Source organism: Amblyraja radiata, chromosome 7 (assembly GCF_010909765.2).
Source record: "Amblyraja radiata isolate CabotCenter1 chromosome 7, sAmbRad1.1.pri, whole genome shotgun sequence".
Lineage (NCBI taxonomy): Eukaryota > Metazoa > Chordata > Chondrichthyes > Rajiformes > Rajidae > Amblyraja > Amblyraja radiata.
The window spans coordinates 36,753,716-36,976,372 of NC_045962.1; the positions used below are offsets into that span (position 1 = coordinate 36,753,716).

Sequence of the window (222,657 nt, forward strand, 5' to 3'; positions counted from 1 at the left end):
CCTGCAGACTTCGGTGACCTACTCCGAGATGACTGCCAGCAATGAGCCAGGGGGTAGAGCGGCCACAGGTGCTGACTACATAGTCGATCCTGACTACAGGTGCTCTCTATGGAATTGGTTCGTTCCCCCCGTGACCTTTGTCGGTTTTATCTGAGATCTTTGGTTGACTCCCACACTCAAGGCGTACAGGTTTGTAGGTTAATTGGGTATGGTAAAAATTATAAATTGCTCCTACTCTGCTTGATAGTGTTAATGTTAATGTGCAGGGATCACTGTACGGTATAGACTCTGTTTTTGCACTGTATCTCTAAACTAAACTAATTCACTGATTCTCTTGTGCCCTTGCCTCTGTCTGTCTCCCATTTCACCAACGGATACGGAGGACCTCCACTCCCAGTAACCTTCCTCCTCAACCCTCCTTCTATGCTGTCTTGGGCAAGCAGAAGTCACCAGTCGTCTATGTAAGTGTTAACATTTACATTGAAAAAGAGATTTTCAATTTAAAAAATGTTTAATTTAGATGCCTTTACTGTTGATTTTGTTTTTAAACTTTTTTCTTTATTAAAGATTGATGGACCCATGCTCTCAGATCTAGGCTATCATGGACCTTCTGAGGACCAATGAGCTTAACCTGGCCAATCTGCACACTGACAGTTGCCGTCTTGCCCGAGGAGATCCAGAGCATCTGCAATGTTCCCTCACTCATTCCAACAAAGCCTCTGGTAAGAGCAACCAAAAAGTGTAATTTATTCCTCACTGGTCTTTTAAAAATCACCAGAAAAAATGTATTCCCCAAGCCTGCCATTTGCATTTATTTTGACTGGATGTCCTATTTATTTATTTGTAGTGCTTCGTCACAAAAGATGCAAAGTTCGGCTGGGTGTTGTAATTCAGGCTGGGTGTAGGTATCATACAACATAACACAACATGGTTTGTGTGAAACAATTGTACACAAGCTGACATTCTCTTGAAGATCTCAATTACATAAATGCAAGTTGCAGGCATCAAAGGTCTTTATTTTACAGCTGGCCCCAATCATTAAATGTCAAGTAACTGTACACGGTAATTTAGAGCCACGGGAATCTGCAGATACTGGAATCTTGATCAAAAAACAAAATGTGTTGCTCAATGGGTCATGTAAACCTCCAAGGTCAGCTAACATTGTGGGTTGTGACCCATCTTCAGTCTGTTAGTCTAGTACTTGCAGGGGATATTAGAGGTAAATTTGAACAAAAAATGGCAAATGTTGGAAATAAGAAAACAAAATGCTGGAAAATTCAGTCCATCAGGAAACATCACTGAAGAGAGAAACATCATAATGAATGTTGATTAAAGAACAATCCGTAATTTTTGAGATTTCTTTCATGAAACCTGTTGCTTCAGTAGATTTGTGCGCAATGAACGCATGACTTTAGGAACCAAACTGAGTTTTTTAACTGGCTGCATCTGATATTTCACTTGAGCAAGACCAGACCAGAAACTTCTTGATTTTTTACATCTAAATTGTGCCAGAGTGTCTTTCCATAGCAATAATCTATTACGTTTATAATTGTGCACTAGCTAACAATACTTTCTAAAGAATCAAGCAGCACAGTAATAGGCCCTTTGGCCCAACTTAACCCTGTCAACCAAGATCTAAACTGGTCTCATTACTTGCGTTTGGTTCATATCCCTCTAAATATTTTCTATCCATGTGCCTGTCCAAGTATCTTTGAAATATTGTTATTGTCCCTCAAATACTTTCCCTGGCAGCTCGTTCTTTATACCATCCACTCTCTTAAGTTACCTATTACTACCCTCAGTTCCCTATTACTTTATCCCCTCTCACCTACAACCTATGGTTTAAAAGATATGTGGACAGGTACATGCATTAGAAAGGTTTAGAGGGATATGGGCTAACTGCAAGCAAATTGGACTAGTTTAGATGGGGCATCTTGGTCATATTTTTTTTCGAAGCTTATCTAGAGAATTTTTATGTTATGCTATGTTTGTTTAGGGTCAGAGGTCAAATCATGACTGGTCACGTGTGTGGCCTTACACGGAAACATTTTTTTCATAACTTTTATCTTACAAACCCTGTGAATTTTAAAAAGCTAGATTGTTCATATGTTTAGCAGACATGCATTATATTTCTGTAGGTAGGAAAATAGCAATGAATAAGATTAATCTTACAATAATTTTTGAATGTATTACTTTATGTGATGCCATCTGATCACCTGTGACATTTGGTTCACTTTCCAAGGAATGGCCCATAAACTATTCTATCTTTTACAGCTGGGTTCGATCCAGAGTATGAGGCACTGCCCTAACCATTAGAGATGGATGCCATGTTGAAAATAACCTCAAGTTTCCAGAAAGAAATGGATGGATCCTGCATCTTATTGCTCCCTCCAGCAAGATGGCGGTGGCACGCTTCATCCTCCAGATCACCACAACAGCAGTCTGCAGTACCATCGGGCAGCTCATTATGATTATGGTAGCCGGAATCACCAGGAAATTGATCCAGACTTCCAATTTGTACATTGACACAATTGAAACCGCCTTATTGGGTTAAAGCACAGAATGGATTTAGATGAAGGAAATAATATGAGCCACTGAATTCCATCATCACCAAAAACATACCATCGTTTCTACTTCCTCAGAAGACAAGGATATTTTACATTAATTTAAAGACTCTTACCAAATTCTACAGTTGAACTGTAGAAAACGTACTGCCGGGTTGTATCACAGCTTGGTTTGGGAACAGCTTTGCCCAAGACCACAAGAAATTGCAGAGTTGTGGATCACTCCAGCACACAGACCAGACATCCCACCATTGACTACATCTACACTTCACTCCTTTGGGAAAACAGCCAACATAATCAAAGACCTTTTCCACCCTTGTCATTTCCACTTTTCCCTGTTTCCACCACAAAGAGGATATAAAAGCTTGAAAGCGCGTACCTTCAGACGGGAACAGCTTCTTCCCGTTATTTGAATTCTGAACAGTCCTTCCAGAAGCTAGGATACATTTCCTAATTTCCAACCAACATCATTGTGAACATTGGACTTTTTCTTAGAAACGATTATGCTACAATGTTGAGAAATTATATGCTGCACTATGCATGTTTCTCCTCTCTCGACCTATTGAGCTTGTGTATACTTGTGTATGTACAGTATTACCTGATTTAATTGCATAGCATGCAAACAAAAGCTTTTCACTGTATCTCAGTGCACACAACAATAAAGCAATTTAAACTTGTTTTGTGTGCCACAGTAGGTGACTTCACATTGACATTTATATTCCTTCTGTTATGTTCTGGCCCACACACTCACCTTGTTTCTATCCCTTTAAAACCTCTTTACATCCTTCTCACTGCTCAAACATTTTCCAAGTTTTGTATCATCAGTAAAATTAGAATTGGGATATTTGGCTTCCTCATCCAACTAGTTGAAGAAGACTGAATAATCAGGGTTCGTGTGTTACCCACCTATTTATTCCCAATCCTTGGTTTCTGCCTGTCAGCCAATTCTCAATAACCAGCACTATACTACACTAATCACATACCTTCTGAAGTTCTAAATATACCACTGCCATTGTCCATTTAACCAACCATATGCACAAAAAATATCTTCAAAAAAAATGAACACTTTTCTGGATTAAACTCCATTAACTATTCAGACCATTTGCCCAACTGATTTAGATCCTGATGTTATTTTTGATGACAATCTTCACTGTCTATGATACGACACACATTAGTGTCATCTGCACTCTCAGTCCCAAAAGGCCACTCCATTACAACTTGCCTTCATTTATTGCCTTCATTTATTAATCAATTTTGATCACTTTAGCTAGTCTACTGCTGCCTTAAAATCCCATGGGAAAGCAGCCAACATTTGTACTGTTTCATTCCATAACTTGGAATCCAATTCAATTTGCGATTCACTTTCTAGTTCATCAGGCACCATCTCCACCTCCCAAAATATATGAGGAGAATGGGCCATTGTTTTGTGATAAATGGGAATATTTAGAAATGCTATCAACATCTTTGAAACTGCACATTATTAGTCAGGTTATGACTGTCATAAGGAATAGGAATAGAAAGGCTGTTCGGCCCATCAAGTCCACTCCGCCATTCAATCATGGCTGATCTATCTCGCTCCTAACCCCATTTTGCCTTCTCCCCATAACCTCTGACACCTGTACTAATCAAGAATCTATCTATCTCTGACTTAAATATATCCACTCACAGCCTCCATAGCCACCTGGGGCAAAGAATTCCACAGATTCACCACCCTCTGACTAAAGAAATTTCCCCTCATCATCCTAAAAAAAAAGTACATTCGTGTTTAGTTTAGAGATACAACGTGGAAACAGGCCCTTCGGCCCACCGGGTCTGTGCCAACCAGCGATCCCTGCACATTAACACTAGGGACAATTTTTATATTTACCAAGCCAATTAACTTACAAACCTGTACGTCTTTGGAGTGTGCGAGGAAACTGAAGATCTCAGAGAAAAACCAGATGGTAAAATGGCTATACCTTATTCAGGGCTGCATTCTATTCTCCAGTGTTGGTCCTGCTGTTCTCTCTCTCACACTCTGCTCCTCTTCAGAGAGGTGCCCTGCGTATGAGCAACTTTAGAGCAGAGATGTAAGTGGATGTGGGTTGCCTGGGCATGGTTTTACTGACAGCTTATCCTCCCACGCATTTTACTTATTTCAGAAGAAACCGTTTGCATCAGATTCAACCTTTACAACCATCATGTGTGGGAAGGAACCGCAGATGCCGGTTTAAACTGAAGATTAGACACAAAAAGCTGGAGTAACTCAGCGGGTCAGACATCATCACTGGAGAAAAGGAATTACTGACGTTTCTAATGTTTCAGATCGAGACCCTACTTCAGACAGCCATCAGTTAGAGCAATGAGCACAGACTTTATTGTGTAGGAAAGAACTGTAGATGTTGGTTAAAATATCTAGGGAAAATTATGTGGAATTGTTCTGCCAGAGCCAGTAATAACACAATAGGCCGAATGGCCTCTTCCTCCAGCTACATTTCTTTGATTCTCTATGTGTCCTTCATTTCCCATTAACCACCTCTTTCCCCTCTCCCTCCCACAAGATGGCATGGTGGTACAGTGGTAGAGTTGTTGCCTTGCAGCGCCGAAGTCCTGGGTTAGATCCCGACTCCGGGTGTTGTCTGTACGGAGTTTGTGACCGCGTGGGTTTTCTCTGAGTTCTACGTTCTTGGGATATGGAAGGAAACTGGAGGAGGCCTACACAGTCACAAGGAGAACGTGCAAATTCCACACAGACAGCACACAAGGTCAGGATCGAACCTGGATCAGCTGAGCCACTGTGCCTCCCAATGATCTTAGCAACCCAGTAACCTGACCCAACTCTACCCAGCCTCAACTCCACGTAAACCCCGTATATTATTTTATTGGATTAGTCGAACACTCTCTTAATTACCCTCCCATCTGCTCGGTATGGAAGACCCACATCAATGATCCGTCTTCAATTGCCTTTGAAGTTTCTGCCTTTGTGATAAACTGCTGATTATGAAAAATGCCCCCATTGTTCCCGCTGCTTCTATCCTACATTGTGGTATCATGATCAAGGGATTAGTTGCTTCTAATGGGAGAGGATATATATGCAATAGTGCTATTATCTCTGCTTCCATGGCTACTCATATGTATTTCTGATGTAAACACTTCACCTTGTTCAGTTAGCACAATTATAATTGCATTGATTTTCTTGATTGAGTAAATGGAATGAGAATGGATGTGGGTGGAGAGGTAACCATATAACCATATAACAATTACAGCACGGAAACAGGCCATCTCGGCCCTACAAGTCCGTGCCGAACAACTTTTTTCCCTTAGTCCCACCTGCCTGCACTCATACCATAACCCTCCATTCCCTTCTCATCCATATGCCTATCCAATTTATTTTTAAATTATACCAACGAACCTGCCGCCACCACTTCCACTGGAAGCTCATTCCACACCGCTACCACTCTCTGAGTAAAGAAGTTCCCCCTCATGTTACCCCTAAACTTCTGTCCCTTAATTCTGAAGTCATGTCCTCTTGTTTGAATCTTCCCTATTCTCAAAGGGAAAAGCTTGATCACATCAACTCTGTCTATCCCTCTCATCATTTTAAAGACCTCTATCAAGTCCCCCCTTAACCTTCTGCGCTCCAGAGAATAAAGACCTAACTTATTCAACCTATCTCTGTAACTTAGTTGTTGAAACCCAGGCAACATTCTAGTAAATCTCCTCTGTACTCTCTCTATTTTGTTGACATCCTTCCTATAATTGGGCGACCAAAATTGTACACCATAACTCCAGATTTGGTCTCACCAATGCCTTGTACAATTTTAACATTACATCCCAGCTTCTATACTCAATGCTCTGATTTATAAAGGCTAGTATACCAAAAGCTTTCTTTACCACCCTATCTATATGAGATTCCACCTTCAAGGAACTATGCACGGTTATTCCCAGATCCCTCTGTTCAACTGTATTCTTCAATTCCCTACCATTTATCATGTACGTCCTATTTTGATTTGTCCTGCCAAGGTGTAGCACCTCACATTTATCAGCATTAAACTCCATCTGCCATCTTTCAGCCCATTTTTCCAAATGGCCTAAATCACTCTGTAGACTTTGGAAATCCTCTTCATTATCCACAACACCCCCTATCTTGGTATCATCTACATACTTACTAATCCAATATACCACCCCTTTTTACCACCAATTTACCACCCCTTCATCCAGATCATTGATGTACATGACAAACAACAAAGGACCCAACACAGATCCCTGAGGCACCCCACTAGTCACCTGCCTCCAACCCGACAAACAGCCATCCACCATTACCACAGGTAAGTCTAAATATAAGAATATAAACAGAAGTAACATTTAACTTCTCAAACTTTGTTCAAGACCATGTCTATGTCTTGGATTCACCTTTCATCCAACGCCCGCCAAATGTCCCCCCCCCCCAATAATAAACTATGCAGAAGAAAAAATATATACACAATACCAAAGACTGCAATAACTCATTATCAGTGCCTATACATTGGATGGTGTCATAGAAACATAGAAAATAGGTGCAGGAGTAGGCCATTCGGCCCTTTGAGTCAGCACCACCATTCAATACGATCATCAGTTCCCCATTGCTGCTTTCTCCCCATATCCCTTGATTCCGTAATTTGATTCTCTCCATTTATACTTTGTAGTGTTCACACCTATACCATTGTGGCCTCCGTAAGGGGATATCCCTGCCCTTGTTTGAGGGGGGTTTGGGGGTTTCCACTAGACTTCGCCCCTCAATGTTCAGCAGCGGAAGGACCTTAGACGGTGCTTCTGGAGTGTCTACCATCATTCTTTTCCCCAAAATAAGCATTATTCAGAATAATAAAAAAAATATACACAAAACAAGAACAGTGCGAAAACTCTTCTGATATTCTCAGTGTTTATACATTTATTAGTGTTCTATGGTAGTGTTCACAAATTATCCTTGTTCCACGCACCCTTGCCACTCATGTGGCTCCCTTCCCTTGTTTGAGGGGTGTCTCCAGGTGTTGCCTGCCATCTTATTTAAAGAAAATAAACACAAAATGCTGGAGTAACTCAGTGGACAGGCAGCATCTCGAGAGAAGGAATGGGTGACGTTTTCGATCGAGACCCTTCTTCAGAGCTGCCATTTTATTTAACTTGTCCCACTTCTTCCTTAAAGTTTGACTGTTGCTGCTGCAGCCCCTTCCCCTTGGTTGTGTTCATGTGATAAGAGCAGAATTTGACTATTCGGCCCATCATGCCTCGCGGGTCGACAGTCAATGAGAGCATGGAGGGCCGCCATGAGGGGAGGGAAGCACAATGGAGGACCCGGCGTGGAGGGACCGCCGTGAGGGGGGAGAAGAACAATTGACATTGGGAGGGAGGGAGAACAAAGAACAATGGGGACCCGGTGTAGGAATTGCTGTAGTGGGGAGGAACAAAAGGAGGAGCCAGTGTACTTTGTAACTTTGCCAGCGTCATAGGTGGCTGCTATTTGTATAAATTGGGTATTCAAGCAAAGAATTTCACTGCCTTGTCACATGTGACAATCAAGTGTTACATTCCGTTCCAAGTCTACTCTGCCATTCAATTATGGCTGACCTATCTTTCCCATTTAACCCCATTCTCCTACCTTCTTCTCATTACCCCTGACACCCTGACTCGAATACCAGTTATGCCACAGGGGGTGGAAACCAAGACCCCTCGATGACACTTTATGCCCACCATGGCCTTTTACACTGTTTCCAAATGTTTATGATGAACACAGCCATGAATAAACAGCTGCAAACAAGTTATAAATAAATGGATGGCACAATGGCCCAATTGGTAGGGTTGCTGCCAGTGCAAGGAACTCAGGTTCGATCCAGACTAAGGGTGCTGTCCATACGGAGTTTGTACATTCTCACTGTGATCACATGAGTTTTCTCCGGGTGCTCCAGTTTCCTCCCACATCCCAAACACGTGTAGGTTAATTCGCTTCTGTAAACTTTCCCTAGTGTGTAGGATAGAACTAGTGTATGGGTAGTACGAACTAGTGTGTGGTACACATATTGGGATAGACATTGCACTTTTATATTATCTGACCAAATGGGTGATCCAATAGGTAAGTTATCTCGCTCCACTTTCTGAAGCAGGAAGGTTGTGAAAAGGACTAGTGACTTGTTGCTGTGTCTGTCATGTATGACTCAGCATGGAGTGCCCTTGTTTGTGGGTTAAAAGACAACAAGTTTACATCCCACTCCAGAGACTTGAGGTCGTACCGCACTGTCCGAGGAGCAGTTTCCTAATAAACAAGTTATAGAAAATTATAGTATATGGACAACCGCTTCAATGGGGCAAAAGGGGGTTAGGGGCTAGGGAGCTTGGATATTAACACAAGGTCATGTCTGACCTGGTGTGTAGGCATAACAGCATGGCATGAATTTCAGCAGACATTATCCCCCATTACTGGGGCCAATATTTATCTTTCAATCCATACCACCAAATCTGATAGCTATTATCATATTGCTGTGAGCTTTCAGTGCACAAGGTAGGTGTTTCCGAACAAACAGGGAGATGCAGAGGAATTTAGCACTTCTCATAGGGTGAAACAGAATTACAAGCCCCTTTTCTATGTTCATGATGGTGCACTTATAAAGTCCATGTATATGTGTTAGGAGTTATGGGGAGAAGTCAGGAGAATGGGGTTAAGTGGGAAAGATAGATCAGCCATGATTGAATGGCGGAGTAGACTTGATGGGCCGAATAGCCTAATTCTGCTCCTATCATATGGTGTGGCTGACAGACAGACCTAAGGTAATGTATCCAAGTGTGCTGACAACATGAAACTAAGTGAAAGAGGAGGTACAGAGGCTTCAAAGGGATACAGACAAGTTGAGTGAGTGGGTAGTAGTATAGCAGATGAGCTGTTGTGTGAAATAAGAACACCAGTAGGAAAAAAATAGAAGTGCTGTGATTTGTTTAAAGGAAACAGACACTGTTGTTCCAAGGGATCATAAGACATAGGAGCAGAATTAGGCCATTCGGGCCATTGGGTCTGCTCTATCAATGATTTGGCTGACCTAGGTGACTGCTCACTGAAAACTAACATGCAAGTGAGGCAGGCAGCTAGGAAGCCTAGTTAAATGTTGGCCTTTATTGCGAGAGTTGTGTTCTAAGAGTAATGTTATTTTACTCCAACTATCTAAGGCTGTGGTGAGATCCCATCCTAGTTATTTCTTCTTCACCCCGTTCCCGAAGGGCAGAAGATACAGAAACTTGAAGGCTTGTACCACCAGACTCAGAAACAGCTTCTTCCCCTTTGTTATCAGACTTCTCAATGGTCCTAGCATAAGCTAGGGTTCATTCCAAATTTTTCAATGCAGTTCATCAAAAACGTTTTTGGTCTATCTTCGGTGTAAACCCGCATCTGCAGTCCCTTCTTACACTGTAAGGGTGTTAGCTTTGAGCGGAGGGCGAATCGGGGGATGCAAGTTCTTAATTGTGGAGTTGCGAGCGTTCTGCAGTGCTTAAACAATGGGAAGTTTTAATGCCGTGTAAATTCTGAACTGTGGGAAATCATAGCGGTGTGCTGTTTGAATTATGATGCTGGTACTGCACATATCTACAGGTTTCATTTCATCAGCCATCTCAGGAGCAAGCCATGCTCGATAATTTGAGTGCTGAACTGTAAGGTCGCAGTCGAAGAAAGACACAAAATGCGGGAGTAACTCAGCGGGACAGGCAGCATCTCTGGAGAGAAGGACTGGGTGACGTTTCGGGTCGAGACCCTTCTTCAGACTGTTCTGTAAGACTAAGGTCACAGTTCTCCACAATGCCAGAGTTGATACCATAATTCTGACCTACAACTTGGGTACTGTCTATGTGGATTTTGCACGTTCTCCCTGTGACCTTTCACATCCCAAAGAAATGCGTTTAATTGGCCGTAAGGGATGTAAGAATACAGGGAGCTCTGACTCTGCAGCCTAATCCGCCGCTGGCTGTTTCAAATTAAACATTCCACTTTGGCTCAATTGTATCTGGGAGATCTCCGCGCTTTTTGCTGATATCCCGCAAGTTACTTTAGCTGAATTGAGTGGTGGCAACGATGTAAGTCACATGGCCAACATTTCCGTACTCTCGCAGCCCATTCGCGGGGTAGTGAAGGGCCCCCAGCAGTTCTGGACAAAGGGTTCTGGAGGCTCAGTTCAGGCTTTCACACTGGGAGAGTTGATCAGACAGACGAGCAAGTGAAAATGAAGTCGGCTGACAGCTTGTGCAAGTGGACGCGAAGGTTGTTGATATTATCCGCTGTCGTCTTCGTCGGATTTCTAATAGGTGAGCACGGCTCAAATAATATGCACGGGAGCTTGAATTCGGACTAATTAAGATCATAATTTATATAAAATATAATTTGCCAGTTGATATAATTTGCCATCTGCATGTTCCTAACCGACCCGACCCCGTTAGTAATTCAATTGCTACACTCTATAAGTGCACTCGCATTAAACCCAAATTATTTTGGTAATTGAATGTTAAACTTCCTGTTCAAGGATGGTTTGGTTGATCCTGCATGAACCTCTCTCCAATGAAACGTATAAATATACAGAATAAACTGCTGAATGAGATGCAAGTTAAAAATATCAGATCATACCTCCGGTAGGCTCAATTTTTCATACCACGTCCAATTTCTACCACTTTTTAAGCTAGTTGGACATTTGTGGGTTTATTTTTTCATTCTTCGTGGCATGACTTCAAAAGTTTTTGTTGTGCACGTATGGAGCAGGTGTGTAGTGTAGGAAGGAACTGAAGAAGGGTCTCGACCCGAAACGCTACCCATTCCTTCTCTCCAGAGATGCTGCCTGTCCCGCTGAGTTAATCCAGCATTTTGTGTCTATATTTGGTGCAGGGTTAGGTTTGGCGGTTAAGGGTTGGTTCATAGCAAAAGGTTCTTCATTTCTTTGTCACTGCATTCCCAGGGGCGCCGCGCTACTCCTGGCGATCAGAGAACGCAACACACGAGACAGCAATTGCTGGAATCAGCCAACCCTGTGCAAACCCCATTTTAAAGGATAAATATTGTGGAAAGGCATCGAGAGAACCCTCGCTGCGCACCGCCCAGTTTGTCTCTTGGTGAGACGAGGCTGGGCCTCCGTGCTTTTTTTTTTCTCTCTCTCTCACAAATGAGGGCAGCTTTGACTTTCAGCGTTTTCTCTCCCCTGAATTCACTGCCCAGGTTGTTTATCTCTGCAATGGAACTTGAACTCCGTGGCTTATATTTTTGCGCATATTGAAGATTTAAGAAACGTCAGAAGCACTATTAATTATATTGATTGCCCAGATTCCACAGCGTTTTAAATCAAGGTAATTTAACTTTGCAACAGTTTATTTTAACGTGTTAAACACACAGAAACTGGAGTAACTCAGCGGGTCAGGCAGCACCTCTGGAGAAAAGGACGAGGTGACGTTTCGGGTCGAGACCTTTCTTCTGTCTGAGAGTCAGGTGTAAGGGAAGCGAGAGAGAAAGAATGTACATGGAACAAATGAACAAAAGATATGCAAAAAGCAACGATGATCAAGGAACGGTGGAGCTCACAATGGTCCATTGTTGGCTGTGGGGAAGGTGATAACGAGTTATAGAGTGAAACTCAACAGGACGACTAGTGTGGGGGAGGGACAGAGAGAGAGGATCTATCTTTGGTGTAAACCAGCCCCTGTAGTTCCTTCCTGCACAATTTGAACATGTTCCTAGTCTGCAACCCGAATACTTCTCTAGAGTTTGTGCCAGTTTTCCCGCTGCAATGGAGATGGGTATCATGGTCGGCATGGATGAGAAGTACCGAGAGGGTCTATTTCTGTGCTGTATAATTCTAAGGTTCTAAATGTAGTGAATTAATTACTTTCCAGTGCTTGCATTTTCTCTGCTGCCACACACATTTTGACGGATGCCCTCTGGTTCCAATCATCTTGCAAAGCCACACCCTCGCCCTGATCCAGTAGACTGAGTGGGCCATGGACAGCAATGTTGCATTGTGTGACAGATATTGAATGTCCATCTCTAGACTCCTCTTTGTTTCAATGTGCAGGAATGAACTGCAGATGCTGGTTTAAACCGGATAGACACGAAAAGCTGGAGTAACTCAGCAGGACAGGCAGCTCCCTGGGGCGCAGGAATGGTCTCGACCCGAAACGTCACCCATTCCTTCTCTACAGAGATGCTGCCTGTCCTGCTGAGTTACTCCAGCATTTTGTGCCTATCTTCAACTGTGATATTACCCATTGTTTATGGTAGTTCCCTTGTCCTCCAGGGATCCTACAAAATGTCACAACCTATGAATTGCATATATAAGCTTGGTCGTAAAGAATAGTCAATAATGAATAAGAATAATGAATGTTTATTGGCCAAGTATGTACACATACAAGGAATTTGCCTTGATGCTCTGCTTGCAAGTAATAACACAACATATAGTAAACCATTAAGAATAAAACATAAAACAATTCAAGCATAACACAGTCCCACAAGTGATCATTTGATGTTTTGACATGTGGTTGTGGTATAAATAATAACATTAAATTAGTTGATATTGTTACTGGAGAATAATATGCAGCCTTTTTATTTAAGACAACTGCTCCAAAATGCAGCACCTACACAGTGGTGCACCATGTCTTCCTCTGGTCCCTTTCCTGAACAGAATAGCAGTTTAGTTACTCCACCTTGATGTTGTCAAGTTGGAAAGGGTATAGAGAAGATTTACAAGGATGTCACTGGGACTCAAGGGCCTGAGCTATAGGGAGAGGTTGAGCAGGCTGGGACTCTATTCCTTGGAGCGCAGGAGGTTGAGGGGTGTATAAAATCATGAGAGGTATAGATCGAGTAGATGCACAGTCTCTTGCCCAGAGGACATAGATTTAAGGGGAAAAGATTTAATAGTAATCTGAAGGGTATCTTTTTCACAAAATGGGTGGTGGGTGTATGAAACGAGTTGCCAGAAGAGATAGTTGAGGCAGGTTCTATTGCAACCTTTAAGAAACAATTAGACAGGTACGTGTATAGTACAGGTTTAGAGGGATATGGGCTAAACACGACAGGCGGGACAAGTGTAAATGGGATATGTTGGTCGGTGTGGGCATGTTGGGCCAAAGGGCCTTTTTCCATGCTGTATGGCTGATTCGATGACCAATGGCATCTTAAAATGGCTCGTTTAAGGGTTCCAGCTCCTATCTTAATTTAAATATTTTCCTGTACAGTGTAGCCATTCCTGCAAGCAGAGCTAACACCACCAAATTAAGAACGAACCTTTGGTTGCTCAATTAAACAATGGCATCATTAGAGGACTGTAACATAATATCTTTGCACCATTGATAGATATTGCGAGTTCCCATCTTTTTATTGGATGTTACGCTGAAAAATACTATTCACAATGCGGGCAGGTCGGGCTACTGTAGATGGGGCATGCTGATTGGTATGGACAAGTTGCCCCGATGGGCTTGTTTCCATGCTGTAAGACACTATGCTGTGCAAATTACTCTTTGTAAAATAGATCAATAAACTTTTTGCTCTGTAGTTCATCTAAAATATTAGACTTTAAACATTTCATGTTGTATAACATTTCTAACATAATAACTTTCCCAACAACGTGTGTAAAAATCAAGACCCGAGACTGCAGATTCTGGAATGTGCAGCAACTAACAATCTAATGGAGGAACCCAGTGGTTCAAGCAGCATTTTTTTTTTCTCTTCTGTCTGCATCCATCCATCATTCACCTGCCTCTGCTTCACATCTCCACCCCTCTCCCTCCCCTACTTAGCTCCATGTGTCATCGCTCCCCAGTCCACCAATCACCTCTTACTTCTGTCTCGCCCTCATTATACTGGTCATCTCCATTCTCAGTCCGAATGCAAGGTGTCAGCCCAAAACATTGACCATTCCTTTCCAACCACAACTGCTGGTTGACCTACTGAGTTCTTCCAGCAGATTGTTGGTTGTTGTTTATAAGATAACTTGCGATTTAAAAAAAAAATCAAATTTGACAAAAAGGCTCGTACCTCAATGTATTTATTAATATCAATAATTGTGGAGATTGAAAAAAAAGTTGACTGGTTGGCTGTTTGGAGGGAATCATAGATAGATGGGTACATTGGCAAGTCTATAGAACAAGAGAATGTTTTTTGAATAGAACCGACAAATGTATTTACAAAATATAATCAATTGGAAAAGAAAACTGGTCGTGTTTGGTTGAAATACTGTAAGTAATGAGGTAAATTGGTCTTAAAAAGGGGTACTATAGGACATATTGCCTTTATACAGTACCTTTCACACAGTACTGCAACCTTCCCCCCCATTGACGAACTGTGCACTGCAAGGGCCAGGAAGCCTCTCACCCTGGTCACAGATTTTTTGAAGTACTTCCCTCTGGGAGGTGAGACCGGGCTACTATCTAAATGGCGTCATAATAATAATAATAATAATAATAATATATTTTATTGTCATTGCACATAAGCGCAACAAGATTTGGTATGCAGCTTCCATCCGATATCATAACATAAATAACTAATAAAATTTAGAATTAGATACGCCGAGAACATGGATTGTAAAAAGAACAGTAAAATAGTCAAAACAGTTCAAACAGACTAAAGTGCAGATGTGTCTGTGCGACATGACCATCCGAGGGAGACAGTCCAGGGGGGGGTGGGAGGTACTCAGCAGGGCCGGTTCATAGCCGCTATAGCTCTGGGAATGTTGGGAAAAGGAGAAGTACAACGAGATCTGGGGGTCCTTGTTCATCAGTCTATGAAAGTAAGCGTGCAGGTACAGCAGGCAGTGAAGAAAGCGAATGGCATGATGGCCTTTATAACAAGAGGAATCGAGTATAGGAGCAAAGAGGTCCTTCTGCAGTTGTACAGAGCCCTAGTGAGACCACATCTGGCTTATTGTGTGCAGTTTTGGTCCCCTAATTTGAGGAAGGACATTCTTGCTATTGAGGGAGTGCAGCGTAGGTTTATAAGGTTAATTTCCGGGATGGCGGGACTGTCATATGCTGACAGAATGGAGCGGCTGGGCTTGTACACTCTGGAGTTTCGAAGGATGAGAGGATCTTATTGAAAAATATAAGATTGTTAAGGGTTTGGACACGCTAGAGCAGTAAACATGTTCCCGATGTTGGGGGAGTCCAGAACCAGGGGCCACAGTTTAAGAATAAGGGGTAAGCCATTTAGAACGGAGACGAGGAAACACTTTTTCTCAGATAGTTGTTAGTCTGTGGAATTCTCTGCCTCAGCGGGCGGTGGAGGCCGGTTCTCTGGATACTTTCAAGAGAGAGCTAGATGGGGCTCTTAAAGGTAGCAGAGTCAGGGGATATGAGGAGAAGGCAGAAATGGGGTACTGATTGGGGATGATCAGCCATGATCACGTTGAATGATGGTGCTGGCTCAAAGGGCCGATTGGCGTACTCCTGCACCTATTGTCTATTGTCTATTGTCTATCAAAGCCACCACAGCCAGACATAAAAACAGCTTTTTTTCCCCACGAGCAGTAGCTCTACTCAACAGCCAAAAGTCTGTAGCCTCTTTTTACTCTGGTACTTTATTTTCACATGTTTAAATTACAATGTGTTATTTTTAATTGTCTGTTATATAATGTGTTTTTACCATGTGCGAGCAAAGCACCGTCAAATTCATTGTATTTATTGATACTTGGCCAATAGATTTATTCTGACTTCTGACTTCTAAAATGTCTCGGGTGATGTTAAAGGATCATGCAAAGTTTAGTATCAAATCACAGGAGATATTAATAATCATAACCTTAAGTCGATCAAGAATCTACTCTTATCTTCAATGATAAAATTAGTCACAGCAATCGAGAAAGACTGATTTGAAGGAATGGCCTAAACAGTGGACAAGCTACATATGACAAATGACCCATTCTACTGAAGTGGCATAAATAACAACATTAGAAGACATTCCGCAGCCTATTTTCTGCTGGGAGCTCTTTCAGTCAATTGCATCAGAAGAAAGTTGGAATGTAATATATTTGTGGCATCGAGAGTAGGCTATGTTGTGCAAAAAGAAAATCTTAATGTACAACCTTTATTTTAAATAGTGTAACTCCTGAGGTGGTTAACCCATTTCACAGCTTTTCAGTTTCTACCATAGAAATGCCTTGTACACCTTGTGCTGCAGTTGAAAAATAAATGTGAAATGGGTTTCTTTGAACTAATTGAAAATCGAATGTCTTTTTATTCTTGTGATGTATGTCATTGATAAGTTGGTATGCTGTCCCTTTTGTTTTAGAATGCAGTCTGGCTTTTTATCAGAGTGGATTTGATTTTTGTTTTTTGGAAGCTGTACTAGACCTTATGCTGTAGTGATTTTATTCTCTGTATAAGTCTTTATTCTTTTCTTGTATTTTTAAATTGTCACATTGGCAACTTTCTAATAGTGCTATGTACATTTATGTTCAGCTGGGAAATTTCACAGCAGGATATAGAGATAACTATTTTGCACCTTGGTGACTGTGTTTGTGAAGCAATTATCAAATTTTCAACCAGTTACCAAACCTGGAAGCAGACCAAATGAAAATGCAAAGAATAAGACTGCACATGATTTGAATAGGATAAGTTATCAAGAAGATTCAGAATAGGAAGTAACAAAACTGCTGGGTGAAGAATTAGAATGTAGGAAATTAAGTTGTCGATAGAGTCCACAAAATCTGGGAACTTACATACAGTAGGAACTGGAAGAAAGATGGCAATCGTCCAAAGCAGTGTGGTGTTCTAAGCTGAAATATTTTAAGATAATGTTCTCCATTTTGAGTTCCCAATGCAATAAGTTTCCACATAGCCAATAGATTGTAATGAGCTCAACATCAACATTTAGAAAGCTAGACTGATACTGTATTATTAGATTCTGCAGTTCCACTTCAAGCATCAAATTACACGTAAATGCTTAAATATATCTCTAGTCTGGAATGAGAAATAGATGATAATATTTCACATAATTTGATACCTTGACCCTGCTTTGAACTCTGGGAAAGCTTGTACTGAAAATAATTCCCTGTTTAATTTATGACTGTACTCCTGCTGCATTTTCATTGGCCGCAAATCTGATTGTCTGATTTGACGTATTGTGAATTAATCTTGAATGATTTGACCCTTGGATTTTATTTGATCATTTCAAATTATTCCCAAATTAACTGAAATACACTGGTCTGAAGAAAAAGGTAATGTTAATATGGACATTACTTGGTGTTGTTGTAACTCATTGCGTAGAGGCTATTATCACCCAGAATAAGTTAATTTGCCCCCTTATTTCCCTTGGCTTTAAATTGTGAATGACGGTAGATAAAGCAGGACCAGCTGAGCAATTTTAAGTTGAGCTCAGCGCTATGGGATTGAAATGAAATCATGGAACAGGTTAATTTGCTAAATACCAAATCATTTTGTATTCAGTCATTGTTTTTACTTTACGGATGGATCAGCTCTTGATTACTTAACAAGTGTTAATTTTATTTCAATCAGGAATTGGACGCGATTTCCACATTTAGCTGGGACTGTAAAGAATCTCCAGTTAGCCCAAGAGATTCAGACCCAGTGGAAGAACTGGGGCCTAGATTCAGTTGAATTGGCTCAATATGATGTCTTGTTGTCCTACCCAAATAAAAGTAATCCTAATTACATCTCTATCACCAATGAGAATGGATATTCAGTAAATGCAAGATGTTTCACTTTAGAGATTTTGCTTCATCTATTTTTGGTTAATCTGAAGTTTTGCACAAATCGTAGCTTATTTTCCATATCATCGCTACATTTTTATAAATGCTTTTATAAATAACTTGCAATTCCACTGATTTTAGTTTAGTTTCCAAATTTAAACCATGCATTCAACTGGATGACCATTTTTACCAAATCAGCTGATTGGGTTTGTGAGAGTAAAAGGTATTTGTTTCCACTCGTGGTATAGGAGCAGGATCATAATTGCCATCCAGTTACTTCTATGCAATTGCATCATGAAACCGCCATTAGATTTGTTCGTGAAATTAGGGAGTGATAATAAATGTTTGATGATCAATAAATGAAAATCAAAACAAAAACTGCAGACGCTAGAATTAAATAAAAACGCAAAATGCTGAAAAGACTGAGAAGGTCAGGCAGCATCCATGGAATGAGAAATAATCAAAACTCTTTTAATTTTAGTATATATTACCAAATAGCAAGTAAGAAACTCAATTGAGGAATGTCCTATTCCTGGATATTCATGGAGCAGAAAGCAATTATGTGCATGTGATACATAAAAGTTGAAGGTGCTTTCGGACATCAACAAATATAATGAAGTCACAAGCCTGTATCATCTGCACATTTAGGTAAGAGAGGGCGATGTGTAGAGAGAGCCTTTTAAATTGTGTCATTGACTTGCACAGTAGTGGATGGCAGAAGTATTGTAAATATCTCCAGTGCAGTGTGGAAATAGCCGATAGTTTGTATGTCATGGCTGCAGCCACAGGGACTAACATTTTTGCTTCTTGAATGCTCTGGGTGATGTGATGCAAAGTTCATAGTTCTTAAGGTGACAGTGATCGCCAACCTTTGAATATTTCAGAGATGTGGTCAGTCTACAGACCACAGTGGCCTCAGAGCACTGGAGGTGTATCACCAGTGCTATCTTTACTAAACTTTCCAAACCACTAACACGATAACGCAAACACAGATTTGTGATTAGTACGGGTGTCAGGGGTTATGGGGAGAAAGCAGGTGAATGGAGTTGAGAGGGAAAGATAGATCAGCCAACATTGAATGGGCCAAATGGCCTAATTCTGCTATTCTCAACTATTGAAACAGTAATTAATCACATGGTATTACAGGGCTCCAAATTAGCGGTTGCTTGGGTGCCAATGGCAATCTACAGTCCCGCCGGGCAACCTAAAAGCCATGCCATTTTGCCCGGCTTGGCAAGCACCCGGGACACCTATCATTTAATTCTGAGCGGGCCCCCTCTCTGTCTCTCTGTCTCTGTCACTCTCCATCTCCGCCCGCCGACCGTGTCCGGGTCTCGGCTCTCGGGTCTCGAGTCTCCGCTCCGCATGGCAGCACATCATCGGCCGTGGTTGTAAGCATGTGCCGCCCTGCACATGCACACTGCCACGGCAACTGATTGGCGTCAGCCACTTTCTCCCTCCCTTTGCATTGTGGGAGATCTGGCCACCATTGCTCTCCGGTTGCCACCTCACCGCGACCGCTGAAAACCAACGCAGAATCACTGCCTGGATCTGGAGTAACTCCCTGGAGTAACTCTTGCTTCTTGGTTACCTGACCCTCCAAAAATATTCCAAATGGGATTTAAACTGGTGGACGCACCACCACCAAACTCCAAACTCTGAAAAGTAACAGCCTATTATTATTGTGTATATATATGGTCTAGGGTATATAGACACACTGAACTTTTATCTCCTGTTCTGTATTATGTTTACATATTCTGCTGTGCTGCAGCAAGCAAGAATGTCATTCCCTATCTGGGACACATGACAATAAAACTCTCTTGACTCTTGACTGGGACTTAAGCAAAAAATCTTCAGACTGATGTGAGGGGGAGGGGGGGGGGAGAAAAAAAGGAAGAGGCAGAGACTGGGCTGAGGGAGACCTGGGAAGCGGAGGCGAAAGCAGGGACTACCTGAAATTGGAGGTCAATGTTCATACAGCTGGGGTGTAAACTATCCAAGCAAAATATGAGGTGCTGCTCCTCCAATTTACAGTGGGCCTCACTCTGGCCATGGAGGAGGCCCAGGACAGAAAGGTTGGATTCGGAATGGGAGGGGGAGTTGAAGTGCTGAGCCACCGGGAGATCAGGTTGGTTATTGCGAACCGAGCGGAGATGTTGGGCGAAGCGATCGCCAAGCCTACGCTTGGTCTCACCGATGTAGGGCAGCTGACACCTAGAGCAGCGGAGGCAATAGATGAGGTTGGAGGAGGTGCAGGTGAAGACTGCTTGGGTCCTTGAATTGAGTCAGGGGGGGTAAAGTGACAAGTTAAGCATTTCCTGCAGTTGCAAGGGAAAGTGCCGGGAGAGGGGGTGGTTTGGGTGGGAAGGGACGAATTGACCAGGGAGTTACGGAGGGAGCGGTCTCTGCAGAAAGCAGACAGGGGAGGAGATGGAAAGATGTGACCAGAGGTGGGATCCCGTTGGTAGACAAAGCTGGAGAAAATCAGCGGTTGAGGCAGCATCTATGGAGCGAAGGAATAGGCGACGTTTCGGGTCGAGACCCTTCTTCAGACTGATGTCGGGAGGGGTGGGGGGTGGGAAAAAGAAAGGAAGAGGCGGATACAGTAGGCTGTGGGAGAGCTGGGAAGGAGGGAGAAAGGAAGGACTACCTGAAATTGGAGAAGCCAATGTTCATACTACTGGGGTGTGAACTACCCAAGCAAAATATGAGGTGCTAATTTGTGGTGGGCCTCACTCTGGCCATGGAGGAAGCCCAGGACAGAAAGGGCGGATTCGGAACGGGAGGGGGAGTTGAAGTGCTGAGCCACCGGGAGATCAGGTTGGTTATTGCGAACTGAGTGTAGGTGTTGTGCGAAGCGATTGCCAAGCCTGCACTTGAGCTCACCGAGGTTGATCATACGCTGAATAATCCAACCAGATTTTTGTTTGGAAGTGGAAAGAGATAATAGAAATTGCATTAATTGCAACGTGTAAAAAGAGTTGAGATACTGTATTATAATTTTGCTGCATGTCATTGTGGTATATATCATGTCTTGATTGGTGAATATGTTTAGTTTGCGACATTATTTGAAGCAGAAATAATATGTGAATGCTTCATTGACCATAATTCCGACTGGTAACTACACACTTCGTCCGAGCACATTATCGCACGCGTCATGTAAGCCGTCTTAAATGACCACCAAAACTGTCATTTGGCAACCTAAAAAGCTGCTGAGGTTGCCCGGCTGGCAACAGGGAAAAAAAGTTGTGAGAGCCCTGTATTATCTAAGAGATTAAAGAGTTTAAAATCTTAATGTGCTTTGAATTCAAGGAGATTCTTCCAAAATGACTGTTGGTGCTAATGGGTCAGTTCCTCCCTAGCCTACTGCTACTGTGCAAGTCAGTGAAGAATCCTCCAGGGTGTTTTCTTAATTTCCTGTTTCTCTTCACATCCTTGGTGACGGCCCTATCCTGCCTCTGCTCTCACCTCACCCATTGATTAAATTCTTGCTGCTTTTCCATAGTCCTCTCTGGCCTCTTGGATCACTTCAGCTCCCTCAACAATCTGCACGTGTCGGAGACCGAAGCTGCAATGGTGATTATTCAGCTCAACCAACAGACATTCTCCTTGAGACAGAATCTCCTTGAATTCAAAGCACATTGAGATTTTAAACTCTTTAAGCACTTAGATAATATCATGTGATTAATTAGTTTCAATAGTTTCAATTACATTGTTTATTTCAACATTTTGGGTGTTGGTATGTGGCTTCATAGAATTACATTTTTGTAATGGAAGCACATATCAAGTGACAAGAATGCCTCTGCATATTCATACACCTTTATTGAGAATCCAGACACCCGAAACAACTGCCTTTTACTATTGCATTGAGAGATAGTTTGCTTTGCGGTCAATGGTGTTTATTCATGCAGTTATCCTTGTCCTGGTTTGAACACCAGTTTTTGTTCGTATTAACTGGTTGTTACCATATAACTCCTGAATTGAAATTGACATTCAGTCGGGTGGCACAGCAGTAAAGTTACTGCCTTACATCGCCAGAGATCCGGGGTCATTCCCAACTACGGGTGCTGTCTATACGGAGTTTGTACATTCTTCCCGTGATCGTGTGGTTTTTCTCCGAGATCTTCAGTTTCTTCCCACACTCTAAAGACCTACAGGTTTGTAGGTTAATTGGCTTGGGGAATAAATGTAAAATTGTTCGTAGTGTGTGTAGGATAGTGTGGGGATCGTTGGTCGGCAGACTCGGTGGGCCGAAGGGCTTGTTTCAGCCCTGTAACTATGAACTAAACCTAAAAATCTGTGTGCCTCCACCCCATTGATTATCTCCGTTGAGCTTGAAAATGGGCGGTATGGACATTTTTAGATGCATTATAACAATGTAAATTTCTAGCACTGACGTTCAATCTGAACAATTGCTACTCATACTCATAGCTGATGGTAAAGAAGATAAGGATGTAATAAATAGAAGCAGGAAAAAGTCACATGATACCAGCTAAATCTTCTGTTTGCTAAGAAATTGGCTGATCTTTGCATCAAGCCATGCTCAATCATTTGAATATCCTAGTTTCCAAAGATCTATTGATTTCAGCCCCTTGTATTTCCTGAACTGAGCATTCACAACACTGCGGAGGAGAGTTTCAAACAAACACGGTCCTCTGAGTAAATTATTTCTCAGAATTATTACATACGTAATAAACTGTATGTTCTGTGTAAGAACAAACCAGCTCCTGGTCCCAGCAATGAATTGATGTCACAGTTAACTGAGTATTGTATAAACATCTTATCAAGGTGATCACTTGCAATGTATCTTACCAAGTCTTTCCAGTTTTTTCATCTCTCATTCTAATGAAATGTAATTCTGCAAACTCATTTGCAAATTAAATAAAATATTGGCAATATGGTATTTGCTTCATAATTTGACTGGATAGACTCGGCTTGTACACGCTAGAATTTAGAAGATTGAGGGGGGATCTTATAGAAGCTTACAAAATTCTTAAGGGGTTGGACAGGCTAGATGCAGGAAGATTGTTCCCAATGTTGGGGAAGTCCAGAACAAGGGGTCACAGTTTAAGGATTAAGGGGAAAGTATTTTTGGACCGAGATGAGAAAAACATTTTTCACACAGAGAGTGGTGAATCTGTGGAATTCTCTGCCACAGAAGGTAGTTGAGGCCAGTTCATTGGCTATATTTATGAGGGCGTTAGATGTGGCCCTTGTGGTTAAAGGGATCAGGGGGTATGGAGAGAAGGCAGGTATGGGATACTGAATTGGATGATCAGCCATGATCATATTGAATGGCGGTGCAGGCTCGAAATTCTCTCCATAATACAAAGAAATGCATTTTTTCATCATGCTATCAAGTAATCTGCCGTTTTATTTATGCACAGGGGGACGGTCTATGTTAATTATGGATGTTATGAGGACTTCACCTGGCTGGAGAGGGAAATGGGTCTTAACTGCACTGGAAAAATTGTAATTGCCAGATATGGGAAAATCTTCAGAGGAAACAAGATACAAATTGTTCCTAATATGGCCCCAGCTTTGGTTTTGCACAATACCAATTATCAAATGAAAATAAGGTTATTTTTTGAGGAGGAAAAGTGGGTGAAGTAGAAGCTTAAGGAATAGCATGTTTATAGTAATGTTTGTGCTCTTTAATAACCAGATCTTCACATATTAGAAGTTGTGATCGTAAGACGTAGAGATGTTTTAATGCATTCAGAGGTGTATTTATCCCATTTCAGTTGAGTCACTAATTAATTTCAACAATACCATTATATATATTTATGCTACAGGTATGCAGCTGTTGTATTTCATACCACATTGAAGTTAACTGCTTTCTTTGGGAGGGGGCAGGGACTTGCTCAAGTATCTGATCTGCAGATCTGGAGTACAGCTGAAACTGAAGGCTTAAAAGAATAAGAACATTGTTCTTCCTCCAGAGATTCTGTCTGACCAGCTGAGTTGCTCCAGTTCTTTTTTTAAAAATATTTTATTTTATTAGAAGTAAGTACAGTCATATGGCACCAAAGTGCCTAATATATATTTTCATAATACATTTTATGTACAACTTCTTTTTTTTTTTTGTTACATTGAAAAAAGATTAGAATAAGAAAAAGAAGTTAGATAGTAAAGGATAGAAAGATGTGAAATATATAGTGTGTGAAAAAAGAAAACGAGTAAATGAAGAAAGTTGAGAGAGAAAATAGAGAAAATAAAATAAAATAAAAAAGAAAAGGAGATCATTATTTATAATCTTGACCAACCCTCGTCCAGTCCTGAAACAGTTATTTTTTACAATTGTGTTGCACCATATGATTCCAAAAAAACGACGAATGGAGACCAACTCGTTATGAATTGGTCTGATTTATCCATTAGGAGGAATCGCATTTCCTCAAGATGAGCGGTGTCCAACATACTTGCAATCCACATTTTAAGCGTTGGTATTGATGTACCCTTCCAAAATTTAAGAATTAATTTTTTTGCTATTATTAAACCATAGTTAAGGAATAGATTTTGAGATGTGTTCAATTTATTCCCATCTTCCATTACACCAAATATAATCGTTTCAGTATTAGGTTCCATTCTTGTCTTGAATAATTTTGTAAATATTTCAAAAATATCATTCCAAAATCTATAAAGTTTTATGCAGGAAACTAAGGAGTGTGTTATAGTTGCCTTTTGGGCTAGACATTTATCACAAGTGGCGGATATATTTGGATAAAATTTGTTCAATCTTGTTTTTGAATAATATAATCTATGTACAATTTTAAATTGAATTAAATTATGTCTTACATTTATTGAACATTGGTGAATATATATCAGGTATTTTTCCCATTTAACCTTCGTAATTTTTATCATTAGTTCCCGTTCCCACTCTTCTCTAAGTACCTCTGTCGATGGTAGGTCTATATTTAGAATACTATTATATAAATATGATATTAATTTTTGTGAGTCAACTTCAATATTCATTGCTTCTTCCAATAAGTCAGGAGTTACTTTTTGATATCCTTGTATATATTTTTTCACGAAATCGCAAATCTGAAGCTATTTAAAATATTGGTTGTTTTTCAATTTAAATTTTAATTGTAGTTGTTGGAATGATAGTAGGTTTCCCATTTCGTACATATCCCCGATCCTTCTAATTCCGAGACGTTCCCATTGGTTATATGTCTTATCAATAAGAGATGGTTTAAATAAAGGGTTATTCGCTATTGGCATTAACAGTGATAGATTTCTTAATTTTAAAGATAATTTTATTTGTTTCCAAATTCTTATTGTACCATATATAATTGGGTTCTTCTTATATATTGTGTTATTCAGTTTTTTTGGGGAGAAGAGGATCGTTCCTATATTACAAGGATGGCAATCCTCCTTCTCCATTTTTATCCATTCTGTCTGTTGGGTAGAACTATCCAACCAATAAATCATATTCTTAATATGCACTGCCCAGTAATAATACATAAAATTCGGAAGTGAAAGTCCCCCGACCTCTTTTGGTTTACATAAGTGTTTTTTTGTGATTCTATGTGATCTATAGTCCAAAAAATATAATTAGTAATATTAGATTCTAATTTAAAAAATATATATTTTGGTATATATACCGGTATAGATTGAAATAGGTATAGTAATTGTGGTAGGAAGATCATTTTTATTGCATTTATTCTACCTAATAATGATAAGGGAAGTGTTTTCCAAAATTTAATCAACGTATTAAGTTTATTTAATAAAGGTATGAAATTAGCGTTGAATAATGCTTTATATTTTCTAGTAATCTGAATACCCAAATATTTAAAATTTTCTGTTGCGATTTTAAAGGGGAACTTCAGTAAGTGTGTAGGTTCTTGAGGTTTTAATGTCATGATTTCACTTTTATTCCAGTTTATTCTATATCCAGAAAAAGACCCAAATTCCTCTATTAAGTTTAATAAATTTGGTATGCTCGTTTGTGACTTTGTAATATATAAAAGTATATCGTCTGCATATAATGAGATTTTATTCTTTGAGTCCCTGGTATTATAGCCCTGAATATTCGGATGAATTCTTATACTTTCAGCCAGGGGTTCTATCATAACGGCAAATAGCAGGGGTGATAGTGCACATCCCTGCCTATTACCCCTTGATAGTTGAAATTTTTGAGATAACATGTTATTAGTTAAAATTCTTGCCATTGGTTTATCATATAATAATTTTACCCATGTTATAAAATTCTCTCCCATATTAAATTTTTGTAGTACTTTATATAAGTATTGCCACTCTACCTGATCAAATGCTTTCTCTGCATCCAAAGAAATAATTGATATATCTTCTTCCTCTACTTTATGCGAGTACATTATATTAAACAGGCGTCTCAGATTATTAAATGAGTATCTTTTAGGTATAAACCCCGTTTGATCAGGATTTATCAATTTACTAATATATTTGCTTAATCTTCTTGCTAAAATCTTTGCTAAAATTTTCTGATCTGTATTTAAAAGTGATATAGCTCTGTACGAGCCCGGATCTTCTAAATCTTTATCTTTTTTTGGAATAAGCGTAATAGTTGATTCTGTTAGTGTTTCAGGTAGTTTGTTTTCTTTAAAAGCATGGGAGTATAAATTAAATAAATAAGGGGTTATTATCTCCTGAAATTTTTTATAAAATTCATTATTAAAACCATCTGGTCTTACCATTTTTCAGCGATTTTATTGTTTCACCTATTTCTTTGATTGTAATTTGAGCTCCTAGTTCCTCTTGTTCCAAAAGGTCCAGTATTGGAAGATTACAGTTATCTAGAAAAAAAATTATTTTACTATCTTCTATTTTAATTTTAGATGTATATAAATTTTGGTAAAATTGGGCAAATCTATTATTAATATCTTTAGGTAGTATTAGTAATTCACCTTTCTCTGATTTAATTTTGGTTATAGTATTTTCCTTTTCTTGTTTTTTCAATTGGCGAGCTAAAAGCTTATGTGGTTTGTCACCAAACTCAAAATGTTCCTGTTTTGTAATTGAGTTGCTCCAGTTCTTTGTGTCATTTTTTTGTAAACTTGCATCTCCAGTTCCTTATGCCTAAAATATTTGTTTCTATCAGTTTGAGTAACCAAAACATCCCATCTATCTTCTCTCTAATACTATTTTAGTTCCAATTATCAGTACAGATTCATAATTTGGGAAGATTTTACCATTTGTATTTGATTCTCTGTATATGGTGAGCACTGGCAAGGCCAGCATCCAGTGTCCTTTCACCCTTCACACCTTTAAGAAGCTGATCTGGGCCACATGAACCACTGTAGGGTGAAAAAACCCCATTGGAAATAAAAGGCTTTATTTGGTGACCCAATGATGATGATCATCTCAACTAATTAAAAATCAAAATATTAACTAAATAACTATTAGCCTCACATACCATTTAAAAATAGATTTGTATATAGTTGAATTCCAGAAAGTAATTATAATAAAACTGTTTCCATCAACATGAAGGTTAAGGATTCAGCACAAATGGAAATGTGATTTTTTTTCCAATCCAGACAATTAACGTTAATTTAAGAATGATTCATTTGCCTCCAAAGACATGCTGAGTTTCTCCTGCAATTTGTTTGTTTTTGCAATTTCTTTATCCTGTTTGAGATAACTTGAGATTTTACTTTATAGATACAGCGCGGAAACAGGCCTTTCGCCCACCGAGTCCATGTCGACCAGCGATCACCTCATACAGTAACACTATCTTACACACTAGGGACAATTTTACAGTTCTACCGAAACCAATTAAACTACAAACCTGTACATCCTCAGAGTGTGGGAGGAAACCAGAGCACCTGGCAAAAATCCAAGTGGTCACAGAGAGAATATACAAACTCTGTATAGACATCAACCATAGTCAGGATGGAATCCGGGCCGCTGGTGCTGCAAGGCAGCAACTCTACCGCTGCTCCATTGTACCGCCCAGCATTGGGTTATTTCTTATTTTCTCCACCCACCAGCTGGCCTTTCGTTATCACGAGCTCCTGTGAAGTTCAGGGAGAATCACCTACACTGAGAATGTCTTTAGGAAAGAGAGACCAAGAGAAGCAAGATTTGGAAGAATAGCTTTAGTTTTGCTGGGAAATGCTAGGTTGTCATATTTTTCCCCCAAGACTGGAAAGGACTGAGAAGAACGGAGGATGAGAGAAAGAATTTTGAATGTTTTGAGTGTGTCTGCAGCATGCGACTCAGATGTTGCAAGAATATTAGCCCACACAGGCTGCAGTATGGTTGTCTGTTGATTGATGGTTAGGTACAGCATTCTTACTGCTGGTTATTTCTGTTTTCAAGTCTCCACTGATCCCGTAGACCTTATAGTAGATACCCAATTCTTCTTCCATTGTTGAGTGCTCGGGAATTGAATATTCCATAAAGCAAGTCCAAACATAATTTTCGAACATTAAATTGGTGTTCTCGTCAGAACAGAGAAGTTGTTAATAATTTAAATCAAATTTATAAGGAAGCTTGGTTGAATAGATAAGAATAAATAATTTCCAGTTGCAGGTAGATCTGTAACTGTGGCCATTGATGTAAGATGATAAAATGTAAGCATATATATACATGGTGGTAGAAGAAGAAAACATAGCAATTGAATTGTAATAGGTTCATAAATCTCTGTAAGGGAGCATTGAATTTGTATCATGATCAATGCACAACAAAATATTCTAAGATGTGATTCAGAATATATACATGCTGTAATGAGGTGATAACATATGTATGCAAATACATAGAAGTGGGACTAAGCCATTCAGCCCTCCATGCTTTTCTCTGCCCTTGAGTATGATGATGGCTGAAGTTTTTTTAATTCAATGCCACGTTCCTGTACAAACACTATATTGATTAATTCACATTATCCAAAGATCAATTGATTGTCTAATCTTATTTTTGCCTTAAAGGGCTTTCTCACGGTGCGACCTGAGGCAGGACTTAACAAGAGTTTAACATCGTGGGAACCTTCTGCGATAGCAGTACGGCATTCGTGGACCACCGAGGACCTCCGTGGCGCTAACGGAAGGTAGTCGTGTAACTTTGTAAGGTCGGGAGAAAATTCAAACATTTTTGAATTTCTCCAAGAGTGACTTGAGCAGCGTTGCAACATTGTATGAACGCAGATGCCAGTGCGATATCCGTGCGATATCCGTAATGACTCTTGCGGGTACCGTGGGAACTAAACCTGGAAGCTTGACAGAAGGGACATAAGGTGAGTAAAAAAGGTGGTCTCAATATCGCCAATGGACCATGTGTCCATCGAGGACGTCCTACCTAATTGTCATTGTTTGAGAATCTTTATCACAGTAAAAAGACTTGCAGAGATGCCTCTCAGAAAAGCGCAAAGAAAGGGGTCAAAGAAAGTCAGAAAGTTTTTAGCCATGCAGGTAAATGAGGAGGAAACTCAGCAAGAGAGACAGGTGGAGAGGCAAGAGGAGATGCCAGAGATACCACTGCCTGTGGGCTCCTTGGAGCAGGGAGAGGGTGATCAAGGTGGATTTGAGATTGCCTCCCCAGTAGTGAGTATCTATAAGAATATATTAGTTTATGTACAGGAGAACAATTTAATGTTATCCATGATTTAAAAACATACAAAGCTACAGATGTAAAAGTGCTGTTTTTGCAGTTTCCTATAATTTATCTTATAAAAGTCTGTCTGTTCCCTGCAAAAACAGCACTTTTACATCTGTAGCTTTGTATGTTTTTAAATCATGGATAACATTAAATTGTTCTCCTGTACATAAACTAATATATTCTTATAGATACTCAATTGGGGAGACAATCTCAAATCCACCTTGATCACCCTCTCCCTGCTCCAAGGAGCCCACAGGCAGTGGTATCTCTGGCATCTCCTCTTGCCTCTCCACCTGTCTCTCTTGCTGAGTCTCCTCCTCATTTACCTGCATGGCTAAAAACTTTCTGACTTTCTTTGACCCCTTTCTTTGCGCTTTTCTGAGAGGCATCTCTGCAAGTCTTTTTACTGTGAAAAAGATTCTCAAACAATGACAATTAGGTAGGACGTCCTCGATGGACACATGGTCCATTGGCGATATTGAGACCACCTTTTTTACTCACCTTATGTCCCTTCTGTCAAGCTTCCGGGTTTAGTTCCCACGGTACCCGCAAGAGTCATTACGGATATCGCACGGATATCGCACTGGCATCTGCGTTCATACAATGTTGCAACGCTGCTCAAGTCACTCTTGGAGAAATTCAAAGATGTTTGAATTTTCTCCCGACCTTACAAAGTTACACGACTACCTGCCGTTAGCGCCACAGAGGTCCTCGGTGGTCCACGAATGCCGTACAGCTATCGCAGAAGGTTCCCACGATGTTAAACTCTTGTTAGTCTTGCTTCAGGTCGCACCGTGAGAAAGCACCATTACTCTTGAATGTAAATCAGTGCATGAATGTAAAGAAATTAATAGAAAATCCTGTCAGCTTGGTGTTTTTTTGTTTAAATTAAAGCCCTTTCAAAAATAAACACAATCTTCTTTTGAATAATCATTGACTTGTATACTAACGAAACTTGGTGCCGATGTTACTTGTATGATGGATCTGAAATGTGTTATTTTTGAGGACTTTAATTGAAAGCGGACATTTAGTAATCATGTAAGATTATTACCAAGGTCAATAACAAATTGCCAAAAAGTAGCTTAAAATAGATCAGATGTTTTTGAAAGGAATATATATTTTTAACAGTGTATATTTTTTCTTATCTTCAGAATATGCATTCAGATTGAATGTAGCTATTGGCCTTCCCGAAATTCCTGTTCACCCAATCGGCTATCAAGATGCGGAACAGTTGCTGCGGTAAGTTGTTTGAAAGTTGTCCAAAGTTATTACAAAACTGGGTCAGATGTTCTACACTACAAATGTAGGATTTCAATTCGCCATCACGGATTAGTAGTATTTCCAGGTTAATCTTCTTCTTTCGTGTCCATCTTCTATCTTTCAAATGTTGACATCACTGTCATCGTCCATCCTGAAAAGGACACAAGCTTCCAGCGACAATCAGTGGGAGCCATCACTTGTTGCAATAAATGATGGTGGTAGCAGAATTAGCTCAGGAAATTTCCAGTTTCTAGCCCCACGACGTGGACACTTCTGCTATGGGGCCTCCAGATTAATAGGTTAATTAGTGATATAACAATGCCAGCAGACATTTTTGTTGTACCGAATTTGATTACATCAAAAGCAAGTAATGCATGTATTATTTGAAAAACTACATGTAAGGTGTGTTTCTGAATTCTACAAGCAATTTCTCATTGCACTTATGACTATTGTGTCAATAAAAAACAAATTGTCTTAAAGCATGTTCCAAAAGCACAGTCTATTCACGTTTTAATAATTGTGGTACTTGGTACTTGGTACTAGAAATGTAGATGTTTGTTTTCCAGACACAAGAGGAATTCCTGCAAATTTGAAAGATTTAACCAGGTCATACTTGCTAAATGAGAGTTTTTCCTATATTTTATCAAATTAAGAAATTGCCTTGAGAATGTAATTGTGGCCTCTGTAAAACATTGATGAAAAATGATTGGTGAAAACGGCCTTGACTACCCGTAGATGCTTTAAGATTCATTTATGGGATGTAACACTGGCAAAACCAGCATTTAGTGACTGACCTCAGTTACTCTTGAGAAAGTTGTTGCCTTGGACAGTAATAACCTGCTTGATGAAAGTGCTGCTGACATTGTTCTGCTAGATGGTACAGTTGGCAGGATTTGTGTGGATGGCATACTAATTAGATGTGCAGTCTTGTTCTGGATGATTTCAAGCTGCTTGAGTGTTATTGGAGCTGCACACGTTGAACCAACAACAGTGTATTCCATCTCTCCTGTCTTGTGTCAGGAAGATGGTGGACAAACTTTGAGAAGAGGATCACTGCAGAATATTTAACATCTGTGGTGGTTTTTCAGCCACAGTATTAAAGTGGTTGGTCTTTCAGAGGCTCAAGTGTCTCTTCTCAGTTGTGACTGCCCAGGATATTGATGGTTTGGATTTCGTTCACGATAATGCCCTTGAATGTCAACAATGGATAGTTAGATTGTCCCTGGATGCCTTGAGCTTGAGAGAATCAAACGTCATTTGCTATTTTTCAGCTGATTTTAAAAAAAAATGCACTCTTAGCTTTGCTGAATATAATTAGCTTCATTGCTCATCTGAGCCATTGCAAACTGTATAGAATTGAAGACGGTGCAATCGTCAGTAAACATCGCTATTTCTGATCTTTTGAATGAAATGTTGCTGATGAAACAGCTGAAGATGGTTGTACCCAGGGTTTTGCCCCCAAAAAGACTCCTGCAAAAATCTCCTGGAGCTGAATAGAACGAGTGTTCCTTGTTCTGCACCCGATCAAATGCTACCTTGATGCTTAGAGTATTTGCTTTTATCTTGCTTTTAAAATACTGCTCTATCCATAGTTTGACCCAGACTACAATATTGTTCAAAAACATAGAACTGTGCAGCACAGGATCAAGAAGGGTCCCAACCTGAAACGTCACCTATCCATGTTCTCCAGAGATGCTGCCTGACTCACTGAGTTACTCCAGTATTCTGTGTCCTATTGTGTATACCAGCAACTGCAATTCCTTGTTTAAACAGGATTAGGTCCTTTGGCCCAAAATGTCAGTGCTGAACATAATGCCTCTGCATGCATGTTGTCCATATCCCACCATTCCCTGTGTATCCACGGGCCAGCTAAAATCTGAAACACCACTATCATATTTTCTTCCTCCACCACCCATGGCATTGTGTTCCAGGTACTCACCATTCTCAGTGTTTAAAAACCTTTATTTTTTTCTCCCTCTTAAAGCTATACCTGCTAGTATTTGCCATTTAACCCCGAGAAAAAGGTTCTGATGGTTACCTTGCCCATGCCTCTCATAATTTTGTATATTTTTTCAGGTTGTCCCCTCAACCTCCAATGCACCAGAGAAAATATTTCAAGTTTGTCCTACCTCCCCTTGTAGCTAGTACCCTCTAATCCAGGTAACATTCTGGTAAACAACTAATGCACCTTCTCCAAAACAGCCATATCCTTCTTATAATGTGACGATCACCTCCGCGCATAATATTCCAATTGCAGCCTTGCCAAAGTATTGTAAAACTGCAACATAACTTCCTGACTGTTACACTCAATGCCTTGACTTACTAACATACCATATGCCTTCTTTACCACCAAAGCAATTTGTGTTGCCTCGTTCATGGGGCCACAGACATGGACCCCAAGATTGCCCTGTATATCAATACCAGAGATGGCTCCCTCTGCCATTCCGCTGTCCATATCTGTAAATGATCTATTCTTTGACATCCTTCCTCAATATCTGCAGCTCCATCAATTTTGGTGCGATCTGCAAACTTAATAACCAACCCATCTACGCTTACACCAAATCGAATGGTCCTGTTGAAACCAAATCTGAGCATTGGTACGTGTCACATTGGATAGTAATTGGACAGATTTAATTTGCCGTGTTAATGGAGAATATATTTTGACATCGCTCACACTAGCATTGTCAAAATTGCCAGAGAGAATATGGACTAATTGGCAGGTTTTTTAAAGATGAGATAATTTAGCTATAGATCAGATACATTGATCCCTTTAAGAGGAAATGGAACTCAAAACCCAGAATTCCTAAGCTCCCATATACAGTGGAGGAAGCAGCAGAATTAGAGAGTATGTGTTAAATTACAGTGGGGAAGGAAAGGCAACATCAGGAGCAAAAGGATAAAATGAGAATGTTGATGGCTGACATAAGGGATTCTAAAGTTCTTCCAAAGACATATTGACAGTAAAAAAATGAAGAGAGAGGTGTAAACTATTCAGGATCACGGATGGAGATCCTAAATGAGATCCTGTTTATCTAGGGAAAGGACTTTGTCAAAGACACAGTATGTGGAGGATATTGAAAGAGGTAACCGTCAATAAAGAGGAAATACTAGAAAGGGTGGAATCGGTTTCCATGTCGTCTCTTAGCAGGCAGCAGAATATTTGCAAAAACTGCTAGTAGTGATTCATGGCAATGGATTTGTTTTAAGTTATAAAACAGTTGTGTAACCGCTATTTTTATTTAATTTCATTGCTCACTCTCTTCAATAGACATCTGGGAGGAACTCCAGCTCCCAGTGAATGGAAAGGACACATGAATGTTTCTTACAACATTGGACCTGGCTTCAAGGACAATTACTCCTCACAGTGAGTCATTGTGCATGGTAAATAAAGGGGTGGACTGCAAAGTCCCAGATGTTTCATACGATTGACTGACATCCTAATTGCCCTCTCCTAATTGTATTGTATTGTAACTACATTTGTCACTGTTGCATTGAGGAACTCAAATCTCAGGGTGTTGTATTTCATAATGTTAGTAACAATCTCAAAAGAAGTGCAATGAAAACGCATTCTGAGGGCAATTTAAACATCAGGAATGTAAAGTGACATGTGCAAGAGACTATCTAAAAGTGGTGTTTGGTCCCTAAGTTCCCATGGCATTGTTCCAAGAGATGGGATTATGAATGTAATGTTGAGATAAAATGAAAATAATTAAGCAGCACCTAGATCAAACTACACCAATGCGACTATACCAAACAGTAACTATGCCATATGAGTATTGGTGTGGGATGAAATTCATTGCGGTTGCCATTACTTAAAGCACTATCTATTTTCACCGTTGTTTTTATTTCATCTGACAGTTGAGTTTGGACTATTGTGATAAATGGATTTGTTTCCCTAATACTTCTGAGTTAAGTTACATAATACTTCACAGTAAATTGATTTATTGTGCTGGCATTAAGAATTGATGCCTAATATAGGCGGAGGAGTTAGTAACTTAAAATTCCTAGGTGTTAACATTTCACAGTACATAAATATAATCATGTAGAAGAGGCACCAGCATCGATCCTTTCCAAGAAGTTTAAAGAGATTCAACGTTTCACCAATTACACCAACAAACTTCCTCAGAGATACTGTAGAAAGTAAGTAGGAAAGAACTGCAGATGCTGGTTTCAATCAAAGATAGACACAAAATGCTGGAGTAACTCAGTGGGACAGGCAACATTTCTCGAGAGAAAGAATGGGTGGAGTTTCGGGTCGAGACCCTTCTTCAAAATAAGAATCCACACCATCGATAGCATCAACATGATTGATTGTCTCAAGAAGGTGGTATCTATCATCAAGGATCCTCACCATATGGCCTCTCCACCTTCTCACTGAAACCATCAGGCTTGAAGTCACATAACTAAGTTCAGGAAAGGTACTTTCCTGCAACTGTCAGGTCTTGAACCTATCCGCACAACCCTAATTCCTCATCGACAACTGAACACTATGGATCACTCTTGCTTTAATATTTAAGTTAATATCTAGTTAATATTTAAATTGTGTTTTACACTAATGTTTTTTCTGCAGTCTTTTTTTCTACTGTCTTGCAGAACATATGTGTAATCTATGTGTAATTTGTGTGAGATTTATATTTTTGCACATTTATACTGCTGTGATGGTTGTGTTGCTACTGCAAGCAAGGTTTTGTACTGCACCCGTGCAGGTGACAATAAACTTGACTCGAGATGTGCATGAGAACAACAATACTGCAAAGGCTGGCAGATGAGTGAGAATCTGGAACTATTTTTAAATCACCATTACAGTGCATGGTGTCAAACTGAGATTGACCATGAACACAGCTGCATATCACACAGTGATAGTGTGGGATATATATATTGGCAGGAATTCAGCAAAACACCATTAGTATCATCATGCAGTAAAAATTCTCAGAAATATTGGGAAAATCAAGTGCTTGGTTCAGCATGATGGAAAACAGATAAAGTCATCAATGATTGAACTGAATTATATATAGAAGTCTGCAATGCAGGATTGATATTGCTTATGAATATTCCGACTTGACGATGTGGATGTGTAATGTCAATTTGATAATGGTCATATACAGCATCATTGAGGACAGAGCCCATATCTCTATCCTGAAGACGCCAAGGCCAGCAACTGCCTTATTCCCATAGTGGAGAAAAAGCTGTGGAAGCTGAAAGTGAGTCATTGGTTGACGTCTGACTCCGGGAAGAAGTAACTAGACTTGTGGTAGTGTTGAAGTTGGACAAACAATGTGTGGTTATGCAATAATTATAATGTCACTCTAAATAAAATTATTAATTATGAGCTATTTTCACTGTCAATATCACAGGATCACTATATGGAACTGGCTGTGACCAAACTGGCCTTGTCTCACACTGTGCCCAAGTTAACAGTAGTCCAACAAGAGAGTATCATCTCATAATGAACACACACACAAGGAGCTATATGCCTACAGAAAGTTGTAAAATGAGAAGAAATCAGCCCCAACGGTTTTTCAAATGATGGAGCAAATATTAAAGGAGAATCTTGACTCCTATGTAATGTGATTGCAACAAGGGCAGACTACGCTCTTGAAGATATTAGAACAAATATACTAGACATAGCATTTTTTAATAGTTCAAGTGAGGTAAATGTGGCATCACGCAACATCAGGTCATATACCTGGGCTTCAAGGTTGGTAAGGATGGGAGTAGGGCTACTACAGGGGAAGATGGATGCAGTCTTAGTGCAGAGAATCAATTAATGTTAATAGAGATTAATTGTGCTTTGGGGAACTTCAATCCTACGCTCACTGTTTCACCAGATCCAGCCACCATTCCTTTGCCTTGGAACCAAGGTGATCAACACCAGATGCCATGTGAGATGTGCTAGGCCAATCTCAACTGTGATTCTTACTTTGTTGATTACAACCTTGAAAATGTATTGATGCTCTCATATCACGCAGCCAGCAAAATGCTGGTGCATTCATTTCACTTCCTCTAGACTCTGGTTAAGAGTCATGCCTGTTTGCCCCCACTGAACAAAGGTGTGCATTAATTGAGAAGGTCTCTCAGGGAGTAGTCATTTGGTTCAGTAAATTATTTCTAAAATGACTTTGCACCACTGTTCCTAACTGTAACCCACGACATACCACTTTTAGCCAAAGAGCCATCATCACATGATGGTGGTTTCCTGGTTACAATAAATGGCTATGTTACTCTGAATTTAATGAATACAGATTATTGCATCTCCAAACAGAATGCTCTGCTTGTGTCCTATTGCAGCTGCTATCTGAGAAGAGACCACAAGCTTTGCAAAAAGGGACTCCACTCTGTAGCCTGTAAATAAAGATTTCTTGATTTACACTTGGTGAGCACTAGGGCAACTCTGTGCGATGTTCTACTTGGACTGCATCCAATTCATCTGGAATGACGCTGGAAATCTAAAATAAAAACGTATTTGCAGCACTTTTCTGTTTTTATTTCATAAGCCAAAGCTTTTTAAAAGGGGCTCTTCCAGGTATTCTTGCAAAAGTATGACAATGCTTTATTCCCACTAATGTCGTGCTCAGCGTGTGGGAATGGTCCACCTGGAGGTTTGGGTTCTCTATTCTGGCTGGATGTTGGCCAAGGCATAGGGAATCTGGTCAAAGCAGGATAGTGTGTTAGAACTTTAGCATTGCCACTCCCATTGTAGACCTGGTTGATGAGGGTGAACATTGCCACTCCCATTGTAGACCTGGTTGATGAGGGTGAAATTCAATTGGGTATTGCTGCAATTCCAGCATTCTGCATTTAAAAAAAATAAAAAAGTTCTAGACATACAATAATAGTAAATTCTAGGTCACTTCACGTCGCCTGGAATATTCGACCTGTCTTAAATCAGTGTTGTGACCCCAACATAACACTGGCACCAGAGCTAGGTCAGATGATGTCATCTACTGCCCAGCTTTCCTTTTGAAGCATGCTGACGAACATTTAGACCGTAGACTTTAGAAATTCAAGTCCTTCAGCCCACTGAGTCTGCACTGACCAGCGATCACCCCGTACACCATGACTATCCTACACACTAGGGATGATTTACAATTACACAGAAGCCAATTAACCTACAAACCTGTACGTATTTGGAGTGTGGGAGGAAACTGGAGCACCCAGAGAAAACCCATGTGGTCACATGGAGAATGTATGAACTCCACAGACAGCACCTGTAGTCAGGATCGAACCCAGGTCTCTGGCACTGTAAGGCAGCAACTATACCGCTGTGCAGCTGTACCACCATGGACCATGTTGTTCTGGGGCGCCCAGAGCAATACTGCTTTCTCCCATTAGCAAGCCTACTAATTCCTTTCCCTACATCCTTTGGAAAAGTTTCTCACCTCAGTGTCCCGTGCCCAGCGATCACCTGCCAAATGATTTCCTGACTGTATTTTTGACCCTTTCCCACAACCCTCCCCTCCACATGTTCACCTGCAACATGTTCACCTACAATCTGTTTCCAACTGCACTCCTCAAGACATGGTCACATATGCAGCCCAGCACTGAACCCCAGGCCCAGGTTCCATCCTTGCCTGTACTGCCTTGGGACAATTTCACCCAGGAAGATCTGCAGTATGGCTGTCATGGCTAATGGCCTTGTTGGTAACTGAATTTTGATGGTGTGGACCAACAGCTGCATCAGTTATTCCCCCATTCCTTCTGCCTGGTTCTTACTTTTGCTAATTGTTAAACTAGAATTGCTGGGTAACTGCAGCTAATGTCTAATCATGCACGTTTACCTCCTGTTAAATAGTGTATGGACTGAAGATACCAACTGAGGTATTGCCAAAACTGCACAAGGTCTACAGCCATTCCATCCCACTGCCCATCCACCATCTTGCTAGGAGTCGCTCATCACCGTCTGAGCTCTTCTTTAGACCCCAAAGCTGCGTTTGCTATGCCACCTCACCATGTTAACAAAAATACACAGATTACCCAAGTTATATGGCCTATCTCTAATCCTACCTCTTTCCGTTGGTCACTTAAACCCTCATCTAACACCAAGCTTAGCAATTTCAGCCTTCCATTTTCCAGTCTCCATAAACTTACGAGTTTATCTGAAACTCTACTGCCCAAACCTTTTCTAAGATTAAGCTTCCCTCATCTATCATTCTATCCTTGCAAGCCAAATATTCAGCTATTGACAGAACCTTTATCTGTGGTGATGGGTATGATATACATTAATGACGGTAGTTAATGTGAACATGTTTTTTTTTACTTGAATGCTGAGAGATTTATTTTAAATTTTAGCAAAGTCCAAATGCATGTCCACACAAGGAATGAGGTGAGAAGAATTTACAACGTCATTGGCAAAATTCGGGGAGCCATGGAACCAGGTAGATTGCCAATGAATTCAACATTATTTGAATTGATTGGATTTAAAAAAAAATTGAGTTTACATGTTTTTGTACTGCTGGATATCTTTTATAGTGTAAGATATTGAACGCCTGTGGGAAATGAATTGTAAATTAGCCATAACTAAGTGCGCAGTGTTGAAATTCTAAGATGAGCAGAACGAAGAGATCTCTGATTTGGGCATTGACCCAAGTTTCATTTTCCTATATATAAATATACAAAAATTGCAGCCTGCCGTGTATAAATAGTATTTGAAGAAAGTTTCTTGAAATAGGAAATAACTTGTGTCTTAATTTGCTCTGGCAGATCGGTACGTCATTCTGGGTGGGCACCGTGATGCATGGGTCTTTGGCGGCATTGATCCCACTAGTGGAGCAGCTGCTCTGCATGAAATTGTGAGGAGTTTTACAAAGCTTATGAGAGAGGGTAAATATGTCTGAATGAGGTACGGGTTACGGTGTGAATTATTTTGTTGCTACTAGCTTTGTTTTTCTTTCCTTCCTCTGAAAGCACTGATCTTTCTGGAAATGCATAGGGTTTTGTTTGTCCCGTACTATCGTCCACATGACCATCCATGTGGGAGCCAAAGCAATGAGGTCGAACCAGTGATTCATACTGAGGACAGTGGTAATGAAGTTGCACTGCAATAAAGCTAATAGTTCACTAATCAGGAGAGTCGGACCTGATTGCATTCTCCAGGATCCATTGTAGGATCCACCATCTGCTTAATAACCATAGTTAAGCAATGTTACTGATTATGGACTCCATATCACTTCCTGTCCATTAAGAAAGATGATGCACAAATTTAATTGAGAATGAGCCACAGTGTTTTTTAAACATAATCCAGCAGTGATTTAGAGTCTTAGAGTGATACAGTGTGGAAACAGGCCCTTTGGCTTAACTTGCACAAACCGGCCAACATGTCCCAGCTACACTAGTCCCACTTGCCTGCATTCGGTCCATATTCCTACAAACCTGACCTATCCATGTACCTGTCTAACTGTTTCTTAAATGTTGGGATAGTCCCTGCCTCAGCTACCTCCTCTGGCAGCTTGTTCTATACATCCACCATCTTTTGTGTGAAAAGGTTACCTCTCAGATTCCTATTAAATCTTTTCCCCTTCACCTTATACCTATGTCCTCTGGTCCTCGATTTACCTACTTTGGGCAAGAGACTCTGTGCATCTACAATTAATGAATTCTTTATGATGTGGAGCCTTGAGTTCGGCTCAGTGATGGTTACAGCCGTCTACATTCCACCGCATGTGGACACCGACATGGCACTATCGGCCCTACACGATGTGCTATGTCGACATCAAAACAAGTACCCGGATGCGGCTATGGTGGTGGCTGGAGATTTTAATAAATCAAATCTCAAGGAGGTCATGCCGAACTTCTACCAACACATCACGTCTGCCACCAGGGGGGAGAGAACTTTGGACCACTGCTACACGCCGTTCAGGAAAGGCTACAAGGCCGTTTCACTCCCTCCCCTAGGAAAATCTGACCACGCTGCCATTTTCCTGCTGCCGGAGTATAAACAGAGGATAGTTCGGGAAGCGGTAGAGACGAGGGACGTAAAGCGGTGGTCCGACCAGTCAGAGGCCATGCTGCAAGATGCACTGAGCGATGTCGACTGGAATATGTTCGAAGCAAGTTCCAGTGACGTCAGTGAGTTTGCGGAAGCAGTCACAGACTTCATCGCAACAGTAACCAACAACATCGTCCCCACGGTAAGGGTAATCACCTTTCCGAACCAAAAACCCTGGGTAGACAGGTCTGTTCGTGTGGCCCTGAATGCTCGCACCGCTGCCTACAACTCGGGCCTGGCATCAGGAAACATGGACGTCTACAAGACAGAGTCCTACCGACTGCGAAGGGCGGTGAAGGACGCAAAAAGGAGGTACAGGGACAAGATGGAGTCACAGATGGAGCAGCAGGACACCAGACGCTTGTGGCAGGGGCTACGGATTGTAACCAACTACCGGAGCACCCCACCCTCATCCGTAAGTGCCGGCACCTCCCTAGCTGATGACCTGAACTCCTTTTACGCTCGTTTCGAGATGGGCAACACCACCCCAGGTCTGCCGACTATCGACAATACCGCCAGCGGGCTGGCTACCGAAGCTGAAGGGAGGAATGTGCACACATTCTCGCTGTCCGAGCACGACGTGAGGAGGGCTCTGACACGGGTGAACACAAGGAAAGCTGCAGGCCCCGATGGCATCTCGGGGCGAGTACTCAAGTCCTGTGCTACGCAGCTAGCTCCAGTGCTCACTACAATATTCAACCTCTCCCTGGACAAGTCCATGGTCCCTGCCTGCTTCAAAAAATCCACCATTGTACCGGTACCAAAAAATGCCTCCCCAGCCTATCTGAATGACTACCGTCCGGTGGCCCTTGCCTCGGTAGTCATGAAATGCTTTGAGAGGCTGGTGAAGAAACACATCTGCGCCTTCCTCCCTCGGAACATGGACCCGTTGCAGTTCGCATACCGTCCGAACAGATCCATGGACGATGCGGTCTCCCAGGTTTTGCACACCGCTCTCTCTCATCTTGACAGCCAGAAGGGGGGCTACGTGAGGATGCTGTTCATAGACTTCAGTTCAGCCTTCAACACGATAGTCCCCACCAGACTGGCCGGGAAGCTACTGGAATTGGGGCTCAACACCTCCCTGTGTGCCTGGGTCCTGGACTTTCTCACCGCCAGGCCCCAGGTAGTCAAGATGGGAGGGAATACATTGAAGTCCCTCACCCTGAGCACAGGATCGCCCCAGGGTTGCGTCCTCAGCCCCCTATTGTACTCCCTGTACACACATGACTGTGTGGCTAGGTTCAGCTCCAACTCAATAATTAAGTTTGCTGATGACACTGTGGTGGTGGGCCTGATCTCAGACAACGATGAGAAGGCCTACCGGGAGGAGGTGGCTGATCTAGCACTCTGGTGCCAGGACAACAGCCTCCTCTTGAACATCAAAAAACGAAGGAGCTGATCGTGGACTTTAGGAGGGCACATCATCCGAGGACGTACACACCATTGAGGATAAATGGGGATCCTGTGGATAGGGTGAGCTGTTCTAAATATCTGGGAGTCCACATCTCTGAGGATATGACATGGACATCACACGCCTCAGCACTCATGCGTCTTTACCACCTCAGGCAATTGAGGAAATTCAGAGTGTCTCCGAAGATCCTCCAGTGCTTCTACGCAGTGGCTGTGGAAAGCATCTTGTCCGGAAACATTACCATCTGGTTTGGGAATTGCTCTGCCCAGGACAAGAAGGCTCTGCAGAGAGTAGTGCGTTCGGCCGAACGCACTATGGGAACTTCACTCGCCCCCCTGCAGGAACTATACATCAGGAGGTGCAACTCCAGAGCCAATTAAATCATGGGAGACCCCTTCCACCCATGCAACGGACTGTTCCAGCTGTTACGGTCAGGCAAACGCCTCCGTTGCCATGCTGTGAGAATGGAGAGGTTGAGAAGGAGTTTCTTCCCAGAGACCATTCGGACTGTAAACTCCTATCTCACCAGGGACTAACTTTACTGAACGTTTTTCCTTCCAATATTTAATATGTAAAAGAATATGTGTGTGTTTATGATTGTGTTTATAATTTGTTTGGTTGTTTGTTTGTTTGTCTTTTTGCACAAAGTCCGCGAGCATTGCCACTTTCATTTCACTGCACATCTCGTATGTGTATGTGACGAATACACTTGACTTGACTGTTCAACTGAATTGCACAATGGATAATAGAATCATTGAAATTCATATCACAGAGTCCATTTCACCATTTGGTTCATAGCAATCTAAAAAAAGTTAGCATCTAATCTAACACATTTAAACAAATATTGACCTAATCATGGTTTAATTAACAAATTTTCCAGTCATTGGTTTCCATGAGAAGGATGGCAACTTAATGGTATCTGACAGCTATATTTGTAGTGAAGAGGGTAGGGTCATTTATAGATCCAGGCCTTGTTTAAAAAAAATTGCCCAATTTTGGGTATGCTCCTGTGACTGGAATATCAATGTGCATTACCATATCAGGTTTACAAGTTTACAAAGTGAGCTGCCGAGATCCCAAAAATTGAATTACGTTTTTCTTGATTATTGGAAGAATTAGAAAAAAACAGCGTATTATCATGTTCTAGAACAAATCGAAAGAAGTCTGTTACACACAATATAAAGAAATACTCCATGTTGTCAGTGCTCAAAACTAGAAATTGTAGGAAACACAACTGGTTGCAAGATAAACTAGAATCTGCCGATTTCACTTCACCTCATGTTGTTTGTGCCAGTTTGATCTGACAGATTTTCTTTGCAATACTATGTTTCATTTCATAATAATTGATTCCTATTTTATGTTGTATGATAATAAATGTAATATGCTGTCAAAATGAATTAAGCCAGCATTACATAAATATTCTTTTAACATGAAAATGAAAGCAATTTTCTCCTGTACTTAGGCTCTCTTGACCCTTAGTTGAGATGTGAAGAGTCTAGAGTATTTTATTGTTATATGTCCCAGACAGAACAATGACATTCTTACTTGCATCAGCACAACAGCATATGTAAACATAGTACTCTATAAACATTATAATAAACAAGAGAAAAAAAGTACAACACGCGCACACATGCACACGCACACACACCAAACAATAATAGTGAAAAAAGACAAAACCAATGTGCCCCCATTTATGTAGTTCAGAGCTTATTTGAAGGTTGTGGTGTTTAATAACGTGATGGCTGTAGGGACGAAGCTGTTCCTGAACCTGGATGTTACAGTTTTCAGGCTCCTGTACCTTCTTCGCGATGGCAGTGGTGAAATGAGTATGTGGCCAGGTTTGATGTGTGTCACTGATGATGCTAGTGGTCTGGAACGTTTAAGCACTCTAACCTGTCGTGAATCACAATTTGTGCTTGCAGATCGGAGTTTGGGGCAAAATCGTTTCTTTCAAACTAACTGTGTGGCAATTATCTATGTCTTTAAAGGTTGGAGACCTAGAAGAACCATAATATTTGCCAGCTGGGATGCAGAAGAATATGGTTTATTGGGATCCACAGAGTGGGTAGAGGTAAGTTGTTTGGAATTCAGAAACAAATGCACGCCCGGTACATTTCAACTACAATTATTACTGTAGTGGCATCTTCGTTTGATATTAATTCACTCTACTGGCACTACAATCCAGCACTGCAAAATCGATGGCAAATGTGAAGCTATTTTGGTAATATTTCAGACGTAGAAGAGTACTTTGATATTTATCTGTTTGCCTTGCAAACAATTTAACCCGGACATAAAGTTCATACGGTCATAAAGTCATGTGATAGGAGCAGAATTAGACCATCAAGTCTACTCCGCCATTCAATCATGGCTGATCTATCTCTCCCTCCTAACTCCATTCTCGTGCCTTCTCCCCATAACCCTTGACACCTGTACTAATCAACAATCTATCTCTGCCTTAAAATATCCATTGACTTGGCCTCCACAACCTTCTGTGGCAAAGAATTCCACAGATTCACCACCATCTGACTAAAGAAATTCCTCCTCGTCTCCTTTCGAAAGGAACGTCCTTTAATTCTGAAGTGATAGCCTCTAGTCCTAGACTCTCCTACTGGTGGAAACATTCTCTCCATATCCACTCTATCCAAGCCCTTCACTGTTTGGTATTTCTGCTATTTAATTCTGTACTTTTAATATGTAAAAAATGACACGTCTGAATGGATGCCAACATCGGTCTATATTTTATAAGATTTGAGAAAGACAAAATAAATGTCTGCATGTCTTGATGAATAGGCCCTAACCTAAAACATTAACTGTTTCTCTCTATAAATGCTGCTTGACTAGACTAGCTAAATAATTTTAGTAATTACTGTTTTTATTGCTGATTTCTAACATCTAGATTTTTATTTGCTTTTCAAAATATCTGCATTAAAATGGTAATGCAGGAGAACCTAAAAATTAATCCGTTTTACAAAAGCACAAAATAATTGCTCTGTGTTGTGCTCCTCGTGAAATTCAATTTCTAGAATTACAGTGCTGTGAAGAGCTGCCATTATTTTGTGCATTTCCTGCTAATGAGCACGGGGTCATTTCTAGAAGATTAATGTTTTAACAGAGCTTGGCAAACAGTATCGTAGAATGTCAAGGTTGAAAGATGGGAACATATAAAAACATTTTTTTTTCTGTATTCTAGAATTGCCTCTTGTCTTTCTTTTCTTTCTCTTTTTGTTTTCTTCTGTTTGTTTATGTCTTGAGTATAAACTAATTTAAAAAAAAAGAATTGCCTCTTGTCAAACACATTCTTGTCAGAGAAAGGATGTATTAACATGACAACCTAGCCTGACAACGTTAGTTCTGAAAAAGTAAACACTTTGTGCTCAAGTGGGATGTACACAGAACAAAAAAACCTGACCATATCCATGAGATTAGTATCAACACCAACAGTTTCTGCTTGATTTATAGCGAATGTATTAAAATTCAAATATAGAGGGAGCAGGTATAACTTTAGCAACTTCCGTGACCACTAAGCTCAGGAACAGCTTCTTCCCAACAACCCGTCAGATTATTGAACAATACAGACACCAACTAAACTTTGAACTACGATCTGCCTTGATTGTACTAGGGACTTTGGGCTTTTGTGTTGCACTAATATACTTTTTGTTTATTTAATTTTTTTCTCTTGTATCATTGTTTTCTTTTAGTACTGTATTTACAGACCTGTTATGCTGCTGCAAATAAGAATTTCATTGATCTGTTTCAGTACGTATGATTATTAAACTCTCTTTTAACACCTTGACCTCCTGCCACCTCAAAGTGCTTCATCTTTACTTTTAAAACTGGTACTTTTAATCTATGGTTGACCATTATGTAAACTAACTTTGAACTGCGGGAGATGTACCTCTGTTTAAGTGCTGGAATCAATACGTTTTGATATTTTTACATTAAGGACAATGCCAAACTGCTTCAGGAACGGGCCGTGGCATATATCAATGCAGATTCAGCTATTGAAGGTAATTAACTCAAAGTAGATAATTTACTATAATCAGAGATCTTTTTGTTTCAACAAGCAAACTTCTGTGAGAACTCAGCAGCTAAAACATCGTCTGTGGAGGGAAAAGATGCAAGTTGCCATTGCAGTTCAATACCTTGTATCACGACTGAGACAGAATAGGAAAGATTTGGGAAGGTGGTGGAAATTCAAGAACTCCGGAGCAGAAGGCCTCCTCTTGAGAACAGATGTAGCAAAGATACATTAGAGATATGGAGAAAAATGGATGGCATCCTTTGAGACGGCAGGGTGGGAGGAGGTGTGGTAGAGCTTGCTGTGACAATAGGTGGGGTTGTAGAAGGTGTCAGTGGTGTCTGATTGCTGAGATAGAGAGAGAGAGAGAGATCCAGAAAAGAACGAAGTGTCAGAGATGGTCCAGCTTAATTTGAGTGCAGGGTGGAAGTGGAAGTGCCTCGATTAGACTACCTCCCTTCCCTTAATTGCTGCTTGGAACAGAAAGAAAACATGTGCAGAAGTTAGCTCAACAATGTCTTATGAAACTGTGCTGAGAAAACTTATGTGGATCATCTGCCTTTAATCCAAGTTCTACTAGCAAGTGGTCACTTGCAGCCGTTTTAACGCATTTGATCTGCACTGCGCTGCACTGAAATGGCAAAGACTATCAGCAAAGTGGAAACTGTGGGAAAGATCAATTTTACACACAACCAAAATCGAGCTCCTCATGAGATTTTGGAGCAAAACTGTCCAAACAGGCAAAATGGATAAGAGTGATGGTTTCCATACAACAGATATCTTCTATATCATCACAGAGATTTAATTTGGGTAACGGTTATATGCAAGCCGAATGAAAATTATAACATAAACTGTTTTCTGCACAGGAAACCAAATTCAGAGCAACATTTTTCTATCTAAACTAATATCTTAGCAGAGTACAGTCTCAAATATTACTGTGGTTCACAGATAGTACCATCACCTGGAATACTGGGTTTGTTAACAAAGTTATTCAAGCACAGAGCCATTGAACAAAATTTATGGGCAATGTACTAGATTACAGAGAACATAGTGCTCCCTTTTGGTCAGCAAATCATTAAGAAGTACAAAATTGATCTTTGTTCTCGGCAACAAATTCGAATCACAGTTCACTCTGTCTGAGCCAGAGACAAATAAATAAGTCAGTACTTGTTGTTAATCTTTCAGGAACTGTGGTTGGGAGGTTAATTAGAGAGCTAATTTCACATAGCTAATTAAAGGGTCGATAATGAGGGCAAAGGGCATAACATCCAGATATGTACTCACTTGACCTGATCTCTATGTCATCACTTTGGTGGAATTCTGCACTATCTGTCCTTCTCACCGGCAGCTTTAAAAAAAAAAATTTTAAATTAGCAATCATAGACAGATGAGATACCAAGGGACATGGGCAATTGGACATGAATTTACCATTTTATGGCTAGAAAATGTAGCGAAGTTTAGTGTTACTGTTTTATAATTCCTTTATAAAAAAAGTCCAAGGATCAACTCAGAGTTTCTTCAATATCAGAAGTAGTTATTCTATAGGGTAAGTGGTGCAATTTAATGTTTAAAACAATTAAATCAGTCTACATTGTCTGCAATTCACCCCCCCCCCTGCATCTTACAGAATGACTCAAAGAAGCACTTGCACAGTGACAGTTTAATTTAGTTTATTGTCATGTGTGGTGAGGTACAGTGAGATATATTTGCTGTCATTTTGACTTAAACCATAATTGGACCTTCAAAGCACATGCAAAGCCTATATAGCCGTTAGTATGGGTAGTTGCCTGTTGGGTCCCTCAATGGGAACTTACTTTGGTTGGATCTCTAGGACAAGCCCCAGTGGTTGTTGTCCCTGAAACCATCATGGTTGCAATCTAACCTACAACCGAAGCTCATGACTGTGCTCCACACCCATGATCACTAGTCTGACCCTTGCTTCACCAACCAAATTGCAAGCATGACTGGCGTTTCGTACTCACCAATAATCTCTGAAACCAACGTTGCCTTGAGCAAACAATTGTGACCCTTTTCAACTGCCTCTGCCCAGGATGCATGGAAATCCATTTTCCCCAGGCTTGACTGTTGTCTAATCTTCTCCTGTGACCACTCCATCCCCTATACTCAGAGTTCAGACATGCGATCTATGGTTTTTCCTTTTGCCTGAGCACACAAAGGAAATATCTTGCCGTTCCCAACTTGTAACAAAGTTTTAGTGCTTTAATTTCCAGTTAATCACAACTGTTTAGTCATTTAATATTGCAACCTACTTTAGATCTGTGCTAAAGGTTGTTGAATTGATCTGAAAAGGTAACCAGTGTTATATAAACTTAACAATCTCTTCCCTTCATCTTCCCCTGTATCTCCACACAGGTAACTACACACTGAGAGTTGAATGTAGCCCACTGCTCAACCAGTTGGTTTATAATCTGACCAAAAAGGTAAGGAACCAGTCATTTTAAAACATTTTCCTGTATAGTTTAATATATTAATTAAAATTAGAAGATGGATATTACAAGAATCTGTGTATGAAGGAAATGCAGATGCTGGTTATACACTGAGGATAGATGCAAAATGCTGGAGTAACTCAGCAGGACAGCAGCATCTCTGGAGAGAAGGAATGGTCTGTCTGAAGGAGAGTCTCGACCCAAAACATCATTCATTCCTTCTCTCCAGAGATGCTGACTGTCCCAGCGTTGGGGGGTTGGGGTGGCATTGGGGGGGGGGGGGGGCCTTGGAGGGGCAAACCGGAAGTGGTTAAGATGAGAGTTTTAGTAATAGTATAGATAGATGAATGATGATCACAGAATCCTTGTTCGAGACGTACCAGGGCCCCATCCCCGACCTGCACCTCCGCTACATCGATGACTGCTTTGGTGCTACCTCCTGCACCCACACACAACTGACTGACTTCATCCGCTTCACCACTAACTTCCATCCGGCACTCAAATACACCTGGACCATTTCTGACATTTGCCTACCATTCCTTGGCCTCACTATCTCCATCGCAGGTGATAGACTTCTGACCGACATCCACTATAAACCCACTGACTCCCATGGCTATCTGGACTACATTTACTCCCACCCTGCTTCCTGTAAGGACTCCATCCCCTACTCCCAATTCCTCCGTCTATGCCGCATCTGTTCCCAGGATGAGGCGTTCCACACTAGGGCATTTGAAATGTCCTCATTCTTCAGGGAACGGGGGTTCCCCTCCCCCACCATAGATGAGGCTCGCACCAGGGTCTCTTCCATACCCCGTAACACTGCTCTCTCTCCTCATCCCCCCCCCACTCGCAACAGGGCAGAGTCCCCCCAGTCCTCACCTTTCACCCCACTAGCCGTCACATACAACAAGTAATCCTCCGTCAGTTTCACAACCTCCAACGTGACCCCACCACTCACCACATCTTCCCATCTCCCCCCATGTCTGCTTTCCGCAAAGACCGCTCCCTCCGCAACTCCCTGGTCGATTCTTCCCATCCCTCCCGTACCACCCCCTCCCCGGGCACTTTCCCTTGCAACTGCAAGAGATGCTACACTTGTCGCTTTACCTCCCCCTCGACTCCATTCAAGGACCGAAGCAGTCGTTCCAGGTGCGACAGAGGTTCACCTGCATCTCCTCCAACCTCATCTATTGCATCCGCTGCTCTAGATGTCAGCTGATCTACATCGGTGAGACCAAGCGGAGGCTTGGCGATCGTTTCGCCGAACACCTCCGCTCGGTCCGCATAAACCAACCTGACCTCCCAGTGGCTCAGCACTTCAACTCCCCCTCCCATTCCGTAACTGACCTCTCTGTTCTGGGTCTCCTCCATGGCCAGAGCGAGCAACACCGGAAATTGGAGGAACAGCACCTCATATTCCACTTGGGGAGTCTGCATCTTGGTGGCATGAACATTGAATTCTCCCAATTTTATTAGCCCTTGCTGTCTCCTCCCCTTCCTATCTCTCCCTCAGCCCTCGGGCTCCTCCTCCTCCTTTTTCATTTCTTCTCCCCCCCCACCCCCCATCAGTCTGAAGAAGGATTTTGGCCCGAAACGTTGCCTATTTCCTTCATTCCATAGATGCTGCTGCACCCGCTGAGTTTCTCCAGCATTTTTGATACCCATCTTTTTTATCATTGTTGTGTTATGAATACCACAGAAAATATTATCTACTCTCAAGCACACATTAAATAGAATATTATTGCTTAAATATATATTGTTATTGGACTTTGCATTTCGGAAAAGTCCCAGCTGAGAGAAAGACAGCAAAATACTGAAAATATTGGGGGTGAAAATGACTTCAGGACAGTTTGTTTGGAAAATTAAGTAAATGGTAACAGAATACTTAAACAGCTGAGTGAGTATAATTTTATGGATGCAACCAATTGATGACTTCATTGACAAAGTAACCAGCATGTTAGATAACAAGGAAGCCAATGGATGTAGCAAATTTTGTTATCAAAATTTGGTCTGTGAAGTGCCCCATAAAGGATTATCGCATTATATACGCACCTGTGGACTTGAACCTAATAGGTTAAGTCTAGGGAGTCATATATGGGGCTTTTATGTGTGGGCCAGATATATTGTCAGTGCAGAGGGGCTAGGAGCAAGGCCAAGTGTGCATCCAGAGTCAAGGTCTGGAATAGTACGAGGTGTGCAGTCAAAGCTAGGACAATATTTAGCACTGGGAACCTAAGCAAGCAAGCAGCTATGATCAGGGTAGAATAGGGGGGCAGGTGTAAGGCTGGACTCAGGGTCAGGAATGAGAGAAGGTATGCAACTGGAGTCAGGGTCAGGAGTAGTACCAGGTGTGCCATGAGACCCAGGTTGGTCAACATGGGCCAAGTGCTTGATTATAATCTGATTTCCATACATGAATACATTAAGATCATTCATGTGCTGCACCTGTTGATCAGAGCCTGGCTCTACTGTGGAATGTAATTAGAAATGTAATTTAGCCTAACCTTATTCATAGCTAATCCAATTTAAAGCATAAATATTGCATTCAAGTGTAAGTTAAAAGACTCGCTACAGTATGCACCAGATTGCACAATTTCAAGCTGTAAAAATGCAAAAGCTCCATACCCCCCTCCCACACCGTCCACCCCCCTTGGTCGCTATGCTCTCTCGGACTTGGTCTCTCGCAATTTCTCACTCCCAACTCTCCCCTAATGTTAGCAGCCCTGCCTTTGTGGAATAGCTTATGTAGACTCTATGCATCCACTTTCACTACGGATATGGCTTGGGCTTGTCTGAAGTGCTCTAGATGAGGGTTGGTTAAGGGTGCATCAGACAGGGGCTAAGGGTTACAAATATCTACCACTCCCACTTCTGAAATAAAATCCCCGAATCTCTCGCCTGAGGCAGCATTTAATTGTGACCTTTGATCTCACCCTTCTGTTCCCCAACCACACCCCTCCCCCTCCTTCCATCTTCCTTGCAGCAGCTGGGACCTGACCCTCTCTTCCTGTTCCCATTTCCATCTGGAAAATTTTTAGGGGTCTTTGTCAAACAGGAAATTAGAGCACCATCCCCTTCACCTTGTTGGTGGGCTTTGCGGGCGAGGTCATGACAAGCCAATGTATAAAAAGATGCAAGGAGCATCAGAGACTGAATGGGACTAAAACCCTCTCTTGTGCGTTGAATACTGTATGACTAAAGGGCCTGTCCCACGAGCATGCGACCTGCATGCGGCAAGCGCGACCAAACCGGAAGCGGGGGCCGCGCGGAGGTCGAGTGATCCCCGTACAGGGCCGGTCCCACCAGCATGCGCCTGTATGCGGCGAGCGCGACCAAACCGGAAGCCGCGTGGAGGTCGACTGAGTGACGTGAAGTTCGAGCGAAGTCCGCGGGAAGTTCGCGCGTGACGTACGGCGTCATGACGTTGCGTTTGCCCGTCGAGGCGGTGCATATGGCTTCAATGCGGCTGCGGGCTGGCAGGCCGTTGCTGCACGGAATTTTTGAACAAGGTCAGTTTTTCGGAGCCCAGCGCTATGTCGGGACCAGCTCCGCACAACTCCATAAGGCTCCGGCGATCGAAGTGGGACCGGCCCCATGAGGCCGTACGGCTCAAACGACCACGTTAGGTCGCGCTTGCCGCATGGAGTCGCATGCTCGTGGGACAGGCCCTTTATGCTAAATAAATGAAAGAAGAAAAATAAAATATACAGGGTCTGCCAGTGGTCCTGAAATCACACTGTTTTCCAAAGGCACTGTAATCCACAAAGTATGTGCTGTAATATTAAGAGTGAAATTCCAAAGGCTATGCATGAAACCTTTTAGAAAGTTTTTAAAGATTACTTTGATGCACAATGACAGACCTGTACTATACCCCAGTGTTGCTCAGTAACATATTTACCGATCAATACTGTAGCTATACTATACTAGCAGACCTGTGCTCACTAGTACAATATTGCTGGGTCTAAAGAGAGATGTGCACCTTCAGTTTAGTTTATTGTCACATGTACCGACGCACAGTGAAAAGCCCTCAATGTGGATGTGTCCACAAGGCTTAACCTTGTTGACATAATCCCAGGGGAGTATCTGGTTTCCGATCCCTCTCCTGTGCCTAGTCTGACTCTGGATATGTTCTTGGTCTTCTTCAAACCTTCAGCATAGAGCGTAAAGTTAAATGCGCTAAAGATTTGATTAGTACTTCAAGTTGTCTGCAGTCCTCCAGGCAGCTTGTCACTGCCATGAAATCGAAATGCTGTGGCCTCATTCATGTATGACACAGCCAACTTGTTGCAATTAGTTCCTGACAATCCCCCAGGCATCTATTTCTCGTGCAGCTATCAGCTCCTCGGTAAAGATGACCTTGTAGCGGCACCATACGTGGTGAATAAAGGTGAGACGTCAGGCCGGTTCAAAGAGTCATTTATTCAGTGGTGACACGTTAGGTGGTGCGCTAACTATAATACAATGTTGCTGTAGCTGAGCGAGGTTGTTATCTCGGGCTCAGCTACCTGTCGACTTCTCAAGATCTCGCGGTGAGAGACCTTTTGTACCAGGACACTCCCTCTAGCCCATGACGTCATGTGCCCGCCCTCGTATCTCCTGACGAGGATTCGAGCATGAGTGGCCTGTGTTTAGGCTGATGCCACAACCTCTTGCTCTAAACAGTTTCAGCTCAACATCCTATCTTGGAAGCTCTTTAGTGCCTGAATCAACACCATGAAACTTAACCAGTGCCTTTGAACCAAGAAGAGCTTCTGTTCCCAAAAAATAAACGAAGGACCTGCTGGTCTGGTTGTATGAGACAAATGTACCCAGGGTTTTAATTTAATGAGCACCTATTCTCAGGCACTGGCTGCTGTTGCTGAAAAAGACTAATGATTGAATGTGAAAAATCTGAAATAAATGATTTGCTTCTGCCTTCCTCCAGATGCTGAGCCCTGACGATGGATTTGAGGGAAAAACCCTTTACCAGAGTTGGTACGAGAAAGATCCTTGGATAGGTTACAAGGAAACTATCAGGTCAGCCAGAAATAAGTGTTTTTCCTCCACCTACTTCATAACTCATTTCATAAATTATAAAAGGGAAAGTTGTTGTCACTGGGAATATTTAGTCCAGAATGGACACATCTCAGTTCAGATTTAGCCAACAGTGTTGGGCGTTAATTACAGACAGAGCTGAGAAGTCAGGCACGTGCCGTGAGTAATTAGTCAGGGTCAAGTTTAAAAGTCTTGAAAGCCGCGCTTGCGCAGATTATTCTTTCCCCGGCGAGCTGTCAGTCGGCTTTCAAAAACAAATCGTGGAAACCGCGCAGATTGTTCTCTCGACTTTTATCAAGTAATTTGTCTTCAATAGGTCCTATTTCTTAATAAAGTATTTAAAAACATATATCTCAAAGAAATGTACTTACCATATTATTTGTACATGAAATCTATTCTTCTCTCGTTGTTTCCTGTTGTACCAAGCTGTTTTAAATGTTCTAATTATTTTTGTTCCTTTGCGCTGTTGAAGTTCTCTAAGTTCCGGCGTTGGCCTGCCATTTTCAATTATTTTGGTCTTTTCCTCGTAAGCTTCCTTCGAGAAACTCTTCAGGTAATCACTATCCATCTTTGAAGAACCCGCCAAGAAACATGCACATGCGCAGTAGGCTGGTGCGCATGCGCAGTGCGCAGTGCATGCACGCAGTAGGCTGGTGCGCAGTGCGCAGCGCAGCACATGCACGCAGTCCAAGGTGTAAAGGCAGAATTTCAGCTGCCTTTACGGACCGTTCCCACTGATGGCTTGAAGCATCGTCGACGGCACGTGAGGAGCACATACTTCCGCGTTTTAAATGTACTGCGGATGAAAGGCACGGGAGAATTATGCCTCCCTAAGAGATCGATCTCTTAGGGAAGCATAAGTCTCCCGTGCATTTACTATTTATGACCATTTTATATGTTTTATATATATTTTATATATATAAAATAATAACCATTTTATAATTTTAGTCCGGGTAGGCACTGCCTACCTTGCCTACCCTGACGGCACGTGCCTGGTTCAAGTATACTGTCATGGAAGTGATGTCTTCAAGTTCTTCTCAATATTTACAAAGTCTCTGTACACATTTAAAAATCACCTGCATGACTGACTCATTAATTCTAGGCCTTTAATATAAATATCAATTCCATACCCAAGGTCAGCAAATCAATTTTGTATCTTATTCTGTATTTCTGCTCTTCTGCGCCTCCCGGGAGGCCGTGAAGCCAGGCGGCAGAGCCTGCCTGGGCCAATGGAGTCTCGGCGGCAGCGGTGAGCCTCGGCTGTGGCGGTGGAGCCTCGGCGACGGCAGTGGGGCCTCTTGGCTGACGGAGCCTCGTGGCGATGGAAACTCGCTGGTCTCCTTTACATCTCTAGCTTTTGTCGATGAGGCCGAGGGAGAACCACCGTGAGGGGGGGGGGGGGGGGGAAGGAACACCTGGCATGGGGGGGACTGCCGTGAGGGAAGGGGAAGAACAATGGGGCCCAGCATGGGGGGACCGCTGTGAGGGAGGGGAACGAATAATGAATAATGTAGGATCTTGTCAAGTTATTCTTATAATAAGGCTCGTACAACGACGTAATCGGAGTCTGTCTTTATTTAGCAACTCTGTACAGCAGCCGCAGGCTCGTGTGCATGCCCGGGCATTTCCTCACACCCCCTCGGTAACCACGTCACATCCGGTTACGCCCACAGCGCCAACCTCAGGCCGGATGCCGTCACTGCAGCCTGACCACTGGCAGCAGCGCCCCCTTCCGGTTACTACAAAATAAAGGCATTCCTTACACTATTATTCCATAATACCACATCTCCCTTTCTTTGAGAACAAAGGGTGGACTACCTTTGTCTCTGCAGGTCTTAAGGGGTTTATTCTGCCCTTTTGCTGGAAGACCTGTCCCTGATCTGTCCCTGTTTCAAGCATGCAAAATAGAAATAAAATAACTTACGCGTTACCATACTGTGAACTATTACTTTAGCAGGCTGTGTTCTTCAAAACTTAAACTCTCAGGTTTCAGGTAAATGTAACAGGTTTAGCAGAACAATTTCACAATCACATTTCACTCTCTTTTTGTCTTTACTGTAGAAAACAAATTAATAAATCACCAATCAAGTCTCTTCGGCTTTCTAACCTCTCTCCCACACCTAGTCCGCACAGTCTCTGTGGTGGGGCCCTCTCTGCTGGGTGATGTTGTCACTGGTGGAGCTGGCTCTGGTGTAGGTGAATCTTCTCCCACCAGTGGCTCATCAGCGTCGACTAACCCACTGTTGGTCTGCAGCGGCACCAAGTGATGCCGGTTCCTCCTCAGTGTGCCCTGAGGCACCTGGATGATATAAGAGCGAGGGGTATTGTGTGTAGATAGCACTGTGCCCTGGACTCATGCATCGGTGCTCCACACATCCTCCCTAGGTACGAGTGGCTCCAGATTTCTCGCTCCGTGCCTCTTGTCGAAGGATCTTGCGTCGTTCCTCCTCTTCTCCCTTTCTTTGGCCCCCAGCGCGTTGTAGTCAGGCAAAACTGGATTCAGCAGGGTTGGAAGGGCAGGAACTGTAGTGCGGAGGCGGCGCCCCATCAACAGCTTGGCCGGGCTATAGCCGTTCTGTAGAGGGGTTGCTCTGTAGGCCAGCAATGCAAGATATGGGTCTGATGCCTTTGTTAGCAGGTTTTTCACGGTTTGTACAGCGCGTTCCGCCTCCCCATTGCTCTGAGGAAACTTGGGGCTGCTCGTGATGTGCACAAAGCCATACTCTGCTGCAAAGGCTTTAAAGTGGCTACCTGAGAACTGGGGCCCATTGTCACTTTTAAGAAATTCACAAATTCCATGAGAAAACATGGATTTCAGGTGCACCACCACATCTGTGGACCTTGTGGGTGACAGCAGCGCAACTTCCACATACCTTGAGAAATAATCTACTACTAGTAGATAAGTCTTGTCTTTCAGCGTGAACAGGTCAGCTCCCAACGTTTGCCAAGGCCTGTCTGGCATCTCCGTTGGCATCAGTGGCTCTTTGACGTTCCTTCTCTCTTGGATGCAGGTTCTACATTTCAGCACCATGTCATTCAGCTGGCTGCTGAGTCCTGGCCACCATACCGTCTGTTTGGCCCGGCCCCTGCACTTTGTCACCCCCAGGTGTCCCTCATGTAGTCTCTGCAGCACATCACCTTGTAAGGCTGATGGGATGACGAGCCTCGTGCCCCGCAGCAGCAGCCCATCGTGCACAGTCAGCACTGCTCTATCAGCCCAGTAATGTCTCAGCACTCCCTGCAGTTGGCTTTTGTCGGGCCAGCCGTCTGCGCAGTATTCCATCAGTGCAGAGCATGTGCTGTCTGCCTTCAGGTGCTCACGTAGGCTGCTCAGATAATCTCCACTGACAGGAAAGTTGCTGATGACAGAGTCTACATAGATGTTGGTGTCCTCTAATAGGCTTGTGTCTGTGTGTGTTCTTGCGGCTCTCAGAGGAGCACAAGATAAGGTGTCGGCTGTCCACAGGCTTTTGCCAGGGACAGGATCGACTGTATAGTTGTACCTCATGAGTCTCATCCTAAATCTTTGGACTCTTGGTGGGAGGTCATCCAAAGCTTTCCCTCCCAGCAGACTCACCAACGGCTTATGGTCAGTTTCCAGCTCGAATGGTCTTCCCAGGATGAAACAGCTGAACCTTTCACATGCCCACGTTGCAGCCAATGCCTCCTTCTCTACTTGAGCATAGCGCTGCTCTGTTGGTGTCATTGACCTGGACGCATATGCCACAGGTGACCACATGGCATCGCTCTTCTGCAGCAGGACTGCCCCCAGGCCAAAGGAAGAGGCATCAGCAGAGATCTTTAGAGCACTGTTTGGGTTGTATAATGTGAGCACTGGTGTGGATGACAGCTCTGTTTTTAACTGATCAAAGGCGGCTTGCTGCTCTGTCCCCCAGTACCAGTGGTTCTTCTTGGACAGCAGGTCTCGTAGCACTTTGTCTTTTTCAGCCAGGTTAGGCAAGGAGCGGCCCAGCTGATTGACCATGCCCAGAAAACTCCTGAGTTCGCTGACATTTTTGGGTGCATCCATCTCTTTTACTGCTCTCGTCTTCTCTGGATCTGGCTTCACTCCATCTGCTGAAATCACATGACCCAGGAATCTGACTGTGTGGCGTGTGAGCTCACATTTGTCCATGTTGAGCGTAATGCCGGCCTTATGTGCCTTCTCTAGCACCGCATGTAGCCGCACATCATGCTCCTCCTGCGTCTGTCCCCAGACCAGGATGTAATCCATGTGACACAGTACCCCCTCCAGGCCACCGGTCACTTCTGTCATCATCATCCTTTGAAAGTGCTCGGGGGCTGATGCTATGCCAAAGGGTAGACGGTTAAAATAGTAGCGCCCAAAAGGCGTGATGAAGGTGGTGCATTTGGCAGACTCTTTTGTCAATGGTACTTGCAAGGCTCGTACAACGACGTAATCGGAGTCTGTCTTTATTTAGCAACTCTGTACAGCAGCAGCAGGCTCATGTGCATGCCCGGGCAATTCCTCACACCCCCCCAGTAACCACGTCACATCCGGTTACGCCCACAGCGCCAACTTCAGGCCGGATGCCGTCACTGCAGCCTGACCACTGGCAGCAGCGCCCCCTTCCGGTTACTACAAAATAAATTCCTTACACTATTGTTCCATAATACCACAGACCTGGTGTGTGGATACCACGGGGAGGGGGCTGGGGGGGGGGGGGGGGGGGCAAGAACAATGAAGGAACCGGCGGGGTACTTTACAATAAAATACAATACGGTTTTATTTGTGACTTTGTGACTTTGTCAGCACTGTGTGTGGCAACTAGTATGTGGCAAGCAAAGAATTTCACTGTGCCTTATCACAATTTACTCACAATAAAGTATTTCATTCCATTATACCAATTACCATTCCCTGAGGCCTAATGAACACAGACATGAAGACTATTTGTAAACAACTGGTTCAACTGTTCACTACCAGATTTGGCTGGATCAGAACAGACCTTTTTTTTGAAATTCTATAATACGTGTGTCATAAGTACAATGGTTGTTGCCAGTTGTTTTCACCACTATATTTTGATCTTCGAAGAACCAAGAGTGAAATATGGATGTGGCTATAAAGATAGAAACAGGAATTGTAATATTTACAAACCCTTATCTAGTGGTTGTTCATTTCATTGATTCTGGGGAAGAATGAGTGCTAACTGCATACTGACTATCAGCATTGCTAGATTATCAGTGTTGAGTGGTTGGTCAGTTAAAGATTATCACAACATCTGAAACACAGATACATGGTTTCTAGTAAAGATGCTGACTGTTGTCAGAAAGTGATTTTGATCTCCCAGATCTATAACCTCAAGAGTCATGGAGTCATTTTGTGTCTTTCTTCGGTGTATACCGGCATCAGCAGTTCTTTCGAGCACGTACCCATATACCTTTAACCCTCTGTGGAAAAAGATGCCCCACAGGTTCTTATTAAATCTTTCCCATGTCACCTTTAACCTAATGGATGAATTAAAACAGGTGAGGAGAGAAGAGGAACAAAAGTTTGATCTGTGAGATACTGAATGAAGGTAGTTTCTTGAAATATGGAACAAAAGTGAATGCAAAGCTGAATGCAAAACAAATCGGGCAGCATTCTGAGAAAGCGCTTTGTGACTGAGTTAAACTTTTCTGTCATGAGGATTAAATAGCTACAACTGCTTGGAGGGAGTAGGTAGAGAAATCTTAATAACATCCAAACATTTCATTGGATTTTGAGAGCTTTTTTTAAGCTGAAAATAAAGTCCACCTGACATTTTTTTTTAATGGGGCAGTTGGATTTTGTCTTGCAGGTTGCAATTCCATGTACATAACCTTGAAGTAAAATCCATGGACATTCTGCAATTTCAACAAGATTGTAGGAATGCATTCTGTGGTGAGAGCATGGGCGGAAATCGCTTTTAAAACATTGTGGTAAAAAACATGAAGAGGGGAGAGAGGCAGAAAGGAACGATCGCACGTTATAACGCGCCGCCGACCCATTCTGAATGCTGCCCCCGCCGCCAACTCATTTTGGCAGCCACCGAACAACCCCCCCCCACACACACACACAACCCCCCACATTGCACCCTTCTTCACGGTGGCCCTGTGATGTCTCGGCTCTGACAATTTGAGGGACCTACCCAGTAACAACAATAAGAGCAGCTCCAGGCCGCCGTGCTCCCCGACTCGAATCGACTCGACGCCTAACTGACACTCGCTCCGTTCTGCGCTGAGCTTGCTGCGGACCGGATAAAATTTCGCGGCGGACCGGATGTGGCCCACGGGCCTGTTTGGAGACCCCGATGGACGCATGCGTATGTACGCATGATACGGTAATTACAGTTAGCACTGGCTTAATTGGGAAGAGTGTAGCACTAACTTCCTTCCGTGGTGGGTAGGAGCACTTAAGGGAGTAAAGGGGCCGGAGAATAGGCCTAAGTTACATTTCGGCCAAAGATCATACGTAGATCATACGCTCTATGATCTTTGGTTTCGACATATAAGAAAACATGGGGGGGAATGTACCCCACCTCTCAAAATGGGGGGGGGGGCACACGTCCCCCCCCCCATCCCCCCGGCACTTCCGCCTATGAAAGCAATACAAAACTGTTGTGTATTTGGATGCTTGGAACAGGCCTTAATAAGGCTCGGACACGGGAGTACACTAATAAGCTTCTTTATTCCAGGACGCAACCTTGGGCTCCCCGTGCACATGCGTACTTGCACAAGACATCACATATACTAATCACATATGCTAATTATCACATACCTAACACTCCCCCTTTAACTTGGAGGCAGGTAAAACCACTGCTATTACATACCTAATAAAAACCAAGTGATGCCATCAGGAGAATACTATTTAACGAGCTAATGGGGAGATGGAATTTGAAAGTTTGAATTTTGAGCACTGTCTACAACTAAACTTAGTGATGTTTTCCTAATTACTGGATGCAGTTTGTACAAGAGTGGAGTGCTATTCTATCTGGCATTTTTGAGAGAGCCTGTTGCTTTCACTATGCTGGGAGATGGTTGTGATTATGACAATCAGTGCTGTTGGTTATGGATGCAATGCGCAAATACGTGATGACCAGGTCAGATAACATGGAGACTGTTCCTTCATGTGGATGATGAACTATGTAAAAGGAAATCGAGAAACAAAAATAATGGAACTTCTTCAGATTACCTGCAGTGCCCTCCATAATGGGACAAAGACCCATCATTTATTTGCCTCTGCACTCCACAATTTGAGATTTGTAATAGAAAAAAAATCACATGTGGTTAAAGTGCACATTGTCAGATTTTATTAAAAGGTATTTTTATACATTTTAGAAACATAGAAATTAGGTGCAGGAGTAGGCCATTCGACCCTTCGAGCCTGCACCGCCATTCAATATGATCGTGGCTGATCATCCAACTCAGTATCCCGTACCTGCCTTCTCTCCATACCCTCTGATCCCCTTAGCCACAAGGGCCACATCTAACTCCCTCTTAAATATAGCCAATGAACTGGCCTCGACTACCCTCTGTGGCAGGGAGTTCCAGAGATTCACAACTCTCTGTGATAAAAGTTCTTCTCATCTCGGTTTTAAAGGATTTCCCCCTTATCCTTAAGCTGTGATCCCTTGTCCTGGACTTCCCCAACATCGGGAGCAATCTTCCTGCATCTAGCCTGTCCAACCCCTTAAGAATTTTGTAAGTTTCTATAAGATCCCCTCTCAATCTCCTAAATTCTAGAGAGTATAAACCAAGTCTATCCAGTCTTTCTTCATAAGACAGTCCTGACATCCCAGGAATCAGTCTGGTGAACCTTCTCTGCACTCCCTCTATGGCAATAATGTCCTTCCTCAGATTTGGAGAACAAAACTGTACGCAATACTCCAGGTGTGGTCTCACCAAGACCCTGTACAACTGCAGTAGAACCTCCCTGCTCCTATACTCAAATCCTTTTGCTATGAAAGCTAACATACCATTCGCTTTCTTCCATACCATTTGGTTTCACCATGTAGAAATTACAGCAGTGTTTATACATAATCCCCCCCTTTCAGGGCACCAAAATGTTTGGGACACAGCAATGTCATGTAAATGAAAGTAGTCATGTTTAGTATATTGTTACATATCCTTTGCATGCAATGAAGTCTACAATTCGTAGACATCACCAGTTGCTGGGTGTCTTCTCTGATGATGCTCTGCCAGGCCTGTATTGCAGCCATCTTTAGTTTACGCTTGTTTTGGGGGCTAGTCCCTTTCAGTTTTCTCTTCAGCATATAAAAGGCATGCTCAATTGGGTTCAGATCGGGTGATTGATTTGGCCACTCAAGAATTGACCATTTTTATGCTTTGAAGACGCCTTTATTGCATTAGCAGTATGTCTGGGATCATTGTCTTGCTGTAGAATGAACCGCCGGCCAATGAGTTTTGAGACCTTTGTTTGATCTTGGGCAGATAGGATGTGCCTTTACACTTCAGAATTCATTATGCTACTACCATCAGCAGTTGTACCATCAATGACGATGTGAGCCAGTACCTTCAGCAGCCATACATGCCCTGGCCATAACTCCCCCAACACCGTGTTTCACAGATGAGGTGGTATGCTTTGGATCTTAGGCAGTTACTTCTCTCCTCCATACTTTGCTCTTGCCATCACTCTGAAATAAGTTAATCTTCGTCTCATCTGTCCACAAGACCTTTTTCCAGAACTGTGGTTGCTCTTTAAGTATTTCCTGGCAAACTGTAACCTGGCCATCCTATTTTTGTGGCTAACCGGTGGTTTGCATTTTGCAGTGTAGCCTTTGTATTTCTGTTGAAGTCTTCTGCTGACAGTGGTCATCGACAAATCCACACCTGACTCCTGAAGAGTGTTTCTGATTTGTCGGACAGGTGTTTGGGATTTTTCTTTATTATAGAGAGAATTCTTCTGTCATCAGCTGTGGAGGTCTTCCTTGGCCTGCCAGTCCCATTGCGATTAGTAAGCTCATCAGTACTCTCTTCCTTCAGCCCAACCTGCCCACACCGACCAACATGTTCCATCTACATTAGGCCCACCTGCCTATGTTTGGCCCACATCCCTCTAAACCTTTCCCATTCATGTACCTGTCTAATTATTTCTCAAACATTGCAATAGTCTCTCCAGCACTCTTCCCAGCTTAATGACATCCTTCCTGTTTGGTTTCTGTAGCATTTCAGGATACAGTACCACAAGAGAGAAAGAAGTCAAATGAATTATGTATATTAACGGACCACAGATAATCTGTGCACAATAGCTTCCATAGAGACCAGACGTAACACTCAGCAACACCAGATGTACTTAACACAACCGATTTGGTTTATAGTAATGAGACTTCTGGATCAGCTAGGTCTCTTTACTGGAGACACAAAGAACTGCAGATGCTGATTTATTTTTAAAAAAGGTCACAAAGTACAGGAGTAACTAAATGGGTCAGGTAGCATCTTTGAAGAGCATGGATTGCTGGTGTTTTGGGTCGTGTATCTTCTGGACTGCTTCAGATTCTGCCTATCTGTCTGCTTGTCTGTCTGTCTGTCTGTCTGTCTGTCTGTCTGTCTGTCTGTCTGTCTGTCTGTCTGTCTGTCTGCCTGTCTGTCTGTCTGTCTGTCTGACTGTCTGTCTGTCGCATGCTGGTGGGACAGGCCCTTTACGGCACCAGAGACACGGGTTCAATCCTATCTATGGGTGCTATCTTTACAGAGTTTGTACAATGTACCTGTGACAGTGTGGGATTCCTCCGGGTGACCCAGTTTCCACCCGCACTCCAAAGACGTACAGTTTTATAAGTTAATCGGCTTCGGTAAGTTGTAAAATTGCCCCTTGTGTGCAGGTTAGTGTACAGGGTAATTACTGGTCAGCACGGACTCTAAAGGGTCTGTTTCTGCGCTGTGTGTAGAAAGTCTAAAGGCAACTGAACCATCCTCTCACCATCTACCTCATTGGAGTCCTACGAACTATCTTTAATTGGACTTCACTGGACTTATCTTGTACTAAACGTTATTCCCTTTATCCTGTATCTGTACACTGTGGACAGCTCTATTGTAATCAAGTATAGTGTTTCCGTTGACTGGTTAGCACACAGTAAAAAAGCTTTTCACTGAACCTCCGCAAACGTGACAATAATAAATGAATAAACTGAATAAATGATATGTGGTGATGTCTGTGTCAGCCATTTTATCACCAGTCCTCTCTGCAGACATTACTGCCTTGTTTGCTTTCTTTCACATGTTCTAACCTGTCATCTGCTACTTTAAACTTACAAGAGTTCAACAAAGTCTCTGCTGCACATATCGTGATGTGCAACCATCTATTTATCCATTAAGACATAATTATTGGTGTAAAACAGACTCTGCAGTTCCTTCCTGTACATCATTTGCCTATTTATCCATTAGACCTACATTGGTTCCTGTAGCACAAACATCCCGGTTTTCAAAATCCCAAGCTTATCTCAAAATCCCACCCTGGTCTTCACCCATCCAATCTCAAGTGAAAAGTCTCAAGAGTGTTTTCTACTTGTAGTTTAGAAGGATGAGGGGACACTTCATTGAATCTTACCAGATAGAGTAAGGCCTGGATAGAGTGGATGTGCAGAGGATGTTTCCACTGGAGTGAGAGCCTAGGACTAGAGGGCAGAGTCTTGGAATACAAGGACATACCTTTAGAAAGGTGATGAGGAGGAATTTATTTAGTCAAATGGTGGCGTAGAGTTAATTGTCACAGACAGGCGATGGAGGCCAAGTCCATTGAGTATTTTTAAAGTGAAGATTGACAGGTTCTTGATTAGTAAGGGTGTCAAAGGTTACAGGGAGAAGGCAGGAGAATGGGATTGAGAGAGAAAGTTAAATCAGCCATGATTGAATGGCAGAGTAGACTCGATGGCTTAATTCTGCTGCTATGTCAAAGGAATTTATGGTTTATTATCATATGTCATGAAATGGAACAATGAAATTCCAACTGAGACTTTAGAAATACAACGCGGAAACAGGCCCTTCGGCGTATGCTGAGTCCGCGCTGACCAATGATCACCTCCTACAGACTAGGGACAATTTACAATTTACAGAAGCCAATTAAACTTCAAACTTGTACGTCTTTGGAGTGTGGAAGGAAATTGGAGCACCCGGAGAAAACCCATGCGGTCACAGGGAGAAAGTACAAACTCCGTACAGCCAGCACCTGTAGTCAGGATCGAACCCATGTCTCCAGCACTGTAAGGCAGCAACTCTACTGCTGCATAACTGTGATGCCCTAGGTTAGTGTTATTATGGGATAAGTTGGTAAAGTTAAAATGTTTCTATTAGAAACAAGGAACTGCAGATGCTGGTTTACAAAAAAAAGTTGCTGAGTTACTCCAGTGCTTTGTGTATGAAAAAGTGCCTTGTATTTTAACTGCATAAATTAAAGTATTTAATGAAAATAGATTCTTATAATTAATTGCTGACTGTTAGGCGCTTCCCCCTCCTGGTGAATGCTATGTACTTACCTTTCTCTGTTTCTATCCCAAGTACAGGCCTCGTGGCTGTGAGTCTGGAATCGAGGGGTTAAAGGCTCCTGTACCCGATTGGCCAAGCTGCGTCAGGTGACGGGTGACTCATCTGAAGTATAAATACCAGAGCTTCCCAGGATTCTCTCTCTTCTTCGTCGACCCTGACTGATGAGCAGACTGCTGGTGTGGGCCGAGGAAGCCTGACCACATGGCATAGAACTTTGTGTATTTTCACCATTCCTTGTTAACAGATATTGAATTGGGACGGATAAGGGCTGACCTTAGAGTTTTCGTGTATTTTGGTTTCAGGGTTGTATCTCTTTGGGCAGGTTTTGGAATCTCCGGTTCGATGGCCCATTGCGTGGCTGGCTGGAGCATTGTTAAATTGTTTGTCGGTTTATCCATATCCCTGACTGGGTTGTTTAAATCCTGGTTTGGGTTTTGTGTTCCAATGAATAATTAAAACTGTTTTTGAACCTGAACCTGGTTTTTGACTTGTGTTACGCGGCTCTGAAGTACTTGCATTCGGGAGTCGTAACACTGACCATGTGATCTATTTGTTGTGCTTAATAAAGTTGGGAAAATGCCGCCTTGAATTAGCTCATTCAGCTGGATGAAGAGGAAGTCTGAGTGTTTGTGGCCCTTGGGAACGATCATTCTTTGAATAACAGTAAATGTCTCACAGCATTTAGATTGCAGAAAAATCCTGGAAGGAGCTGCTGATAATTCAGTTAATGGTCAACGGTAATGTCACGTCTGTTAAGTTACAAGAAAAATAAATGCATTTATCTCGGCTAACTGTAATGAAAAAATGAAGATCTTAATATAAAGTGTTAAAGAAGGAACTGCAGATGCTGGAAAATCGAAGGTACACAAAAATGCTGGAGAAACTCAGCGGGTGCAGCAGCATCTATGGAGCGAAGGAGATAGGCAACGTTTCGGGCCGAAACCCTTCTCCAGTCTGAAGAAGGGTTTCGGCCCGAAAGGTTGCCTATTTCCTTCGCTCCATAGATGCTGCTGCACCCGCTGAGTTTCTCCAGCATTTTTGTGTACCTAAGATCTTAGTATAATTTGTTTCACTATTATTACACATCCCTATCCAACATGCAGGCACAGAGCACTAATGAGTTGCTTATTGAAGGCTTGTTAATCTTTAGACTTTAGAGAAACAACGCAGAAACTGGTCCTTCGGCCCACCGAATCCACGCAGACCACTATCACCCCATACACTAGCACCATCCTACACGCTAGGGACAATTTTACCAAAGCCAATTAAGCTACAAACGTGCACATCTTTGGCATGCGGGAGGAAACTGGAGCACCGGAGGAAACCCACAAAGATCTGCCAGAGAACGAAAGCTTTAGATCTGGAAACATTATGAGGCTCCAACAGCTAATATGGACCAAAAAGATAAATATCTTGTGGCTAAGGTTGGTTTAAATTATCAGTGGGAAGTACTTAAAATGTGCGTCAAGGTTGTGTATTTGTGCATTCAAGTATATACTATTTGCTCATCTTGAAATGTCTATGTCAGCTCTCTTCACTGATAACATGACTGGGGAACCAGACATGGAGAGCATGATTCTCAAGAGTCAAGAGTGTTTTATTGTCATATGTCCCAGAAAGAACAATGAAATTCTTATTTGCTGCAGCACAACAGAATATGTAAACATTGTACACTGTAAACAATATAATAAAGGAGAGAGAAAAAAAAAGTTCAGTGTGTATATGTACACCAGGCACGTGCCGCAAGGTAGGTATAAATCTCCCGTGCCTTTCATCCGCAGTACGTGTAATACGCGTAACTATGTTCAATTCACATGCCGTGGACGCTGCTTCAGCCTTCACTTACAACAGGCAATAAAGGCAGCTGAACTTCTGCCTTTGCACCGTGGAATGCATGCATGTGTGCTGCGTAGCCTGCGCGCAAGGTGCTGTGCATGCCTACAGGAGAGGAGGCCAATCTGCGCATGCACGGTTTTAAGATTATTTAAAAGTCGACTGACTGCCTCGTGCCTACCCTGAGAAATTACCCACGGCACGTGCCTGATGTACACATACTCACAAGTACACACACACGCACAATATGATATATATATATGTGAGCGCACACACGCTCACATATATATACACATTGAATTGAATTGAATTGAATCCTTTATTTGTCATTCAGACCTTTCGGTCTGAACGAAATGTCATTGCCTGCAGCCATACATGTAATAATAAACAACACACAATAAACACAGATTAACATCCACCACAGTGAGTTCACCAAGCAACTCCTCACTGTGATGGAGGCAAAAGTCTTAGGGTTACTGTCTCTTCCCTCCTCTTCTCCCTCTGCGCTGAGGCGATACCCCACCGGGCGATGGTAAGTCAGTCCCGCGGTTCAAGCTCCGCGGCCCGGGGGTGGTCGAAGCTGCCATCTCCAGTCCAGCGGACGCAGCTGTTGCCACGGGAGCTCCGGAAAACAGGCACCAGCCTGTGACCTGCGAGCTCCCGACGATGTCGTCCACGGGCCCGCGGCCGAGCCCCGGATTCAAGTCGCCGCCGGCAGAACGCCACCTCAGCCACCGGAGCACCGTCTCCGCTCCGCACCGGGCCGCCCACACGGGAGCGTCTCAGCCCCGCACCGGGCCGCCCACACGGGAGCGCCTTCCAGCCGGGAGCCGGGCCGCACACACAGGAGTGTCTCAGCCCCGCGCCGTCCGCCCTCACCGGAGCGCCGAGTCGTGCCGCTGCCCAAACGCCGCCGCAGCTCGAAGACGGCCAGCCTCGCGTTGGTAAGTCCTGGCTGGCTCTACATCCGGAGCCTCGAGGTCGGTCGCAGGTTGGAGGCCGCTAGCTCCGCCATTAGGCCTCAGCTCAGACGGGGGAAGAGAAGGGGGATACGACAAGAAAGTCGCATTCCCCCGAAGGGAGAGACAGAAAGTCCTGTTTCAGCCCCCCCCCCACACATAACACAACCTAATAACCAAAAGTTTAAAAGTTTAACTGAACAAGACAAAAAAAAACAGCACAATAAAAGTAAAAACAGACAGACTGCAGGCGAGCCGCAGCCGTTTCACAGCGCCGCCACTTCCGTATGCACACGTACATACACACAAAAAAAACAATAGCAGTGCAATGATAACAATAATAGTCTATTGTAGTTCAGAGCTTTTTTGAGGTTGTCGTGTTTAATAGCATGATGGCTGTAGGGAAGCAGCTGTTCCTGAACCTGGATATTACAGTTTTCAGGCTCCTGTACCTTCTTCCCGATGGCAGGATTCTACGGAGTTTATGCACCCTGAAATTTATCCCCAATATTTTGAGTGGACCATTACATGATCTTTGAATGAGGATCAGCAATTCGGTATATTGGAGATTACTGTTATGAGTCTGTGTTGTGTTCAGCTGTTAATTAAACATTTACTTCAGTTTTACTCTGTTCCACCAAACTCTGTTACTATTCCACTTTTCTTTCTAGTCAGGAATCCTTTGTAAACTGGATCAAAATCAAAACGGGCTACTTAAAGATGGAAATCAGAAGCAGCTTTGAATTTGGCAGCTGCCAGAGCTCACTGCGAGTTGACAGGGTTGTTGTGTGGTTCATGTTAAATTCTTCTATTAACCCAGGATCAGCTCCTGGAGAGCATGGACTCACCTGATGAAAGCGCTTGAGACTAGTCTGTGCTTCAACGTTACCCAGCTGTTACAAGCAGTCAGAAATAAATGGTTTGAACACTGGCCTGCAAATTATTTTTTTTATTTAAGTGTGTAATAATTATTAGTTTGTCTCTTTATATGTCTTTCACGCCCCTTTCAAGAGAGCACTTTAGTCACTTCAAACATTTTTATTTTTGTCACAATTGTAACAAACTCCTATAAAAAAAGTGATAATTGCCCCATAATGTATTTATTAATGATATAGGTTGAAGGATGTATGAGCTAGTATGTGTGATAATTCTCCCACTATAAAATAGTAAAGGAATATTTACAACTGAGCATGTAGGCAGGGTCCTGGTTTATGTCACGGACAGACCAGGCACAATGACCTTCTGCTATTTTCACAATTAGTGAGTGATCTGTATTCAGTTACAATTCATGTTTAAAAACAACAGAGACAGCGGCATGTTGTTTCATTTTCACATCATTAAACTATAAAGAAAAAAGCAATATTGCCCATCATCTTTACTATCAATCCCATACCCCGACTTAATTCCTGACAATTTATTTTCTCATGTGCCCACAACTCCACCTTGATTCTTCTCCTCCTCTATATTTGGGGTAATTCCGAGTATTCAATTGCATGAATTTGGAATGTGAGAGAAAATTGGAACAGCAGGACAGGTATTTGTACAGTTACAGAGAGAGTGTAGAAATCCCACATGCCACTGGGGGTCAGGATTGAACAGTGATGAGTGAAGTTGTAAGGCAGCAGCACCACCTGCAGTCAAAGCCTTGGTTGACTGAACCAACAAGAACATAACGGCTGAGTAAGCTTGGATACCCCAAAATGATGACCCCTTGTGCTTGTTCCACTATTCAGTACAATTGTGGCTCATCTTTTACCTCCAGTGAGCCTCTTGCTTGCATCTATCTTATGTCCCTGTATTCTGTATTTCCTTAACGTCTAAAAACATGTGTTGGTCAGTTTTTAATAGTAATTCATGCACTCTGTCTCTCTTCTCTTTCTCTCAAAATGTCTTTACTCAGAGTTGCGAATCTTTGGAAATCTCTAATCTCTGAGGGCTGAGATTGTGCTGAGTATACGGTATTCAAGATGAAATCACTTTCTTGTCTCAATGTTTGGAAAGGGTCAATTAAGCATCAAGGTGGTTGGGGTAGAGGGGAGCAGGGTATATTTGATGGGAGATGAATGGGAGTTAGAGCTAGGTGGTGAGGGCAGTAGATTACACAGAATTAACTCTTTGCTCCACAGTGTCCATGTCGAGCATATAAAGTTCAACTAATCTCCTCTGCCTGCATGTGCTCTATATCCCACCATTCCCTGTATATCTATGTACCCATCTAAAAGCCTCTTAAATTGCATCTGCCTTCACCACCACCACTTACAGCGTATTTCATCACACTGTGTTCATGTGTGAGCAGAGAGAAACCTGCTCTGGACTTCTCTCAACTTTGCCCGCCTCCCCTGAAGGCTATGCTCTCTGGTCATTGATTGGCATTTCCACCCTGGGAAAAGGGTGCTGACTGTCTACCCGATCTAAGTTTTGCTTAGTTTAATTTTGAGACACAGCATGGAAACAGTGTGCGTCATCATTCTTCATACTTCTATTGCCTCCCCTCAGCCTCAGATACCCTAGAGAAAACAATGCAGGTTTGTCCAACCTCTTCTTACAGCTAATACCCTATAACCGAGACAGCATTCTAGTCAAGCTCTTCTCCTAAACCTCCACTTCCACCCTGAGCTACACACTGTACTTGAAATGCCACCTAACCCTTTCAAGAGAGAGTTAGATTTAGCTCTTGAGGGCTAAAGGAATCAAGGGATATGGGCAAAAGCAGGAACAGGGTACTGCTTTTAGATGATCAGCCATGATCATATTGAATGGCGGTGCTGGCCCAAAGGGCCGAATGGCCTACTCCTGCTATTTTTCTATGTTTCTAGGTCACAGGGAGAAGGTATACACTCTGTACAGACAACACCCGAGGATAGGATCGAATCCGGGTCGCGGGCGGTGTAAGGCAGCAACTTTACCGCCACGCCACCGTGCCGCCCCAAACAATAGTTTGTTTGTTTCTTATCAATAGAAAGTAATGCATGATGGTTGGTGGGAAAGAGATCAGGGGGAAGAAGATATGAGTGTGGCCAGGAGAGGGTGGATTTTCCAAGGTTTTCCCTTGTAGGTTTGATGGAATAGCTGTCGAGGCAGTTTCCAATCCCTCTGCAGTCTATAAATAATTAAAAAGCTTAGTTAACCAAAGACAGGGCCAGATCTTAAAATATATCAGTATTGACTGAACAGAATATCAGTGGGGAGATTTTCCCTCACCCAGGGCAGGGGAATCAAGAACTTTAAGGCGAGAGGGGAAATTATTTAATGGGAATCCGAGGGGAAAAAGGCAGAAGAATGGGGCTGAGAGGTAAAATTAGATCAGCCATGATCAAATGGCAGAGTAGATTCGATGGGCCAAATGGCCAATCCTACTCATATGTCTTATGGTCTTAGGGTATATCGAACAAGCTGCCAGAGGAGGTAGTTGAGGTAGGTACTATAGCAACATTTAAAAGATACTTAGCCGGGTACATGGATAGCAATGGTCATAAGTTCAGAAATTCATAATCATAGGAGCAGAATTAGACCGTTCGGCCCATCGTCTACTCCGCCATTCAATCATAGCTGAACTACTTTCCCTTTCAACCCCATTCTCCTGCCTCTCCCCATAACCCCTGACACCTGTACGCATCAAGAATTTGTATAAAAGAATATGGATCGAACACGGGCAAAAGGGTCTAATGTAGATGGGGCATCTTGGTCAGCATGGACGAATTGGGCCGTGTGGCTCTATCACTTCAAATAAATACCAAGGTTTATCATCAATTCTTAACTGTTGTGTTCGATAAGAAGACAAGGAGGTGGAAGTTTCCACCTGACATTAAATTATTACAGGCCTGCTGGTGTCTACTGGATACCCATAGTTAGTCATGATCTTCGGCAGCAGTGACTTAAGCAATGTAACATCACCAGCATAGACCAGAGTCCGATACAGGACTGCTGAAAAACAGTGGCATCCAACAAACCATCACACTGGGAAATAGGGAAAAACATTCACCACATACGGTAACTTTGGGGCTCGGGTGGCACAGTGGCACAGCGGTAGAGTTGCTGCCTCATAGCGTCAGAGACCCAGGTTCAATCCTGACTAAGGGTGCTGTCTATATGGAGTTTGCATGTTCTCCCTGTGACTGCGTGGGTTTGCTACGGATGATCTGGTTTCCTCCCACACCAGAAACGTAAAGGTTTGTAGGTTAATTAGCTTTGGTAAAATTGTCCATAGAATGTAGGATAGTGTTAATATACAGGGATCGCTGGTCAGCATGCTCGATGAGCTGAAGGGCCTGTTTCCATGTTATATCTCCAAACTAAACTAAACTAAATGAACACAAATCAATGGACCAATTGTAACATTTTAAACCATCAAAATTCCTGAAAATCTAAAACACTGAACAGGAAATGATGCGTGCACAGGAGAGGGTGCAGAGGATGTTTACGAAAATGATGCCTGGAGTAGATGGTATTAGCTACAGGGAGAGGTTGTTCAGACTTGGATTGTCTTCTCTAGAAATCCGAAGGTTATAGGGAGACCTGATAGAAGTATAATAAATTATGAGAGGCATAGATAGATAGATAGATAGGGTAGACAATCAGAACCTATTTTTGAGGATGGAAATATCCAAGGGTGTAGCTTTAAGGTGAAAGCGGCAAAGTTTAAGAGGGAAAGGGAAAGTTTTTTTACACAGAGGATAGTGAGTGCCTGGAATGCGCTGCCAGGGGTGGTGGTGGAGGCAGACACGATAGTTGTGTTTATGAGCCTTTTAGATAGGCACATGGAAGTGTAGGGAATGGAAGTGTATGGATCACATGCAGGCAGTGGAGAGGTGGCTGCTGGAGGCAATGGATGACATGCTTACAATGGTCATGGGTGGTGGTGTTGGTGGGGGCGGCCGTGGGAGGCCCTACAGCAGGCGAGTGAGTAAGCGGATCGAACGCAGCCTGCGGCAGTTGCATGGAGAGGCGGTGGAAGGAGCTGGGCCAGGCTCATCCCTACTTCATTGATCCAGCGCCATCAGGACACCGGGCCTTAACATGAGAAAATAGGAAACTGCTTGTCTCCTTGGGACTAGATTGGACTTTTCAGAGACTTGAAAGTTGCAAGATGGCGCCGGAATGTGGCGACTCTCTGCGTGCTGTACCAGAAGATGATATATTGTACCAACGTATAATGGGATTTGAATGGATAGTATGCAGAACAAGCTTGTCATTCTATCTCTGTACACGTGACATTAAGGAAATTATATCGGCATCATGTTCAGCATGGATATTGGGGGCCTGTCGTGTACTGTGCTACGTTTTATGTAAAATAAACAAAATACAAATGAGGAATATTTACTTTTCATTGAATGGTGGCAACTAGATTTTTGTTCATTGTATTGTATTGTATTGTATTTTTTTTAATGACCACACAGCCAGGCTGGTGGAATTTGTTCTCAGTACAGCTCGATACAGGTTCCAACATTTCATCAAACATTCAACTCGTAACGTAGATATACATACAAACAGACACATTTCATAATACATAAGGGCCATGCTTATTCGTATTTCCTCACCGTACGGAGTTTAAAAAGTTAATTGCGGTAGGAATGAAACTGTTTTTGAAACGGGTTGTTTTGGAGGCAATTGACCTGTAACGCCTCCCAGAGGGCAGTAGCTGAAAGGCATAGTGTGCAGGGTGAGTGGGGTCAGTGATGATCTTGCGGGCTTTGTGAAGTGTCCGTTTATGGTAGAGTGATTCAAGTGATGGAAGGGGTAAGCCAATAATTTTGGAAGCTCTGTTTATAATGCGTTGTAGTTTCTTCCGGGAGAGTGAGTCGAGGCTGCCGAACCAAACTGTGATAGATGAAGTGAGGATGCTTTCAATAATGGCTGTATAGAAGCAGAGCATCATCCCTTGGTGCACCGCAGTTCGCTAGTCCGATCATGAGTCACATAAACGGTTTGGTTGATAATTCTATACACAAGAAACTGTGGATACGGGTTTACAAAGTGCTGGAGTAACTTAACGGGTGAGGCAGCATCTCTAGTGAACATGGAGAGGTGACGTTTTGGATGGGGACCCTTGTTCAGACTGAGAAGGTTCCCGACCCAAAACATCATCTATTCGTGTTGTGGATGATGCCTGACCCGCTGAGTTACTCCAGCACTCTGTGTCCTAGGTAGATATTTCTGATGGGTCGAGGGTGTAGGTTTGGGTGAACAGTAAATTGGCCCTCAGAACAGTTGAGGTGGACACCAAAGACTCCAGGAGAGGCCAACAATTCGATAAACTCATATAAGAAAAAACACAATATGAAACGATATGTAACTTTTTATGAGGATTCACCAAGGGGGAGGAGCTCAATGTATAACAACATCACGGAGGTCTATACATTTTTTGCCATCGTTGATGGCTATTCGTCCTTAAGGTATCTTCCCTTAGATACCTTAATAGCACCTTTTTTTTTAAAGCACAATCAAGATTTTTATCTGTTTAATTTTTTTGAAAGTAATTGTGTATCACATTCTTTTTTTCTTTTTCTAAGGCACTTTACAAGAAGGAGATGCAATATAAATCTAATAAACCGGGATGACCACCCAAGTCCTAAAATTCTGAGGTATTTGTTTGCACCATATGATTCAGGAATATTACCCTGATTTACAATGCAAGACTATAGACAAATAAAGAATGGAGGAATTACATTTTGTAGTTGGAATATACGGGGTGCCAACGAACCAATTAAGAGGGGTAAAGTTTTTGCCCAACTAAAATCGTTGAAAAGCGACATAATGTTTTTGCAGGAGACACACATGAAACAACAAACACAAATAAGATTAAAGGCGAATTGGATAGGCCAAACATACTACTCCTCATTTACTTCTAAATCTAGGGGTACAGCTATTCTTATTAGGAAAGGTATTCCTTTTAAATTAAAGAATACCATATCAGATAAAGAGGGAAGATATATTATAGTTTCGGGTGAAATTTATGCAACCCCACTAACTTTGATAAATATTTATGCTCCGAATTTTGATAACCCCCACTTTTTTGATAAAATTATTGACATAATATCAGAGTTTAATTACCAAAATGTGATAATAGGGGGGGACTTTAACTGTGTTTTAGATTCATATCTAGATAAATCAGCAAAACAAAAGAAGAGTAATTTAAAATCTAAAACTAGCGAACTTCTAAATACATATATAAAAAATACTAATATAATAGATGTATGGAGATCTGCTAATCCAGTTGGAAGGGAATACTCGTTTTACTCTTCGGTGCATAAAACTTATTCAAGAATTGATTATTTTTTAGTGGATATGAAATTAATGCCATATACAAACAACCCAACATACCACATTAGTAGTATTTCAGATCACTCCCCGTTGACATTTTCAGTAAAATTTGAGGGAATGCCGGGTAAAACATTTTTTTGGAGGTTTAATACACATATTTTAAATGACGTGCAAGGCTATCAATATTTAAAACAACAAATGGAACTTTTTTTCGATACAAATGATATACCAGGTACTTTGCCTTCTTTATTATGGGAAACTTTTAAGGCATTTATGAGAGGAATTATAATTTCATATCAAAGTTTTCAAAATAAAAAGAATAAGACAGAACAATTGTTGTTAGAACAAGAAATCAGACAGTTAGAGTTGGATAATGCCAAAGATTCCACGACAGATAAACACAATAAGATAATATTACTGAAATTTAAACTTAATCGAATTTTATCGGCAAGAGTAATAAGACTATTCCAAATGACAAAACAGGAACATTTTGAGTTTGGTGACAAACCACATAAGCTTTTAGCTCGCCAATTGAAAAAACAAGAAAAGGAAAATACTATAACCAAAATTAAATCAGAGAAAGGTGAATTACTAATACTACCTAAAGATATTAATAATAGATTTGCCCAATTTTACCAAAACTTATATACATCTAAAATTAAAAGAGAAGATAGTAAAATAAAAAAATTTCTAGATAATTGTAATCTTCCAATACTGGACCTTTTGGAACAAGAGGAATTAGGAGCTCAAATTACAATCAAAGAAATAGGTGAAACAATAAAATCGCTGAAAAATGGTAAGACACCGGGACCAGATGGTTTTAATAATGAATTTTATAAAAAATTTCAGGAGATAACAACCCCTTATTTATTTAATTTACACTCCCATGCTTTTAAAGAAAACAAACTACCTGAAACACTAACAGAATCAACTATTACGCTTATTCCAAAAAAAGATAAAGATTTAGAAGATCCGGGCTCGTACAGAGCTATATCACTTTTAAATACAGATCAGAAAATTTTAGCAAAGATTTTAGCAAGAAGATTAAGCAAATATATTAGTAAATTGATAAACCCTGATCAAACGGGGTTTATACCGAAAAGATACTAATTTAATAATCTGAGACGTCTGTTTAATATAATGTACTCGCATAAAGTAGAGGAAGAAGATATATCAATTATTTCTTTGGATGCAGAGAAAGCATTTGATCAGGTAGAGTGGCAATACTTATATAAAGTACTACAAAAATTTAATATGGGAGAGAATTTTATAACATGGGTAAAATTATTATATGATAAACCGATGGCAAGAATTTTAACTAATAACATGTTATCTCAAAAATTTCAACTATCAAGGGGTAATAGGCAGGGATGTGCACTATCACCCCTGCTATTTGCCCTTATGATAGAACCCCTTGCTGAAAGTATAAGAATTCATCCGAATATTCAGGGCTATAATACCAGAGACTCAAAGAATAAAATCTCATTATATGCAGACGATATACTTTTATATATTACAAAGTCACAAACGAGCATACCAAATTTATTAAACTTAATAGAGGAATTTGGGTCTTTTTCTGGATATAGAATAAACTGGAATAAAAGTGAAATCATGACATTAAAACCTCAAGAACCTACACACTTACTGAAGTTCCCCTTTAAAATCGCAACAGAAAAATTTAAATATTTGGGTATTCAGATTACTAGAAAATATAAAGCATTATTCAATGCTAATTTCATGCCTTTATTAAATAAACTTAATACGTTGATTAAATTTTGGAAAACACTTCCCTTATCATTATTAGGTAGAACAAATGCAATAAAAATGATCTTCCTACCACAATTACTATACCTATTTCAATCTATACCGGTATATATACCAAAATATTTTTTTAAAAAATTAGACTCTAATATTACTAATTATATTTGGGACTATAGATCACATAGAATCACAAAAAAACACTTATGTAAACCAAAAGAGGTCGGGGGACTTTCACTTCCGAATTTTATGTATTATTACTGGGCAGTGCATATTAAGAATATGATTTTTTGGTTGGATAGTTCTACCCAACAGACAGAATGGATAAAAATGGAGAAGGAGGATTGCCATCCTTGTAATATAGGAACGATCCTCTTCTCCCCAAAAAAACTGAATAACACAATATATAAGAAGAACCCAATTATATATGGTACAATAAGAATTTGGAAACAAATAAAATTATCTTTAAAATTAAGAAATCTATCACTGTTAATGCCAATAGCGAATAACCCTTTATTTAAACCATCTCTTATTGATAAGACATATAACCAATGGGAAAGTCTCGGAATTAGAAGGATCGGGGATATGTATGAAATGGGAAACTTACTATCATTCCAACAATTACAATTAAAATTTAAATTGAAAAACAACCAATATTTTAAATATCTTCAGATTTGCGATTTCGTGAAAAAATATATACAAGGATATCAAAAAGTAACTCCTGACTTATTGGAAGAGGCAATGAATATTGAAGCTGACTCACAAAAATTAATATCATATTTATATAATAGTATTCTAAATATAGACCTACCATCGACAGAGGTACTTAGAGAAGAGTGGGAACGGGAACTAATGATAAAAATTACGAAGGTTAAATGGGAAAAATACCTGATATATATTCACAAATGTTCAATTAATGTAAGACATAATTTAATTCAATTTAAAATTGTACATAGATTATATTATTCAAAAACAAGATTGAACAAATTTTATCCAAATATATCCGCCACTTGTGATAAATGTCTAGCCCAAAAGGCAACTATAACACACTCCTTAGTCTCCTGCATAAAACTTTATAGATTTTGGAATGATATTTTTGAAATATTTACAAAATTATTCAAGACAAGAATGGAACCTAATACTGAAATGATTATATTTGGCGTAATGGAAGATGGGAATAAATTGAACACATCTCAAAATCTATTCCTTAACTATGGTTTAATAATAGCAAAAAAATTAATTCTTAAATTTTGGAAGGGTACATCAATACCAACGCTTAAAATGTGGATTGCAAGTATGTTGGACACCGCTCATCTTGAGGAAATGCGATTCCTCCTAATGGATAAATCAGACCAATTCATAACGAGTTGGTCTCCATTCATCGTTTTTTTGGAATCATATGGTGCAACACAATTGTAAAAAATAACTGTTTCAGGACTGGACGAGGGTTGGTCAAGACTATAAATAATGATCTCCTCTTTTTTTCTTTTCTTTTCTTTTCTCTATTCTCTCTCTCAACTTTCTTCATTTACTCGTTTTCTTTTTTCACACACTATATATTTCACATCTTTCTATCCTTTACTATCTAACTTCTTTTTCTTATTCTAATCTTTTTTCAGTGTAACAAAAAAAAAAAGAAGTTGTACATAAAATGTATTATGAAAATATATATTAGGCACTTTGGTGCCATATGACTGTACTTACTTCTAATAACTTCTAATTTAAGTTCTAAAAACTTAATATTAAAAAAAAAAAAAAAAGATAGGCACATGGAAGTGTAGGGAATGGAAGTGTATGGATCACATGCAGGCAGTGGAGAGGTGGCTGCTGGAGGCAATGGATGACATGCTTACAATGGTCATGGGTGGTGGTGTTGGTGGGGGCGGCCGTGGGAGGCCCTACAGCAGGCGAGTGAGTAAGCGGATCGAACGCAGCCTGCGGCAGTTGCATGGAGAGGCGGTGGAAGGAGCTGGGCCAGGCTCATCCCTACTTCATTGATCCAGCGCCATCAGGACACCGGGCCTTAACATGAGAAAATAGGAAACTGCTTGTCTCCTTGGGACTAGATTGGACTTTTCAGAGACTTGAAAGTTGCAAGATGGCGCCGGAATGTGGCGACTCTCTGCGTGCTGTACCAGAAGATGATATATTGTACCAACGTATAATGGGATTTGAATGAATAGTATGCAGAACAAACTTGTCATTCTATCTCTGTACACGTGACATTAAGGAAATTATATCGGCATCATGTTCAGCATGGATATTGGGGGCCTGTCGTGTACTGTGCTACGTTTTATGTAAAATAAACAAAATACAAATGAGGAATATTTACTTTTCATTGAATGGTGGCAACTAGATTTTTGTTCATCATCCCTTGGTGCACCGCAGTTCGCTAGTCCGATCATGAGTGACATAAACGGTTTGGTTGATAATTCTATACACAAGAAACTGTGGATACGGGTTTACAAAGTGCTGGAGTAACTTAACGGGTGAGGCAGCATCTCTAGTGAACATGGAGAGGTGACATTTTGGATGGGGACCCTTGTTCAGACTGAGAAGGTTCCCGACCCAAAACATCATCTATTCGTGTTGTGGATGATGCCTGACCCGCTGAGTTACTCCAGCACTCTGTGTCCTAGGTAGATATTTCTGATGGGTCGAGGGTGTAGGTTTGGGTGAACAGTAAATTGGCCCTCAGAACAGTTGAGGTGGACACCAAAGACTCCAGGAGAGGCCAACAATTCGGTCAGAGGTATTGGGAGTGGACAATAATGTTGGAGTTTACTCAAACGTGAGGTCTATTAAAGAAAACTTTAAAACACAACACAAAGATCTGGCAAAACAATCAAGACTCTATTCAAAAGCACCAAATACAGTGATCACTGGGAGCAATCTAGGAGATTGTTCAACAAACAAAGATTCATCTGCTCATATACGTTTTACTTTTGATCTTCCCTTTACCATAGCAATCACCTTAAGGGGCTGTTCCACTGCGGCAACCTAATCTGCGAGTTTAGAAGAGTTTGCCCTTGACTCAAACTCGCAGCTCGGTCGACATGAGATCCCGGGAGGTCCTATGAGGTCACTGGAACTCTCCGTCATGCTCGAGGGAAGTTCCCGAATACTCGCGGCCTCAACTAGGTCACGGAAAAAATTTCAGCATGTTGAAAAATATTCCGCGAGTAAAATATGGTTGGCATGGTTCTTTTTGACTCGTAGTGCAGTGGAGTGGGGTCGCTATTTAGTTACAGGCAGTCGAGGGCAGCCGTAGGCAATCTCTTTCGCTGACCGGGCATTTTGATTGGCTCATTGGAGTTTTCAGGACCAGGGAAAACTGACCAGTTTGTAAAATGCCCGCTAAACTTTATTATACTTCTTAAAAATGTCTCCACTCCTTCTTCACCCCTTCTCCCCCCTTCTCTCCCCTTCTCTCCCTCTCTCCCCCCCCCCCCCCCCCCACGCTCTCTAAAGGACACCGTACACTGTGGCAGCCATCTTTAACCTTCCTCTTCATCGCGGGTGCGAATTTCAGACAGCGCTCCCCCACTTTCCCTGGCCCCCGCCTTTGCTCTGTGTGTGTGCGTGTGTGTGTGTGTGTGTGTGTGTGTGTGTGTGTGTGTGTGTGTGTGTGTGTGTGTGTGTGTGTGTGTGTGTGTGTGTGTGTGTGTGTGGTCGATCCAGCTCGCAGTTTAAACGTGGGCGGTCGATCCAGCTGGCGGTTTTCCAGGCGAGGGCCCTCGAGCTTGAAGGTCGAAGACACTCTTCTTAACTCGCTGATTAGGTTGCCGCAGTGGGACAGCCCCTTTAGGAGTTTCCGTCTTCCCAAGTGGTTTTACAACACTCAGAGACCATTCAGCTCCGGGAAACACAGAACAATAAACACAACCAAATGTCACCCCATCACAGATAGGCAAATACCCTGTTACCCTTTTGGCCTCAATGTATTGCTTTATGATTGCCATTTGCCCTTTTACAACAGAGAAGATAATCTGGCTGAAGTAGACTGCAGATGGTGTAATTTACACATGCTCAGTTTCACTCTTCTTTAAAACAGAATTATTATAAAAACATCAAGAGGACTATAAGTGTTTCTAGGCACTCTACCCTTCCCTATCCCTTGCTGTCTTTTTGAAACTTTACAATTTGTCTTTGTCAGGTCAGAGAATTGGACAACCCCGCCCATTGCATTTGTGGCCTGGTGGAGCCATTGAGCCCATCTCCTCCATGCTAACCAATTGGCATACAGGGCTAGTCCCATTTACCTGCATTTGGCCCATATCCTTCTAAACCCTTCCTATCCATATACATGAAATCTGATGTTATGGAGTCCTCAATTTCCACAAGTATGAAATTTATGTTGGAGATTATTTTTTGCATTAGAAGTCCCAGAGATTTCTGTGGCAACCGTGTAGAAAATTGATATGTGAGAAAGGAAAGGTCATCATGAATTAAACAAAACACTCTTGATGTATTCTAGGCCATTGATGAAAATATTGGTCTAGGAATTTTGGCTGCAGTAAGGTTCTTTTTGTGACAATGGAAGTCTGATGTTTGTACAAGGATCAGAGGTTAAATGTACAATCTTTGTTTTCATAACACATTGAACATAGGTGCAACACAGTGGCACAGTGGTAGAGTTGCTGCCCTACAGTACCAGAGACCCGGTTCAATCCTGACTGTGGGTGCTGTCTGTACGGAGTTTGTACATTCTCTCTGTGACCACGTGGGATTTCTCTTGGTGCTCCGGTTTCTTCCCATACTCCAAAAACATGCGGGTTTGTAGGTTAATTGGCTTCAGTAAGTGTATTGGGCAGTGTTTGTGTCGGGGATTGCTGGTCGGCGCAGACTCGGTGAGCCGTAGAGCCTGCTTCCCTGCTGTATCTCTAAAACTAAGAGCAGTACAACATAGGAACAGGCCCTTCAGCCCACAATGTCCGTGTTGAACATGATGCCATTAAACTAATCTCATCTGCCTGCACATGGTCCACATGCATTCATTCACTGCATATCCATGTACCTATCCAAAGGCCTCTTAAACGCCACCAAACTGCCTAATGAATCTCTTTTAAACTTTGCCCCTCTCAACTTAAAAATGTGCCCTCAAGTATTTGATATTTCCATCCTGGAAAAGGTTCTGATTGTCTACCCTATTTTTGCCTCTCATAATTTTACATAGTTTATCAGATCTATCCTCAAATTCCAGTATTCCAGAAAAAACAATGCAAGTCTGTCCAACCTCTTCCTGTAGCCAATATCCTCTAATCCAGGCAATATTCTGGTAAACTCCACCCTTTCCAAAACCTCCACAATATTTCAGCAATGAGGTGACCAGAACTGTACTTAATATCCCAAATGTAGCCTAATCAAAGTCCTGTAGACATTTGGCAAAAAAAAGACATTTGGACGGGTAAATGGATAGGAAATATTTAGAGGAATATGGGCCAAATGTGGGCAGGTGGGACTAGCACAGATAGGCCGTGGACAGACAATGTTTCAGGCCAGTGTTTTTCAGACTGATGGGGTAAAAGCTGGAAGCGAGAGGTTGGGAAGAACAAAGCTTGGCAAGTGATAGGTGGATACAGGCAAGGGGGTAATTAGCAGATGGGTGAAGTAAGTGACAAAGGCTTGCGGTGAAAATGAAACAAAAAGGGTGGTAGATAAGGAGAGAAAAGGAGGAAAGCTGGAAGGAGGGATATGGGTGAAAGGAGACAGTTTGAGCTGCAGAGTCTGTTCCCATGCTGTATGGCTCCATGAATCTATAACTATAAAGTTGCACCATGACTTCCTGACTCTAATACCCAATTCCCCGACCAATGAAGGCAAACGTACTGTGAGCCTTATTCACCAGTCTATATACATGTTGCCACATTCAGGGAGTTCATGATCTCTCTGCACATCAAAGCAAACCTGCATCTTCCTGGACAGATGTTGTCATTCCTCGGGGCATGTTCTCTGGTGGCTTCATGGACCGTCGGCTAGGCTCTCTGAGTGACAGATGCTACAGTTTATCACTGCGTTGCCAAGGCTGCTTTCCTCTCCTGTTCTATCCTGTTACCTTACCAGCAGACTAGCTGATAACCAGATGTGCCAAATGTGTTTCACTGCATTAAACCATTGGAGATCTTCTCTCTCTTATACTTCTTATCTGTATTTACTGAGGGTAAGGACAAGGAAGCTAAGTGATTGAGGGAAATGAGTAGTGATGTGTTGGACCATATCCAAATTACAAAAGAAGAAGTGCTAGCAGCATTCAAGGATATTACGATGGATAATTCCCAGGGGCCTGACCGCCTGGGTTTTTTCCAGGTCCTCTGATTTGTTCCCACAAGCAAAGACATGTGAGTTTGTAGGTTAATTGGCTTCAATAAATTGTCCCCAGGGTGGGCTTCCCAGTAGTTCAAGGAATGGCAGATGGAGTTTAACTCTGACAAGCGTGAGGTGCCAAACCAAGTCAGGGCTGATGTAGCAGATGAGAGGGCAACTGCAGGGTGTTTTAGAGCAGAGAGACCTGGGGTTAAAGATACACAAGCTAGCAACCATTGTAACTCCGCTTCCCATTCCCATACTGCCCTGGACCTCCCCCATTGCCAGAGTGAGATCACACATAATCTCAAGGATCTGCACCTTATAGCTTACAATGAAACGGATATACCTACTAGTTTCCCTCTCACTTGACTCGCAGTCTGAAGAAGGGTCTCGACCCAAAACGTCACCTAGTCCTTTTCTCAAGAGATGCTGCCTGACCCGTTGAGTTACTCCAGCATTTTGTGTCTATCTTCTCACAGCGCAATGGTATGGACAATGAATTCTACAATTTCAGGTAACAAAACCTCTTTTCCCCCACACAAACTCTCTCTTCTATTGCCCCCACCCCTGTACACACCCATTTTGCAAACCATCCTGCCCTCTCCCCCTCGCCTGTCCCCCGTCCCCATCCACCCATATCCCTCCCTTGGCTTTATATTTTACTCCTCCCCTTCTCTCCTTATCTGACAGCCTTTTGTCTCCTTTTCACCTCTAGCCTTTGTCACTTACTCCACCCATCTGCCAATTAGCCCCCTCACCTGCATCCAGCTATCACTTGCCAAACTTTGTTATACCTCCACCTCTCTCTTCCAGCTTTCTCCCCATCAATTTGAAAAACCTGACCCAAACATCGTCTGTCCATGCCCTCCACAGACGCTGCCTGACCTGCTGAGTTAAAACCAAAAGAGCAGTAATAGGCCATTCAGCCCATTCAGCCCCTGCTCCAGCAGTCAATCATGGCTGATCTATTTTTTTCCGCTCAACTCCATTCTCCTGCCTTCTCCCCGTAACCTTTGATGCTCCAGCAGTTTGTGTAAAGAGTCCAAATCTGAAACGTCCCCCATCCATGTTCTCTAGAGATGTTGCCTGACCTGCTGAGATACCCCGGCACTTTTTAGTTCAATGTTTACTGTTCAATTGGAAAGCAAACCATCAACATCTACTGACCTACGTTTGTATACAGGGGTGCTGCATGTGTATTTGTTATAATCGGATCAGGGCGAGGATCTAATGGCAAGCATTCGGAAGAGTTTCTGTTTATTGGTCTTACCTGCTGAGGATTCCTCACGGTTAACCTGTCTTCCGAATTAATAACCTGTCTTCCGAATTAATGTCCAAGAGGGTGATACATCAGCTTTACACTACAATTGGAATTAAAAAGAAATGATATATTGTATTGGGATGTGGTTGTATTTTTAATGTTTTGTGAAATTTCAGTGATGTGAACCAATGTTTGTTTTAGTGGCACAGTGGTGCACAGCGGTAGAGACCCGGGTTTGATCCAGACCTCGGATGCTGTCTGTGTGGAGTTTGCATGTTCACCCTGTGACCTTGTGGGGTTTCCTCCGGGTGCTCTGTTTTCCTCCCACATCCCAAAGACATGTGGGTTTGTCGATTAATTGGCCTTTGTAATTGCTGGGAGTTGATGAGAACGTGGGATAACCTACTGTAGAACTAGTGTGAACGGGTGATTGATGGTAGGCGTGGACTTGGTGGGCCGAAGGGCCTGTTTCCATGATGTTTTTCTTTCTTTCTAATAAACAAATAAAATAAATGTAATGGTATGCAGACACAAGGAACTGCAGATGCTTGTTTACAAAAGAAAGACACAAAGCGCTGGAGTAACTCAGCAGGGCAGGCAATATCTCTTGCTATTACCAAGCTTTTTCAGCTTTCTTCTCTCCCCCCCCCCCCCTCTTTCTTCTCACAATCAGTCTAATCACAGTTTATATTCCCTAAAATGTAAAAGATTAAAGATAGATTTTCAATATATTAAGGAAAGTGAGTGGGACAAATGGAAATACTTGGGACATCCTGGACTTGGAGTTTGGCCTAAAAATGAGTCAGTTAACAAATTCATCTAGTCTTAGTGTAATTCATTGAACATGTTCAGCCTCACTTTCATGTACCACCAGCTCCAACAAGCCGGCATGCTGTAAAGGCTTTGCTGTTTATTTGTGTGACTGGGATGCAACTCAACATTAAACAGTGCTCCCTCCCTCGGATACCTCCGCCAATGAGGGATTAATTGGTGCAAGAGAGATCTATCCGAGTTGACATGGAAATCAGACAGACGTCCGACACGGCGTGTGATCCTCAGGAATCGCGTCATTATTACCAGGGGAATGGATGACCGGAAGCCAACAGACTGGAGATGAAATGCAGTCTCCCGCTGCCTGTCACTGACGAGATATCTATCTGTTCTAAAGACGCTGAATTCTCAACTCAGCGCTTACACAGCTCGCAGATCAGAAGGCAAATTGCGGGAGTAGACTCCGTGAAGAGACACATTGGGAAGAATGGTAAGTCTGTAATAGGGGTGAGAGAGCAATAATTTGTTAAAGGGATCTGATTTTCATTGGGAAGATGGAGCAGGCCGCTACGTGTTGATAGCAGGGTGGGAATTAGCTCCAGATGAGATGAGATGGATAATCGGGTGTGTCTCCAATTGATGTAACGTTTTGTAATGAAAAACAAACTGCACCTAATTTGCTGGATGCAATAAGATGTCCCACACCACCTTAAATGAGACTTTTCGAGAATTTTCTGGGTGCGAGTTCAGAATGTCTCTCCCCTTGCGGACAGTCGGAGTAAAAACACTCGCAGAGATTCAACTTGTTGCTCCTTTGCAGATGTATCGCCACCCGCTGGGCGATTGTCAGGGAAATCTAGAGGGTGGAGAGCTCTTAGCTGGCGAAGCTTGACTTTACTTTTTTTTTTTGCATTTCCCAATGTACTGTGGTTCCTCATTACACGCCACTTTTTTTTAGTTTTAGAGACACAGCATCGAAACAGGCCCTTCGGCCCACTGAGTCCACGCTAGCCTTAAATCACCTCGTTCACTACGTTATCCTTCTTTCTCATCCACTACTATGGTGCAATTTACAGAGGGCCAATTAACTCACAAACCATTTGGGGTGTGGGAGAAACCCGGAGGAAACCCACCCAGTTCTGAAGTGCTTAATATTTTTTAGTTTTAGAGATACAGCAATCAAAGGAGCAATTCGCCTGCTCTTATTCCCGAAAAAAGCAATGACATATTTCTCATATTTAGTTCGGTAGACAATGAATCGAAATCGGTAAAACGTTATATATTATAATATCGTGTTGCAATGTGTTGTATTAAAATAACCGCATGAAAATGCAAATACGAAGTGAAATATCGGTTATCGATAACCTTATGGTAATCGTAAACTATGCAATGTATGTTAAAGCAATCTTTCTAACAACAATATTTATATAACAACTTCTAAACACAGCAAAGGGCGCGTCAGCAAAATATATAATTCAAACGAGAGAGACACAAGGAACTGCAGATGCTGGAACCTTGAGCCAAACACCAAGTGCTGGAGGAACTCAGCGGGTTAGGCAGCATCTGTGGAGTGAATAGGCAGGCGACGTTCCGGGCCAGGGCCTTTCTTCAGATTGATTGGAATTGGGGGAGCTGGAAAAGAGAGGTGGGGGCGGGATAAACTAGATTTAACATCCAGATTGCCAAAGACCACTTAGTACAAATGACCAAAATGCTTGGCGGTGGAGGGTTTTTTAAGGGAAACGGCAAAGGAGGAAGGAAAGATGGGAGAGTTGAGGAGGAGAATGTCAGGATTGAACTCACTGGATTAGACACAGGTGGGATTATCCGGGGATGTTGAAGAACTCGGAAATCGGTGCTCCTCTAGTATCTTTGCTTCCAATTATCCAGAAGGACGTGGATCTGCTGCGGATCAGAGATAGGCTTGGCCTTAAACAACCGTTCTTGTTTATTTTAGACTAACGAACAACTTTTCACGGCTAATCAGAAATATTACTAGTTTTAAACAAGACGGACAGCCAAACGATTAGCTATTAGCATAACAATCCATAAAATAATTATCTGCAAAATCCGAAAGCATAAAATGTATCGGAACCTTTTTCCCCAGGGTGCAAACGTCAAAGACTAGAGGGTATAGATTTAAGGCGAGAGGAGCAAAGTCTAAAGGAGATGTAGGAGGCAAGTTGTTAACACGGAGGGTGGTGGGGGCCTGGAATGCGTGGCCAGGGGCGGTGGTGGAGGCAGATACGATACTGGTGTTTAAGAGGATTTTACATAGGCGCATGGATGTGCAGGGAATGGGCGGGTATGGATCTTGTGAGGCTAATTATTCTTGGCATCATGTTCAGCACGGGCACCGCGGGCCGAAGGGCCAGTACCTGTGTTGTACTATCCTATGTTCTAAAATAGAATTGAAGTCGGTTCCAATTTATGAAATTTACTTAGATTCAATGGCAACGTAGAAATAAAGAGCAGATGGTATGACAATTGTTGATAAAATAATATTTTTAAAAAATCAAATATCAATATTTTATCCGTGTATTGGACTCATTTTGTTAATAATAGAACCGATTCTTCACCCCCTCCTCCCTTGTGATGTGAAGATGTTTGATGGGGAAGGTGGTGGTGATGGAGGAGGAGGCTGGGTGAAGTGACGAGGATAGGTGAGGGAGCTGTGGCCAGACGAGACTGAGCTGGGCGGAGATCTTGCAGAGAGAGAGAGAGAAACAGGGGAGAAAACCATCAAACATGGCGAGCGTTGCAATCTTCTCTTGCCTCCCACCGTCCCTCAACACCCACTACTGACTGACTGACTGACGCCTTGCACGGACCTGTAAGGAGGGGGTGGGATCGGGATGCGGCTATTTATATACAATATGTTTTTGGGGGGGGGTGACTGGAGATTTGCAATGTCGTGCTCCGTTTGTCAGTCGCTGTCCATGGTGCTGTCGGTGCCGCAGGCTGATCAATAAGCCCAGCACCACCGTCCCTGTCTGTCCCTGTCTCTGTCCCACACCGGGCGTCTGTAACTGTAACCATCTACTGTACCAGGGCTAACAACTTCAAGTCGCGAGTGCTGGCTTGATGGAGCCGCGACACGGCTGCTGATTTCAGGCGATTATCGCTGGACGTGGCGGCGGGCCGTGCATCTTTGGACAGCAGCGTGCGCCAGGGTGTTGCAGCGATACCAGGCGTTTGATTTAAGACTCTAGATTTTGCTTCGGAAACAGCGCCCTGTTTGCTTGATCAGCGACACTGTTAGATTCAGCCGTGGAACATGGACGATGTTTACCCTCACCCTATCTGTAGGTAATGGTTGGATATCACCGCTGCCATGTCGTCTCTGCTTGTTTTTTATGTATATAATGCGGCGTTACAATGTGCATTTTATTTTGCAAAAAAAATAATCCAGCCTTTTCATTGTTGTGTGCGGGATTCGTGAGGTTGACCAGAGCTGGTTTATGATTTATAAGGATTGGGGTGTTTACCTATTGGGATGGGGGTGGGGTGGAAGTCAGGTTTCTGGAGAATATTGTGACATGGACTTGTCGGTGTGATGCGAATTTAAATCCCGGTAGGTCTAAATGTATCGATGTTTGTATGTTGTGAATGGTCAGGATTTAAAATGGGATTGCGCAATGTAATAGATATTATATCACTCGCACACACAGGTGCACACGCACGCCCACAGGCACACACACATACACACACACACACGCACACACCCACAGGCACACACCCATGCACACACACCCACACACCCACCCACAGACACACACCCACAGGCGCACACACAGCCACAAACACACCCACACCCACAGGCACACACGCACACACACCCACATACAGCCACAAACACACACAGGCACACCCACACACACAGGCACACCCACACACGCACACACACGCACCCACACACACACACACACACGCACACACACACGCACACACACCCACACATGCATGGACTTGTTCGGTGTGATGCGAATTTAAATCCTGGTAGGTCTAAATGTATCGATGTTTGTATGTTGTGAATGGTCAGGATTCAAAATGGGATTGCGCAATGTAATAGATATTATATCACAGGCACACACACACACACACACACACACCCACAGGCACACACACATACACACACACACACCCACAGGCACACACACCCACACACAGCCACAAACACACACAGCCACAAACACACACAGCCACACAACACACACACACACACCCACACGCACCCACACACGCACACCCACCCACACACAGACACACACCCACAGGCACGCACACACACCCACATACAGCCACAAACACACACAGCCACACACACGCACACCCACACACACACACACGCACATGCACCCACACACAGACACAGACACACCCACAGGTACACACACACACACACACACACAGGCACACACACAGGCGCACGCATACACACGCACGCACGCGCACACACACACACACACACACACACACACCACCACACACACACAGGCACACACACATACAGATTTGTGAATGTTGCTAATCTCCTTATGAATCTGATGTTAAAAGGACTAATTAAAGACAAACAAGCTGTGTGGCGGTCCCCTAAAACAACCCATGTATTTGTATCAAGTTGTAATCACCACCCTTTCTCATTGAAGGCAATCCTTCGGTGGGATAAATTGTTGTCTAACAAGGTGGGGCGGGGTGGGGACAGTAGTCATTAATTTTATCGTCTTTTTCTACTCGGGGAGCATATGAGAGACATTATTTCATGTTGAAGCCGTCATCTGGTATGAACTATCGTCATCCACGACGTGAGATAGAGAGAGAGAAAATTCTAGTACAACCAGTTTTCAGTAGCATCCATGGGCGGGATTCACAGGCAATATTATTATCGTTGCATCTCATCCGATGTGAGGTGGTTGGGGAAATGACCAGGGGATTGTTTATCTTAGCACTCCACATATCGGACTATATTTGGTAAACTTACTTACCTAGGGTTAGAAAACCAAAGAGTGCATGAATATTGTTTGCATATTGTTAGATAAAATATAACCAAGGATCCACGAATAACATAAGTAATCATTCTTTCAATACAGGTCATTTTATGGTCATTTATGCGTGCATCGAGTAACAATAAATAGTTTTTTTGCGGAGAAGATTTATGAGAATGTTGCTAGGACTCGAGGGCCTGAGCTATAGGGAGAGATTGGGCTGGCTAGGCCTTTATCCCCTGGAGCACAGGAGACTGAGGTGTGCTCTTTTAGTGGTGTATTAAACCATGAGGGGAATAAATAGGGTGCATGCACAGTCTTTTATCCACATGATAGGGGAATCAAGAACCAGAGGACATAAGTTTAAGGTGAGAGTGGAATGATGAAGGGTAATTTTTTTACAGCGAGGGTGGTGGGTATATGGAACAAACTGCCAGAGGATGTAGTTGAGGCAGGTACGATAAAAACATTTAAAAAACATTTGGTCATGTACATGGATAGGAAAGGTTTAGCAGGATATGGGCCAAACATGGGCTGAAGTCGCTCGTATGGGGACACCCAGAATGTTAGATGGGGCATTTTGGTCAGCATGGGTATGTTAGGCCAAAGGGCCTGTATCTGTGCTGTATGACTTTGAGATGATATTTAAAGTAATAGCGTTTACACAAAGGTATGCTTCAGGGAAGGATGAGATTGGCCAAACCAATTGTTATTACGCATTAACAGTTTGGGTGACAATGTAATTAACATTGAGTAGATTTGTAGATGACACCAAAATTGGTGGTTCAGTGGACAGTGAGGAAGGGGATCTAATTTTACAACAAGATGCAGATCAGTTGGGAGGGTGGGTCAAGGATTGGCAAATGGTATTTAACTGACAATTGTGAGATGTTGCACTTTGAGATGTCAAACGTACACAGTAAATGTTAGAGCCCTGGAGAGTGTTGCAGAACAGAGAGATCTGGGGGCAAAGGGGCATGGACCCTGAAAGTGGTGAGTCAGGTGGACAGCATGGTGAAGAAGGCATTTAGCACCCTTGCCTTCACTGAGAAGGGTTCCGAGTACAAACGTTGGGACATCATGATGCAGACGTACAAGTCGATGGTGAGGCCACACTTGGAGTACTGGGTGCAGTCCTGGCTGTCGAGCTATAGGAAGGATGTCATTAAGCTAGAAACGGTGCAGTAGAGATTCACCAGGATGTTACCTGGGCTTGCAGCCTTGAGTTATAGGGGGAGGTTGGATAGGCTGGGACTTTCTCCTTTGACGTATTGGAAGGAGGGGTGACCTTATTGAGGTGCACAAGATCATGAGGGACATGGATAATGTGCACACTCACAGTCTTTATCCCCGGGTAGAGGATGCTAAAACTAGGGGGCATAGCCTTAAGGCGAGAGGGGAGAGGCTTTGGAGGGACCTCGGGTTGTTGATAATGTTGATTGCATTCTGGAGTGTAGGAGGAGTCAATGTTGTGGTCTGACGAAGGGGCCCGACCCGAAACATCACCCATCCTTTTTCTCCAGACATGCTGCCTGAGCCGCCGAATTGCTCCAGCATTTCGTGTCTATCTTCAATGGTGGGGAGTCTGGTCTGTGTGATGGACTGGGCTACATCCACATCTCTCTGCAATTTCTTATGGCCTTGGGCAGAGCTGTTGCCAAACCAAGCTGTGATGCATCTTGATAGGATGCTTTCTACGGTGCATCTGTAAAAGTTGTTAAGAGTTGTTGGGGACATGCTGAACATTTTTAATCTTGGTGGAGGTGTTGGTGGTTATGTTGGCAATAACTTTGATGTGGTTGGTCCAGGACAAATTGTACACCGAGAATCTTGAAGCTCTCAACCATCTCCACTTCAGCACCATTGATGCTGTTTGTGGCATGTACTCCATCTTGCTCCCTGAAGTCAATGACTAGCTCATGCGCTTTGCTGACATTGAGAGAGAGAGAGAGAGGGAGGTGTTGTCATAGCACCATGTTACTCAACTCTCTGTCTCATCATTGTTCAAGATCCAGCCCACCACAGTGGAGTCATGGGCAGACTAGTCAGCAATTTCAGTTTTGTTTTATTGCAGAAGCTGCTGGCAACATTCCCCGCGGTAGTAATTCTTCCAAAGGATAGAGAGGGATAATTAAATGGAAGCCATACATTGATATAAATCACTTTCACATGCCTGGTGAAAAAAGTAATATTGCTCTGTTCTTACAAAATTAGTTTATTTTCATTGGGAAATGTCAAGGTAGTGTGGGTGTGTGTCTGTAGCTTTACACTTAAGAATGTTAAACCTCTATGCTTTAAGGAAACAAAGTTTTTCCCAAAATATTTGTGGTTTCATTGGGTGCAAAATATTTACTATATATTGATTCTCATTGTATTTGGTTAATTGTCTGAAAAAATGCGATCAAATAACTACAGAACGGAGCTTATGCGTATATTACTAATTGAGATGCCTCCTGTTGTACATTCCTGAAGGCATAGGTGCATGCTTAATAGATTAAATACTGGTCTGAAGAAGAGTTCAACCCGGAACGTCACCTATTCCTTTTCTCCAGAGATGCTACCTGACCTGCTGAGTTACTCCAGTGCTTTGTGTCTATCTTTGGTATAAACCAGCATCCGCAGTTCCTTCCTACATAGATTAAATACTATTGTTTTCAAGAATATGCATACTTTGTGTCATAACTGAAACATGAGCAGAATCTGTCATCTGTACTATTGTCCACCTTGAGTTTGTTGGAGAAGCTGGGGTGAATCTTTAGACTTGAATTCAGTGATTTAAGGAATGGCAATATATGTCAAACATCTGGTGATGTGTGATTATAAATGAAAATAATACATTGTTTAATTTAAAAATATGGCACTGGTTTATTTGTAGCTGTCAATATTTAAACATTCGTATTGAAGTGTGGGATATTCCCCAGCCTTCCCCTAAAGATGGCTTGCACTGGATAATACAACGTGTTGGAAATGCCAAGTGTATCAAGCAAAATGCAATATAATTGTACCTGCAGAAATCTACAATTTTAATGAGCTAAAATAACAGGCAAACAAGATGGAGATCCAAGGAACTGCAGATGCTGCAATCTTGAGCAAAACACAAGGTGCTGGAGGAACTTAATGGGTCAGGCAACATCTGTGGAGAGAATGGACAGGTGACAATTCAGGTTAGGACATTTCTTCACTCATGGCATATAGCCACCACCCTCTGAGTGAAAAAGTTACCGCTCAGGTCCCCATTAAATATTTCCCCTCTCACCTTAAACTTATAGGAATAGGCATACTTTATTGTCACATGTGACTAGGCACAGTGAGATTCTTTGCTTGCATACCCAATGTATACAAATAGCAGCCACCTACGGCGCTGACAATGTTACAAAGCACGCCGGCTCCCCCTTTTGTCCCCCCTCCTCCCAACAGTTCCCCCAGGCCAGGTCCCCATTGTCCTTTGTCCCCTCCTATTGTCCATTGTTCTCCCCGCACCTCCATCACGACGGTCCCCCCCGATTCCTCCACCCTGTGTAAAAGACTGTGTGCATTCACCCTATCTATTCCCCTCATGATCTTGTAGGCCTCTATGAGAGCCTCTTGCTCTCAGAGGAATAGAGTCCTCGCCTGCCCATCCTCTCAAGCCCATGCCCTTGAATCCTCCACCCTGAGAAAAAAGACAGTGCAGTTACCTTATCTATTCCCCTCATGATCTTGTACACCTCTACAAAGATCACTCATCAACCTCCTGCACGCCAATAAAGTCCTAGCCTGCCCAACCGCTCCCTATAGCTCAGGCCTCCGAGTTCTGGCAACATCCTTAAAATTCTTCTTTGTACTCTGTCTAGCTTATTATCCTCCCTTTAGCAGAGAGACCAAACTGAACATAATAGCATTGTAGAGCAGAGGGATCTAGGAGTGCAGGTACATATTTCCCTGAAAGTGGCATCGCCGGTAGATGGGGTGGTCAAGAAGTCTTTCGGTACATTGGCCTTCAACAGTCAATGTATAGAGTATAGAAATTAGGATGTAATGTTACAGTTGTACAGTACGTTTGAGAGGCCGAATTTGAGGTATAGTGTTGAATATTGGTCACCCTGGAAAGGGTGCAGAGACGATTTATGAGGATGTTGCCAGGATTTGAGGGGCTGCGTATAAGGAGAGGTTGGGGAGATTAGGACTTTATGTTGTAGGTGGGTGGATATGTTGGGACCACGAGGTGCCACTAGGACGAATGTGGCAGATTGCTACTGGTCATTCTGTGGATGTCGTGCACTGAGGTCATAGTGTGAGGCAAAGTAGCCATGGGACGGTAAAGCGCATGTATTAGCGCCTGGCATCATCTTTACTTGGTTTAGTTTATTGTCACGTGTACTGAGGTACAGTGAAAAGCTTTTGTTGTGTGCTAACCAGTCAGCAGAAAGATTATACATGATTACAATCGAGCCGTCCACAGTAATGTCCATTTAATGATAGTCTGATGGTCTCCAATGAGGTAGATGGTAGCTCAGGACCGCTCTCTAGTTGTTGATCGAACGGTTCAGTTGCCTGATAACAGCTGGGAAGAGTCTCTGAATCTGGAGGTGTGCATTTTCACACTTCTCTACCTCTTACCTGATTGGAGAAGGGAGAAGAGGGAGTGACTGGGGTAAGACTGGTCCTTGATTATGTTGTTGGCCTTGCCGAGGCAACGTGAAGTGTCAATGGAGTAAATGGAAGGGAGGTACACAAAAATGCTGGAGAAACTCAGCGGGTGCAGCAGCATCCATGGAGCGAAGGAAATAGCTGACGTTTCGGGCCGAAACCCTTCTTCAGACTGATAGGGGGTGGGGGGCGAGAAGGAAGGAAAAAGGGAGGAGGAGGAGCCCGAGGGCGGGGGGATGGGAGGAGACAGCTCGAGGGTTAAGGAAGGGGAGGAGACAGCAAGGGCTAGCAAAATTGGGGACAGCAAGGGCTAGCAAAATTGGGTGACAGCAAGGGCTAGCAAAATTGGGTGACAGCAAGGGCTAGCAAAATTGGGAAGGGAGGTTGGTTTGTGTGATGGTCTGGGTTGCATCGACAATTCTCCGCAGATTCTTGCTATCTTGGATGGAGCTGTTTGGATGCTTAAACAGATAAGAATGAAAAAATACTTTCTATGGTGCATCTGTAGAAGTTGGTGAGAGCTGTTGGTGACATGGCATCCTCTTCCACTATTAAACTCTGTTCCGAGATACAATTAGATCTGTGTGCAGCCACACCTGATTTTAAAAAAAAAGTCAGGTTGTAAGCAGGTTCCACGGAGCCATCCATAAGCAACTCCTGCACAATTAGATGGATGAGCTTGTTGGCATTTAGCCCACTGCAATCAGCTTGCTTGCTGTAAAAAATAAAGCAACTCCGCTTTCATTCTTATTTACCAAATTAACTCAGAGGAAATGCACATTTGTCATGATATCATCCGGTCATAAATTCTGGAAAATAGAAGGCTTGGCCGAGTCTTATTGTAGCAGGCCAGATGTTTCATATTGATTGGAAGTGTCGCTTTTGGTTGGCTGGGAGCGTTCCTTACTCACTTGCTATCATTCCCACTGAAATCATCCCTGTAGCAGTCCCTCAAGATCAGCTACGAGCAACGTGTCTGGCATCTGACCAGCCTGCCTCTTGCCTTGTGAAGAGAGTGAACGAGTATATTTATCTTATTGGCTGGTATTTTGCAATTGGCAATTAAGGGTCAGATTCCTAGCTAAAGGCAATTATTGGCTCATTGGCTAAATGTTGCAGATTCATTTACTTGAAAGCTAAAATGCCAAATATCATAACCTTTTATTTTAATCGTTGTTTATTTGTTTCTCTGAGGGAATGAGAGGCAATTTTTTTTTCATGTCCAGCAAGGAGTAATCATGACCCAATCTACCGTTTAGTTTAATGTTGCAGCGCGGAAACAGGCCCTTCAGCTCGCTGTGTCTGCACCAACCAGCGATCCTCGTACACTAGTTCTATCCTACACATCAGCAACAATTTGCAATTTTTGCCAAAGCCAATTAACCTACAAATGTAACGCCTTTGGATTGTGGGAGGAAACCAGAGCACCTGGAGAAAACTCATGTAGTCACAGGGAGAACGTGCAAACTCCATACAAACAGCACCCGTAGACAGGATCGAACCCAGGTCACTGACGCCGTACGGCAGCAACTCTATCGCAGCGCCAACGTGCTGCCCCTGAAAACTCTCCAGTACAATTTAGCTTCCTCAATGGCTTTTTCAGCAAGAATTGCAGTACTGGGAAGGCACAATGATGCAGTGGTAGAGCTGCTGCCTTACAGCACCAGAGACCTGGGTTCAATCCTGACTACGGGTGCTGTCTGTATGGAGTTTGCACGTTCCCCACAGCAGCGTGGTAAATATGCTCTCACAAATAGCAACTTGCGGACGAGCAACTGTTAGAAGTTTTCTGTTAGTTTTTCCATTTTTACCAATGGAAGAACTTGGACTATATGTGGTGGCATAAAGAGGACTGAAGCCAAAATATTTGAAATCTACATTTCTACTCATCTTATGTGTATGAGACTTGAATGTTTGTGAGCTGTATGAGACTTGAATGTTTTTGCAAATTAAACATTTAATCTTAAATATAGGAATGATTTAATAGGAACCCGAGGGGCAATGTGTTCACAGAGGGTTGTGGGTGTATGGAACAAGCTGCCAGAGGAGGTAGTTGAGTCAGGTAATATACCAACATTTAAAAGACATTTGAACAGGTACATGGATCGGAAAGGTTCAGAGGGATATGGTAAGTGGGACTGGCTTAGATGGGACAATTTGGTCAACATGGACAAGTAGGGCTGAAGGACCTGATTCCATGCTGTATGACTCTACGGCTCTCTGTGTGGGTACCAGCCCTTTCAGATGAATGTTCCATCTTCATTGAATTGCAAATATTCCCAGCATACAAATAACAAGGGTGACTAATCTGACAAACTTGAAATTTATAGTTCAAGCCGTTCAAAGGATTGGTAGTGCAGCACTGGGGGCGGTGTGAGTGAGTGTGAGAAACTCACGGAGTTAGTCGATGCAGTAATGAAAAAGCTGAAAATTGTACTAACTTACTAACACCTGGTCCAGTAATACATCCTGCAGAATAGGATGAGTGAGGTACATTACTCTTCAGGCCAGTGTTGTCTGACACTGTTATCAGGCAACTGTACCATCCTCTCACCAACTAGAGAATGGTCCTGACCTCCCATCTATCTCATTGGGGTGGGAGATTGCAACCTTCACGTGGTCCGCCCTGTTTCGACGAATGCAATCAAACTGGCGTGCACAATCAAATAAGATCAAATAGAACAAGTTGTCCTACAACTTTAGGCTGTGCACGCCATACGCAAGAAGAAGAAGATCTATCTCATTGGAGACCTTTGGAATTTACTGTACTTTATCTTTCACTCTACACTATTCCCTTTATCCTGCATCACTACACAGTGGATGGTTAGTTTGTAAATAAGTATAGTCTTTTCATTGATTGGATAGCACGCAACATAAAAGCTTTTTACTGTACCTTGGTACGTGACAATAGCCAAACTAAACCTGTTGGTGTGGTGAGCAGAAGAACAGCAGGAATTACAGGTGGGGGAGCAGTGTGAGAGGAGGCTCTTTCATACAGGGACCGGAAACGTCATCCGTCTGCCGGCGCGGACTCAGTGGGCCAAAGGGTGTGTTTTCTTGCTGCATTCTAAACTTAACTAAGCTAAATTAAATTTGTTCCTTCCTTTAATTTAGCCATGCTGGCAAGATGGTTATGGTTGTGTTCTACCCAGGATCTCCCATCACCCTTACAAGAAATAAGTTGGTCTTTCACCCAGGGGAGGGGAAACAAGAACTAGAGGGCACAGGTTTAAGGTGAAAGATTTAAAAGGGGCAACTTTTTCACACAGTAGATATATGGAAGGTATAGGTGGTAGGTATATGAAACAAGCTGCTAGAGAAAGTAGTTGTGGCAGGTAAATAACAATATTTAAGAGATATTAGGACAATTACATGGATAGGAAAGATTTATCCCACTTAGGCGACTAAGTCCCACTTAGGCGACTTTTTAGGCGAGTGCAGGAGACTCTGCGCTCGCCACATGTTTGCCACATGTTCGCTGGTGGTCTCTGGTGTGTCTCCTTCATGGCCGCGAGGAGTTCCCGCATTCTGGGAACTAGTCGCGGCCTCAGTATGGTCGCCGCAAATTTTTCAACATGTTGGAACATTTTCTGCGACCAAAAATTGGTCGCCATGGAGATAATCAATAATCCTGTAGTAGTAGGTGCAGTTGTTGTGGGGTCGCCATGGAGTTGTAGGTAGTCAAGGTAGTCGTAGGTAGTTTTAGTTAATCGCCTTTGCTGACCGGTCATTTTCATTGGCTCATTGGGGGAAAAAAAACACAAGCAGGAGTTTTCAGAACCAAGGAAAACCGACCGGTAATGTTAAATGTCCGCCGAGCTTCACAGCTGTGTATCTCTGGCTTATTAAAAGTTGTCTGGCTTCTTAAAAGTTGTCTCCACTCCTTCTCCCCCCTTCTCCCTCCTTCTCTATCCCCCCCCCCTCTCCCTTTTTTAAAGGACTTACCGTACACCATGCTAGCCATCTTAATTACAGTGCCAACCTTCATGTTCATCGCGGTGTGTGTCTGTATCACCTTGGCTTTGCACCGTGTGAATTTCAGACAGCGCTCCCCCGTTTGCCCTGGCCCCCGCCTTTGCGATGTGTTTGTGTTTGTGTGTGTGTGTGTGTGTGCGTTTGTGTGTGTGTGTTCCACTCTTACAGTCTCCGTTACAGTACCTGGGGTTTTTCAGGCGACTGCTGGCAACCTGACAGCCGCCGGCAGTCTGCTGAAAAATCGCCTAAGTGGGACAGGCCCGTTAGAGAGGTGTGAGCCTTACATGGGCAAATGGATTAGATGGGACAAATGTTTTGTTACATTGTTACCACGTCAGGTATTTAAGGGGTATATCACCAATCATTTTATAGATTTTCAGTTCTTTGCTGAGAAACAAATCTCTTCCTCAGCTTGAAAGGAATTATAGGGCAGCACAGTGGCGCAGCGGTAGATTTTCTGCCTTACAGTGCCAGAGACCCGGGTTTGATCCTGACTATAGGTGATGTCTGTACGGCGTTTGCACATTCTCCCCGTGACAAAGTAGGTTTTCTCCGGGTGCTACATTATCTCCCTCACTCCAAAGACGTGCAGGTTTGTAGGCTAGTTGGCTCTGATAAAATTGTAAATTGTCCCGGGTGTGTAAGATAGTGCTAGTGTATGGGGGGTGATTGCTGGATGGCATGGACTGTGGGCCGAATGGCCTGTTTCCATGCTGTATCTCTAAAGTCTAAAGTAAAGTCTAATCTCACTCAGTAACAATGCCTGCATAATTACTCTGAAGGTTACTGCCAGCCAATTTTAAATCTTCTGTCATTGCATAGTTGCTGCCGCTGGCTTTGTAAGTGATGGGGAACAATGGTGGATGAAATAAATTACGATGTAGATTAGCTATCATGTCACTGGTCGGTCAGACTGATTTGAGAACCAAAGCATAGGAGCAGTCTCTTGTGAAGAGACATCTGGAATATTCACGACCTCCTCCTTCCTAAATTTGTAGCACTAAATGGGGCGGCACAGTGGCATAATGATAGAGATGCTGCCTTGCTGTGCCAGAGATATGGGTTCAATCCTGACTATGGGTGCTCTCTGTACGGAGTTTGTACGTTCTCCCTCTGACTGTGTGGGTTTTCTCCGGGTGATACGGTCTCCTCCCACACTCCAAAGATGTACAGGATTGAAGGTTAATTGGCTTCTATAAATTATCCCTAGTGTGTAGGATAGAACTAGTGTGTGGGTGATCGCTGATTGACATGGAATCGGTGGGACAAAAAGCCTGGTTCCATGCTGTGTCTCTAAACTAATTGCTGGAACCCTTTATCCCTCATTTGTGCGTTATGGATGGCTTGATGCTTAATCTATTTGAAGATAGACACAAAAATGTTTTGGGTTGAAACCCTTCTTCAGACTAAGAGTCAGGGGAGAGGGAAGCTAGAGGTATGAAAAGGCACAGGGTCTTTTCTTTGAAGGGATAGCATGCAAAAAAAGCTGATCATTGTACCTCGGTACATGTGACAATAATAATGAACTAAGATCCTGCAATCCGGAACAAGGATCATGTTATTTTTGATGAGCTCTCAGGGAATTCTGTCGGGCCCCAAAGTAATTTTTCAGGCACCATTGAATAGTTAGACTTGTAATTGATAGCAAGCTAAGAGTGGAGGATTCTGAGAAAATGACTCGGAAAGTAGGAAATGATCCGGTCAAAAACCACTTTCAATATGTGAAGTGATCAAAAACGTTAGAAGGGTAGAATGCGTGCATTTGGGATTTAATGTGAATAAATGGAAATTTAATGGTTTGAGGAAGAGAAATGGATATGAGTATTCAATTAATGGTATCATGACTTTGAAGAAAACGAGTAAAATCAGCAATCAGTATATTGAGCTGCAATTTGTAAAACAACTAGGGAAAACGGCATGAGAGCAGAGTACAAATGACATTGTTCTGATGGATCCATTTCTAATGTGTTGTCTATTTTGGGTTCACAACCAAGCTTCTGTGTCAGTGTCAGAGGGATGAGGCATGAGGAGAGATTGACAAAGATTGAAGATTTGCTAGTTAATTAATGATTGAGTCATTGTTTCGTACAGCACGGAAACAGGTCCTTCGGCCCAACTCACCCATGTTGACTTATGCGCCCCAGCTAAGCTAGTCCCATTTGCCCATGTTTGGCTCACATTCCTCTAAAACTCTCTTCTCCATGTGCCTTTTAAACGTTATAGTCCCTGCCTCAACTACCTCCTCTGGCAACTCGGTCCATATACCCACCACCCTAGTGTGAAAATGTTGCACCTTGGGTTCCTATTAAATCTTTCCCCTCACCTTATTTCCTCTGATTGTACGTTCACCCTGTCTACTCCCCTCAAGATTTTATACTGCAAGATCACCCCTCAGCCTCCTGCCCCATCAAGATGTCCCATCTACATTAGTCCAACCTTCCCGTATTTGGCCCATATCCCTCTTAACTTTTCCTATCCATGTACTTGTCCAAATCTCTTCCTGTTGTTATAGTAACTGCCTCAACTACCTCCTTTGGCAGCTCGTTCCATATACCCACCACTCTCTGATGTGGAAGAAAAAACATCTATAAAAATGTTTGAAACTGAACTGGAAAGATACGTTAGAATTAATTTTAATCCATTTGATCAATGATAAGCAAGCATTGTCCTGTTGGATATTTTCCATTTGTACGTTTCCCTGCAACCGCAGGAGTTGCACCACCTGACCCTATACCTTCACCCTTGACTCCATCCAGGGATCCCGACAGTCCTTTCAGGTGAGGCAAAGATTCACTTGCTCCAATCTCCTCCAATCTCATCTACTGTATCCGTTATTCTCGGTGTGAACTCCTATATAATCATTAACATGCTGCCAAGACCAGCTCTTATGTGCCTGTGCATGATCCATATCCCTCCATTCATTCACCTTATTCCCTTTATCATGGATCTGTACACTGTGGATGGCTCAATTGTAATCATGAATGTCTTTTCACTGACTGGTTAGCACGCAGCAAAAGCTTTTATCTGTACCTCGGTACACATAACAATTAAACTCAATTCAATCCATGTGCCTATTGATAGGTCTCATGAACACCATTATCGTATCTGCTTCCACCACCACCCCTAGCATCAAGTTCTATACACTCACCACCCTCTGTGTAAAAAAACCTTCCCCCACATCTCCTTTAAACTTTGCTCCTCACACCTCAGAGCTATGATCTTTTGTATTTGATATTTACATCCCAAGAAAATGGTTCTGACTGCCCGCCCATTCTATGTATCGTGATTTTTTTATCCATCTATCAGGTCTCCTTGCAACCTCTGGCATTCCAGAGAAAACAATTCTGTCCAACTTGTCCCCGTAGCTGAAACCCTCTGATCCAGACATCATTCTGGTAAACATCCTCTGCGCCCTTTCCAAAGCCTCCACATCCTTCCTGTAACGGGCCTTGTCAGAAACTTGTCAATACCTTTGGATGAAAATGAATTGGTTGTCACTGAGTTAAAGAGACTAAATTCAATTGCAGCATGGATCACGATTCATCGGAAAATAATAGTATGGAGAATAAACAGAAAATGAATCAGCCTGAAGAAGGGTGGCATGGTGGCGCAGTGGTAGAGTTGCTGCCTTACAGCACCAGAGATCCAGGTTTGATCATGAGGCCAGTTCATTGGCTATATTTAAGAGGGAGTTAGATGTGGCCCTTGTGGCTAGAGGGATCAGGGGGTATGGAGAGAAGGCAGGTACGGGATACTGAGTTGGATGATCAGCCATGATCATATTGAATGGCGGTGCAGGCTCGAAGGGCCGAATAGCCTACTCCTGCACCTATTTTCTATGTTTCTATGACTACAGGTAGTGTCTGTATGGAGTTTTTATGTTCTCCCTTGGTGGGTTTTCTACAGGTGCTCCGGTTTCCTCCCACACTCCAAAAAGGTACAGTTTTAAAGGCTAATTGGCTTGGTAAAATTGTAAATTGTCCCTAGTGTGTAGGATAGTGTTAGTGTGAATAGGTAATCGCTGGACAGCATGGACTTGGTGGGCTGAAGGGCTGCATCTCTAAACTAAACTAAACTAACCTCAAGGGTCCCGACCCGAAACATTACCTATCTATGTTCTGCAGAGATGCTGCCTGGCCCACTGTTATAGTCATAGAGTAATACAGTGTGAAAGCAGGCCCTTCGGCCCAACTTGCCCACACTGGCTAACATGTCCCAGCTACACTAGTCACACCTGCCTGCGTTTGGTCCATATCCCTCCAAACTTGTCTTATCCATGCACTTATCTAACTGTTTCTTAAACTTTGAGATAGTCCCAGCCTTAACTACCTTCCCTGGCAACTTGTTCCATACACCCACTACCCTTGGTGTGAAAAAGTTACCCCTCAGATTCCTATTAAATATTTTCCCCTTCACCTTGAACCTATGTCCTCTGGTCCTTGATTCCCCTACTCTGGGTAAGAGATTCTGTGTATCTAACCGATTTATTCCTCTCATGATTTTACACACCTCTATAAGATCACCCGTCATCCTCCGACGCTCCAAGGAATAGAGACCCAGCCTACTCAACCTCTCCCTATAGCTCAGACCCTCTAGTCCTGGCAACATCCTCGTAAATCTTCTCTAACCCTTTCAAGCTTGACAATATCTTTCCTCATGGTGCCCAGAACTGAACACAATACTCTGTTACTTCAGCACTTTGTGTTTTTTTTAATGTAAACCAGCATCAAATGCTTGTTTCTTTACAGCAGTAAACAGAATATATAAATTCTGAACTTTTTTGGTTGTGATTATGGTGTTTACAGAGTACTATGGTTACGTATCTGGTGGGTTGCTGCTGCAACTAAGAATTTCATTGTTCTATTTGGCTATATGACAATAAAACATACTTGACTCTTGACAATTTTCAAGTCTCTTTTAGGGGCTGTCGAAGTCCTTTAAGCCATTGAAGTTCGTCATGTTGTTGAGTGAGTCTTGTCGGAAATGAGACAAATGAGGCACAGCAAGTTTTCACAAGTAGCAAAATTAGAATGACCAGATGGTTGTTTTGCAAATGTTCAGAGAGAGACCTGTTGTACACAATGTTGACATTAGATCTTGTACATGTACCAGAGTGGGCAGATGAGTTGATGTATTGGTCCAGGTAACTCCTCTGGCAGTGTGGCACTGTATCAGTGTGTTGGCCACATTTCTGTGGACAAATGGGGTTTCAATTCGCAAGTTGCTGTCTTAGGCAGGACTTGCTTACAGGTGTCACATCTGGTGCAAGGAGAATGGACAGTGTGCAAGAGAACTGGAGACACAAGGAACTGCAGATGCTGGTGTACGAAAGAAGGCTCAAGGGTCCAGTCCCGACAATAAACAATAGACAATAGGTGCAGGAGTAGGCCATTCAGCCCTTCGAGCCAGCACCACCATTCACTGTGATCATGGCTGATCATCTACAATCAGTACCCCGTTCCTGCCTTCTCCCCATATCCCCTGACTCCGCTATCTTTAAGAACTCTATCTAACTCCCTCTTGAAAGCATCGAGAGAATTGGTCTTCACTGCTTCTGAGGCAGAGGCATGTCATCTTTTAGTCTGAAGAAGGGTTTCGGCCCGAAACGTCGCCTATTTCCTTCGCTCCATAGATGCTGCTGCACCCGCTGAGTTTCTCCAGCAATTTTGTGTACCTGTCATCTTTTAGTTTAGTTTGGAGATAATGCATGGAAACAGGTCCTTTGACCCACCGAATGTGCACTGACCATCAATCACCCATACACTAGTTCGATGTCCCACAAACTAGGGGCAATTTACAGAAGCCAATTAACCTACAAACCTGCATGTCTTTGGGACGTGGGAGGAAACAGGAGCACCTGGAGAAAACCCATGAAGGGAGCTCACAGGGAGAAGGTGCAAACAGACAGCACACAAAGTCAGGGTCGAACCTGAGTCTCTGGTGCAGTAAGACAACAGGTCTCCCACTGCGCCACCTATCCATGTTCTCCAAGGATGCTGCCTGACCCACTGAGTTACTCCAGCACTTTGTGTCTATCTTTGTGTGTGTGTGTGTAAGATAAGTTGTGAATCAATCAAAAATGAAAAAGTATTGAAATTACTTCAAATGCGGAGACAATAATTGGTTCAGGTGTGCTATAGCACTCTATTTCTGGCATTTTTCACCCTGTAAGCAACTTGAGGATGTTGTATTATGTACATCGAGGGTGTGGGAAGAGTGTGGTCTTGTTGGGTATACCTGTGAATGTAGGCATGCAGAGGGATTGTCAATCTCACTATAGTTTAGTTCCTTGTTGGTGGCTAGCCAAATGTGCTTGTGTATTCACTGCCAGACACCAAAGCCAGTGCGATAGATCTCTGGGTACAATATCTGCCAATTCTAATTGTGGCCCACCGAGTCAATTAACACCCCTACACTAGTTCTATGTTGTTCCAGTTTTGCATGCAACACACTAGGGGCAATTTACAGAAGCCATTAACTGACTAACCAGCACGTCTTTGGAATGTGGGAGAAAATCAGAGCACCAAGGGAGAAAACCCATACGGTCTCATGGACAATAGACAATAGACAATAGATGCAGGAGTAGGCCATTCGGCCCTTCAAGCCAGCACCGCCATTCAATGTGATCATGGCTGATCATCCACAATCAGTACCCCGTTCCTGCCTTCTCCCCATATCCCCCGACTCTGCTATCTTCAAGAGCCCTATCTAGTTCTCTCTTGAAAGTATCCAGAGAACCGGTCTCCACCGTCCTCTGAGGCAGAGAATTCCACAGACTCACAACTCTCTGTGTGAAACAGTGTTTCCTCGTCTCCGTTCTAAATGGCCTCTCATCCTTCTAAATTCCAGAGTATACAAGCCCAGCCGTTTCATTCTCTCAGCATATGACAGTCCCGCCATGCAAACTCCACACAGACAGCATGCAAGGTCAGGATCGAACCCACGTCTGTAGAGCTGAAAGACAGCAGCTCCACCACTGTACCACAGTGCTACCTCCAATTATTGATTATTGTATATTTATTTGTGTTATGATGTTTAGTTTACTTTAGTTTATTGTCACGTGTACCAAGGTACAGTGAAAAGCTTTTGTTGTGTGCTAATCAGTCAGTGAAAAGACAATACAAGATTACAATTGAGCCATCTGCAGTGTACCGATAGAGGGTAAAGGGAATAACATTTAGTGCAAGATAAAGTCCAGTAAAGTCCAATTAAAGACAGTCCGAAGGTCTCCAATGAGCTAGATGGGCGGTCAGAATCGCTCCCTAGTGGATGATAGGATGGTTCAGTTGCCTGACAACAGCTGGGAAGAAACTGTCCCTGAATCTGGAGATGTGTCTTCACACTTCTATACCTATTGCCTGACGGAAGCGGGGAAGAAGTGAGAGTAACCATGGTGACATTAATCCTTGATTATGCTGGTGGCCTTGCCGAGGCAGGGCGGGGGCCTAATCTGAGGAAAGACATTCTTGCCATAGAGGGAGTACAGAGAAGGTTCACCAGACTGATTCCTGGGATGTCAGGACTTTAATATGAAGAAAGACTGGATAGACTCGGCTTGTATTCGCTAGAATTTAGAAGACTGATGGGGGATCTTATAGAAACTTACAAAATTCTTAAGGGGTTGGACAGGCTAGATGCAGGAAGATTGTTCCCGATGTTGGGGAAGTCCAGAACAAGGGGTCACAGTTTAAGAATGAGGGGAAAGTCTTTTAGGACCGAGATGAGAAAAACATTTTTCACACAGAGAGTGGTGAATCTTTGGAATTCTCTGCCACAGAAGGTAGTTGAGGCCAGTTCATTGGCTATATTTAAGAGGGAGTTAGATGTGGCCCTTGTGGCTAAGGGGATCAGGGGGTATGGAGAGAAGGCAGGTACAGGATACTGAGTTGGATGATCAGCCATGATCATATTGAATGGCGGTGCAGGCTCGAAGGGCCGAATAGCCTACTCCTGCACCTATTTTCTATGTTTCTATTCTGTAGGAGAAACAGAGATTATTGAACTGTGGAGGGGAGAAGGGCAATATTTAGGAGTCAGGGTAGGAAGGAGAGAAGCAGCTGGGTGCCAGAGATGAGCAGAGAACAGTTTGTGGGAGTCGAGGATGCTAAAGAGGCAATGGAAAAAGGGGAAGGGTTTAGGTTTAGCTTAAGTTTATTATTGTCACGTACTAAGATACAGTGAAAGGCTTTGATATGAATGCTACCCAATCAGATCAGATAATGCTACACATAAATACAATCAGGTCAAACTCAAGTGCAATAGGTAGAGCAAAGGGGAATATGCAGAGTGCAGAATATAGTTCTCAGCATTGTAACGCACGAGTACCAGAGACAAAGTCCAATGTCCAACTAAGCTGTCATACAACCTGACAGTATGGTTTCTATGGTGCATCTTAAATCTAGAAGTTTGTCAGAGTCAATGGAGACATGCCAAATCTCCTCAAGAAATTGATGGCTGTCGCATCAATGTGAGTGGTCCACGACAGATCATTGGTAATATTAATGCCAAGAAACTTGAAACTCTCAACCATTTCATTTTGGTACCATTGATGCTTCTTCCTCTTCTTCTTGCGTATGGCGTACACTGCCTAAAGTTGTAGGACAACTTGTTCTATTGAATCTTATTTGATTGTGCACGCTGGGTTGATTGCATTTGTCGAAACAGGGCGGACCACGTGAAGGTTGCAATCTTCCACCCCTCCATTGATGCTGATTGTGACTTGTACTCTACCACACTTCCTGAAGTTGATAACTAGTTCCTTCCTTCATCTTGTAGACACTAAGTGCTGGAGTAACTCAGCGGGTAATGCAGCATCTCTGGAGAAAAAGGCTGGGTGAGGATTCGGGTTAACAGTCTGAAGAAGAGATCTCACTCAAGATATCATTTAGCTTTTTTCTCCAGAGGTGCTACCTGACCAGCTAAGTTACTCCAGCACTTTATGTCTATCTTCGGTATAAACCAGCATCTGCAGTTCTTTGTTTCTTCATTCATCAAGTGGTTGCCCTAACACCATGTCACTATGCTCTGTCTCCCGCCTGTACATGGGGGTAATTGGGTTAGGCGAGATTGGTGCTTGTGTTGAGATGGATGTGTAACAGAGGGGTTGTGGAGAGAAAATACTTCAGGCTCAGTGAAGCTGTGGATTGATGCTTGGGTACGGATCAGACGAGGTGCTGGTGGGAGATAGTTGAATGCAACTGAGTTTGAGATGGACATAGTTACAATGAAGATTACATTTACACAATTACTGTATAAAATGTAACTAACTTAGCAACTGTTAAACTTGAAGTCTTACATCCCCATTAGAGATTTTTACATATTTGCAAATCATCTCTTTAAAATTGACCTAGTGAGAAGATTAAAGATTCTCGAATTTTAATATTTTTATCCCTCTCTCACCCATTCTGGTGTGTGGCACGTTAAAACCAATGTTTCCATTCACATCGAGAATTAAGCTTTTTGCTCTTCAATTGGCGTGGATTGTTCTCAACAGAGGTTGGCAGGAGACTGATGGAAGCATGAAAGTCATTGATGGGGTAGATATTCAAGACCCTTCTCCCAGGATGGAAATGTCAAAGGCTAGAGAGCAGAATGCAAGGTGAGAGGGGCAAAGTTTGAAGAATATGTGCGGGGCAAGTTTTTTGACATCTAGTGTTACGAGTGCTTGGAACTTGCTGCCAGGGAAGGTGGTGGAGGCAGATACGATAGAGGTGTTTAAGAGCAAGGTTGTTGGGGATGGGGCAGGAAGGGTAAGGGGGCAGGTCTGTGATGGTGGGAGAACTGTATGTACACCAGGGTGGAGGGGCACAGGAAAGGGAGAGGGTTATTACTTGATAGTGGTGAATCCTAAGCTGATGCTCCAAGATCCTTTTCCAGATGTTTCGGGAAATTAATATGAAGGATGGGCAACGAATTAGGTAAGTAACTGATATCAGAATAAAGAAGAGTATAGAAATCGGAAGATCATATTGCAGTTATACAAGATGCTGGTGAGGCCGCATTTAGAATATTGTGTACAGTTCTGGGCACCGTTATAGGAAAGATGTTGTCAAGCTGGAAAGGGTGTAGAGAAGATTTAAGGGCCTGTCCCACTGTATGAGGTAATTCAAGAATCCCGAGTTTCCCCTGATTCAAACTCGGAAAATTACGGTAATAGCCGCTCGTAGGTACTCGGGGCACTCGTGGACATTTTTCAACATGTTGAAAAAACTTCACGAGCTTACCGCGTTTCCCGAGTACCTGCTGTTAGCGTTACGAGCTGCTAAGAGACGTCCTGAGCTCCGACGTACCCACTACGTACATTCTACGTACTTACCACAAGCTTGATTTTTTTTTTAACTCAGGAGAGCTCGTGGGTAAACTCGTATAGTGGGACAGCTCCGTTACAAGGATGTTGCCAGGCCTGAGTTTTAGGGAGGGGTTGAGCCAGGCCAGGACTCTATTCCTGGGAGTGCAGGAGGATGATAGGTGATCTTATAGAGGTGTACAAAATCTTGAGAAGAACAGATCGGGTAAAAGCCCAGAGTAGGGGAATCGAGAACCAGAGGACGTAGGCTTAAGGTGAGGGGGGACAGATTTAATAGTAACCTGAGGGGCAACATTTTCACACAAATGGTGGTGGGTATATGAAACGAGCTGTCAGAGGAGGTAGTTAAGGCAGGTACGATTTCAACATTTAAGAAACAGGTACATGGATAGAACAGATTTAAAAGGATATGGGTCTAACGCAGGCAGGTAGGAATAGTGTAGATGGGACATGTTGGTCGGTGTGGGCAAGTTGGGCTAAAGGGCCTATTTCCACACCATTTGACTCCATGACGATCAGCTTAGAGTCACAGAGTTGTACAACATGGAAATAGGCCTTTTGGCCCATCAACTCCATGTCAACCAATGTGGCATATTCTGCTGGTCCCATTTGTCTGCATTAGGCCCATAGCCCAAACCCTTCCTATCCATATATCTGTCCAAATCTATACATAACTAAAATTCTGATCTTGTTATCTTCCGGTTTGGCGGTTTTTCTACTCTGATCTTGTTATCTTCCGGTTTGGCGGTCTTTCTATTTGCGCAAAAATGGTTCCGATAGCGCTACGATTTTTCGCCAGTTCACTCACCGTTCTCCTGTGCTGCGAGTACAGGTTTAAGCGAGGTTTAAAAACCTTAAAAACCGCTCATGCGCAGATCGATCTCTTCTCCTGCCAGTCAGCGCCGCACGGATTAGTCTCTTCCCCTGTCACTCCCCAGGAAGGACCGCCCCTTCCTGCACCATCGCGTCTTTACTTGAGCTGAGGATGGCCGGCGGAGGTTTCTAACCTGACTTTCGGGGGGACCTGAAGCAGCCCAGCCCAGCCCCAAGCAGCCCAGTCCAGCCCAGCTCAGCACCGCCTCAAGAAGCCCCGTCCCAAGCAGCCCAGCCCCAAGCAGCCCAGCGTCGGAGACCCAGCCCCAAGCAGCCCAGCCCCAAGCAGCCCAGAGTCAGAGACCCAGCCCAGACCAGAGTCGGAGATGTCGTCAAACGGAAAGCGGAGACTCTGATCCCGGTGGAGGAGAACGACCAGCTCCCAGCACCCGCTGTGAGTCCACATCACACCGCCAATTCCAGCCACTACCCCCCTGGTCCCCCTCGCTGGCTCTTCCCCCCCCCTCCCCCGTGATGGCCCCCTCTCCCCCATGGCTCTTCCCTGCCTTTTCTCCAAGCTCACTCCCTCCTACCCACACACACCCCTCTCCCCCTACACAACCCCCCCCCCCCCCACCCACACACCCCTCCTCCCCACAAGCCCCCCTGCCCACACAAACCCCCCGCACACACACACACCCCTGCGCACACACAACCTCCAGTGTATTTTAAAAGTCATAATTGTATCTGCTTCTATAGTTTCCTCTGGCAGCTCATTCCAGATACGGACTGTTGTTGTTCGTTCTTCGTATGGGACACAGTTGGGTGGGTGCTGCAGTAGAAGTTGAAGTGGCTCGAGCCATACATGCGGCCCGTTTCCTCTGAGCTTCTGTGCTGCGCTTCTTCTCAGCTGCAAGTGCTCCTGTGATGACCTTGCTTCGCCCAGTTGGCCCTGAAGCCGTGAATTGCGCTTGACTTGGATTATAGTGAGGGAGAGTTGTGCAAATTGTCAGCCTCGCCCTCTTGTCTCGGCCTATCTGGATCCAGTGGCAAGACATAGTCAAGATGGCTGGCGATAGGTCAGGATGCAGTGGATGGCCACCTGTGTTCTGCGTGAACATTGTGCCCTAATTGCGCTCCACAACTCTTTGCTGGGTCCACCTTCTTACCCGTTGGACTGCCCAATGGTGGTCTCCTCCGTGTATTCCACCAGATCCAGTCCTTTCCTGAATAAGGTAATAGCCACAAGGCAGTGGAGGTTTGAATTTGATGTTTTCCTTCACCCCTCCAGGGTGCTATATGGAGGACGCCTGTGCGTGACTTTGTTTAACATGGGGAGACTGGTGCAGAGGCAGCCACCCCACGGTCCTTGACAGATCTGGGTCAGGTTCCGGTGGCATGTAGTCCAAGACGACCGGAGACCCTTTTCTGCTGCAGCCTACATCCGCCTTCCCAGCCGTTGTGGCACTCCACTAAAGTCAGCCATCATGCTCCGTCTATTCTAACGTCTTTGTTGCAAATATATTGAGGTCTGGAAAACATTATTACATTAATTTCATCGAACTTTGGGAAGATTTGGGCTTGCACCTTCGGGTCTATTTACTGAATAAACGGCATTCTTCTCTTTTATAAGAACGCCATTAAGATTGCTGAGAAGAGGGAATTGTACAAAAAGGATCATAAAATTATGAGGAGCGCATAAATAGGGTAGACAGAGAACCTCTTCCTCAGGGTGCAAACGTAACAGACGAAAAGGCAAGGTTTAAAGTGCGAGGGGCAAAGGTTAAAGGAGATGCAAATGGGCAAGTTGTTCTACATTGTACCTGGAACATGCTGCGGGTGGTGGTAGAGGCAGACACAAGAGTGGATGGACAGACACATGGATATGCAGGGAATGGAGGGATATGGACTACATGCAGGCAGAGGAGATTAGTTTAACTTGGCATCACGTTTGCCAAGAAGTTGTGTTCCTGCACTTTATGTTCTATGAATGTGTATGTTTATGTGGAATTTTGAAGAGTGAGAGTTGACCTCCCTGGGTCGCTGTGTAGAATGGAACTGCAGATGCTGGTTTATACCGAAGATGGACCGAAGATTGAAGGAAGGTCTCGACTCAAAGTCACCCGTACTTTTCTCCGGAGATGCTGCCTGACCCGCTGAGTTACTCCAGCACTTGTGTCTTTTCCTGCGCTGCACTGTCCCTAGTACAACCAAGGTCGTTTGTAGTTCAGAGTTTAGTTGGAGGTCGTAGTGTTCTATAGCTTGATGGTTGTTGGGAGGAAGCTGCTCCTGAACCCTTACGGTACAGTTTTCAGGCTTATATCTTATTCCTGATGGCAGGAGTGAAATAAGAGCATGGTCAGGGTCTGTGTTGATGCTGGCTACCTTTTTGAGGCAGCGCCTCCTTTAGATCCCTTCAATGGTGGGGAGGTCAGTATCTGTGATGAACCGGGCAGTGTTCACCACTCTCTGTAGATCCCTTCAATGGTGGGGAGGTCAGTACCCGTGATGAACCGGGCAGTGTTCACCACTCTCTGTAGATCCCTTCAATGGTGGGGAGGTCAGTACCCGTGATGAACTGGGCAGTGTTCACTACTTTTTGCAATCAGCTTCGTTCCTGGGCTTTCAAGTTGCTTTCCCTCAATTTGGTCCATTATTGTAATTTATTTCCTTCTGACTGCCACTTGTACAAGGCACTGCGCCATCTGCCCGGCTGGAATCTGCAGACAGAAGTTCAGTTGCGACCTTGCCATTGAGATCCGTAGGGTTTCCTGTTCCCCTCCTGCACTCGCACACTCTCGACTTTCCCTTCCACTTCCATTATCTCCCCCCAGGCGCGGGCAATGATGATGACAAATAAATGACAAATAAATGGTATTGTGTATTGTGTAGCGGAGGGAACTCTACACGTCGCAGGTGAACGTTTGGCTGGTGAACGTTTCCTGGAAAGTAAATTGAACTCAAAAGTAAAATGGAGACACAAGGAACTGCAGATGCTGGAACCTTCAGCAAAAACACAAAGTGCTGGAGGAACTCTTGCAGGCAGGTCAAGCAGCATCTGTGGAGGGAATGGACAGGTGAGAGATTGGAAGAAGTGTCCTGACCCAAAACATCGCCTGTCCATTTCCTCCTCAGATGCTGCCTGACCCACCAACTTCCACCAGCACTTTGTGTTCTAGTGTGAAAAGTTATTCACTACCAAGTTTTAAGATTAAAAACCTATGAATGTGAAATGTAAATCACAATAAAGAATACAATAGTTTGTGCAGATTACAGTGAAGTATGAAATGGTTACTTTACAATGATTTTAATGATATTAAAATGATAAGTGTCATGCATGATAGTTTAGTTTATTGTCACGTGTACTGAGGTACAGAGAAAAGTTTTTTTTTGCATTCTATCGTCCAACTACATGGATGCAAACAAGCTATCTACATTTCATAGATAAAGGATAAATGGTACAATATTTAGTGGAAAATAAAGTCCAATAAAGTCCAATTAAAGATAGTTAAAGGTCTCTAATGAGGTAGATGGCCTAAATCAGTGTCAGCAAAATAATCCTATTACCACCTTGAATAAAATTATCAACACATTGGAATTGAACTTGGAAATCAAATCAAGTCAAGTTTATTGTCATTCACACATGTGGGATGGTGACAGGATGGTTCAGTTGCCTGATAACAGCTGGGAAGAAACTGTCCCTGAATCTGGAGGCGTGTGTTTTCACACTTCTGTACCTCTTGCCTGATTATTTTCAGCGTAATGATTTTCCTGTGTGTGTATCTGTTTTAACGCAGCACCATTTTATGCACGAGGCTAGACGTTAATCTCCAAGGTGCACGATGAAAAGATGGCGCAAACACAGCTTGCACCACCAGGACCAGACAGCCTCGTGCATTTCACCCGTGAGTCGCTTGCGGCTATTGAGAGATGCATCGCGGAGGAGAAGGCCAAGAAACCCAAGGACCAACACAGCGACGATGACGAGAATGGCCCAAAGCCACACCGTGACTTGGAAGCCGGCAAATCACTACCATTTATTTATGGTGACTTACCTCGAGGGTTGGTTTCCGAACCTATGGAAGATCTGGACTCATTTTACAGAGCAAAAAAAGTGAGTGAATCATTGGATTTTTAAATGGGAAATGTACTTGGCAATGGGTTTAATGTTGGTATTTCGTCTTTTGCTTGTTGTGACATTTTTGTGAATATCTAATCCCATTATGTGTGATGATTATTATTAATTGGTATAAGCTGCCCTAAATCTGTTTCTGCTTGCCAGTGAATTCTGCTGCTGTATACCTGAGGTCTGGAATCTTGACCAAACAAAGTGTCACAGAGTCATACAGCACAGAAAAGGCACTTTTCCCAACCCCTGCATGCCAACCAACATACCCCATCTACACTAGTCCCAGTGTTCTACATTTGGCCGATATCCTTCTAAACCTTTCCTTCCCATGTACCTGTCCAAATATCTTGTAAATGCTGTTATTGTACCTGCCTCAACTACCACTTCTGGCAGCTCGTTCCATACACCCACCACCCTCTGTGCAAAAAAGTTACCTCTTAGGCTTTTATTACATTTTTCCCCTTACCTTAAACCTATGTCTTCTGGTTCTTGATTCCTCTACTCTGGTTAAAAGTATCTGTGCATTCACCCTATCAATTCCACTCATGATTTTACACACATCGTTTGCATGGAGTTTGTACATTCTCCCTGTGACTGCACGGGTTTCCTCCGGGTGCTCCGGTTTCCACCCACATTCCAAAGGTGTGCAGGTTTGTAGGTTAATTGGCTTCTGCAAATTGTTCCTAGTGTGTAGGATACAACTGGTGTAACTGGTGTATACAGCTGGTCGACGTGGACCTGTTTCCACACTGTGACTGTGAACTCAACAAAACTAGTTAGATTGTAACATTATTCTCTAATATCAAATCAATCAATCAATCAGTTTTATTCGTCACTTGCACATAAAGTGCAAGTGAAATGAATTTGCCAGCAGCGGTACAATGAAAAAGAACACACAAAAACACAATAAAAATTTAACACAAACATCCACCACAGCATTCATCACTGTGGTGGATGGCACAAAATTTGGCCAGTCCTCCTCCATTTTCCCCCGTGGTCGGGACCTCAACCCTCCGCAGCCGCCGCTGCGGGCATCCAGATGAGTGAAAGTCCAGGTAAGTCCTGAAACGGTGCCTCCCCCACTGGAGACCGCGGCTTCAGGTTGGTGTAGGCCGCAGGCCGGCGGTCGAAGATTTAAAGTTCCCGCCGTGCCGCAGCCAGAAGCACCGCAGACCGCAGGGCCGGCGGTCGAAACTCCCCTCCAGGGGTCCCCGGCGAGGGACCCCGCTCCTGATGGTAAGTCGCCACCGCGCGCGCGGTAGAAGTTGGCCGCAGGTCGGCGGTCAGAGCTCTTCTTCTCCCGGGTCCCCAACGAGGGATCCCAGGCGGCGGACGCCACGCCAGCTGGAGCTCCGCAGACTGCGGCTTCAGGCTGCCGCGGGCCAGCAAAACGGAGCGCTCCCCTCCGGCGAGCCCCGGCAAGGGCTTGCCCGCTCCACGCCGAGAGTCCAAACTGCACCCGCCGCTAAAGCCCCAGGCGCGTTTCCGGGAAAGGCCGCACCAATCCTAGCTGTTAGGTCACGGGGGTGGTGACATGGAAAAAGTCGTCGCTCCGTGGAGGAGGCGACCGAAGCGGTTTCCCCCTTACCCCCCCACACCACCCCCACACAAGACACACAAAGAAACATTAAAAACATACATTAAAACATATTAAAAAAACAAAAAAGGTAGAAAAAAACAGACAAGCAGCGCCCCCACCGACCAGACGTTAATATATATGTAACGTACTATCCAGGATGTTTTTCTATTAAATTTGATTTTATCTTTAAGGAATTTTAAAATCATCTTTAAGCTGGAAAGGGTGCAGAGACAATGTTGCCAGGGCCTGAGCTGTAGGGAGAGGCTGGGCGGCTGGGCGCAGGAGGCTGAGGGGTGATCTTATCGAAGTGAACAAAATCATGAGGGGAATAGATAGGGTGAATGCCCAGAGTAATTTTACCCAGAATAGGGGAATCAAGAACCACAGGGCATAGGTTTAAGGTTAGAGGGACAAGATTTTAAAATAACCTGAGAGGCAACTTTTTCACACAGAGGGTGGTGGATATATGGAATGAGCTGCCAGAGGAGGTAGTTGAGGCAGGAACAATAACCACCTTTAAAAGACATTTGGACAGGCACATGGATAGGGTAGGTTTAGAGGGATATGGGCCAAACACGAGCAGGCGGGACGAGTGTAGGTGGGGCATCTTGGTCGGCAAATGGGACTACGTTAGTGAGTTGGGCCGAATGGCCTGCTTCCATGCTGTATGACTGACTCTAAATTGCTGTTGCTGTTTCTATCTTGCTACACAGAAAATAATTGCAGATTATATTCAATGTTTCACAATAAAATGTAAATCATGCTAAATGCTCTTCTCACCTAATGTGATTGTGTGTGCATTTCCATTCTAATCATGTATTTTCTTTTTCCCTTCCAGACTTTTATAGTATTGAATAGAGGGAAGGCCATCTTCCGATTTAGTGCCACACCTGCCTTGTACATTTTAAGTCCTTTCAATCCTATAAGGAAGATAGCTATTAAGATTTTGGTACATTCATATCCTTTACATGGTATATTGTTAAAATGTAAAATGCAATGGTGTTTAAGAACTGGAGATTCCTCTTTATTTTCTACATGGATGTAGCAATTGACTTTCAGAAGGCTTTCGACAAGGTCCCACATAAGAGATTAGTATACAAACTTAAAGCACACGGTATTGGGGGTTCAGTATTGATGTGGATAGAGAACTGGCTGGCAGACAGGAAGCAAAGAGTAGGAGTTAACGGGTCCTTTTCAGAATGGCAGGCAGTGACTAGTGGGGTACCGCAAGGCTCAATGCTGGGACCCCAGCTATTTACAATATATATTAATGATTTGGACGAGGGATTTGAATGCAATATCTCCAAGTTTGCGGATGACACGAAGCTGGGGGGCAGTGTTAGCTGTGAGGAGGATGCTAGGAGGCTGCAAGATGACTTGGATAGGCTGGGTGAGTGGGCAAATGCATGGCAGATGCAGTATAATGTGGATAAATGTGAGGTTATCCACTTTGGTAGCAAAAACAGGAAAGTAGACTATTACCTGAATGGTGGCCGATAAGGAAAAGGGGAAATGCAACGAGACCTGGGTGTCATGGTACACCAGTCATTGAAAATAGGCATGCAGGTGCAGCAGGCAGTGAAGAAAGCGAATGGTATGTTAGCATTCATAGCAAATGGATTTGAGTATTAGAGCAGGGAGGTTCTACTGCAGTTGTACAGGGTCTTGGTGAGACCACACCTGGAGTATTGCGTACAGTTTTGGTCTTCTAATCTGAGGAAGGACATTCTTGCCATAGAGGGAGTACAGAGAAGGTTCACCAGACTGATTCCTGGGATGTCAGGACTTTCATATGAAGAAAGACTGGATAGTACTTGTACTCGCTAGAATTTAGAAGATTGAGGGGGGATCTTATAGAAACGTACAAAATGTAGTTGAGGCCAGTTCATTGGCTATATTTAAGAGGGAGTTAGATGTGGCCCTTGTGGCTAAAGGGATCAGGGGGTATGGAGAGAAGGCAGGTACAGGATACTGAGTTGGATGATCAGCCATGATCATATTGAATGGCGGTGCAGGCTCGAAGGGTTGAATGGCCTACTCCTGCACCTATTTTCTATGTTTCTATGTTTCTATATTGATAATATTCATACCCAGCCAGGCTACATAAAAAGTGCAGTTAAAATCGTGGTAATAATTATTTGATTCCAGATAGGGATACATGGCAGATATTGTCCAGGAGTTTTATCCTTAAACTAATACTTCTGAAGCTGAACACTATTGGAATTATCAGTGTCAAGAAAGAGCCGGAGTGACACAGTGGCGCAGCGGGTAGAGCCACTGCCTCATAGCTCCAGAGACCCGGGTTCAATCCTGACCTCTGCATGGAGTTTGCACGTTCTCCCTGTGACTGCATGGGTTTCCACCCACATCCTGAAGACGTGCAGGTTTGTAGGTTAATTGGCTTTTAGTAAATTACCCCCTAGTGTGTAGGGAGTGGTTGCAAAAGTGGGATAACATAGAACTAGTATGAATGGGTGATCAATGGTTGTCGTGGACCGAAGGGCCGGTTTCCACGCTGAATCTTTCATAATCATTGCTGGCTGTTAAAGATTATGGATTTGCTAGAACTGCCATGAGAGGGAGGGAAGGAATGTGGACGGTTAAACACTCTGAAGAGAGTCACTCATCTTCCCATAATTTGGTTCGTAAAGATTGGAAAGTGTTGAGAACTGTAACGTCTAGCGAATTGTTGGGTGGAGCGGTTTTGGAAGTAAGCACTTGGAGAATGCTATAAATGGCTGAAATTCAAGAAATATAGTATCGTTACCAGAAACATGAACCCTTTCTATATCGGGCTAGTGATGAATAAATTCAACATGCTTTAATTTCCAAACGCTGTGACATTTTCTTGACTAAGTCATACATTGTTCAGCATGCTCATCATGTGCACTATTATGACCAATTGTGTGTTTATGACAAACAATAGCCCACCAGAATGGACCAAGAATGTAGAGTAAGTACACACCACTTTGTGTCTTCTTCAGTTCTTAAACAAATAATAGGTGGCTCAGTGACGCAGTGGGTAGAGCCAGAGATACGGGTTCGATCCTGACCACGGGTGCTGTCTGTGTGGAGTTTGCACGTTCTCCCTGTGAACGCGTGGGTTTCCTCTGGGTGCTCCAGTTTCCTCCCACTTCCCAAGGACGTGCAGGTGTGTAGGTTAATTGGTGCCCCTAGTGAGTAGGGAATGGATGAGAAAATGGGATAACATGGAATTAGTGTGAACGGATGATCGATGGTCAGCGTGGACTTGGTGGGTCGAAATGTAAATTTTCCTGCATCGCTGAACCAAATTAAAATAATCTAATAAGATCTCCATATTTTGCCTCAGTAATAGCTTAAATTATACATTTAAATTTCATAAATGAATTTAAATAGATTCCTTCCAATTGCACACAATTTAATATTTGATCATTCCTGCTGAAACTTCTGCCGAATATCTTTCGGTTGTCCCTTTGTTACAATGTCCCTCAGTACCCTCCTACAGGCAGTAGATCAGTCATAATTGAGTGGTGGAGAAGATTCGATGGGCCAAATAGCCTAATTCTGCACCTATGCCATATGGTCTATGGTCTTCATCAAAGAGATCTTTAAGGGTCTGCATTTCAAATCTATTCACACAGGAAAGAATCGGCATGATTAAATCACTAATGACTGTGAATTATGCATTGCCGAGATCATAGTCAGAGTCACACAGCACCAAAACAGGACTTTGTCCCACTTAGTCCATGCCGACTAAGGTGCCCCATCTAAGTTAGTGCCATTTCCCTGCGTTTGAACCTTGTGCAATGTACCTATCCAAGTGTCCTTTAAAGATAAAGGCAACATATAACATGGAGAACATAGAACAGTACAGCACAGGAACAGGCCCTTCGGCCCACAATGTCCATGCAGAACCTGCTGCCAAGACCTTATCTGCCCTCCATTCCCTGCATTTCAATGCGCCTGTCCAAAAGGCAATAAATGCCACAATCTCATATATGCCTCAACAACCATATCGGTAGTGCTTTCCAGGCACCCACCACCCTCTGTGTAAAAACAAACCTGTCCTACACATCTCCTTTAAAATTTGCCCCTCTCACCTTAAAGCTTTGCCCTCTGGTGTTTGATATTTTCATCCTGGGGAAAATAGATGTGAGTGTCTACTTTATGTCTCCATAATATTTAATGTAAGAGAAACCAAAGGCATTTTTGTAGCAGAAATCAGAGTAAAAACGTTTTCACCCAGAGAGTTGTGAATTTATGGAATTCCCTGCCACAGAGGGCAGTGGAGGCCAAGTCACTGGATGGATTTAAGAGAGAGTTAGGTAGAGCTCTAGGGGCTAGTGGAGTCAAGGGATATGGGGAGAAGGCAGGCACGGGTTATTGATAGGGGACGATCAGCCATGATCACAATGAATGGTGGTGCTGGCTCGAAGGGCCGAATGGCCTCCTCCTGCACCTATTTTCTATGTTTCTATGTTTCTAAACATCGCAGTCTTTCCAGATGAAAATTTATGAAAGTTTCCCTTACTGAAATAGCTGAACAGATCTTTTTATTGTCATTCCAACAGGTATACCTTTACTGGTATATACACATTTGAATCACTTATAAAAATCCTTGCAAGGGGCTTCTGTATCGATCACTTCACATTTCTCCGAGATCCATGGAATTGGTTAGACTTCTGTGTCATTGTCATGGCGTAAGTATTTGCATCAAACGTTCTATGTGTTGTCCAACTCTGAAGCAATGTTCTTGCACCAACAACTGTGCGAATAATGAAATCAAAGAGACTGCGCTGTGTTGAATTGCCCTTGATCACCATTGCCGACATTTCCACCAGAGAGGATGGTTGGCCTTGAAGGAACCGGATCAATTGTTTGAGAAATACATTTTTGATGTATTGTTATTGCTTGATGTCCAAGTGTGTATAAGGTGCAAAACTGAATCGCACCCGAAGGTCCCTACACTGATTCCTGATTGATGTTAATTAAACCATTTTTACTTGGGCTGTCAGTGAAATGCTTAGATTTGATCCAATGGCTCATATAATTATAGATTCATACAGCATGGAAACAGTCCCTTCAGCCCAAATTGCCCATGCTGACCAAGATGCCACATCCACGCCAGTCCCACCTGCCCCTATTTGGGTCATATCCCTCTTAAAATTTTCCTATCCATGTACCTGAGCAAATGTGTTTTAAATGTTGCTCTGTTACCTGACTCAGCTACCTCCTGCGGCAGCTCGATTCATATACCTGTGTGAAAAAGTCACCCCTCGGGTTCCTGCTAAATCTTTCCTCTCTCACTTTAAACCTATGTCTTCTGCTTCTTGGTTGCCCTTTTATGGATAAAAGACTGTGAATTCAGCCTATCTATTCCCCTCATGATCTTATACACCTCTATAAGATCACCCCTCATCCTTCTGCACTCCAAGGAATATAGTCCCAGTCTGCCCAACCTCTCACGATAGCTCAGGCACTCGAATTCGGGCAACACCTTTGTAAACCTTCTCTGCAGTCTTTCCAGCTTAATGGAACCTTTCCTATAGCAGGGTGACCAAATCATATCATTCCTTTTTCTATGTTCCAGGAAATGTAAACCTAATCCTAATGCACAGCTGGTAGACCCCGTGTCACAGCATCAGAGCAAATCTTCTCTGCACTCTTTTCAGTTTAACGACATCCTTCTCACAGCAGGGTGGCCAAGCAGGCTGAACACAATTTATCTCGGCCTGGGAGGGAAACAAAAAAAAAATTCAACAAATGTTTACTTTGTTGGGTTATTTTGTGGAGTTTGCATGTTCTCCCTGTGGCCGCGTGGGTTTCCTCCAGGTGCTCTGGTTCCCTCCCACTTCCCAAAGACATGCAGGTTTGTAGGTTAATTGTCCCTCTGTAAATTGTCCTCTAGTGTGTAGGGAGCAGATGAGAAAGTGGGATATCACAGAGCCAGTGTGAGCGGGTGATCGATGGTCGGCGTGGACTCATTGGGCCGAAGGGCCTGTTTCCATGCTGTACCTTTCAATCGGTTCAATCGGATCCCCTATTGGGAGAACGCATATTTTAAAACATATTGAAATGATTACAAAGCCAAAATAATTGTGATTTAATTCTACAGGTATGTAACAGAATTTGTAAACCTAGGCAATGTTTCAGCTCTTCGAACTTTCAGAGTATTGAGAGCTTTGAAAACTATTTCTGTAATCCCAGGTAAGAAGTGATTGATGCTAGGTGGCAGTAGGTCCCTGTGTATCTTCAGGTGTATCTCTGTGTGTTGTCATTGTGTTTGTCTGTTCCCTCCCCTATTACAGATATGTGACAGAGTTTGTCGACTTGGGTAATGTCTCAGCATTGAGAACATTCAGGGTTCTCCGAGCATTGAAAACAATCTCAGTCATTCCAGGTGAGACCTGAATTAAACACCCAGGCTGATTTCATTTTGTATATTTATGCAGTACAGGTCCACTGCCCATTTTCCAGCACCTTTGGTTCAAGAGCCAGGCCATATTTGAAGGGGTATTCGTCGCGAATGAGGGGTACCTGGCGAGGGGGGGAAGGGTGGGGGGGTTGGAGGAGGAAGGGGGTGCCTGCTGCCACATGCGGCGGCAGGCAGTAGATAGGGCTGTTCAGTGAACTTTTGTAACTTTGTCTACGCCAAAACATGGTGTCACTTGTTCACTGCCTAGGTGAGGTCTGCTGCATGATTTGACTGGGTTGTGTGCAAAATAAAGCATTTCACTGTACCCAGGTACATGTGACAATAAAGAATCATTGAATCGTCACTGAATCATTGAATGGCATTATCCATTTTTCCGGACCAAGAGAGGTCACATAATAATGATACAACAATACACCTCTGACCCTCGAATGATACCCCTCCTGTGATTCTGAAGCACCCTGGATTTCTAGAAACTTAAATAAAACAAATATTAGATGTAAATTAATTTTGTATCGGAACTTGCATATCTTACATGAGCAGCCCAGTTAATGAGTTGCCCTCGGAAGTCCAGATGAGGGTTGGATCGGTGACCCTGTTGATCCGAGATTTGCCGAATCTGCCGGTGATCCGGCAGGGTGTGCATGCTTGCCATCCGGTCTGGGCCTCCGAGAGGAGTCCAACGGTAACGGGACGGACCGCCTAGGCCGCGGAGGGTAACCAATCGTCCATGGAATTCTCGATTAGGTCAATGATCAGCCATGATCACATTGAATGGCTTGAAGGGCAGAATGGCCTACTCCTATACCTATTGTCTATTGTCTATTATCTATTGACAAGATCGGCCGCCCCACCAGGCCTAGGCGCCACATTTTCAGGGGACTTCCGGGGGTGGGGGGGGGGGGGGGGTTTCAAGTGCGCTCTCGTAATTTTGTCTGGATTAAGGGAGGTGCCGGACCACCAGTTGCTGGAAAATCGGTGATGGAGCTGTTTTGCAATTAAAAAATAATGCCCAAATGTAGGAATCATAAAATATTTCTGAAATATTCCTTGCATTTGAGTGTATATTTTTGCATGTGGGTCAGCCTTGATGTTTAATAACTTCTTGCATGAAACATTGTAACATCCAAGCATGAACTGTAACATCCTGCAGTACCTGTCATCCTTTCCCCACAATGTAAATTACTCAATGCATTCTGTTAAGGTTCTCTGTTGAAATTATGCACTTTTTCTTTGCTGTAAATCAAACCTCATGCATAAGCAATACAAACTCAATACTGAAAGTACAAATGTGCAAAAGATCAACAAAAGCACATGCAGTTGTAAGGCTGAGATCACCTTTGTTCTCCAAACCAAATTGGTTGTAAAACATCCTTATTGTTCCTGGGATTTTCACGACATATGCCCATTTTTACGATATGATGAGAATTGATGTAATTTAGAAACAAGGAACTGCAGATGCTGGTTTATACCAAAGATAGACAGAAAATGCTGGAGTAACTCAGCGGGTCAGGCAGCATCTCTGGAGGATAAAGGATATGTAACGTTCCGGGTCGGTACCTGGCTGCAGATGTAATTTAGATTGATTAGTGTTCAATGTTGCAAGTTGGCTCAAGTTTCATGTGTAATTACATTACACTCTCCATTTCTGGAGACGGTACGTTTCTGATCTCGCCCCTGTTGATGTTTAAAATCTCAAACAATCAAGACCGTAAGACCTAGGGGCGGCAAAGTGGTACAGCCGGTCCCTGGATTTTGATCCTGGGCTGGGGTGTCTTTGTGGAGTTTGTACCTTCTCCCTGTGACCGCGTGGATTTCCTCCAGGTGCTCCTCCCACGTCCCAAAGATGTACGGGTTTTGTAGGTTAATTGACCCTCTTTAAATTGCTCCTCATGTGTAATGAGTGGATGAGAAAGTGGGATAAAGCAGAATTAGTGTGTATGGGTGATCGATGGTCGGCGTGGATTTGGTGGGCTGAAGGGCGTGTTTCCCTGCTGTATCTCTAACTAAATCGTAAGACATACTGTAGGGGGACAGAATTAGGCCTTTCGGCCCCATCAAGTCTACTCTGCCATTCGATCATGGCTGATCTATATTTCCCTCTCAACCCCATTCTCCTGACCTCTCACCATAACCTTTGGCACCCTCACTAATCGAGAACCATCAATCTCCACTTTAAAGGATGCGCAATGACTTGGCCTCTGTGGCAATGAATTCCACCAAAATATTTGTCATATTTGCTTTAAACCAGTAACAGTTTTAAGGCCAGTGGTCCTAGTTAAGGCAAAACAAAAGTACTTCAATAGTTAATACTTAAAAATTATTTAAAAATTCAAAACATTTAGGTTTGGAAGAGATATCTGTCCTCCAGCCTTCATTGTAACTACAGCTTCAGGATCTAGAAAATAGCGCCTTCTTTTAAGATTAAAAATATTGAGTTGATCAATAGAAATAAACATAGAGGCAGCACTGTGGTGCAGCGGGTGGAGTTACAACCTTGCATTTGCACAATGGTGCAGTTGGCACATTCTCCCTGTGACTGCGTGGGTTTCCTCCTGGTGCTCTGGTTTCCTCCTACATCCCATAGAAGTGCAGGATTGTAGGTTAATTGGCCCTCTGTAAATTGCCCTTAGTGTGCAGGGAGCGGTAGAATCTGGGGTGAGTTAAAGGGAATGTGGGGTAGATAAAATTGGAAGGTAGAAACAAGGAACTGCAGAAGCTGGTTTACCAAGGAAAAGACAAAATAAATGCTGGAGTAATTCAGCAAGTCAGGCAGCATCTGTGGAGAACATGAAGAGGTCGGGACCCTTCTAACTTCTTCAGACTCGTATAGATTGGACCATTGTAAGATAGATGGTCTCTGATGGTCAGTGTGGACTTGGTAAGTCAAAATGCTTAAATTCAGGGGTGTGTGTTCTTGTATCTAATTTTCCATAAATGCATCTGGACATTTCACTCCATTCATAATTTGAAGCACTGCACATAAGATTAACTTTAGCTGCACAAAACACTTATCATTATTCTTGCACTACATCGGGCACTCATTCATTACGTGTGAGCCTGCTTTCTGCTAATTCTCACAAGGCTATGTTGTTTCTTTCCATGTATTGTTTGCATGAGATTGGCCAATACAATACAGAAGGAACTGAAATAAAATAAGAACACCTTGGGAATGCTCAGCAGGTCGGGCAGCTCCTGTGGAAGGGAATGCAAAGTAAATGCTTCAGGTCGCTTCCTTTGAAAGTTGATTGACCTGAAATGTTGACTCTTTCTCTCTCCACAGATGCGGACTGATCTGCCAAGTATTTCCACCACTTTCTGTCTCTATTTCAAGTTTCCATCATCTGCGTTTTTATCTTTGCTTTTCAATGATAAGAAGATCTGATTTCTTCCCTTGGATGTCAAAAATACTGACGGAACATTTTGTTTTGTTGCAGGTCTCAAGACCATTGTGGGTGCCCTGATTCAATCGGTGAAGAAACTGTCTGATGTGATGATTCTGACTGTGTTTTGCTTGAGCGTATTTGCACTAATAGGACTACAGCTGTTCATGGGAAACTTGAAACACAAATGTGTACAGTGGCCGCCACCGGACTTTGGTTTCAATGCAAAAAACAGCTCGTCGGGCCTGAATGGCACCATGACCAATGAGACCCAGAACACATTTGACTTTGAGAGTTACATCTCAGATAAAAGTAAGCACAATGTTCGCATTAGATCATTTATCAGTATATTTGGAAAATTACGTGTCGTTCTGGTCGCCCTATTACAGGAAGGATGTGGAGGCTTTGGAGAGGGTGCCAATTTAGCTTGGTTTAGTGTATTGTCACATGTACCAAGGAGCAATGAAAAGCTTTTTCTTATGTGCTAACCTGTCAACGGAAAGACTGTACATGATTACAATCAAGCCATCACAGTATACAGATACATGATAGGGGAATAAGTGACCAAGTCTGAACACAATACTCCAAGTGCAGCATCACCAATATCTTGTACTTAAAAATAATTATTGTAATTAACACCAAGTTTTTTAATACATTTTACCCTACATCTTTGCTAAAGCCTTTGATTCCACACTGGGATTCAGTTCAACAGAAAATAGCGATTGGGAGACTCTAGGGTTATCCAAACCTAATCCAATTTATATTCAACATCTCCATTTGCTCTTGCAGTATATATTCCAAAATAATTTATAAAACCTGCTATCACTAGCTGATTCATTACAATTCAATTTGAAATTTTCCGTGGCACAGAGTCATACAGTATACAGTCATACATGTATCTGTCTAAATGTTTCTTAACGTTTCTTAAACATTGCGATAGTACCTGCTTCAACTACCTCATCCGGCAACACGTTCCACTTACCCACCACCCTTTGTATAAAAAAGTTACCACCCAGGTTCCCATTAATTCTTTCCTCCCTCACCTTAAACCTATGTCCTCTGATTCTTGATTCCCCTTCTCTGGGTAAGAGACTCTGTGTGTTTACCCCCTCTATTTCTCTCACGATAGAGTCCTAGCCTGCTCAACCTTTCCCTATAGCTCAGGCCCTTGAGTCCTGGCAACATCCTTGTAAATCTTCTCTGCACCATTTCCAGCTTGACAACATCTTTCCTATAACATGGTGCCCAAAACTGAACACAATACTCTAAATGTGACCTTTTATAAATGTTGTCTTGTCTATGTTTCAGCTGCTCCATCACTTTAATTTTCCTTTTTTTTTTAACTGAGCAAAACTTAAAATTGAGATATTGGTATTGACCAACATGCGTATCTCATTTATGTCGGTGCCAAGGATTAATTTACCCTGCTTTGGTTAACATCAAACTTTTCTATGTATTTCTTAGCTACAGGTCCTCTGCTGATTTTCTGGCAAATGGTCGTCTGGCACCTCCTTTTAAACCGGTTACAATGGTGCACTTGAAATCCTTCACTGAAGTCCCCCCCCCAAAAAATATAGCGCCCAGGCCGATCTTGATCTCATTGGGACTTCCGTGGATGGTCAGTGGGTCGAATTTGCCCCCTGCGGTTGAGGCTCTGGAATTCCGGCCCTGCCGGAGCCGGCAGATCTGTTCCCATAGCCGACTTCCGAGGCTGAATTTGCGGGCTGGTAATTTCCCCCCCACCCCCCCCCCCCCCCCCTTCCACAACGAGGCGGTGACCTCTGTTGGTCCGGCAAACCGGATGGTACGGCAAGGCTCTGGAGCCAGGACTGCCAGAAAATCGATGGTGGGCCTGTAGTACTGTGGAGCAAAATAGTAAATGTTTAACCAAGGCTCCTCTCGTGCATCGCATAAATAAATCTGGAAATGGATTGTGATTATTCATTGACAGAAAATATATACACCTACATATGTAAGAAAGTGCATATCTAGGAAAAAAGCAAGTAACATTTTTACCATTCAATTAACAGATAATTATTATACCTTGAAAGGATCCTTAGATGCATTGCTTTGTGGCAATGGCTCAGATGCCGGGTGAGTTTTCCTTTTAATTTTGCTTTGGTCTGAAAATGTATAAAAGTAATGGTTAAATATTCCAATTGTGAAAATTTGATTCGCAATATAGTACACGTGGCAGATATAATGCTACGTAGATACAATCAAGTCAAACTCAAGTACAATAGGGGGTGTGCACGTAAGGTCACTGGGTCATAGGGCTTGACGCATGGAGCCGCTCAATCCATCTGGAGGACAAACGTAACTTCCGGTATATGTTATTAATGCAAGAAACGCGTACTTTCCTACCTGTTAAAAACCGCCAAAATTTTGAATTTTTGCGCTGTAAAAAATTGTGGAAGTCAGGGTAAGTGTGTGAGACATGTACCCAACTTCAGAATTCCAAAAGTGAAGCGAAATGGTAAAGAGAAGCAGAACTGAAGGGCCAACAGCAGCTAAAGTGCTTGGCGAACATTGGCCGTGTAGATATCGGAATTGAAAATATTGGGAATTATCGCGTTTGCTCACTGCATTTCATCAAGTAAAGCGGCCTTTTCACGGGGCGAGTTGACGCAAGATGTCACCAGAGTGAAGAGGTCGTGGTCCAGCACGAGTCTCGCACGATATAACGGCAGTAGATAAAGAGTTCCCACGGTACTCGGCATTTCTGCTATTTGTGCGAGTGAACTTGTCCGTTTCCCGAGCTTTCCCGTTAAATCTTGAATGAACATCGTGAACTACACGTGACACAAATGATGTAACTTTTTTTTCACACACTATATATATCCTCCCTTGGTTGAATTGGCTCATTTGGAGACATATTTTACTGTGTATGTGGGAGACACAGATGGACTGAGCACAGTACCTCGGTCTTACTGTGTGTGGGAGAGGGGGAGAAAGAGACGTACACTCACAGAGGCAGAGTCTCTCAGCCTGTGTAAGAGGGAGGGAGAGAGAGAGAGAGGCACACACAAGGTGGATGTGAAATCTCACCTGCCTGTTTCAGTGACAGACACCCGCCGTCAGTAAATGAAGACACCCCCATCTGTCTCCCCCTCCTCTCCCTCGACTCCCCCACCTTTCCCTCCCAACTCCAGTCCCGTCCCGACCCCCTGGGAAACTGAATAGAGCAACAGTCAACTGCTGCCTGTGCGCTGATATGACAATAAAGGCTACTTTACTTTACTGAGTTAAAGAGTTCCCACGGTAGACTGTAAAACTGGGACCCTGGTTCTGGACTCCCCCAACACCGGAACCCTTCTTCAGACAGCCTAATCGGAATTGAGTCTGAAGATGTGTCTCGTCCCGAAACATCAGCTTTTTTTCTCCAGAGATGCTGCTTGACTCGCTGAGTTACTCCAGCTTTTTGTGTCTGTCTTCGGTTTAAACCAGCATGTGCAGTTCACTCATTACACGGGTCTCTGTACAACATTGATTGGTAGCGTTCCGGACCCCTGGACCCGAGGACTCCGATCTGTATCTCTCAAAGAAGTACATGTGAAAAATTTCTCACGGACCATAAAAATGCGTAACCTTTCAGTAAAGTCCCTTTTAAAGTCCCTTTTAAAGATTATAGTTATTTTCTTGAATCTCATTAACATAACTCATGAATAAGTTGATGTCCATATGCGGATGCAAATCTTTATTTTTATTTATTTTTTAAATTCAATCCCACATAAGATAATTTTTACTCACCTTCTGTCCCCTCTGTCCAGCTTCCGGGTTCACCGTTCGCAGGAGTTCCCACGGTACCCGCAAGAGTTATTACGGATATCGCACTGGCCACTTCGTTCATATAATGTTGCAATACTCAACCACAAGTGTACAAGTCACTCTTGGAGAAATTCAAACTTTCTTGAATTTTCTCCCGAGTGACCAAGTTACACGATTACCTGCCGTTAGCGCTACGGTGGTCCACGGTGGTCCACGAATGCCGCACTGTTATCGCACGAGGTTCCCACGATGTTAAACTCCGGTTAACTCTTGCGTCAAGTCGCCCCGTGAAAAGGCCGCTTAAGGCATTATTTGTGGTTTTTCTTGATTCCTTTGGTATCTAAAAAGTTTCAGAAGTGATATATCTGGTTGTAAATTTTGCTTCAGAGGCGTTTTCTTTTTGTATGTAAAAACCCACTTGAGAACCATGGGCAATTTTAAAGTTTTACAGCCAGATTTATCACTTCTGAAACTTTTTAGATGCCAAAGGAATCAAGAAAAAACACAAATAATGCCTTACTTGATGAAATGCAGTGAGCAAACGGCCAATGTTTGCCAAGCACTCTGACTGTTGTTGTCCCTTCAGCTCTCGCGTCTATCTACCGTCATTTCTCCTCACTTTTGGAATTCTGAAAAATGCTAAATGTCTCTCACGCTTATCCTGATTTCCATAATTATTTACAGCGCTAATATTGACAATTTTGGCGGGTTTTAACGGGCCCGCTACGCTGGAAACAATGGTAAGTGCCTACCTGCAGTTCATCGCGTGTACTCCATTTGGCGTAGCGTAGCAACAGTACGGGTCATGGGTCGTGACCAAATTGCCGTGAAACCTCCCTGTAGGTAGAGCAAAGGAGAAGACACAGAGTGCAGACTATAGCAACATTTCAGCACATTAGATGGCCTTAAAAGAAGAAAGGAAACTATTGACAGCATGTCACCTGAGACAACTGGGTCAGAGTGATTTAAAGTTACATTGCTTTAGAATTTACGAGAGTTATGTTAACCTTTAAGACCAACAGACCATAAGACATAGGAACAGAATTAGACCATTCGGCTCATTGTCTGCTCGCCATTCCATCATGGCTGATCTCTTTTTCCCTCGCAACTCCATTCTCCTGCCTTCCCCCTGTAACCTTTGTCAGCCTCAGTAACCAAGAATGTATCAATCTCCGTTTTTAAAATGCCCAATGACTTGGCCTCCACTGCTGAATGTGGCAATGAATTCCACAGATTCACCACGCCATGGCAAAATAAATCCCTTCTCATCTCTATGCTAAAGGTACATCCATTTATTCTGAGGCTGTGCCTTCTGGTCCGAGACACTCTCACCATCCTTGTTTAGGTTTCAGTGTATCACTCTCATGTGCACTGAGGTACAGTGAAAAGCTTTGTTCTGCATACTATCTAAACAGATCAGATAATATAATACATAGTTACAATCAAGTCAAACCCAAGTACAATAGGTAGAGCAAAGGGGAAGATACAGAGTGCAGAATATTGTTCTCAGCATTGTAGTGTATCAGTTCCATAGACAAAGTCCAATGTCCACAATGGGGTAGAGGTGAATTGGACGGTACCCTAGCTAATGGAATGACCATTCAGAAACCTTGTGTATGAGCGAGAGGAGTCTGTTCATCTGCTATTCACTGATCTTGAAGAACAAATACGTTATTGGGGCATATAAACTTGAACTAGTTTTATTGATAAAAAACATCCACAGAGGCAGCAGAGTGGTGCAGCTGTAGAGTTGCTGCTTCACTGCGCCAGAGACCCGGGTTCGATCTTGACCACGGGTGCTGCCTGTACCGAGTTAGTACGTTCTCCCAGTGACTGTGTGTGTGTGCTCCCACGTTCCAAAGACGTACAGGTTTGTCCCTAGTGTGTTAGGATAGTACTAGTGTACGGGGTGATCGCTGGTCGGCGTTGACTTGGTGGGTTGAAGGGTCTCTTTCCACACATCTCTAAAATGACAGACAAACCAGTTAAGCGGGAACACCATTGTGAATTGGAGAGAATCATCAAACTGAATAGCTTGAATTATGAAAAATGTTAAATACTTTATTTGTGCTTTTTATTCTTTGTTATTTTAATTTCCTCAGTCAATGTCCCGAGGGTTATATATGCATGAAAGCTGGAAGGAACCCTAACTTCGATTATACAAGCTTTGACTCATTTGGCTGGGCATTCTTATCATTGTTTCGACTAATGACACAGGACTTTTGGGAAAACCTTTACCAGCTGGTAAGCATCATTTGTCTCGTAACAGACTAATGAAATGTAAGTGCTTCAAAATGTTTCAGTTGTACAGTGTGCAGTACAATTGAGAGACACTTAAGAACAGCATGTAAAATACATTTCGACAGGTGCATGCACAGGAAAGGTATAGAGGAATGTGGGCCAAATGTGGACAGGGCAAGTGTCAAGTCAAGAGTGTTTTATTGTCATATGTCCCAAAACAGAGCGATGAAATTCTTATTTGCAGCAGCACAACAGAAATGTAAACATAGTACTCTGTAAAACTCAGAATAAATATCAACAAAAAAAGTTGAGTACGTATATATAAAAAAACAAATAGACAAACACATAGATAAAATGTGTAGGAAGAAACTGCAGATGCTGGTTTAAACGGTACCCGGACGGGGTGTCGAAGGACCCAGGCCAGTGATGTGATGGACGCGGGGTTGGACCAATCGCTGACAAGGTCTCGCACAAATCCCGTCCCTGGATACGTCGTGTCCGTTATTTGGCTTTTCGGTGTTGTGTCCATTCGGTTATTTGGCTTTTTGGCATCGTTTCCATTCATTAATTTGGCTTTTCGGTGTTGTGTCCGTTCGGTATCTTGGCTTCCACTTCTTCGCTGCGGCTTCTCGTCCTTCGACGCCCTGTCCACACACAGGTTTAAACCGAAGATAGACACAAAAAACTGGAGTAACTCAGTGACACTAATAGTGGACAGGCGTAAGTGGCATTTTGTTCGGCATGGACAAATTGGGCCGAAGGACCTGCTGTATTACCCTATGACTCTATGAGATTGAAGATGTTGGAATCTTGAGCAGATGTTGGAATCTTGAGCGGGTTGAGCTACTGCCTGAGACCCGAGTTCCACCCTCACTACGGTCTGTACGGCGTTTGCACGTTCTCCCTGTGACCACGTGTAGTTCCTCCGGGTGCTCCAGTTTTCCCCCACACTCCAAAGATGTACGGGTTTGTAGGTTAATTGGCCCTCAGTAAATTGCCCCTAGTGTGTAGGAAGTGGAATAACATAGAACTGGTGTGAACGGGTGATTGATGGTCGGCATAGGCTCAGTGAGCCGAAGCACTGTATCTCTAAACTAAACTAAACATTCTTTTTAATTTTAAGGTAGCAGACAAGTTATGGAATTAATTAATTAAACTTAATCAATAACTAGCTTTCATACGTAATGTTGTAGCAACCGGAATTTTGACTCACTGAGACATATGTCTCAGCTATGAGTGGAATAATCTTCACTGATAATGACCCAAATACTTACTGTTTTGAAGAGTCCGGGTGGAAAGAAGGGAGAGTGAAGATGTTTACAAATTTTATAATTGAATGCTCAATTAACACTGATGAATTAAGTCAGTGTGGAGAAGGTTACTCTTATTGTTCAGGTTGTTTGGATGTAAAATACTCTTTGGTTGAGTACAATTTTGAGAATCAATACTGCACATTTAGATCCCCACATCTAAGTCACAGTCACAGAGTCGTACAGCACAGACGGACACAGAATGCTGGAGTAAGTCAACAGCTCAGGCAGCATCTCTGGTGAATATGGATAGGTGATGTTTTGGGTTGGGACCCTTCTTCAGACCATTTGACCCGATACATCACCTGTCCATGTTCTCCAGAGATGTTGCCTAACCCGCTGAGTTACTCCAGCACTTTGTGTCCTTTTGTATGAACCAGCATCTGCAGTTCTTGTTTCTACATATTCTGGAAACAGGCCCTTCGGCCCAACTAGTCCAAATGAGACTAGCTTGGTCCCCTTTGGGGTAACCTGGACAGCATGGACTAGTTGGGCTGAAGGGCGTGTTTTGTGCTATATGTAGGAATGTTACACAGTTTTGAGATTTAAAAAATCAAGCCTGTAATTTATCCCATCAGATAATAAAGCATAAAAAGAACTTTAATTTGGTACCTAATTCACTTTCATATCTTCAGTATTAAAAACGTTATGGTCATTTTCATACTCGGAAATTAGCCTATTGTTCCCTATTGCTTTTCCATTAACTTAACACAAAAGCTGTGATCAAGGACAGTCAATTGACCTAAAAGCCCATGACTTTCTTAACAATTAAGAGGACTGAATGAAAATTGCAGTTATTATGGATTGAAGCATTCTGAAACAAATATGATACATCTTACTTGGATGACCTGAAATTAAAGTATAGATTAGTTAATTACCTAATTAAGTAGCTAATTACAAAATTAACCGTTGTGACAGAAATAGTAATAAACACCCAGACTGCCTTGAAATTTTCAAAAATGTGATATTCTCAAGATCAGAACTTTAATATTATTGTAACGTTAAAACAAATAGTAAATACCCAGCAAAAAAATCATATTCATCAGTCAGCAAATCAATTAAATTCATCTAAATTCAATTACTAGATCTAAACATCTATCCCACTTAAGAAAAGACTAAAAATAATTTATTAAATAGCCAAAATATCCAAATAACAAGTTGATCCCATTCACGCAAGTATTCACAAAATATAACATGATGTTTAAAACTCACTTTGTCAGAATTTTTATGCCAAATCGTAGGAATTTAATGTTTAATTCCCATAAATTTTACTGTTGGTTTATTACACTGCAGCAGGCAAGGGCCATTTTGCACAGACATGTGTTCAAAATCCACAAACATCCATTCTCAAGATAATCATTTTTTGCACAATCATGTCATAAGAACATCTAAATTATCTATATTTTGTGTAATTGTCTATCCATGATCAATATTTTCTTACTACATATCTGACTAAAAACTATGTACTGTGGACGTTTTTAGTCAGATATTTAGTATGAGAATATTGATCATGGATAGACAATAACACAAAATATAGATTATTTAGATGTTCTTATGACATGATTGTGCAAAAAATAATGAATCTGATTAGCTTGAGAATGGATGTTTGTGGATTATGATACAAATATCGGATTGTGGCCGCCGCCATGATTTTACACACAATCACAGTCACAGCCGGCAGGCAGGACACCGCCGATATCGGGGCCTAAATGACATATTTCGCATCGACAGATTAAAATGAAATTACACCAAGAACTAGATAAGTTGTTAAATAAACGCCCGACAGTACATACCTTTTGTTTCATCCTGAACTTGCGATCCGTGATTTTGAACGCGTTGAAGGTGTCCCAATTTTCACCCAGCGATTCAATAGTTAAGCAACGTTTAAAAAAAGATCGTAAACGGGATGACAGAATGAAATTTCCTCATAAGCTTGTTTTACGAGGAAATCCCTTCTTGACAGCCTATTAAAACATGCATTTTACTAACATCCCCCCACACAGCCTCCCGAGTCGCACGCACAGGCAGTGAGCAGATCAAGAGCGCCACTAATGGCAGGAAATGGTAACAACGTTACTATATGACTCTTTGACTAAAACAAAATCAACTTTTACAGGTGCCAATACACAATACCAGCAAGTATCTTCAGAAAAAGAGGATTGTGTTTTATAGTCATAGAGTCCTGCAGCATAGAAACAGGTCCTTCGGCCCAACTTGCCCACACCAACCAACATGCCCCATCTATACCAGGAGATGGACACAAAATGCTGGAGTAACTCAGCGGTCCAGGCAGCATCTCTGGAGGGAAGGAATGGGTGATGTTTTGGTCCGAGACCCTTCTTCAGACTATACCAGTCCCACTTGCCTGCGCTTGGCCCATAACCCTCTAAACCATTCCTATTTTGTACATAATTCCTGATTTTTCAGTAAAAGCCATGTAGGACAAAAATTAATGGCGAGGTCTAACACTTTGATCCATCAGACCTTGCGGGCCGCTGGAAAAACCTACATGATCTTTTTTGTGTTGGTCATTTTCCTGGGATCGTTTTACTTGGTCAACTTGATCCTGGCTGTGGTGGCCATGGCGTACGATGAACAGAATCAGGCCACGCTCGAGGAGGCAGAACAAAAAGAAGCAGAATTTCAGCGAATGCTCGAACAACTGAGAAGACATCAGGAGGATGCCCAGGTAGAGTTTTTGTGATCTTGTTTTATCACACATTTGTTGACGATGCCCTGTTGCATTAAGATAATGCTTGGAATATTATTCTGCATCTATTATGTGGATGAGACAGATGAGCTTAACTTGGTATCATGTTCGGCACAGATACAGTGGGCTGAAGGGCTTGTTCCTGTGCTGTACTGTCCTACGTTGCATGATTGAATTGCTAACTGTAATCTTTGAAAATATTTAAAGTGGGAGGGGCAAAGTTTAAAGGAGAAGTGCAGAGCAAGTTGTTTTACATGGAGTGGTGGGTGCCTGGAACGCAGTGCCGGGGGTGGTGTTTGAGGCTGATATGATAGTGGCGTTTAAGAAGGTTTTAGATAGGTACATGGATATGTAGGGAATGGAGGGATATGGATCCCATGCAGGCAGAGGAGATTAGTTTCACCTGGCATGTTTGGTGTGGATATTGTGGGGCTGCAGGGCTTGTTCCTGTACTGTACTGTTCTATGTTCTATAATTGTCTTGCTCTCATATTATAATGGAGAGTCAGGAGAGCCAATAGTGTTTTATTGTCATATCTACTGAAATTTAGCAATGAAGTGATCAGAGTGCAAAAACACAAAGTGCTGGAGTAACTCAGCAGGTCAGGCAGCGTCACTGGAGAATATTGACAGATAATGTTTCAGATCGGGACCCTTCTTCAGACTGAAAGTTGTGGGTGGGAAGGAGGTAAAGAACAGGAGGTGAGAAAAACCAATAACAATCAGGGCTGGCAACAAATAATCTCAGGCAAGGTGTTGCCTGGTTGTCCATTGTTGGCGAGGGACGGTGCAATCTCAAGAGGAATGATGTAGAGATCTGTGGAACTCATAAAACGACTAGGGTGGAGGAAGAAGGCAAGGGGGGGGGGGGGGAGGATGAGATACAGTTACTAAAAATTAGAGAATTCTGCATTCATACCATTGGGTTGTAAGCTACCCAAGCCAAATATGAGGTGCTGTTCCTCCAATTTGCGTGTTGTCCTTACTCTGGCAATGGAAGAGGTCTTGTATGGAAATGGGATAGGTAACATTTTGGGCTGGGACCCATCTTCAGACTGATTGTAGGGGTGAGGGAGAAAGCTGGAAAAAAAGAGGAGGGGGCAGGACAAAGCCTGGCAAGTGATAGGTGGATACAGGTGAGGGGGGGGGGGGGGAGGTTAATTGGCAGATGAGTGGACAAAGTCTAGACATGAAAAGGAGTCAAGATGCTGTGAGATATGGAGACCAGAGGTGTGAAATGTGAGGTCAGTGGAAGGGGACAAGGAGGATGGTGAGAAGGTAGGTGAGATAGTGTGAGATATGTGTGCACACCCAGCTGGAACACGGGGAGCAGTGGGGCAAGAATAAAGGTTCAGGTTTATTATTGTCATGCGTACTGAGTTAAGATGAAAAGCTTTGGTTTGCATGATATCCAATCATCAGATATACTATACATACATATAATCAAGTCAAACTCGTGCAATAGATGAAGCAAAGGGGACGATACCGAATGCAGAATATAGTTCTCAGCATTGTAGCGCATAAGTTCCAGAGACAAGGTCCAATGTCCACAATGGGGTACAGGTGAATCGGCCAGTACCCTAGCTTATGGAAGGACCGTTCAGAAGCCTGAGAACATTTCACGCTTTCAAGATTCTGTACCTTCTGCTGGATGGGTGCGGGAAGAAGAAGGAATGACCAGGATGGACAGGTGGACAGCACGGTGGTGCAGCAGTACAGTTTCTGCCTTACGCGCCAGAGACCCAGGGTCAATCCTGACTGCGGGTGCTGTCTGTACAGAGTTAGCACGTTCTCCCTGTGACTGCGTGGGCTTTCTCCACGTGCTCTGGTTTCCATAGGCTAATTGGCTTTGGTAAAGTGGTAAATTGTCCCTAGTGTGTGGGATAGTGCTAGTGTATGGGGTGATAGCTGGTCTAAAGTAAAGACTATGTCTTTGATTATGTTGGCTGCTTTTCCGAGGCAGCGTGAAGTGTAGATGGGGTCAATGGTGGGGAGTCTGCTCTGTGTGCTAAGAGGGAAGGATGGTTGTTAGTTTGTTGGAGCATTCAGTGATGTTGTTTCCATTGAACAGGCTGCAGCGGCTCTGGCAGATGAGGTAGAGGAGGGAAGCGAGAGGGTTGGAATGTGTGAAATGTCATACAGTTCCTCTGAGGCATCGAAGCTCAGTTCAAAGAGCGCCAAGGAGCGGAGAAACAGAAGGAAGAAGCGGAGACAAGGAGGCGAGGAGAAAGATGATGAGAAGATGCACAAATCGGAATCAGAAGACAGCGGCAGAAAGGGAAACGGATTTCGGTTTTCCATTGATCGGAACGGCCTTTCGTATGAAAACAAAAACTCCTCCCCACATCAGGTGAGAAAATATGTTACACAGAGTGTTTGCCACTATCTATTATTGAGTGATAATTCACCTGGATTTCCAGAGAGAAGGCAACAATGCAAAAAGAAATTGAAATGACAGGTGAATTATCTCAAAACAAAGAACTGCTGATGCTGGTTTATAGCAAGGATAGACACAAAGTGCTGAGGTAACTTAGTGGGATAACATTTTCACACAGATCTGGCAGAGGAGGTACTTGAGCAGGTACTATAACAACATTTAAAAGACACGGACACTTACATGGAAAGCATAGGCTTACAGGGACATAGGGCAAAAATGCGGGCAGGTGGGACCAGTCTTGGTCAGCATAGGCAAGTTTGGCCGAAGAACCTGTTTCTATGCTGCATCTCTCAACTAAACATAAGTTGTTTTCAAGAGTCTTTTGATAGGTTTACAAATACAAAGGAGAACTGCTGGAATTATTGGGTCCCATGGCCAAAGGGTCGGAGTGAACCTGATGGGCCGAAGGGCCTGTTTATACGCTATATCTCTGAACTAAACTAAATTAAATTAAACTAAAGGAATCAAATATCAGTGTAAAGTGTTTGTGGCAATGAGTGAAGTGTTAATAAACTAAAACAGAACTGAACTGGAGCACAACTAGAGAACTAGAGCTCAACTAAAACTCAACTAAAGGAATCAAGTATTGGTGTAGTGTGGGTGGTACTGAATGAAGTGTCTCCAAACTAAGCTAAACTAATCCTAACCTAAGATAAAGGAATCACATTGCTGTTTGAAGCATGGGTGACACTGATTGAAGTGTGTTCTCCTTCTCTTCCAGTCGCTGCTCAGTGTCCGCGGCTCCATCTTCTCTCCCCGACGGAACAGCAGGAGCAGCATCTTCAGCTTCAAGGGCCGGACGAAGGACGTGGGCTCGGAGAACGATTTTGCCGACGACGAGCACAGCACGTTCGAGGACAACGATAGTCGCCGGGGCTCGCTCTTCATCCCCCGCATGCAGGGTGAGCGGCGCAGCAGTAATGTCAGTCAGGGCAGTCGCTGCTCCAGGATCCTGCCTGTCCTTCCCGTCAATGGGAAGAAACACAGCTCGGTGGACTGTAACGGAGTGGTCTCACTGGCCGGTGGACTCTCGACACCAACCTCGCCCATCGGACGCCTACTGCCAGAGGTGATAATAGATAAGCCATCTACTGATGATAATGTAAGAAAGTTTCATATAGTTGGGTTTGAAGGCCGCATCACGCACTAAGTGTTGTTACAACTAGGATGCAGTGGGGAAATGCAGAGCTCAGCTAGCTTGCAAATGTTGTGGGGTTTTAAAGAAAGTCAGCGAGCAATGTCAGCAAGTAGATAGACACAAAGTGCTGGAGTAACTCAGCGGGTCAGGCAGCATGTCATGCTTTTCTGCCCACTACTTTCCCATTCAGACCGACTTTTTCCAAACGAGGCATACAAGTACAAGATGTGTCCATTTTTAAGATCTCTCTTAGACTCAGGCATGACAGAGAAATTCACTTCAAGGTGAGCTCTAGCTATGCCAGGCTGGGCATTTGGATTGACAATTTTGCATTTCTTCTTCGGAGGCATCTGAGAAATGTAAAGAAAAAAACCACTGAACAGCATTAAGTAGAAACAAGTTTTTATTTGCAGTTTTAGAAAAAAAAGTAGAAATGATTTTGTTCAACAAAATGCCTAACAAAAGAAACGCTAAAACAAATAGTAAATACCCAACAAAAAAAATTATATTCATCAGTTTCATCAAATCAATTCATTTAAATTCAATTACTAGATCTAAACATCTATCTCATTCTTAAGAAAAGGCTAAAAATATTTTTTTTAATAGCCAAATAACAAACTGATCCCATTCATATAAGAATTCACAATATAACATGATTTTTAAATCTCACTTTGTCATGAATTTCTATGCCAAATCAAAGGAATTTAATGTTTATTTCCCATAAATGTTACTCTGTTGGTTTATAACACTGCAGCAGGCAAGGGCCGTTTTACACAGACATGTGTTCAAAATCCACAAACATCCACTCTCAAGACAATCAAAATCATTATTTTTTGCACAATCATGTCATGAACATCTACATTATTTATATTTTGCATAATTGTCTATCCATGATCAATATTTTCATACTAAATATTTGACTAAAAACTATGTACTGTGGAAGTTTTTAGTCAGATATTTGGTATGAAAATATTGATCATCGATAGAAAAGAACACAAAATATAGATAATTGAGATGTTCTTATGACATGATTGTGCAAAAAATCATGAATTTGATTATCTTGAGAGTGGATGTTTGTGGATTATGATACAGAGATCGGATTGTGGCCGCCGCCATGATTTTGCTCACACTCACATATCGGGGCCTAAATAACATATTTCACATCATCAGATTAAAATGAAATTACACCAAAAACTAGATCAGATGTGAAATAAACGTCAAACAGTACATACATTTTGTCTTGTCCTGAACGTGCGATCCGTGATTTTGATGGCATTGAAGTTGGGCCCGACTTTCATCCAGTGATTCAATAATCAAGCAACGTTTAAAAAAAAAAAAGATCACGAACGGGATGAGAGAATGAGATTTCCTCATAAGCTTGTCGTACGAGGAAATCCCTCCCTGACAACCAATTAAAAACCTACATTTTACTAACCCCCCCCCCCCCCCCCACCCCCACCCCGTACAGCCTCTCGAGTCGCATGCACAGGCAGTGGGCAAATCTAGAGCGCCACTGATGGCAGGAATTTGGAACAATGCTATGTCTTGTTTGTGCCCACAATGTGCCTCTGTGTCAACTGGTTTTCCTATCTTCTTCCAAACGCTGGGCCACAGCCTTCCCATTTTCACACATCCTACTCCCATTTTTCCCGTGGTGGCGATGAACATCTTCCCATCGCATTTCCACCTATATTTCCGAAGTTATCGACAATTCAAGTTTAAAAAAACAAAGAAAAACACGGTTATCACACACAGCCACAGTGCCACAATGACAGCACAATGCGGCGTTGCCAATGGTAACCGCAGCTTCTCACAGACCGCTTTTTTTCCAGGAGCTTCCAGTGATGATGTCACAATGCAACTCAGTGCACCAATCACAATGGGCTCCCCAGCTGCCGAGTGCCACAATGACATCACAATGGGACGTTGCCAACGGTAACTGCAGCATGAGGTTGCTGCCCCTGGACCAATACCTGAAGGGGCTGCTTCTCAGGTTGCATTTTAGTTCCACCATCCTGGTGTTTGGACACAAGGCAGGGAGTGAGGAGGGCTGATCGAGGGGATCTCCCGGTCTGTTTGCTCCTGGGCCTGGCCAGGATGCCCATTCGCGGGTCCAGTCAGCGGGGGAGGAGAATGCTGCGCGCTGCCATTGAGGGAGAGGGAGAGGGAGAGTGAGGGGGAGTGACAGACAGTCAGAGAGACAGACAGAGAGACAGACACGGAGAGAGAGAGAGAGAGAGCCCGCACCACCCCACACGTCGAGTCCACGCTGCCCGCCCCCCCGCCCCTCTGCCCCACCTCCTACCCCGCCTGCCCCCGCACCCCTTCCATCACCCCCTCCCTCCCCACCCTCGCCCCTGCCTCACCCCGCCCCGCCCTCCCAATTTGGGGACCATTGATTGCCTCCATAAATTCCAGAATTTTCCTTATGGGGGTGATTGGCGGGGGCGCCTGTCTCCGGGATGTGCGCTGACGCCACGCCGGCGCGTGCCGCGCCCCCTTCCCCCCCCCCCCGCGTTGGGGGACGGGGCCCACCGGGTCCCACTTGGCCTAGTATATATATTTTAATAATAGTGCTCCTACCTGCGTTTGACCCATATCCCTCTAAACCTTTCCTAACCATGTACTGTCAAAATGTATTTTAAATATTGTCTGCCTCGACTATCTTCTCTAGCAGCTTGTTCCATTTACCCACCAGCCCGTGTGAAAAATATGTCCCTCTGGTTCCTATTAAATCTTTTCCCTTTCACTTTAAACCTATGCCCCCTTGATTCCCCCACCCTGGGTAAAATACTCTACATTTACCTTAGCTGGACTTGAATGAATACATTTTAAATGATTGTTGAATAAGCACAGCATTGGAAAGCAAGGAAAATATCCAAGAACCATCCAACCTGCCAAATCTCATCAGGATCTTAGTACAGTGAGCTGTGTCTCATTCTTCCAAAAAATGGCCCTATATAAATGTCTCTGGAGGTAGCTCCCTTTTCCAACATCAATCTGGGACTCAAGAATCCACTTAGTGAATAAAAATGAAAGATGTGGAGTGACAGACTTGGATATAATGGATAGATTAAAACAAGATTAAAAATAGATATAATGGATAGAAGTGGATTATCGCAATGTAACGTTAGTTTGGCCTTTCTCATAAATCCCTCAGAACATAAAACAGTACAGTGCAAGAATGGGCCCATTGCCCCAAGATGTCTGTGCTGAACATGATGCCTGCACATAATCCATATCCCTCCATTCCCTCCATATGCATGTGCCTATCCAGATGTCTCTTAAACGACACTATCATATCTGCCCCAACCACAAACCCCTGGCAACACGTTCCAGGCACTTACCACCCTCTGTGTAAAGAAAATAAAGTTGCCCCACATATCTCCCTTAAACTTTGCCCCTCACTTCTGTCAAATCTTTCATGGGAAGCTCATCTAAAGATGCAAGATATACTGGAACCTTGTTTCACCTGACAATTGTCAGTCTTTTGGTTGGTTTAAAGCCATCCCCCTTTGAGACCCCTTACGAAATCTGCCTGCAATAGAAGGTACTATCTACAAGGAAAGTTTACTTTAGAGATGCAGTGTGGAAACAGGCCCTTCGTCCAACTGAGTCCTCACTGACCCATACTCTCGTTCTATTGTACACACAATTTACAGAAGCCAATTAACCTACAAACCTGCACGTATTTGGAATGTGGGAGGAAACCGGAGCACCCGGAGGAATACCACGTGATCACAGGGAGAATGTGTAAACTCCGTACAGACGGCACCTGTAGTCAGCATCGATCCCGGATCTCTGGCGCTGTAAGGCAGCAGCTCTATCACTGTGCCCCCCAGAGGATGGACAGACTTGCATTGTTTTCTCTGGGACGGCAGAGGTTGAGGGGAGACCTGATAGGAGCATATAAAATTATCAGAGGCATAGATAAGGTAGAACCTTTTTCCAAGGATTAAAATGTCAAAGACTAGAGAGCACAGCTTTAAGGTGAGAGGGACAAAGTTTAAAGGAGATGTGTGGGTCTGGAAGGAGTGGACGCCAGGAACGGGCTGCTATGGGTGATGGTGGAGGCAGGGCGTCTAAGAGGGTTTTAGAAAGGCACATGGATATCCAGGGAATGGAGGGATATGGATCACGTGCAGGCAGAGGAGATTAGTTTAATTTGGCGTCATGTTCGGCATGGACATTGTGGTTTAAACGGCCTGTGCTGTACTGTTCCTGTGCTGTACTGTTCTATGTTCTATGTCGCTTGTTCCGTGGAGTGTAATTAAGGCTGGCACCCTGTTAAACAGTGGAAGTTGGGCCTCGCCGAGGCTGGTAGTCTGGCCCATTGGTGGGAAATGTCAATAGTTTTGACCTTTATCAGTGACATAGGTCCACATGGATAATTTGTTTACAGCCTGTACTATACTAACAGCCGTCATCTTCGAGGGTAAAAGTTGCCTTGATTTAAGCTATGTTTATATATAAACAAAACCATCAATGCACTGTTTATGTGATTCATTTTGGTTAATGCTATAAATTTAGTGTTTTTTAATATATGGGTTATTTTCGAATTGTGCTATTAAATTCTCTATAACAATGCACATTTGTTTTGGATACAAAAGGAACTGCAGATGCTGGAATCTTGATAAAAGACAAAGTGCTGGTGAAACTCAGCGGGTCAGGCAGCATCTGTGGAGGGAATGGACAAACGCATTTCAGGTCGTGACCTTTTTTACTGATTAATCAGTGAGAAGAAGGGTCCGAACCTGAAACGTCGCCTGCCTATTTACCTCCACTGATGCTGCATGACCTGCTGTGTTCCTCCAGCATTTTGTTATTTACACATAATTGTTTGCAGGTAAGACAATATGGTGACTGGAACTCTGATAAACTCTTCATGAAGCGACTTGGAGTGCAGTACAGGGGAATTATTCAAACTAGATCCAGCATGAGCTTGTTTTTTCCCAACAAAGGTTATAGAGTCTTACAGCATGGAAACTGGTCCTTTGGCCCAGCCTGTCCATGCTGATCAAGATGCTCCATCTACATTAATCCCACCTGCCCACATTAGGCCCATATCCCTTTAAACCGTTCCTATCCATGTACCTGTCCAAAAGTATTTTAAAAGTTGTAAGTAGTCCCTGCCTCAACTACCTCCTCTGGCAGCTTGTTCCAAATGCCCTCTGAGTGAATCAAAGATGCTATGTTATCCCACTTTATAATATAGTTGCATAACCAAATCCACTTTCTAGTGGGCAGTGGGCAACTCCACACTGACAGCACCAGAGGTCAGGATCGAGCCTGGGTCTCTGGCGCTGTGAGCACTGATTCACTGTGTTACTCAAGTGTTTTAATAAAGTCCTTACAGACTCTCTACGTTAACAATATGTCAGCAAATAATTAGCAGTGTTAGTAAATCAGGAATGACACAGCAATCTCAGGGCAACAGTGATCATGTGTAAAAATGTCAAAGAAAATTTTCCCTTTACTTTTCAATCAGATGCAACAAGGATTTTTTTTTAATGTGTTAAGACTTGTTAAATGTACAGTTTATGCAAAAGGAAATTATTGAATACTATAAAACATGCAGTGCTTCAGTAGTCTTTGAATAAAACAGTTATATAGTTTAAAGCTACAGCATGGAAACAGATCCTTCGTCCCATTGAGTTCACGCCAACCAACAAATCTCTCCGTTCCATGTTATCCCACTTTCTCTTCCACTCCATACACACTAGGGGCAATTTACAGAGGCCAATTAACCTACAACCCTGCATGTCTTTGGGATATGGGAGGAAACCGGAACACCCGCAGGAAACCCACACGGTCACAGGGAGAACGTGCAAACTTCACACACAGGCAGCACCCAAGGTCAGGATCGAACCCGGGTCTCTGGCGATGTGAGGCAGCAGCCTTACCTGCTGCGCTACTGTGGCGCCCTATGCATCATTCATTTGGGTAAATCAACTGGCCTGTTCACCATTGCCTTCAACTCTGAACCACCCTTTTCCCCCTCCCTGAGTTTAAAATAAAAAACTATTAATTACAGGGTACACCACTGTAACTGCTGCTGAGAGGTCAACGATTTCAAGAGTGCCTCAGCATCATATCCAGTCCGGTTTCCACTCATAAGTACATTTCACAGACCAAGTATAGGGTGACACAGAGGTGCAGCGGTAGAAATGCTGCCTCACAGCGCCAGAGACCCTGAATCTGTACGGAGTTTGTACATTCTCACTGTGACCACCTGGGTTTCCTCTGGGTGCTCAGGTTTCCTCCTACATCCTAAAGATGTGCAGGTTTGTACTTTAATTGGATTCCTTAAATTGTCCCTAGTGCGTAGGAATAGAACTAGTGTATGGGCGATCGTTGGTCGGCGCAGACTCAGTGGGCCAAATGGCCTGTTTCCATGCTGTATATCTAAACTAAACCGAACTTAAAATGTAAGCAAGTGAGGTGTGGGCTAAGTTTGTAAGGCACAAACTTTTATTCCATTGTTGCTACTGATATATTTGACATGGCATGATTGAATGTATGTGATTTCCAGGGCACCCACACAGATGCAGATCATAAGAAGAGAAGGATTAGATCTAATCAACATTCCATGGATTTTCTGGATGAACCCACTCCAAGGCAGAGAGCTTTAAGTGTGGCCAGCATTCTCACAAATACTATGGAAGGTTGGTCTACGCTTTTATTGTACTTCAGCATTGCATAATAATTGCATTGGGAGACAGCAGATCTATTGGACACAAGCAAATGATGGAGAGTTTCCTAATTATATGTTTGGTCGATTGGATCACTGCATTTCGTAACGAAAAGATATCAGCTGGGGAGGAACTAACATCACTGTTGATTTATTTTCCATTAATTAAGATGAATGTAAAATCAGGTGAGCATCTTTGGCGGTCTGATTTCCCTCCAGACACTTTGTCAGAGTAGATCAAGTGTGTCAGGGCACTGAAACAGGAGAATCTGCCGCTATAATGTTCCACGGTAGCGCCTTCCAGTTTAATTCTCAACATATCTGGGCTTTGTCGATATGCTGCTGTGTTTAGATTGAAGAGGGTGTTCGCAGCAACAGAGAGTCAATGCGGTGTGACCCATTGTGTTGACATTGATTTCTGATATGGCCCGTCTCTCTCAGGAGGACAAGGTCAACTTCCTGATGTCACAACTCCCTCTGTGGACAGAGGAATGTCTTGGGGATAAATCCAAATGTGTGCAACATGATGTGTCCTCGATTCAGCAAGGCCACCAGCATAATCAAGGACCAGTTTCACCCCAATCACTCCCTTCTCCCCTCTCCCATCAGGCAAGAGGTAAAGAAGTATGAAAACGAACACATCTGAATTCCGGGATAGTTTCTTCCCAGGTAACTGAACCATCCTATCACCAGCTAGAGAGCGGTCCTGACCTCCCATCTATCTGAAGAGGGGTCTCGACCCGAAACATCACCCATTCCTTCTCTCCAGGGATGCTGCCTGTCCCCCTGAGTTACTCCAGATTTTTGTGTCTATCTCCCATCTACCTTATTGGAGACCCTTGGACTATCATTAATCAGACTTTACTGGACTTTATCTTGCACTGAACATTGTTTCCTTTTCCTGGATCTGTACACTCTGGGTGGCTTGATTGTAATCATAAATAGTCTTTCTGCTGGCTTAATAGCATGCATTAATAAAGCTTTTCATTGTACTGCGTTCCTGGAGGTATCCTCAGGAAGACAAAAGTTTGTGCTGGAGAGTTGTTAATAAGCAACAATCAACTTGAACCAATTACTAGGACAACAGTTGCGCAAGCAGCACAAAAAAACTCTTTACATTGCATTTGAAATGGCTGCCATGGTTCTCAGCATTAGTCATAGAGTCATACAGCGTGGAAGCAGGCCCTTCGGCCCAACTTGCCCAAACTAACCAACGCCCCATCTACACTTGTCCCACCTGCCTGCCTTTGGCTCATATTCCTCTAAACCTATCCTGTACATGTACCAGTCTAAATGTTTCTTAAAAATTGCAATAGTACCTGCTTCAACTATCTCCTCCACCGGCTCATACACCCACCACCCTTTGTGTGAAAATGTTGCCAGTCAGGTTCCTATTAAATCTTCCCCCCCTCACCTTAAACATGTGTCCTCTGGTTCTCGATCCCCTTACAAAGAGACTGTGCATTTACCCGATCAATTCCTCTCATGATTTTGTATATAAGATCACCCCTTATCCTCCCACGCTCCAAGGAGTAGAGTCCTAGCCTGCCCATCCTCTCTCCCTGTAGCTCAGGCCCTCGAGTCCTGGCAACATCCTCGTAAATCTTCTCTGCACCCTTCCCAGCTTGACATCTGACTAATCCAAGATTCTTTGCTGCGAGAGAGCAAGTTCATTCTGGCAGTGCCTATGAATAATGAATAAAGGAGATGATGGTAGTAACTCTGTTTAATAATGTAGTGTGGAGACAGGAGCCCAGATACGGCTAATCTGTCCCGGGGTGGGGGGGGGGGGGGGGGGGGGGGAAGGGTGGAATAGAAAATGGGAGAGAGAGCTGTTTGACCTTGGATGTGGCAATGAATCTCAGGCATAATCTCCACTGGAGAGTTGTACAGGCCAAATTATTTTAGTTTAGAGATACAGTGGGGAAACGGGTCCTTCGGCCCACCATGTCCATGCCGACCATTGATCACCCGTACACTAGTTCTATCCTACTCATTAGGGACAATTTACAGAAGTCAATTAACCTACAAACCCGGTTCCAGGGAGGAAACGTGAGCACCCAGAGTAAACCTAGACGGGGGAGAACATGCAAACTCCGTACAGACAACACCTGTAGTCAGGATTTAACCCGGGTCTCTGGCGCTGTAAGGCCGCAACTCTACTGCTGTGCCACTGTGCCGCCCCGATTAAATACCCTTTAACCTGTATCTGTACAGAGTGGACGGCTTGATTGTAACCATGTATAGAAACAAAGAACTGCAGACACTGGTTTATAGCAAAGATAGACACAAAGTGCAGAAGTAGCTCAGCAGGTGAAGCAGCATCTCTGAAGAACATGGACAGGTGACGATTTGGGTTGGGACCCTCCTTCAGACCGAGCAGGTCTGAGGACAGACCCAGACCTGAAATGTCACATTTTTCTCCAGAGATGCTGTCTGATCCGCTGAGTTACTCCATCGCTTTGTGTCTATCTTTTGTAATCATGTATGTATAGTCATTCTGCTGACTGGATAGCAAATAACAAGAAAAAAGTATTTCACAGTATTTTGGTACACGTGACAATAAACTAAACTGAAATGGTGTGTGGATTTCTGGACTGTAACATTGGTTGGCATTATCTGATCTGCCTGTTTGGTTAATTGACTGATGTTTTTTGTAACCGTACTTTTGCCTCCTCGCTGTAGAACTGGAGGAATCGCGACAGAAATGTCCGCCCTGTTGGTACAAGTTTGCAAACGACTACTTGATCTGGGACTGCCATCCGCATTGGCTGAAAGTGAAGGAGATTGTCCACTTGATTGTGATGGACCCCTTTGTGGATCTGGCCATCACTATCTGCATCGTGCTCAACACCCTGTTCATGGCGATGGAACATTACCCCATGACCAAGAACTTTGAAAATGTGCTTTCCAATGGCAACTTGGTATGTGTTCACTTGACCCACAGCGCTCCTTGCCAAGCGAGAACATGGACAGTACAGCACAGGAATGGGACCTTCAGCCCTCTATGGCTGTGCTGAACATGCTGCCTGGCTGAACTGATCTCATCTGCCTGTACATGATCCATATCCCTCCATTCCCAGCACTTCCATGTGCCTATCTAAAAGCTTCTTAAATGCCACTATCATTTTTACCTTCACCACCACCCCTGACAGCGCATTCCAGGCACCCACCTTTTTACCTCCACCACCACCCCATTCCAGGCTATGTAAAAAAACTTGCCCCACACATCTCCTTTAAAGTTTGCTCTTCTCACCTTCTAGCTATGCCCTCTGATGTTGGATATTTCCACCCTGGGGAAAGAGGTTTTGTCCATCTATCCTATCTGTGCCTCTCATAATTTTGTACACACAGGGTCAAGTTGGTTGTGGTATTGGCTTCATTTGGTAGAATATTAAATTAGTTATCAATGTAAGGCAGTCAGAACATGTGTAGACAGTTATACTAAAGCACACACAAATTATATAAAGCAGCTTGATTTGTTTTAGTTTATTATTGTCACGTGTACCCAGATACAGTGAAAATATATCACCTAGACTAGATAATGATCAAACTCTCTCACCTCTTGGTTAGGTACAGTATCTGTCGCCCATTTTAGTACCAAAATCCATTATGATATTTTATCAGAAGTCTCTCTGCAGATACTTAATATTCCCCCAATCTCGCCCCCCGGCCACCACTTTCTGCTTTTGTTTTGAGTATTTTGGTTTTGCTTTAAGACTTTTCAGCAGTTCATAAAAACCATTAAATCATTAAATGGTGCATTAAGTCAAGCAGTGGCACTGTTATAAATTAAACTTTTGTTCTGTATATTTATATAAAACTTATAGGTTGCACAAAAAAAAATTTGAGGATCATATGTTCTTCAGAAACAGTCCCAAGTTAACCAATATAGAAATACAGCCACAATTTTCCAGCAAAACTCTGGCGTAGTCTGCCCTGCCCTTTCCCCTCCTTAGTACACTCATCTCCCATCCTCGAATCCCCCATTTCCGCTTTATCCCCCTTTTTCCCCTTCCCTCCTGCCCCCCAATCTCCAATCCTCATCCATCCATATCCCTCCCTCCAGCTTGACATTTCTCTCCTCCTCTTCTCACCCTTTCTGACATCCTTTTGTCTCCTTCACCTCCAGCCTTTGTCACTTACTCCACCCATCTGCCAATTACCCCCCTCACCTGTATCCACCCATCACTCACCAGGCTTTGTCCCACCCCCACATCTCTTTTCCTGCTTTTTCCGCCCTACTCCATCAGTCTAACTAAGGTCCTGACCCGAAACAGTGTCTGTCTATTCCCTCCACAGATGCTGCCTGATGCGCTGAGTTCCTCCAGCACTTTATGTGTTGGAATATATTTAATGCCTTCTTGGCAGTTTATTCCTTTTCAAAGATGTTTTTTTCAAAGAAAACTTTTTCTTTTTCTATGTGCCTGGAACACGCTGCCAGGGGTGGCGATAGTGGCATTTAACAGACTATTGGATGGGCACATGGATATGGAGGATATGGATCATGAGCAGGCAGATAGGATATAATCTTGGCATCATGTTTGACACAGACATTGTGGGCCGAGGGGCCTGTTCCCTGTGCTGTACTGTTCTATGTTCTATGTTATATGTCACACCATCCAATATTCAGCCCACGTCAACTACAACAATGGAGTCAACATTTTTATACTGTTTTATGAAGACAATCACAACTGTTCATTTAGAGCCTAAATCACATCAGCTAATTCCACTCAAAATCCACTCCCTTCAGTGTTGTGAGTTTATGAAACCTCATCAATGTCTCCACACTAGCTGCATCAATCACTCCTTGTGACCAGCTTTCCTTCATCATTCAACACTCTACGGACATGATTCAATGATACTTTATTGTCACATGTACCTAGGTGCAGTGAAATTTGTTGTTTTTGCATACAATACATAAAATACGCAAAAGAGTTGGCACGTTTCTGGCACTGACGAAGTTATAAAAGCACTAATTGGAATCACATTAGTCGCTCTATGTTTTTGGCGGCTTCGCCCTACTAGTTCATACTAACCACTAGTTCGCCCTCTTGCTCTCTGTGACCCTCTGTGACCCTCTTGCTCTCTGTGACCCTCTGTGACCCTCCCCTACTCAGGTGTTTGGAAATGAGCAGGGCTGAGTTCAGCGGAGGCTTCCCTTGACAGGCTGGTCCTAGGTCCTGAGATAATAAGATAATGCCAGAATGAGAGGTCCACTAATGTTTAAAACAGGAGGAATTAATAAACTATGTAAAGACATGTAAATTAGATTAAATTCGCCTTTTCCTTGTCCATGCTGGAATCTAGTTTCATCTCTCTGGCTTCCTTACACCAATGTGTTGTACTGCATAAGTAAAAAGACGTTCTCCCAATCCATTCTCCAAAGCGAAGATAGACACAAAATGCTGCCGTAACTCAGCGGGACAGGCAGCATCTCTGGAGAGAAGGAATGGATCACGTTTCAGGTCGAAACCAATTTTGTGTCTATCTTCGATTTAAACCAGCATCTGCATTTCATTCCATATAACAACCTACACACCATCCAAAGCATCAGGCCTGGGATACTGTTGTTTTATCTAATGGTATTGCTATAGGGAGAGGCTAGGCTGGGACTTTATACATTGGAGCGCAGGAGGATGAGGGGTGATCTTAGAGGTGTATAAAATCGTGAGAGGATTAGATTGGGCAGATCAAATCTTTTGCCCAGAGTAGGGGAATCGAGAACCAGAGGACATAGATTTATGGTGAAAGGGAAAAGATTTAATAAGAACCTAAGAGGTAATATTTTTACACAATGGGTGGTGGGTGTATGGAATGAGCTGTCGAAGGAGGTGTTTGGTGCAGGTTTTATCAAAATGTTTAAGGAACATTTGGACAGGAATATGGGTAGGAAAGGTTTTCGAGGGATTTGGGGCCAAACGCAGGCAGAATAGTGCAGATGGGGCATGTTGGTCGACGTGGACAAGTTGTACCAAAGATTCCGTCCCGCAAAGTCGGCCTCGGAGGTCGGCTATGGGAATGGATCTGCCAGCACCGGCCAGGTTTGAGTTCCAGAGACCTGGCCACATGGGGACAAATTCGACCGGAAATTCACAGAAAGTCCCGATAATATCGAGATCGGCTGTCAGACCCGGCCTAGGCGCCACACTTTCAGGGGGACCTCTGAGGAGGGGTGGGTGTTTGTCTGGACTAAAGGAGAGGTCGGACCACCAGTTGCCGGAAAAATAATTAGTTGACTCGTACACCAAGTGCGGAGACCACCCATGCCTTGTACAACAGTGGACACAAAATGCTGGAGTAACTCAGCGGGTCAGGAAGCATCTTTGGAGAGTAGGAATGGGTGATGTTTCAGACTGAAGAAGGGTCTCGACCCGAAACATCACCCATTCCTTCTTTCCAGAGATGCTGCCTGACCCGCTGAGTTACTCCAGCCTTTTGAGTCTACCTTCGATTTAAACCAGCATCTGCAGTTCTTTCCTATACATCTTGTATAACAATAACATAATAATTGTGTTTTATTTGAAATATTGAAAATTACACAATAATCATTATTGCTTTTATCCAGGTATTTACTGGAATCTTCACTGGCGAAATGATTTTCAAAATCGTTGCCTTGGATCCTTATTACTACTTTCAAGAAGGATGGAATATTTTTGACAGCATTATTGTGAGCCTTAGCCTCATGGAACTGGGTCTTGCAAATGTGGAAGGATTATCTGTGTTGCGATCTTTCCGCTTGGTAATCACAAATATTTCATGTCTATCGAACTTAGATTATCCCCGATATAATGCATCAATATTACAGTTAACAAAAAATGGATGTCTTTGTTTGTTTAGACTTTAGACTTCAGAGATGCAACGCGGAAACAGGCCCCTCGGCCCACTGAGTCCACTCTGACCAGCGATCACCCCGTACACTAGTTCTATCCAACACACTAAGGACAATTTTACAGAAGCCAATTAATCTACAAAACCACACATTTTTGGAATATGGGAGGAAACCAGAGCATCCGGAAAAAACTCACGTGTTCACAGGGAGAACGTACAAACTCCATACAGACAGCACCCGTGGTCAGGATCGAACTTGGGTCCCTGGCGCTGTAAGGCAGCAACTCCACTGCTGCACCGCAGTGTAGCCCAAGCGCATTTTATTAAAAACAGAGAGGATTTTAACAAGTAAATGTCAAAATTATTAAACAAGTAAACCTTATAAGCAATCCAAACGCAATCCTTTTGGATAGGCAGAGATAGACACAGAATACTGGAGTTACTCAGCGGGTCGGGCAGCATCTCTGGAGAAAAAGGATGGGTGACGTTTTGCGTTGGGACCTTTCCTTGGGATAGGCATACAAATATACAGGGATTGTAGGGATATGGATTATGTGCAGGTAGATAAGATTTAAGCTTGGCATCATGATCAGCACGGACATTGTGGGCCAAAGTGCCTGTTCTGGTGCTGTACTGTGCTATGTTTTGATTAACTTTCTCCCGATTTGTTTTTCAGCTCAGAGTTTTTAAACTGGCCAAGTCTTGGCCGACACTGAACATGTTGATTAAGATCATTGGCAACTCAGTTGGTGCTCTGGGCAACTTGACCTTGGTGTTGGCCATCATAGTCTTCATCTTCGCCGTGGTCGGCATGCAGCTCTTTGGTAAAAGCTACAAGGAGTTTTACTGTAAAAGCAAGGGCCACTGCATACTACCGCGCTGGCACATGAATGACTTTTTTCATTCCTTTCTGATTGTGTTCCGAGTCTTGTGCGGAGAATGGATTGAGACAATGTGGGACTGTATGGAGGTCGCCGGACAGCCAATGTGTCTCATTGTCTTCATGATGGTCATGGTCATTGGTAACCTCGTGGTATGTTGGAACGCTATCTTTAAACACTTTTTTTTCTTTGGTTTTTGGTAAAGTATCAAATTTAAAGGTAGATGTTGGAGGCCACATTTAGAGTATTGTGGTCAGTTCTGGACACCATATTATAGGAAATATGTTGTCAAGCTGGAAAGGGTGCAGAGAAGATGTACAAGGCTATTGCCAGGATTCGAGGGCCTGAGATATTGGGACAGATTGAACAGGCTAGGACTCTATTCCTTGGAGCAGAGGAGGATGAAGGTTAATCTTATAGGTGTATAAAATCATGAGAGAAGCAGATCGGGTAAATGCACCGAGTATCTTCCCCAGAGTAGTGATCAAGAACCAGAGGACGTAGGTTTAACGTGAAGGGGGGAAGAGTTAATAGACACTTGAGGGGTAACTTTTTTACACAAAGGTCGGTGGGTGTATGGAACGAGCTGCTGGAGGAGGTAGTTAAGGCAAGTACTATTGCAAATTAAAAAATATATTTTGGTACATGGATAGGATAGATTTAGAGGGATATGGGTCAAATGCAGGCAAGTGGGACTAATATAGATGGGGCATGTTGGTTGATAGGATAGGATAGCCTTTTATTGTCATCCAGACCGAAGTCTGAACGAAATTGAAGCAGTCATACATACAATACAATACAATAAAAAAACAACAATAAACACATATTAACATCCACCACAGTGAGTCCACCCAACATCTCCTCACTGTGATGGAGGCAAAAGTCTTAGGGCTGCAGTCTCTTCCCTCCTCTTCTCCTTCTGCGCTGAGGCGATACCCCCCGGGCGATGTTAAAACCTGTCCCGCGGCTCAAACACCGCGGCCCGGGGTAGTCGAAGCTGCCGCTCACCAGACCTGCTGATGCAGCCGCTGGCCCGCGGCCGAACCCCGGTCTCAGGCCACCACCACCAGAACTGCCGTCCCAGCCCCCGGAGCATCGTTCCAGCCCCGAGCCGGATCGCCCTCACGTGAGTACTGCCACCGTCTCAGCCTCGCGCCAGCCCGGCGGCCTGGCGCGAGGCTGATGCGCAAGTTGGACCGAAGGGCCTGTTTCCATGCTCTATGACTCTATGACATGATGGACTGATAATGTGGACTGAGAATGTATTTCAAAAATCAGTTTTCAAATAATTGGGTTATTTGGATGTAATTAGATTAGAGGGTATTAGCTGTTGGCGAGGTTGGACAAATTTGGGTTTTTACTGGAGCATCAGAGGTGTGGGAGACTTGATAGAAGTATTTTAAATTATGAGAGACATAATCAGTCAACAGTCCAAACCTTTTTCCCATGGTGGAAATGTCAAAAACCAGAGAGTATTACTTGAAGGTGAGAAGAAGTGCGGGTGAAGTTAATTTTACACAAAGCGTGGTGAGTGCCTGGAATGTGCTGCCAGTGGTGGTGGTGGAGGCATATACGATAGTGGTGTTAAAGAGGCTTTTAGATAGGCACATGGATATGGAGGGATTTGGATCACATGCAGGGAGAGGAGATTAGTTTAACTTGGCTTCATTTTCAGCACAGACATTGTGAGTCAAAGGACCTGTTCCTGTGTTACACTGTTATACGTTCTATGTTCTTATTATCAAATCTCCTTACTGTTAATATGCACACGCGAGTGAAGCAACTCACATAAATGTTGCACATTGCATGTTAAAACGAGATGCTGGAAAGAACAATGGAAGAACTTCAACGTGATAAAAAGGGAACTGCAGGTTCTGGTGTATACCAATGATAAACACAAATGCTGACGTAACTCAGTGGGTCAGGCAGCATCTCTGGAGTTGATGGATAGGTAATGTTTCGGGTCAGGACCTTTCTTCACACGTGTTTCTGGTTGGGTCCCTTCTTCAGAATGGAAGAACTTTGTTGTATATTTCTACATGGTTGCAGGGAATCAATGAGAAGATGAATTTATCCTCTGCTTGATTTCCAGGTATTGAATCTATTTTTGGCCTTGCTATTGAGCTCGTTCAGTGCCGATAATTTAGCGGCTTCTGATGATGACAATGAGATGAATAACTTGCAGATTGTCGTGGGCAGGATACAGAGGGGCGCGGACTACATGAAGCGAAACGTGCAGCAATTATTTCAGAGAGTCTTCGTCAAGACTAAAGTGACAGAAGATATCAAACCTCTCGATGAATTACAGAAAAAGAAAGATATCCACATCTCTGACCACACGGCCGTTGAGCTGAGCAAAGAAGTGGACTATCATAAAGATGGGAATTGCACTACCAGTGGGATTGGCAGTAGTATGGGCAAATACAATGCTGATGAATGTGACAACATGTCCTTCATTCACAATCCAAGTCTGACTGTCACCGTGCCAATAGCTGTGGGGGAATCAGACTTTGAAAATCTAAACACAGAAGACTTTACCAGTGAATCAGACATGGAAGGAAGCAAAGAGGTAAAGTGCATTTTATTTTTCTACTGCATAGTGAATAGTGTAAGGCCTGGATAGAGTGGATGTGGAGAAGATGTTTCCACTAGTGGGAAGGTCTAGGACCAGAGAGCACTGCCTCCGAATAAAAGTAACGTACGTTTAGAATGGAGATGAGGAGGAATTTCTTTAGCCAGAGGGTGGTGAATCTGTGGAATTGATTACTACAGCGGTGGAGGCTAAGTCATTGGATATTATTATAGTGGTGATTGATATGTTCTTGATTAGTAAGGGCGTCAAAAGTTGAGAGGGAAAAATAGATCAGCCGTGATCAAAAGCAGACTTGATGGGCTAAATGGCCTAAATCTGTTCCTATATCTTGAGATCTTATGCAGAAAATAACTTGATGTGAATTAGTTCTGTGTGATATAATTTATCAAATAAAGGGAAGCCTGCTATAGATAAGCATTTCCAGCATTTGAAGTAACACGCTTAACATTTAGTGCATGAATGATATGCTCTGTTTTAATAATAGCTAAGATTCAAAAAAGATATAGTTATGCAATTTAAGTAAGTACGTTAATGTATTTATTGTAAACAGTGAATACGAATATTTGCCTTCAGTCCATGTATTTCAGCAAGAGAGGAAAGATAATTGCAAACAATTTAAAGGAATGTGTGCCATTAAATACTAACGTGTTTCCTTTTCAGTATGTTCTTTACTGTATTCCATTTTAGAAATGTATTAAAGTTTAAAGAATGGTGGATGAATGAATAGCTAAATATGAGTGGACGGTGCAACTTTATACCTTCCAATATTTTTTCTTAATCCTGGTCGTTTATCATTTTATTCAAATTTAGGGTAACCATTAACTTAGAGGAAAACTTGAAGATTACCATTGTCCAAGGCAGGTATAAGTCATGGATTTGGGAATTGTTGACCTATGTATATGGAGCATTGCTAGGTTAGGTTAGTTTATTAATGTCACGTGCACCGAGGTACAGAGAAAAGCTTTTTTGTTGCGTGCTATCCAGTCAGTAATTACAATCAAGCTGTCCACAGGGTATAGATACAGGATAAAGGGAATAATGTTTAGTGCAAGGTAAAGTTCAGTAAAATCCAATTAGAGATAGTCCACGGATCTCCAATAAGGTAGATGGGAGGTCAGGACCGTTCTATTATTGGTGAGGGGATGGTTCAGTTGCCTAACAACAGCTGGTGAAAAAAACTGTCCTTTAATCTGGAGGTGTGCTTTTTCACACATCTGTACCTGTTGCCTGATGGGAGAGGGCAGATTAGGGAGTGACTGGGGTAAGACTGGTCCTTGATTATGCTGGTGGCCTTGCCGAGGCAGCGTGAAGTATAGATGGAATCAATGGAAGGGAGGTTGTTTGCGTGATGGTCTGGCATGCGTCCACAATTCTCTGCAATATCTTGCGGTCTTGGAGGGAGCTGTGATGCATCATAATGATGGAGCAGCAACCTTCAAGTAGTGCCTGAGATTGAAGTGTATTCGGTTCTATTCTTGGCGAGCCTTCAGGATAGTGGAAAAGTTATAGACTTTGAATGTGCATCACAAAAGTCAGAAGACTCCCCTCAACATCAGACATTCCCGAGAAAACAATCCAAGTCTGTCCAACCTCTCCTGATAGCTAATACCCTGTTGTTGACTGATCTTGAGAAAGATCAGAGAACTTGTGAACTACTAAGGTGGTTGGAATATGGAATGAGCTGCCAGAGAAGGTAATTGAGGCAGGTACTTTAACAACATTTCAAAGACATTTGACAGGTACATAGACAGGAAATGTTTAGAGGAATATGGGCCAAATGCAGGCAGGTGGGACAAGTGCTGATGGGTCATCTTGATTGGCCTGGGGAGTTGGGCACGTTTTGTGCTCTATGACTCTACTGAAAGTATTTGACCATTCACAAGGATGATTGCTTCTGTGCATGGGCACTTGGTGCATGTTGATGCACAATTTCACAAGATCATAAGTGATAGGAGTAGAATTAGGCCATTCAGCTCATCAAGTCTACCCCACCATTCAATAATGGCTGATCTATCTCTCCTTCCTAACCCCATTCTCCTGCCTTCTCCCCATAACCTCTGACACCTGTACTAATCAAGAATCTACCTTTCTCTGCCTTAAAAATATCCACTGACAGCCTTCTGTAGCAAAGAATTCTACAGATTCACCACCCTCTGACTAAGAAATTCCTCTTCATCTCCTTCATAAAAGGACGTCCTTTAATTCTGTGGCTATGACTAGTCCTAGACTCTCCCACTAGTGGAAACATCTTCTCCACATCCACTTCATCTACTTGATGGTGGGGAGATCAATATTTGTGATGTACTGGAAAGTGTCGACCACTCTAGGTAGATCTCCTTCCTTCCTGGGCGTTCGAGTTGCTGAACCAGGCCGAGATGCATCCAGTCAATATGCTCTATTTAAGAGACTTTTGGACAGGCATATGAATATGCAGGAAGTGGAGGGATATGGATTAATTATGGGCCAGCAGATAAGGTACGGCAGATTATCGGCCTAATTGTGTGTCCCTGTGCTGTACCAATCTATGTTCTTAACCTTTGCATTACAGTTAGCGCTCTGGTTCCATTATAAATTGCTTGAGGAACTCAGCGGGTCAGGCAGCATCTGGGGAGGAAATGGACAGACGATGTTACGGGTTGGGACTCTTTTTCAGGCTGATGAAGAGTTCCTCCAGTGCATTGTGTTTTACTTTAGGAAGTAGCTGTTACCTCAAATGCTGTTTTCGTCATGCAGGTGGGCACAGCTTATATTTTCAAGAGTGGCATATTGATTAATGTTACAACCTGCTGGGGAGAAAAATATATATAATTGAAACTGAGTGGAATGCAAGTTGTAGAAACATGGCAGTATTTAATTGTAAGCCCACTAAAGTTCACAATATACACAAGGAAAATTGTGGCATTGTACAAACACCTGGCACTTTGAGTCCGTATTTATGCGTGTTGTCAAACCTTGGGTATTCACTTATCCTAAAATGAACAAGAATGGATCCTAACATAAACAATCAGAACATGGGATCAAGAGAGGTCATACTATTGTATAGAATCATAGTGTTACCTGTATTATCTTTCAAGCAGAAACAGTGTATACTCTCTTTATTTACAATGTAAGCTCACACAAGTCTCCAGTCTATGTCTATCTATAAATCCATCTATCTACCCAAACTATTTGGCTCAAGCATGTTGCAGTTATTATTAGCTGTTAAATAAACTTAGCTGGGAAAACAAAATGTGAAATTAAATATATTTCAACGGTGTAAAGATTGCAAATATTGTGTTTTTGTTACCAAAAGAGTGCTTATATTTTATCTATATATTAAACTTTTTTAGTAAATGATCACGTTTAAAAATCATTTAAATGATGAGTTTCAATCGTGCTATTTTCTGAGAAAACAGAGTTTCTAAGTTCTTTTTTTCTTCATCAGGTTAAATTATGTAGAATCATATATTGCAGAAACCAAGATGTAGAAACAAGCCAATGCTGGCTTACAAAAAAAAGACACAAAGTGCTGGGGTAACTCAGCGGGTCTGGCAGCATTCCTGGTAAATCAGCAGGTCAGGCAGCATCTCTGGAGACCATGAATAGGTGACATTTCACAGAGTGCTGGGATAACTCAGCGGATCTGGCAGCATCCCCAGAGAACATGGGTAGGTGTTGTTTCGGGTCGGGACCCTTCTTCAGACTGAGGAAGTCTGAGGACAGGTCCCGACCTGAAACTGCACCTCTCCATGTTCTCTAAGGATGCTGCCTTACCCGCTGAATTACCCCAACACTTTGTGTCTTTTTTAAATTTCTGAAACCAAACATGGAAGTATTTTAAAATCCTTATGGGCTTCGAGTCTGCTGTTTTTTCTGAAACAATGAACTGAACAACTGAGTATAGAAGCTGGGATGTAATGTTAAAATTGTACAAGGCATTGGTGAGACCAAATCTGGAGTATGGGGTACAATTTTGGTCGCCCAATTATAGGAAGGATGTCAACAAAATAGAGAGAGTACAGAGGAGATTTACTAGAATGTTGCCTGGGTTTCAACAACTAAGTTACAGAGATAGGTTGAATAAGTTAGGTCTTTATTCTCTGGAGCGCAGAAGGTTAAGGGGGGACTTGATAGAGGTCTTTAAAATGATGAGAGGGATAGACAGAGTTGACGTGATCAAGCTTTTCCCTTTGAGAATAGGGAAGATTCAAACAAGAGGACATGACTTCAGAATTAAGGGACAGAAGTTTAGGGGTAACATGAGGGGGAACTTCTTTACTCAGAGAGTGGTAGCGGTGTGGAATGAGCTTCCAGTGGAAGTGGTGGCGGCAGGTTCGTTGGTATAATTTAAAAATAAATTGGATAGGCATATGGATGAGAAGGGAATGGAGGGTTATGGTATGAGTGCAGGCAGGTGGGACTAAGGGAAAAAAGTTGTTCGGCACGGACTTGTAGGGCCGAGATGGCCTGTTTCCGTGCTGTAATTGTTATATGGTTATATGGTTATTATGAATGTAGCAACGTTAAAGTTGCATTTTGTGCTGTTCCTTTGAGGTGTTTATTCATTTCCTATGTTAATGCTACCAGTAAAGTTGACCTGCTGCCATTTCTCCAGCCTAATCTATCTGGTTATTATTGCAGTTCTATTCCAGGCGCACAAGTTTTCATTGAGAAGAGAATTGTAAGACCCACTTGTTGTACATGAAAAATAATTACCGCTCATTGCAATAAAAGTTTAAACCATTAAACTATTAATTCTCTTTAGCAAATAACTTTTAATTTTTTAAATCGTTCTGTTCCTCTGATGGGCCTGCGCTTTAGACATCAGATGACTTTAAGTTCAACATTAGCTTCTTGGCATTTTTGATAAACTCTGCTTAAACAGCGAGTCTTGTTTCAGCTCTCCCACTCTGTGCTGTCCAGGGCAGGTTTGATGTCCTGCTTTTACTGATGATCATGGACAAAATGTGTGTCAAGAAATTATAAATAAAATCTCTGCATAATCAAAGCTGAACAAAAAGCATTGTTACACTGACAGCTCATCAGCACGGACATGTGGGCAGCTGAACCAAATCCACCACAAAGCTGGCATAGGATTTATACATTGGTGAACTTGGCCAAAACTGATGATGCAGAAAAGCAACACGCTATTTGGCTAATGTCAACTTCAACTGCATATCTTGCACTTTTGATGCAGGCAATTAAAAAAAGACTTGATGGGTCAGAAAGAAAAAAAACTGCAATGTTTTTGTCAGATGGAGCTTCAGATTACCCTACATAGTGGTACTCGGGTGGAATGATGCATGCAATGCTGGTAATCTAAAGACATTGCGGTTCTGTGTGTTCTTGGAGTCTGTCTATGACCTAACCTGCTAAAAAATGCACTCACCTTAAGTCAAAAGAAGAGAGTTTTTTACAGCAGTGATTTAGTTGAATTACTATACAGAAGTCAGTGGCAACTTAAAGACTAATTTAAGTTCAGGTTTAGGTTTATTATTGTCAAGTGTACCAAGGTATAGTGAAAAGCTTTGTTTTGTTTGCTGTCCAAACAGATTAAATATACCGTCCACAGATACAATCAGTTCAAACTCCAGTATAATAGGTAAAGGGGAACATACAGTGTAGAATACAGTTCTCAGCATTGTAGCGCATCAGTTCCTTAGACAAAGTCCAATTTCTGCTTATTCTAATTTCAATTCCTACAATTTCTACAAATGTACAGAGGTTTTTACAAATGACTGCTGTTTAACAAAAAAAACCTCCTGTTGAGAATATCACTGGGTGATATCATTGGGTGTTTGTTATTTGGTAATGTGTAGCTGTCATTGACATGTGAGAGCATGTGATTAATTCAACATTTTGAACAAAATTTAAAGCGATGTGTTGCACATGTATTTAACAAAAGATTAGTATATACATGTGCACCATTCTTTTGAGAAAAACAAATACAAAGGGATAGCGTTGAAAGAGTAGACAGTCTACTTAGATCACATTGTTAAGGGGGAGAGGGCACCTTACTTTGTCGGCATACACAGCTCTACCTCCTGTGTGTCACAGCAAGTCATAGAGTTATACAACATGGAAACTGCCCTTCGGCCCAACTTGCCCACCGACCAACGTGCCCCATCGGCACTACACCTACCTGCGTTTGACCAGTGTCCCTCTAAACCTTTCCTATCCGTGGTACCTGGCCAAGTGTCTTTTAAATGTTGTGATAGTATTAAATTATTCTCCCCTCACCTTAAACCCATGTCCTGTGCAAGTGGAAAGTTTATATGGAGCAACTTCACAGAGTCTAAATATTTTTTAATAGGTGATTGAATATGAGGGGTTACCATAGTGTGCTGTGGAGTCCATAACCTGTAAAATGCAATTCATGTTAATAAACCATCTCAGAATATGCCCATTCTCATTCTTCTTTGTGTTTGGGAATGTGTGGCTGTAAATAACATGCACCTGATTCATAGCAGAGACACAAGAAACTGCAGATGCTGGAATCTTGTGCAAAAAAAGTGCTGGAGGAACTCCATGGTGGCATGGTGGAGCAGCGATAGAGTTGCAGCCTTACAGCGCCAAATACCAGGGTTCAATTCTGACTACGGGTGGTGTCTCTAAGATGTTTGTACATTCTCCTTGTGACTGCGTGGGGTTCCTCGGGGTGCTCTGGTTTCCTCCCACACTCCAAAGATGTAAAGGTTTGTAGGTTAATTGGCTTGATATAAATGTAAATTGTCCCTAATGTGGGTACGATAGTGTTAGTTTGTGGGGGATCGCTGGTCGGTGCAGACTCAGTGGGCCAAAGGGCCTGTGTCCTCGCTGTATCTCTAAACTAAATAAACTAAACTAAGCTCAGAGGGTTAGGCAGCATCTGTGGAGGGAATGGATAGATTATGTTTTGGGTTGGAACCCTTCTTCAGACTGATCCTTCTTCGGATCTTCATCGGTGTGAAGAAGGATGTCAACCCAAAACTTGTCTGTCCATTCTCTCCACAGATGCTGCCTGACCCTCTGAGTTTAGAGACACAGCATAGAAACAGGCTTACTGAGTCCATGCCAATCATCGATTACCCATTCACAGTTCCATGTTATCCCACTTTCTCATCCACTCGCTACACACTAGGGGCAATTTACAGAGGCCAATTAATCATCAAACCCGCAGTGGAAACCTAGGTGGTCATGGAAAATGTGCAAACTCCACACAGGTAGCACCCGTAGTCAGGATCGAACCCGGGTCTCTGGCACTGTAATGCCCCTGTCCCACTTAGGAATCCTGAACGGTAACCTCTGCAGACTTTGCGCCCCACCCAAGGTTTCCGTGCGGTTCCTGGAGGCTCCCGGAGGTTTTTGTCAGTCTCCCGACCTGCTTCCACTACCTGCAACCTCCGGCAACCACCTGCAACCTCCGGGAACCGCATGGAAACCTTGGGTGGGGCGCAAGGTCTCCAGAGGTTTCCGTTCAGGTTTCCTAAATGGGACAGGGGCATAAGGCAACAGCTATACCCGCTGTGCCACTGTGTTGCCCTGTAGTTCCTCCAGCACTTTGTTTTTTTGCACCTGATTTTTTTGCTCTCACATGTCAATGACAGCTACACTTTACCAAATAACAAACACCCAATGATTTGTTAGTTATGTGGACAAATTTATAATCAACTTTAATCTTCCTTGCGTCCTTCCAGACTGCTTTCTGCTGTAGTAGCATGGAACACAGCAACTTTAACATGTCCTAAGGTGTTAGCTTTGGAACTGAGATGCGTAAGAGATAATGTACTAATGGTGGAGACAGAAAAATAAAAAGACATGGTTATTGCAGGTGACAAGAGTTGAATATGTTGCATTGATAATCAAAATTACTTGTTGCAAATAGAGAATTCTGCAGGATGGAATCTGCATATGGATCAAATTTGTCAAGCTTATTTTTAAGTTGAGTAACTTACAAAGTTTAAAGCATTCTTATCCATGTCCTTAGTGAAATCAAAATAACAGAATCATCCTTCTAGGCTTAATTTTAAGGAGCATTTTATTGTGAAGCAAGATTGATAAGGCTCTCGATTTAACTAGTTTTTAATTTTTGAGCCGACCTGGCTTTTATTTTACATCATTAAATAGCAATCTTCCATATAGTTGCCAGCTTACATCATATTCTCTTCAGTTGGTTTGTCAGAGCAGTCATGAATGCCATAACAGATAGATTTGTGCAAACTATCTTGTATCCCACTATACACAACTGGAATGGCCAGCTACTAATTCTCATATTTCAGAGTGGTACCCAGCTTTGTTCACTACTGATATTTTTGTTGTTGTTGTCGTTAAATAAACCGTAATGCAATTTAATTAGCATTAATGTTTCCATACAATGCAAATGGAAGACTTTCATGGGACATGTGCCCTTGTTATAAATTTCCAGAACAGGTGTGTGTGTGCCACTTTGATTCATGAGTATTGCTTCCCGAGTTCATCCATTTTAGTAACAAACAAAAGTAAAATAATAATGTGTAACAATGATCCTAACGTTAATCATTGATCTTCCTTCCTGACGCTCAGAAATTGCGGGAGCTTGGAACCCCTTACACACTGAATGGTAAAGTGTATTTTCATGTCACTGAAAATTACAACTGGAGGGTCAGATTAAATGCATATTCTTCATAAATATCTCATGCCGTCTTTAGAATTGGCGTAAATGTTATTTCGGATGTAATGACAATGATATGTATATCAGTTAAGCTTATGCACATTCCCACAAACAATTTCATTGGCTTAGAAGCTTTTACGCAAGTCATTTCAACATAATTTCAATATAATAATTGTTTAAAAAAGTCTTAGCAACATCAAACCCTGCAGCACAAAGGCTATTACCAGCCTGGCTGATTGATGCTCAGTGCTTTTTTGTGACAATACATATCAATATAATGTACCGACATGTCTAACGTGACATGCATGTTTATTAATCGTGCTTAGCTAATTGATAACTAAGTGAATTAATTGGGATATTTGTTTAGTTTTAGTTTAGTTTATTGTCACATGTACCAAGATACAGCAAAAAGCTTTGGTTTGCATGCTATCCAGTCGAAGAAAAGACTATACATGATTACGATCAAGCCATCCACAGTGTAACGATAAGGATAATAGTTCAATTGTTCAATAGTTCATTAATTATCACGTGTACCAAGGTACAGTGAGATTTGTTTTTTGCATACAGGTCAGTAAGGTTATTGCCATGCATAAGTACAATCCCTGGTTATGTACAGAAGGAATGGAAACAGCCCACTGAACCGATATGCACCAGGTTTTGGCGCCAATTTACAGTTTCAGCTGCAGCTGGCTGCAAAGGCCCGTTGCAGCCGTCGCTTCTGTCCATTCTAGTGCGAACCCTCGTCCCTTTCCTTGCCCGGCCACGTTCAACCTTCGTGCCCCAGGAGCACCTCCTGCAGCGAACCTTGAGGGCACGGAAGGTGATATCCCTGGTTCATCTTACCTGCCCTTGTCCATCATCCGCCCCCGTGGCCAACTCCCTCCACTCTCCTATCCAGTTCCCAGTTTTCTGGGCAAGCAGTGGCCGGGCTCGGCGGCTTCCCTCTCCTGATTCCACGCGGGCAAGTCAGGCCAGGATAAAACATTTAGTGTCAACGTATAACATTGAAGTCCGTAGTTAGACTTAGAGTTCAGGTATTATATTACAAGTTAAAGTGTCCCCAAGATTGGGTACATTGAAGGGGGAAAAAATGTTGATCAGTTTATACATGTACCGGCACCTCTTTGTCTGCAAAAATAGCACTGTGGATACCTTTGATGTATTGACAATAAACAGCATGCATTTGGGTTTCCTCGACAGAAGTTACCTGATAGCAGCTCATCGGAAGGGAGCACGGTTGACATCAGTCCACCTGGGGAGGGAGAGCAGCCAGAGGAAACGCAGGAGGAATCTACCGATCCTGAAGCTTGCTTCACAGAAGGTACGAGGCTGATAATATCGAAGGTTATCTCAACCTCCAAACAGTCAGTACAAACAAGAAACCATAGATCTGGTTTACACAGAAGGACACAAAGTGATGGAGTAACTCATCGTGTCGGGCAGCATCTCTGAAGAACATGGATAGGTGACGTTTTGGGTTGGGACCTGAAGAAGGGTTCCAACCTGCAACGTTGCTAATCCATCTCCTCCACAGATGTTGCCTGACCCACTGAGTTACTCCAGCACCTGGTGTCCCCTTTTTTTTTAACTTAGAAACAAAGATTTGCAGATGCTGGTTTCCAACAAAAGTGCTGGTGTAACTCAGAGGGTCAAGCAGCTTTTCAGTATCTTAAGAAGGTTCCCGAGCTGAAACTATCCATTTTCTTCTGAGATGCTGCCTGACCTGCTGTGTTACTCCAGCTTTTTGTGTCTTTATAGACTTTGCATAAAATAGAAAATAAATAATTTCCTCATTTAATTTTTACTGTTGTTTGCAATACATCAATTGGAAAAGGGTCAAGTATATTTGTTCCAGTGTTCTGGACATTTACTTTGCTCAGATGGAAAAATTCTGTCCTGTAAAAAGATAAACCGAGTGATTCTAGTGTGCACCGATGGGTGCGCTGTAGGGTTCCTGTCCTACAAGCAACGACTACTCTGGATGGAAGATCACTGCTACACATGTCAAATTGACCAGAGCCCTTGGATCTACTGCACAGGCTATACTCTTTTACACTGAGAGGTGCAAGTCTCTGGAGTTTAACTAGAAGGTGGCGAATCTGTGGAATTCATTGTCACAGACGGCTGTGGAGGCCAAGTCATTGGGTACTTTTAAAGTGGAGATTGAGGGTATAGGGCGAAAGCAGGAGAATGGATTTGAGAGGGAAAGATAGATCAGCCATGATTGAATGATGTAGTAGATGTGATGGGCTGAATGGCCTAATTATGCTCCAATACTTATGTCATGGGTGGGGAAAGAAATGAGGAAGCTAACGGTCAGAATCAGGGCCTGGAGTGCATCACGAGGGAGCAGAATATCACATAATCATGGTTGAGAACGCATCATAATAGGCAGTCAAGAGAAGGGGAGGGAGAAAGACCATTACATTTTTGTGTGGAGTGCCTGGTTGGATTTGTGAATGAAGTGAAATGACCCAAATATAGTTGTTACCCATTTTCTTTCCAGTCTTGGTGAGAAACTAGATCACATGGCGCTGCTTATTTCTTCAATAATGTGTGCTTGAAATAGATTAACTTCGCAGAGTCAAGAGTGCTTAATTGTCATATGAACCGACAACAGATGTGCTACAGGTTAACCTGCCTGTAAACACAAAAATACACAGATAAATATATAATGATCATTCATGCAATAACTTAATCAATGTAAATCAGGTAACCACAATACAATGATACAATGATACAATGTATTTGTTGTCATTTGAACCTCATTGAGGTTCAAACGAAATTTGGTTTCTGCAGTCATACACACGTAGAAGAACCAAGACACAACACAATTTACACAAACATCCATCACAGCGAATCTCCTCCTCGCTGTGATGAAAGGCAAAGTCTTATGTCTCCCCTGCACTCCCCATTCTCCTCCTGATGTCAGAGTCAAAGCCCCGACGGACGATGGTAAGTAAGTCCCGCGGCCATTAAGGCCGCGCCGGGCGATGCAAGGCCACGCTCCGGGTCTTGATGTTGGAGCCCCCCGGCTGGCGCTAGCAAGTCCCGCGGCCGTTAAAGCCGCGCCGGGCGATGTAAGGCCCGGCTCCAGGTCATCCTCAACCCCGCAACTCAGGCGGGAGAAGTCGCCGTTGCGGAAGATCCAAAAAGCTGTCTCCCACCAGGGACCCGCGGGCTCCCAGTGTTACTGCAAAACTGTAGTCCATATTACAGCCAAAGACACAGTCCGTAGAAGATCATTGTTGCTGAGATTAGTGTCGTGCAGTGTTCAAGAACCTGATGGTTGCTGAAAAGAAGCTGTTCTTGAACCTAGAGGTCACAGTTTTCAGGTTCCTGTACTTTCTTCCCAATGGTATCAGTGAGATGAGAGCACGGCCAGGGTGGTGTGTTCTTTGATGATGCTGGCTGCCTTTATGAGGCAGCACCTCCTGTAGATCGCTTTGATGGTGAGGAGGTCATAGAACATTTATTCGGTTGTGTGTTTAATTTAATTTAAATATTTAAACTTATTGACGTAATGGCAGGAATATTTCTGCAGTGTTTACTGCAGGATGTGGGAGGTCAGGGGCACTGCTGGTGTCATTCACCACCACACCTGTGGGAACTGTGACCAGATGCAGCCCCTCAAGGACCGAGTTAGAGAACTGAAGCAAGCAGCTGGATGACCTGCGGTCCACCCGGGAAGACGAAAGATTCCTGGACAGGCCCTACAGTCAGGTCGTCACTCCAAGAGTAGAAGAGGTGCGATGGTTGGAGACGGAAAGGAAGGGGATGAAATTAGTGCAGGAGACCTCGTTGGAAGTGCCTCTTGAAAACAGGTACATCCTCTTGGGAGCTGTCGGGGCAGACGACGCTTCCAGTCCGAGTGGCCGACAGGTCTGTGACTCGAATCCTGGTGCTGAGGCTCGACTGACGAGACCGACGTCAGGCAGAGCCATAGTGGTGGGTGACTCCATTATCAGATGTGCGGACAGGAGATTCTGTGGCGACAGGGGAGTCTCAAGGATGGTGTGTTGCCTCCCTGGTGCCAGGGGCCAAGATGTCTCAGACCGATAAGAACATCCTCGAGAGGGAAGGTGAACAGCCCTAAGTAGTTGTGCATGTAGGCACAAATGACGTGGGTAAGAAGAAGAAGGAGATTCTGCAACGTGAGTATAGAGAACTGGGCAGGAGGCTGAAAATCAGGACTTCTATGGTGGTCATCTCTGGGTTGCTTCCAGTACCTTGTGCAAGTGAGGGTAGGAACATGGAGATAGGGGATCTGAATATGTGGCTGAGGAGTTGGTACAGGGGTCAGGGATTTAGATTTCTAGATCACTGGGATCTCTTCTGGGGCAGGGAAGACCTGCACAGATGGGACAGGGGCCTGACATATGATATGAGGCATTTGGATAAGCACATGGAATGGAGGGATACAGATCCTGTGCAGGCTGAGGAGATGAGTTTATCTTGGAATCATGTTTGACGTGGACATTGTGGGACAAAGGCCATTGATCCGTGCTGACCTGTTTTGTAGAAACATAGAAAAATAGGTGCAGGAGTAGGCCATTCGGCCATTCAATATGATCATGGCTGATCATCTAAAATCAGTACCCCGATCCTGCTTTTTCCCCATATCCCTTGATTCCTTTAGCACTGAAAGCTAAATCTAATTATTTCTTGAAAACATCCAGTGAATTGACCTCCACTGCCTTCTGTGGCAGAGAATTCCACAGATTCAAGAAGTTTTTCCTCATGTCAGTCATAAATGGCCTGTCCTTTATTCTTAAACTGTGACCTCTGGTTCTGGACGCCCCCAAAATCGGGAACATTTTTCCTGCATCTACCCTATCCAATCCTCTAAGAAATTAATATGTTTCTATAAGATGCCCTCTCATCCTTCTAATTCCAGTGAATATGAGCCCAGTCGACCCTTTCAAAGGTTTCAAAGATTTCAAGAGTCTTTTATTGTCATCATGTCAGTCCTGCCATCCTAGGAATTAAAGTGGTGAACCAACGCTGCACTCCCTCAATAGCAATAATGTCCTTCCTCAAATTAGGAGAGCAAAACTGCACACAATACTCCAGGCGTGGTCTCACCAGGGCCCTGTACAACTGCAGTAGGACCTCCATGCTTCTAAATTCAAATCCAATCGCAATAAAGGCCAACAGCTTACTTCACTACCTGCTGTACCTGCATGCTTACTTTCAGTGATTGATGTACACCCAGGTCACGTTGCATCTCCCCTTTTCCTAATCTGACACCATTCAGATAGTAATCTGCCTTCCTGTTCTTGCCACCAAAGTGGATAACCGTGCATTTATCCACATTATATGGCTTCTGCCCACTCACCCAACCTATCCAAGTCTCCCTGCAGCCTCATAGCATCCTCTTCGCAGCTCACACTGCCACCCAGCTTTCTGTCATCCGCAAACTTGGAGATGTCACATTTAATTCCCTTATCTAATCGTTAATATATATTGTACACAACTGGGATCCCAGCATCGAGCCTTGCGGCACCCCACTAATCACTGCCTGCCATTCTGAATATAACCCGTTAATTCCTACTCTTTGATTCCTGTCTGCCAACCAGTTCTCCAACCATGTCAATACCCTACCCCCAATACCATGCGCTCTAATTTTGCACACTAATCTCTTGTGTGGGACCTTGTAAAAGGCTTTTTGAAAGTCCAGATACACCACATCCACTGGCTCTCCCTTATCCATTCTACGTTACGTCCTCAGAAAATTCCAGAAGATTAGTCACGCATGATTTCCCCTTCACAAATCCATCCCTTCAGTTCCTGCCTCCCACTAGTTCCTCGGTCCCCTAGTATTTCTGGTAGATTGCTTGTGTCTTCCTTAGTGAAGACAGAACCAAAGTACTCGTTTAACTGTTCTGCCATTTCCTTGTTTCCCATTATAGTTTCACCTGTTTCTGACTGTAATGGACCTACATTTGTCATCACTTCACCAATCTTGTCCTCTTCACATGTCTAAAGAAGCTTTTACAGTCCGTTTTTATATTCCCTGCAAGCTTTCTTTCATGCTCTATTTCCCCCCTCTTATTGATAAAATGTTGTATCAGTGCTAGCTTCTACAATTGAAGTCGTAATAGATTCCTGACACAGTAGGTTTAGGTGTATTATTATCACGTGTACCGAGGTACGGTGAAAAGCTTAGTTTTGCATTCCATCCAAACAGATCAGTTATACTATACGTAGTACCATCAAGTCAAACTCAAGTACAATAGGTAAAGCAAAGGGGAAGAAACAGAGTGAAAAAGATAGTTCAGCATTGTAGTGCTTCAGTTCCAGAGACAGAGTCCAATGTCCGCAATGGGGTAGAGGTGAATCAGACAGTACCCTAGTTTATGGAAGGACCGTTCAGCAGTCAGATAACAGAAGGGATGAACCTGTTCCTGAGTCTGGTGGTGTGCACTTTGAAGCTTCCTTACTTCTGCTGGAGAAGAATGAATGACCAGGATGGGACAAATCTTTTATTATGTTGGCTTTTCCGAGGCAATATATGTATTTTTAAAGTGGAGATTGACAGGTACTTAGTTAGGGTGTTAAAGGTTATGGGGAGAAGGCAGGAGACTGGGGTTGAGAGGTAAAGATGGATCAGCTATTGTTGAATGGGCTGAATGGTATAATTCTGCTCCTATCTTGTGAACCCATCACTGCCAAAATGAGAAAATATGAATAATAGCATTTTCTAAATGTTGTTTTTCTATTTTTGATGGATGAAACAATTTATATTTCAATAAATTTATATTTCAATGTTGGTGTTGTGTTATTATTGCCACATATATCATGGTTCAGTGAAAAGCTATTGATAAAAGTTATTGAAATATTAAAGCTTACTGATGATTTGACTGTTGTTTACTATTAAAATCACAGGAGTGTAACTTTAAATTTAAAGGCATTTCATAACATCGTTCCATCATTCTGTTCCTTAACTTGCTACACAAAACATCCTGTTTAGCTGCGTAATGGTCATTATGTTTTTAATCTAAATTTGGGTATCTGATTCAACATCATGGTTCAATTAATGCTTTTATAGATTACCTGATTATCAAGGGAAATGTTTAATCATTCTGCCTATTTGTAATTGCAAAGATTACGGCAGAATAGGGGGCGACAATGCTGGCTCTCAGTATTCCTTGAAGCTAAGATGCTGTGCCTGCTCATGTCACCACTTATATATTCTAGTTGACCTACTTTTAGGAGCAATGCAGAACATGTCATTTTGCATAGTGCCTCACAATAACTTGCGGTGAACAAAATTAATGCTTTTTAAAATACTGTCTACATTTGCAAAGATGGAACTTCATGTATTAAAAATGTAAACATAGGACATAGTGCAGCGTAGGAGCGGGCACAATGTTTGCTCAAAAATGGAGAAGATTGCTGAATCCCCAACAAGACAAACCATGTTGAAATATCTGTAAATCTAACAAGGATATCAGAGCCGATTTCAGAACTCTGCGCATCAGCCTTTTGAGGGATGATATTTGGAGTGTGTTTGCATGTCTGAATTATCTGGGTAGTTTTAGATCATCAGAGGTATAAGTTGGTCATTTGGAACAGACCTCGTTCGGGGAGCCATTTTCTTTGTACGTTGCCTTGAGGCTTTTACAGTGCTTGCTTTGACTGAATAATCGGAAATCAGATGAATAAAAAGGTGGAAACAACTTCAGAATGAACCGGAACTTTGACCCTAAAGCAGCGTATTAGCTACAGGAGGTAGCTAGACATTGGAAGGGTGGAATGCAGTGAAAACATTCATTAAATTTTAAAGAACGATTTTGAGGTTTGAGTTTAGTTTATTGTCACGTGTACCGAGGTGCAGTGAAAAGCTTTTGTTGCGTGCTAACCAGTCAGCGGAAAGATAATACACAATGAGCCATCCACAGTGTACAGATACAGGATAAAAGGAATAACACGAATAACGTTTAGTGCAAGGTATAGCCAGTAAAGTCCAATCAAAGATGGTCTGAGGGTCACCAATGAGGTAGATAATAGTTCAGGACTGCTCTCTGGTTGTTGCTAGGATGGTTCATATGCTTTACATCCTCTATGTCTCCTTGCTTTCAAATGCAAAAAAAAACATTTATTTTAGATTACAGTTTAAAGCAGCCTTCTATCGCTTTTTCCATACTTATTATTTAAATATAAATAGTTTCATCCCTCAAAAATAGAAATAACCTCATTTAGAGATTGCTATTATTAAAAAAAGATGTTAATGTGGCAGTGATGGGATTACGATTAGAATGTGTGAAATCCCCCCCCCCCCCACACTCAAATACGTCACCCACTCTACTAAGCATTGATATTGGCAAATAAGGCTAACTTTTTAACATTGAATAGCAGGCATTCTTTTATTTTTTTGAAATGCCTGTTCTTTTTTGCCACTGTGTGTTTGCAGTGCAGAAGCAAATGTTGGAAATGTGCCTTTCCCTCAGGTTATAAATGGGACATGTTATAAAAAACAGGAGGCAATCTGTCTGTCTGATCAAAGGCTGGACGTTCGGTCCGACAAAGGGAAGACTCGGAGTGTGCAGGGGCTCAGCTAATGAGTTATATTGGTTAATCAATTAGATGAATTATTAGCATGCTTGCATATGGACAAGTTGTATTGATTGAGCCAAATGAGTTCGGAAATGCTGTTCCTGATGAATGATACTTTATTATCACGTGTGACATGTCACAGTGATATTCTTTGTTTTGCATACCACACACAAAGTATGCAAAGAATCACCACGTATAGGGTGCTGACAAGGTTACAGAGTGTCCAATGTAGTCTCAGTGGTCCCTCTTTGTTCACAGCGGTCACTCCCCCCGGCCGCGTCCCTGTTTGTTCCCCTCACCTGCTTATGAATTGGTCTTATCTTACCCAGGGGTTTCCCTATATTCTATGACAAGGGGATCCTACCATTTTAGTTTAGTTTAGAGATGCAGCATGTAAACAAGCTCTTCGGCCCACCCAGTCCACACCGACCATCACTCCCTACGTACTAGGGGCAATTTACAGAGGGCCAATTAACCTACAAATCTGCACATATCGGCGCGCCCATAAGAAACCCACACAGTCACAGGGAGAACATGCAAACTCCACGCAGACGGCGTGCCAGAAAATGGTGTAGGTTTAGGTTTAGGTTAAGAAGCTGTTCCTGACTGATGGTGCATGCTTTCATGCTTCTGTATCTTATGCCTGATGAGAGCAAGGAGAAGGAGGAATGACTAGGGTGGGACAAGTATTTGATTATACTCGCTGCTTTTCAGAGGCAATGTCACAAAAAATATTGGATTGAGAGATTGGTGTACTTCTGAAATGCCTGTTGTTAACATTTATCCTCGTCTTTCACACAGGGTGTGTAAGAAAATTCCCATTATGCTATGTCAACATATACGAGGGCTCTGGCAAGTCTTGGTGGAACCTCCGAAAGACTTGCTTCAAAATAGTGGAACACAATTGGTTTGAGACATTCATTATCTTCATGATTCTTCTGAGCAGCGGGGCATTGGTAAGAACGTTTTTACCTTTCTCATTTTTTTCTACATTTAGCATTTTACAAACGTGGCATTTATGAAAATAAGTAAAATAAAACTGTGCACTATCTACTGAGAATCGAGGATTCTTGCCCCTTCTAACTTGATCGTTCAATCCACCAAAGTAGAACCGGTGGCTCAGGCAGCATGAGCTGTAAGTTGTGCAATAGATTAAAATCACTTCATATCAATTAAGTTATGGTTTAGTTTCAAGATACAGCAAAGAAGCAGGCCCTTCAGCCCACCGAGTCCATGCAGACCATCGATCACGCGCTCATTCTAGTTCCATGTTATTCCCTTTCTCACCCACTCCCTACACTCTTGGGGCAATTTACAGAGGGCCAATTAACCTATGAAACCGCACCTCTTTGGGATATGGGAGGAAACTGGAGCACTGGGAGGAAACCCACGCGGTCACAGGGAAAACGTGCAAACTCCACACAGACAGCACCCAGGGTCAGGATCAAACCTTGGTCTCTTGTGCTGTGAGGCAGCAGCTCTACCAGCTGCACCATTGTTGTTGTAAGACCTAGTAATCCTAAACTAACTAATGTACCGCATACCGAAACAGAGGGTGGTTTGGTGGATGTAGCAAAAAGGTGGGAAAAAAGGTATGAAATCTGATGTGAAAAGCACCTTGTTAAGATGCCTGCATTTTTAGGAATATTTTCTTTTTTTAGGCTTTTGAAGATATTTATATCGAACAGCGGAAAAACATCAAATCAATTCTTGAATATGCAGATAAAATCTTCACCTATATTTTCATTCTGGAAATGTTGTTGAAGTGGGTGGCGTATGGCTTTGTGAAGTATTTCACAAATGCATGGTGTTGGCTGGATTTCCTCATTGTTGATGTAAGTATTCTAGATATCCCTTTATTTTCTGATAATCCATGTTATGACGAACACATATACATGTATAATGTATGTGTGTGTGGGTGCGTGTGTATATATATATATATATATATTATATATATATATATATATGTGTGTGTATATATATATACATATATGCGTACATATATGTGTGTGCGTTTGTATGTGTGTGTGTGTGTGTATATATATACACACACACACAATGGACAGATAGACAAATCATATGGTAAAATGTTACTTGCCACTAATCTGCCTGTATCTCCATTTTGAACATGAACGATATTATTTGTATTATTTGAGTTACTTATTTGTTTGTTTTCCTTTGTGTTTTATTTTATTTTTTTTATTGCTTACAAGTTTATTTGTGTTTGTATTTTTTTAACATGTTCAATAAATTAATATAATTTTTTTTTTTTTTTTTTTAATTAAAAAAAATGTCTCAGTGTTATTGCTTGCAGTTACAGAGTGCTTATCTTGATAATTCTTGACATTGTTGCACAAATTACTTTACTTACATGGGATATTTCCTTTTCTCTTTATGGTCTAGGTGTCTTTAGTGAGCCTCGTAGCCAATGCCTTGGGGTATTCGGACCTTGGGGCCATTAAGTCCCTCAGAACGCTGAGAGCCTTGAGGCCTTTGAGAGCACTGTCACGCTTTGAAGGCATGAGGGTAAGATACCAACTCGACACATCCATGGATGTAAGATGCATTTAGATCCGTACAAACAAATCTCGTTGGAATGACTTACATAAGTGGCTCTTTCACAATGTACACCCCATCCTAAGTAAAACTGAATTTGAACACCTCAAGAAATACCCATACTTTAAGAGTACCTGTATTAGAATGCAAACAATTCTCTCATGCCCTGTTATTTGGCCAGGTATTTTCGTTTGTGTGTTCCCAAATAATTTTCACGATGTTTGGAGAAAGGCTGAAGTAGAGTTTGGTTTGAACACTAGCAAGGGTTGTGCTAACCTTTGTATTACGTTGCATGTGGGTTGGATTCAGGAGGAATAAATCTAGCTGTGATTTTATCAGACTTTGGGTAGAGTTTGGCGAGATTACAAGGTGCAGTTTTGGTAATGAAAATTAGGAGATATTTTGGCATTAGTTTCAAACTATGTTGTATTAGTTTCTGTGAAGTCACTGAAATGATCATCATTGTGGTACGTTTAACCAGGTCAGGACTTGTGGAGCAAGGCGGCACAGTGGTGCAGCTGGTAGTGCCACTGCCTCACAGTGCCAGAGACTCGGGTGCGATCCTGACCTCGGGTTCTGTCTGTGTGGAGTTTGCATGTTTTCTCTATGACTTCCTCTCTGGGTTTCCTCTGGGTACTTTAGTTTTCTCCCACCCCCAAGACGTGCAAGTTTGTAGGTTAATTGGCCCCTAGTGTGTCGGGAGTGGATGATAAAGTGGGATAACATAGAACTAGTATGAACCGGTGATCAATGGTCAGTAGGCCAAAGGGTCTGTTTCTATGCTGTATCTCTAAAAGTAAACAAAAACAAAAAAAAAGTAAATGATAGGGTCCTGGAAAGTGTTGTAGTACACATATCTAGGAGTACAGGTACATATTTCCCCACTAATTGTGATGCAGATAGACAGGGTGTTGAAGAAGGCATACGGCATGTTTGCCTTCATCGGTCAGGACCTTAAGTATTGTCGTTGAGAGGAGTTGTACAAAATCATGAGAGGAATAGATTGGGCAAACTCATAGTCTCTTGCCCAGAATAGGGGAATCAATAACCAGAGGACATAGGATTAAGGTGAGGTGGGAATGATTTAATAGGAACCTGAGGGGTAACTTTTTTACACAAAGGGTGTTGAGTATATGGAACGAGCTGGAGGTAGGTGAGGCAGGTACTATCACAACTTTTAAGAAACATTTGGACAGGTACTTGGATAGAGCAGGTGCAGAGGGATATGGGCTAAATGCAGAGTGGTGGGACTAATGTTGATGGGACCTGTTGGTCAGTGTGGCCAGGTTGGGCTGAAAGGCCTGGTTCCATGCTGTATGACTATATGAATCTATATTCTAATTGGAATATTTTGTGTAGTTCTGGTCATCGAGTCACAGGAAGGATGTCAAGGGAGGAACTGAAGGAAATCCACATTAGTCAGGAAATAGTGCAAAGTGCCTGGACCACTTAGGCACTTTTTTCAGACACTACCGGCGACTAGGCTGTCGCCACATGGTCGCGGGGTAACGCCTTAATGGTCGTGAAACATCTCCTCAAATCGCCCAAAGAGTCGTAAAACCCCTGTCTCATGGTGCGAGTCCACCCACGAGTGATCCCGAGTTTAAAACCAATGAAACTCGTGGTAATCACATAGAATTAATGTAGCGGGAATGTCAGAACTCGTGGACGTAACTTAGCGACTCGTAACGCTAACGGCAGGTACTCGGGAAACTTGTTAACTCGTGAAAATCTTTCAACATGATGAAAGATTTCCACGAGTCAAATTTACTCTTGAAGTAAAAATGTTATACTTTTAAACTCGTTATAAGAACGTAGTAGCGCGTGAGTTTACCGTAGTGACCCGTGAGTCTACCGTGGGCACTCTTTAACTCAGCGGGACAGGCAGCATCTCTGGAGAGAAGGAATGGGTGACGGGATGACGTTTCCAAATTTCTGCTGCGTCTTTGTGGTACTCCAGCACCGTGTGTTCACTTTTTGTCAACCAGCATCTGCCCTTTCTTGTGAATAACATTATTTGTATCCGTGGCAGTTGATTGTCGCTCCCTTCAGTTCCCCAGGGGGTCGGGACGGGACTGAAGTTGGGAGGGAAAGGTAGGGGGAGGGGAGGGGAGTGGGGGGAGAGGAGTGGGGGGAGAGGAGGGGGTTGGGGTGACTTAGTACGGGAGACAAGTGTAGGAGAAGTGTACTGACTGTGTGGGCAGACACTTTGGTAGTGATTGCCCATGGGGTTCATTGTCGAGGACTTCATAATGCAAAGAGCATTATAATGAGTGGAGCGATTAACCCTGGAAAGGGGGTAGACTTCTCTCTGAGTTGGACCCAGGAAACTGAAGCAGGCTCGTGTAGACTTAATATTTTCTTGAGGTTATTAACGACAGATAAATGGATGGGAAGGGTTTAGAGGGCTATGGACCACATGCGGGCAAACAGGACTACCCCAAGACGCCAACTTGGACGGCACGGCCAAGCTGGGCCGAAGGACCTGTTTCTGTGTTGTACAGCACCTTGACTAAGGCCTATCCAGTGGGATTGACATGTTTTGTATTTTTCCTTTCTAAAGATGCAGTGTATTTTGGTGACTATTGCACACTGCAGACCAGAAGTGCCTTCAATACCCAGATTTTCCAGATCCACACAAAATCTTTTTTTGCGGCAACTGCATTATGAACTGCTTTTTGCATTATGAAGTCCTCGACAGTGAACCCCAATGGGCAATCACTACCAAAGTGTCTGCCCACACAGTCAGTACACCTCTCCTACACTTGTCTCCCGTACTAAGTCACCCCCACCCCCCCTCCCCCCCCCCCCCCCCCACCTTTCCCTCCCAACTCCTGTCCCGTCCCGACCCCCTGGGAAACTGAAGGGAGCAACAATCAACTGCCACGGATACAAATAATGTCATACACAAGAAAGGGCAGATGCTGGTTGGCAAAAAGTGAACACACGGTGCTGGAGTACCACAAAGACGCAGCAGAAATTTGGAAACGTCATCCCGCCACCCATTCCTTCTCTCCAGAGATGCTGCCTGTCCCGCTGAGTTAAAGAGTGCCCACGGTAGACTCACGAATCACTACGGTAAACTCGCGTGCTACTACGTTCTTACAACGAGTTTAAAAGTATAAAATTTGTACTTCAAAAGTAAATTTGACGCATGGAAATCTTTCATCATGTTGAAAGATTTTCACGAGTTAACAAGTTTCCCGAGTACCTGCCGTTAGCGTTACGTGTCGCTAAGTTACGTCCACGAGTCCCGACGTTCCAGCTACGTTAATTCTACATGATTACCACGAGTTTGATTTGTTTTAAACTCAGGATCACTCGTGGGTGGACTCGCACCGTGAGACAGGGCCATAACTTTTTTCTTGTCGCCGCTGGATTTTGAAATATTCAAAATCTTTCAGCGACTGTGGGCTTGACGTAGCTTGTCTTCTCCTGCCGTAGGTGCTGTCGTAGGTTGTCGACAGGATGACGCAGGTTGTTGCCAGTTGTCGGTAGCTTGCCGTAGCTTGACGTCGACTTGGTGGTAGGTGGTCGTAGACATTGTCGTGGGGGGGTCCAGTCGCCGTTTTTTTGGCGAACTGCTACGACTGTGACTGTCACCGGCTGTCGCCGAAAAAATCGCCGAAGTGGGACAGGCCCTTTAGTTCTTCTTCTTCTTTTCGTGTCTTTGAAGCTGGTTGGTTATATGACAGTTTCCCATTCCTTTACACAGTCCTTTGCGTTTTTATTGAACACTGCAAGATCCTTTGGGCTGCACCGGTTGGGTAGTAGGGGGCAGACAAGGCAGTGCTGCATTGTATGGTCCTCTTCTCCACATTCACAGGTGGTTTGGCCAGTTTCATAGCCCCATCTGGCCATGGCAGCTTTTGATCGCCCTGTTCCTGTTCTCAGGCGGTTGAGCGTCTTCCACTGGACCATGGTGCTTCCGAGCCTGGAGGGAGGGCTTCAGAAGGAGGGATACCCATGTCAGTAGGAGGGGGGTCGTTCTCAAGCCTTTTTGTCCATAGTTGGAGTCTGGTTTCTTCCCGTGATGCTATTAGGGGCTGGACATGGCTGAGAAAGCTTCTCCTGGACTTCAGCCGTTGGGCCGGGGGTACACGTCCGTAGAGGAGGTGGCGTTCATCACTGGTGGCCTTGGTCATCTCTACTCGGCTGGCGACTTCCCATCTCACATCAGCAGGGGCAATGCCAGCGAGGAGGTGCAGGTTGTTTATGTTGGTGGGCTTCAAGCAGCCAGTGATTGAGCGGCAGGTGTTATTCAACGCTGGGTCTAGTTTCTTGGCATGGGATGATCTCTCCAAAACAGGACACGCATACTCTAGCCCTTTAGTTAAACTGTTGTGATTGAAGGCAGGTAAATCCCCAGGGCCTGATGGTCTGCATCCCAGAGTACCCAATGTTCTCTAGACTCTGGATCAGTTCCTGTGGACTGGAGGGTAGCCAATGTAACTCCACTTTTTAAGAAAGGAGGGAGAGAGAAAACAGGGTATTATAGACCAGTTAGTCTTACATCTTTAATAATCGACTCAAGATGCTTAGTTGATTATTAAAGATGTTATAGCAGTGCATTTGGAAAGCAGTGACGGGATCAGTCGAAGTCAGCATGGATTTACGAAGGGGAAATCATGCTTGACTAATTTTCTGGAATTTTTTGAGTATGTAACAAGTAGAATGGATAAGGGAGAGCCAGTGGATGTGGTGTATCTGGATTATCAAAAGGCCTTTGACAAGGTCCCACACAAGAGATTATAGAGTGCAAAATTAGAACACGTGGTATTGGGGGTAGGGCATTGACATGGATAGAGAACAGGTTGGCAGACAGGCAGCAGAGTAGGAATTAACGGGTCCTTTTCCGAATGGCAGGCAGTGACTAGTGGGGTGCTGCAAGGCTCGGTGCTGGGACCCCAGTTATTTATAATATATATTAACGATTTAGACAAAGGAATTAAATATAGAATCTTCAAGTTTGCGGATGACACAAAGCTGGGTGGCCGTGTGAGCAGCGAGGAGTAAGCTATGAGGCTGCAGGGTGACGGATAGGTCGGGTGAGAGGGCAGATGCATAGCAGATGCGGTATAATGTGGATAAATGTGAGGTTATCCACTTTTGTGGTAAGAACAAGAAGGCAGATTATTATAGAAACAGAAAAAAATCCTTAAGGGATTGGACAAGCTAGATGCAGAAAAATGTCCCCGATGTTGCACCAGAGGGCACAGCCTCAGAATAAAAGGACATACTTTTAGAAAGGAGACGAGGAGGATGGTGAATCTGTGGAATTGCCACAGACGGCTGTGGAGGCTGTCATTGGGTATTTTAAAAGCAGAGATTGACAGATTCTTGATGATTAAGAATGTCAAAGGTACAGGGAGAAGGCAGGAGATTGGGGTTGAGAGGGAAAGATAGATCAGCCACGATTGAATGGCAGAGTAGACTCAAGGCCAAATTGCCTAATTCTGCTCAAGGCCGAATTGCCTAATAACTTATGAACATTTACTTTTTCCTCGGGTAGTGAAGTGTAATACTAGATAGCATAGATGTAAGGTGAGAGGGAAAACATCTAAAAGGGACCTGAGAGGCAAGTTGGTATTAGGAAAGAGGAAGCCTTGGAGGTAGGTACGATTACAATGTTTCAAAGGCATTTGGACAAGTACATGGATAGGTATAGTTTCGAGGGATACGGGTCAAAAACTAGCCAATGGACTAGCTTGGATAGACATAGTCAGCATGGATGAGTTGGGTGTAGGGGCCTGCATCCTTGCTGTATGACACCATAACTTCATCATTAGCTTCACACATGCTATCTCATCTTCCAAACCAAGACCAACCATTGTTTGGTTTCATTTTCCAGCTTTACAATATATTGTCGCTAATTATGATTTGCGATTTGTATTTCATTTATAATTTTGCTTTTTTTTTCTCCTTCGCAGTAATCAAATTCTGTGACAGCTTCGGTCCACCACAAGGTTTTTTTCTTTATTTTGCTTTACAATACATGCATTTCCGTTTGCCCAGATAACTCTGTAAATTACTTTACCATTATTATCTTCACTTTATTTGTAATCATTTTATCTCTTAATTGTCACAGTAAATTTAATCATCATTGAATTATTGTTTAGGTATGCTGTAGACGGCTTGATTGTACTCATGTATAGTCTTTTGTTTGACTGGATAACATGCAACAAAAACACATACATGTGACAATAATAAACCAAACAAAACTAAACTGGTTTTATTTTGGCTATTTGCATAAATTGCTAGTATCAGACTTCTGAACTGTCCTCTCATAAACTAGGGTACTGTCCGATTCACCTCTACCCCATTGCAGGCATTGTACTGTCTCTGGAACTGCTGCACTACAATGCTGAGAATTATATTCTGCACTCTGTGTCTTCCCCTTTGCTCTACCGATTGTACTTGAGTTTGACTTGATTATAGTTATATATAGTATTATCTGATTGGATAGCATGCAAAACAAACCTCTTCACTGTACTTCAGTACATGTGACAATAATCAACCAAAATCTAAATTACAACAGGCAGTGAATATTTTTTTTTTAAAGTTGGCAAGGTGGCAATGTAGCGCAGCAGGTAAAGCTGCTGCATCACAGCGCTGGAGACCCGGGTTCGATCCTTACCTCGGGTGCTATCTGCGTTTGGAGGTTGCACATTCTCCCTGTGACCACATGGTTTTCCTCCAGGTGCTCCGGTTTCCTCTCACATCCCAAAGACGTGCGGGCTTGTAGGTTAATCGGGCTATGTAAATTCCCCCTAGTGTGTAGGGAGTGGATGAGAAAGTGGGATTACATGGAACTAATGTGAATGGGTGATCGATGGTTGTCGTCGACGCAGAGGGCCGAAGGGCCTATTTCCCTGCTGTATCTTTCAAAGTAAACTAAAGACAAAGCAGCTTTCTGATGTATGTTTTGATGTTTAGGTGGTTGTCAATGCTCTCCTTGGTGCCATCCCTTCCATCATGAACGTGCTGCTGGTTTGCCTGATATTCTGGCTTATCTTCAGTATCATGGGCGTGAATCTGTTTGCTGGAAGATATTACCGTTGTATCAACACGACGGACGGGGAACTATACCCCATTGATGTCGTTGACAACATGACGGAATGCCTTCAACTTAACGAGAGCGCTCGGTGGAAAAACATAAAAATCAACTTTGACAACGTTGGATTCGGCTACCTTGCTTTACTGCAAGTGGTAAGTTAACAGCTAGCTGGTGAAATGGTCTGAAAGAATCAATGCCATTCAGAACCTGTTCCCTGGCATGGAATTGTCAAAGTCTAGAGGGCGTAGCTTTAAAGTGAGAAGACCAAAATTTAAAGGTGATAAATTAGATAGTCATAACTGTTTTCCCCAGGGTGGAAATGTCAAATTCTAGAGGGCGTTGCTTGAAGATGATAAGATCAAGCTTTAAATGTCATATGCAGGGCAAGTATATAAAATTATGAGAGGCATAGATAGGGTGGATGGTCAGAACCTTTTTCTCCAGGGAGGAAATGCAGAGCTGAGAGGGATTAGCGTTAAGATGAGAGGGCAAAGTTTCTCTGGAACGTTGGAGGTTGAGGAAAGATTTGATGGAAGTATATAAAATGATGACCAGCATAGATAGGGTAGAAAGTCAGAACCTTTTCCCCCAGGGTGAAAACGTCCAACACTAGAGGACACAGCTTTAAGGTGAACGAGCAAAGTTTAAGGGAGATGTGTGGGGCAAATATTTTACACAGAGGGTGGTGGGTGCCAGGAACATGTTGCCAGAGGTGGTGGTGGAGGCAGATACGATTGTGGAGTTTGAGTCTTTTAGATAGAAATGTGGATATACAGGGAATAAAGGGATATGGATCACATGCAGGCAGAGGAGATTAGTTTAGCTTGGCATCATGTTCGGCACAGACATCACTACCCTCTGGCTAAAGAAATTCTTCATCATCTCCTTTCGAAAGGTACATCCTTCTATTCTGAGGATGTGCGCTCAGGTCCTAGACAATCCCACTACTGGAAACATCCTCTCTGCATCCACTCTATCCAGGCCTTTCATTATTCGGGAGGTTTCAATGACATTTCTCCTTCATCCTTCTAAACTCAAGTGAGTACAAGCCCAGAGGTATCTAAAATAATAAAATGGCAGATGTAGAGTATAGAGTACAACCCATGGCAATAAATGCAAGCCTACACCATTTGCAGCTTGCAGAGTTGAAGAGAGTACAGGGTGAGGGAGAAGATTGTTTGGAGGAGGACCAGGGTAAAAGAATGTTATCATCTTCCATGGTCCTACCAGCAGGTATTTCAAGTTGGCCACAACAGTCTCCTCCGAGTCCACCTTTCAGGCCAGAAAGGTGGACTCGACCCCAGTCTGCCCAGACACCTCTGCCTCCAGTTTATAAGTTCATACGTCATCATTAATATACGATGAGTGCTTGACAGCATTGGGCATCTACTCATGGGAGTTTAGAAGGTTGAGTGGGAAACCTCATTGAAACTTACAGAAAAATGAAAGAATTAGATAGAGTGGATGTGGAAAGGATGTTTCCACTGGTGGGAGGGTCTAGGACCAGAGGTCATAGCCTCAGAATTAAAGGGTGCTCTTTTAGAAAGGTGAGGAGGAACTTCTTTAGTCAGAGGGTAGTTAATCTGTGGAACTCATTGCCACAGAGGGCTGTGAAGGCCAAGCCAGTAGATATTTTTATGGCAGAGATAGACAAATTCTTGATTAGAACGGGTGTCAAGGGTTATGGGAAGAAGGCAGGAAAATGGGATTAAGGGGCAGAGATCAGCCATGCTTGAATGGTGCAGTAAACTCGATGGGCCAGATGGCCTAATTTGACTCCTATAACTTGTGAACATGATAGGAGCAGAATTAGTACATTCTACTCCACCATTCAATCGTGGCTGATCAAAGTTGTTCCCCATCGGTTGTGAGATCCGGCCATTGTTGATGAATAAATGGCCATGTGAGCGATTTGTGAAATGTGGGCGTGGGGTTTGCAGCAACGAGAGTGAAATGGAGCATGTGAATGCCAGGAATGAGTCATAGCAACATTGAAATCCACACAGCAATCTGAAGCCATTTAGCCCATGATCTCCATGACAACAGGAGGTGGTGATTGCTGATAATGGTGAGTACCTGATGCGGTGAACAGTCATGGGTGACGATGACACAGGGAGACTGCAGATGCTGGAATCTGTAGAAAAACACAAAGTGCTGGAGGAACATGTCTTTGTGGATACTTCGTCTACTTCCTAATCCACTCCCACTACTTATGTGTAGGAAGGAACTGCAGATGCTAGTTTATACCTAAGATAGGTACAAAATGCTGGAGTAACTTAGCAGGTCAGGCAGCATCTCAGGAGAAAAGGAATAGGTGAAGTTTCAGGTAGAAACCCTTTATCAGACTCTAATCTAAAACGTCACCTACTCCTTGTCTCCCGTGATGTTGCCTGACTCGCTGAGTTTCCCCGGCATTTTGTATCTACCTTCCCTCTAATTCTTATTTCCACTCACTATACTACCTACACCCACTTCCTGTACTTCTTACTTCCACTCGCTACTTCCTACTTCCACACCCTCGTACTTTCATGTCCTCCACTTATTTTCATGCTCTCTGCTTATACTTCCATGCTCTCTATTTCCTACTTCCACACCCTACTACGACATCCTCCTATGTCTGCTTCCTTCACTTCCTACTTCTATTTCCTCCTTCAACTTCCTCTCCTATGACCTCCAGCTCACTCATTGGAGACCATGGAGACTGCTTCTTCCCAGGTTTGAAGACATTCTTATTACTTCTCAGGTCAATGTCACTTGTAAAACCCTGCTGGTGCTTGTTTCAGCCACACTGTTTTATAATAATAATAATAATAATAATAATAATTTTATTTATAGAGCACTTTAAAAACAAACATAGTTGCAACAAAGTGCTGTACATCACTAATCATTGACAAAAAAGTTAATACACACCAATAATAACAGTTAAAAGATGGAGTAAGTAAAGATATTCAAAATAAAGAAATATTAAAAACACTACAAGCAGGAGCAAAGACTCATGCATGGTCAAAAGCCAGAGAGTATAAATGTGTTTTAATACTGGATTTGAAGATGGACGTGCAACGGCAGAGCGTTCCAGAGTGCCGGAGCAACAACAGAGAAGGCTCTATCCCCTCTGATCTTCCACTTAGACCTTGGTACCTCCAGGAGCAGCATTGGACACGGATTTTTATTGGTGCCAGCCACCCGTTAATACATGCTGCCAATTTACAGCGTAGTTGAGCAAAACACAAAGTGCTGGAGGAACTCAGCGGATCAGGCAGCATCTGCGGAGGGAATGGACAGATGACATTTTGTTTCAAACTGTCTGAAATTGTTGGAGTAACTCGGGAGGTCAGGAAGCATCTCTGGAGTACATGGATAGGTAACATTTCGACACGGAACCCTTCTTTAGTGATTGTGTGGATCGGGGATGGGGGGAGGGGAGGAATGAAAGCTGGGAGATAGGAAAGGTAGGACAAAGTGTGACAGGTAATAGGTGGACAAAGGCAAGGTAGATTCATGATAGACAAATGGTTGGAACAAAGGCCAGAGATTAAAACAGAAGGTTTGAGACAGAAGGATTGAAGACTTGTGAATTGTAAAACCAGAAGAAAGAATGTGGGTTGGAAACGGGTGCACCCGGGGAAACCCCACGCAGTAACGTACAAGCTCCATACAGACAGCACCTGTAGTTAGAATCAAACCTGTGTCTCTGGTGCTGTAAGGCAGCAACTCTACTGCTGTGCCACTGTGCTGCCCCTTGCTTTCACTGGGCAGGAACGGGTTAACCACACAGCAGATGTGTGCAGGGTCTATAGAATTCTGCCCCCACAATATCAATCTAACCTCTCAGAGGCAGCGCAGTAAATAATGGCACTCGATGATGTGTCCATAAGCAATTCTTGGCACAGAGTGCCGATGACTAGTCAGTAGATAATGCCTCATTCTAGTGGAGGAAGGAACTGCAGATAGTGGTAAGAACGTTGATTCCACAAATTTCAAGTAACTCCTGCATTCCTTCCCCTCCCCTCTCTCCCCCTCTCCCCCACCCTAGTTGCCCAGCCAGTTCCACTCTTCACATCCTTGTATATCTCTTGCTATCACCCTTTCTCCAGCCAACAATAGGCCATTATGGGCTCCATCATCCCTGCCGGCCCTGATTTGTTCCAGACTTTTCCCGCCTACAGTTTATTTCCCCCCCGCCCCCTCCCCATCTTTACTTTCAGTCTGAAGAAGGGTTCCAAAAAGTCACTTTTTTTTTCCTCCAGAGATGCTGCGTGACTCGCTGAGTTACTCCAGCAATTTACATCTATGCCTGATCTAGCTTTTGTCTGTAGAAACAAAGAACAGCAGATGTTGGTTTATACCAAAGATAGACACAAAGTGCTGGAGTAGCTCAGCAGTCCATTCAGCATCTCAAAGGACAGGTGACGTTTCAAGTCAGGACTCTTCTTCACACTCTTCTGAAGAAGGTTTCCCATCGAAAACATCACCTATTGTTATTCTCCAGAGATGCTGTGTGGCCCACTGAGTTACTCCAGCACTTTGTCACTCTAGCTTTGGTCTGTTTGCTTTGCTGTTTGCTTATTCCAGCTTTCCCTCAAGTGCCGGTTGGAAGCATTCTTTACTAATTAGATCATATTAATGATAGTGAATTCCCAGAGTCATTGGGATCCTAACCCCAGGGTAAACAACTTGCAAGACCGCTAAGAAATCAGAAATGTGGCGTTTCATCGAGTGACTTGGCATGCTGTACTGTTTTATCTCCCTGAGGAAATATGTTCCTGAAGTCTGGTGCAGATGTAAGGAAGCAAATGCTAACCACAAGACTCAGCACCAAACTTGAATACATCCTCTTAAGTGATGAATAATTCTAAGAAATACACTTATGCTCATTTAAATTGGCCTATTCAAAGGCTTTAAACAGCATTTTGATATTGTCTTAGCTCCCGGAATATAAAGCTGCAGAATTGAATGATGTTTGGATTCAAACAGAGACACAAACTCAACGGGTCAGACAGCATCTCTGGAGAACATGGAGATAGGTGGCGTTTCGGGTCGGAACCTTTCATAAGACTTTTTCCATTACAGGAAGGATGTGGAGGTTTTGGAGAGGGTGTACAAGAGGTTTAACAGAACGATTCCTGAATCACAGGGTATGGAACAATTGTTTGCAGGTTGTGATTGTGATGGTGGAGAAGAAAGCTGGAAAAGAGGTGGAGGCAGGACGAAGCCTGGCAAGTGATAGGTGGATACAACTGAGGGAGGCTTTCATTGGCAGATGGTTGGGCAAAGGCCAGAGAAGAAAAGGCAAAAGATATGAGACAAGGATAGAAGAGGTGTAAATTGTGAAGCCAGAGAAAATAATAAGAGGAGAGGCAGGGGGAGAAATGGGTCTAGATGCGGCACAGAGGGGAAAAAAGTAGATATTTGTAGGCAAGTTACCTAAAATTGGATAATTCAAAGTTCATACCATTGGGCTGTAAGCTACCCAAGTGGAATATGAAGAGCTGTTCCTGCAATTTGTGTGTGGCCTCACTCTGGCAATGGAGGAGACCCAGGACAGAAAGGTTAGTGTGGGAATGGGAAGAGGAGTTAAAGCAGCATCTGCAGTTCCTTGTGTCTACTTAGTGTAGGAAATGATCAGACTCACACATAGTGATTAGAATCCATAGTCTTTTATTAGCAACTCTGTGGAGGAAACACAAGGTGCTTTCGTCTCCATGCATTCAGCTAGTCTAACTGGAGAGAGAGAGCTCACTGATAAGCCCGTAGTAGTATCAGTGACATAAAGAATGAGTAGCAAGCACTAATGTACATCCTCCGTCTTAAAGAATTAATTTCAAATGTAAAACTACTGAGTACTACAAAGAATTAAATGCAAATATATATTGCTGATTGTATAAAGCACACATAGTATGTGGCAATAAACTGGAGGAAGTTCAAACATAGCCCGGGTACTTTACAGTGGGTTTACAAACACGACCAGTACGTGTACAGTACAGCCCTGCATATCCTCCCGTCACCGGGGACACGCTCGGTGGTGAAATAGGTGTCGGAGATTGAAACGGCATTCCCGGAGACGAAACTGGATCAGAAACAGGTTGTCGTGCTGGTGCAGTCGGGCTGATGCCGCTGGATGTGGATGGAAGTACACTTGTGCAGTCAAGATAGTACGAAGGTGGTGCAGGCTCATTCACAGGCAGGATATGTTGCCTATTATGTCTGTAGGTGCCGCCATCGGCATTGACCAAGTATGAACTTGGCTCAAAGGCACTTCCAGAAATTACGCCAAGGAGGTCGTGAGCTTTGTCGCTTTGCAGACGCACCACTTGCCCCTCAGCATACCACCCTTTCTGAATGTTCCACTTTTGTTGTAGTCTGGACTAGACTTCTGATAGTGGGAACACATGTGGAACCAGTGCCTGTTTCACCACAGGCAATGTGGCTTGGGTCTGCCTTGACATCAGACACTGAGCGGGTGAACGCAATATTGGGTCGCGGGAGATGTTGCGCAGGTTACGCAGGTCCAGGTACACATCTGATTTTGCTCAGAGGGACCATTCCATTAATTGTTTTGCACTCCTGACGGCACGTTCAGCTAGTCCATTCTACTGAGGGTATTTAGGGCTGCTGGTGATGTGACGAAAACCCCAGCGTGTAGCAAAGTCTTTGAAGTACTGGCTGGTAAATTGACTGCCATTATCAGATAGTAGGAGCTGCCGTCAGGAGTGCAAAACAATTAATGGAATGGTCCCTCAGAGCAAAATCAGATGTGTACCTGGACCTGCGTAACCTGCGCAACATCTCCTATGGTCGGAGAAATGGCGTGCCAGCTTCTGAACTACCCCATGAGATGTGGGGTTACTAAGAAGTTCGAAGTCAAACCAACCAGAATACGAGTCGACAAGAACCAGGTATTGTTTGCCATGCCACTCATATATGTAAGTTTCCACTGTGGACCACGGGAGGGCAGGAACCGGGTGTGAGACAAATGGTTGCTTTTGTTGATGTGGTGCCAAACTGTTGCACACTGCATAGGATTCCACTTTCTCGTGAATGTAATCGGTCATGCCAGACCAGTAAAACATGTTTTTTGCTCACAGGACGGTTGCTACTGCACCTGGGTGTCCTGCAAGGACAGCATCAAAATACTTGCTGTGTAGAGAGGAAGGAACTACAGCTTTGTGGCCCTTTACGATAATGCCAAAATGTACTGCTAGTTCATCACGGACGGCAATGAAGGGCTGAACAGGAAGTGGTAGATTGTATTGCTTGTCAGGCCAACTGCGCTTAATGACAGAGGAGAGCGATCGTAAGCTATCGTCAGCAGCAGTGTGGGAAAAGGCAACACCACTTTTCAATAAGGCAAAGGCAACACCACTTTTGCATTTTCAAACCAACCCACTTTTGAATTTTCAAACCAAACCACTTTTGCATTTCCAAACCACATTTCCAAACTACATTTTCAAACTACATTAAGGGCACTCACAGGTCAGTAAAACCACTCACAGTTTAGTAGACATGTGTTCAGTGTTATTCACAGCTCAGACTGAGAGTTGTGACCTCTCGCTATCCCATCTTGCAGAGACTGAGGCAGTCCATACTTCCGGGTTTTATAGTCCCTCCCTCATCCCACCGGAAGAGGCGTGGCCTTCATGGCGTGTGACAGGAGAGACAATCTCAACATTTTTTAAACATGTATTTTTCATCAATGGGAAAAATCCTCTTGTACTGCACAGCGGAGGGGGACTCTGAGTAAGATGGCCAAAAATCACAGCCATAAGTGGTAGTGTTTTGTCTAAAATCAATATGCAGTGCAAACAGGAAGTGGTCAAGATTTGAGTTTTAATTATATAGATGGCCTACGTAGTTCACCTCATTTACTCTGGATTTGCACTTTAGCGGGTTTAATGAGGTTGATTTCTTTAGCGCAGTCCAGAACCTTCTTTAAATTTGTGTCGTGTTCTTGAATAGTTCGTCCAGCAACAAGGATATCATCAACTACGATGGAGCATGGGTAACCTGCAAACAACTGTTCCATAGCGCGTTGAAATACTTCACTAGCAGAGCTAATGCCAAATGGCATACGGAGAAATTTGTAACGTCCAAGGGGTGGCTGAAGGTGGTTAACTTGGGGGAGTTGTGCTCCAGGGCAATCTGCCAGAATGAACTCTTGGCATCTAGTACTGTGAATATAGTCGCCTTGCCCAGCTGCACTGCAATTTCTTCCACTGTGCATATAGGATAGTGTGGTCGCTTAATGGCAGTGTTTAAATCTTTAGGATTGATGCAAATCCAGATTTTTTCCTTATTCTTGTTCGTTGCTACGACCATCGTCGAGATCCAATCCGATGCGTCAGCGATGGGGGCAATCACACCCATAGTCACCATTCTGTTGAGTTCACCTTGTACCCAGTCCCGCATAGCATGGGGAATCTGGTGTGCCGGATGGACAACTGGAAGGACCTTGGGGTCAGTCATGATTGTGTATTTGACAGGTAACCTGCCCAGCTTGTCGTTGAACAGACTTTTGTATTGTGTCAGGATTTGTTGAGTGAAGCCACATGTAGCAAACAGTTGATAGACAGATGTACTGAAGGTGACCAGACCCAGGTAACAAGCATCAATGCCCAGTAGAGAAGGCACTTTTTCTTGGACAATAAAGAAGATCAGGCTGTGGACATGTGAATCAAGATAGCATCGTAGACCAACTAGGCGAGGAGAGGGTCCGAAATATCTGACACCATGTAGGAAATGATCAGACTCACACATAGTGATTAGAATTCATAGTCTTTTATTAGCAACTCTGCGGGGGAAACACAAGATGCTTTCGTCTCCATGCATTCAGCTAGTCTTACTGTAGAGAGGGAGACCGATAGGGTACACTGCGCCACCTACAAATGAAAGTAGAGTGGCGGCCGTGTGATTGATGACCTCGTTTTTTCGAATCCTATTGAGTTCAGATAAGGATAAAACATTGCAGCGAGCTCCAGTGTTGAGTTTAACAATAACATTCATTCCGTTAATGAGGAGAGTGACCATGGGATCTTGATGTTTACGAGACAAATCCGACAAGGAATGTATGTTGATATCCAGCTTCTCGTTAGCAGACAGTATGTCCTCATTGGTCAGAAAAGCTTGCGTGGGAGCCGCATGGGAAGGCTCTGGATCTAAGCTCTCACGTTGGAGCTGGTTGATGGATTGCTTTGTCTGTACTGTGTTTCTAAGTGAACGGCAACAACGAATGAAGTGATTTCTGCGTTTACAGAAGTGGCAAAGTTACCCATAAGCCGGGCAATGTACACGAATGCCTGCATGCGAACCTCCACAGTTCACACAATTGTTAATGAACTTAACACCAGATCTGCCGGGCACCTGTGAAAACTGGCATTGGGCTTGATAAACTATGTCAGCAACATTAAAATCATAGGCAGAATGGGGACCATGCCCCAAAGATTTGGTGTGAGAATCTGTCATTTCTGCAATACGACAGCGATTTTCAGCAGTCTCCAGAGTGAGATCAGTATCACGTAGAAATTCATCACGTACCTTATCATTGAGAATTCCACAAAAAAATTCTGCCTCGTATCAGACTATCGCACAAATTGGCAAACTCGCACCGGCTGCCGATGTGTTTCAAAGAACTGATGCACGCTTCGACAGGTTCACCGTGCCTTTGGCTACGCAAAAAATTTTTATGGCGCTCCATCACAAGATTAATGCATAACTCACATAGGTGTCTGAAGGCACTCAGGGTCTTAGAAACATAGAAACATAGAAAATAGGTGCAGGAGTAGGCCATTCGGCCCTTCGAGCCTGCACCGCCATTCAATATGATCATGGCTGATCATCCAACTCAGTATCCCATCCCTGCCTTCTCTCCATACCCCCTGATCCCTTTAGCCACAAGGGCCACATCTAACCCTCTTAAATATAGCCAATGAACTGGCCTCAACTACCTTCTGTGGCAGAGAATTCCACAGATTCACCACTCTCTGTGTAAAAAATGATTTTCTCATCTCGGTCCTAAAAGATTTCCCCCTTATCCTTAAACTGTGACCCCTTGTCCTGGACTTCCCCAACATCGGGAACAATCTTCCTGTATCTAGCCTGTCCAACCCCTTAAGAATTTTGTAAGTTTCTATAAGAACCCCCCTCAATCTTCTAAATTCTAGCATGTACAAGCCGAGTCTATCCGGTCTTTCTTCATATGAAAGTCCTGCCATCCCAAGAATCAGTCTGGTGAACCTTCTCTGTACTCCCTCTATGGCAAGAATGTCTTTCCTCAGATTAGGAGACCAAAACTGTACGCAATACTCCAGGTGTGGTCTCACCAAGACCCTGTACAACTGCAGTAGAACCTCCCTGCTCTTATACTCAAATCCTTTTGCTATGAATGCTAACATATCATTCGCTTTCTTCACTGCCTGCTGCACCTGCATGCCTACTTTCAATGACTGGTGTACCATGACACCCACGTCTCGTTGCATCTCCCCTTTTCCTAATCGGCCACCATTCAGATAATAGTCTACTTTCCTGTTTTGGCCACCAAAGTGGATAACCTCACATTCATCCACATTATACTGCATCTGCCATGCATTTGCCCACTCGCCCAACCTATCCAAGTCACCTTGCAGCCTCCTAGCATCCACCTCACAGCTAACACTACCCCCCAGCTTGGTGTCATCCGCAAACTTGGAGATGTTGCATTCAAGTCCCTCATCCAGATCATTAATATATATTGTAAATAGCTGGGGTCCCAGCACTGAGCCTTGCGGTACCCCACTAGTCACTGCCTGCCATTCTGAAAAGGACCCGTTTATTCCTACTCTTTGCTTCCTGTCTGCCAGGCAGTTCTCTATCCACATCAATACTGAACCCCCAATACCGTGTGCTTTAAGTTTGCATACTAATCTCTTATGTGGGACCTTGTCGAAAGCCTTCTGAAAGTCCAGATATAACACATTCACTGGTTCTCCCTTATTCACTCTACTAGTTACATCCTCGAAAAATTCTATAAGATTCGTCAGACATGATTTACCTTTCATAAATCCATGCTGACTTTGTCCAATGAATTCACCACTTTCCACAACACACCACACCACCACTCAGCTGGAACAATCTGGACACCCGTAGCATTGAACTGTGCCAGGGCATAATTAAATCTTCTAGAACATCGAGTGGCCACTGTACCGGCCTGGTTGAGGAGAATCTGGAACATCTGGAACATCTGGAACAGCGGCAGCATGTGCCGCATGCACATACACAGTGAAATCCTCTTCAAAGATGCGCCCACGCTCGACGAGGTCACCATCAAACACTAAAGACCCAGGCTTGCGAAGAGACGCAGCCATTGTAAAACCACAAACTGAACAAAAAAACAAACTAAAATAATCGTAGACCAACTAGGCGAGGAGAGGGTCCGAAATATCTGACACCATGTAGGAAATAATCAGACTCACACATAGTGATTAGAATCCATAGTCTATTAATAGCAACTCTGCGGGGGAAACACAAGGTGCTTTCGTCTCCATGCATTCAGCTAGTCTAACTGGAGAAAGAGAGAGAGAGAGCTCACTAATAACCTTGTGGGCGGACCAGTAGTATGAGTGACATAAGGAATATGCAGCAAGCACTAATCTACACTTAGTATTTGACCATGTTACTTAAGATATATATTAGTTTTGACCTTAAAATGAAACGTTTTCAATTTAACTGAAAGTGTAGATTGTGCGATTACATCTTGGTTTCTGCACCAATGACAATTATTTGTTTATTTTCTTTACATAGGCAACATTTAAAGGCTGGATGGATATCATGTATGCTGCTATTGACTCAAGAAAAGTAAGTGTATATTAGCAAGTTATTGATGTGTGGGAAAGAACTGCAGATGCTGGTTTAAATCGAAGTAACTCAGCAGGACAGGCAACATCTCTGAAGAGAATGAATGGGTGACGTTTCGGGTCGAGACCCTTCTTCAGACTCAATGCGTGACATTTCAGGTCTCGACCCAAAACGTCACCCATTCCTTCTCTCCAGCGATGCTGCCTGTCCCGGCCCGCTGAGTTACTCCAGCATTTTGTGTCTACCAACAAGTTATTGATGATCAGTCTCCAAGTTGAAATATAGCTTGAAATCCGATTTCCGGCAACTGAGGGTTCGCCAACGCCTATATTATGGACAAAACTACAAGAGCTTAGTTGAAATTCCGTGAGTGGTCACAGATGGCATTACGATTGGATAGTGCTCTTTCTGGTCATGTCCCTCCGTCATGGAAAGAATAAACTATGCTCTCACGATAGGCACAAAATGCTAGAGTAACACAGCAGGACAGGCAGCATCTCTGAATAAAAGGGATGGGTGATGTTTCGGGTCGAGACCCTGCTTCAGACTGAGAGGCAGAGGAGAGGGAGACACAGATATATGGAAAGGTAAGGTGTAAAAATGAGACATCAAAGGGGGCAAAGATTAAGGAGAATGTAGGATTGGTCATTGTTTGCCAGGGGAAGGTGATAATGAACATAATAGACTAGAATAGATAGAATGCCTTTTATTGTCATTCAAACTGCTTGACTTGAACAAAATGCATTTTCTACAGTCTTAACATTTCAAAAAAAAAACAGGACCTACACTTAACACAGTTTACACAAACATTCATCACAGTGAATCTCCAACACCTCCTTACTGTGATGGAAGGCAAAAGTCTTATCTCTTCCCTTTGTTCTTCACCCGCGGTCCAGCAGTCCAATTGCCCAGCAGTCCAATTGCAGCGTCGAGGCGATTGGGGCTCCCGAAGTTCAAAGGTTCAAAGGTTCAAAGGTTCAAAGGTTGATTTATTGTCACATACACCTAGATGTAGTGAAATTCCTTTTGCCAATGCAGCACATAAAAAAGAATACAAACATAACAATAATAAATAGCTTTAACATAAAAACATCCCCCCACAATGGTTCCCATTATGGGGGAAGGCACAAAGTCCAGTCCCATCCCCAATGTCCACCCATAGTCGGGCCTATTGAGGCCTCCACAGTTGCCTCTACGGAGACCCGATGTTCCAGGCCGTCCTCGCCGGGTGATGATGTTCCGGCGTCGGGAGAGTCCTCTCAGCGGCATGGGAACCCTGGAATGGCCGCCTCCCTACTCGAGACCGTGGCTTCCGGAGCCGACAAGGCCGCGCCGAATGGAGCTCAACTGGCGATCTCGTCGCGAGATCCCAGGCTCCCGATGTAAAGTTCAGCGCCGCCGCCCGCACTCCGCGATGTTTTTAACGCCGGCAGGGGATGGTAAGCCCCCGGCAGGGGATGGTAAGTCCCGCGGCCGTTAAGCCTCGCCGGGCGATGTTAGGCCCGGCTCCATGTCATTTAACCCCGCGATTCTGGCGGGAGAAGTTGCCGTTGCGGGAGCTCCAAAAAGCGGTCTCCCACCAGGGACCTGCGAGCTCCCGATGTTACCGTCCACTGGGCCTGCGGCCGGAGCCTCCGAAGCTCCGAAGTCGGGTTGCAGCAGCGCGCCACCACATCTCTCCCCACTTCGAAGAAGACCAGCTCCGCGATGGCAGGTCTGCAGGCTTCGCGACTGGAGCCCTCAGGTTGGTTCTGGCCAGAGGCCGCCGCCGGCTCCACGATGTTAGGCCCAACGACATCGGAGACCCGACAGTGAGAAAGTTGTGTCCCCGTACAGGGAAGGAATTAAACGGTTCCCCCCCCCCCCCACCCCCCACATATACACAGCTAAATAAATTATAAAAACTAGTCAAAACATACATTTAACGAGACAAAAATTTAAAAAAGACAAACGGACTGCAGTCGAGCCGTTAGGCGCCGCCACACCACAATAGACAATAGGTGCAAGAGTAGGCCATTCGGCCCTTCGAGCCAGCACCGCCATTCAATGTGATCATGGCTGATCTTCCACTATCAGTACCCCGTTCCTGCCTTCTCCCCATATCCCTTGAACATACAAAGATAAAATTAAAATGTAATCAGGAGGACAGTCAGATTGGTCAGAGAACTTGGAGGAGGGATGGAGAGAGGGAAAGCAAGGGTCACATGAAGTTAGAGAAGGGAAAGCAAGGGTCACTTGAAGTTAGCTGCCCAAGCGAAATATGAGGTGCTGTTCCAAGTTGTATTGGGCCTTACAGTGGAGGAGGCCCAGGACAGAAAGATCAATATTGGAATGGGAGGGGGAGTTAAAGTGTTTAGCAACGGGGAGATCATGTAGGTTTAGGCTCAGTGGCGCAGGTGATAGAGCTGCTGTCTCACAGCATCAGAGACCCGGGTACCATCCTGACCTTGGGTGGTGTTTGTGTGGAGTTTCTACGTTCTCCTTATGACCGCGTGCATTTTATCTGGGTGCTCCAGTTTCCTCCCACATCCCAAAGATGTGCGGATTTGTTGGTTATTTGGCAAATTGCCCCTGGTGTGTAGGGAGTGAATGAGAAAGTGGAATAACATAGAACTAGCTGAACAGGTGATCGCTGGTCGGCGTGGACTCGGTTGGCCAAAGGGCCTGTTTATACACTGTATCTCTAAACTAACTAAAATACAACAGAATAAAATCTATTTGCTTTTTGTATTTTTAATCTTTGCCCTATATTATGTGTTTCAGGTGAAACAGCAACCGGACTATGAATGCAACCTGTACATGTATTTTTACTTTGTTATTTTCATCATTTTTGGATCTTTCTTCACCTTGAATCTGTTCATTGGTGTCATTATTGACAACTTCAATCAACAGAAGAAAAAGATAAGTATTTTGACTAAAATAAAACTAAAATGGTTAATTGGTTTTCCGCCTTTTTGGAAATGTTTCTGAAATGTTAATGGTGACAGTTTTGTGTACGTTCCTTCAAGATTAGATCTTTCATTTTGTAGTGGACAAAAGAATATTGGGAAATATTTCACTTTTTAAAGCTGCGTACTAAACTATATTACTAATTGTGTCCAATATAAAGTATTCACCCGCTTATCTCTCGTGGCTGTTGAGTTTTCTTTTTTTTCTTTAATATGATGCAAGTGCTATGATCATGATCACATTGAATGCTATTGCCATGATCACATTGAATGGCGGTGCTGGCTTGAAGGGCCAAATGGCCTACTCCTGCACCTATTGCCTATCGTCTATTGCTTTCGCTGTTAAACTTGCACCTGCTGTTAACATTTATATTAATCATACAATTTTGTTTTGCAACTTGCGAAGCTTTATGTATCAATTGCAGAGTGAAATTTTCTTATTTTTATTCATCACATTCATCACATCGCTTTTCCTAAAAAAGCTATCTGGTGTTTTAAAGCAGAATAGTGCGATTGGAACTCAGCAGGTCAGACAACATCAGTGGAGGGAACGGAGAGAAGACGTTTTGGGTCGCGACCCTTTGTCAGACTGATCAGTCTGAAGAAGGGTCACGACTTGAAACATGTTCTGTCCATTCCCTCCACAGATGCTGACTGGCCCGCTGAGTTACTCCAGTAGTTATTTGCTGAAGATTCCAGCATCTGCAGTTCCTTGTGTCTCTTGTTTCTTTGTTCTTTTGACTTTCTACTCTTTGAGAATTTCTTCATAGGATTGATAGATCTGTATTGTTGCTGCATTCTTCCTCTCTCTTTGCATCTTATTTGCCTTGGTTATTTTCAACATATTTTTGTTATTACTTGAATCATTTTATATTTTGCATCCATTTAGTGATTTTCAGCATTCTGTGAATTTGATTTTAGGGTGTGGTGTATGATTTAGCACAAATTGTGTTTGTGGGTGAACCCATGTGGGTGAATTTTCAAGTACAATTTGAAATGGATACAAAGTAGGCAAAAGTATTACTCGTGTATGGTGATATGGGACCAGGCAGAGACATAGAGCTGCATAGTCCGAGTCATGGAGCTATACGGCAGGGCAACAGGCCTTTCAGCCCAACTTGTCCATGCCAACCAAGATAGCATTCTGCACTTGTTCCATGTGCTTGCATTTGGCCCATAGCCCTCTAAATCCTTCCTAGATTCATGTTTAGGTTTAATATTCACACGTCTACCGAGGTTCAGTGAAAAGCTTTGTTTTGCATGCTATCCAATTAATTTCTCTGGAACGTCAGAGATTGAGGGGAGACCTGATCGAAGTATATAAAATCTTGAGAAGCACAGATAGGGTAGACAGTCGAGAACCTTTTTTCCAGGGTGGAAATGTCAAAGACAAGATTTTGCATAGCTTTAAGGTGAGGGGAACGGGGTGAGGGGGAAGTTTACAGGATATGTGTGGGGCAAGTATCTTTTACGGAGGGCCGTGGGTACCTGGAATGCATGGCCAGGGGTGGTGATGAAGGCAGAATAAATAAGGGGGTTTTAAGAGGCTTTTGGATAGGCACATGGATATGCAGGGAATGGAGGAATATGGATCACGTACAGACTGAGGATATTAGTTTAGCTTGGCATTATGTTTGACTCAGACATTGTGGGCCGGCCTGTTCCTGTGCTGCTCTGTTCTATGTCATATGTGGATTGTCATTCCACATTTACCCCTTGATTATTGCAAGGTTTCCTAGTTTCTAATTCCATGGTTCTGTGCATCTGCCTGTATATTGCATTTTCTCCACATGCATTCTATCCTCTGCTTCTGGTTCCTTGATGTTTTCAATAAATCGAGTCCCCATTCAGTATCTGGCTGACGTATTATCTGTGTAACTGAACCTCTGTTCTCTCAGTGCCGTTCTTTGTTCTGTGAATCTTACTTTCTGCTCTCTTCTCCCTGTTCTGTTCCTGTGACCTATTTCTCCCCTCTTGCTTCCGTGTGCTCTTTAGTCTTTCTCTCCTCTTTCCAGTTCTGTGTTCTATGTGGCTGAGAGACTGTGACTGACTGATTGCAGAATTCAGGGCATTGACAGCAGGGAGAAGAACTGTTGACAAGGTTAGCAACCACGGAGGAAGTTAACTCTAAGAAGCTGGCACATCCATAACACTGAAAAATATGGTGCTCTGAAAGCTGCCCTAATTCCCCATGCAAGATCATGTTTTGCAATTGGCTCACAAACACTGGGCAGCAGAGTGGAATATTGGTTGAGCAGCTGCCTCAGCGCCAGAGACCCGGGTGCGATCCTGACCTTGGGTGCTGTCTGTACAGAGTTTGCACGTTCTCCCTGTGACCACATGGGTTTTCTCCAGGTGCTACGGTTTCTGTCGAATCCCAAAGAAATGCAGTTTGTAGGTTAATTTGCTTCTGTAAATCATCCCCAGTGTGTGTAGGGTATAACTAGTGTAGTGCTGATCACTGATCAATGCGGACTCGGTGAGCCAAAGAGCCTGTTTCCACGCTGCATCTCTAAACAGAACTAAATAAAGCACTGCATTATAGCCAGAGTCTCCTGAATGAATCTCATTTCTAACAATTCCAGCTAGAAATTATCTGCATTTATAATCTTACTCAGTATTGTAATATAAATTGCAAGCAGTATGTACAGAAACAGGTTAAACCTGTTTATTTTGCATGGTCCAACATTCCTCTGACACCTTTGACAATGACCTTGCAAAGACAAATGTGTCAATTTACCAAGTGTAAGCAGGTGATCATCTGAGGCGTCCATTGGTAAATTAAAGCACCATCTAGTTTCTCTTCTCAGAGATCCCATGTGCACATCAGGGAAAATACCAATTGATTGATAGGGATATTGGGGCAGAATTCAGAAGGTAACTGGTGCTAATTACCTTGAGCATAGCTCTTTGACAGTGATGGATACTTTGTGAGGAGCTGCGTGGAATTTGTACTGTAGACCAGTAATGTCTCAGACACACCTCGAAAATGCACCTTCTCATGTGTCGGCTAGCATGTCGAGGAACAAGAATCGCAGGTAACATTTGAGTACAAATTGCTGCAAATGTAAAGAGATTATGGTTATTCTGTATACTGAACAAATAGTTATCAAATGCCAATGGGTGAAATGAAAGAGAGGTCAGGATCTCAACAGACACATTTCAGTTATCAAAACAATCAGCAAGATAGGCAGATAGGCTTGAATTTTGGCAATAAAACATTAATATTGCAGAATTACTGGAATTGAATGGCAATAGATTTCTGGCAGCACTGCAGTATCCGTTAATCATAGTCATACAGTAGGGCAACAGGCCCTTCGGCCCCACTTGCCCATGCTGACCAATATGCTCCATCTACACTAGTCCCACCTGCCTGCATTGTAGTTTACTTTATTGTCACGTGTACCAAGGTACAGTGAAAAGCTTATTGTTGTGTGCAATTCAGTCAGCTGAAAAAATATACATGATTACAATCAAGTCATCCACATGTAGAGATACAGGATGATGGGAATAATGTTTAGTGCAAGATAAAATCCAGTAAAGTCCGATTGAAGGGAAAAAGGGGAATTACAGACCAGTTAGTCTAACATCAGTAGTGGGGAAAATGCTAGAGTCAGTTATTAAAGATGGGATAGCAGCACATTTGGAAAGTGGTGAAATCATTGGACAAAGTCAGCATGGATTTATGAAAGGTAAATCATGTCTGGCGAATCTTATAGAATTTTTCGAGGATGTAACTAGTAGAGTGGATAAGGGAGAACCAGTGGATGTGTTATATCTGGACTTTCAGAAGGCTTTCGACAAGGTCCCACAAAAGAGATTAGTATGCTAACTTAAAGCACACGGTATTGGGGGTTCAGTATTGATGTGGATAGAGAACTGGCTGGCAGACAGGAAGCAAAGAGTAGGAGTAAACGGGTCATTTTCAAAATGGCAGGCAGTGACTAGTGGGGTACCGCAAGGCTAAGTGCTGGGACCCCAGCTATTCTGCCACAGAAGGTAGTTGAGGCCAGTTCATTGGCTATATTTAAGAGGGAGTTAGATGTGGCCCTTGTGACTAAAAGGATCAGGGGGTATGGAGAGAAGGCAGGTACAGGATACTGAGTTGGATGATCAGCCATGATCATATTGAATGGCGGTGCAGGCTCGAAGGGCCGAATGGCCTACTCCTGCACCTATTTTCTATGTTTCTATGTTTCTATGAAGATGGTCTGATGGTCTCCAATGAGGTAGATGGGAGGTCAGGATCGCTCTCTTGTTGGCGATAGGATGGTTCTGCTGAGAAGAAACTGTCCATGAATCTGGCCTATGTTCCTCGAACCCAAAGTCCCTAGTGCAACCAGGACAGTAGTAGTTCGTAGATTGCAGTCAGATACATTTTGTACATGATCCTTCAACATTGCACCAGCTACATTATATTTTGGGTGTGTGTAGCAGGGCCCCTTGCATTGGGTAGGATCACCAAACTTAATTAGAAAGGTAAGTCTGAAGAAGGGTCTCGACCTGAAACGTCGCCCATTCCTTCTCTCCAGAGATCCTGCCTGTCCCGCTGAGTTACTTCAGCATTTTGTGTCTATCTTCAGTTTACACCAACATCTGGTGTTCCTTCTTACACGTCTCACTAAATGGTTTGTTTATATTATACTTTTTTTTGTTGTAATTAATTATTTAAAATAATTTTACTTTCCTTAGATCACAATAGTCATAGAGTACAACAGCATGGAAATGAGCCCTTCGGCCCAACTTTCCCATGCCAACTATGATAGCCCATCGACCACTTGCCTATGTTTGGCCCATATCCCTCTAAACATTTCCTGTCCATGTACTTGTCCAAGTGTCTTTTAAATGCTGTTATAGTATCTGGCTCAACAACCCCTTCTGGCAGCTCATTCTATATACTCACCACTCTAGTAGTGGACAGGTTCTCTAACCCTGCAGAACTTGCTCCATATCAATAAATGTTGATAACCAGGTCAACAACAGGATTGCAAAAGTCTGCGTGTGGCAGTGAAGAGGAATCACTCACGGACAAGCTGAAGATGTCCCGTGCCGTTGTCAGCTCCTCCTCACTAACTGCCCATGAGACTTTCCCATGCCGACCAAGACCCCCTATCTACCTGCCTGCCTTTCGCCCATATCTGTCCATGTTAATTAATTTTTTTTTTAAATTATTATCGCAGACATTTAAAACAATATTTCAAGACTGACATCATGAACTGGGACGTGGTGTGAGGAAATGTCATTTGGAGTCTTGGTGACATATCCACTTGTAGGTCGCTTAAAGGGCAATTAAACTTCTGTTATCACAAGAGGAGCTGTGTAGTTACTGATACTTAAAGTGGCCTCAAGTTCAGCCCATGCTCAATTACTATTAATACTATGATACTCAAATAAGCGCTCCCACTTGCCAGGCCCGCGCCTGCGCACTTGGGAGAGGGTTGCCAGGCCCGGTATCCGTGCATACGCAGTTGGGGGAGTGTTGCCCATATCCGCACGTGTGTACTTGACTGCCGTCACAATGGGGACATAAACGGGTCCACGGGTCATCTCGTTATTCTTCAAAATCTGTTCTCAAGTGCAGTAGGATTTTCTTATCCTTTGAAAAATTTGTTTTCACATTAAATTTTACAACCTGTTTCAATTCAGACCAGATGAAATTTGGATGGATTGTTTTAGTTTTTAGTTTAGTTTAGTGGTGCAATGTGGAAACACGCCCTTCAGCCCACCTGTCCACGCCGACTATTGATTGCCCTGTTCCATGTTATCCCACTATTGCATCTGACACACTAGGGATAATTTTACAGAAGCCAGTTAACCTACAAACGTGCATGTCTTTGGGATGTTGGAGGAAACTGGAGCACCCAGAGAAAACCCACGTGGTCAAAGGGAGATTGTGCAAACTCCACACACTCAGCACCTGAGGTCAGGATTGAATCTGGGTCTCTGGCACTGTGAGGCAATGGCTCTACGTCTTGGCAAATCTGTGATATTTATGAAACCATTCATCTAACACCATTGGGCAAGAAGTTTTAAGATTGATACAAAAAGTCCAAATTAGCTATGTTTTACAACCTAATATAATTTAGAAAAAGGAAAAATAAAACTTGTATTGTTCTCTACTAATAACATTCAAAATTATATTTACAAATCTGTGGTCATGTAAAGGATGTGGTCTATAATACAGTTGAAATAATTTGTTGAACTAGAAATGAAGTATTTCATAGATGTATTACGGAACATTGTAAACTTAGCATAGAGTGGCCAAGAATATGATTATAATCAGTATGTGTTTGTCATTTTACTTTGGAGGTCAAGATATTTTTATGACTGAAGAACAGAAGAAATACTACAATGCAATGAAAAAGCTGGGCTCCAAGAAACCGCAGAAACCTATACCAAGACCCTTGGTAAGAGGTGTTTATTTAATGTATATCAATGACAGGTGATTTTTACTATTATACTTTATAAATAAAAAATACTTTGCTGAGAACAAAAACTCAAAGCACTGGAGGGAGAAGGGATAGAGAAGGGAGTGACCGGGGTGAGACTCGTCCTTAATTATGCTGGTGGCTTTGCCAAGTTAACGTGAAATGTAAATGGAATAATTGGTTTGTTTGAATAAGTGAGGTTGGTTTGTGCGATGGTCAGGGCTGCGTCCGCAATTCTCTGTAATTTCTTGCGGGTCTTTTGTAAAGCGTAGTAAGTTAGCTGGATATATTGAAAAATATGTCTATGCGGGTGGTTCCGAACATAATACTGTATATTTTCCAGAACAAGATCCAAGGCACGGTGTTTGATCTGGTAACCCAACAAGCCTTTGATATCAGCATCATGATTCTCATCTGCCTGAACATGGTCACCATGATGGTAGAAACTGATGACCAGAGCAAAGAGATGAGCAACATCTTGTATTGGATCAACTTGATCTTCATTGTTCTCTTCACATGTGAATGTGTGCTTAAACTGATCGCCCTTCGATATTATTACTTTACAATAGGCTGGAATACTTTTGACTTTGTAGTCGTTATTCTTTCCATTGTAGGTAAGAACATCATAAGGCTTAAATTGCTGATCAAAAAATATTATTTCTTGACTTTTTTGCCTCTGAATGTACCAGCTTTGATGTTTGATTAAATATCAGCAAATGTAGCTATTTTGTGAAGAATATTAAGTAGTAGATTATAGACTTCTTAAACTTTTGGAGATACAGCACGGTAAAGGCCCTTCAGCCCACTGAGTCCACACCGACCAGTGATCACCCCGTACATTTGCACTATCCTACGCACTAGGGACAATTTACAATTTTACTGAAGTCAATTGACCTACAAACCTGTACATTTTATGAATGTGGGAGGAATCCGGAGCACCTAAGAAAACCCAAGTGGTCACAGGGAGAGCGAACAAACTCTGTGCAGTCAGCACCCGTAGTCAGGATCGAACCCGGGTCTCTGCACTGTCAGGCAGCACCTCTAACATTGCTTTAACAAGACTTGATAAATACATTACAGTGAATTAAAAACCATAAAAACGTAAAAAAATGTCAGTAATTGTTTGTCCTATGTTAAGTTCAAGTATAATAAAAATTTTGTAATATTACTCAATATAGAAAAGGCTAGAAAAGATGAAACTACAGTGTAAACCTGTGTCTTTTTACCATTTGTTTTATATTAAGATGGAGGTAGTGATATTTTTAAATTAGGCTATTCAATTACCACCATACAGCATGGCAACAGGCTCTTCGGCACAATTTCGGCACGACGGCAGGACTGTCATAAGAGGAAAGATTGGAAAGACTGGGCTTGTATTCACTGGAATTTAGAAGGATAAGAAGGGATCTTATAGAAACATATAAAATTATAAAAGGACTGGACAAGCTAGATGCAGGAAAATGTCCCCAATGTTGGGGGAGTCCAGAACCAGTCTAAGAATAAAGGGGAGGCCATTTAAAACTGAGATGAGAAAAAACCTTTTCACCCAGTTGTGAATTTGTGGAATTCTCTGCCACAGAAGGCAGTAGAGGCCAATTCACTGCATGAATTTAAAAGAGAGTTAGATACAGCTCCAGGGGCGAGCGGAATCAAGGGATATGCGGAGAAGGCAGGCACGGGTTACTGATTGTGGATGATCACAATGAATGGCAGTGCTGGCACGAAGGGCCAAATGGCCTCCTCCTGCACCTATTTTCTATGTTTCAATGTTTCTATGTTTACCTGTCCAAATGTCTTTTAAATGCTGTTATAGTACCTGCCTCCACGACCTCCTCTGGAAGTTTGTTCCCTATACCCACTGTGTGAAGAAGATGCCTCTCAGGTTCCAAATAAATCCTTCCTCTCCTTAAACCTATGTCCTCTAGTTCATGATTTCCATACCCTGGGTAAAAGACTTTGCGCATTCAAATTATTTATTCCCCTCGTGATTTTATACAAGAATGATAAGATCACCCTTCGGACTCCTGCGCTCCAAGAAATAAAGTCCAATTTAAATATTAACATAAGCTATCAATCCTGAATCTTTTTAGCATTTGTTTCGTAATGGGATGAAGAAGTGATATATTTAAATTAGCTTATTTCATTAAGTTAAATAGATCAACGTATTAGGGTTAGGATTAGTAAAATCAAGAAATAGAGTGGTGGGTATATGGAAGGAGCACCAGAGGAGGTAGTTGAGGCAGGTACAAGACAACATTTAAAAGACATTTTGGATAGGCACATGGCTAGGAAATATTTAGAGTTTAGAAGGGGACTAGCATAGATGGGGCATGTGATTGGCATGGATGAGTTGGGCCGAAGGGCCTGTTTCTGCGCTGTATGATTCTATTGTTTTGATTATTGCTTGTTATGACTGCAGTGCTTAGAAAATATGCACAATGGAACATGAGGCATTTTTGGTATAATGAGCTATCATAATGAGATCAGCCGGACACCCAAGGGACGACCATGGGAGAAGAAGAAATGAAAGATTAAAAATATTTTTTTTGTTGTTTTTTTTTGTTAGAAGTAAGTACAATAATGTGGTACCACAGTACCTAATACTTATTGACATATTACATTTCATATACTTATTTATAATTTAATAATAAAACAGGAGTGAAGAAAAGAGTAGAAAAAGAAAGAATATCATAGAGTGGTGCATGAGATAGTAAGATAGCCCGAAAGAAGAGAGAAGTACACGAAAAGAGAGAGATTTCAATTTATTTATTTATTTATTTATTTATTTAATTCTTTATTTCGAACAGAATAAAAGAATAAAAAGCAAGTGTGAAACAGCATACAAAAAAACAAAACAAGAATATTTATAAAGTGTCATAAACAATATCTATAAATAAATGAAATCGTATGTGTCCGAAAAGGAGCAGGAAGTAGCCAAAGCTTATTAATTCCCACCCCTTATTCAACTGCTTGTAATTATCTTATACAAATTTAGCAGCTAAATGTACACCATATGTACACCACCAGCTATATGTACACCAAATTATTTACATTTATAGACTAATCAAATATTTACAAAGCCATATAAAAAAGAGATAAAAAAAGAAAAAAGAAAAGAAAAAACCCTCATATACACTATACAGTATCTCTTAGTCATATATACAACCCATCACCCTATAATCACCCTTCCCAATACAATCAGTATATGTAACAAACATCCCACTCAAAATCACCTATCCTCATCCCAATATCATTTAAAAAAAAGTATTTTTGTACATCTTTTTAAACTGAATTATGTTTGTGCTAAGTTTTATCTCCTGTTCCAGGCCATTCCACAAATTCACACCACAGATTGCTATGCACATACTTTTAAGAGTTGTTCTGACATTGAGTTTTTTTTAAATTATGTTCCCCTCTCAAATTATACCCACCCTGTCTTTCCATAAACAGTTTTTGTATATTTCTTGTAAGTAAATTATTTCTTGCTTTTTGTACATGATTTGGGCAGTCTTAAATTTAACCAAATAGAAAAGAAGAAGTAAAAAGAAAAAGAAAAAGAAACGAAGTAGGAAAAAAAAGGAGATTAACCAAGATATACCTATTTAATGTTCTTGGCCACCCGTCATCTGATTCCAAAACATTTGATTTCTATGGTTGTGTTGCACCATATGCTTGTAAGAAGTTGATAAAAGGAGACCAAATCACTAAGATAAAAATAATTTATGAGGCACAAAATTGTTTATATGGTGATATGTGGTGGAGGCAGGTTCGTTGGTATCATTTAAAAATAAATTGGATAGGCATATGGATGAGAAGGGAATGGAGGGTTATGGTATGAGTGCAGGCAGGTGGGACTAAGGGAAAAAAGTTGTTCGGCACGGACTTGTAGGGCCGAGATGGCCTGTTTCCGTGCTGTAATTGTTATATGGTTATATGGTTATATAAAATGAAAATTGACCGAAGTGAGCATGATTTTCAATATTAAGGCGCTTGAAAGTAATTCTGAGATTTGCATTTCAATCTTTCAATGTTCACTTGTTTTGAAACATGGTCATGAAATACCATACATGCATTATCGCACAAAATAATTGTTAAAATTTTAAACAGTTAATATTTTCCTTTCTTTTAGGCATGTTCTTAGCAAAAATCATTGAAAAGTACTTTGTGTCACCGACGTTGTTCCGAGTGATCCGACTGGCCAGAATTGGTCGTATCTTGCGTTTGATCAAGGGGGCCAAGGGAATCCGAACACTGCTGTTTGCGTTGATGATGTCCCTGCCTGCCTTGTTCAACATCGGTCTGTTACTTTTCTTGGTCATGTTCATTTACGCCATATTTGGGATGTCTAATTTTGCCTACGTGAAGAAGGAATCTGGCATTGACGACATGTTCAACTTTGAGACCTTTGGAAACAGCATGATCTGCCTGTTTCAGATCACTACATCCGCTGGTTGGGATGGATTATTGGCTCCGATTCTCAACAGTGGACCACCAGATTGCGACCCAAAGAAAGAAAACCCAGGCAGCCCGATTAAAGGAGACTGCGGCAATCCCCCTGTCGCAATCTTATTCTTTGTTAGTTACATCATAATCTCGTTCTTGATTGTCATAAATATGTACATTGCAATTATCCTGGAGAATTTCAGTGTTGCGACAGAGGAGAGTGCCGAACCACTCAGCGAAGATGACTTTGAGATGTTTTATGAAGTTTGGGAGAAGTTTGACGCGGACGCAACTCAATTTATGCAGTACGGGCGATTGCACGACTTTGCAGATGCCCTGGAGCCACCTCTCCGTGTGGCAAAACCCAACAAAGTACAACTCATAGCTATGGACCTGCCCATGGTTAGCGGAGATAGAATTCACTGCCTGGATATCTTGTTTGCATTCACAAAGCGTGTGCTGGGTGAGAGCGGAGAGATGGACGTTCTACGACAGCAGATGGAAGAGCGCTTCATGGCATCTAATCCCTCCAAGATATCCTACGAGCCGATTACCACCACTCTGCGACGTAAGCAGGAACATATGTCTGCGACTATAATTCAGAGAGCTTTCAGGCGGTATCTGATTCGGCGAACATTGAAACGGGCATCCTTCATGTTCAAAGAGAAAGGTAAAGCAAGTGAGCTCTTACCCGGCAAAGAAGAGATGGTGATAGACAAATTTAATGAAATCTCCACTACAGACAAAACTGACATGACACCTTCCACCACATCACCACCATCCTACGACAGTGTAACAAAGCCAGGGAGGACCAGAGATGACAAAGAAAAAGAAGACAGAGGCAAAGATGTAAGGGAGTATAAAAAGTAAATGCAGACACGTCAAACAAAAAGGATCCACTTGTATGACATTGTTTACAACCTTTTAAATGTGACCCTACTGTATCAACAGACTCCATTGGAGATCTATGCCAAACAAATGATTAGTATGTCATGAGGTGTCTGACCCTCACCAGGAAACTGGAACTCTGTACAGCGGAGGTCAGCAAGTGGGAACAGGAGCTTACGGTTCCAACTTCCTGTTGACGCCGCGGATGAGAAAAGTCAAAACAGAAATGAGACAAAGGGACCAGAAGGTTTTACATATTTGTGTGTCATTTATTGTGCAAACGGTAGTATGTTTTATCTGTATATTTTGCATTCCAGTTGCCACAGTTCCACACAGTTTATACCTGGCCCACAACAATTCACACATTATTTTATAATTCATAAGTTATATATTATATGTGACTATTTTTCTAAGTGGAGCGGGAGGGCCTTTATGTTCTTGGGAAAAGATTTCGAGCACTACTTTTAAGGTAAGCAGATCACACCAAACGTTTTGGAGAACGTGTTTAACGTGGACAAAAGCTGTAGTGCATGGTGGCATGCTGCACTCTCATCCATTGTGCATGAGGAACCATTACCCCACAGATCAAACAAGATATTTTTTATCGATTTAGTGTTTCAGGGTGGTCCTGATGTCTAAGGTGCTTTAATAAATGTGTTGTGTTATATTTGGACAGTTCTGATATGTGCCTGCTAGTTATTTATGACCCGAAACTGAGAGTTGATGGGTATTTTTATGTGGCACATTTACAAACGACTCTCAGCGGCTGCAATTTCAGTGTATGTTCTAAAGTCAAGATTACTATTTCTTTCTTTTATACTGCCATTGGGTGGATAGAAACAAGAACACAGAGAAAGGGTCTACCCAACAAAACTGATTTGACCAAAACTGAACTTTACAAAAACTGCTCTGCTCTATTGTTTCAGTATTGTTTCACGATTGTCAACTCACAATGAGATTGACATTGCACAAGATGAATAAAACCCTTTTGTTGTGTAAATAATTACTCCACACTGCGGTGCATATTTGAACAAGTGATTATCTTGGCACGACTGTCACGCTGTCAAATATGCTCCACTTTAAGTCTAGTTAGCAAGCTTTTTGCCAGCTGTATTCCGTACCATTATACATAGTTTGAATACTGTCTCTGGTGCATGTTTATATAGCAATGCTGCTGTACACTATCCTTCCACTGCCCCATGAGAAGACATACGTCAGTGCTCACACCTCCTAGTTTGCAGTAAACCAAGAAGCTTTATTTATTTTGGGTTTCTAGATTCAAATGCATTCTGTATGCTGTATGACCAGATTCCATTGCATATTGCTTGAAATGCTCATACTAAGTGGTTGACTTTTCTAAAGAAAATATAAATATTGTAAAAATTCATTTTATTTTACTTTTCAGCGTTTGTACATATAAAATGTTAATGAGAATGATTTCAGGTCAGAACTACAGACACTTTTTTTTACATTGATCCATAGCACTTTTTCATCAATAAACTTCTTCCCAAAAGAGAGGGCAGAAATGTTTAGTTTACTTTTTAATATGAATGCACACATTTTCAGTCTTACAAAAATTAATTTGTGCTAAGTTTGGACCACGATTCACTTCTTCCTGCAAAGTGATATCCAGCGATGAAATGAGAGTTAAACATTATCCAGAGATAAAGCACTGCCTATATTGAAGAGGTCAGGGAGAGAAGCCTTGAACCTTTGAGGTGTCCACTTGGACACATTTTGTCTTGTGAAATAATTCATGCTGCACTAGAATGGTTTGAAAATTAAAATGGGTCCACGGTTTTCTTTCACAAGAACAAAGTTGATATTCTTTAATCACACCCAGGGTTTTTTTGTGTTTACTTACACAAAAAGAAATTAAATGTAAACTCCTTATATTAAGCCTATTGACTTGTAGTGTATTAGTGAGCTGCATGCAGGATAATGCTAATATTACCGTAAATAAATGGTAAGACTACATTACAGAAACAAGCTAACAGAATAAATAATTTTTTTTATTGTACGTAATGACTGACTCTGTGTGGATTTTTTTAAAATGTCCGGTTGATCTTGATTGAATTTTGCTTTGGGTATTTCTGCTCCTGATAATGTCTACCGTGTATGACGTTGGAACAGATTACACTGGAAGCACCCTGTGGCTGATACTTGCCACACAAAGTGCCCACAACTAAAGCTAAATAAGGGGAACAGCTGACCTATGTACCCATGAACTGAAGTTTGTGTTTGTGGTGACCAGGGCTCATACAGTAAACACTCTGGCCCTGCCTTTGGCATAATCATGACAGCCTTTATCAGTTCCTCCAGCACTTTGTATTCTGCTCAGGATTCCAGTGGCTGCAGTTCCCTGTGTCTATGCTCATTCCCCCAAGTTAGATGTTCCAGCATCACAACTCTATCTTCTCCAAGTTTTGTACTTCATCGCAAAGTTCAGAGACAAGTATCCCTGTAAAGTTTAGTTTAGTTTAAAGATACAGCATTGAAACCGGTCCTTTGGCCCAACGATCGCCCCCACACACTAGTTCTATCATACACACTAGGAACAATTTATAGAAGCCAATTAACCTACAAACCCGCACTTCTTTGAAATGTGGGAGGAAACTGGAGCGTCCGGAGAAAACACATGCGGTCATAGGGAGAAGATACAAACTCCACACAGACAGCACAAACATGTAGTCAGGATCGAACCTGACTCTCTGGCGCAGTGAGGCGCCGCTCTAAAATGAAGACCCGATGGCGGTTTTAAATAGAACAGCCTGCATGACCTAACGCATAACCCAATTGCTTTCAAGTCCAACACCATAATAAGATTAAATTTGATAAGCAGGGCAGTAATGCAGTCAGACTCCTTTGGAATAAGAGTAGATAGTCTTTACACATTATTATTAAGGTGATAGTTATCAGCATTAATATAGATTTTAAGCTTTCTAGCCCAATTCAAATGTTATGTGGATGTATATAAAATAATAAGAGACATAGGTAGGGTAGAGAGAACCTTTTTCCCCAAAGCAGAAATGTCAAAGATTAGGGGGCATAGTTTTAAGGTCAGCGGGACATAATTTAAAGGAGATGTGCAAGTTTTTTTGCACAGAGGGTGGGTGCCTGGAACACGCTGCCAGGGATAGTGGTGGAGGCATATATGATAGTGCCGTTTAAGAAGCTTTTAGATAAGCTCAAGGATATGCTGGGAATGGAGAGATATGGATGATGTACAGGCAGAGGAGATTAGTTTACAATTTTGCACGGACATTGTGGGTTGAAGGGCCTGCTCCTGTGCTGTACTGTTCTACTAATGTTTTAAATGTGATCTTGTTCAAGGTAGAATATTGTATTTGTGTCTGGGGTGAGCATTCCTGACATATTCCTGCTCATGAGATGAACAGTTTTCATGTTTCCTTCGAAAGTCCTTAGTTTGGTTTTGTTCTACACCACCACAAGCTGAATTTCCACTGACTCCGCAATAAAACTCCTCCCTGACGCATGAGAAACACCAAGTGAAAAATATGTATTTTACCTCGCACCAATTGGATAAATCTGATCCTGCTTTTTGTCTCATTCACGATATAAAAAATGCAGTTTTATGCAGCAGTGCTTGCTGTCTGAAAATACTTCCTCATCTATTGGTTGCTAAGAAACAGCTATATTATTGCAGAAGGCTCACAACCTGAATCGTCACCTATCCATGTTCTCCAGAGATGCTGCCTGACCTGCTGAATTACTCCTGCGCTTTGTGTCTTTTTTTGTAACTCAGCATCCGCAACTCTTTGTTTCTATATATTCTTGCAGCTTCTGCTTTGGTAGTCTTGTCAACTATAATCTGGTATCATTGCATTAACCTTTCTTCACATCAAACCTCTCAGGTTCTCCATTTTGTCTGTACACAATGTTTGCTTGCATGTAATTCTTGTATACAATGAAGCGCTCTTAATGATGACATAAAACGATCAAAGGGTCTGCCATTGGTCTAGTTATTATATAAAAGTCTGTGGCTGCCGCCTGCCGTCCGTCCGTCCGGCTGCCGCTGCCTTTCTTCCTTTTGATTTGTTCCATCGTGTGATGTCACAATGCCCAATGTTCACATATGTCCAATCGGAATGGATCCATTTACATATGCCTTTGCAGGAGCCCCAGCCCCTGGTGAACGTTCCATTGTGTGATGTCACAATGCCCAATGCTCAAAGACATTCTTGCCATAGAGGGAGTACAGAGAAGGTTCACCAGACTGATTCCTGAGATGTCAGGACTTTCATATGAAGAAAGACTGGATAGACTCGGCTTGTACTCGCTAGATTTTAGAAGATTGAGGGGGGATCTTATAGAAACCGATGTTGGGGAAGTCCAGAACAAGGGGTCACAGTTTAAGGATAAGGGGGAAATCTTCTAGGACCGAGATGAGAAAAACATTTTTCACACAGAGAGTGGTGAATCTCTTGAATTCACTGCCACAGAAGGTAGTTGAGGCCTGTTCATTGGCTATATTTAAGAGGGAGTTAGATGTGGCCCTTGTGGCTAAAGGGATCAGGGGGTGTGGAGAGAAGGCAGGTACAGGATACTGAGTTGGATGATCAGCCATGATCATATTGACTGGAGGTGCAGGCTCGAAGGGCCGAATGGCCTACTCCTGCACCTGATTTCTATGTTTCTAAGTTTCCCTCTTTCCACCCCTCTCCCTCTCCCACCCATCCCTCTCTCCCCCACCCCCCTTCACTCTCTACCCTATCCCCTTCCCTCTCTCCCCCGCCCCCTTCCCCCTACCCCTCTGTCCCTCTTCCACCACTCCCCCTACCCTTCCCTCCCCACTCTGCCACTTCTCTCCCTCACTCCACCCCTTTCCCTCCCCCACCCCTCTCTCTCCCCTCCCTTCCCCCTCCCGCCCCTCTCCCCCACACCCCTTCCCCCTACCCCTCTGACCCTCCCCACTCTTCCACCTCTTCCCCCTCCCACTATCCCTCCCCACTCTTTCCCCCCTCTCCCCCCACCTCTCACCACCTCCCTCCACACTCTTCCCCCTCCCTCCACACTCTTACCCCTCCCTCCTCCTCTCCGTCCCCATCCCTCCCCCCCACATCTCTCTCCCCTCCCCATCCCTCTCTTCCACTTCACTTCTCTCCCCCCTCCCCCTCCACTCTCCCTCCCCACTCTTTCCCCTCTCTCCACCCACCCCTCTCCCCTTCCTTCCCTCATCTCCTCCCTCCCTATCCCCCCCCCCTCACCCACATCTCTCTCCCCATCCCCCTCTCTCACCCCCTACCCCGCTCTCCTTTCCCTCCCAAATCTGTCCCGTTTCCTCCTCCTCCTCTCCCCTCCCTCCCCTCTCTCAGCCCCCCCTCCCCCCACCTGTGTGTTTGGGGGGTGGTTAATGTGAGTGTGATGCCTCAGCTCCCCCCTCCCCCCCCGCAAACACCGTTGGGGAAACAGACCCAACGGGTCTGCATTTGGTCTAGTAAAATCTAAAACTCAATATTGCAAACCAAATTTAAAACCTTTAAATTCTATCTGTGCATTTTATTACGTTCTTTCTCAACTAAATTTTATTAGGTTGGCTCGCTGGCGCAGCTGGTAGGGTTGCAGCCTCACAGCACCAGAGAGCTGGGTTTGATTCTGACCTCGGGTGCTGTCTGTGTGGAGTTTGCACGTTCTTCCTGTGACCGTGTGGATTTGCTCCAGTTTCCTCCCACATCGCAAAGACGTGCAGGCTTGTAAGTTAATTGCCCTCTGTAATTTGGCCCTTAGTTCATAGGGAGCAGATAAGAAAGTGGGATAACATAGAACTAATGTGAATGGGTGATTGATGGTCGACGTGGACTTGGTGGACTGAATGGTATGTTTCCATGCTGTATCATTAAACCAAAACTAAACTAAAGGGAATATGTCATTATCTACTAATTTCACTCAGAGAATGGCGAGTATATAAGATGAGCTGCCAGAGGAGGTAATTGAAGCCAGTACAATGATAACAGTTAAAGGACATTTGGAAAGGTGTAATTTAGTTTATTGTTACCATTGTTTACAGTGGAACAGTGAAAAGATGTTTTGTTGCATGCTATCCAGACAGCAGAAAGACTATACAATTAAGCCGTTGACAATGTACAGGGTATAATGTTTAGTGCAAGATAAAGTCCACTAAAGTCAAATTTAAAGATAGTTCAAAAGTCTCCAATGGGGTAGTTAGTTGGTCGGAACCAATCTTTAGCTGGTGAAAGGACAGTTCAGTTGCCTGATAGCAGCTGGGAAGAAACTGTCCCTGAATCAGGAGGTATGCATTTTCAAACTTCTGTACCTCTTGCCTGATGGGAGAAGGGATAAGAGAGAAAGACCGGGGTGAGACTGGTACTTGTTCATGCTGGTGGTCTTGCCAAGGCAACGTAAAGTGCAGTTGGAGTCAATGAAAGGGAGGTTTGCATGATGGTTTGGGCTACGTCCACAACTCTGCAATTTCTTGCGGTCTTGGATGGAGCTGTTCCCAAACCATGGTGTGATGCATCCTGATAAAATGCTTTCTTTGCACATCTGTAGAAGATGTGGATGGCCTGCCAATCACGGAAAACACTCCTGAAGACACAAACTGTTGGAGTAACTCAACCGCTCAGGTTGCATCTCAGGAGAACATGAAAAGATGACCTTTTCGGTCCGGACCCTTCTTTAGACAGATTGTGTGGGGTGGGGAGGGGTAGGAAAGCTGGAAGAGATCAGGGGCAGGACATAGTTTGGCAGGTAATAGTGGATCAGGAGGGGAGTTTTGATAGGCAGATGGTTGGACCAAGACCAGGGTTGAAAAGACAGAAGGTATGAGACAAAAGGATTGAAGAGTTGCAAATGGTGAAGCTAGAGGAAGGAATGCAGGTGGAACGGGAGGGGGAGGAGCGAAATAGGTGCGAGATCAGGTGGGGCACCGGGGAACCTCCTGGTGGTGGTTCTCAATGTACCTGCTGCCCTTGACCTTCTCGAGGGCAGATGTCATAAGTTTGGGTAGTGCTTTCTCAGTGGCCAGACCGTGGCGGTGTGTGGAGGATGGTTCACAGTACACCAACTATGTGCTGGTGGTGGAGTGAATAATGGAGTTATGAAATACCAATGAACCGAGTTGTATTAACCTTGATGGTTGTTGATTTATAAAATCAATAGGCATTTGAGAATTCCATCTTCTCCTTGCTCCCATCCAGCAGAAGGTACAGAAGCTTGAAATTGTGTAACATCAGTCTTAGAAACAGCATCTTTCCCTCTGTTATCAGACTTCTGAATGGTCCATCCATAAACTATGTCACAGTCTGCCCTCTCCTCATTCTCATCCACTTCACCTCCCAGTACTTTTCCACCGGTCCCTCCTTCTCCTCACCTGCCTGCCACTCCCCTCTCATCAGCCCAACTCTCCTCACCTGTTGCACTCAGTTGCCTCTGATCACCTATTAACCCGGTATATAGACTCTCCTCACCGTTCACACAGTGCCAGATTGTTCTCAGCATTCATGCAAGACTCTCCAGCGATTTCCCGACTGCCTACACGGATTCGAACCTGCCTGCCCCTGACCATTCCGTCCTGTCGTCTTCCCGGATATCACCTCAGCCTTCTGTCCCCGACCACGGCCTTCGTCCCGTACCTCCTGGTTTCTGTCTGCCTCTCTCCTGGGCTGTTTGGTGTATCCCTGCAACGGCTCCTCGACTTCCTGCCTGGCTTCGACTCTCCTTTCGTCTGTCCCTCGCTGGTTTGTTTGCATCGTGTGTTGGATCTCCTGGTTACCGGACCTTCCGCTACCCCGACTACGTCTCCTGCCTGCCCCTCTTCGGAACCCTTGCTCAGTCCTGAGCCTCTGTGTGAGTACGGTGTACCCATTCCTGTGTTACTACTCTGTTACAGTATCGTAATAAAGTTCATTACCAACTATACCTGCCTGATTCTGTGCTGCTATTGGGTCCAAGCTATACCCGTTACAAACTAGGGTACAGTCCGATTCACCTCTACCCTATTGTGTACTTGGACTTTATCTCTGGAACTGATCCGCTACACTGCTGATAACTATATTCTGCACTCTGTATCCTCCTCTTTGCTCTACCTATTGTACTTGAGTTTGATGATTGTGTTTATGTAGTATTATGATATTTATGATAGTATACGATTTAATTGTGGAGCAAACAAAACAAAGTTTTCACTGTACCTCGGTACACATGACAATAATAAACCTAAACCTACATCAAAACGTGTGTTATTTTTAATTAACAGCAGTATTGGCTTGAGTGTTTAGTTCCTTCCCCTTAGAATTTGATCTCCTTTATTAATAATTTTGACGTTCTTTATTTGAGCGCTTGGAGTAATTGGCACTATTATTTTTCTAATTAACTCTGAAGCAGTCTATGTGTGTCCAGATCCACGAGAGGCCTCATTTGAACAGCAAGCTTTAAATAACTACCATATAGATTTAATTTAATACGAATACAACAGTAAAAGCTGAGACCTTAAGAATATTTGAAGACTGCACTGTTGGCCAAGTTGACATTGGTCACAAGGCATGTGGAGACTAAGCAAAAACAATATATATTTTTCCTTGACTTTGTACTTTTATCCTTTGACTTGCAAAGACTAACACCTGCAGATGATAAGATGAACAAATAGTCTGTAAACATTTGGCTCACTACATTCCCTTGAATTATTTGTATTTACAATTACATATATAATTACAAATACACAAGAAATTGCAGAGAGTTGTGGATGTAGCCCAGTCCATCACACAGGTGTCCCATCTTGGTTATTCCTTCTTCTCCCCGCTCCCGTCTGGTAGAAGATACAGAAGCTTGAAAACATGCACCACCAGACTCTGGAACAGCTCATTCCCCTCTGTTATCAGGCTTATGATTGGTCCTTCCATAAGCCACGGTACTGTCCTATTCACCTCTACCCCATTGCGGACTTTGGACTCTGACTTTGGAACTGATGCTCTACAATGCTGAGAAATATATTCAGCACTATGCATCTTCCTCTTTGCTCTACCAATTGTACTTGAGTTTGACTAGATAATTTAATGGCATCTAACCAATGGCATCAGAGTAGGTTTCATAGACAGCGAGGAGGAGATATCGTAGATAGTGAAGATGGTTAACAAAAATACTGCAGAATCTTGATTAACTGGGCAAGTGGGCTGGGGAATGGCTATTCGAGTTTAGTGCAGATATTTGTGAGGTGTTGCATTTTGGCAAGTCAAACCAGAGCAGGACAAACACAGAGAATAGTAGGGCACTGGAGAATGATGTAGATCAGAGAGATCTAGGAGTACAGATGCATAGTTCTTGTTGTGTTGCAGGTAGTTAGAGTGATAATGTAGGCTTTTTTTTATCTTGAAGAAGTACATTGGCATTCATTAGGTGAGAAATTGAGGGGTCGTTCTGTTACAGTTGCACAAGACATTGGCAAGGCTGCATTTGAAGTATTGTGTTCAATTTCAGTCACCTTGCTATAGAAAGGATGTCATTAAACTGGAAAGAGAGCAGTGAAGACATACGAGGATGTTGCCAGGATTCGAGGTCTGAGTTATAGGCAGAGATTAGACAAGCTAGGACTTTATTCCTTTGAGCACAGGAGGCTGTGATCTTGTTGAGGTGTACAAAATCATGAGGTGAATAGATGGGCTGAATGCAGTCTTTTATCCAGAGCATGGGGAATCAATGTGAGAGGATCAAGATGGTTGGACAAAGGACAGAGGTAAAAAGCCAATAAGTATGAGATTAGGTTAGAAGAGGCATGAAATGTGAAAACAAAGGAAGCTTTACCCTGCCCCATCTCTCTTCCAGCTTTCTCACCGCACCTCTCCCCCCCCCCCCCCCCCCCCCCCCCCCCCCCCCCCCCCCTGTATCCACCTTTCACTTGTCGGGCATTGTCACCATTTGCAAATGACTCTCATGTGCATTCATGTGCTTTAACAAGAAAAAGGTCTGCCTTAAAGCTAATCAATTATTTGATTATAGTGCAGCTTCTGTATTCTCAAACTAAATCCTGCAGGATTTCTCAAGATGTTTGTATCAGAGGAATGGAAGATGCCTCAGCATAAATCATCTGCCCGCACACTTCAGGATGAAAATATGGAATTCACTGCAGTATTCGGGAAAGACATTCTACAGCATGTTATTGACTCTCTGGAGAATAACCGATACTGTAGAGTTCTAGGATTGCTGCACTGGAAGATGTTCTTCCTGTTTTACCAATGCATGCACTGAAAAGGTTATATATAACATGAATAATTTGGATGCAGGTAGCCTCAGCCATATTCTAAAAGGAATCTTGTACAAAGCACTGGACTTTTGCAAACTGCACCTCTATTTTTTGCAAAGTGCCGCTGTACAAATCCAATTAGCTCTGCCAGACAATATAGTTGGGAAGATGAATCGGCTAGTATGTTTTTAAAGCTGTTTGTAACACCGGAGTCCTCCAATGCTTGATGTCTACGTGGGAGTGGGCAGTAATAGGTTTAGCAAAAATACATTAACAAATTCCTTCTAACATTGAATCATTAAATATGAATCTAATGGTTAAAATAAGACCATAAAACAATAAGGTGGGAATTTAATTAGGCAATTTGGCCCATCGTGTCTACTCCACCATTCGATCAAAGCTGATCTATTTTTCCCTCTCACCCTATTCTCCTGCCACCCCCCCCCCTTAACCTTTGACACCCTTATTAATCAAGAACCTGTCATTGCCCGCTTTAAAAATTCCCTATGACTTGGCCTCCACAGCTGACTGTGGCAATGGACTCCACAGATTCACCACTCTCTGACTAAAGATATTTCTCTTCATATGCATTCTAAAGATATATCCTTTTATTCTGAGGCTATGACCTCTGGTTCTAGACTCTCCCATTACTGGAAACATCTCTGTTAGTATCGTTCAATGTTTAGTATCTGAAGCACCAGGATAATGGTGTTTTCATTGTTACAATGATTCTTCAAACCACATAAAATGTGTAGTAAACAAATACAAAAATATAAAGAAAAAAAGTCTTAAAATGATTTTACCATCAAAATAAAATACATATTGTGATTATTATGACACCTTAAGCTGTATGACCCTTAGTTGATTAATTCAATAGATTTAAACTTAAAATGAGAAGAAGAAATTTGGATAAATAGTTTAATACTTGTACAAAGGCCAATGTACAGCAATGGAATTTGGAGTAATCCATTTAAATGTCAAGGTAAGAAAGGTAGATGGGAAAATAGAACTAGTTGATCTTCATGGGAAACATTGAAATAATATTAGTAAGAAAGTTTTTAAAGGTTTCAATTTCCTGATAGGTTTCTTTTACCAAGAAAATACTGTAACAACATAGAATCAAAAAAATACTATAAAAACATTTAAAATATTGGAATAACACTTAAAAGACATTTAGACAGGTACATGGATAGAAAGGGTTTAGAGGGATAGGAACCAAATGTGGGGCAGGTGGGACTAGTGTGGATGGGACAACTTGGTTGGCATGGGCAAGTTGGGCCGAAGAGCCTGTTTCCATGCTGTATGGTTCTAAAACTCCTCAACACTAAAAACAAATGAGAGGCAGTTACCATTTCAGCACAATAGGGACTGATCAGAGATAAATAACAGACATTTGCAGGGTGCCATTAATATTTTAGAAAAATTAATTTAAGTAGGTATGAATTGAGGATCTACATAGTGGTGGGGGCCTGCAATGCATTGCCAGGGATGGTGGTGGAGGCTTGTGGATAGGCGCATTGAAGTACATGGAATAGAGGGATGTGGATCATGTACAGGCAAATGGGATTAGTTTAACTTGACACCCTGTTTGGCACAGACATTGTAGGTTGAAGGACCTGTTCCTCTGATCTATCGCCCTATGTTCCATGTTCTGACCGTAAATTGTGCTTATTAGATGATGGAAAGGCTTTGTATATCAGAAGATGAATCACTGGCTGGTCCAAATGAGTTTATAGACAATGATGTTCCCTAAGATGTGGATGGTAGGAGACACAGTGTGAGCAATTCCATAGGATATCAATGATAGGCCGATAAACAGGGCTAGTTTAGTTTTAACTTTCGAGATAGTTTTAATTTTAGAGATACAGCATGCAAACAGGCACATAGAAACATAGAAATTAGGTGCAGGAGTAGGCCATTCGGCCCTTCGAGCCTGCACCGCCATTCAATATTCACCGAACATTCACTTTGGCCCACCAAGTCCACACTGACCATTGATCACCTGTTCACGCTAGTTCTATGTTATCTCATTTTCTCATCCATTCCATACATGCTAGGAGTGATTTACAGAGGCCAATTAACCTACAAGCTACACGTCTTTGGAATTTGGGATGAAACCGGAGCACCCGGAGGAAACGTGGGAGAACGTGCAAACTCCACACAGAGAGCACCTGAGGTCAGGATCGAACCTGAGTCTCTGGCCCTGTGAGGCAGCAGCTCTACCCACTGTGCCACTGGAAATCCTAATGTTAAATGCTAAAGTGGGGATATTGTCCAATCTCATAGCCATTGCCTCCAATTCTTGCAATTATTTCTTATCCAGGACATCTCCAATATGCCAACATGCTCAGGATTTTGATGGTGCCAGACTCGATTGTTCAATGATAGACACAATGCGTAGGAGCAACTCAGCAGGTCAGGCAGCATCTCTGGCGAAAAGGAATAGGTGTCATTTTGGGTCGGACCCCTTCTTCAAACTGAAAGTAGAGGTGGGGAAAGTGGAGGTACGCAAAGGCCCGAACAATACAGGGCCAGCAACAGCTGAACAAGGAAGGGTGGAGCCTTGATGGCCTATTGTTGGCTGGGAAGAGATAACGAAGGGGGGGGAGGGGGGGGGGGGGGGGCAGGAGAGAGATGGTGAACATATGTAAAAGAAGAGACAATGGTCAGTGTCAATGTGTGATAGAGAGGACGGTGTACGTGAGCAATGTGAGTGATCTTTTCA

At 43.0% G+C, this 222,657-nt stretch overlaps 2 protein-coding genes and 1 long non-coding RNA gene across 10 annotated transcripts; all 3 read left to right on the forward strand.

The window, feature by feature from the left end:
* The first annotated feature begins 303 nt into the window (after positions 1-303).
* Positions 304-3,127, forward strand: LOC116975287. Its single transcript, XR_004412583.1, has 3 exons — positions 304-461; positions 568-722; positions 2,275-3,127. It is a non-coding gene; the product is annotated as an uncharacterized LOC116975287 (long non-coding RNA).
* Positions 3,128-10,702: 7,575 nt separating this feature from the next.
* Positions 10,703-54,071, forward strand: LOC116974881 (glutamate carboxypeptidase 2-like). Its single transcript, XM_033023492.1, has 14 exons — positions 10,703-10,865; positions 11,081-11,186; positions 18,045-18,231; positions 22,953-23,026; positions 23,626-23,817; positions 23,904-23,929; positions 30,958-31,045; positions 34,335-34,430; positions 39,356-39,441; positions 39,767-39,886; positions 44,454-44,536; positions 46,409-46,472; positions 48,857-48,924; positions 53,855-54,071. Exons 2-14 carry the CDS (start codon positions 11,101-11,103, stop codon positions 54,068-54,070), a joined length of 1,386 nt encoding a protein of 461 aa, XP_032879383.1. The 5' UTR covers positions 10,703-10,865; positions 11,081-11,100; the 3' UTR covers position 54,071.
* A 31,772-nt stretch (positions 54,072-85,843) lies between these two features.
* Positions 85,844-211,744, forward strand: scn2a (sodium voltage-gated channel alpha subunit 2). Of its 8 annotated transcripts, none has more exons than XM_033024170.1 (27): positions 85,844-86,083; positions 114,099-114,415; positions 116,848-116,966; positions 118,873-118,962; positions 120,563-120,691; positions 122,107-122,198; positions 125,862-126,119; positions 127,838-127,901; positions 131,678-131,819; positions 135,609-135,815; positions 137,907-138,185; positions 138,994-139,374; positions 145,943-146,075; positions 148,787-149,025; positions 152,670-152,843; positions 153,609-153,965; positions 155,906-156,382; positions 166,215-166,335; positions 174,375-174,529; positions 175,235-175,408; positions 175,977-176,099; positions 183,066-183,338; positions 194,959-195,012; positions 197,776-197,913; positions 204,263-204,367; positions 204,732-205,002; positions 208,518-211,744. In XM_033024170.1, exons 2-27 carry the CDS (start codon positions 114,152-114,154, stop codon positions 209,699-209,701), a joined length of 6,003 nt encoding a protein of 2,000 aa, XP_032880061.1. In that variant the 5' UTR covers positions 85,844-86,083; positions 114,099-114,151; the 3' UTR covers positions 209,702-211,744. The 8 variants fall into 8 exon arrangements, with proteins under 8 accessions (XP_032880061.1, XP_032880057.1, XP_032880063.1 ...); XM_033024166.1 differs by lacking the exon at positions 122,107-122,198 and adding an exon at positions 122,300-122,391; XM_033024172.1 differs by having other exon boundaries at positions 85,845-86,083; positions 138,994-139,341.
* Positions 211,745-222,657: the final 10,913 nt, after the last annotated feature.

Excerpts from the sequence above, each read along its gene's own strand:
- LOC116974881 (XM_033023492.1), top strand. The coding sequence starts at position 11,101 with ATGAACCTCTCTCCAATGAAACGTATAAATATACAGAATAAACTGCTG. Across the intron at positions 23,930-30,957 it reads ACATATTAGAAGTTGTGATC|AATATGCATTCAGATTGAAT; the intron begins GTAAGACGTAGA and ends TCTTATCTTCAG. Across the intron at positions 44,537-46,408 it reads GATCCACAGAGTGGGTAGAG|GACAATGCCAAACTGCTTCA; the intron begins GTAAGTTGTTTG and ends TTTTACATTAAG.
- scn2a (XM_033024170.1), top strand. The coding sequence starts at position 114,152 with ATGGCGCAAACACAGCTTGCACCACCAGGACCAGACAGCCTCGTGCAT. Across the intron at positions 138,186-138,993 it reads AAAACTCCTCCCCACATCAG|TCGCTGCTCAGTGTCCGCGG; the intron begins GTGAGAAAATAT and ends CTTCTCTTCCAG. Across the intron at positions 204,368-204,731 it reads AACCTATACCAAGACCCTTG|AACAAGATCCAAGGCACGGT; the intron begins GTAAGAGGTGTT and ends TATATTTTCCAG.